General features: G+C 38.0%; 5 protein-coding genes and 3 long non-coding RNA genes across 17 annotated transcripts; 3 read left to right on the forward strand and 5 right to left on the reverse strand.

The window, feature by feature from the left end:
* Positions 1 to 760: 760 nt before the first annotated feature.
* Positions 761 to 1,250, reverse strand: LOC110678968. Its single transcript, XR_002502098.1, has 2 exons — positions 965 to 1,250; positions 761 to 902 (listed from the first exon to the last, which is right to left on the reverse strand). It is a non-coding gene; the product is annotated as an uncharacterized LOC110678968 (long non-coding RNA).
* Positions 1,251 to 19,937: 18,687 nt separating this feature from the next.
* LOC5566370 (dynein light chain roadblock-type 2) lies at positions 19,938 to 33,782 on the forward strand. Its single transcript, XM_001650732.2, has 3 exons — positions 19,938 to 20,123; positions 20,186 to 20,264; positions 33,358 to 33,782. The coding sequence occupies exons 1-3, from the start codon at positions 20,121 to 20,123 to the stop codon at positions 33,567 to 33,569; spliced, it is 294 nt and encodes a 97-aa protein (XP_001650782.1). The 5' UTR covers positions 19,938 to 20,120; the 3' UTR covers positions 33,570 to 33,782.
* On the forward strand, positions 21,239 to 22,126 carry LOC110679474. Its single transcript, XR_002502515.1, has 3 exons — positions 21,239 to 21,756; positions 21,818 to 21,891; positions 21,951 to 22,126. It is a non-coding gene; the product is annotated as an uncharacterized LOC110679474 (long non-coding RNA).
* Positions 33,631 to 213,510, reverse strand: LOC5566371 (AP-1 complex subunit gamma-1). 8 transcript variants are annotated; one of them, XM_021854165.1, is made up of 12 exons: positions 213,312 to 213,510; positions 202,751 to 203,172; positions 48,948 to 49,015; positions 48,743 to 48,884; positions 48,456 to 48,644; positions 47,815 to 48,387; positions 47,366 to 47,750; positions 47,106 to 47,304; positions 46,910 to 47,030; positions 34,879 to 35,125; positions 34,455 to 34,820; positions 33,631 to 34,207 (listed from the first exon to the last, which is right to left on the reverse strand). In XM_021854165.1, exons 2-12 carry the CDS (start codon positions 202,804 to 202,806, stop codon positions 33,989 to 33,991), a joined length of 2,565 nt encoding a protein of 854 aa, XP_021709857.1. In that variant the 5' UTR covers positions 202,807 to 203,172; positions 213,312 to 213,510; the 3' UTR covers positions 33,631 to 33,988. The 8 variants fall into 8 exon arrangements, with proteins under 8 accessions (XP_021709857.1, XP_021709856.1, XP_021709855.1 ...); XM_021854164.1 differs by having other exon boundaries at positions 213,266 to 213,510; XM_021854163.1 differs by having other exon boundaries at positions 213,209 to 213,510.
* Positions 90,490 to 91,856, forward strand: LOC110679475. The gene is made up of 2 exons (XR_002502516.1): positions 90,490 to 91,403; positions 91,519 to 91,856. It is a non-coding gene; the product is annotated as an uncharacterized LOC110679475 (long non-coding RNA).
* A 24,466-nt stretch (positions 213,511 to 237,976) lies between the features above and the next one.
* On the reverse strand, positions 237,977 to 246,845 carry LOC5566372 (sugar transporter SWEET1). The gene is made up of 4 exons (XM_001650734.2): positions 246,433 to 246,845; positions 246,082 to 246,367; positions 238,434 to 238,553; positions 237,977 to 238,319 (listed from the first exon to the last, which is right to left on the reverse strand). The coding sequence occupies exons 1-4, from the start codon at positions 246,600 to 246,602 to the stop codon at positions 238,209 to 238,211; spliced, it is 687 nt and encodes a 228-aa protein (XP_001650784.1). The 5' UTR covers positions 246,603 to 246,845; the 3' UTR covers positions 237,977 to 238,208.
* A 7,108-nt stretch (positions 246,846 to 253,953) lies between these two features.
* LOC5566373 (sugar transporter SWEET1) lies at positions 253,954 to 257,708 on the reverse strand. Its single transcript, XM_001650735.2, has 4 exons — positions 257,370 to 257,708; positions 254,346 to 254,631; positions 254,168 to 254,287; positions 253,954 to 254,110 (listed from the first exon to the last, which is right to left on the reverse strand). Exons 1-4 carry the CDS (start codon positions 257,537 to 257,539, stop codon positions 254,018 to 254,020), a joined length of 669 nt encoding a protein of 222 aa, XP_001650785.1. The 5' UTR covers positions 257,540 to 257,708; the 3' UTR covers positions 253,954 to 254,017.
* An 11,645-nt stretch (positions 257,709 to 269,353) lies between these two features.
* Positions 269,354 to 287,818, reverse strand: LOC5566377 (KH domain-containing, RNA-binding, signal transduction-associated protein 2). Of its 3 annotated transcripts, XM_021848765.1 has the most exons (5): positions 287,723 to 287,818; positions 287,353 to 287,652; positions 286,502 to 287,105; positions 286,046 to 286,218; positions 269,720 to 270,834 (listed from the first exon to the last, which is right to left on the reverse strand). In XM_021848765.1, the coding sequence occupies exons 2-5, from the start codon at positions 287,564 to 287,566 to the stop codon at positions 270,662 to 270,664; spliced, it is 1,164 nt and encodes a 387-aa protein (XP_021704457.1). In that variant the 5' UTR covers positions 287,567 to 287,652; positions 287,723 to 287,818; the 3' UTR covers positions 269,720 to 270,661. The 3 variants fall into 3 exon arrangements, with proteins under 3 accessions (XP_001650786.1, XP_021704457.1, XP_001650787.1); XM_001650736.2 differs by lacking the exon at positions 269,720 to 270,834 and adding an exon at positions 269,354 to 269,577 and having other exon boundaries at positions 287,353 to 287,810; XM_001650737.2 differs by having other exon boundaries at positions 287,353 to 287,809.
* Between the last annotated feature and the right edge of the window lie 540 nt (positions 287,819 to 288,358).

Raw genomic sequence — 288,358 nt, forward strand, 5'->3', positions numbered from 1 at the left:
TTTTGAGCCTGTTATGGAACTAATGTGTACTGTTTGTATGCTTGTTAATTTCAGTTGTAACAAAATAATAAAATTTAAGGTGAAACTATATAACTATATAGACAGTTGTATTGCCTGTATTGTAACTTACGTCACACACAGTGCCAAATAAACGTAAAATGGTTTTACTCTATCTTTAAATTACGTAACGCTTTTGGAAGAAACTCGTGATATATTCGAGTGTTAAGGTCGGTAAAAATATATAATGCTGTTACAAAACATTAAAACAAACAAAATATTACAAATGTTTACTCTTTCGCATCAATTTGTATGTAGATTGTTTGTATCTTAACACTAGTCATTATCTCTCTCCAGAATACTTTGCATTTTCCCAAGTAGATTATTGGACAAACTAGGCTCGTCAAAACCTCGGAGCTCCTTCAATACATTCTGATTTTTTGATTCTGACCAGTGATTGAAAACAAGCCCTTTCTGATTATACGATTCTGATAAAAAGTTACACCATATGTAACACCATCGTGACCTTCTCTATTAAGAAAAAAATGTATCAAGAGAAAGAATATATTGAAGGCGATTTAGGGGATAGGTTGACAAGGGAAAAAAAACGAAAGCAATCCCTGAAATTCTGAGGCTTTTTTATTCTACTTGAGAAAATGTAGAATAGAAAGGACGCTGAATAGAAAGATATGGACCAGTGTTGCTTGAGCTGTGTAAGGAAACTCGATTCCGTGATTTTAATCCCGTATTTATTCTTCGGAGATTAAAATTCTCCTGTAATTAATTCAATTATAAGTATTGCTTAGTTGTACAAATTTTATGTTACTTACGTTTGTAAGATTCCTGTAGCTATCTACGGGTTTGGATCTATTTCAATTTATGTGCTTCCAATTTCAATTCAATGGCTACAGTAAATAGTCGATATTAGGTTATAAGTATTCAAGTAATAGATTAATAAACTCAGTACCGTTTTAAGCGTTATCAGCACTATTAGATACACGTATTGGCCGTACAAATCTACGATCAAGGCTAACCTAAAATCAGACAATAGTGACTCGTGTTTAAGGTTTATACGAATTGGAATATCTCACCTATCCGTTATTCTAGTTTCTACAAATTTACTGGGATTAACTGATGGATAGCGAGTTCAAATTTACTATTAATTCACAATTATTAGCGATTTCAATAAATTCAATCCAGAGCACATCACGCATGCTATTGCTATGACATCTACACTCCTCTTGTCTCGTATCGATATGACCTCGGAGGATTTTCTTGGCAATATATCTTGTAAGTACTATTTGTATCTTCATATCTTCTTCATTATTTAACTGGCCCTTTCCAAGCTCTTCTTACTACAGTACAGAAAAAACATTAAGTTTATCTCGGGTTCTATGATAGATATTAGAAAACCATGAAGTGAACGGAATATTGACACCAAAATCAATTTGATTTTATTGGAAAAGTATGACAAGAAGAACTTATTCTAGTTACGCCTATGACATAAAAATACATTTTAAACATACGTTAATGTCAATTCTGTTCGTTACTTTCATAACAAATACTGAGGAAAATCTTTTTGTCAAATTTTCAATTAACTCAATAATATTATATTCGTACAAAATTGCCTCTTTCAGAGCCCCTCCTGGCTACACCACTGGCCCATCACCCGAAAGGCTTTGGGGTTTTTCATATTTCGACATGTAGAATCTAACAAAAATAGTCCGATTGAAAACCCCGTGTAACACCATCGTGACCTTCCCTTGTGAGAAGCAGGATCTGTTTAAGTGAGGATGTTAATGCCAATAAGAAGAAGAAGAAGAAGAAATGCCTGGGTCTAATGTAACGTGTAATACAAAAATTTGTACATTTTAGCGGAAAATAAAATATGTTCCACAAATAATAAGAAATTTGTTATATGCAAAAGTACTTTATTATTGTCAAAAAATCAATAGAACAGAAGATTAAAGCCTAAATAAGAAAAAAATTGCGAAAAAAAATGTTTGTCCAAAATTTATTCAGATCGATTTTAGATAGCAAAAAATGATACTTAGATCGAAAATAAAAATTTAGGCAACCACATGTCACATTTCATATGCAGTACCGTAATTTGGGTGAAATTGATCATTTTTCACGGTTTTTCTTGTCTGTTTTCTATAATGTTGATGATGCCAAACAACTGAATGCAGGAAAACAAGTACGAAGGTGAGGAAATATCTCTAAAATAAAAAATCGGGGGATCTCATTTTGGGTGAAACAACTTCCTTCCTTCCTTCCTTCTGGCGTAACGTCCCCACTGGGACAGAGCCTGCTTCTCAGCTTAGTGTTCTTGTGAGCACTTCCACAGTTATTAACTAAGAGCTTACTATGCCAATGACCATTTTTGCATGCGTGTATCGTGTGGCAGGTACGATGATACTTTATGCCCTGGGAAGTCGAGAAAATTTCCAACCTGAATAGATCCTCGACCGGTGGGATTCGAACCCACGACCCTCAGCTTGGTCTTGCTGAATAGCTGCGCGTTTACCGCTACGGCTATCTGGGCCCCAACTGAAACAACTCTACATAATAAATTTGTGCTCCCTGATTCCGAATATGCTTGCTCAATTTTTAACAATACCTTTTTATAGAAATAATGAATAGTTAAATTTCAATAATTACGCGGAACATAGGGTATCCCAGAAAGTATGACTGCACCATACTGCTATTTCAAGACTAGTAAAGATAAAAATCTGATTTTTACACATATGATTACTGTACCCAACAAGAGTAGATAGCGATGTTTTATTGAATAATTTAATTATAAATGTGTTGATAACGTAACATTTCTTTGAAGCATCTCTTATCAGTCTTGCACAAATCGCGTCATTTTTAAGCGACTTTGTTTTACAAAATTTATTCTCTGTCAGAAAGTTCGTATAATAAAAATCTAAAAAAATATATTTATCAGTGACGATATGATAATTGATCGGACCATTACTTATTCAAATTGAAATTTTAAACTTAAGCTTGAAAAAATCTAAGTAGATTTACCAGATTTGTTGGTGAAAGGATCTCATAAAAGCTTCCATTCGAATGTACAGTGCATTTACTCAGCATACAGCCGAATAATAAAAGCTTCGCGAATGTTTAAATCTGCACTAAATGTTAGTGGGGAATGCGTCGATAGACGAGGGGTGTGTAGATGAGTCGAATCATGCTCAAAACTGCAATGCTTACTGCGATTCATTTCATCTGTGCGGGGATTGCTCGCTGCGCGTTTTTTCCACGAAGCAATCCAAATTTTTAAATTTCCCTGCAATATTACCCAGACAACCAGAAGTCACATTGAAGTTCACGTTATAACTCGTTTATTCATACAAATTACATCAAACTCGCAAAACACGGTGGATAATATCGTCAGATTGATGAGTTTCCTCGCATTAAACGCTTTTTTCTGAGTTCATTAATTTTGTACATTTTGTTTCGTCCCGGGCACTCGTACAAAGTAGGTCGAATCAATCCGTTACAGTTGTCAAATCAACATTTGTTATCATAAGTTAAGCCGCATGAGATCACAGTTTAACTGGGTAGAAAATTTATACACTGGCTTGTATGCTATTAATCATCAAATAAAATATGCACGTATATTGCCTCAACTTTTGTACGTAGAAGGCCTTTTCGCGACATCTTATAAGTGAAATGTAGCACATACAAAGCCTCCAGGTGATTTCGTTATACGTACTTTTGGGTTCTCTGGGTTATCCATAGTCCATTTTCCTGAGTGTAGTTTGTTTGGCCCAATGCCACCCCCTCGAAGGGGTGAGTTTGGGCCAATTCTCATACATTTCCTATTTAAAAGAAAATAATCAAATTTCAATTATTTGTTCAGCATTTGAAACGTATTCTCATACTTAGCCGAACATATCAAATCCAATTGCGAAAGTTGTTTAAAAATAAATGAGGACTTACGCATTTTTGGCCAAATCTCACCCCCTACGACGGTACATACAAAGTTATTTTCAAATTTCAATAATGCCGAAGGTAAAAAATTTCACCGTGAATTGAACTATTCGCTGACACAACTGAATGGCTCAATATGGTTGTGATCTGTAAAGGTTGCTGCTCTGAACGCTCTATCACGAAGTTATTAACTAGAGAATGAATGCTAACATTGAAAAAATCCCATTACGATGTTTTTGTCTATGAATAGCATTCTCCGAATATGGTTCGATCGGCTCATTTGGATCAAAATCCAAGCATTTGCCAGTAAAATTTATCTACGTTCATATTATTCTCAGTGTATGAGAAAATTAAGAATAGACCCTTTGCAAATCAATTTACTTATGACTTGACACAAATACATCATCCTGAGATTGCCTGTAGATCAACAGGAGTGTTGCCAAAATAGTAAACCCATTAACCCTCTAATACCCAAATTTTTATTTTCGATCAAAATGTCATTTTCAGTTATCTAAAATCGTTTTGGGCAATGACTTATTTATATTTGCAAATCTAGGAATTTCGGTTTTTGATTTTTATAATTTTTATTTTTGGGACAGAGCCGGCTTCTCAGCTCAGTATTCTTATGAGCACTTCCACAGTTATAAAATGAGAGCTTTATTTGCCAAAGTTGCCATTTTCGCATTCGTATGTCGTGTAGCAGGTACGATGATACCTTGTGCCCAGGGAAGTCAAGGGAATTTCCATTACGAAAAGATCTGGGACCGACCGGAAATCGAACCCAGACACCTTCAGCATGGCTTTGCATACCATAGTCGCTGAACTTAACCAAACCGCTGAGGAAGGCCCCCTGTTCCAGTGACAAAAATTGATTGCCAAGGAAAGCAAAGTGCAATAATTTGAATTTGTGATTTGAAGCATACAAATTAAGTATTTTCGAGTACTTTATAGACAAATCAAAAGTTAAATAGTGCATAAGTGATCGGTGCGTAGCTTTTGTGACATGTTGGTATTGGAGCGGAGAATTAGACCTTTCAAAATGGTGAGTTTTTTTTAAGCCGTTCTTGTGTTGTTTCATTTGGCAGCTCACGAATGACGATAATTTTGTAATCATTTATTTCATTTTATAAAAAAACCCATGTTGCATAATATTTTTGTGAAAGATGAGATTTACTTTGAAGATTACAGCTCAAGGAATAAGTTGAGTACATTGAAGGTTCCGTAGATAAATTTTAACAAGGACGATAAGTTAGTGCTGCCGAAAATACCCTCAGGGTGCCGAAGCCATAATTTACCCTACTGGTTTGCTCTGAAAGCTTTTCCAATATTTTGTATTTCATGTGTCAATAGAGGTATTTTTCATTTTATTGATAGGGGATGGTACACAAATCATGTCACGCTAAATTTCGACTTTTTTGACCACCTCCCCCCCCCTTTATCACGTTTTTTGTATGAGTCCTTCGAAAATATTGTAAGGTTTGTCACGCTAGGCTTGACTCCCTCTCCCCCCCTTTGGAGCGTGAAGTAATTTGTGCATGACCCCTAGATAAAAAATGTTTGTTACAGTTGGTCAATCCCAAAGCCTGATTGAGAAATACTGAGTTGTTACTACGCATGAATGTCCATGGGGATTTTCTTGAATCTCCAAAAAATAATCTAACTAAATCGGCATTTTTCGTAGTTTCTAAAAATGTTGTAAGCGACTCATAGCAAAAATCTTTTTTTTTTCAGTTCTCGTTGCAGTGTATTGTATTATAATGTACGGCTCGTTCAGAAAAATTATTATTTTGCATAAATAACTATTTTGAGCAAACAAAACGTTTCAGCAGTGATCAAAGTTTGTTCAATCTACGGTTACGAACAAGGAAGCTATACACTACAGGAGAGCGAAAGCGAAGGAGAGAATACAACTGAGAACCTCTGACCAATGGGAGAAGATTCGCATGAGCATAACGGAAGTTCCGGAGAGTGAGAGAAACATAATCGTTCAGTCGGTTGTATGTATTTTATGCTCTGTGTTTGTTTACTGCTTCTTGACGCTATGTTGCTCTCGTTCCATACGTGCCTATATTCATGTTGACCGTCCACATCGTCCTCGTTTCATTCATTGATTTTTCGAACGAGAGAAGGAGAGCGATGGGTGTTTTGATTTCCGGGAGGCGTTATGCTTCGGTTGACCACCGCGTGCGGCGTTATGTTCTTATGCTGATGCTTCGCTCTCGCTATGCTGATGCCAACTCAAGAATGTTGGCGCCTGATTGATCTCATTTCGGTTGTTTTTGAACCACAACGAATACCAACCCGTGCTCGGGATCGACGGATACGACCACCTCATTATGTCGGGTTTTCGCACTCAGCAGAAGAAATTCGTCCGTTACGTCCGCGAGACTTATCAATCCACACGCTTTGTCGAACAGACTCGCATAGAGTCCCGCCTGTTGGATGCAAACTTCCCTATCGGAGAACGTGCTTCGCAGCGGAATTCCAACCCGATTAAGAATAATTACGTCTTTGACGAGCTTGGTTTTGCAAATTCTTTCGAAACAGACGTCCAAGTAGCGTTGGAAGTAGGTTTTAGTTTCCGGCTCCGAGTCCGATTCCTAGAATTGGGTGGTTTCAGTTACTAAGGATCGAGAGAATTCCCTAAAGTCACGATCTTACCATTCCAAATGCTTCCAACTGACTGATGACTGCCGGAAGGATTATGTTACGGTTGTGCCTATTTGTAGCTTTCTGACTCTAGCATAAATTATGGACACCCATTATTCGGTTACAGACAAGTTAAAGCATATTCCTATTTGTTGGGCAACGCCCACCGCAATATTAGCGGAACCAAAAGTTAACGAGTTATCGACACTTTACGGAAGGAGTCAAATCAAAGGGTTATCGAAATGATTTGTTCTGCCTACATCGACGATGATGTGAACGTAAATCAGTAGTAATAAAATAGGCAAGCGGATAGACTAATGTTGAATATGCATATCGTCTATTCCTTTGCGTTCCGTTTAGGAATAGGGGAGCGAAACAGTTTGAATGGTTGCGTCCGCCTGGAAGTGAATTCAGGGTGGTTTAATTGCATAAACACCAAACTTGTGTTCTTTTGGGGTTGATAAGTATCGTTTTTTTTCACTACTTGGCACTACGTTCTCATTGAAGATTAGCATGGCTACAACATAGTGGATTTCTAAGTCTTACAATGTATATTTGTTTACTTATGTAACAAGCCGTATTGTGCATTAAAAGCCGTATTGTGCATTAAATTAAATTAAAACGATCATGTTGGATTACCAAATTTTCTTGAATCAAAGCATGAACATATTAACCAGCTGCTTCAGTACGCAGCGTACCTCCGTGTTGTGTGTACACGAATACTCTGCTCTTCGAACTACCTAAAGCAATAAAACAGTATACTTTTCAGTGCTAAAATTAAAAACGGTACTTTTCAGTGCTACTAAAACAGTCCTTTTGATACTATTTTCTACTACGATCCTTGTTAGGACCCGTGCCTTCGATTTTTCGTTGGACCCGTTGGCGAAAGCGAGCGGTGGTAATCCTTCTTGGACACCGTCTTGGGAAAAAACCTCTTAGGAGGTCTCGTCTTCTTTCGTTTATTCACTAAACATGGTAGCAACTACAAACAAAAGGAAGGGTGAATCTCTGAATTCACAATTTCCTTCCAAAAAAGTGGATTTTAAAACTGTCACTACACGTGGCAAGAATGGAAGAAAGGACGTTTCCCCGGAATGCGAACTTTCTTCCAAGGGTGAAATGAATAATTGTATCGAAATGAGCAATCAGTTCGATGCTCTAGACAAATTTTCCGAACACCAAATCGAAGCAGCCTCTAGCCCAGGCTCTTTGATTCAAGTGAGGAAGCAAAGAGTGCCGCCTATCGTGGTCAGTTGTTCCGAATTTGGGGGATTTAGGCAGGAGATCTTGAACTCCATTAGGGGAATCAAGGTTTCCTTCCAAATCGCAAAGAAAGGAGACTGTCGCGTTTTGCCGGAAACTCTTAAAGATCGTGAACTTCTTCTCAAACATCTTGAAGAGGAGAAGCACAAATTTTTTACTTATGACGACAAAACTGAACGTTTGTTCAAAGTTGTCTTGAAAGGTCTCTCAAGTGACTATAAATCACCTGAAGAGATCAAAAATGGAATAAATGATTTACTTGGATTTTCCCCAGTCCAAGTAATCATTATGAAAAAGAGAACCCAATCTGGCATTGTTCGGAAAGGGCTTTCTCAAGAATATTATTTAGTTCACTTTAACAAAAAAGAACTAAATAATATTAAAGCTTTAGAAAAAGCAAGACTTATGTTCGATGTCCGTGTGACATGGGAACATTTCCAGAAACCTGGAGGAAATTACCAGAACCCTACTCAGTGCCGTCGGTGCCAAAAGTGGGGTCATGGTACAAAAAATTGTCGCATGGATGCTAAATGCATGATTTGCGGAGGTTCTTCTCACGCTAAGGACGACTGTCCAGTGAAGGAAGATACCACCAAATTCATATGCTGTAATTGCGGGGCTAACCATAAGTCCAATTTTTGGAATTGTCCTTCACGTAAAAGGGTCATTGAGGCTCGTGCCAGGCAGATGAAAGATAATATCCGTTACGATAACGGTCGTTTCCGGAATTTGCCTGGTAGAGTATCGAACAATGCTCATTTTTCAGTTAACGATCGCTTGATCATGAATCATACCCATCAGGAAGATCATAATCATGCTTATTCACAAACTAATTTTAATCCGTCGGGTAGCCATTCGAATCTTTCAATTTCGAATGTATCTACCCACGGTAAATCCTTTGCCGATATCGTAGCAGGAAATTCGAACTCCTCCTCTGTTCGATCCATGGGTACCCATTCTAATTGTTTCAAATCAGATGGAAAAAACCCTACCCTACCCTACCCTAACTCCGCTTCTTCGTCTACCGGAAATTCCAATGGGAAATCACATGACATGTCTGCCTCTGATTTTAATTTTCTAACTGAACAATTGAATCTAATGATTGATGCAATGTTCAAAGCCACCTCTATGACTGAAGCAGTCCAAGTTGGTGTAAAATTTACAAATCAAATTGTTACTGGATTACGTTTTTCTAATGGATCCAAATAATAATTTAAATATTTTAAATTGGAATGCTCGTTCTCTGAATGGTAAAGAAGATGAGCTGTTCAATTTTCTTACAGTTAATAACGTGCATATAGCAGTTATTACCGAAATGTATTTAAAACCTGGATCTAAACTCAAAAGAGATCCTAATTTTTTTGTTTATCGCAACGATCGACTTGATGGGGGGAGTTGCAATCATCATTCATAGGCGTATAAAACATCAACTGTTTTCATCTTTTGAAACTAAAGTTTTTGAAACTTTAGGTGTTTCTGTTGAAACACAGTTTGGTAAATATACTTTCATAGCTGCCTATTTGCCTTTTCAATGCTCTGGGCAGCAAGTTAATTTGCTCCAAACTGACTTGCGTAAATTGACTCACAATAAGTCAAAATTTTTTGTCATTGGTGACTTTAATGCCAAACATCGGTCATGGAATAATTCTCAAAGTAATTCCAACGGCAGAATTTTATTTGATGAGTGCTCTTCAGGATATTTCTCAATTCAATACCCTGATAGCCCTACATGGTTTTCCTCTTCTAGAAATCCATCTACGATTGACTTGGTCTTAACCGACTCTAGTCATCTTTGTAGCCAATTAGTTACTCATGCTGATTTTGATTCTGATCATGTCCCTGTTACATTTCAAATATCCCATGAAGCGATTCTCAATCTAATGACTCTAATCTTGATGTTAACATTCATTTACAGATAAAACTAGATATTGTCAATGCTCTAGAAATTGTTGAAGCCAGGAGCATTGCGATTCCAAAATGTGAAGTAAAATTTGAATCCGTGATTATAAAGATGATCTTAAACTATTGATCTGTTTTAAAAACGTGAGGAGAAGGCTTTTCCAACGCACTCACGATCCTGCTATGAAAATTATATGGCAGGATTTGCAGAAAGAAACGTTTCTCGCAATTAAGAAACAAAAAATGTGAAAATAAAATTTCTCCATTGGACCCTGTCTCTAAGCCCTTTTGGAAATTATCTAAAATTTTGAAAAAAAAAAAACCTCAGAAGCCAATACCGGCATTGAAAGAGGAATACAAATTATTATTAACTAATCACGAAAAAGCTCAAAAACTGAATGCTCGCACAATTTTTATTTAGGACTTACTAGTCGAATTGAAAATCAAGTTACTCAGGACTTGGAAAATATTCGCAATCAAGAGAACGTTTTCGAAAATTCCTGGGAGATCGATTTGAAAGTAGTGAGAACTTTTATTAAAAATTCAAAACTATGAAAGCTCCTGGTGATGATGGAATTTTCTACATCCCCATCAAGAAACTTCCAGAAAGTAGCTTATCATTCTTAGTTGATATATTTAACAAATGTTTTCAATTAGCATATTTTCCTGACAATTGGAAAAATGCTAAGGTTGTACACATTAAAAATAAACAATGAACAATTTGGATTCCGCCATGGACATTCGACCACTCATCAACTTTTACGTGTAACAAATTTAATTTGTTCCAACAAATCTGAAGGTTGTTCCACTGGTCTTGCTCTTCTAGACATAGAAAAATCATTCGACAGTGTTTGGCATGAAGGTTTGATCGTAAAATTAAAGAAACTTTAATTTTCCAACATACATTGTTAGAATAATTCAAAGTTATCTGTCAAATCGTACACTTCGACTTCAGGTTATTATTATTATTATTATTATCTTTATTTAAAAGATTTTCAGCCCTAGGCTGGTTCATCTCAAAAGACTTTAGGTTAATTATCAGAACTCCAGGTCTGAAAGACTTCATGTAAGAGCTGGTGTTCCTCAAGGCAGCATTTTGGGACAATTATTATACAATATTTTCACATCTGAATTACCTGAGTTACCTCAGGGATGTCAAAATTCCTTGTTTGCGGATGACACAGGCCTCTCTGCCAAAGAACGAAGCCTGCGTGTCATCTGTAGTCGATTGCAAATAAGTTTGGATATTTTTTCTACATATTTGCAAAAATGGAATGGAAGATTTCTCCTAATGCTTCCAAAAATCAATCCTCTATCGATTCACACCGACAGACTTGTCAAAATGCTTTTGGAAACGTTTTAAAAACGCTGCGAACATACCTTGTCAGTGTGACTATTGTCGGCAGCCTCATTCTCTTCGGCAACTTTTCCATAACAACTGCTGGTGAATCTTTTCGGCAGCTCCAAATCAGTCGCATTTTGAGGCGTGCTGATTTGAATTGAGGACATCTCCGGCGATATCGTTTGTCTAATCTCGAAAATCTTGCCAGCGGGAAGCAGGCAGAACAAAGAACCATCTGAATGTTTCCACTGATGTGTTTTGATAGAAAAATACTGTGTAGGGCAGTGATTCCCAAAGTGGGCGAATTTGCCCCCCTGGGATTTTTAGGTCAAAGGGGGCGAAAATTTGTAAAACTAAATTTGGGGGGCGAAAATACTAGAAAGGGGGCGAAAGTGGGAGCAATTGAAAAAATAGAATCAAAGTTTGTAAGAGCATATACATCTGAAGAAGAATTTATTTGGCACCTTACTATTTCATCAGTTCTTTACTCTAAACGCGCTCGCTTTTGAATTATGATAGAAATTTGACGATTGTCATTGAGATCTGAATGGTTTTTGCTAAAAATAATATTTAATGCAAGTAGAAACTTTTGGCGATGTTTGAAATTTATTTCTAAGGTCAAAGTAAAGTTTGGTGACTATTTACTAGCAGATCTTTAGAATAAGGCTGATTTTTCACACATTTGATAAACTACTCATTTTGATATTTTGTTTTCCCGCATACTAATCAGTTTTTTTTTATTACAAATCAATTTATAAAAAAATGTGACTTTGATAGACGAAAATCGGATTCCAAAGATAAAATCACTGAATCCCATATACAAATCACCCTACTTAGTAGGAGTGAATGACATAATATTGCATGGATCAAAGCTTTAACAAAATCTAAATTAAACGATATATTTAAGTGAAAGAAGAGTTGTAAAAAGTCTGGTTTTTTCTTATATTTTGTATATAGGTTGGACTGTTTCCAGAACAGACGATAAAGTATTGCCCAATTTTCTATAAATTTGTTTCGAGAACTTAAGGAACATTAAAAAAAGAAAAAAAAAGCAGAAAGGGAGCTGAACATTTTTCGATGATCGTACATAAGCCAGGATAGATTTGTTGATACAAAAACAATTGATGCATATGATAGATATGACTCTTTTACTGATACACAAGTAGAAGACACTCTTTTTGGGGTATTTTTATAGTAGCATTATGATTGACTGCTATACCCCTTAAATTTAACCAATTTTTGGTATACTCATGATAAAATATTGATCAATACTAGCGTACAACGTAAGTTTAATGCTTAATACAAATGATGAAATTTCATATCAAGGGGGCGATTCCAAAAAATATTGGTCTCAAGGGGGCGAAAGTCAAAAAAGTTTGGGAAACACTGGTGTAGGGTATACCAAGTTACCAGGGTTATAACCAATATATTTTGGACCTCTATATATTTTGGACCCCCTGGGCCGTTTTCCTACAAATTTCCTAGATTAAATCAAAAGGCCAACTCAATTCACAAGTCATTTAGAAAGGTAGGACTATTTCGCACTTGCATCAACCGTGTGTACATGAAAAATGTATTTATTTTATCTGAAATTAATTAAAATCAATCGGTCCATCCATGCAACCGTTACAACACGTTGCACACATAAATTGAAGCCATCAGAAATTTTTCAAATGTAAACAAAAACTTTTTTCAAATTTCGGGACTAACAGCGTAAAGTTTTCTCGCTTATCCATTGTCAATCGATTAATTAGACTATGGGCAAGCATATTATACAACAAGTATCGTGGACTTTGTCCCCAATCGATAATAAATGTCCAAAATATATACTTTGAGGGTCCAAAATGTATTGGTGTGTCCAAAATAATGAAAAACAGTGCTTCACAGTTCTATTATTTTCGACGTATTTTGGATCCTACATGACCGTGTGGGCATTTTTATCTCGTAAAGGAAGTTTTTCTCTACATTGTAGCATGTTTTTTGATTTGTGTGCAATTAGTTAATTGTGACAAACAACCAAAATCACTTCCTTAGGGGGTCCAAAATACAACTGTTACCCTATTTGGCGTTTGAAATTTGGTTGCCGATAATAGTCGAATGGTGCCGAAGCCGTAAGTCTCCCTATGTAACATTTTGTTTGTAAAAACATTTCACTAGATTTGAATGAAATTGAAGAAAATTTTCTCTGTGAAATATATTGTTCTTCTATGCCCTCTTGTGCCATGTTTTTTGCAAACCTAAGCGACTGTGAGATAAATATGCATAGGACGGCAGAATAATAGGTTGCAAGTTGGGACAATGGAAATTCGCAGTATTTTTTTTTAATTTCACGGCTGACGAAGGTAACTAAACTAAAATTTCACGGTTTTGTCGAGGCCCCATACTTTAGCACTACAGTACATATTTTCAGTGAAAATACATTTCAAATGTGTAATCTCAGCGGTGTGTTAATAATTGTAATTTGTGTTTTACAAATCAAGATGATAAGTTTATTATCAGAGTAGCAATTGAAAATTTAAATCATAACATGCAATCAGAAGAAAGTCAAGATAAACTAAAAGATACGAAAATTGTTGGAGGAACCTTGACTCAAAAATAAATAAACCATTTTCATAGGCAACAAACTGAAAAAAATGCGTTCTTCATATGAATTAAAATGATCAAACGAATTTCGCGTGGCTTCCGCGAAATCGCGTATTTCCATTGTCCCTAGTTGTAAGTGTCCTGAAAAGCAGCACTTTTTCTAAATACGGTTTTATATGTATAGAACGATTTCTCCCATAAATATAGTTTTATTCTTCAATTAAAAAAAAAAACCATAACGTTTACACAAACACAATAAAGACACGGACAAGGACATTTCATCACGATATAATCCAGAAGGAGAATCTACTAGGAAAACATGTACTCAAATAAATTTTAAGAGCCAATTGCTGAATTGATTTGACTAATTGATTGTTCATTGAAAGTTTATATAAATAATAATTCATGAAAATTAGTTAAAAAAACTAAAATATTTTATTTATAAAGCTACACTGTTACATTAAAACTGGCGTAAACTTTATTCTAAAAGAAAAAACGTTCAATGGAAAATCCCACACCTATTAGCATTAACGAAACGATTTAGGACTTATAATGCAATAACACCTGTTATCTTATGTAATATCATAAGGACGAATTATAAAAATATCTAAAACCTCAAAACACAATGAAAACCAACACTGAAAATAAGACATTTTATTTATTTCCCCCCAGCTGTTGGGTTCTCGGCGAATCAGTTTAAGTGTGTACTTACTTACTTACTAACTAACTAACTAACTAACTAACTGTGCAGCTTCTTCGTTGACAGTTCTAGTGATTCTAATTAGCACGAGGAGCACGGCCTGCTCAGTGACATGAAGATCTACCACATCTTCCTTTGTTTAACACAAGTCGTGCTTTTTCCGTTAGGATTACAGCAATTTATTTAACAAACAATATTTATTAAAACTACGTTCCACCTACTGTCGGACGGTGTTTACAATATTGATGAATTGTGTTAAATATCTTTTGCATCACGTGGCCTACAGAATCGATTTCATCGATAAGCAATTCAAGTAGCTTACTAAACTGTTGAACCAACACATTTTCTTAAATTTTCATGTTTATGTTTTTGGACCCAAATCGATTGCACCGCTGCTACGGATGGGTTTCCTAGGCCAAACCGTTCTGATTATATATGTCTTTGCAACGACTCGTGAGCCGAATACTACGATTTGTATCCATCGCCCTTATAGGCGAGCAATAGACTTTCCGCCGGACCCAACAGTTCGAAGCTGTTGCTTCGGCTGCTCCCTTCTAAAACGAGCATTTTAGATTCCACCGAGCCAAACAGATCGTATCCGTTGCTATGGCTACTGCTCCCTTCTAAGGCAAGCATTTCCGCCGGACCCGACAGTTCGAAACTGTCGCTGCGGCAGCTCCCTTCTAAGGCGAGCATTTCAATATTGACCGGACTCAACGGATCGTATCCGCTCAGGTTGCCCCCTTCTAAGGCGAGCATTCTGTTTCCTTTTCCGCCGAACCCGACAGTTCGTAACTGCCGCTACGGCTGCTCCCTTCTAAGGTGAGCCATTTATTTCCTTAAGCTTCCTTTTAAGGAAAACTTATTTTTCAACAGCCTCACCCGACGGATCGAATCCGCCGCTTAGGCAACTTCCCTTCTAAGGTGAAGTTTTTTTTTTTGAGAACTTACATACAGCGCATTTGTTTTATGGTGCAAGCGTCCGATTAGAATCTGGTGTCGTTAAATGGAGGATTTCTTTTTTGCAATATACTTTGAAATGCTTCAGAATGCTGCTGTTTTCTTCACTTCCTTCCTTCCTTGCTGTGTGAACCAAGATATCCAAATTTGAGGGCTATCGCAAACGAACTGGGTTCACTCGTCGCCAATGTGCAGCTTCTTCGTTGACAGTTCTAGTGATTCAAATTAGCACGAGGAGCACGGCCTGCTCAGTGACATGAAGATCTACCACACTAACTACACGCAAACAAATTTTGTTGTATAATCTACCATGGATTCGGTAGAATTAAGAACTGCACCAACGATTTTTAACCGACTACAAAAATCTGTTAAGTTTACTATAATCTGGTGAAAATCACTGAGCAGTGCAGTAAATTTGACTATGTCCATAGTAACATCCACTACAAAGCATTGTACAGTGGGATTCCGTTTTTGGCACGCTCCGTTTTTGGCACCCCCCGATTTTGGCAACAAAATGGATCCGTATGTGGCAACATTTTTCATTATCATTAAAATTTGTATTTTTCTGTAAATATTATTGTGTCGTTTGTTTTAGTCATTTGAAAAGCAATTCAGCTTCACGCTTACCGCATTCCAGAGTTCAATTTTCGCCGATATTTCTCAGAATGTCACCAACTTCTAGGAGCACCGTATGAGCTTATTTAATTCTAGATGGCCGTATAGTCGTACCGTTTCATGAAGTCATTAATGTCTATGGGTATCTACTAGTACCAACTAGAGTTCCAACATCTTTTCTCAGGCATTCACGCTTTATGACCAGCCCACTTGAGTATGCCGGTAGACAATTGTAATTAGTAAAAGTCAGTTTTGTTCAGATTTGGAACAGCTTTTCTTAACAAAGCAACATTGACATAAGAGGTACAAACAGTCTAAAAACATACAGAGTTTTCAACTACAATTTCGTTTCGTCATTTCAGCTCACTGTTCTTTTTATTGTAGAATCACATGCATTGCTTATGTATAACATACCATAGCAAAAGAAGCAAATCAATTTTTTTCCAGAAACGATCCAAAAGTGTATTCCAGTATTATTCATCCTGGAGTATACTACGTGCCATATCAAGATTTAATTCAAGTATGCTTGCCGCATAAAATTATCAAAATGTTCCTTGCGAGTGACCCCTGGCTGGGTCTAGGGGTTATCTAACTGGATTCTGGAGAATCCTTACGTTTTTTGACTCTTATGTTTTTAATATGAGCTTCTGAGAATTTTCAGCGAATTTTTTGAAATACTGAGCGAAATTTGGGAATTCTCATCGGATATTACTTAGGGGTTCCTTGCTGAAACTTGAGAATGTATATTGTGGATGCTGTGCAAAATTTGTCGATTCCTTGTAAACTCTTAAGATTTCTAAGGCAGTCTGTGAATGTTTAGAGCAATACTGCGGATTCTTCATTGTATTTTGAATATTTTTGGTAAGATCTTGAAGATTCTGAATAGGTTTCCAGCGGAATGTGGGGATTGCTAGTGGCACTCTGGAAAGTCCTTATGAACTTTTGAGAATTTCTATCGGAAACTTGAGAATTTTCTGCAATATCGCAGCGGAATCTTGAAGGTTTAAGCGCTATCTTCAAAATTATTAGCAAGCTCTTGGGTAGATGTGAATTCCTATCTGGCTCCCAAGTAAGATTCAATTCTAAGCAAGATTTTGTGGATTCCTAGCAAGCTGGTTTAGAATACTAACGGGTTCTATACCATTTTGTAATAATTTTCCATCCATATTTAAAAGACAATATACACCGTCGTAAACCAAAGGCTGCACTTTTTTTTTTTTTCTAATTGTTTATTTATTGGGCTCATACGTGTATAACACTTTACGGAGCCAATTGTCTTTTAAATTATATTGTTTTTATACAATTTAATAAAAAAAAACTATAATAAAACTAACAGATGAGCTAATCAGATATATCGGACTTTGAACCGATAGAAGATAGTCGGGAAGAACTTCTCTGCTTTTTTTCTTTGGATGGTGTTGAACTCCTTGATGCCTTGGCCTCCAAGTCCCGTTTTTTCTGTGGTGTCGTTTCGTCTTCCACTCTAATTTTTGCAATCCCTGCATACTGCGTATATGTTTTTCCATTTGACCTCCAAAATCTTATCGGTACCGGTTCAGGTTTGGGATCCACTACTTCCTCAGCTTCCTGCATTTCCGAACATACTTCTTCCGATTGAATGCTTTCCGTTTCTAATACCTCGATCTCCAAAAGTTCCGTTTCATTTTCCTTATCCACCGTTGTATTCACCTTCACCACTCCAGCATAGGTCCTCTCCTCGTCCACATTAGGGCGTTGAATTTTTTTCCTGGGACAGTCGCTCATTTTGTGTCCTTCTTGGGCACAAATAAAACATTTTTCCTTATTCCCAATGTAAAAGACATTACCTCTCCAATTAAGGAAATAAAGCGCAGGCGGTATCTCATACTTCACGTTCATATACACTCCACGAACGCCGTTGAATATATCCAACCCAAGACCAACAGGGAACTTCTCTCGTACAATTCGTTTCACTTCTCCGTACTTTCCTAGCACCAGCGATATTTCCTTATCGGGTAGCTCCGGTGGCAGTTCACACACCCGAACGTATTGGAAATTGCCCTCCGCGTCTGATGTTTGCACCATCACTGTTGTCCCATTCGCATATTCAAAGCGAAGTGCATGCCCATTGTTTTCCAACGCTTGCTTGAATGCTGTTTGGCTCCTTAATTTCAGGTAAACGCTGTGATTTTCTGCTCGTCTATACAGCGTATCCATTTCGACGATACTGACATCCAAAAATTTCACAAATTTAGCGATCTCTTCATATGATGGCCGTGCAGATCCCGGAGGAAATGCAAACCTCATAGTGTTCTTGATTTCGACCATATCGAAGCACACTTTGAACAGCGGCAAAGAGAGGCTTGTTTTGCTGCAACCATTCGCGACAGCAGATGAAAGCAAACTGAAAGGCTGCACTTATATTATACAACGGACACACGGAACAACTATTTATTGAAGATGAAATTTTTTGTTTGACGAAAAGATTCCTCCGACAGGGGCGAACCTAGGGGCCCAGATAGCCGTAGCGGTAAACGCGCAGCTATTCAGCAAAACCAAGCTGAGGGTCGTTGGTTCGAATCCCACCGGTCGAGGATCTTTTCGGGTTGGAAATTTTCTCGACTTCCCAGGGCATAGAGTATCTTCGTATCTGCCACACGATATACGCATGCATAAATGGTCATTGGCACAGTAAGCTTTCAGTTAATAACTGTGGAAGTGCTCATAAGAACACTAAGCTGAGAAGCAGGCTCTGTTCCAGTGGGGACGTAATGCCAAAAAGAAGAAGGGGCGAACCTCCACGAAATCGAAATCGAACCTACACTCCGTAGTACAATACGCCTAAACGATTGACGCCGCTAACCTCACGGCTACGAAGCCCACATTTCTATGAAAAATCCTTGCTTAGTCAATATTATGTACTAAAAAATATAATAGTTTTATATTAGTACAGCAAATGATTTCAGCTATTTTTGTGTGCTTTTTGACTGAAGTCAGTCATTTGATATCAGATGCCTAACTATGCAAGAAATTTAATTTAAAATAATAATTTTCAAATTATCCAATATTGTCAAATTTGACGCTTGGGATTAAAATAGAAACCGTTTTTTCTTTAAGTTTCTTTAACTAGAATCATTGAGTTTTGTAACACCTAGAACTTTATTTTTTTACGCTTCCAATGATTTTTTTGTATTCTTACACTACTTTGAGGAATTGTTCTATTCCTGACCAAAGGTCACTTATGCGATTATTGTTTTTACTTGACCTAGGTATACAAATAGTATACATAAAGTTTATAAAACATCATTGAAGATATTTCAGCTATAAAAAGTGTGTACAACGCCAATCAAAATAAATATGACGGATCTTAAGATTTATAACACAGTCCTATCCTACGGAAATCCACTTCGAAATGGACCGTTTGGAAGTCTGGTCATCATTTGGTTCCATAATTATGATGGAACAACGTCAAAATGATATATTTGAAAATAAAAAAAATGGGTTCCGATTTTGGCACGGTTCCGTTTTTGGCAACTGAAAATTTCGACTTTGTTGCCAAAAACGGAATCCCACTGTATTTCAATCCGTGACACCCTCCATCCAACACAGTGTGGTCAAAAGTATGATGCTAAACTTATCAAATCAAGAATGTTTCTAGTCAAAAATACTACAACTCTGGTTAAATCAACAGACGAAATTTTCTTGTGTAGTGATGTTGACTATGTTTTGGTAGAGTTAACAGATTAATGTAGTCGGTTGAAAATCGTTGGTGCAGTTCTTAATTTTACCATGGATTCAGTAGTTTCTACAATAAAATTCATTTCAGTGTATCTAACTAACTAACAATTCCAATTTAATCTATTTATCTTAACTTTTGCAATAATGTTTATACTTTGGCATACCCCTCGACTGCCCTGGCTGAAACGCAACGTAACGCATGCTTCCCCAACCGGCAAATGCCCGTAACGCCAAATTGTCATTCTCCCTGTAACTATGGTAACGCTTCGTTTTCTCAAGTTGTCAAAACAAAGTCGAAATCCGCAAGAAAAAAGTGAAAACTATTCTCCGCCCGACATTACTGATGCAGCAGCTGTGAAAAATCGTGAAATTTGTGCACTATTTGGGCCAATCCCGGAAGATTATCCTTGTGCAATTGTGATAGCGTTCGAGTCGGCGTGGTAACTAATCAAAATGGTAAGTTATGGATGATTGATTATGGTGCTTCGCTGAGATGATGACCGAGTTTCGATTTTCAGTCGCAAGAGGTGGAAGAAACTCTAAAACGGATCCAGTCGCACAAAGGCGTCGTCGGAACGATTGTGGTCAATAATGAAGGTAAGCTTTATGCGGGAAGTAGTGATGTGGCCCCTAAATTTGGTCGAGGAAAAGTGTAGCTTTGAATGCTTTCCGTCTGACAGTGAAGATGATGTCACTGTCCCGTTAATTAAGGGTATGTGATATTTTGGGAAACAGTATTGTTACCTTTTTTGCTGGGCTGCTTAAGCACGTCAGGAGTTAATCATCAATATTAACCTTTTTTTCCCGAGCAGCCTAGATAGCCGCGTAGTGTCGGTAGCGGTTGTTTCAACTGGCTAAGAATTAACACTACGGACTGCCTGTTCCGGTGGTAAAAGTCCACCTCACAGGTGACCCCTAATTTATGGTGTAATGCGTATCGTGCCTAGGAATGAATGAATGGTAAGAGGGGTCTAAATAAAGCCTAACCGCTAACGGAGCCTGTGGAGTACCAGGGCGCCCTCTGCCGTATGGACCAGTGCACGAGTTCATTATTTGACGTTTGAGCGGTGCCGTGTTATTTATGTGACCATAGCAACAAGTGAATACGGCACCGCTCAAACGTCAAATTAGTGAACTCATGCATCGGTCCATTGTGCCCTTTCTGTGCTACCCATAGCAATGGCGCAGGTGACCATGTGATTCTCCGAGATAATCCGCTGCTCTTCTTCAGTCTCAAGCCTGAGGCTAAATAATAGTGGGTTTATTAATACGTTTTACACATTGTTTTCTGCGCTTTTCGCCTTTGGCGACTTTTAAAAGATACCGATCTGTTTTTTTTTCGTGCTGAGATTGCGAAAAGCTTAACCCTGCCTAGTTTGGGTAGTAATTACGGTTAGGTAGCTAAGATCAATCTTCGGCATAAAATATCATCAACGATCAATCTTTGTAGACTCATGCAAAATGGAACAGCTCAGGTGGCGCTAGTTCAAAAACCTTACTTATGTGAAGGAAACTTTTATCTAGGCAACCTTGTGGACTCAGCTTTTGCTACTTTCAGAAACATGGAACGGCTAACTCGCGTGTCAAACCTCGTGTATGTGTGCTCGTTGTAACAATGTTACAAGAGATACCAATATATGTATCGAAATTAATATTTTTAAATGCGTTGGATCGACTACTTCTCGGGCTACGAAAGAGCTGAGAGTATAAAAAGATTGTATATAAGAGACGATATTTGGTATTCGAGCACTTTTAGCCGATCGCAACGCCATGGGTGGCGAGAATTTGAAACACCCATTTTTTAACGGATCGCGAAACAGATCACATCACTCCGATCCTAAAAATAGGCAGTATAGCCAATGGTTCAGAGAAAAAAGATTTGCTATTTTTAGATGTATGTTATTTTTAGATTGTATGTGTGACCTTGGAACCCCACGATTTTCGCGAAGGCCCAGAATTGAAGCCCATCTTATTTTGCCAAATTAGCGTTCTTTCTCGATTCGATCGGCGTAGTGAACGGACGTAGTCCCCAAAACCTAGTGGAAGATATAGTTAGAAAACTTCGTGTTAGCCAGTCGATAGTAAAATTGTGAGTTGTACCTGTGAATCCAAAGAAACCGATAATTAATGTTCATTGTAATTTTCTGTAGAAATCGAGAGTATTGTCTAGTGGTTGAGACCGTGATTATAGGCCCAAGTGAGCCAAGTCTATTGAGCTAGTCAAGTGAGTGTGGAATTCTAGAGTCTCGTTGTGTAACCTAATTGTTCTATGTTCTATGTTAGATTCAAACCAAGCTCTAAAATTTCCTACCATTTTTGGAAATCGTACAGCGAAATTCGCTCGAGGTCAAGGTAATTATTTAAATCAGAACAACATTTGTTAATAGAGATGACCAAAATTGTAATATTAATTTGTTCTCGCTTGAAGGACCAACTATCCTTCAAGTGAAGGTGTTTCGTCCGGGTAGGTGTAGGAAGTTACGCACGCCGCGTGACTTCTGGGCAGGTCCGAAGACCCGACCGCTTGTAGCTGGTCTCGTGGCGGGTTAGTGATCCAGCCCCAGCGCATCTACGGGCCATCGGAAGTTGCCACTACTTCCGGGGTGATAATCGGTCGCCAATTGCCGGTTCCACATTGTTGGCCTCGAAGCGACACTCGCGAGTGAAATCAGCGGGCCCGCCATCGACAAGCAAAACCGTGTACACTAGACCTATTCATATTTTCAAAAAAGTCTGGAAACTCCCCAGTCAACCAATACTTTGATTTTTCATTGCGAAATGAACTTCTGGCCAAAATTTCACTCAATTTAGAGTAAATTTAGTTGTGCTTCAAATGAATTATGTGTTTTTTGGCTATTTTCAAGCTTTAAAAAACATAACTACCGAACGAAACATCAAAATTTATCGGAAATACTTCTACATAGTAGTTTATCCAATTCTACGAACTTTTGTCGAACACGATTTTATGATTGGAGCAAGTTTTAACATAGTTTGGTTGAGGTTTGTATCTCGAAGTTCTTGAAAATCTCTTTTTTCGGGAATTGTTTTCACTAAACAGCATGCCTGCATGAAAATTTCGGATTTTTAATTTCCAGACATGATGACAATGCATATCTAAAAGTCAATCCCGTTCAAAGTTACCATTTATCTTACGAAAATAAATTGTAAAAAATAGGTAATTATGAAGCACATTTGTAAATCCACTGTGGGTGGGCCAAGAGCACCACCGTGAGCTTCAATGAATACAAAAAATGAACACATTAGCACTGCCTTTTCTCAGTCGATGATGATGATTGTTTTCAAATCGTTCTAAATGATCAGTGAAATGCGATCAAAACAATCATCACTCGGAAAGAAAAAGCAATGCTAACTTGTTCAATTCATTCGTTTCCGGTACATGTGTCATGCATGATTTAATTATCATCAGGTTGCGTTGCGGTGCTCGATCTTTGGGCATTTATTGTAATTTATTGCCTTTAGCAACATGTAATCTGTTGATGGCCAATGAATTCATAAATGTATTATGTTTGATTCCCGTTGACTAGGGCCTGAAAAAATAATACCAATGCATGTTTTATATACCATGTATATTGAGAAAACTGTAATTTCTGGGTACTACGGAGTACAAATTTGGATCAAACAATGTTAAAACTCAATTTAATCTTGTTAGCGTGTTCGACAAACTTTAACAGAATAGAATTAGCTTTCAAATAGTGGTAATAGCAAGTGGTTTTGATTTCCCACATGCTAGTTATGATTTTTCAAACCTTGAAATAATCCCAAAAACACATTTTCAACTTGAAGCATACTGAAATCTTTATCAAATGAGCTGAAAATTTGACCAGACATTGTTCTTAGCATGAGAATTCCGAATACTGCTTGACCGGTAGATTTCCAGACATTTTTTTAAATATGAACAGGTCTAGTGTACACGTGTGGTTCTAGACGGCAAGCCATCGTAGCCAAGGCACGAACCACTGACAGCACAGGAGCAACAGGTCGATCGTCATCGGCCAATCGCAGCAGAAAAAAAACAGGTCAGAACATTCCTTTAGGCACTTTAACAAATTAAAACTAGTATTTCGACTCGAAGAATAAGCGGGAATACTTCAGAGCTAGAATAATAAATTGTTTAAATAGAGGGACACTAGTACGGTAACTACCGGGAAACGAATTCAGTGGAAGTTATTTTTAATCACTGAGTGTCGATAAAGCAGAACCCCGACAATAGGTTGTGCAAGTCTAACCCATTCAAGACCAAAATAAAAATTTATACGAAAATTCATGACTGTCGATAGAGGAGAGAAGTTTTGATAATTTGAGTTCGTTTTGCGTAAATTAATTTTCACAGTGGTTCCCCTTTTGATTATCCCGTCTAAATTTAAGATTTGGAGCTAGTGGTATGGAGCGAATCGTCGGTTCGGTGGTAATTTTCTTTTTGAAGAACTCGCCTTGAGAGTCTCGCCGGGTACACAAATCTCGCCTCTTCGCATGCAAGTGGAACTTGAAGTTTGCTTGGTGCTTAAGCGAAGGGGTTAATCCAACCGATTCGGGTTCGAATCTGGTCGCCCGTTACATCGTAAATAGCGCTAACGCTGCTACACTCATTTCTGATAAAAAGAATCAGAGATGTGCTGTCACAATTGATATTTCTGTTGGTGATCTCAATAGGAAATACGTCCTTCGTTTTGTGGTATATTTATCACATGATGAACCATCCCCAACGGATGATTTCAAACGAGTTGTCGTACACTGCGTAACAAAAAGCCTCCCGCTGATTGTAGGCAGTGATGCCAATGCTCATCACATCATCTGGGGCAGCTCAGATATCAATTTGAGAGACTCCAGTCTGTTGCAATATTTAAGTAGTACAGATCTTGGATTACTTTACATAGGAAATCGCCCAAGCTTCATGGTATCTAATAGAGAAGAAGTGTTAGACAGGGTTGTTATTAGTCGCCGGATTCGACAGACTATCAGTAACGGTGACGAAAAATACAAAGTTTTCGTCACTACCTCAGCTCAGCGCAAACAACGACGTCCAACTACCAGCAACCAAGCACCTCGTCGCGACGAAAAATCTTTGCCGTTTCTCTCTGTCTGTGTTTTCGTTGAAAATGTTCAGCTTGAATGGAAAGGCAGACAACTAGGGTTTCAATGCTAGTAATGGACCCCTTAGTAGCTGAAATTCATTCTCGACGCTTTTCCGCAATGATAACTCAGACGCATATACGTTTTGTGGAGTCTAACAACAAATTCAATGTCTTTACTTCATAGTACTCAGGGTGACCAGCGCACCGGGAAATCGGGAAAACCGGGAAAAATCCGGGAATTTCAAATCACCGGGAAAAAAACGGGAAATATACGGGAATTTCAATCAACACCGGGAAAATTTGGCATAACAGTTAATGTTCCAACCAACACGATTTCAATACAATCATTTAGAGGATTTTTACTATAGCTTCAATATTTGAATCCCAAACTAGTCAATAAAGTCAAGGGATAGTATATGGAAACAGAATCTTTATTCAACTGTTTGCAAGTGAAACAGATTTGATCGATGTTTTAGAAATAGCCTTACAGAAGCATTCTTAAATCCAATAATTAATTGTACTACAAGTTAAAATCTTTTATTATAGAAAAACCTAGAAAATAGTGATTTTTTAAAACGTTTTTATAACGTTTTATGAAGAATTTTATATTACAAAATGAAATGTTTGAATGATATCAATTGTATTTCTCGAAGCAAGCTTGCAATTCGCTAAGCTCTTATTAATTGCATTTAAAACTTTTCATGAATCTAAACTAAAAATCCTCTTACTTAATACTCCTTTTTTATTGCTGAAGACATGCTTTTGGCATGGGAGTAACAGTATTACAAACATTTTTCGGAATCACTATAAGTTGACGTATGACAATTGATAAACTCGGTTTAAAGTAAGCTAATACTGTGTGTTAGTTTGTTTAAGGTGAAGATGCATAAAAGCTATTTTCATGAACACAAATCTAAAAACTATATAACGGTTCAAGCTGCTCAAGCTTTCTTGAAATTTAAAGGTATGGCTTCGATTCATCTTCACCTTAATATTAAAACTTTGATTCATTCTATAATTGACTTGATCCCATCATTCCAACAATGTTCAAGCATTTTTTACACTTAACATTTTCATAACAAATTCTACGATTACCTAATAATATCAGAAACTGTTATGGGTCCAAAAAATGTAAATGCGCGACAAAAACTAATCTAACCCTAATAATAATGTTTTCCATCTATCCCTAATAAGAATGCTTAGGTGTATGACCATAACACTCGTACTTGAAGTCGTTTGAAATGATAAAATAGCGATGTTTCTTAGCTTATAATTAAATCGGGAAAGTTTTTGAAATACCGGGAAAAAACCGGGAGAAAACCGGGAATTTGAAATTGACTTTTCACTGGCCACCCTGTTAGTACGTCTATGAAACATACAAAATCATTCGATTTTTCCAGCGAAATATGCATTTGAAAAACTGTTGTCCGAATGCCTATTATGGACCCTCCCGGGGTCCATAATAGGATTGTTTACAAATTTGACGTTGCGTATTATGGACCCTCCATTTGATTCCCATGTAATCCGGCTCGCTGCCGACGAGCCTATTATGGACCCACCTGGAAATGCGTATTATGGACCCTCTTGTGTGGTTTTATTTACAAAACTGTTCAAATATCTGTATTTATGCGTCTCAGACCAAATATTTTGCCTGAAACTGCTGACTAACAATGTAATCGAAGTTCCCCCGGTGGATTTTCATAGGAATAAAGTTGCTTTGAGTGTTAATTTTATGTTTTTCTGTAGGGGGTCCATAATACGCAAAGGGTCCATAACCGGCATCGACTCCCTAATCGTTCCAATTGAAAAGCCGACCAAAAAAGGAACTCACAAAAAAAAAAAACCAGCGCGCTACCGGAATTGAACAAACAACCTTTCGATTATCGATAGCACGCGCCTACCGGCAAAACTACCACAACTTCTTGAAAATGTGCTTGCCCAATTGTTAACACAAGACACCTTATTGACTAGTAGTTCGTAGTTTAGACTCTCTTTGTCTGCAATTGTGCGCTCGGTGACGATTACACTCAGGCAAATGGACTATCGATAAACATAGGAACCCCTTATGAAAATTCACCACAAGGAATCGGGTTGAAATTCATAAATTTGCCTTATGAAACCGAAATTTGAAAACAAAAATAGTTTTCGCAGCAACCTGGAATCGAACCAAGGACCTTGCGATCGATAGGCTCGTGCGTACACCCCGCGCCTATCGACGCCTTGATGTGGAGTGATGCTAAAACGATACATAAAGCGTTCGTATTGCGATAATCGTTCCATCTTTCATAAGGCAAAATGTATGAATTTCGATAGTCCAGTTCGCTGCGTGTAGGGAAAGCAAGTACAGTGGGATTCCGTTTTTGGCAACAAAGTCGAAATTTTCAGTTGCCAAAATCGGAACCTTATTTTAAATTTTATTTTTCAACAATTGGTTTTGAAAACATCAGTACAATATTATTACATCATCCTTATGGCCCACATGGCATCGAGACTTCGGAACGGTTCACTTCGAAGCAGTTTTCCGTAGGGTTGTACTACGAATCCATAGCCCCGTAATGGTCATTGTGGCAAACGTTCTACATACTTTTTACCCCACAACGTCTTCAATGATTTTTAAGAAGCTTTTTATAAAATTTTTGTATGCGTGGGCCATGTAAATCAATAATCGCATAAGTGACCTTTATTCAAGAACTGGGCATTTTCTTAAAACTGTGAAAAAAAGACGAACAAAATAAAATATATTATTGTATTCGTACAAAGACGTTATTACAAAACAAAAGCGCTGGATAGTATAAAACGGAACGAGATTTTATTTTAAATGTATTGAACATCAAAAATCAGTTTAACTTCTGAGCCTCAGTATAAAATTTGACCAGTATTCAGTGAGTTAAAATTTGCTCCTTTAATTTATGTTTCTGATAAAGTAAAGCATTTCATAATGAATGATTGATTGCAGTCAAAAAAAGCAAACATAAACAATTACATCTCATGATCCGTGAATCGTAACTTTGTAGAAAACACAAACAAGCTTCTTATAATTTATAGTTGAAATGAGTTTGAATTGAGCTTGATATGTGTTTTACGTTGTGCTACTTTTCCCCGAATAGCCCAGTTCCCCGAAAAGTTTTTAGAATGCATAATTGTCATTAATTGTTGCATTTTAATGTGGTGGACGAACCGGTCATCGGATATAAACCCTTTTATAATTGATTGGCGATTCTTTCGAGTTTTACTATCCTCAGCATTTTTGGCAATATGTGTTTAGTCTAGAACGATCAAATACACTGCGGAACATGTTTTTGTCTCAAGCACCACAATACCGCTATTCACTCAATTAAGGGTTGCTGAATCCATTGCCGTTTTCAAAAATATCATAGCACGTCTAGTTTTTGAGATATTGGCTGCTGAAAATGCAAAAAATGACTATTTTAGCCAACTTGCATGCATGTTTGCCAGCTTGTAAGGTAATACCAAAGACAAATTAAAGACCCCCATGTCCCTTGCAGTTGCCCAAAATTTTATGGCTCATAAGGTAATCCAGAATGCCGTTCAAAGTGTACTGCGATCTGTCAAACTTGGGTACCTTTTGCACTACCGAGGGACCAAATGCAGTACTAGAAGTGGTACCCAATCTGAGCCCGAGTGGGACGGACCTGGTAATACAGTCGCCTCTCCACATCTCGATATCGAAGGGACCATCGAGATAGGGAGAGATCGAGACAAAGAACAAATTTTTGATGAATACTAGATTGAAAAACACTCCGTTGCCAAGAAAGTAATACACAAACAGACGTCATTTTGCGCTTTTAATTTGTTTTGAATCCCAGAACTTTGGTCTAGTAACCTTAGATATTGGTCATATCGACATACAGAGAGAAAATTGAGAACAAACAATCAACAGAAACACATCGAGATATGGAGATATCGAGATAAGGAGGATATCGAGATATGGAGAGTGAAAATGTATGCAGACTGAAGGGACTTATGAAATCATCGACATAGGGAGAGATATCGAGATGTAGAACATCGAGATGTGGAGAGTATATTGGCTGAATTTGCCACAGAATTCAAATTTTATGTGTATAACAATACTTATCGGCAGAGTTTATAATACTTTCGATGCGGAAAAGTTGTTTTTTTGATGAATTAAAAAATTATAGTATTTTCCCATATAAGAGAAACGAAGAATTTATGGAGACAGCAAACATGTCGTAAAAATCGGTTTAATCTAAATTTAATTGCGCAATTTCATCCAAATTCAATCCAAAATGAAAGTTTAAGTGCAAAATAGCATGCTTAGTGGATTAGATTACAAAAATGTTTGATAAATTATACTTTAAATTTTATGTAAACATCAATAAAATCAGTGTTTTATACATTTGGCGACCTGTAGCTAAAAATTGTAACGTGCTGGAACATTTCTGAAAATGGCATCAGATTCAGCAACCCCAAATCTACGCGAGACACATAATTTGATCCTTGAGACACGCAAAAATGTCATTTTTGTTACGCTGTGATATCTTCTTCTTTGATTGTTTATCGGTCTCTCTAGTTCAACACCGTGTCACTAAAAACTATTCTTGTACCTCTATGAACTGCATCATTTTTAGGGGAAACGGGTCTTTCTGGGAAATGACATTCGGGGAAACGACATTCGGAGAAAAGTAGCACGATCATGTTGTACACCTACCTTATTAAATCAACGGAAAACTTCAGGATCCTGCAATGAAACCTCAAGAACCTGATAGGAATCTTCAGGTGCTCGTAAGGAATCTACAGGAAAACGCTAGGAATCTGAAGCATCTTTCTAGGAATCCGTAGGATCTCGCCTAGAATTCCCTCGCTAGGAATTTACAGGACACTCTAGAAATCTTATGAATTTATTAGGAATCATCTGATTTTGGACATAATCCCCAATAACCAATTACACATTCTCAGGATCCCACAAGGAACCCTCAGTGTCTGTTAGGAATCTGCAGACATTATAAAGATCCCGTTAAAATTTCTGAGAAGTCCTCTTAACACCAAGAATTCCCTAAGCATTCTCCAGGGTACAGATAGACAACTTATAGACCCAGCTCGTTAGAAAAAAAATTTGATTATGTTGAGACCCATATCCTTTATTATAAATCTTGTATAGAATTCTGGATCGTATATTATTAAATCTAACGTCTTAACCTTAGTAAGGACCTTGGGTCTTTTTCGACCCGTTTCAAAATTCAAATCAATGTAACTTTTGATTGAAATAACCTAGCAATTTGAAACTTTCTGACAATTATTTTTTTTGTGGGAAATTTTGTTTCTGCGGAAACAAAAGTTTTGAATGACCCCTAGGGGAGCATCCATAAAAAAAGTTACAAATTGTGACTTAGGGTCGTTTTCGACCCGAAAATTCAAACAGCTCGCAAAAATCAGTGTGTTGACCGAATTTAGTTCTGTTGGGCTTAAATGAAGGGCACACATGTCTAGTTTCAGAAACCCTCCCGGAGATCCGGATTTGGTCACTGTGGCCACCGGGAACCAGCTACATATGAAAAATGTCCCTTTAGAGACCCTTACTTTGACGACCTGTAGTTTCATAACTAAACAAGTAATCTGAACCGTCCTCATATTGTTGAACAGGTATTCACGTGGACTGCGAATAGAGATTCTCAAATCACTTAGTTATTCATACCCGGTTCCGGAAACCCGGAACATCCGAAAAGTAAGTTTCCATCGCAGTTCTGTATATGTAATTCACATCGGCACTATTCGGTTGATGGATATTTTGGCATAATTTTTTTCTGTAATAAGGGACCAATTACCGGCGCACATTCCCTGAAAAATTCGGTCCAGTATGGTCCCTGCGGAACCGGTTCCTGGAGTCCCGGGAGGTGGCCAATCTGGACAATTCGATGAAATTACTAAGATTTGAACCCCAAAACCAAATGAATTGTGTTCAATTCTTTATGATTTTTTATGTTTGGATGTATTTTGCCAAAATAATGAATGGATGGTTATTCTGGTCCTTATGGAGCACCGGAATGGCCACCGGGAAACCCGTAATATGGGACCAAAAAATTTTAGCACCAAATGTAGGCATGCGACGGCTCAATCTTCATGATTTTGCTTCCCTGTGACTATGCTAGTTCAATTTTAGATGAATGACCACTTGGGTTCTTCTGGCCCACCAAAATAACTCAGGAATGGCCACCGGAAATGCCCGTATTGTGGGACATTTCAGTTTTTTTGCCAAAACTAGGCATGCGACGGCTCAATCTTCATGATTTTGCTTCCCTGTGACTATGCTAGTTCAATTTTAGATGAATGACCTCATTGGTTCTTCTGGCCCACCGAAATAACCCAGGAATGGCCACCGGAAATACACGTATTGTGGGACATTTCAGTTTTTGTACCAAAAATAGGCATGCGACAGCTTATTCTTCATGATTCTGGGTACCTGTGACTCTTCTAGTTCAAATTTAGATGAATGACCATTCTGGCTCATTGTAACCATGAAATAACCCAGGAATGGCCACCGGAGATATCCGTATTGTGGGACATTTCAGTTTTTGTACCAAAATTAGGCATGCGACGGCTCATTCTTTATGATTTTGCATACCTGTGACTCTTCTAGTTCAATTATTGATGAATGACCACTCTGACTTATTGTTACCACGAAATAACCCGGGAATGACCACTGGAGATATCCGTATTGTGGGACATTTCAGTTTTTGTGCCAAAACTAGGCATGCGACGGCTCAATCTTCATGATTTTGAATACCTGTGACTCTTCTAGTTCAATTTTAGATGAATGACCACTCTGGTTCATTGTAACAACGAGATAACCCAGGAATGACCACCGGAGATACCCGTATTGTGGGACATTTCAGTTGTATTCAGAATCATGAAGAATGAGCCGTCGCATGCCTAGTTTTGGTACAAAAACTGAAATGTCCCACAATTCGGGTATCTCCGGTGGTCATTCCTGGGTTATTTCGGTGGACCAGAAGAACCAAAGTGGTCATTCATCTAAAATTGAACTAGAAGTGTCATAGGTATTCAAAATCATGAAGAATGAGCCGTCACATGCCTAGTTTTGGCACAAAAACTGAAATGTCCCACAATACGGGTATTTCCGGTGGCCATTCCTGGGTTACTTTGGTGGGCCAGAAGAACCAAAGTGGTCATTCATCAATAATTGAACTAGCAGAGTCACAGGGAAGCAAAATCATGAAGATTGAACCGTCGCATGCCTACTTTTGGTGCTAAAGTTTTGTGGTCCCATATTATGGGTTTCCCGGTGGCCATTCCGGTGCTCCAAAAGGACCAGAATAACCATCCATTCATTATTTTGGCAAAATACATCCAAACATAAAAAATCATAAAGAATTGGACACAATTCATTTGGTTTTGGGGTTCAAATCTGAGTAATTTCATCGAATTGTCCAGATTGGCCACCTCCCGGGACTCCAGGAACCGGTTCCGCAGGGACCATACTGGACCGAATTTTTCAGGGAATGTGCGCCAGTAATTGGTCCCTCATTACAGAAAAAAATTATGCCAAAATATCCATCAACCGAATAGTGCTGATGTGAATTAAATATACAGAACTGCGATGGAAACTTACTTTTCGGATGTTCCGGGTTTCCGGAAGCGGGTATGCATAACTAAGTGATTTGAGAATCTCTATTCACAGTCCACGTGAATACCTGTTCAACAATATGAGGACGGTTCAGATTACTTGTTTAGTTACGAAACTACAGGTCGTCAAAGTTAGGGTCTCTAAAGGGGCTTTTTTCATATGTAGCAGGTTCCTGGTGGCCACAGTGACCAAATCCGGATCTCCGGGAGGGTTTCTGAAAGTAGACATGTGTGCCATTCATTTAAGCCCAACAGAACTAAATTCGGTCAACACACTGATTTTTGCGAGCTGTTTGAATTTTCGGGTCGAAAACGACCCTAAGTCACAATTTGTAACTTTTTGTTAGGGACTAAGGAAGGTTAAAGAATCTCGAACAAAGAGGGAACGTAGCTCTGAATAGTTGACGCAGAAAGATCTTGTGCTAAGTTCAAACAAGCTGTTAAAAATCTGTAGATTTTTTTTAAGTTTATCACCTTCTGGCAGACTCAAGTGGGCTGGTCACTCAGTGTGAATGCTTAAAAAAAAAGAGATTGGTCTCTAATTGTGATACTGGTGGAGAATAATGGCCTCATGAAACGTCATTGCGAATGCATTACCAATGACCATCTCGAAGTCAATAAGCGCGTACTGGAGCTCTTAGTAGTTGGAGATTTGGAGGAATATCCACGAAAATGGAGCTTTGTAATGTAATCCATGGGTAGTTGACCTGCTATACAAATGTCTAAAGCAACAGATATGAAAATATTTACAAAAAAAAAAAATACAAATTTTAATGGTATTCAAAAATGTTGCCAAAAACGGATCCATTTTGTTGCCAAAATCGGGGGGTGCCACTGTATATCGTTTAGTCATTATCAGTGCTAGTAATTCCGTATATCGTTTCGTTTCACCCCGACATGAAAAAAATCCATATCGCATACCCTTACCGTTAGAACAAATGAGTAACGTTTCATATCGATCGATCTTTCCGCAGGCATTCCGGTGAAGAGCACCCTGGACAACACAACCACCGTGCAGTATGCTGGCCTGATGAGTCAACTGTCGGACAAGGCGCGCAGCGTGGTCCGGGATCTGGACCCATCCAACGATCTTACATTCCTCAGGGTTCGCTCGAAGAAGCACGAAATTATGGTCGCCCCGGACAAGGACTTCCTCCTGATCGTGATCCAGAACCCGACGGATTGAGGCGTTCTTTCTTAAGCTTGAAAGAGGGGGACACATTTCGAAAGCGAGTAAAATCGTTTAATTTATATTTAAATTATCTACATTTAATTGGTTCAACTGGGGGTAAAATTCTGCTAGGCGTTTAACTCTTTATTTTAAATTTTTATGATAAAATTTAACATGAAATAATCTACGCACTGTAAAACAGAATGAACTTGTGCTCTAGTGTTCTAATTTGATAGTCAGATTTGAGTTGATTGGTTCCGAAAAAGTCCATTTGATTTCTTGTTTCAAACATTGTGCCCTGGTTTGCCGTTTTTTTGTTGTAAAACTTACAACAGTCGATTAGTGTAGTTGAAATATGCTATTTTACAGTTGAGCAAACGTGTTCCGGTTAGTAGTTGTGATTAGCTGTATTAGAGTGTGAGCAGCATCGACCCTCAAATGAAAAGATCCGGCGGGAAATCGTTGACGTCCGCTTGTTCCATCACGGAGTAGTTACCGATGTCGTAGGAAAACCGGACCTTCATCCGGAGGGGACTGCTGGCGGCTGGATTGGTACGAATCACGTTAATGTCCTGGACAACTGATTCTCCCGGGAGCATCACCGTACTCGATGGCACCATCATTTGTATCGTAAATGCTTTCGGGACTGCGACCTGGAAAAAGAAAAAAAATATGTTTATTAATAATTGCCACAGTTGGCACATTTCTTAACGGAAAAATCTTGGGAACTACTGATCTACGGCCAACCTCATATATCGAAAAAAAAAAACTTAGAAATGATAATGTTTTTACGTTTTTATTTTTGATTGACTATGGTTTAGTAATGTTTTCAAATTGTCCAGAGTTAGATGTAAGCCCTCAAACTGTGGTTTAAAACTTTCGAAAGCTGAATCAACAAACCTGCAGCATAAACTTCTCGAGCATGTTGAGCGAGTTGTTGGTCGTTTTGGCCGTGACGACCGCGTGGTCGCCTTCCTTCTTCACGATGAACCGTATGTCTATATTGTCCTGGCTGTAAACGAGAATCGTCGTGGCCGAGTACTCCGTGGGGCTGCCGAATCCGCTGGGCAATGGACTTACTGTCGCCGTGAAGGAACCGGATTGATCCATACCTCCCAGGCCAAGCAGATCCAAAATCGTATTGGTTGCTGGCGGAGGTTCGTTCGGTGTGGACTGTTGCAAGGGGCTGGGAGTGGTCGTCGTATTACTAGTTGAAGAGCCACTGCCAAAGGAATCTCCTAGCAAGTCCAGGAGGATGTCCTGATTCTGAAAAGGATAGTGATGTCAAGCATCATATTCTAACACCCCTTCAAAAACCACCCACCGAAACCTGCTTCTGAGGCGTTGATTCTTCGCTGGGCGACGAAGCCGAAGTCGGTTCCGCTGATCCGGCAAAGTCGGAATTGTACTCCGATGTGGTCAGTTCGGATATCTTCAGGACGGGCATCTTCTCTAGCAATGCCGCCCTCAGGTGGTTGTGACTGGTGAACAGCTGGTGGAACTCAACAGCCCTCTGTTGCAGGTCGATGTTCAGATGTACCCGGAAGGCGTTGATGATGTTTTGGATGTTACTGTAATCGAATGGAAAGAAATGACATCATTAAATAGGAAAACTACGTTGAATTACCATGTTTCTCCATCGAAAATGGATTTATTTGTCATTGAACGAGTTTCCGGTTAGCGAAGTGATGGAGACGCATGGTTAACGATTTTTGCTTAATTGGTAGGTTTGGTTTGACTGTGTGCGTAATTGATTTTAGATTAACTCCTATATACCCAGGACTAGGTTAGGGTAAGTAGGTATAATACGTCACCTCCTAAGAAAAAAATGAAATATCTTTGCACCAGTTACATAGACTTACACAGTAGTTGCATGGTGACGAAATTATTGTATAGAATACGTATTATCGTGATATTTGAAATCAACGAAATCACAGATCCACAAAAAAAGCCCCATAGTATTGGGATGGTACGCCCTACTATAGCACAGCAGCCACACAACAACGGGGCTATATGCCCCCACCGATGAAATCCGCACCGGACAACTGTCTAAAAATCGAACAAATATCAGCTGTTGCGGCATCATCTGCTATTATTAATGAAAACATTTACCTAGATTTACATCATAATCATACCACAGTTATTGCATTTTTTGTGTTAAACTTTGTGTTAGACTGTCGGTTTCTTTGTTTTATTCTATTTCGCATGATAACGCTTGATTTGATTACATCGAAAGTTAGAACGAACTGTCGCATTTTCAATTTTTCTGATATCACATCTGAGACCGATATCACAAATAAGTTGCATTTAGAATCGATTCTATTCTGTTAATATTGCTCCGGTAATGCTTGGTAATTGAAGAGGGCGTTTTGCCCGTTATACCAAGAAATGTTATAACTTGTTGACTTTCTAATATTTTAGGAAAACTATTGTGTCTCTTCCCTATATAAGGGATGGGTTTTCTAAAAGCTGAAAATGCGAGATTCTTTTTTTCGAAATTGTTCAATCCTCAAAGTTAATGTAACCCGTTGACGCCTAAGGTATTCCACAATTGTGCAGAAATTGTTATCAACAGTTACGTTCCCATAAAATGAACACAGTTACAACAAAAAAAAAGTATAGTCTATGGTTAGGATTCAAAAAAAAATCTTAAAGGTGTGTCGTCAATATGTGATTCCTCCATAGAATTAATTTTGCATTTTATTAAACCAAAATTATTACTAATTGATCCTTTAGAAACAGTAAGCGTATTGTTTACTATGTTTTCGGTTGGAAACGTTCAACTCTACTACAACTCACTACTACGGGGTAAAAAAAACTTACGCTTCCAACAAAGGGTCCAGAAAAACTTGACTCTATGGGTCACTACCCCGAAAGCATAAGTAAATTCCACTAATAACAAAATTCAAAGATCGGTCATTTTCAACCACCTGCCCCACTCCTAATTGCACATTTTCAGTATGAAGATTCCGAAAATTTTGTGTTAATCGCCATCCTTCCCTGAAACACCCATTCCCCTGTAGAATGGCAGTGATATTTGTGGGCGTGGAGCAGAAGTTAAACAAATAATCTAGAACCATTTAAGTGAATAATTCTTATTGTTTTAAAATTCACCTCTAAAATATTTCTTGTAACATTTCAATCAACCAGATGCTAACATGGTCACTACTTTAGTATGTGACCCGAGATTTGTCCAAATGATCGCGGGTTCCTAATTAATTATTCTTTGCTGAAATAATTAGAAGAACAGCCTTTTTCAAATCAAAGGTAAATCATACACTGAAATGAATTTTATTGTAGAAACTACTAAATCCATGGTCCTTCCTCTAGGACGTGTAATCTTGCCGCGATGGGTGGGCTTACCCCATTAGCACTTATATGGGAACCAAAGACATGTCCAGTCGTGGTGGTATCACATCAGGAAATATTTGTTTAATGCCGCGTCATCAACCATCTGGCATAGATGCATCAATCTTACGGATGTGATCCAACGGTTTTCCTGTTACCAGGCATCGGGGTAACAGGAGCCGTAGCCACGCTTTGATGCAGATAGGTTAGCTTTTGTTTAAATGGTTATAATATTGACTAATGAGGAGAATGACTAAGGATCCATCGAGTAGAATGTGACACAAATGTTAATTTGTTATGCTTCTCTCATTAGAATCATAATAAAAAACCACATTTATTATGTTGGTATCATAAAACTACAACAACTTCATTCTCGCAAAATTATAATAAATAGGGGAACTTACGTATTGTCGGCAGCCTAAGCAGCTGAACTTTGAAGAAGGCAATTATATAGAGCAACGAAGCAAGACAATTAGCAGGAGACACCTAAACTACATTTGAGCACTATTTATTTAGTAATTATTATGCACAAAACACTATTTTGTTCTCTAAACCATCTATTTTTCCTCATCAAAGTCACGAGGCACTTGTTCTTTTATCGGCAATGCAATTACTATTGTCGGCAGCTAAATTGTTCTCTCCGGCAATCCAAAACTGTACAAAAACTAGGTTATGTATTGGTAACTTTTCGTATTTGTTGACAATGCCTGAATTTAAACGTCACTCATTGGGCCGTATGAATAAAATGTAGTAAAGTTGAGTTTACTACATTGTCGGTAGTAAATGCCATATGTGGAACACGAGTGGAACATGTTTGTGTAATTTTCCTTTCTACACCTTTCGAACATACTACAAACAACGCATTGCTATGAATAAAGGTAGCATTTACTACAAAGCTACTGGTAGTTAGCTTCAGAGGCTGCTACACATGCTTTGAGATTGCGGAATTGAATGGAATAATTTACTTTTAAGTAAAAATCATGGGAAAACGATATGAGTTTTGATATTTCGGAAGGTATTTTGAGTTTTGCTTAGGAATTCTGAGGTTACGAAAACATTCGCCCCGCCAAAGCTGAGATTCCGGTAAGATTACCGGCAGTAGCAATTTGTAATATCCGTGTGAATTCTGGCATTACGATAATTATGTTATTTTCTAGGAATTTTAGGATGTCGGTAGGAATTCAGATATTTATAATGTAATTTGGAATTTTACTTGTAAACTCTGACATCTCAGATTTCCTTTTGAATTCCGGAATTCTTGTAGGAACTTTGGGATTACGATAGGGATGTCGGATTTTTTATGATAATTCTGGAAGTTTAAATACCATTCTAGGAATATTGCGTAAATATTAGGAATTTGGTAAAAACACTAGGATTGGGGTGGGAATGGGATTCCGAATATTAATCTCTTGGAATTCTGTGGGTATCTTTGAGACGGTATTTCTGTAAGAATCTATGAGTTTGCGGTGGGATTCCTGCGAATTATTGTGTGAATATTTGTAATTCTGAAAATCAATCTTAGTAATTATTGTAAAAACCTTTAAGATTCCGTTGGAATTTCAAAGCAAAGCTTTAATATAAACGATTTGAATGTCGGTAAATAGTTTATAGATTTCAATGGGATTTTTTGTGAAATCGACAAGAATTTTGATAATTTCAAAGGGAACCCTGGTGTTTTAGGGGAGATCCTCATTGAATTCTAACGACTACCAATGGAATCACTACAATTGGCTTGTTTAGGGGTATCCAGTTTCTTGCATATTCTGAATCTACGTTAAAAATTAAACTAGAATCCAAAGTTTCACAACTTTCCGTGACCTGGAACTACTTTTAAAACAAATATGAAATTAGTATGGAAATCACTTTTGAATCACCCCTCGGCAAATTTTACTTCAGGACGAGCTGTCATTATGTGAATTGAAATGTCATTGAGTCGACGAATTCAAATCTTTTTCAATCATTTACAATATCAACATTAGGATAATGAAGTGCAATAAAATCGTGTTATACCTAGAAAAATGCGCTCTTTCGATCAAGCTACGAAAAACTGTGAATTTGTCTTTACTAAACAACCCAATTCCCATAAAAATCTCGACATTCTAAGTTCTAGACATTCCAAGGATACTATCAGAAACCCCACCAAAATAACGAGAATATCGCAGAAACACTTAGAACTTCCGGAATTCAACATGCTGTTAAGAAAACACACGGGGAGCATCAAAATTCTACCGCAATTTCACCAGAATCTCAGTACTGGTGCTAGAAAATATGTTATTCCAAATTTGATAGCTGTAATCTCAAGATCTCTTCATAGATGTTAAGCTAGTATTTAAAAAATCATCAATCACTGGCGTTGGCGAAGGCCGAAAACCACCCAGAAAATTCTTTGATGTACCATCATCATAAAATCATAGACATAAACTGCCCATATTCGCATAACAGTCCCATGTTCTATGGTGTTTCCTATATACATGGGACTGTTATGCGAATATGGGCAGTAAAGAGAATACCAGACTAATCGCAAAATTACACTACAAATTTTGTCAAATAACAGCACCTTCATGATTTGTGCAAATTGTCGCGTAATCGATTAGATTCCATGCATTTTCTTCATAATAAGATTGTATTAATTTTAGGCGTCACTCTGAATAGATTGTTCTTTACGTGCAGAATCACTCTGCACTCTGAATGGAAATTTCTTAACGTGCAGCTTCAGTCACTGCTCCCCGGTCAACCAGTCAGTGATTTTCGATAGCGATCGATATAGATTCGTTTTGAACCGTTAGCGATCGCCATCGTTGGTCAAAGATCTATAAAGAATTATGAAGACTGGTTGGTCGGGTCATGTTCGAAAGCAGTAAGTACTACATGTTCGAAAAGTTTTTTTATTCATACCAAAAGTGTAGTAAACTTTGTGGATTTTGTTGTTGAGTAGATGCTACATGTAGTAAAGTTCAAAGTTTTTTATTCATATCACCCATTATGTTCTACTCGTTGAAAGGGCCAATGCAGAAAAATACAGACTACACTGAGAACAGCATTGCAGTTATGAATAGAATAACTGAGAGTCACATTGAATACATAACGCCACTAAATTTGTGCAGAGTAAGGCGCCGTCCATAAATTACGTAACGCTCTAGAGGGAGGGGAAGTAGGCTCAAACGTTGCGGCTCAAACACAAAAATATTTTTTTTTCATACAAAGACCGTTGCGGAGGGGGGAATGGTCGAACACGATTCTCTTGATTTTTGTTCTTATTGCGTATCAATTCTACACGCGGCGATCTGTAGGCGAATTCCGGCGTGTATTTTCTTCGAAGAAAATACATTTTTCTTGCTGGTGAGTAATGGGAGAAAATTTTTTCTCTTCGAGGAAATTGTTCGCCGGAATTCACCAACTGGACTATAGAAATTAATACATTTTGCCTTAAGAAATATGGAACGATTATACTCCACTGCACTGTGACGTCACGCATCAATTTTGACAGGTACTGGTCCTGTTGTTTATAGTTTGGACTTAGTACTTTTTTTTCGAATCATTCTTAATTTCGTGAAAGTTTGCTGCGAGGAGAGGTCAAATCCACTGCAGATAACCATGGATCGTATTATTCTATTTTCCTACCGTGGAAAATCGTCACCATCAGCATGCTGGTGATAGAAATGCGAAGATGAAAAAATGATGGAAAAAACGAGTCCGAAACGTAAACAACAGGACCAGCAACTGTCAAATAAGTGAGGTTAGGCTCGCCATATGCAGCGCTCTATTGCAATACGAAAGCGTTGCGTTCCTATTATTCTCAGTGTATGAGAAAATCAGAATAGCCTCTTTGCAAATCAATTCACTTATGACTTGACACAAAAACATCATGCTCTGATTGCTTATAAAACAACAGGAGTGTTGCCAAAAAAGTTCAACTATTAAAAGACGTATATTTTATATGTTTCTTAGTATATTGAAGTTTATGCACTACAATCTTCAAATAAGAAAGTATTAAAAGGCTCAATTGTAACCAATGCATGCTTTGTTGCCTAATTCTAATAAATTCATTAGTCATGTTCGTATTTTTCTGTGAATTTAAATCGTGAATAATAAACACACCGTAATTGAATATGGTTTTCTGGCAACCTGTTCCCGTAATAAAAAGTGATTGCCGAGGAAATCAAAGTGCATTAATTTTAATTTGTGTTTTAAAGCATAAAAATTAAGTATTTTCGAGTGCTCTATATACAAATCAAAAGTTCAATAGTGCATAAGTGATCGGTGCGTAGCTGTTGTGAAAAAATCGGCATTGGAGCGGAGAATTGGACCTTCTAAAGTGGTTAGTTTTTGTAAGCTGTTCTTGTGCTGTTTATTTCGGCAGCTCACGAATGACGATAATTTCGTAAGCATTTATTTCATTTAACGATAAAACCCATGTTATGTAATATTTTTGTGAAAGATGTGATTTACATGGAAGATTATAGTTCAAGGAATATGTTGAGTACAGTGAAGTTAACTCTGGTTCCGTAGATAAATTTAACAAGGACGATAAGTTAGTGCTGCCGAAAATACCCTCAGGGTGCCGAAGCCATCACTTACCCTATTTATGACTACAAACATTGTACATTTGACAAGTTTGGCATTATACTTTTGTCCACACTGTGTTGATTCAAAATGTTACAACCACCCTCCCGCTCCCTCTTAACACATCGTTACAAATTCCGGAAACCCCCTCCGCCCTAAATGCTACTCATTTATGGACAACCCCTAAGATACGTTACGTTGGACCTTGGTCAGTCCAATATTAGAAAAAAATATACTTGTTAGTGTTATCTGGTACGGATTTGTGGCACAATGTAACGATATTTAAGGTGAGAAATTATGGTTTTCTTGGTAAAAAAAAAATAGTTCCGGAACAAAAATTCACATGCTTGGGTTGAAATAAAGTTTTTTAATTACACTCAAAATTTGTTTTACTCAAGAAAAATCTCGAAAAACGCTATTTTTAACTCTTTTTTTAATAAATCAAAATTTGACCCGGTGACATGTAGTTATTTCTACATGAATTTGATTGTAGAAGCCCAGCAAACAATGTTGGGCCGAAATAGAAATTTTTGATTACACTCTAAATATTGTTTAATTAAAAGACAACGAAAAATTTAATATCTTAACACTGTTTGCCTTAAAGCGAAATTTCTGCTAAAACGGTTTCACTGCACTTTTACAATAACCTTCCTGTCGAAAATACAATATGTCATCGCTTCGAATTTCGTTTTATTGTTGCATGTATTTTCCAAAATGCTTGGAAGTGTTTTTTACCCAAATAGCTTTGGATAGACGCATTTATTTCGAGACAATTAAAATCGACGATGGTCTTGAATGATGCATGAACGTTCATATCGATTTGCTGTGATTTAATAGTAATAACAATTGAAATAAAGTGAAATTTTTGACGAAAAATTCAAAACTATTTATCCTAAAATCCAATAGCTCTACACAAAAACTGTCTTCAGCAAACTTGTTCATCTTGTCAAAACCTACCATGAAGTTATTTCTTCAATTTATTTAGTTATGCAAATTAAAAAAAAAACGAAAAAAAATCACTTTAGTCAAATCGTTACTGCTTTTGAAATCGTTATTGGAAACATCACTCAAAATTACATGTTGAAATTCTAGTTATTTCTAAAGAATTTTGAAAATTTCATAGGCTTATTCACATGACATTCCAAAACAGCTGATCGGGAAGCTCTTTGACAGTTCTTCTATGAAAATGACAGCCTCGTGTATGCACCGGTCTTCCACCGATGTAAACAAATGCATAGACGGATGGAAGATAACATTTTATAGTACAAGTCAAACCAGGTCCGTCCCACTCGGACTCAGATTGGGTACCACTTTTAGTACTGCATTTGGTCCCTCGGTAATAGGCCTTTTCATGTGACAGATCCGTCTATGCATTTGTTTACATCGGTGGAGGACCGGTGCTAACACGGGCCTGTCATTTTCATTGAAGAAATGTCAAAGTGCTTCCCGATCAGCTGATTTGAGACGTCATTTGAATAGGCCTATGCAAAAGGTACCCAAGTTTGACAGATTGCAGTACACTTTTCACGGCATTCTAGATTACCTTATCAGCCATAACATTTTGGGCAATTGCAAGCACTGAGAAAAATCTACACGCCAAGGTCGTGTGTTTTACTTATAGATTTGCGCAATGAGGAAAACCACATGACTTGAGTGTGTTAGCCATATGGATTTCGTCATTGACTTCACGGTATAATAACATGTGTATCAACATTAGGTTGTCATGAGAAACAAACATGAATGTCTAAATATTAAATCTTGAAAACCAACTGATTTGCTTATTGAATTCGAAATGTAGTGGCTTTAGATAGTCATGTGTGATAAAACATGGATGTCATGAGACTGAAAGAAGAAATTTGATAGAAGAAATCTTGCTCCCCAAAATATGGATTCGAGGCTCCTCTGCTTGTTGCAAGCTCACTTGAATGTTTTTTTTTTTTCAAACAAGTGAGTCAGCAACAAGCGGGGCGCCGCAAATCCATAATTTGGGAAGCCCGGGATTAGCATATTTCATTTTATTCGAAGCTGAAAGCTAGGAAAATCTGTTAGTGGAATCCGATTTTTCTCTAACATCATACATTATATCCAATGCTGGAAGTAATGCATTTTATATATAGAAAATTAGAATGAACTCTTCATATTCACTCGGACATCTTCACTAATAGAAAGAAAAACGAATCCGCAAAATTTCCTCTAACACTTTCAGCTTCAGAATTTGCCTCTTCTCTTTGGCACATGATGATGACACGAGGTCCATCCGCAATTTAGTTCGCTATGGGTTGATCACTAATAATTTAGAAATTTGGAACACGGAAATCGACAGCAAGCTCATCGATTTCAAATCGACCAACTTGAACATGATGATCATGACATAAGATAATCATAAGTTAAACACACTGAATCCGTGTTGGGTGATGATTCATAGCACCCATAGGTTGACGCATACGAATTTGAAATGGAAAGCTTTAGGAACTTATGTGGAAAACTATGGAATTTATGTTGTCGGTTGATGAATCAGTCCATGAAGCAAAACTAAAAATTGAATGTGTAATACACACGAAGTTTGTAAGAAAATCACAACAAATCGACAGAGACGTTCATGAATTGATCCATAATTTTAAACACACGGATCAAGCGTGTGGATTTTTTTCAGTGAGGGACATGTCTCTGTTCAAACGATAGCTTTTGCTATTTTCAATGCATTACATCACGTTTTTCTTAGGTGGCCCATATTACCCGGATCATCTCTACACCGGAATAATATCCGTGCATCAAACGGTCATTCTGATAGAAAACACTGCTTGTCGGCTGTAGTGGTATGACTGATTGCTTATCACTCCAGTGACTCCAGTCGATCGGTTGTCAACTAACGGAATGTACAACTAACACCGGAGGTTTTCACTGTTCATTGCACAGATAGGTGGAGAAATGTGTTTCATTGAATTTGCTAGGGTAGTTTGCTAGGGTAGAGGACTTTTGGTCACTAGTACCGCTCGGTACCCAGCCCAGCTTAATCTCGGCGGGATCTTAGGCTGCAAATCCGTCATTGCCACTACACCTGGAATCCTACAAATCGGGTATAATAACACATTGGCTGGGACAAACTTAGCTTCTGAAGTGATGTGATTAGGGATTTGTGCCTCCAGAAAATTAGAAAATCCTGACGGCGGGTCACCGAAGCTGCTCGTTTTGATTCTGGATATTTTCGTTTTTTGACATTTCAAACGTAAATAACAGCTGAGCATAGGGTTATCTGCTTTCGAACTTCTGTGACAGTTTTCTGCAGTGGTGAAAAACAATTTCACCACCGTTAGAGTTACCATTTTCGTTCCGCATGTCTCAAAAAGTGGTGAAAATACCAAATTTTGAAAATTTATTAAAAATTGAAGAATACATGGAAAGAAAAAATACCAACAAAAATGTTAGTAACAAATCCTCGAAAGAGGAAAAATATAAAACAGGTACAGTTTTGTCTCAAATTCCGAACAAACTCATATTCCGAACACTCGGTTTTTGTATAACGATCCTATTGAAATGTTTCGCTGAAATATGTCACCAAATAACAAGGAAATGGCAGTCAAATGTAATTCAATTTTAACGTCCCCAATGTAATTTATACCGCGGGAGTAGTGGTGATTATCTAGTTTGAGACCAGTAGAACAAGCTCAGATAAATTTATTTGCGAAATTATTCATTTGAATACGATTTATTCGTGTTGTACGGAATTTGAATCGAGGTGTTCGGAATATGAGACAGAATTAACACAGTGTTCGGCATTTGAATCAAAATGTTGTTCCATACTTTTACGTAAAAACAATACTAAAACTAATTAAATCAACATTATTATCGGTACACCCAATAGCTAATAGTTAGACTTTGCGAAGAAATGAAAATTTACACAAATATCAGCTAATTTATCAACTATCGAAAAGCTAAACATTACATATAATTTGCAACTGGATTAGATGGACAAATTGATGTGAAGATTTGCGAAAAAGTTACACGTCTTCTCAGTGAGAATCGAACTCACGACTCCCCGATCTCTAGTTGGGGCGCGTTACCACTACGTCATGAGAGGACTCATGAACGCAGAAGTTAACCTGAATTCTATTTCAGCTCAATAATCACGTGGCAACGCGCCCCAACTAAAGATCGGGGAGTCGTGAGTTCAATTCTCACTGAGAAGACGTGTCATGTTTAGCTTTTCGGTAGTTGTTAAACTTCCACTCGGCTGGTTAGCCGTAAACCACGATTCATAATTAAAAACAAGTAGCTATTTTATGCCATTCAGATGCATTTGTAGTCACTGTTGGCCTTAAGTGTTCGGAATATGAGTCAAAACGGTATGTTAGGTCTGACGGAAATGGTCTATTCGGAAGCCTAAGCTTGCGTTGTTTTTTTTTCTCCACATTCAATTTTTACAGGCACGCGTTTTGCTACAGTTACCCAAGCCATCAGGATCGTTCACACCACCCCGAGTTTAGAAAATTTTATTTGGACGGTCGATTGAACATTGAATTGCAGTGAGATTTGAAATGCAGAATTCGGTGAGTTTGTTCCAGTACACTCAGGCAAATGGACTATCGATAAACATAGGAACCCCTTATGAAAATTCGCCACAAGGAATCGGGTTGAAATTCATAAATTTGCCTTATGAAACCGAAATTTGAAAACAAAAATAGTTTTCACGGCAACCTGGAATCGAACCAAGGACCTTGCTATCGATAGACTCGTACGTACACCCCGCGCCTATCGACGCCTTGGTATGGAGTGATGCTAAAACGATACATAAAGCGTTCGTATTGCGATAATCGTTCCATCTTTCATAAGGCAAAAAGTATGAATTTCGATAGTCCAGTTCGCTGCGTGTATGAATCAACGCCAACATATTATTTATAGATGCCAGAACGTCTGCTAAACGTATCCTGTGGCCTTTTCCATCCCATTAACATTTCACAACACCTGAGAGGCCGTAAAGTTCTCTGCATCTTTCTAAAGTAGGTGTTCAATTAATCATTCCTTCCCATTCCTCAGCATTCGCAAGGACGTGGCCAGGACAGCTCTCAACTGTTAGAGGATGCGTCAATCTTGTCTAAAAGTCAAGGATTGATCGCAAAACTTCGACTTTTGTAACGGACGGGAAGGATGCAACCCTCATACAACGGTATAGGACTGTACCACCAACAAATTTGGAATTGCTTAATGCTACAGAATTTTTTCAAGAACCCTAGAAGGAAACTTCTGGGGAATGTCTAGAAGTTCCTTTTTCATTGTTCAGCGCAGTGTGGTATGACAGTTTTTTTTAAGCGTGATCAATTAGAGTCAAGCTGTTTAGCTTCGAATGTCTTATGCTATTCCATTCAAATTTCTAGTTGATTAGAAATCTATTATTAAGGGTACAAGATTTGAAATTCCAGGGGTATTACTCTAGTGTGGATACTTACGCGGTGCAGTGCTCCATACGGACGCTTATTTTCGCCAGTGAAACCAGGATGTACTGTTTGGTGGTGATTGATAGCTGCGGAGCCCACAGCAGTTGTCGGTAGTGGTCAATCAGCTCGTTTTCTGAAACATTGGGAAACGACACGTGTTGTAATATTTGATGCTCCGTTTATAATCGGTTTAACAACAGAGCATTACCATCGAAACTACCGGATTCACCGTACTCGCCGAGGGTCCACACGGCCACTTGAACGAGCGGTTGGCGGTTTTCCAGCTGGTTCATGTTGGTGATAGATTTCCACATTTTACCACTGATGTAACTCTGCTCTTTTGGGGGACTGTTGGATATGAGCTGAATTGTTGAGGCTATCACGTCGTCTCGGATGTTGTTGCCAGACTTAAAATTTGAAAGTTTGTTAATGTATTGTTGAGGCCTAAATTTTAACTTCGATACTTACAATGGTCAACACCTTGAGCAGCACGTCCAGATGCCAGTGGATGGAGGGTGAGTACATCTCTGCTGCCAGGACAATCCTACTGCTGCAGGTACCCTTCATCTCCGCTTCGGCCGTTTCCAGATATTTGAGCAATTCCCGTACGATAGTTTCAATGTTCTGCGAGTTGACCAACGTGAACGAAAGTTCCATGGCACATTTCTGTATCGAACTGTCCGAATCGGTAAGGCACTCGAGGATTGTGATACGATGTCGCTGCACTGCGGTCATGTCTCGCTGAACGGTTCGGACCAGCGTCAAGAGTCCCACGAAGCGGATGTTCTTATCACTGTTGAGCAGGAATCGACCCAGAATGTTGACGGCTAGAACTCGGAGGCTGTTTTCTGATCTATCAAGTGAAAAGGATTATATGTTCTTATCATCTATGAAGATAGCATTAAACGAGAACTCACTCAACGTTCATGATCGTCAGCACGGTTTCGTAGAGGATCGCGTTCCCTGCATTCTTGTTTGTCTCCGTATTGGTCGCAACCTGTGCCAACACGTCGTTCATAATCTCCGACTGAGCGGTATCACCGTGACCCAAGATCCTCAGTAACCGAAGGATCTTAACCTGCAGGAAGGGATCACTCACTCCGTTCACGACATGTTCCGGCGAGTAGCCACTCACGATCAGAGTTTTCAACGTCCGCACCAACGTCGGGATCGAAGATTTGAAGTAGTTGAGCACCACTGGACTTTGCTCACACATCTCCGTAACCAAAGTGATTGTCGATATGAGGATTCCGTGATTCTTATCGTTTAAAAAGTGTGAGCACTTGGGTATATACTCCTCCATCAGTTCAGGCACTCGGCGGACCATCCGAAAGGCACACAGGATAGCTTTCTTGCGAAGAAACGCATTGGAGGACGCGATCAGACGTTCTATCTCGTGTGACAGATCGCGGGCCATCTCGGGTGAGGCGATCGCGGCCAGGGTACAGAGAGCCGTCCCCACGATGAACTGCGTCGAATTATTGAGGTCACTGTTCAGAAGACAATAGCGAAATCGAGAATCATTCTTTCAAATAAGTAATTCTAGCGGATGACTTACTTCTTCAGACAGTTGGTGAGCAGCACGTGGACGTCCTGTCGTTCGTCCAGCAGCAACATCGCACCAAGGTACCCTATCCGTTTGTCAGTGAATTTTGAACTGGCCGCCAGTTTTAGCGTTTCCATCTGTCCAAAGTGGGCCGGGTAGCCTAGCATGTGAATGTAGAGCAATTTGGCCATGTTGCGACATCTAGATTGGTTCATTATTTCAAACATCCATAAGTCCATCGAAACTAACACCTGATATCTAGCTATCTTAACATAAATGGGTTTGGAGAGAGTACTTACTTCCATATGCAGTCCGTCTCGCGAAAGGTACTTCGGATATAGGCACATTCTGTGTTGACTACGGCTCGCTCCTCGGCAGCTGTTCGGGCTGCACGTATCTGGCGGATCAGTTCTCGGAGGCGAGTTGGTGAAGGCTTTCTTACTGTTGATGTTCGTAAGGATCTATTAGAATCGTGACTTCTGTGCTGTAGAGCAAATTACTTACGAATATTGGTTTCTATCGTTTCATTGATCACTTGTTTGATATTGTTGATTGTGAGTCCCGGGCTATATCTGGCAAAAAAGAAGATAAATACAGATTTATTATTAACTTGGTGATGAACACATAAATTTAAAATTAAATAAATGGATTATTTTGAAAGTTTAAAAACTTATGGAATAATTATTTACTATATACAAATAAGTTGCTCATATTTTAACTTTTAAATAAGTGTCATTGTGATTTGGGATGCAAAACGATGAGTTGACAATCAGGAAGGAGCGTTCAACATAACTCTGGTCTTCCTACTTCACACAACCACGAGTGACAGTAGTCATCTACGATGCGGTTGAGACCAACGTGAAGTTCCATTTCGACTGTTGAGCAGTGCGGATCGTTCTGTATAGAGAGTGGTGAAAAGGAAAACGACCAGTGTGATTGCCGTGTAGTCGGTGGTGGTGTCTGAGTCTTCAGGAAAAATGCGTTTTTGATTGACTTCAGCAATCTCCCGAAACTCCCGAAACAAAAAGAAGCCCATCTCTTCGTACACCAGAAGCTAAACCTGGGGTACGATGATGTCGATTCAATTCAACTCAGTAATTCGAAGTTTGCTCTAATTGTAGAGTGTGCCAGCATGGAGTTGGCTATCAATACGGTCAATAAACATGACAAAAAACAGTTCATCGAAGTTGATAAGAAACGGTATCAAATCTCGCTCTGCATGGATGATGGTGGAACTGATGTCAAAATCCATGATCTGCCACCAAAGATGGATAACAAGTTGATTGTGGAGTGGATGTCGCAATACGGTGAAATTATTTCAATTCGGGATTTCAAGTGGAATGAGAAGGTTTTCTTTAAAAACAAAGATAATGGTGTTCGCGTTGTTAGAATCAAGTTGCAGAAGGCTATTCCATCATACATAACAGTGCATGGTGAAGAAACGTACATAACCTGCAAAAACCAAATGCCCACGTGCCGACATTGTGGCTACAAGGCCCACCGGGGAAGAGGATGCACGGAAAATAAGCTGGTATTAGGCGAAAAAGAGGGACTATCCGTTAACAACAGAATGGAAAGGGCAAGAACGTCGTATGCCGAGATCGTATCAACTAGCACGAAAAACGTAGAAAAAAGCAAATATCAGGAGAGGATGGAGGAAAAAGAAGAAGCGTGTGGTGTAGAAGCTCCAAACGAAAAATCTGGAAGTAGTGTACAGGTGACTGGTAGTAGTATGATGACCGGAAATACGAAGGTTAGGAATTCGGGAAAAGAACAATGCGCAGTAGATAACAAGCAAACGAACTCAAGTGAATTACGATCGGTGAACAATGCACAGAAAAGCGATATGGAAGGGTCACAAACAATACCCATAGAAAAACTAACACTAGCGGGTGTGATGGAGTTGGATTCTCAGGAAAGCTCAGATGACACTAATACAGAACAAAATTCTAACGAGCAAATTATTCAAGGAATGACTACTAACACAACTAACAAAACCGAAAAGATACAAGCGAAGCATAAGTTATCCGATCCAGACACAACAGATGAAGACAGAGGCAAACTTAGGCCGCGTAGGAAAAATTAGATTGTTACCGTTAATATACACAGTCACAATGTGGATACAACCAAAACATATAGGTTTAGGGAACTGTTAATTGTTAGTAGATTAAATTACCTAAAAATAGGCTCAAAAGAATATTTAAAATTAGATTTGAATTATATAAAAGTTAGGCATCAAAGGGAATTATACCCCTCACCAAAAATACTTGCTAACGCTTCATGCTATAAAATAACTACCTAAAGGGGATCTAAAACACATGCGACAACACTAGTTCCGGTAGCAATAGTACCCACAATAGTCATCAAGAAAAAGGAGGAGGATGGTAAGGGAGGAGGAGAGAATAGAGAACGAGAGCAGACGGAGGTCTAGTTCGGTCCGTCAACCCGGAAAGAAGTGTGCTTCGAGATCACCAAAAGTGGCGTGTGAAGTACTGTGGCCGGTTCAACACCTTCGAAAGTGGTTCCGCGTGTGATCGAGGACAACAGGTTTCCCACGTTTACGGGAACAATTTGTGCCACCAGACGGATCCAGACACCAGATCAAGGTCAAGTGCCGGTGGCCAGCGAGTACCCATAGCCAATTTCGCTGCGCCACACGTGGCGTGATCGCCGAAGCGCTCGTCTCTGAGGTTGAGACCCGGTAAGGTTGTGTGGTTTCGCGCCCGCTTACTGAGGACCCTTAACCGATGCGTTCCGCGTCCGCCAGCGGGCATTTGGACCATTTTGACGACAGTAAGAACCACCCTTGACGAAATACCCGTGCCGGTGACCAGTGAGTACCCATCGCCAATTTCGCTGGGTCACACGCGGCGAGATTGCGCATACGCTCGTTACTGAGGTTAGGACCCGGTAAGGTTGTGTGGTTTCGCGCCCGCTTACCGAGGATACCGGACCAATGCGTACCGCATCCGTCAGCGGGCACCGAGAATCCCTTCAAAATCCATGACGAGCCAAGCCAACCGTGAGAGCCTAAACGACCACATCCAAGACCCGGTGGAGCCGATCAGCTCGAGGACGAATTAAGGCCGGAAGCCAATACCACCAATAACCAGGACACCCACGTTGCTCAGCCATCCACAAGGAGCGCTTTTGGGCATTCAGACCCCCCCCTTCGGTAAACCCGGTCTGTATCGTCAGCAAGGTATCGGCCAGCGCCAAGTCGCCGACTCCATCAGACAAGCCATCGAACAAGCCGCATGAAAAGGTATGACAAATCCTCCTCCTCCTCCTTACCATTATTCAAAGAGTAGCAAGGGCCCCAACGTTCCAGTAACGGCCGCACCGAGCTCAATCAAAATTAAAGAAGCATGTAATTTGTACGTTTAAATAAAATATGTATGGTTAAGCTATATTTTTCTGTTACGATTATTTTTCAAACCTGAGCCTTTCAAACCACTTGTCTCGTTTGGTTCTCCACTTTGTGCTGTTTTCACCTTGTTGTTCAGTTGTTTGATTCTGGTGAGACCTCTTCCAGCAAGCCATCGCCGACCCTGAGAGGGTATAGCCACGGGGCTAGTCGAGCATTACAAGATGTAATAATGATTGGCCAAGATTCGATACAAAATGAGCATAGATAATAATTCACTTGAACTTATGGATTTTTTGACGTACAATATAGGTAGTATAAATTTGAACGGATATTCCAATCAGACGAAAATTGATGCCATGAAATCTTTTTAAGAGTGATGGAGCTGGATATAGTTTTACTCCAGGAAGTTCATGGACAACATTTCGATTTTGCTGGATACAAAGTTATACACTCAAACCTCTTTTCAGGGGGTCGTGATAATGGTCGTAAAAAGAGGTTGGGTGTATATAATATTGATCATTTGCGACGTGGTACTGCCATAATGTTAAAAGAGAATATCAAATTTAAACCTTTTGATAAAAGTCTTGATACAAGAATAACGACCGTTTTGCTTGATAACGATGTTTTAATTTGTTCGGTTTATGCTGCTCCTTCCGGAAGCCAAAATCGAAGAGCAAGAGAAAATTTCTTTAGGCTGATACTACCGTTTTATTTGAACAGGCCTTGTGACTCGCTAATAATCGGAGGAGATTTCAATTCCATTGTTTCTGGTGAAGATTCTACGAGTGGAAATGGAGTTAGTCCACTATTGAAAAAAATAATCCAAAGTTGTCAATTCCATGATACGTGGGAATAATAGTGGAGCAGCAAGTGGAGTTGGCAATCAAAACACATTTTACAGAACTATTTCAAGATAATGATAGAGAATATGATGAAAACTTTTTGCCAAATAAAATAATTCCAGATAATTGCAATATTAACGAAAATCTAATGATCAGAGTTACGATTGATGAAGTGCATAAGGCAATTTGCTCGAGTGCTTCCAAGAAATCTCCAGGGCTAGACGGATTAACCAAAGAGTTTTACATGAGATGCTGGCCAATTAAGGGTGTACAAATTACTTACGTACTGAATTATGCAATCCAAGGTATTATCAATCCAGATTTTGTAAAAAGTTATGTAGTTTAACTAAAAAGAATAAATCTGATGCACTAGAATCGATTAGACCAATTACGTTAGCTAATTTCGATTATAAAATGTTATCAAGAATTTTGAAAAACAGACTAAATGAACTAATGCCTTTCTTGCTAACATCATGCCAGAAAAGCTCAAATCCAAAGCACAACATATTTCAGGCAGTTTTATCAATCAGAGACAGAATACCGATGTTTAAATATAAACGGAAAAAAGGTTTACTAATTTCTTTTGATATGAAACACGCTTTCGACCGGGTAAATCATGGATTTCTATTCAATACTCTGGAACACATGAATATTAATCGTAGATTTGTTGATTTAATGAAGAATTTTTTTTCAATATCATATTCTAAAATTTCGATTAATGGTAAATTTACAGAAGACATAAAATTAGGATGCTCTGTAAAACAGGGTGATCCAATAAGTATGCACCTGTTTGTTTTGTATATAGAACCATTGCTGCAAAATTTGCAACGAATTTGTAACGGGAATTATTACCTCGTAACTGCTTATGCTGACGATGTATTCGTGATTGTAGAAGATTACAACAAAATTAGCTTAATAAAATAAGTATTTGAGAAGTAGATGAAAAAACCGAATTTAGTACTATACCATTTAATTCCACTAGAGTTGAGAAGTTTTCTTTAACGTCTGGTGCCGAGCTGAATTTAGCAAAAATGAAAGCGATTAAAATAGGTGAAAACACAAATGAAGCTATTCCAACATGGTTAAATATTTCCGAAGAATTGAAAATTCTTGGAGTGCTCTTTTATGATTAACCTTCCAGTCGTCGCGCGGTTTGCTGCCGTCAGAACCACCACGCTGCAGTTGTGAACGAAAAGCGAGGTATTTTCGACAATGTTGTACAAAATACAACAGCGCGACGACTGAAGTGTTAAATTAATCGGATAATCGAACAAAATTGGAAAACAGTCTTAACCAAATTTTCCCGATTTCTATGGTTGAATAAAACTAGACAATTGAATTTATTCCAGAAAACATTATTCCTAAATATGTTTGTTCTTTCTAAAATCTGGTATATTGGATCAATTATTCCAATGCAGGCAAATACGTGCAAAAGAATAATACAATAGATTCGTCAGTATATATGGCAAGGACATCCAATAATTGTTGCTTTTAATGAAATAACGCTAACAAAGATAAACGGTGGAATGAATCTTCATCATCCTGAGTTGAAATGCAGATCACTTTTCATTAATAAAATACATTTTACCAGGGACAGCAATTTAACAGAACTGAATAGCTTCATCAACGACACTCCAATGAATGAAATCCCTACTATCTTCTCATATCTTAATAAGGCAATTTTAGAACTTCGGAGAATAAGATCTGACGATCGAAATTCTTTAATGTCGTCTGAAATTTATAAGATAATGCTTGATTTTCTTCCAATAGCTTAGGTAATCCGAGAGCATCAAAATCAATGTTGTTTGAATATTTTCAAGAATATCAATGACAGAAACCTAAGCTCTGGCCAAAAGTCAGTCTGGTATCTTTTTGTCCACGAAAAGATTGCTACGAGAGAACTGCTTTATCGGCAAAAAAGAGTCTCATCGCCGTATTGTCTAGCTTGTAATGTTGTAAATGAGACTTTAGTACACAAATTTTTTGAATGTTAGAAAATCAGACCATTATGGCAGTACACGTTAGCAAAATTGCGAAGAATCAATAGACAAAAATTTCGAAACAAAAATCATTAAATATGTGGTTATCCTTCATTAGTTTTTCTTAATAGGGCAGAGAGAATAGAAGCAATGAAACAAATCTCAAATTACGTACAATATGTATTTGAAACAAATGAAGAAATTCGAAGTTTGGACCATTATAGATATAGTATAAGTTTGTAATGTAATGTATGCTTCAAGTTCAATAAAACAAGTTTTTTTTATTATACAAAAAAAAAACTTCGGGTACGTGAAACGGAGTCAAGTGGTCGAAGTCGAGTGGATCGACGAGAAGTGTTGACAGATTCTGGAGGAGAATATCCAGCATGGACGGTCATGCTGCATCAAGGGACTCCAGCAGAACGTGGAAAATTAAGATTGGAAACGGCAACAGCAGACCCGCTTTTTTCAGCTGGATGAAGCGGACTGCGAGGAGATGGAACCACTGTATCATTCTCAAGAAACGCAGGAGAAGCTTGAGGAAGCTATTTAACAGCTCAAGTATAATAAAGCAGTTGGTTAAGATGGTATCTATGCTGAACTCTTCAAGATGGGCCCGAAGAAGTTGGTCGTTTGTCTGAGCTGGATGCAATCTAAGCACAATCTGTGAATCAGAATATCTGTCGGAGAAGTAAAATGCAAGGTTTATATGACCCATCTACAAGAAAGGCGTCAAGTTGCAGTGTGAGAACTATCGAGCGATCATCATTTTAGTTCACAAATGCCGTGAATAAGTAGAACATACCAACTTTTAATCGATCTCAATGCGGTATGCGATAGTATCGGAGAGAACAGCTTTCTCGGGAAGATCACAAGACTGATAAGAGTTGCGATGGATGATGTGCAAAACTGTGTGACGATTTCAGGAAGATAATCCAGTTTGTTTGAATCTCGTCAGTGGCTAGACAAAGTATGGACTTCGTGCCTGTTCACCATTGCAGAAGGTGTCATGCGAAGAGCCGAGTTCAACAACATTGGAATAATTTTCAACGGATCCAGTCAATTTGTTTGCTTTGCGGAAGATATAGTCATTGTTGGCCGTATATTTGAAAAGATACACTGAGAACAGCATTGCAGTTGAAAATACTATATCACAGGGTTTAATTAAAAACACAACGCCACTTTATATGTTTGGACTAAATTTGCATTTATTTCAAAATTTTGGGCGTTCAATTTTACCATGGCAGTATTTCGACAGTAAAAATACTATATCATGGTGCAAAACATGCAGCAAGCCAGAACCGAAGAGAGGATCGTGCGATTGTCAAGCACAAACCTTCAACGCACGGCTATAGATACGATTGGATTGAGAGGGATCGAAACGTAAATAAAAAGCGTTCATAATAGCTCAATCATTCTGGGAATAGTAAATTAAAAAAACTTATTCATGGTTCTCATTACCTCAACGCTGGTTTCAGTATAGCAGACATGTACACCCATCTGAAACGCGGGGCAGCAAAAGTCAGACTTAGAGGACAATGCAGAGTAATTAACCAGTTTCGGTCACCTTAAATCTAATTTTCAACCGATTTATTTGAAAATTTCCCAAATCATGCATACCATATATATTTTTGAGGAGAAACATTTCAAGAGTAATTTGGACTTCGAGGGTCTACTGAAATCGATAATGCTTCATATTTCCAAAAATCCATAATACTTCCTCTTGACATCATTTTGTTCTTCCTGACGTTACGTTCACATTGAGACTGAATCTGCTTTTAATCTTCCCGAAAGCTTTCTACAACATAATTTCATTAGACTATACTTTATCCCATACGAATCCAAGAAAATTTTCTAAACGAATAAAATTTGAGTCGTCCGAGAATCGAACTCAGTTACTTTCAGCATGACATTGATGTATAGCCTCAGAAGTTACAAAAAGGGTTAGCGACCATCGTACGTTATGATTCTTCTTAAAGTTCTATCTCTGTCGTATCTTGATGGCTACAGCTTAGCGTCACGCCATTGCCGGGCGTATTGTAGAGCTCCATTTTCGTCGGTCTTGGGTGATACTTCTCCAGTTGTCCCAAACGTTTAGGGTCGCCAGGTCGTTTTTCACTGCGTACAACCATTTTATTCGTGGTCTTATACGAAGTCGCCGACCTCTACCTGGTTCCTCGCCGAACAAGTGACCAGCTCACTGAAGTCTGCTGTATTTCACACGCTCAATAATATTCGCATCTTTATACACTTGATACAACTCGTGACTCATGCGTCTGCGCCTCACACCATTTTCTAGTTTCCCACCGTGTATTGTCCTCAACACTTTACGCTTTACGTCGCGGGAAACGTCACTTGTGCTTATTCTGCGTGGCGTGTGAGGTAAGACGAGTCGAATGAGATGATAATTGTCGACTCGCTCCCATTTGATTAACATTAGTCATCTCACGTCACTCGCGGTGAGAGCGACTCGTCTCGTCTCACGCGCCGCGCAGAATAAGCACAGTTGTTAAATGTCAGAAGTGTACCAGTTTGAACAAATTCTTCAACAACTTTAAAGACAGTGGCGCGGGAAGTGGGTAAGACAGGTAGGACATGTACTACGCACGAAAATACCTGGGTAGGACAGTCGAAGGATTGTCCTACCCACGATTTTACAAAAAAAAAAAAAAAAAATAGATCAGTGGAAAGCTCGAAAAATAAATTAAATCATTTATCATCTGATATCTAGAAATAGATGAAGACATTAGAACAACCTTAGTGGTTGTAAAGGCAAGCTTTTGACGTAGTTTTGTGGCATTTGTTTAATAAAGTTGTATTAAAAAGGATATAAATATAAAGAATATGAAAGAATGTTTTTTTTTAACGGATGATAACAAAAGTTAGGTTTCATTGTAGACAGTTGGTCTCTATTTTAATGCAAGGCACGAAAAAGTCTCTATTTTTCAATGGATGGTTTCTAAAGTATCTTTTTTTCACCAAAATGGTCAATAAAGTCTCTGTTTCCTTAATCTGCATGCATTGAATCCTGATGTTAAATTGTACAGGCTCCAAAAACATTCGGAGATTATAACGGGTTCAACAGGAATTTCGTTTCAGATTCCCCGAAGAAAAGCATCAGGAATTGTCATAGTGATTTTATTAAGTACTAGTGGTCCCGCAAACTTCGTTTAGCCATCAAGTAGGCTGTTGAAAAACGATATTGATCGTCCCATACGAAATGACAATTCCGTTCAAGCAAGTTTTTCCAACTTTCCCGGTGACTCTCCTGGGATTTTTATACACACAAACACGGCGGAAGTCTTGACGAACAAAACGGAGGTAGAATCATTCCAATCCGTTGACTCGTTCGTAAGCCATTTCGTGACATACAAACACCATTCCATTTTTATTTATATAGATACTTTCAGGGTCTCTTACAGGGATCTATCAAGAAATACTTTTTGTAATTTTGCTACTGATTCTCCCAGTGATTTTTTCAAAGGATGCTTAGAAAAATATCTCTAGAATTTGATCCAGAAAATCCATGAGAACTTCAAAGCTCTTACCTCCAGTAACTTTCTAAGGTATTATTTTTTTTTTGCAAAACTATCCTAGAATTTCCTCCAGATATTGTTCACTAATCCTTCAACCGAATTCTCCAATTGTTACTCTAGAAGATCGTCCCCAAGATATCTACAGAATTTCTATCAAGAAAATTCATAAAGGTTTAGTCCAGAGTATTTGAAAATAAAATATCAAGTTCTTTCAAGAATTCATCTACGTTTTCTCTGAGAACTCGGAAATTCATTCGAACAGCAAGTTTTGCCAAGCATGTATCAAAAATTTTCTTAAAAAATCCCATGTCCAATGTTTATCTAGAAATTTCTTTAGAAGATCCTGAGAAATGCTATCCCGAGATTCGATTGATTTTTTTCGATTATCTTTTCAAATTATCTAGGAAAACTTCTAAAACTCAAGAGCCCAGGAGTTATTTCAGAAAACCTAGTCCATTAATGGAAACTTTGAAGCTTACCCAAGTTTCATCGGATTTATTTTCCAGAAAAAAAATCCTATGCATTTCCCTGGATACATTCCTTGAGAAAATCTGGAAAATTACTGGAAGAATTTCTGCAGAAATTTTAGCTGGAATCTCTGGAGCAATTGTTGAAATGCCTATTTGAAGATTTGTATAAATCCTGAAAACAATTTTAACGGAAATCCCTAGAAATGTCTTGTGTGTTTCTTGAATATTGGAGGATGTCCCAGGGAAATCGATAAAATCTTGGAGGAGTTAGGTGCCTCTTCAAAAAATTTGGAGGAATTCAGATGATTCCTGAAATAATCTTTGGAGAATTTACATTTCTATGGTTCTCCTTGAAAAAAATCCATGTTGTATTATTGAGTTATCCTAAATAAAATTCTTGGATAAATTTCCTACAACAGTTCGTGGAGATATTCCTTGGAAAATAATCACTAGATGAACTACTTTATTAGTTTCCGGAGTAATATCTGAATATTTGGGAAAATAACTGAAACAAATTTTGATGAATTTCTACAGTAATATTTGTCGTTATGTCACGAGGAATTCTCAAAAAAAAAAAAGTATTAGATCTTAAACAAATGCCTGCTCTGATGCTATGAAAAATTAAACTCTTATCTACTAACTTCTATTAGTTTTTTTTTATTACTGTTTGGTCCCTTCTCGGCCTCGTTTTGGTTCTTTTATGATCTCTTATTTTCCGTCAAGAGGTCTTCAACTTCCTAATTTAAACGCACTCAGTCGCTACCAGCCCTGGAAAAACGAAAAGCTTTCAAAATCAAGCCAGTCTTCTAAGAATAATATTGTTTCTTCTGTTTAGCGAAAAACTCATCTGAAAATATCGTTGTAACGCTTGCAAACAGTAGAATTTTCTCAACTCAGCCCAAAACCGACCATAATGTCACTTATACCCTTTGCGTTTGGGCCCCTCAAAATTTAATATAGTAATTTTCATCTTCCAGTTCAGAGTTATTTTTTTTTGTTTCACAGTGCACAAAATATTTGCTAACGTATGTCCTACCCATGATTTTGAACGTGGACGCGCCTCTGTTTAAAGACATCCCCATCAAACACTACCTCAGCACCTAACCACCATGCCTGACTCTATCTCTACCTGCAACCATGTACTTCGTTTTGGTAGAATGGTCAGGCCTATCCTCGCTCTCTCCCTCTTCAGAGGCACGAAGGCTTCTTCCACTGACATGCGATTAATTCTAATAAGATCGATATCGTTCGCAAAGCCAAGGAGCGTGTACAACCGTGTGATGATAGTGCTGTTTTTCCATCCAAATCTCCTAATAGCACCCTCGAGTGCAATGTTGAACAATAAATTCGAAAGTGCGTCTCCCTGCTTCAATCCGTCTAACGCCACAAACGAGGTTGACATCTCATCTAGCTTGGTACTAGCCGAAGGAGAATTTCTCGAGTGGTCTCAGCCTGTTTCGCGACACTATTTTGTACGCCGAATTCAGCAGGGTAATCCTCTGTAATTGGGTCCTAAAATGTTTAATGAATTCTTGTTTTTATTTAATGATACGAAAGAGCATGTTCTTAAAACAACTTTACCAATTTTTCTAGCTCAAATAACGGTTATAACATTTTTAAACTTCAATTTTAAAAATGGTGCCAAATATGAACCTTGACACTTGTGATCATGTTTGACATTCACTTTTTCTACAAAAATGCCACAGGGCTTATAGTTTTAACACTGGGGTTGTATCTATCTGACATTTCCGAAGGGACACGGAAAACAAAATATACCCAAAATTTGAGTTCAAACCAAGGGGTGTGACAAAATCCCAAAAATCATAAAAAAATGTTTTTTGGACTTAAACCAATGAAAATCATTTAAAAATTGAGTAAACATGTATTTCTGCCTTAAACTTAAGCGTTTAATACTAAAATTGGGACAAGGCTTTAGGACCCTATTGGCATACTCCAGTCTATGCCCTTTCTTGTACATTGGGTGTTTGAGGCTATCCAACCAACTGGTAGGTTCTTCGTTCTCCCATATGTACTTTCAGAAGTATTTGGTGGATCGACGGGTAAATCTGCTCACTTCCGTGCTTGAGAAGCTCTACCGGGATCTCGTCCATCCCAACAGCTTTACAGTTCTTCAGCTCATTGGTAGCCTTTTTACCCTCTCTTGTGCGAGTAACCTCATAAATTCTTATACAAATTTCATACAAAACCATCATTATACACAACCTCTGCACTTTTTTAGAATAAAACGTTAAACTATGAAGGTCATCCACACCCTTTTTCATTCACAGTGAGCTAAATGGAATCTGAAACACGTCTTATTCAAACATGTTGGCTAAATAACGGGTCCATTATTGGTGCCTTTTATAATTCCGGAAAGGTCTGAATAATTGGTCCCATTGATCGTCAGCCTAGCCAGTAATTGATACGGGATATAAGAATTTCACACAGTTCTAAGAGCTCCCTATAATAGTTTCCACCTCTATTTCTTTCAGGAACAACTCTTGAATATCTCCAGACATGATGCAAGTATTCCTCCAATGAATCATACAGAAATTCCCCGTGAATTTAGTATAGGAATTTGTTCATGCTTTCCCCACAGACAAACAGACGTAACACTCAGAACAAATCTCGATCAAAATCATAGTCACAAGGGCATGTACGCCCAATGCTAAAATCGATGTGTTTGGCCGACAGGCCAACAGATGGCGGTAGTGTGTAAACGTCAAACACGAACAAAAACGATGCGAGCGCTGCGGGTGGCGGATTGGCCACCTACCATATTTTAAAATCGACCGTTAAAAAGGTGGTCGATGGACAATGATGAGAGTGTGACGTCTGTTTGTCTGTGCTTTCCCTTTGGATTATGTTTATTCTTGCCCGTAACGCGGGTAGATCATCTTTTTGATGTGCATAAAGTCTACCATGTTGTACTCTTATTGTACCTGCACTTGTTAATCCTTATAAGTTACAGTCGGAAGAGTATAAACCAGTAAAACGCCACTAACACCCACTTATTTGTCCTAGAGATGAAGTGGAAAAATGAATAAATCAGCATCTAAGGCTGGTTTCAATTCATGAGACAAGTTCTTTCCAAGTTTAAGTGCTTATCTTCCGATATCTAGGAGGTACGCGGTACCGAATCAATCGAGTAGAAGATCGTCTACCTTCTAAAATAAGGTTCTTGTTTCTAAAATATGGTAAGGAACCCAAATGTCTTTACGCGATGAAACTTGTTCAGTAAAGTAAAAAAATCGACTTCACACCTTATAAGTAGAAGCAATAATTTCATACGCAAGAGTACCGATACCGATACATGGTAAAACTCTGTATCATTCAACCAACTTAGTGGCCGAACCAGAATAATGGGCGCGCTTTTGAAAATTTGATGGTGAAAAACTATTTACTTCAAAAGATATAAACAGTGGTATTTTATCTAAAAAGGCTTTTTGTAAAATGGAAAAGAATGATAATTGTATATAAATCAGCTACCGTAAAACAGGGTAACTTTGATAGTTTTTTCCGAAGAAAATTTGAATATTTATACATGATGTTTCAAAGAATTATAACAAAGACAGATTAAAGACCTCCATGTCCCTTGCAGTTGCCCAAAATTTTATGGCTCATAAGGTTTTCTAGAATGCCGTGAAAAGTGTACTGCGATCTGTCAAACTTGGGTACCTTTTGCACTACCGAGGGACCAAATGCAGTACTAGAAGTGGTACCCAATCTGAGCCCGAGTGGGACGGACCTGATTATGATTTATATTTTTTAAACAAGTACTGGCATCCTAACTATCGACTACAGTTGATAGATTGCCAAAAGATGTATTCTGAATGGATATATAATTTTTCATATAATCGAAAGTCGGTTTTCTGTTTTGGGGTAACTTTGATAATGGAGTATAAATCGAACAAAATTGATTGACATACGGAACATTTATAGGGTGTTGCATACCTCTAGGCGTTTAACGCTATATGGAAATTTCTGACTTAGATTACAAAAATGGCCCCAGTTTGCAAAAATGGCTTTCGTTAAGAGATTTGTCACCGAATTCATGTTCTACTAAAACTAGACTATCAAGGATAAATGACGAACTCATTATGACTTCATCAAATAGTGATCGTAGAACATAATGTTTGCGAGCGTCTGAAAAATGCTAAAATAATTGCATATAAATCCTCAAATGTACTTGATTCCAACGAAAATAGCTTTGACATGAAGTATTATTCTAATACTCTTTACTTTTGCATTCGATTTGCTTAATTAGATAACTGAAACTTTGTTGTGTAGTTTAGTATGTTGTGGGTCTCGCACTATCAAAGTTACCCGCATTATCAAAGTTACCCCGTTTTACGGAACTTTATTATTTCTTAAAAGTATTGGAGTAGGACGACATGTACTAAACAAAATACACGGGTATACCACAAAAGATCAAAGAAAAATGGTCGCAGTGATTAATCTCGCTCATAAACAGATCTTTATTCTTCAAGGAGTTCGTCCCGAAATTCTTCAGAGTATTCTGATAAATTAATTGCTTTAAAGACAAAGGCATGAGTTCATAAGCTACTCATACTTCATACTAAAATTTATTAGAAAGATTCCTCGTTAAGCTACTTTAATTATTTCAATTTTTTCTTGATTCCACTAAGTATTTTCCTAAGAGTTCAACTAATGGTACATTTAATGCCTTGTATTCTTTAAGAAATTTCAATGTACATCCAAGAATCAATTCAAGACTCTTGCAATGTATTCTCTCAAACATCATCTATTTTTTTCTTGAGCTATCCCCAAAATATTTCTTTGATCATTACTGATGATACACGGGTAGAAATCTGAATCCAAAAACAAGATTATGACTCATGATATTATGGTTCCAGCGTGTTTTTGTCTTATGAAAATACACCATGATTTGGACTCATGATATCATGAGTCAGATTGCCGTAACGCAACACACGCGTTAGGTTTTTGTAGCTGATTGCTCGGAATCATGATCCAAATGCCAAAAATGCTGAGTCGCGCATCCGTTTATGATCGACAAAATAAAAAAAAGTTAAAATAGCATACACTGAGCTTCGAGCCAAGAACCTTCCGATTGTAAGCCACGTACTCTACCACTCAACCGCTTCGTCATCTTGAATTATGAGTGATCGATACGAATGAGATGAAGCAAAATGCGCCGCTTAGTGTTTTCACACTGGATGTTACGCTTATGAGGAATCATGATTATGACTCCAGGAACCATGATTTTTGATCCTGATATTATGACCTAACCAATTTATGAATTTCATGATTTGTAAATCATGGTTTGGGGATCAGATTTTTATCCGTGTAACTTTTTTTTTGATTATGCCATAAATTTTCGTTAAATTCCATCAAGAATTTTCCCATAGATTTATTTTCTGAGGAATTTCTTTGAAGATTTCTAATGAAATTCAAACAAGAAATTTATCAAAAGTTCCTTCAGAGATATCTCGGAAGAAACTCCAAATATTATTAAACTAATCCAACCGAAATTTTTCATAGCTTACCTTACAGGATTCCAGGAATACCAACAACTAAGAATCTAAGAATTTCTTTCAGATTACAAATAGTCCTACATAGAACCATGTAAGAATTTCTTCCAAAACTTCTCCAGAACAAGAAGAATACATTTCTCAGAAATTCTTCTTATATCTTTGTAGGTTTATTTAAAAAAAAATGCTCTGGAATTTTATGCAGAGATTCTTACATAAATTTCCCCAAAAATGCTACGAAAGTTCAAACCGGTGTTTCTTATGGAATACAAGAAGCAATATTCTGAGAAATTTTTTTCGAATTCTGCTGACGAATTTTTGATTTCCTGAGAGGTGTTCACAAATAATTGATAAGAAAACCCAAAGAGAGAGAATTAAATCGAATTCCTGAAACAGTTCCTGATATTTCATCGGTAAAATTATAGTTTAAATATTTGAAGGAATCCTGGAAATAAATCATCAGACTTTTTACGAGAATAATGACAAACTATCGCGATTGGAGTGCTTCTGGTCAAAAAACACAGCGTAACAAAAATGTCATTTTTGCGTGTCTCAAAGATCAAATTCTGTGTCTCTAGTAGATTTGGGGTTGTTGTATCTGATGCCATTCTCAGAAATGTTCCAGCACGTCACAATTTTTAGCTACAGGTCGCCAAAGTTATACAGCAAATGCAACACTGTTTTCTTCTATGTTTGCATGAAATTTAAACTATGATTATCCATCAAGCATGCAACGTATGTCATTAATATTTATTTCAGGTATTACGGTTGTTAAGAAAATTTTCCGTTTTGCGGTAGACGCCGAGTTCTATCACAGCTGTCAAAGTTCTACCGCAGGCTTCGAAATCATCCTATCATTGAAGCAAACAATTCAATCATAGTATGCTTGAAAGAGAAAGCGCTATGAAAAACACCAACAAACAACAATCATCAAGACGGTATCCAAGGTATCATTGAAGCCTACTGATGATTTACCAGTGCAAATCAGTGATGTGACAGCTGCGGTAGCTTTCCGTTGAACCGTGAAACGGAAAGTTTTCTCTGAAATTGCAATATAATTTGGTTGAAATTGCACGATGAAATTTAGAAGAAATAGAATTTTTTAACATTCTTGCAGTTTTCATACAATATTTTCCGTTTATCTTATATGGCGTAATACAATACTTTTCGAAACAATAAAAAAACAAGTCTTGAGAACAGAAAGTATTATGAACTTTGTTGAAAATAATTGTTTGAAGTTTGAATTCTGTGGCAAATTAAATGAATAAATTGCCATACAAGCTGGCAAACTTGCATGCAAGTTGGCCGAAATAGTCAAATTTAGCATTTTCAACAGCCAATATCTTAAAAACTAGACGTGCTATGATATTTTTGAAAACGGCGATGAATTCAGCAACCCAGAATAGCGGTATTTTGGTGCTTGAGATTAAAACGTGTTACGGAATGATATTGAATAATTTTTCCAAGGGAACTATTGATACTTTCCGAAACCTCTATAAGAGCTTTCGGGGAGCTTTCAAGGTGAAAATCCTAGGTAAAAGTTTTGGAAAAATCTCTGTTGAATTCGGAATAAATTCGGAAATACGGGAATCTTGAAAATTCCTACCTTCTATCAAAAAACTCCAAAGGTTTTTCTGAGGAAAATCCTATGATAGAATCCAAAAACTATTTTGGGCAAATTACTTTAAATGATCTTTTACCTGTACAAATCCTTCGATAATCTTAGCAGTTTCTGGGGGAGTTTCTCAGTATGAGTGGAATTTCTGGAAGAATCTATGAAAGAGTTCTTGGAGGACTTCTCAAAGATATCCTTGAACAAATTGTTTTTATATTAAAGATTAAAAGTTAAAGATTGGAATGATTTATTCTAAGATCTTGGGCAGAAGTATAATTGTTTTTGGTAAAGTCCAAGGTTCTTTCAAGAAATTAGTCAGAACGAAATTATTCTATAAATATAAATACTAAAAACATTTTTCGTGAAAATTAAACATAAATTAAGTTTCCGTGGCGAATTTTTTTCCATCGGTTAGGTAAGGGTGTAAAAACGCCACATTTTTTGAATGATTACGGGAAAGATCTTCGATAGAAATCTTTATCCAAGTGAGACTCAAAGAGTTAAGTGATGCAATTAATCATACATACATGAATGCTGAAATTCACGGTCGGTCCAGGATCGTTTCATAATGGAAATTTCCTTGACTTCCCTGGGCAATGCTAAAATGGCAACTTTGGCAAAGAAAGCTCTCAGTTAATAACTATGGAATTGCACATTGAACACTTAACTGAAAAGCAGGCTCTGTTCCAGTGAGGATGTAATGCCAAGATGAAGAAGAAGAATGAGATCTGAAAACAATCTTTGAAAATTTCAAACATCTGCTTTTTTTCGTTAGCTGGGGGGGGGGGAGTCAACGGCCTCACGCTGCCCCTTCCCCCTCTAGCTACGGCCATGGGCGATCATCATTTTAAATGCGGTCCAAAGAGTATTGTTCCGGATCATCTTCCGTCTTCTGTCACTTCTTAAGCTTCTTCACTTCTTAAAACTTCTTAAGCTTCTGTTTGAAGCTTTCCATGTTTATGTTGGAAACATTCGAAGCTTTCCAAGCATCTGTATAAGCGTTTCAAGTTTCTGTTGGAAGCGTTCCAATGTTTAGTATATTTGCAGTACTTATTCTAGAATGAAGCCTAAACATCATGTTATTGAAAAACAGAGGATGAAATGTACAAGATGAAATAGAGGTTGAACTACGTCCAACGTCTTCATAAACATAAATCTGGAGAAACAGAAGTGTTCAAAAATTGATCAAACTATCAATAATGAAGAGCAACAAATGGATTAAGTTCACAACATAAATAATTGTTTGATTCTCCAGATTTGTGCACATGCAAATTTCAGTTGGGCCTTCCTTTTTAAAATCAACTCAATAAAAGAGCATACTATCAGTTTAATAACTGAGAGAGTGTTCTACTTAGGACACTGAACTGAGAATCAGGCTCTGTCCGATTGGGGACGTAATGCTAAGAAGGCTTTGGATTTTTTGAGGATGATCAAAAATTTCAGGTAGGTTTAAAAGCAAAGATACATAGAATATAGTCTCTTGATAATCATCGAAAACCCCAATATAAGGAAGAAAGATTTAATAAACGGTGATCAGAACCAAAACCAAGAAGTGGATAATGTAGGTACACACTGGATAATGTCTCTGCCTAAAGCTACACATGATTTTCCTTCTATTTGCGCCATGTGCAATTCCCTAAATCCCAACCCGAAAATAAATAGCAGATTTGGCTAAATAAACTTCCCCATTTTCCGCTCATCTTCGACACCACTCCAGAAACAAAGCGAAAATCGCTCTCGTTTGCCCATCCGGTCCGGGTTCCGGGATGGAATGTGGAATTGGGTGGTGCGGTGTCATCATCGTTTCAGATTACGACGATGATGACGACGGTTCTGGATCAAAATGGGATTGAAGATTTCACATCAACCCAAAATAAAACGAAAAAAAAGACAGATGGATTTCAAACTTGGGTGGGAAATAATTCGCTAGGTATTTGCCGAGACAACAGCCGTAAGGGCCCACGGGGCATCGAAAAGTACACAGTGATCCTAGTCGACAATTTGGTAGGAAACATTTGTTTTATCCATTTAACGAGACAACATCTTCAAAGATGTTGTTCGCAGTTCAGTATTGCATCTTCTTAGAAAACAAATGGAATCGGATGGTCCTTATTTAGGCTTTATTTTGAATCCAATTTCTTCGTTTGGGAAAATTTGTAGTTGCGTTCTTCTTGTTATTGTGAACAACTTTTCCGAAGACACTTTTAGTTTAACCCATCATTTGAGTTCTAGTAAACTGATTCTGAGAGTTTTAACTTAGAGAGAATCCCAAACTATAACATTTTTATGTCTAACTCTTTTTTTCAATGTTACGTGAATGTGTTTCTCAGAAGAGTTGTAGAGGAAAAAATAGTTGCAAAAATCTTGCAAAGTTTACAACTAATACGTGGAGCAGCTACTCACATATTGAAATTAATTCAAGGTGACCTACACCTGAATCGTATCATCATTTCTTCATTTTTTCACATTTCACCAATGAGTTGCATATGGGAAAGTTGCAGAAGTGAGTTTTTGCGATTAAAAAAAATACTATTTACAGTTTTTCAGACAAAAGTTGTCTAATGTTTGGCTTTTCGAATGCCGCTGAAAGCAAAAATTGATCGAATCAGCTATATGAGTTGTGGGCATCCACAGATTTATAGATTTTGTCTTGAATTTGCTTATAACTTCAAATCACAAGAATCAGAAACTTACAATGTTCTGCAAAAATGTGTGTCATTATTTTCTCTACACCTCTTCTGAAGACCACATTCACGTAACGCTGAAAACATAAAAGTTAGACAAAAAACCACGCAAAGCTAAAATTTTCAGCTTTTTTCTTAGAATGCAACATTCAATTACAAATAACTTCTCTGAAGACATCTTCTTCTTCTTCTTCTTCTTGACATTACGTCCTCACTGGGACAGAGCCTGCTTCTCAGCTTAGTGTTCTTACGAGCACTTCCACAGTTATTAACTGAGCGCTTTATTTGCCAAAGTTGCCATTTTCGCATTCGTATATCGTGTGTCAGGTACGATTATACTCCTGGACCGACCGGGAATCGAACCCAACACCTTCAGCATGGCTGTGCTCTGTAGCCGTGGACTCTAACCACTCGGCTAAGAAAGGCCTCAAGTGAAGACATCATACGTCTGAAATCAACGAGAACAGAGAAAACCCCTTTTCTCCTGCCAAATTGTCGATTCGGACCATTGTGCACTGTTGCGCAGAAAACGCTTTGGGTACCAGATTTGGAAAAATAAAGACAATCGCTTGAGAGACGACGGAAAACTGCGATTCGTGCCGACATGGGAGATCCTCGTCGGGGGATTATCGCGCAGTTGTACGCATTCCCACTGTCAAATCGGATATTCTGATGGGTATCTTCGTAACTGATGAGTTGGGATAAGCCGGGGCGCGCTGATGGACAGTGGGTGTTTAAGACGTGAAAAGGGAAAAGGCTTTGCATTTCATTTTTTCCTTATGTTTTAAGCTCCCCATGCTTGAGGTATTATTAGGGCTGGTAGCAGGTCCCATTTCATTGAATTGGTCTCTTTTTTATGCAAGTCTCAAAAAGTCCTATTTTCAACCAAAATGGTCTCAAAAGTCCCATTTTTCACAGACTAAATGCCACATGACTTTTTCACAGGTACTTCAGGATTTTTTTCTGGAGGAAAAGTTTCAGGAATTTTGCTAGTGATTTTTCTTAGACATTACTTCTGATGTTCTTCCAGAGATTTCTCCAGAGATCTCTCCAGAGTCTCCTTTAGTGATTCATGCACCAAGTACCCCAGAAATTCTTCCAGCGGTGATTCGAAGGATGCTTAGAGAATTATTGCTATGTTATTTATGTTACCATGCCAACGAGTGAATACGGCATCGCAAAGTCAAATTAGTGAACTCGTGCATGAACTAATGCATGAGTTCACTTATTTGACGCTTGAGTGGTGTCGAATTCACTCGTTACCATGGTCACATAAATAACACGACAACGCTTAAACGTCAAATAGTGAACTCGTGCATTGGTCCATGGACAGTGCAGACGTGCAGTATCACCACGCCAAAACGCCGATTATTTTGATTGGTGCCCCAGTCCGCATCGGTATACACTGAAAGTGTCTCCGCTTCAATTGACTTCCGGAATGAGGGGTATAACAGAAGGTCTACAATCTGCCATCCCGAAACGCTGCAGGATCTTCTTCACATACTGCTGCTGGTCAACCGTCATGACACCTTCCGCTCGGTTTCGCTTGATGTTCAGCCCAATAAAACATTGTACTCAGCCGATGTCCTTCATCTAGAACTCTCTGGATAGTTTTCTCTTCAAACATTTTGAGGCCGCGATCGAATACCCAGCAATCAGGATGCCGTTCACATATATAACAATGTAACGCCGTCTTGGCATCCATTTGATGCACGTGCAGATTCCGCTGGTTAGTCAGAGCCAGTAATATCTTCAACGTCGTCATCTTTGCAACTGGCGAATACGTTTCCGAATAATCAAGACCTTAAGTTTGCGTAAAGCCCTTTGCAACTAATCGGGCTTTGTACCGATAAATTTTGCTTTCACCGTCACGCTTGATAGTGAACACCCATTTATTACCAACAGGTCGTCTTCCAGCAGGCAGCACGGCCAAGCACCTCGTGCAAGTCTTCGCCAAGGATGAAATTTCAGCATCAACTGCCACCTTACAAAGCCTTCGCACTTTTCTTCAACTCCGCTATTTCGCTTGGAATATTATCCTCGTATTCTCGTGGTGACTTTTGGATCACAATCAGCTGCTCTTCTTCAGCACTATTGCCGTCGTCCATCATAGCGGCACTCATCTCGCGTTCGAACACCTTCCTGTCATTCCAAACACGATCCGTTTGGCGCGTAGCCCACGAAGGTGGTCTTTTCGGTCTTCACATCCAGCTTTGCACGTTTTTCCTTCGGGACATGGACGAAACATTCTGTCCCAAACATTCTAATTTTACTCACGTTTCGCTTTCTTCCATTCCAGACTTCGTAAGGTTTCCATCCACCGCAACAATGGACAGTCGGATGTAGCCTGGGAGGGAGGCACCGATATTACACACGAAATATGACACAAAGTTATTTCAATTTGCAAGAAAACTCCAGCATACCAACGACAATCAATGCAGACTTGATGAAAATCGCTAGTTTTCTTTTGTTGTGTTCCTTCGATCGTTCTGGACAAACATGAAAAAAGGGCCAAAGTTTTCTGTGCATTTAATTTTCGTTTTTATTGGAAAAAGTAAAATAATGCATATTTGAACACTTTATATTCAATCAGGATAAAAGGTGTTATTGGGACATTAGTTTTGAATAAGCATGAATAGCTTTTCAATCGATTTTTTGTCACATTTCATCATGTTTGTCCATAGTTTTAGATCTGGGCTCACAGTGACAGTTCGTGACAGCATAATCTCGGCTCACCTTGACGTTTATAAATTTCGTATTGGTTTCTCCCTCCCAGGATCTAGCCAGCATTGCACGATTTTTTTCGATAAAGCAAGCGTGTGCTAGAATAAGGGCGTTAGTCGCATGATCGATTTCTCATCATCGATCCTCTCTTCTGTCAATAAAAGTGCCAATATGCAAGTTTTTCAGCATTTTTTTTCTCAGGGCGCAATATTGCATCGCTGCCAAGCGGTCCGAAGTGAGAAAATTCTGAAAAACTTGCATCTTGTCACCTTTATTCACAGAAGAGAGGATCGATGAAGAGAAATCGATCATGCGACTTACGCCCTTATTCTAGCAGCACACGCTTGAAAGGTTCGATTCATCCATTCGCTCAAACCATTCTGTTGCGGAGTATATGGAACCGTCATCTCTAGTTTGACCCCTACACACTTAATTTATTTCGCCGAGGACGGAAAGGTTTTTCGCCGAGAACCCAACAGCTGAGATTTCGTTAAAAATCTCGGTAAAAGTTCAGATTACCGAACAATTGGTAAACTCCAATATTGTCAGCTGTCAAACTTTAACGACAATGTCGGTACGGTTTACCGAGATTTACTAAAAGTATTTTACCGGATTTCGGTAATTTTTTTAAATTTTGTGCCGAATCGATCCGTAAAGTTGGCTGTAGAATACCTTGGATTTCACCGAATTTCGTCAAAAATAAAAAGCTAAATATGTGTACCGTAAACACCCAATGTCAATATCACGTGAATTTCGTTATACATTAGGTGCATCGTCAATAATATGCTGTAATTCTGTAAACTGTAATTCCATTTTCCAGCTTTTTCAAATCTGCAATCAATGGTTCCAGTATTTTATTGTAACCTTGCTTTTTTGCGTCTAACGATGTACAATAAATGACTGGGAAAATACTTCTTGGGGAACTATTGAACTTGTCAGGAAAGTTCTGAACTTTAAAGGAAAAGCATGATATTTTGTTAATACCAGCTCTACTGCTCAACGCATTCCCCAACTCTACATCATCTTGATATAGGCTTAATCTAATTACATTGGGATGCTTTTGAAAATATGCTTTATTTTTGAAGACTTCTCCTGTACGAAATGAGCTGTATTCTTGAATTGCGCCAACGACTTCCTTTTCATTTTCAGACTCTTCCAAAAACTTTTGGTTTGATGGGTTTCTGAAGATCATTTTTAAGGTGTCAATAATGGGAATATAGGAAAAGGTTTCAGGAACTTGAACAACTTTGTGCAATCCTTGAACATGGCGAACGTCCTCACGATAAGATAACATTTTTTCTGTTGGCTCAGGAATTGACACAGCGATTTTTTTTTTCAAAAAAATGGTTCTTTTGCGACAGGTCGACACATCTGTGAAAAGTCCATTAAAATGGAATTCGTTCAAAAAGTCTACTGTACTTTATCGCTCATTCCAACACCATTTTCTCGTAGGAAAGACAAAGTCATAGTTTGAAGTCGCTGAGAAATCATTCCAACCAAATTTTCGCACAAATTAATTATTTCTAACGATTTGGATTCCGGAAGTCCTACATCACCAAGCAGCCGGCAAATACCGTTTTGATTCATATTACGGACACTTAAGGCCTCAGTGAAGTATAACCCAGCTTGGACCATACAAAATAAATCATTCTGTATGATTTTTTAGCGTTATCGAGCGTCGGAAGCCCTTAACTTTCGGATTATGGGTAAAGAATACGCGTCTGCAACTTGAATAATTTTAAATAAGTCAAAACGTGTGACCTTTTCATGATTCTTATTCCGGACGCTTCCTCACTTTTGCCTCATATTCCGGACGCTTTGATTCGAATTACGGACAGCTCATGATAATCATTAATGGAACAGTCAAATCATCAATTGAAATCGTTCAACCACTTAAGAGACGTCTAAGGTAGTTGGGCATTATAAATTTGCAATGATATTTATGGAAAACACCTAATAAAACGAGCCTCGAAAATGAGAACTTTTGGACGGCGAAAATTGAAACATTTCGTGTGAAATGTTTCTCATACAAACGAGAGTGTCCGGAGTTTGAAGCTGTCCGTAATATGAATCAAAACGGTACCCAAACCGGCAGTTTTCTTGATTTCTTCCAGAGTGATTGCTGGTTGCTCATCCGTTCGATTACTATTGGCACTGAATAACACAGATTCTGCAGCTTGTTGCTCTACAGGGAACTCGATTTGAGATGTTTCCGATTGAGCGCTTAGCCTCACTTTTTTCAAAGGAGAAGCGAAATTGTTTGCATTTTGTGGAACTTCCTTCGCAGCGTTAGTTCCGGCGGATAATGGAGGATGTTCATGAAGTATATGACGCTTCAGAGAACTGAAATGCGCGTACGACATTTTACATTTTGGAAATGTGCAATTAAAGGCGACAAAGTCAGCATGAAAATGATTTTCTTTCAAATGAAAGTTCACATGACGGTGCCCGACGTATCCCGCTACTTGTTGATTACAAAAGAAGCAAAGGATTGCCTCTGATGCTCCTATATAATTCTAAAAAGAGATAAATTAGTACTTACGTAGTATTTGTTTTAATTTAGTCCTTACTGGCTTCGATTCTACTTCTATTTGAAGTATTATCTGCTCCATTTTCACTAACTTTTACTCACTTATCTTCACGCGTCATGCACATCTCAAATTCACATTAAAATGGCGCCTACGTTGAAGATGTTGTTGACAGGAGGAGGAAGTACGATTACCGAGATACGGCAAACGTCACTACCGACGTCGGTGATTACTTCTTTTTACGACTCAGTCAGCATTTAGATTTGACGAAATATGGTATAATGAACCCGGTACCGAAAAATCAGAAACAAATTTTAACGATAGTCGGTAAAACGTAGTTTATTGACGAAAAATCGGTATATATGAAGTTTTACGGAACCCGTTCGGCATTTTGCATTACCGAGATTTAAATTCAAGATTAAGTGTGTATGGGGCTCTGCACAGAAATCAGTCTCACTCTTTCACTCCTTCACAAAACTAGTAAACAACAAGGCCAGTAAACGTCAAAACCTCTTACAAAATCAAAACAGTGCAGAGCCCCATTGCCGACAGAACGCTTAACTTGCTTGCCACTATATTCGCCACCGTTGTCGCAGCGAAGGCGCGACATCCTTGTTTGTAAAGCTGTCGCCATAGCCTGGTATGTCTTCGAACACTCCAGCTGAACAGCTCCAGCTAAACTACAACAGAACTTCAACAGATAATCGAGATGGTACTACACAGTAGAAGCATTAGCCATAGAAGGCCAATGTCGCGACTGTTCGTGTGACCAACATCTAGTTTGCCACGCTCTGACAGTCTGAGTACCGGGTCTATAAGTGTCAAATCAAATTATTCAACCATAATAAAACATTCTCTACAACATGGCACTAAAGAAACAATCAAAAACTTCTATAGTACCTAAGTACTAATAAAATAATTCTATTTTGTGATTACAGCGCCACTAGCGTTCTACTACTTATATTTCTATTTACTACACACGTCGCTATACACTAGTTTCAACGGTTCCCACGACATCTTGTTCTTCGTCCTTAACTACAACTTTTCCCTCATGAAAAACTGCTTTTTTCCCAGCACTTTCCAGTCGACGCAGAAACATCAGATTCAACGTTAGCTGAGCATAGCATAGCATAGCATAGACTGACTGTACATGTCAATGGTTGCTACTCCGTGATTGATCGGAACTGGTAAGAATTGCACTACGATCCAAATGAATAAGGGATGGGACTTTCCGCTTACTCTCGAAGTGCAATTTTAGCAGATCTAATATTATTGATCAATAACGGCGCCGGCCAAGTCCTTACAGTCAGTTGAGATGGGGAAGGAATGTTAGGGTGTAATGATTGTTGCTTCTAGAGACCGAGAATACCTCTGCATCTCCACAATCACCACGGGAAGGGTGTTTATTAGTGAGGGAGGAAAAGATCTGGGAGTCACCTCTGGTCGATGATGCGATCCATGGACAAGGGGGAAATATACGACTTATATTTAAAGCTAGCTTTGTATTTTTATCTCGAGAAGTTTTTGGTAGAAGCTTTAAAAAATACGACAACATCTAAAATGTCGAACAATTCAAAAGATGTTTTTATTAATGACGAAAACTGAAAATTACATGTATATATTTTAAATTATATGAAACAGGAATAATGCCGACACTTGTAGTGACGAACTATACATAGTTTGTTTGAAAATTACATATGAATATTACTGTGCATTTTGTCTCGATATGGTAAAAGTTTTAAACATTCACAATGTCGAACAATTTAAAAGATAATTCTTAATAATGTCAAAATGAGAAATATATATATATATTGAAATTGTATAAGAAAAAAGCATAATGCCGACACTTATAGTGACGAACCATACAAAGTTTGTTTTAATATTACTTAAAAGTTACGCTTTCAAGAAAATATGTGTTATCACAAGCATGAAACGAACTCACCAGTTGGTAATCCATCCTCGACTGAACACAAAACTGACACTGACAGCAAAACTTCTTGGCGTCCCGATAACAAACCGTCTTGCTTGTGCCTTCCCAAATACGTACCCAGCAAGACGCTCCAAAACAGAAAAAAAAATCTTCGGAGACGAAAACACGCGCGAAACCGTGAGCCAAATCTATCGGACAACGCAAAACCGAACTGTCCTGTTTGGGCTTCACGAAGCACTACCCAGCAAGACGCTCCGAAACAGGAAAAAAAATTCTCCGGTGACGAAAACACGCGCGAAACCGTGAGCCATATCTATCGAACGACGCAAAACCGAACTGTCCTGCTTGTGGCGAACAGGACTCACAAAGAAATTCTTAGTGGGATTTCATGTTGGTTGTTTTGAACAATGCCTCCGAAAAAGTTTTTGAGGTATTCCTGGAGAAATTTGTTTCGTCAATCCTAATTTACTCATAGCAAGATCAAATAAAAAAAAAGTGCGGGAAAATAGGAGAAACATATTCCAATATCTGGGAGGTAAACAATGTTTGTTGACTTCCAGTAAAACAAAAAGTTTTCCAACCTCGTGGAAACATTTAACGAAAAATAAATTATAGGCTCTATTTTATACTATTGAACAAATTGAATATTTTATAACAGGGAGCCACCCTCAGGCATTGCCTAAATAAAACAATTGAACACTACAGCGCTTCCGTGACCAGATCCACGAAGTTCGAGTGCATTTCATTTCGATCGTTATGTATCATGACCGACTATGGACTTACATTAACGCGCATTTAACAAGGAAGCCGAAGATTTATCATTCCCTACATCCAGCCAGCACACGACTAAATTAAGATCCCCCGGAAGAAATGAACATTCCGCAACAATTTAATAAAAGTTTATTACTCGGCTTACGTTCCGTTTTCTCTGACAATAAGATGCAAAAAATCCTGTTTAATGGTGTTGTCCGCTACTCTTTGGATGGTTTGTTGGCCCTTTTCCCTGAATAGAAAGTGTGAACAGGGGGTGAAAACAGAATCGCTATTATTAATATTTTATCAGTATCTGCTGATTGCAGCCAAATTGTCCCCACCTCACCATGGAATCACTTCCCCCTTTTTGCAACGAAAGTTAAGGCTCAATCGTGGCATGCCAAAAGTTGCGGTGCCAGCCTCTTTTTTGCCAACCTGCTGAGCTTTCTATTAGACTTTGTGGTGGAAGCACGCGCTCAAGCATATTGTTACCCGAGCAAAGCTTCTCGCTTCAGTGGAGCCATAAAAATGAACAACAACAACCACAACATGGGCCTCTTCATCGGATGGCGAATCCAGGGAATGTGAGTTTTAAATTTTAAGGATCGTCACTCCCCCTTCGAGTTGGTTTTGCTACAATTTGTAATTTGGTTTCATTTAGGAATCCTTCCTATTTGGCAAAAGCGATGGGAAACAGCTTGAACTAAACTTTTACGCTAGTTAATAATTTTTGAGATCGGCTTTTGTTGTGGAAGCAAGAGAAACTGGAATGTTGCTGTAACATTTTTTGCTCTGGAATGTAATAACAGTATCAACCCGAAATATCAGGTGAGTAAACTTCCCATGAGTCGATGTTGAATCCCTTGACACACAGAGATATGGAGTGACGGAACATGAAAGCTATGGAAAGCTTGGAAAGCTTCTCCAAAAGAAGTTTGGAAAGCTTATCCAACAAAAGCTTTAAAAGCTTATCCAACATATGCTTGGAAAGCTTCCAATAGAAGGTTGGAAAGCTTCCAACAGAAGCTTGGAAAGCTTTTACCAGATGCTTGGAAAGCTTCCTACAGAAATTTCCAAGCTAAATCTTGCAATATCTCCGATAGAAGATTAGCCTAGAAAAGCTTCCATTACAAACATACATAAACTCCAATCCGAGCTTGAAAAGTTTTAAGCTATATGTTTGAAAACTTTTTTCGATAGTTTTGAAAGCATTCAACAAAGTTAGTTCTTGTAATTATTAATAATAGTTTGAAAATTTCCATCCAAAACATGAGAAGCTTTTAATCGGATAATTGATGCTTAAGCTCAAATTTAATTAATGTTGCAACACAGCACCTTTATTAGAGTACAAACTATAAACTCATTGAACGCACCAAAATTTTAATTTAATAATCAACCTCACTTCCGGAGGAAGAAACTTTTCTATCGTATCCCATAGTTAGCACACCAAACTATCGCACTCTGATGATGGTGAGGTCTGAGAAAGCGGAAAACCAAGCAAAAAATCATGATGAGGTTGAATGAAAAAATAATTCAAAACTGTTGGATATTCCCCAGCCCAGAAGGAATAGACGCTTCATGGTGATCCATTTCTTCCGGGCTCAGAGTTTTCCACTAGTTTAAAATTCTTTTTTTCTAATGAAGCAAGGCCTCGTCCAAATGAGGGGTGTTTATTTAGTCAAATCTGTTTGATGGCATTGCCATATTTTGTGTCGGAACGGGACTCATAAGGGACCTAGATTGAATCCCTGATATAAATGATAGGGAATCGTGTGATATAGAGCAACCATCAATTTATGGAGCTGCTGGCGAAAAAAAAGGAACGTGATGAAATCTCTGTAACTCTGTATATTTTATCTTCCACTTCTCTTTTTCATAGTCATGGTCATGATGGTCATCTAGGAAATAATAGCGTAATACACTGGCTGACCCAATAATCAATTGCCTACAATTAGGGGTCATCAGAATGGTTGATTGAGGTTAACGAAGGGCATGTTGTACTTGGGGATTTTTTTTTTATTTCCGTACAAAGTGGGCCGAAGGGTCTCAGATTTTTATGAAACTTTTTCCACAGGCAGGGCTCATCAATATATGAATAAAACAAATTGAGAACGTTAGCTGTGGGCTTCTGTGATCAGATATACGATACCACAAAATTTGGACAAAAATAAAAAAAAATGCCCAGCAAGTCTCAAACGCAGGACCTTTGGATCACGAATCGGATACCTTACCACGGTACCACCAAGGGTTTCATGATAATCGGGTCATTATTTGCCAATATTAATACATGTTTCATGTACAGCGACACATACTGTGTTGCTCTTGGAGGCCCATCGTCAGCAGATACCAAGTTTGGGTGGCAATTTTTGCTAAGTTATTGCGATTTCATACGATGCTTTCTGGATTGATATATGATCTGTCAGTTTATTCAACTTAACGCGATTCTATGTTGCACTATTTACGACATGTTTTGTTGTCAACACAGATTGTCATTTATGAATCGTATTGGGGATTTATATACAACTTGTGTTGACATTGATAGCGTTTAATTTGGCATCTTGTGCGGTTGGCAAAAAGAATAGTACACAAATTTTTAAGAAAAAAAAAAGAGTACATGTACTCTAAAAAGAGTACGTCTGGTAACCCTGCTCGGCACTCATTTTTGAGCAGAGCAAGTTTAGCGTGATTGTTACGAGCCTGCATGAAGATGATCGAAATTAATATTTTCCTGTTCTTCGCGAAGAGCAGGCAGCGTGGATCGTACCGTTTACATTACCAAGCGATGGAAAATCACCCGATGATAGCGTCGGGAGAAACAGCGATCCGAAAATGAAATACGAACGAATGAAGCGCCCGAACGGTTGTTTGTGTTTATAGGCTAGGAGAAGTGGATGAACAAGGATGAATCTGTCATTCAAATACTTGTCAAATAGGCTAGGGGAAGTGGTTCATCTAGCATGAATGAGGGATGAACTTATCGCTGAGAAAAAGTAGATTTTGTATGAAATTTGACAAGTTTTTGAATGACAGATTCATCCTTGTTTATCCACTTCTCCTAGCCTATTTCGTACAAAATCTACTTTTTCTCAGCGATAAGTTCATCCCTCATTCATGCTAGGTGAACCACTTCCCCTAGCCTATTCGCAGATTCTGTTTTGATGCCTACGAAAATTCATCGTGCCTCGCGTTTCCGATCGTTGTTCAGCAACATTGGGGATAACATCAGGTATCGTTTTGTCTCAAATTCCAAACATGACCTTCCAAACAGTGGCAATTTTTAAAAAAAATATTTTCACATTTTTGAATGTAGTGGACTTCAATCAAAAAAGGATTGAAAATCTTGTGAAAAATTTGATTAGTTTTCTTGAAAAATCACTATAAAAAGTCGAGTGTTCGGAATACGAGTCATTTTCGGAATTTTAGATACAGTGATACCTCCATGAGTCGATGTTCCATGACTCGATATCGACTCATGGAACCATACTAAAATCAAAATTTCATGGTTACTATGATGGTCCCTAGAAGCAGCTTTCCAAAGGATTGCTGTTCCATGACTCGACATTTCCATGAGTTGATGGTCCCTTCAATATCGACTCATGGAGGTTTCACTGTAAAACGGTAATGAACAATAAATATGTCAAGATAATTTTCAATGGGTTCATGGATTAACTCAATACTCTTGTGAAATACCAAAAACTACGTTGACATTTTTAGACGATCCCCTGGATTCTTCCATGAATGCAGAGATTTTTTTCTCCGAGGAATTTTTCAGTGATTCATGACAAAGTTTGAGAAAATTTATTGGATGCATCTCCGAAGAACATGCTGCAGAAATTGCAAATGGCATCTGAGGTCTTCCGGGAGAAATTTGCGGAGATGTCTCTTAAAGTAATATTCAGAGGAATTCATTGAGGAAGAGTTTTCTGATGCGATTGATATCGAACAGAATCTCAGTTTTTTTTAATACCTATTAAGAAATCCGCATTAGTTACAGAAAGAAAATCGTGTTGAATCCCCGTGGAAAAGACTAACCTATTCCACATAATTTCCTCAAGTTACAATCTTTTAAAAATGAAAACTCGATTTGCTTCGGGCAGTTGGTTTTGGAAAACATGTGAATGAATTTACACTCCTTGTCTCTTGGCTATATCTATATGTACTACATCAAAGAATTCAACAAAACGTTAAATTTTCCAACTGGAGGTGATAATAGTGAATCCATGAGTTTGTAACTGCAGTTTCAAGATGTACTAAATCGATATCCAATCTACATAGAATAGAGCACCTCTCTGAATAATTCAGTAGCTTGAAATATTTGCACCATTTTTCTCCAATTCCCCCCACAAACCCCCCCAAAGCAACAGAACACTTATCCTAACTTTCAACGCAAACAGTCACAACTTCCTGTGTTGAGGGTAAAAGTCAAACAACCCATTTGCAATTCGTTCGGAGGAAGAAAAGTCCTGTTCCACTGTCTACTAGTAAGTAATTCATTCTCGAAAATGTATGGCTTTGTGAACAAGCTCGCAATTCACTGAACTTTCTTCCGAGATCAGACTCCTGCCACTGCTTCTCGGCTATCATTTGCTCCAAACAGAACAGAATTCTTGAGACAAAGGAACTTGTTAAAACTTTCAAGCTTAATTCAATTCTTCGCACCGTTTGCAGTATCACCCGTAGAATAAGTGGGAGCGGGGTAGCAGCGAAAGATTTTTCCGACTTAGTTTTTCAGAACGGTGAAGGTGTATCTATTCATGTGCGTAATTTAATGTTGTTGCTCGTGTCGCTGAATAAATTATAAAGTTGGAACTACAGTTCTACCGGGGGTGGAACTGTGTATTAGTGACCTTGAGAGGGACGCCACAGCACGGAAGCGTTTTCAAATGGAATATTTCCCTCGTTCTCTTTGCTGCCATTATCATGCGCCATTTGGCTTTTATCATACACACTAATGGTTTCCTCCAGTAATCCCGGGCTTTCAATGCGATTGCTGAATGCATCGACATAATTTTCATTTTAATTCTTTGAGTTTTCTCCATCGAGCGACCAGTTGAAGTGGGTTGGTTTAGTGCAAGTAGAAATAAAAATAGAAAATCAAGATGATCAAATTAGTATATTTAACTGTGCATAATAGCTTATTCTGTATTTACAAAGAAACTCATCAAAATTACCCCTAAATACGGTAAGAATTGCCTACAACTGAAACAGAAAGCACAGGAGCAGCAATTACTATTCCGATGCCGAACTGCATGACCCGCGCTTTAGACTCCTGCTATTCTCCCCATTTGTTTGGGTATTCTTTTTCTTCTTCTTCTTCTTGGCATTAACGTCCTCACTGGGACAGAGCCTGCTTCTCAGTGAAGTGTTCTTATTAGCACTTCCACAATTATTAACTGAGAGCTTTCTTTGCCAAAGTTGCCATTTTTGCACTCGTATATCGTGTGACAGGTACGATGATACTCTATGCCCAGGGAAGTCAAGGAAATTCACATTACGAAAAGATCCTGGACCGACCGGGAATCGATCCCAGACCTTCACCACGGCTTTGCTTTGTAGCCGCTGACTCTAACCACTCGGCTAAGGAAGACCCAAACTGTTTGACTGAACTGTTTGGGTATTGGGTCATCTGAATCGTTCGTGAGTGAGCATGAGCATATTGGCGACTGTGGTAGAACAACAGGTGGAAGGAAAATGAAAGCTTTCATGCTTTCGAAACTTTGTGGATGTACACGTTTATGGAAGGTTGAATAATCCTCGTGAGAAAAATGATTTCGGGATAAAGCTTTATGGTGGGATGGCAAACATATTTTTTCTATGTGATTATATATTTTTCGCGGTAGAGAACTAACAGTTTTTTTTTGCAATTTTAGCAATTAAAATAAATATTTTGATCATAGGGGATAGTTTTCGCCTTTTCTTAACGCGGATAACTCTGCAGGGAAATCACAATTTAACGAGATTTTTGAAACTAAACTGAAACTGAACTGAAACTGAACTGAAACTGAACTGAAACTGAACTGAAACTGAACTGAAACTGAACTGAAACTGAACTGAAACTGAACTGAACTGAAACTGAACTGAAACTGAACTGAAACTGAACTGAAACTGAACTGAAACTGAACTGAAACTGAACTGAAACTGAACTGAAACTGAACTGAAACTGAACTGAAACTGAACTGAAACTGAACTGAAACTGAACTGAAACTGAACTGAAACTGAACTGAAACTGAACTGAAACTGAACTGAAACTGAACTGAACTGAAACTGAACTGAAACTGAACTGAAACTGAACTGAAACTGAACTGAAACTGAACTGAAACTGAACTGAAACTGAACTGAAACTGAACTGAAACTGAACTGAAACTGAACTGAAACTGAACTGAAACTGAACTGAAACTGAACTGAAACTGAACTGAAACTGAACTGAAACTGAACTGAAACTGAACTGAAACTGAACTGAAACTGAACTGAAACTGAACTGAAACTGAACTGAAACTGAACTGAAACTGAACTGAAACTGAACTGAAACTGAACTGAAACTGAACTGAAACTGAACTGAAACTGAACTGAAACTGAACTGAAACTGAACTGAAACTGAACTGAAACTGAACTGAAACTGAACTGAAACTGAACTGAAACTGAACTGAAACTGAACTGAAACTGAACTGAAACTGAACTGAAACTGAACTGAAACTGAACTGAAACTGAACTGAAACTGAACTGAAACTGAACTGAAACTGAACTGAAACTGAACTGAAACTGAACTGAAACTGAACTGAAACTGAACTGAAACTGAACTGAAACTGAACTGAAACTGAACTGAAACTGAACTGAAACTGAACTGAACTGAAACTGAACTGAAACTGAACTGAAACTGAACTGAAACTGAACTGAAACTGAACTGAAACTGAACTGAAACTGAACTGAAACTGAACTGAAACTGAACTGAAACTGAACTGAAACTGAACTGAAACTGAACTGAAACTGAACTGAACTGAAACTGAACTGAAACTGAACTGAAACTGAACTGAAACTGAACTGAAACTGAACTGAAACTGAACTGAAACTGAACTGAAACTGAACTGAAACTGAACTGAAACTGAACTGAAACTGAACTGAAACTGAACTGAACTGAAACTGAACTGAAACTGAACTGAAACTGAACTGAAACTGAACTGAAACTGAACTGAAACTGAACTGAAACTGAACTGAAACTGAACTGAAACTGAACTGAAACTGAACTGAAACTGAACTGAACTGAAACTGAACTGAAACTGAACTGAAACTGAACTGAAACTGAACTGAAACTGAACTGAAACTGAACTGAAACTGAACTGAAACTGAACTGAAACTGAACTGAAACTGAACTGAAACTGAACTGAAACTGAACTGAACTGAAACTGAACTGAAACTGAACTGAAACTGAACTGAAACTGAACTGAAACTGAACTGAAACTGAACTGAAACTTAACTGAAACTGAACTGAAACTGAACTGAAACTGAACTGAAACTGAACTGAAACTGAACTGAAACTGAACTGAAACTGAACTGAAACTGAACTGAAACTGAACTGAAACTGAACTGAAACTGAACTGAAACTGAACTGAAACTGAACTGAAACTGAACTGAAACTGAACTGAAACTGAACTGAAACTGAAACTGAACTGAAATTTTAAACCCTTTTAACCCTGGGCTGGAAATTTAAAGTTACTATTTTTGAGATGCTCAAACCAAAGCGGTGTAAGTGACATTATGGTCGTTTAGCTTTAAGTTAAGTTGAATTGAAGAAATTCTTCTGTTTCCAAGCGTTCTAACGATATTTTCAGGTGACTTTTCCTATCAACTAATAAAAAGCATAATTCTTGGAAGTCTGGTTTGTTTTTATTACTCCCATACAATTTTTATCAGGGTGACCACCAAATTTTCATTTTGAAATTCTCGATTTATTCACGGTTTTCCGGTAAAGTTTGCAAAATTTTCCCGGCTTTTATTTTGCTGAATGTACATAATTTTGCTCAATTTTAATCATTCGATTTTTTATGTATGTTCTTCTAATGGTCTTCTAAATCAAGTAAGTTTAAGGTGTGCAGAAGCGCATATCTCAACTAGGGCGATTCAAATTTAAAAAATGTATGAAAATCCAATCTCCCATATGTTCCTTACCATCCTTACCATAAAAATAGTGTTCAGTACAATTTTCAGCTTTCTAGGTGGTGATTTAAAGGTGGCCCAAAGACAATGTAAGTTCATATGGAATTACTATGGAGAAAAGTGAATATGAATCGAAGCCAAAACTCAAATTTTCAAGAGCACACCAGCGAGTGACCAATCGATTAAGTTTTCAACTCAAACGGGTGTTTGGTTCTCCAGATTCGTGCTCTTGAAAATTTGAGGTTTGGCTTCGATTTACCTTCACGTTAAAAAATGTTTCAAACACGCTAGTACTGTAAGAAACTTAGTAATAGAAGCTAAATAATAGCAAACAAACTCAAGAATATTTCTTCGGCTATCCGTTGGATTGAACTTCTCTCGTCAGCAAATTTCTTTATTATGGTTTGAAGAATGAGTTTTTACTATGGGATAATAAGTTTGTACTATCATTACAGTAATAGCGTGTTTGGAACATATCTCCAAATTTCTCCATAGTAATTTCCATATAAACCTACATTGTCTTTGGGCCACTTTTAAATCACCAACTAAAAAGCTGAAAATTTTAACAGAACACTATTTTTATGGTAAGGATAGTAAGAACATATGGGAGTTTGGATTCTTAAACTTTTTTTAATTTTGAACCGCCCTAATCTCCACCTTATTTATACTCTTTGTCGATTTGTTACAGAATGACTCTAATATTTAAATAAATAAATAAAACTTTGAAAAATGAACGATTGTTTTCAAGATAACATATCCGACTTAATTGTGGTATAAAACTCCAGTAACTGAACGTCATTTTTCAATATGTTTGTGTCCCAAAATCATCTAGAAGAATTTTTTGAATGTTGATTCAAAATATCGAGTCAAAACAGTTAGGGAAAAGTTTAAAAAATGTTATCCATAATAGTAGTGGAAAAAAATGGGAAAGGGAAATGTCAAGGAAATTTTTCTAAAAACTAAATCAGGGAGGCATTTAAAAAAAACTTGTATAGTAACCTTTGACAAAACTTGGGCATATTTTGAAGTCACCCTTAATGAACAAGGATCTCTGAAATATTTCCTGAAAGTTTAGAAAGTTTAGAAAATCTCCGAGATAATTTGCTAAGATAATAAAAAAATCATTCGAATCTCGGGATACTATTCTGAAGGTTTTTCTAAAGACAATTCTTGACAGAAACTCAGTCTGGAATAAACAAAGATATTACTGTAAAAACTGCTGCAGTATAAACTGGTGTGAACTTTTACCGATTGCATGGGAGTAATACCTGGATGAAATGCCGGTAAAAACTTTTGGATGAATTCTTGAAGGAATTCACATAAACAGGTGGAGAAATTCTTGCAGAATTTCTTGAAGACTTGGATAATTCGGTTGAAGGATTAATGAAAAATATCTGGAGAAAATTCTAGGATAGTTCTGGAAAAAATCAAAGTAATACCTGAAGAAATCACTGGAGGTAGTAGCTTTGGAGTTCTCAAGGATTTTCTGGAGCGAATTCTGGAGAAATTATTCTAAGCTTTCTTCGAAAAATCGCTGAAAGAATTTCTTGGAGAAATGGTAGAGAAATCTCTAGTAAAACTTATGAAGAAAACCCTGTAGAAGACTGAAGCTTTTCCTCGGGAAATCTAAGAGAGAAATTCTTGAAGAGCCTGTTGAACCCGTTATAGTCCCTGAAAGTTTCTTTGTAGCCTGTACAATTCTGCATCAGGATTCAATGCAAGCAGAATAAGGAAAATTTGAGACTTTAGATACCATTTTGGTTCAAATAGATACTCTAAAGATCTTCCGTCTTTAGTCTCTACTCTACTTTACTTCTTGCCTTTACTACCATTGTGGTTGTTCTAATTTTCTCATTTATTTCTAGATAAACAGCAAAGAATCTGTGAATTTGAGTAGTTTTTTTTTCTTTGCACCGAAGAGAGCGGGCTATTAGCGAAAGTTTTCAGGAGAAATTGAAGATGCTTGAAAAATGCTTCATCGCGCAGAAACTCCATAAAATATTTCGCTGGAATTTCTTGAACAATTCTGCAAAAACAAAAAAACTTCCGAAAAATCATCATATTTTGCTATGAATATTTCTGTGAATAATGCCACAAAATATCAGTAACTATTTTATCAAATACTTTTTCAGGAATTAACTGAGAATTATTTCCAGAAATCTTTACGGCAATTCTTAATCAACAAAGAATTTCTATACGGTGTGCTGTGCGAGTTCTAAAGGAATTGCTCTGAAAATCATCAAGAGATTCAACAATGCTTTGATAGATTGACGGGGTTGGTGGTCTGATGGCTACCGCTTCTGCTTCATATGCAGAAGGTCATGGGTTCAATCCCAGGCCCGTCCCTTTCCTCGTACTTTGTAGTTGTATATCTCTCACTTGCTTCTATCTTCCATTCTAAATATATCACACTTTGGGCTCGTTCATAGCAAACGCTAGAACCAGAGACGGACAAGAAACCGTTTCCCTAACGCTTCCCTACTTCCACGGGCACGCATTTCTTACGCCTGATACATAGGCAGTCTGCTAACCACAAAAGCAAACCTCTCTGCCATGCCTTTCCCCTAATCCATACACTCCCGCATGAACTGGCGTGGATGCAGTGGAATATACGGTCTACGTGGGAGTCAGTTCAATGCATCATCAATTCCTCCCCCTTCCCCTCATTGGTCTGCATTCTGACGTGGCAGGTGCCATTGTTGCCTAAAAATAGAAGATCACCAGCACTTATACACTGAGGATGCTTGTTAGTCCCAAGCAGTCATTCGGTTGGTTCCTTGTGTAAGTGCAGCTGATCTGGCGATACTGGAGTGCATCCACGGGCGGCCAATCAAGCTCAAGCTCAAGAGATTCAACAATGCTTTGATAGATTATATGTATCAAGAGAGATCACACTTCAGAAATCGCTGGCACCATCACACTCCTGCTGCTTATAACACGATGCGACTGGTACAAGATTAACCCATTACTTCATCCAAAGATTCTTCAATGATCTTCTGATAATTATCTAAGGATGGTCCAGAAACTTCACCGGAATTACTTCCAGAAATGCTCACAGCAATTTGTCCCAGAACATATACACGGTTGGCCATAGATATATTTAAGAAACCATTCATTGATTAATTTAGAAATGCCATAGAGGATTGCGCCATTTGTTTTTCGAATGGTTGAAGAAGTGTGTTGTAGCAATTATAACATTTAGTTTCCTATGATTTTCATTACAGATATTCTCAATCGTTCTTCTCACAAGTTTTGGGAATCATGTACAAACCATGTCATACGTTAGTAGGCATGAGAATACAATGAAAAACCTTACGACGTTGATCATGTTTCTGCTGATCTAGTGTTTTGTTTTGTTGAATTATGGGCAGGATAATCCTTTGACTGTCCTACACAGGTGTTTTTTTTTGTGTAGTACATGTCCTACCTGTCCTACCCACTTCCCGCACCACTTCACAGAATGTTTTTATCTATTTCAATTTTGCAAATTCTGGACAAATTGTTTGAATACACTCCAAGTTCAAAAAAATTCTAAGTAGCTTAAAATATCTTAAATTTCTCAAAATACATCATGTATTTCAAAAAGATTACAGAAATTAATATGGGGAAGGTCGTTTGAATCTCATTGGAAATGGATCATTGAAGGTAGTTTTTGTCAGTGCTCACCGCATTAAAACAAAGGCGCCACCGTATATGGGATTTCACATTGTGACATTGCTGTTCTGTCAAACACACAAGACTACGGTGGCGCTGTCTATGCTTTCCATAGCGGCAGTTTTGGTTATTTTAATGATCCATTATTGGATTAAGGATTGTAGAATTCCTCGGAGGTATTGTTCGAAGAGTGTATGGCACATTTATTAGTGAGACTCCTTTAGAAATTTCTGGAAAAAATTAGTGAGGTACCCTAAAACAAGTCAAAGACGTACTTTTGCAAAACTTTTATAATTTTCCCTTGAAGATTGGACCAAAAATTTTTGATTTTACATCAATCAAAAGCTTTTGGTCCAATCTTCAATGCAAAAATATAAAAGTGCTTGATTCTTCAATGATTTTGTTCAATAGAAAGTGCTACCTATTAGTCTGCTTTAGGTGCAAGGGAGCTCAAAATTAAACTGAAACTCTTCATGCAAATCATTTTTTAACTAAATTGAGCTGTGTATCTAAGGTACCTAGATACATTAAAAAATATTTTGTGACTAGGGTAAGTGTACCTGTTCGGGAGTAACGTGGCTCACCCTGAACTACATCCCTGAAATCGTTTGATGAGCGGGAGCCTTCGCTATTCTCTCATTTCAGCATCGGCAATTAAAAACTGTATTTTTCTATCCTTTTATATAAGCGAGCAGTAATGATCAGTTCTTTGGTTCAAACGGGTGCCTATCCCATAGAATATTTTAACATGTTAGTTTAAGCGTCCTGTAGATATGTTTCGGTTACAAATAAATGTAGATATGTGTATAGTTTTCGTCAAATCTATGTAATGAATCGGATGTCGCGTATGAATTACGAGAACCTAAGAAATATGACCCGAAACTCTGGAATCTACGGATCGGAACCATGACTTCTAAGGAATCAAAACAAAGTCTTCCCAATCTCTTACGATCACCTAACCCCATTCGTGTTGGGGGATTGACGGCCCAACATACAGTCCAGTCCAAGCAACGGCAATCCCAAGGACTCTCCCCCAACATTTGGTCCTTCGAACCGGATCGAATCACGACGTACTAGGCAAGGTATTAATAGGCCAGGACGGATGGTAGGACGCCATCATCAAACTGACAGAAACAATTGGTCATTCATGAGACAGCCATCATTACTCAGAGAATTACGCGCCATTGGGGCTATGGCTACTATGGATCTTGAGAGCTTGGATCTTAACAGCTACATCGAAGCTAGCATGTCATACTTCGGACCCAGAATCATCAACTTCTCAAATGGAATGACAACACTAAGTCCGCTGAGCCTGCTGTTTTCACAGGTAACTATTAACACTTAGTGTGTGTCTGGCCGAAGCTATATCTTTTCGTATGCTAACACCGATCTTCAATCTCCTTTCAAACAACTTACTTGTGAGCATCATATTGACGTCATTTGGTGGACTGGAATCCACCACACCCTACGGAATCATCGGAATTGCAAGCTTGTCCGGATTGTTTGCAAACCACACCATCGAAATCGGAACTCATGAACTGGACTCTATGATACGGCAACGTAATGCATTCTCACATACAAATCTTACCAACACTTAGCACGAGGCAACATGGAATGTACAGTGGATTGAAGAGGCAGCAACGTTTATGGTTTCCCAGGTTAGTGATTCAGTATATGTCTACCGAAGCATACAGACATGCACATTTTAATTGGAATTTCATCCTCTTCGATTACCATGTACCATCATCACAACACTACGCGGAGAATGTCACCACATTAGTCAAGTTTTACAACTACAGCGCGAACGGATTCAAGACAGCACTGATCATCGATCACGATATACAACTACGTTCCAAATCCTGATCCATCATGTATTCGGTGTTTACCTTCCAAGCAATTTGTTGATTCTCAAGAAGACGAATCGCAACCACGTGGTCACTCACGCTCTACTAAGAGACTACTTGTTTCTTCTCCGAGTTCCAACCGAAAAATGCAAAATACAAATGGAACACTCGACACCAGAAGTGTAAGCGAAGGTATGGATCTGCTCACACAATACAAGTAAAATAACCCAATACAAGCAATGGATATTGGTAACGCTTTTGACCATTGAGAGGCTTTATGGTTTGTGCAGATATATCGTTGTATTAAGGTTTGCTATTGAACACTATCACCTACTTGGCACTAAGGATTACACGATCTCAGATGCTAGGGGCATCTGAGCACACCGAAACTATGATTTTGGGTATCAGGGATGTTCAAATATCATTCCAACCGACACGTGGGTGTCCTCTTACCTATTGGATGCTTGAACATTAGGAAGTTCAGGTACATTGGATGGATGCTGGGGGCGTCCAAACCCATCTTTGGATACTGGATGTGTTCAAATAAATTCGAACAAGTTTCCACGGACGGAGACTATGGCTTGGCGATAGACTACCAAATGTCTTCGCTATCCGGACACAACGAGTGTTCCACATTTTCCTGGATGCGTGTCACTGGGACTCGTATGTTGCACGGTGCAGCAAATCCATACTGATCCGAAGCAAATACAAGGGGTGTTCGCAAATTGGCTTCCGAGGCATCAACGGTGATGACTCACTTTGGTTCACAATGGCACTTGACTATAGTGATTGGCGAAATCTGATTTACCAAACTACGGATTAATTCAACCCAGCGAAGGAAACCTTACTCGCGACGGCGCACGGTGTACTAACCGTTCACCAATGGATTGCAGGTTTCCAAGCTTATTACTCACACGGATCCACTACACCTTCAGTAATACGACAACACACGGCAAATCGATAGTACAACGAGAAATTTAAACAAACCCTAAAGCGATATTGGATCGTAATACGGAAACCACGGAGAATCGGCGCGGATGGTGGTAGATAACACTTCAATGGTGGGTGAGAGTTGTTTGATCTGCTCTACCCAACACTTTCCTAAATTCGTCACTTCCACATGAGCAACTACCAACGGTTGGTTATGGTATGGAGAGGTAGCAGCATGATACGGTTTCGCAGGTCAGTACTACATACGTATATGTTTGGCCGAAGCACGGGCAATTCCTACTCTTCTAACTTGAATTTCCTCTCCAACGCCTATCTACACTTGCACCACTCTGGGATGAGTTCTTTGGACATCAACAAACCATACATGCGGAGTTTGTTTTCAACAAGAACAACGATATTTGGAAATATATACAAAGGTAGGCGAAGCAGGAAAACTACACCGATATCTCATCTATGGCAAGATAGGATTCATCTATTACGCAAATGAACTTCCATTCCATGCAAATCGGGCACACGACGGCTACATTTTAGGAATGGATACGCAAGGAATATTATATACAATTCATAAACTGGAACAGTTTCTGGGTGGGTGAGGATGTTCGGGAGTAACGTGGCTCACCCTGAACTACATCCCTGAAATCGTTTGATGAGCGGGAGCCTTCGCTATTCTCTCATTTCAGCATCGGCAATTAAAAACTGTATTTTTCTATCCTTTTATATAAGCGAGCAGTAATGATCAGTTCTTTGGTTCAAACGGGTGCCTATCCCATAGAATATTTTAACATGTTAGTTTAAGCGTCCTGTAGATATGTTTCGGTTACAAATAAATGTAGATATGTGTATAGTTTTCGTCAAATCTATGTAATGAATCGGATGTCGCGTATGAATTACGAGAACCTAAGAAATATGACCCGAAACTCTGGAATCTACGGATCGGAACCATGACTTCTAAGGAATCAAAACAAAGTCTTCCCAATCTCTTACGATCACCTAACCCCATTCGTGTTGGGGGATTGACGGCCCAACATACAGTCCAGTCCAAGCAACGGCAATCCCAAGGACTCTCCCCCAACAGTACCAGTCATGGACATAATGGTTCCCTACTTCGCCATACGTGTTAATTTTATAGTTTTCAATTTTTTGATTATTTTATGTGTCTTAGTAGTTATATATCAGGGTTTATGGACAAAAGGTCGAAAGACAAAACGTTGAAAGGACAAAAGGTCGAAAGACAAAAGGTCGAAAGGACAAAAAGTCGAAAGTGATTTGATTGGTGGGAAATTTTTCCTTCTTTGAAAAAAGATTTTCGACCTTTTGTCCCTTCTTTTTTGTTCTTCGACCTTTTGTCCTTTGGACCTTTTGTCTTTCGACCTTCTGTCCTTTCGACCTTTTGTCTTTCGACCTTTTGTCATAGATTCATATATCAGTTATGTCTTCACGTTAAACTATTCAAAAACATTCTAAATGTGAATATTTTCGAAATTTCACATATGGTCAAATAGGGAATCACTATGGCCATAACTGGTACACTTTCCTCCTGCAATTTAGCCGTAAAAAGCCACTAGTGCGACTATGGGGGACTGTCTACTAAGGGTACACTGACCCTAAATGAACGTCGTTTGTCTTAAAGTTTGTCGGGTTGTGTAGTGAAGTTTTTTGCATTAAAGAATTTTTTTTTTTTTGAAAATAGTTTTAAATACCAGAATCATGTTCGGTGTAGTATTGACAGACGTTCTATATTTGAATATCTGTTAAATGTTAGGGAATTACTTTAACAATTTCTCTACATTTAGGCGTATTCCACGGCTTCCTTGTAATGAAATTATTTTTTACTAGTGGCCCCGGCAAACTTCGTCTTGCCATCAAGTAGGCTGTTGAAAATGGCATATAATCTCCCGTGCAAAATGACACATTAGTTTTCATCCGTTTTTACAACTATTCCGACGACTTTAACTTAAACTTTTTCTACGCACGAACACGTCGGAACCCTGGACGAATGCAACAGTGAAAGAATTGTGAATATCCGTTGAACCGTCTTCAAGCCATTTCGTGACATACAAACACCATTCCATTTTTATTTATATAGATTTCTATTAATATTGCACATATTCAGCTTCAGGGCAGAATGGAAGATATGAAGATAAAATGGACTGCCACTAAAAAAAAAGTTGGTCCAAGTGTTGTACAGGACCTTATGAGTAGTGTGAAGAGAATAGTTCGTGCATTTGTATATGGAATGGAAATTGAATAAAACAAACGTTTGAAAATATTCATAACATGTTTTATTTTACTCCCTGAAAGTTTGAAGATGATTGGTTGAACGTGCGAATTTTGACAAATATTTGTGTATGTCGCAGTTTGATTCCGCACACGTGTGTGTGTGCACACCTTTTAAATAACGAAAATTCACACAAGAAAACCATTCTCCATCACGTCCAAGTTGTACATTACAAGCGAGTTTTTGTTTTCATGTCGCGTGTACTCAGAACACATGCGAACGATTTTAGGTTAAAAACCCAGAAACATTTCCGACTGAGAAACTACACAACACACACTTTGAAGGGTGAAACAAGTGTAAAAAGTTCACATTATCAAACGTAAGGTCATCCGAGCATAAAATATGACGGTTCAAATGCCGCGCTCTATGCTAGTTGGCCTGTCGATGTCAGCAAATCGATGCAATCAACCGATACATGGAACTGACGACCTTTTCAGTCCATCAATGCACATAACTGGTATCAAATCACTCGTATAATGCAGTAAAATTGGACAGCTTATTGCCATATTCAATTTCCCATCATATAGTTTCTTCCACGTAAGGTAGTTTGGGGTTGCTTGCACCCCCTCCATTTCTAAATATATTTTTTCCATGCGTATGACATGAGCACGCAGCGAACTGGACTATCGCATTTCATACATTTTGCCTTATGAAAGGTGGAACGATTATTGCAATATGAACGCTTTATGAATCGTTTTAGCAACACTCCACACCAAGGCATCGATAGGCGCGTGGTGTACGCTCGGGCCTATCGATCGCAAGGTTCTTCGTTCGATTCCAGGTTGCCGCGAAAACGTTTTTTGTTTTCAAATTCTGGTTTCATAAAGCAAATTTATGAATTTCAATCCGATTTCTTGTGGCGAATTTTCATAAGGGATTCCTATGTTTATCGATAGTTTATTTGCCAGAGTGAGAGTATATGACCGAAACCCTTTGTCTTGAATGAAGCTTCTGTCCATACTAAGATACCACCCCAAACTACACTATCCACTCACGTCTAGCTTTGGCAAAAGAGGTAGTTACCTTACCACCATCACTCGAAACCTCGAGAATACTGCACGAAAGCTCCCATTTTCCCTCACGTTCATCGCATTAAATATTCAATCCGATTCTAGGCATGGTCATTACGACGCACACAGGAGTAATTTGAATCAATCGTGGACGAAATTATTTTCTATCCTTGATTGTCTTTTTTTGCCCTAAAATTGATCAAAACATGCTCTTAGCTCAACTAGGATTAATTAAGAACCTTTGAATGGCACCTACCCACCTTCTTTTTCTTCATATTTTTTCTAGCGTTACGTTCCAAACTGTTGCATAGCCTACCTTCTCAGCTTAGTGTTCTTTTCCTCACCTGTAGAGCCTTTTAACCACTGCTTCCATTATTTAGGAATATTGTGGTAGTGTACTTATGACTCATAAGTTATGAGCACTTCCACAACTGAATAGTAACTGAAAGCTTACTTTGCCAAATGCATTTTTGCATTTGTATATCGTGTGTACGAAGATACTTTATGTCCAGGGAAATCAAGAATATTTCCTCTACGAAAAGATCCTCGACCGGCGGGATTCGAACTCACGACTCTCAGCTTGGTTTCGCTGAATAGCTGCGAGTTAACCGCTACGTCTATCTGGGCCCTTTATCCCATTGATTTATTTGAAAAAAAGCATACTATTATCTTTGATTCTAGCATATTGGGAAATCAAAAATCTCAAATTTAAAATTATGGCCACGAATTTGTTCTAGTTAGTCCTCTGTGCGACACCACCATTGAAGAGCGTGGCGAAGAGCAGCTGGAAGGCATTTCCACCGGCAAATGGAAACTATTTACTTTGGACTTATTTTGGACCGTTTCGAATGAAAAAAAAACCAATCTAGCTGTGTTCCGGTGAAATTTCGTCTATTTCCATCAAAGTTGGGTACCGAGCGCCAAAGTGACGGATGGCTGCCATCCGTGGGATGTTTGTTTGTCCAAGCAAATAGTTTGGACGCCGTCATCCACATTTCGTGTCCGTACGTGTGTTTACCCACTTGCAATGTGTCACCAATATCGTTGTCGTTGGCGAATGAATGTACATATATCCTTTGGCGACGAAGAGGCAACGTAGTCGCATGTGCTTGTCTAAATATTAGAGCGGTACTTTGGCCCCCAACCTGTTTCCGAGATGGAGCATGATAGATGGTCTTACCAAATTTTTCGAATATTTTGATATAATGTAAGGGCGAACAACATTCAATGCATACTTTACACTGAATAAGAGCAAGCCGTTCCGGCGCTCGAACCTGCCAATTAAACGAGATAAGTAAAAAAAGAACGAGCCGTTAGATCGAATGTCGGTAGGCCCATAGAACCGATAGGCTATAGAAGGTAATCAACATAAAAGGGAAGAGTGTGGAAAAGCCGTCTTTCATATTGAAGATTTTGAAAATCCATCGATTGTTTGTTTCAAAACTATGAAAAACAAATATTTCTGTTCACATAGCAAACACGTACACTCCTGTGCAAAAGTTTGAGGTCACCCCACACTGCTTCTTAAGTTCCAAATTCATGATCGCAATTGTTTTACCCCTTTCTTTTCTTCTTCTTCTTAGTGGAACTTCCCAACTGGGACTGAGCTTGCTTCTCAGCTTAGTGTTCTAAGTGCACTTATCCAGTTGTTAACTGAAAGTCCTTTGCCAAAGTTGCCATATTTGGCATTCGTATATCGTGTGGCAGATACGATGATACTCTATGCCCAGGGTCGAGGAAATTTCCATAAAGAAATGATCCTGAACCGACAGAAAACCGAATCAGACACCCTCAGCATTGTTATGCTTTATTGCCGCGGATGTTATCACCAAGCTAAGGTAGGTCTAAGCTAAGATAATGTTAGTAAAACAAAATGTTATTATGCAGATAGCTGTTAACAAAACTATCTACGTGATTTTCTTTCTGAAAGTTTTCTAGAACCCTTCTAGAAGCAGCAAAGATGGATTTTTAGCAAACTGTTAATCTATGGAGACGGATGGTTACTCATAATTCCTAGCGAAGATGGTTTATATTGGTTTCTTGTGTTCACGAGTAGCATTGCACACCTAGAACTATGTCCCTTGATACATTCAATACTCTAAATAGCATCCAATGATTCATCCAAAAGTTGCTCCTGAGTAATTTTTGGGCACATCATTTAGAAATAGCTTCTCGGATTATTTTTCAAAATCCAACTCTAGTAATCTAGATACTTCTCCCAGATCACTTATCCTGGGCAAAGTTGGATAACTGAATGATATCAAATGGATAACAACTTTCATTAAGAAGACACTACACGTTTTAATGCTTCCAGTGGGCATTTTGCCCTTTAAAGGAAGCACCATACTAGACAACGGACTAGCATACAACGCTCAGTGGCACAGTTGGAAAACATTCTTCACGAAAAGTTTACCGGACTGAAGCGGGAATCGAACCAACACTCCTTGACACGATGCCGCTAACGACACTAACCACACGGCCACGAATCCCACATTACACAGCGTAACAAAAATGATATTTTTGCGTGTCACAAGGATCAAATTATGTGTCTTTAGTAGATTTTGGGTCGCTGTATCTTATGCCGTTCTCAGAAATGTTGCAGCACGTCACAATTTTTAGCTACAGGTCACCAAAGTTGCATAAAACACTGGTTTATTGATGTTTACATGAAATTTAAAGTATGATTTATCATTTTTCTTTTGTGATATAATCTATCAAACATGCTAAATAGGACTTGAACCATTAATTTAGATACAATTTAGTTGAAATTTCACGATAAAATTTAGTTGAAATCGATTTTTTCCAATATGCTTGCAGTCTTCATATAAAATTCTTCGTTTTATTTGTATGACAATATACAATACCTTTCTTGGCGACCAAAAAATAACATTTTACCATCGAAAATATTATACACTTTGTTGATAATGATTGGTTTATACATGAAGTTTGAATTCTGTGACAAATTGGGCAAATAAATTGCCGTACAAGCTGGTAAACTTGCATGCAAGTTGGCTGAAACAGGCAAATTTTGCATTTTCAACAGTCAATGTCTCGAAAACTAGACGTGCCATGATATTTCTGAAAACGGCAAAGGATTCAGCAACCCTTACATTGGTAAATAGAGGTATTTTGGTGCTGGAGACAAAAACGTGTTCCGCAGTGTTATCGCTGATATCATTTTGATATCGTGTTATCAAAATATTTCTGTAAGAATAGCTTGAGAAACTAGTTCCAAACACCATCCCTTCAAAACTCTCCGGGAAACATCTTTAATCATAGCTCAAGCAATTGCACGAGAAATTCATTTCAGTTTTCGCAAGAACTCCTTGAAAATTTTCCCAGGATTGCTAGAGAATTTTTCAAGATTTTTTTTCAGCTCTTTCTAAAATTAGTACCAATTGGAATCGTTTTGTAGACGAGGGCGTTACCACTAGGCTAAAGAGGGTTAAGAAAGATTACTATTAGCTTTATTATGTTTTGTATTTTTGCCGTAGGATTATGAAAGAACTACTATTAAGAATCCTTGTAAACAATTTTAATGGAATTTTTGGTAAAACTCCGGAAGAAGTCCAAATGTCATTTTGCAAATAAGGGATTTCTGGAGAAACCTGTATTTTTTTCAATATTTCCGAGCTATCCCTAGACGTTTTTTAATGAACCACAAGTTGCAGTTCATCATTTCGAAGCAATTTTCCAGAAAGGAGTGCTTGGAGAGATATAGAAGGAATGCATGGAGCTGTTCAAGGCAGAACATAAAAGAATTATAAGGAATTAAAAAATACATCTTAATGAATTGTTTAAGATGGCATAAGAAAAAAAGTGCATTTTTCTTGGAATGACAGATTTTTTTTGAACTGATACTTTTAAAGCAACTTGCAATGATCCGAACGAGTTTGCTATGCCTGCAGAAAGTTCCTACCAAATTGATGGCTGAATACTTGGAATAATCCTTGAACACATTTTTCAAATGCTCTCATTTTTGTTTTACTAAATATGGTGGATAGATTCATTGTAGTTTAGAAGGAGATTCATCCAGAAGTTTTTAAATGGCTTTTGAGGAAGTTATCTAATTCAATAAAAATTCCCGAGCGAATTCATGAAAATTTTGTTAGAATTTTCTTAGAGTTGTTCCTGTGGTAATAAGAGGAAGAACTAACAAGAGCCATTTGAACAAATTGAAAAAAAAAAACAGCGTGTTGCTGCAGAGTGCAATATGCAAACTATGTCTAATAAGAAAACACTAAACTTAACTTGACTAAATATATTTTTTCCGACAACACTGTCATACAGCCCTTGGCGTATGAACCGGTGGGGTGACATCTCCGTTCCAAAAAATAACGTGGTATAAAAAAGCGACAATATCCTGCAAATCAAAAATTCGTATTTTCTGAAGAATGCAAAGTATGCTGTTTTGAATGTTTATTTATAAAGCACCATATTCACTGCATTGTGATTTCCTATATTTTTAGGAGATACCCTGCTCGAGATTTCCGGTGATAGAATAATCATCAATTTTAAAAAAAATCTTCAAATGAAATCCATACATTTGATAACATTCATATAATGTCCGACAAAATTTGCAAAACGGGCAAAAATTACAAAATGGACAGAAGTTTAACATGGAGAGAAAAAGTTTAACAAAATTGACCACAGTTTGGTTTTTAAAGCCTGTCCACGATAAATTTCGGACACGGATGGCGGGTGTACCACAGAAAGTTCGAGAATTTTACAGAAAGAAGGAATAACATCCTTGTCAACTGTTTATTTTGTAGATATAACTCTTTTATTCTGAAATAAACAATTGTTTTTGTTGAATTATGAGTAACTTTTTTTTGCTGCCATTATTTGGGTGTCCGAAATTTAACGTGGACAGGCTTTATTCTAGCAGTAAGTTCATTCTTTGATTGTGCTTCATTTTTTGAAGTTATTTCGCATGAACAAACTTATTACTTCAACTTCAAGAGAACTTAGGTTTTAAATCCTTAGAAATTGCAAAAAAAATATTTACCATTTTTTAGATTTGTTGCTAAATTTTTAAAGTCACTCTTCGATGGTTTTTAACAATCTGCTTCAAATCCTTGGATAATATAAGAAATGTCTCTTGTCTTCGAATCTTCAGAGGAAATTTGTTGAAAAGGTAGCAGACATTTATTACGTAACGCTAAAATAGACAATTTTGCAACCTTTTCAACTTGCGATTAGTCAGTTATTTTTAACACAAAACCAAATTTGTTGTATGCATGCTGTTGGATAATGTGCCAATGTTTACCAACACAGAGAAAGTTCTCGAAAATTGCAATGCGAAGCCCAGAAAATCGCTGCGCACGTGGTGATCGATCTTTCCCGAGGAGGAACAAATAACTCCCCAATAACTTATGCATACCATATTTTGGTATCATACCAAAATTAGGTATTTTTCAGTTGTCAATACCTCAATTTGGTATTATAATGGTATTGAAAAAAATCTTCAAAACAATTAAAAATACTTCATTGAGGTATTGAACAGCTATTGAGGTCTGCTGGAGGTATTGAACTACTATTGAAAAATTTCAGTTTTATATGAAAATCCATCATGTATTATTGAGGTATTACAATACCTGATCTAGTTACCAGTTTGGTGTTCGTAGAATATGCTTGAGATATTATTTGAGGTATTTTACCTCTTATGCAGAGCTCATTCATACCTCATTCAGGTTGTAAGTATTGAAAATTATCTGGTATGGAATACCTTAGTTTGGTATTCAGAAGTTATTTTCTTCTGCTCGGGTTGTCATATTCTGTTCAAGTGGTGATAAAATGATGTTGCGGAACAAAATTGTTGCAACAAGAATAGGAGATGACGATTTCTTTGTTGCTGCGTTTTGGGTGACAATTTATTCACTGGGCTTGCTACCTCTCGGTCATTTCGAACTGTTGAATTGAGAGCAAAATACTAGAAACAACTTATACGCTCTCTGATCAAATAGGCTTTATGGTGAAAACGCCATTTTCAGAACAGCTTAAGCGCACCAAGTGCCACTAAATTATTCAAACAACATCAAATTTAAATGTCTTGTAATTTCATTGCGTTGCTCTGGTTGGATACAATTTCAGTTTTATATATCCCGCTAGAGAAAAATTTTGAATTCACACAACGAGGGATGGTTTAAATTTTACAATATTTGTAATGTGGAAAGGTTATGATAATCTGAACCCTCTTGTGTGAATAACTCAGTTTTGAAAAAAATGGCGCTTGGTACGGTTCGGCAGAACCCCGACCAATTCTTAATAGAAAGTGGGGAGAAGGGTGAATTTGTTATGATAAGGATACTTAGCTATAATATGCGCAAAATAAGGATGTAGGGTAGAAGTACCAATTATGGCAATAGTGGAAACAAAAAGAGATTTTTCTTATTGTTTCACTAGACTATAATGGCTTATATTCACAGGAATGATTAAACTATTTGTTTTTGATGGTAACTAAACCTTGAAAAGAACATTCGTGCAATAAGCTTCGAAAAATGAACATTTGAAAACTTTGCCTCACATATATGTCACCTTCTTAGCAATTGGCTAAGGGACCTCCGTTACGAAATGTATGTTTTCATCCGGATAAACTGTTTCAACCGATGAATGATGTTACCTAGTGAAAACAAATGAATAAATTTAGCTGGTATGCAATCAATTCTACTGTTTTAAGTTGGAAATCGTGTTATTTCCACTATGTCGATAACTGGTACAAAGAGTGTATGAGAGCCCAATTATGGCAATACTCTGGAGGCGGTTTGTTTACATTTTTTGATCAGTAAAATAAAGAAGTAAAGCTATTTTACGGATAACTTCCACGACGGGACGGTTCGGTAAGGCATTATCTTCATGTTTTGTACTCAATTACTAAGATTTTTCAATCAGACGTTCGAAAACGTTCGCGAGCGGAAGATGCTAATTTCATGATAGAGAGGGGTTTTCAGCGACACTCGATTTTTGAATTTTTCCTCTTTTTTCGTTAAAAATTGGCACTGGAAAGGTAATGTGAGATCATTAATGCTGTTTTGTATCATAATTTGCATTTACACTACATTTTGACTTCTTTTTTGAAAATTAATTTTCTCCCATGAACCCATTGCAAAAAATTGATTTAACATTCATTTAACCCAAAATTTTTGGAAAATTTTATGAGCGATATCTTCATTACATATTAGCGTTGCATTATCATTCGCTCTTTATGGCGTTTGAGTTCATTTCGTGCAAATATTCGATAGTCCATAATTGGTACACTTTTATGTCGAATGCTAGGAACGCTATTGCCATAATTGGTACAAAGACAACGCTTTTTAAAATCCATTTTTAGAAGCTTAAAGTCAATTTAGTACTAAAACTGTTTAAATCAACAGATTCGCAAGGCTTTAAACAAGTAATTGACACCAACAAGTCATGCTTGCGGTTTAGAAACGCGGTTACAACTTGATTTTTATTACTACTGTTGACATATTGCATCCATAATTGGTACACCTACCCTAGTAAAGTTTCCTCTAAAAGATTTACCCTGATATTATCGCTGCAAGTGTCGTTCTGTGGAACTCGCTTAAAGACCAACCTCATAGACAATCGTTCCGCTGTGGTCTAGAAACGTTAAAACACTTGTACATGTTAGAAAAATGGCGGCCTCCGATCGCCGCTATAGTAACAATATTTTTTATTGGTTGTAGCGGCCATAGGGCGGCTAGGAGTCTGCTACCTGATTCCGGACTGGTTTCTTAAACGAGTGACTTATGCGCCACCTCCTAGGAGGACCACCCGTCGTGTTCTATGTTGCCCGGCTAGATACTGACCGAAGAGTCAGCTCCCAAATGCTCAACAATACGCGAGAACAAGTAAGCAGACTCGTTATCCAAATTTGCCTCGAAGGAATCTCCTATTTCGACAACTAAAGCCACACGAACATAACCAAAAGATTCCACCAAACAACCGAACTCCCAAAACTCGACCTAATCCTATGTATCATCACTGGCAGAGATATCGCACCCACTCAAGCCCATTCCGTTTTAGAAGACGGATTATTCAACAGACAACGGAACTAACCAGGACCAGCGAAACGTGAAAAGGACTTTGAACTTTCTTAACCATACTAACTAGCACGAAATTTCCATTAACACAAGGACTTTCTGTAGGACGTATATTTGAACTATAATTTGATAACCTAGGTTTCCATATCGGTCACGCCGACGGCCTTTCTTCTACAATCCCCTTTGAACTTCTGGCCCTAACTTGTGCGGATTTCTAACTCAACTTCTCTGTGTCCGTTCTAACACTCTTGCATGCAAGGTTTCGTGGAACGTACTCACGGTTTGTATCTTACTACGTCGACGATGACGCTATCGATGACGTCGACTGGATGCCGATGGTCGCTCGAGGAATGCTGACGGTTCGACGACTTTCACGGCTGCTCACGAGGTTCACAGGCACTTCTCGGGCTCGTGATCCAACTTCCGAAGCTTGATTGGCGGAAATGCGCTTGGAGTGCGTTGGTGACGGTCGCTACTCCCTTCCGGCTTCGAGGCGCCGGGCGGACTTTGGCGCCAGAACGCAGATGGATGCGCGACGCAAGGTGGTGCGGAGCAAGCTTCTCGTTCTCCTTTTTGTGCGATGTACGTGCGGTTTTCTATTTTTAGGGCGAGAAAGCCGTAGCTCACGCTTGGCTTTGGCGACACGATTAGCACATATAGGACACACATAAGAAGTCATTTACCTTTGAACTCGCTGACCGAAGTTCACTCGCACAATCTCTCACCGCACAACTAGCTATCTTACAAAAGCCTACACGGGGATACGGTTAGACAATTAATACGGGACAAAGTACACTTCACGTTTTAATAACTTACAATTACAACACCACGGAAACTACACTGCTTCGCGATCCTTCTTCTGCCACGATCTGGGACAAAGTGAACGAGACAATCTCTGTGACTCCTCAGATAGGACCCTTTGGTATGGCTCCAGGAAACGGAAGCTCAACGGTCTCCGTTAATCATGTTCGTGCAACTGTAGTTATAGAAATCTCCTTCGTTTTTGGATTGTCTACCCATTTCATGCCGTTGTAAAGCCGAGCATTCAAAAGCCAACTACTTCGGGGTTCCCTAGCCAAATAACGAGAACACGAAAAGTGATTCTCGTTACAGCGCTCGCATCTACGCTGCGCGTAGCGGTTAACCTCTCTACGCATAGAAAAGTTGCATGCAATTCTGAATATTGTTCGTTTCATTTCGGTTTTTATAATGTCCATGTAACTTTAGATGATAATTAAGTTAAATGAATAATTAAATTAAATGAATTTCAATATAATTACATAACTTTTAATAGAACAGCAATAAATAAATAAACAATTAACAAATAACAAAAAGGGCTACCGTTACATCACTCCATGCTAAGGTTACGAAAATTTAGTTGAATTCCTTCAACTAAATTTTCGTAAGGGTTTTCTTACTGCTACTATTTACAAAATGAAATTAATAAACATTATTTACTTAGAGGCTGATGAATTCGGGGTCATATGATTTCATCATCAACTAAAAGTTGACTCCTTCCCTATTTCCAAAATACAGATCCATCACAGATCGTATCTGTTACTGACCATCAGCGTCAATGACTCCGGTCTCCAGCGAATTCTTAGCTTCTCTAGTAAATCTGTCAACTAATTCTTTTTATCTATAATTTATCTTTAAATTTTGTTTGTGAATTCATATTTACAAGGCTACTTATCAACGCAAAAAAATGGTAAAAAAAAAAAAAGTTCAACTAGCTCGATAATGCAACGTGTTAGGTGTACTCAATCCCTACAAACTTAAAAAAAAACCTCTCACAACTTAATTCAACTGTACTTTTGGCAGATTCAGACGAATCCGGAAAAATACCACTCATGAAATCATCAAACATCCTGAATACAGGCTCATTCAGATTCGACAACAACCTCAATCATTACGCTGAGTATAGAAGTCTTTACCGAATTTACCGCAATAATCTATTTTGTGGAGATCAGGCTCACCCCAAAGATTAACCTTAGGCAATATGTCCATTCATCTCACAAAACGTAACCTAAACCTAAGACTTAGTTGAGTTTCCACACCAGAATCTTGTTCTGGTCACCCGAAACTCAAAAAAGCACCGAAATTAAACTCCCTCAACTGTTCTACTGCCCTTCACAATAATCTTCACACCCAAGTACTGAATCCACCTAACACGTACGCAGCCATCAAACTGTCAAACACCGGAAACCCATTCTCATCAACTGTCAACGAAAAATAGGAACACTGTGAGCTGAAAGAGTCCGTAGCTTTAATCGTGCGCGCTGGAATTCCAGTTCCAGGCAGGTTGCAGGCTATTTCATTACAAAATGGCAAAAACTATTGGCATCGGCTTCAACTGGAGTTGTTTTACGGGGGGAGTATTAATTACTTGCTCTTCTGCAAAGAACTTATTGCTTTGTGGTTTCTCTCTGCAGGTGCCGCGACGTGGGATTTTGTTACACATGGCAATGCAGTATGCTGCGGCAATTGATGAATTCTTATTGGAAATTATTTCTTATTGGTGGCTTACTACCGAAGCACTGCGGAACTCTCGGACTGATCTATGGTATCTTAACCTATATGTACACTGGCAACTTATGAGGAAACATCAATGAGTATTCTACGATTATCTACAACATGAATGAATCCATGTATCAATGGCACACAAACACAGGACGGCCACGACCAAAGTTTTTGAAGATCACGGATATCTTATTGGAAACTACATCTACTTGATGGACGAAAACTAATATGTACACTTTGACGCAGACGACTGAATACGACAGATCATCGACGAAACGTAACTATAGTGATATTAAGAGAAACGTTAATCTAGTTTAAGGTAACTTAGGCTAACTAATTATAAGTACAGGTAGCTCAGGGATGGTAGACACGACTCTTCACCTATCGCTTCGTTTCCTCGCCAGTGTTTTTCGTACATTGTTACTCAGGTTGAGATTCATAGCTGTCGTGTAGGGATTATGAAAGTGAATGGAATCGTCATTGAAGTGAGAATAGTGATCCGTGCTCATTCATAAGGCTTGTCTCCAGTAATGAATCATGTTGTTGTGGGACTGCTCAACTCGGAAATCCGAGGAGCACCTTATGAATGGCAGGCTACAATTTTGTGCAACTTGTTTGAAAGTTGCTTTGTCCACTTTTTAAATATACATAGCTTGATCAATGAAAGCTCGACTCGATAATGAGGAGACCAATGCAAAATGCAACTTTGTTGATTTTTGAGCAACTCATAGAGTGCGTAGTTTCCATTAAATGAATACATAGCTGATGAATAAATGCATTATTATAGATTATCATCGAGCAAGTTAAAGTTTTTGCCACTTATGTATTTTAACACGCCCTTAGACGTTTTGTAACCTAATAAATAGGTTTCATAGCTTGAAAAACTAGCAGTTTACCTAATTAGAGGTTGGCAAAGAGAACTTTTTGAGGAATTTGCAGTTGAAAATGCCAATCCTTTTCCCTTTTTCATCCTCTAACTCATAGCAATGCTCTCCCACGACTCGTTTAATCATAGCAGGGACGTATTTTGGGGCCAGCTTGGCACAGTACCCTTTTCCCTTGTCCGACAGTTCCGTATTTCGCTTCAAGACCTTTTCTCCAATCGTATACCTAGGGCAGTTTGCATTTGACCTTAAATTGTAATATTTTGAGTGCTTTTCAAACGCCTTTCTTATGTTTTCACGGATTTCAGAGTACAGTTTTTCTCGATTCTCACTCCCCATGTTTCCATTCTCAGCTGAGGTATCCCTCAGGTGTCTATACTCCCTCCCGTCTGATATCATGTTACGGCCAAACATCACAAAGTATGGCGTGTACTTCGTGGCTTCGTGGACCGAATTTCGGATTGCGTTGGCTATAATCTGAATATTGTTGGACCACTCTTTATGATCTTTCTTGATCGTTGCTCTTATGGCGGTTGTTAATACACGATTTACTCGTTCGGAATCGTTAATCTGTGGATGGTAACTAGGAGTTTTCCAGTGGGTTACATGGTACGTGGCTAGTAATTCCTGAAACGGTTTAGATACGAATTGAGATCCGTTATCCGTCAAGACCACCTCCGGGACCCCGAAAAGTTGGAAAACCATACTTTCCACAAACGGTACTAGTGATTCAGCGGTCGCTTGCCTGAAGGGCTGTATCAGCACAAATTTACTGAAAACATCAGTGATCACTAGCAGACAAGTGTTTCTTCCTCTCCCAGAAGCTGGCAAAGGTCCTACATAATCCATCGTTATGAACTGCCAGGGGTATTCCGCAATTTTCCGTTGAACATTTAATGGCGCAGTCGTATTTATATTCGACGCTTTGCTGGCTTGACATTTTACACATTTCTGGCAGAAACTCTTGATTTGTGTGCTCATCAACGGCCAAAAATATTTCTCCCGCACAGCTGCTAGAGTCTTCAAAAACCCAAAGTGGGCTTTTTCATGGATTTCGCGAACGATTTGTACTCGATCGTCTCTTCGAGGATATCGCTTCCAACAGAAGCGCGTATCTTCCAACGAATCCTGTCTTTTAACAAATTTGTACACTTGTTCGTCGACAACCTTGAAGTCCCTGTAGTTCTGTGGGCTTTTGGTAATCTGTTCTATCAAATCTTGATATTCTTGGTCAAGTGATGCCAAAGAAACGACCTCTATTGAGCGTGAAAGACAGTCCGCTATTATATTCTGTTTACCTTTCCTGTACTCCAATTCAATGTCGTATGATTGGATTTTGAGTGCCCACCGAAGGAGTTTGGAATTTCCTGACTCGACTCCGATCGTGAACAACCACAGCAAGCTTCTTGCGTCGGTTACAACTTTGAACTTGCTGCCCTCCACAAAGTGTCGAAAATGCTCGATCGCTAAGAGAACTCCCAAGCACTCTTTTTCAACACTCGCATATTTCTTTTGAGTGCTGCTTAATTTCTTGCTAAAATAAGCAATGACTCGCTGTTCCCCATCGATGTGCTGTATTAATGCTGCTCCAACCGCGTTATCAGACGCATCTGATTCTATAACGAAAGGTAAACGAAAATCTGGGTTGGCCAATATGGGTGCCGACACCAATGCCGCTTTGAGCTCCTGGAAGGACTCCTCTGCTGCTTCCGTCCATACAAATTTCTTCTGCCCTTTCCTCAACAGATCGGAGATAGGCGCGACAATCCTACTGTAACCATGAATAAATCGCTGATAGAATCCAGCCAATCCTAACAAGCGCCTAATATCCTTGACGCTCTTAGGTCTTGCGTAGTTCATTATCGGTTCGATTCGAGAATTGTCGATTGCAATACCTTCATCGGTCAGCAAATATCCCAAGTAGTTCACTCGTTTTCTGCAAAACCGCGATTTGTCCAACGAGATTGTAAGGTTTGCCAGCCTCAAACGGTTTGCCACGATTCTTAGTAGACGAAAGTGCTCCGACAAAGTTTTGGTGGCCACCACGATGTCGTCTAAATATACGAATACGTGAGGCTCCAAATCGAAGCCAATAACCTTGTCCATAAGGCGGCACATTGTAAACGGTGCATTAGTGAGACCGAAAGGGCACACCTTAAATCTAAATAATCCCTGCGATGTTCTAAATGCAGTCAGATCTCGACATTCTTCCTTGAGCGGGATCTGAAAATAAGCATCTTTTAAATCGATCACTGAAAAGTACTTGGCGTTTTCGAGGCGATGGAATATTCCTTTCATATCCCTCATTGGATACGAATCCTTCTTAGTTAGTGCGTTGATGCGTCTTGAGTCCAGACATACTCTGATCTTCCCGTTTGATTTCCGAACGGGAACCAAAGGATTCGCCCATTCACTCGAACACTCCTCAATAGCATCTAGCTTCTTGTATCGCTCGATCTCTTTTTCCATTTCCGCTTGAATGGAGGGAGAGCATCGATACAAAGGTTGTCTTCTAGGCTTTGCCTCATCGCGTAGTACGATCTCATGCTGTATCAATGTAGTTCGTCCTAACCTGTTTTCATTAGTGCAAGGAAACTCCCTCACTACTTCCGTTAACTGTGACCTTTCCTCCGACGTTAACACGTGTTCAGTCTCAATCGATTCTGGTGTAGCTCGAGATGGTTCCGGTAATTCCAAACCTGGAATGTCCAAAGAGTCATCGGGGTCCGTTTTCTCGAGATTTGGTAAATTTTCAATTGGGTGAATAAAGAAATGTAGAGATTCCACTCGCTCGGCATCCATCGGCGTTGGTTGAATAAGAGCTACTTCTTTGAAATTCGTACCATTCTGTATCATTGGTTTAATGTTGAACGCCCTCCAAAAATTGATTCCTAGTATAAGCTGCCTGGAGATCTCAGGCACGATTACAAGAGCAACCACTCTGGTCACACCTTTGAACTGGATGGGTACGTTCACATAACCAGTACAAGAATATTGTGTCTTATCAGCCGTGCAAATTTTGATTGGCGACGGTAACAGTTTTAGTCCATGACGATCAATCAGATCACTGGAATTGGCAACACTGATACCGGCCCCAGAATCGAGAAGGGCATCAATTTCTACTCCAAATATGGCCACTTTTACCTGAGGGCATTGATTAGTTTGGATTTTCACTTCAAGAAGGCTATTGAAAGGATCAATATACAGTTTCGATTGGATGGGAACAGAGGACTCCCCAGGAATGCTAAGGTCCCCAACTACGCACTCCACATTCAGTTTCCCGAATTTTGTGAACCCGCCACCCCACGCGCTGAATCACGTTTCGGATGACTTTCACATGTGGTTGATATTCTGCCTGGATTCCCACAAACGTAGCAGAAAGTTGTCTTAGCCTCCCTGCACTCTCTCCAGAAGTGTCCGTTCTTGCGGCAGTTCCAGCAGAGCGGTACTCTTGCTGCCTCGTTTGTGCGCTCTCTTGTTCCATCTTGATGTCTTGGGACACCTTGGCCTCGTTGATACTGTCTGCTCAGCTCGTTGATCTCTTCATCCTCTGATGGTTCTCCCTCGGAGTCTACCTCAATGTTGTTTACTCCCTGCTTCTGACCGACCGGATGTAAACTCGGGTCGCTGGCATCAATTCGGTAGTTCATTTGTATTAATTGGTCTAGATTGTTTATCTGAAAACATGCTAACTTCGACCGATAATGCTGGCGCATATTCTCCCAGATAATCTCGAACTTTCGCTGAGCTGGTAGTGGGTTCGTAAGTAATTTACTCAGTCTTTCAATCTCCGTTACAAAAGCAATGAAGGTTTCTCCTTTCAGTTGCTTTCTCTCGTAGATCTGTTGTCGATTTCCCTGATCTTGGTTAGGATTCCCAAACCTATACCTTATTCTGGTTTCGAACTCGTCCCAATTCCAGTTTGCTTCATAGTAGGTAAAAAACCAGTTGGAAGCCTCGTCTCGTAGTAACAAATGAATGTGGCTTATCAGGATATCCCTAGGAATGCCGTTCATGCTTGCTAATACCTTGACCTTATAAATGAAGTCTTCCAAAGTGGGCGATCGTGGAACTCCTGAGAAATAAATGTTCCATTTTTCGATCCTTCTATCGTACTGCATACGACAGTCCCTCTGAAAATTTTCACTGCCACTTGGGCTTCCAAACGGTTCATTCCGGTGATTTTCATTCCATGTACCATACCCTGGAAAAAATCTTGTTTGACCTACAAACGTATTGCCCATAGATTGTTCCCCCTGTACTCCATATTGCGGACTTATTGGCGGATTGACTGTTCGAAATCCTGCCCGCGGTAAACCGTCACGAATGGGTGCCTGTGTTGGAAACCCCTGATGTTGAAGAGAATTTGTGCCTTGATAACATTCTCCCATAAACTGGTTGTGACTCTGTCCTAATCTGGTTCCGGCAGTGTTCTGTCGACTTTCTCCCAAGTTCCTAACAAAGTTGTCTCCGAGGTGCAATCTATTTCTAGATTCTTCCAATGGTGATGCTTGCAAACCCGAATTAGACATCTGAGTTGCAGAAGTTTTCGGAATGGCCCCTGTTCTATTTACTTGTACTGTAGCTTCTGGTTCCTTTTGACCTTGACCATTCTGTTGTTGTTTCGCTAACACCTGCTGCAACATCGACATAATTTCTGTCATTTGTGCCTCTAAGTTATGCACTTTTAACTCCAAGTTACTTTGGCCCACGTTTGTTCCACTTTCATTATGTATTTCCTTTCCTTTGCGTATTTCTAAGCCTAACTTACTCCCATCATTTTGGCCCTCTGAACCAGTTAATTTATTCTGAGCCTTCTCATGGTCGATATCTTCCTCCTGTGAGGATTCTTCGTGTCCACCTGACGGTATCATTGGGCTTTTGGGTCTGTATAAAGCCACCAAATCAGAAATTTGTTTAACCAACGAATCCTTCATCGCTTTTGCCTCAGTCGAGTGAGCATTACTACGCAGCGCTCTTGAATGATAGTGTCCCAGGCGTGAGATTAATTTCGCATCAACATTCTGGGACAAAGCACCAGCTATTGCGTTTACTCTAGAAGAAATTAGATCAAATTCCTGATCGATAGAATACATTGAACGATAGTCTCTATTTTCCTGCTTATCTTGATTGACTAGCCTTCTCAACGTTCTTCGTTTGGAATCTAAGCTTTTGCTACACTCTTCCCCATAATCTCTAAGTTTGAGCTCGTAGTCTACCTCATCATTCAATAAATGCGACGCAAAGAAATAATATGAAGCCATTTTGAAAAAAAAAAACAGAGAAGATAGAACAAGGTATGTCAAAATATAACTAGAAAAGAAATGTAATAATTAGAACACCCCACAAAACACTACAAGCGACGAAAAAAAAAAATACAACAGATATGAGATATAAACGTAAATTTTACTTTAAAAGTGCAATGTAATTTGCAATTTTCCTTAATAAATTCCCGACAAGAAGCCTTGATTCACAAATATCCGAAATCAACCTTAACTCAAACTAAATTTTCATAACCAAGCACAGAAAACTAATATTAACATGAACTTTACACTTATAAAACAGAATTGTATATTTTCTCAACATTACAAATACATTGAATAAGTATAACGATAAATTTTACGTTGGGCGCCAAATATGTAGCGGCCATAGGGCGGCTAGGAGTCTGCTACCTGATTCCGGACTGGTTTCTTAAACGAGTGACTTATGCGCCACCTCCTAGGAGGACCACCCGTCGTGTTCTATGTTGCCCGGCTAGATACTGACCGAAGAGTCAGCTCCCAAATGCTCAACAATACGCGAGAACAAGTAAGCAGACTCGTTATCCAAATTTGCCTCGAAGGAATCTCCTATTTCGACAACTAAAGCCACACGAACATAACCAAAAGATTCCACCAAACAACCGAACTCCCAAAACTCGACCTAATCCTATGTATCATCACTGGCAGAGATATCGCACCCACTCAAGCCCATTCCGTTTTAGAAGACGGATTATTCAACAGACAACGGAACTAACCAGGACCAGCGAAACGTGAAAAGGACTTTGAACTTTCTTAACCATACTAACTAGCACGAAATTTCCATTAACACAAGGACTTTCTGTAGGACGTATATTTGAACTATAATTTGATAACCTAGGTTTCCATATCGGTCACGCCGACGGCCTTTCTTCTACAATCCCCTTTGAACTTCTGGCCCTAACTTGTGCGGATTTCTAACTCAACTTCTCTGTGTCCGTGCTAACACTCTTGCATGCAAGGTTTCGTGGAACGTACTCACGGTTTGTATCTTACTACGTCGACGATGACGCTATCGATGACGTCGACTGGATGCCGATGGTCGCTCGAGGAATGCTGACGGTTCGACGACTTTCACGGCTGCTCACGAGGTTCACAGGCACTTCTCGGGCTCGTGATCCAACTTCCGAAGCTTGATTGGCGGAAATGCGCTTGGAGTGCGTTGGTGACGGTCGCTACTCCCTTCCGGCTTCGAGGCGCCGGGCGGACTTTGGCGCCAGAACGCAGATGGATGCGCGACGCAAGGTGGTGCGGAGCAAGCTTCTCGTTCTCCTTTTTGTGCGATGTACGTGCGGTTTTCTATTTTTAGGGCGAGAAAGCCGTAGCTCACGCTTGGCTTTGGCGACACGATTAGCACATATAGGACACACATAAGAAGTCATTTACCTTTGAACTCGCTGACCGAAGTTCACTCGCACAATCTCTCACCGCACAACTAGCTATCTTACAAAAGCCTACACGGGGATACGGTTAGACAATTAATACGGGACAAAGTACACTTCACGTTTTAATAACTTACAATTACAACACCACGGAAACTACACTGCTTCGCGATCCTTCTTCTGCCACGATCTGGGACAAAGTGAACGAGACAATCTCTGTGACTCCTCAGATAGGACCCTTTGGTATGGCTCCAGGAAACGGAAGCTCAACGGTCTCCGTTAATCATGTTCGTGCAACTGTAGTTATAGAAATCTCCTTCGTTTTTGGATTGTCTACCCATTTCATGCCGTTGTAAAGCCGAGCATTCAAAAGCCAACTACTTCGGGGTTCCCTAGCCAAATAACGAGAACACGAAAAGTGATTCTCGTTACAGCGCTCGCATCTACGCTGCGCGTAGCGGTTAACCTCTCTACGCATAGAAAAGTTGCATGCAATTCTGAATATTGTTCGTTTCATTTCGGTTTTTATAATGTCCATGTAACTTTAGATGATAATTAAGTTAAATGAATAATTAAATTAAATGAATTTCAATATAATTACATAACTTTTAATAGAACAGCAATAAATAAATAAACAATTAACAAATAACAAAAAGGGCTACCGTTACATGGTTTGTGATGAGATAGCCACAATAAATTGTTGTGTATGATTCAAAATAATGAAGAAATGACGATAAAAGTGAGGAGCAGTTCCATAGATGTCCTGTCTGTTTTATTACAAGACGATAAAATAAGGAATAATGTCTGATTAGAATTATAGCAGGATAGACTTTAATAAATGCCTTGATTATAGCCTGCTTTAAAAGATGTACTATACTGTACTATAGGAAAATATTAGTGACAAGCTCATCCAACGAAAACATAAAAGAACAACCTATTTAAGAAAGAAGAGCAAATTTCTGATGAAACGCTAGCAGCTATGACGTAACAACGTGATGAACCTATATTCATATGAAAGGAAAATTTTTGTTGAAAAACAAAATTGAAAATGAATACCACCAAAAAGTCCAAATACCGTCGAGCACGCAGCACTTCTGCATTGACAATTTTCTTGGAATTCCTGGGCATAGAGGCACATATAGAAGAGTAGTCAATTGACATGGAAAGCTGAATAAGGGATGGGAGTTTCCACTTACTCTCGAAGTGCAATTTTAAAAGATCTAATATTATTTATTGATAACGGCGCCGGCCAAGTCCTTACAGTCTGTTGGGATAAGGAAGGAATGTTATGGTGTAATTATTGTTGCTTCTAGAGTCCGAGAATACGTCTGCATCTCCACAATGTTCATGGGAAGGGTGTTTATTAGTGAGGGAGGAAAAAATCTGGGAGTCACCTTTGGTCGGTGATGCGATCCATGGACATTTCCCCCTTGCGACTTATACTTAAAGCTAGTTTTGTATTTTTGTGTCGAGAAGTTCTAGTTTAAGTATACGTTACCTGGCTTAAACGAAAGAATATGTACCTGAAACGAAACAATAAATGATTGAATTAATTTTTTTTTGAGATATTTTCAAAACTTATTTTATTAAATAGAAGATATATTTTATTCACATTTATTTTACGTGATGAAATTCTCCAGAAAATTATTTCGACTCGCAATCGAAAACTTGTTTCAAATTCAACAATAATTGTATACACAGATAAAAATAATTTGTAATGTCACATTGTTTTCACTGCACATTACATCAATTTATTTTACGCAATATTCACAGCGATGATTTGCAGGGAATAGAAACGTGATACTAAACTTAATTTGCCCTATGTAGATTGGTTTGGAATACTACCCATATTCCGCACTCTAATAGAAATGGTCCTCAACCTGAAGAACTTAACGATTTCGTATTTGATTGAAAAGTTTGCATTGGTATTTATTGCCGACAAAAAAAAAACATCAATAGCTATGGCGAAAAACCATACTTCCGAAAACGAAAGAAATTGTTTGCATTTGCCCGAGACCCATTTCAACGTCGTGACCAAGTCCAACAAGAGTTTCTCAGTCCCCCGCATCGAAACTTGAACCCACACGGGGCAGAAAAAAAATAAGCGAACGGAACGACATTCGCAAACGTTCAACCACGTGGAAGTGAGCGATAGGAGGAATTGCGAATGAAAATCTAGGCCAGACATGCCACAAGTAGGCAGTAAAAGGAAAAGAGAGGCCTCTTCAGTGAAAATCCTAGAATGTCCCGTTTTTTTCCTTTCGTTTTCCACCGACAGACCGACCGATGTCACTATGGGCAGTTTCGATATAGGCTGGCAGACAAAATTGTCATATTTATGTGTTATGTAATACAAATTGGATGTTTTGTTTTAAAAAATCAAGTTTTCGAGAAAATTTTTGAATAGCAATTGAAGTGAAATAATGCGGTAAATAAAAAAATACTCCAAGATCCTAATGTCGAACTATTTTCAAGTTGTTTTGAGTAATTCGAAAAAAGAAAGGTATGTATAAACAGAAATAATGTAATATGCCGATAATTGTAGTAACGAAACATCCATAGTTGGATGGGACTTTCCGATTACTCTCGAAGTGCACATTTTAGCAGCTTTCGTACTATTCATCAATAATGGCGCCAGCCAAGTCCATATAGTAATCTGATTTGTATGATTTTTTTAGTAGCGTTCCTCAAAATCTGAAATTTTATATCCCACATTTATTTTTTTACTGGAAACAATATGGCGGTCCAATAAATTATCTTCATCAATCTTTGATCAAAATCGAATAAATTATCAAAGAAGAAAGGTATTTGAGAACTATTGAAAAAAAGGTGTAAAGCATCGAAAAACAAAAGGGTGATCAGGTGGACAAAAATCGAAAAAATACTCTAATGTACATATAGGTTTTTCTTGTTCATTATAGCATAGTTAATACCTCAACCGGGAGGTTGTGGTAAAAAAGATGTTTCCAATTGACTATGCTATAATGAACAAGAAAAATCTATCAGATCTAATTATTTTTTTTTGGTTTTTTTCCACCTGATCGCCCATAGTGCGATGGCGACTTTGTACGGCGAGGGGATATCGCATGACTGGTGTTTTGCGCTTTCTGCCCAACCACATGTTTGAGTTCTCTGTTGTTCTCCGGTTCTGGTCCTGGACCAGGCTTATATGAGATCCCGTATATGCATGGCTTGTGTGAGTATAGAAAATAGTTCTGTATCGCTCCGGAGTCCGGTGACAAAGACCATTTGGTTTTATGCGTGGTGTATGGTGGAGACGGTGGAGACACACACAAGTTGAGAGAGAAAGAGTGAGGTCAAACGAGGATGTTTACCTCTGTCAATGTCAATTTTATGACAGTGATTTGGTTCTGATTGCGGCAATGGGAACGATCATGATGAATTCAGGCGTGAGGGAATGTTGATGTGAACAGTGTGGATGGAATTTTTGTGCTTCAGACCAAAACAATTTGACTTATGATTAGTTCCGCAATTAGAGCATATGAACTTGGTGGTATCTTCCTTCACTGGACAGACGTCATTGGCGTGAGAAGAACCTCCGCAAATCATGCATTTAGCATCCATGCGACAATTTTTTGTACCATGACCCCACTTTTGGCACCGACGGCACTGAGTGGGGTTCTGGTAATTTCCTCCAGGTTTCTGGAAATGTTCCCATGTCACACGGACATCGAACATAAGTTTTGCTTTTTCTAAAGCTTTAATTTTATTTAGTTCTTTTTTGTTAAAGTGAACTAAATAATATTCTTGAGAAAGCCTTTTCCGAACAATGCCAGGTTGGGTTCTCTTTTTCATAGTGATTACTTGGACTGGGGAAAATCCAAGTAAATCATTTATTCCATTTTTGATATCTTCAGGTGATTTATAGTCACTTGAGAGACCTTTCAAGACGACTTTGAACAAACGTTCACTTTTGTCGTCATAAGTAAAAAAATTGTGCTTCTTCTCTTCAAGATGTCTGAGAAGAAGTTCACGATCTTTAAGAGTTTCCGGCAAAACGCGACAATCTCCTTTCTTTGCGATTTGGAAGGAAACCTTGATTCCCCTAATGGAGTTCAAGATCTCCTGCCTAAATCCCCCAAATTCGGAACAACTGACCACGATAGGCGGCACTCTTTGCTTCCTCACTTGAATCAAAGAGCCTGGGCTAGAGGCTGCTTCGATTTGGTGTTCGGAAAATGATTACCACCGCTAGCTTTCGCCAACGGGTCTAACGAAAAATCGAAGGCACGGGTCCTAACAAGGATCGTAAAGGGATCAATAGTAGAAAATAGTACTGAAAAGTATTGTTTTAGTAGCACTGAAAAGTACCGTTATTAATTTTAGCACTGAAAAGTACTGTTTATGTAGCACTGAAAAGTACTGTTTTATTGCTTTAGGTAGTTTTTAAGAAAACTTCCAAGAGCAGAGAGAATTCGTGTACGCACAGCACGAAGATACGATGCGCACTGTTTTTATTTTTATTGATTATTTGACGATGGTTACTAGATCAGATATAAATGTTAAATGATTAATATTGTTAAAAGTAAATGGAATGAATAAATGAATAAACACCAAACATATTATTACTTAATTATAACTTTAATTAATCAGTAGCACCAGAGTGTCTGGATATTGGTACCGTCCGCATTTTGATTCACCACGGTACAAATGATCGTTCAAAAATAATAAAAAAAACGCAGTGTTTCCAAAATTTAAGGAAGAATTTTATTAAATAGACATCGCCTAGCGTTATCATATCCTTCTTCTTCTCGTTGTTATTCTGACGTTACATCATAGATGGAACACAGCCTATTTATCAGCTTTGTGTTCTTCTTCTTCTTCTTCTTCTTCTTCTTCTTCTTCTTCTTCTTCTTCTTATTCTTCTTTTTCTTCTACTTCTTCCTCTTCTTCTTCTTCTTCATCTTCTTCTTCTTCTTCTTCTTGGTATTACCTTTTCACTGGGACAGAGCCTACTTCTTAGCGAAGTGTTCTAAGATCACTTACACAGATATGAACTGAGAACTTTCTTTGATAAATTTGCCATATTCGCATTCGTATATCGTGTGGCCTATAACATATGCCCAAAAAAATCAAGGAAATTTCCATTACGAAAAAATCCTGGACCACTCGGAATCGAACCCAGACAACTTTTGCATGGTTTTGCTTGGACATTAGCGCTAGAATAAGCTAAGCCTCTTTACTAATCGACCATATTCGTTTATCGAATGAAAAGCACAAAGTCTTACAAAACGTGCAATTTTTCTTGAAAAATATAACATTTTTAACAATTATCTCAATTTTTATAGAAATTTATCATCTAAAATCTTAAACAAATGAGAACTGAATTAGATGAATATTGCTGAACCTAACTATGCAATTTAAAAATAAAAATGAAAAAAGTCAGTCTTATTTATAATTAGAGATGTACCGAATATTGATCGAATAATAAAAATATAAACGAAATTGAAAACATTCAAACGAAGGAAAATTTAAGAAAAATCAATTGTACTTCATTCATGTGATGATGTATAAAATTTTCTATCTAATGAATTTAATGTGTGAGATGTTCTCCGTTCTACGGCATTAAGGCGTCTACGGTACTGCTCAAAACAAAAGCCATTCTCTGCAAATCTACATTCACTCATCTTGCAGGAGCTGTAAGGTACGGCCTGGAAATTTATACTTTTCCAAACCCTACCTATCAATTGCCAGGACTTTTCATACTTTTGATAGTTCATCGGCACCTATCGATCACGTTCTTCAGTCAGTGTCAGCAATCTATTTGCTCCAATTTAAATGAAGCACTTCCAGAAGGTGAAAGAAGAATCAAGCGACGTATTAACCTATTTTCAAAAAAAAAAAAAAAAAAAAAATGAAATGGATTCAAAATGCCATCAATAAAATACGGTTTTTCAATTTCAGAAATACAAATCCTCACTATTTCCGATTTTTGTAATTTCTTGAAACGGTCAAAAGCTCAAGAAAACGATAATTTATTTCCATTCACACTGCGTTCAGTTGTTCCCCGTAGAGACATTTCTTATTAAATAAAAAACTTGCTTTTTTATTGTAGTTTAAGATTAAAAATTTAGTTTTCGAAAAATTGGACGAACATATTCGATCGAATTTTGAGATTTTATTTGGCCGAATATTTGAGTCATTATTCGGCCGAATGTTCGGCCGAATAATAATATATCTATCTAACTATTCGGTATTCGGCCGAAAGCCGAATAGTGCTATTTGATACATCTCTATTTATAATACATTATGTAGTTTCGTAAGCTTTTAAGTTTTCAATAAATTGAGACTTTTCAACATTGTTTTATATGATAATTTACTACTTAATTCAAAATATGAAGATTAATAAATTTTCAAGAACGATGAAATGGATTCCTATGGTCATAATTGGATATCTACCCTAGTAGATTATCTTTTCGCTACCACAGATACCTATCATACAAAAATGTTCAGAAACTGTAGAAAGGGCTGTTAGTATCGTGGAAAATTTCCCTCAAATATCACTAGCGACGACCAACAGTGCTACGAAACAGCTCATCTCTAGAAATAGTTTCCGAATCCCATCAGAACCGCACTCATTCATTGGCAACTTTTCCATTACGGCACAGGTTACTTAAGCTTGATGACCATATTTAATACATGTCTCATCCCTTGTCATCCGCATCCACCCGTCGTTGTTCTATATCCTGCCAATTCGCGTTCACAACTTTCTCCAATCAGTCGCAGCCAATAATGTCCTGGACTATATGGATCATCACCATCGCATAACCAACGACAATTTGTCGTTGTCCGCGGGGTCTCAGGTGCGCATCGATGAGAAAAGGAAAAAACACTTTTGCCTAGGTATTATCTGCGGGACCATCCTCCCTGTATACGTAGCTTGTCTCTATTCCGAACCGCGCACTAGAGGGGTTGCGGGTGGTCAATAAAACTTTACCACCCACCAGAAATGGTTGTTATTCTTGTTTCCACATCGCGTTTCAATCAATTGAATCCAGAGTGTCAGCGTGAGTTTCCCCATGGGGCTTTATTATAGGTACCGTAAAACGGGGTTACTCTGATCGAAATGTTCCTTCTAGTACGAAGTTTGAATCAACATTTTCAATGCATGAATGGTGCTTCTCTTCATTAAAGCCTGTCCACGATAAATTTCGGACACGGATGGCGGGTGTACCACAGAAAGTTCGAGAATTTTACAGAAAGAAGGATTAACATCCTTGTCAACTGTTTATTTTGTAGATATAACTCTTTTATTCTGAAATAAACAATTGTTTTTGTTGAATTATGAGTAACTTTTTTTTGCTGCCATTATTTGGGTGTCCGAAATTTAACGTGGACAGGCTTTATACTCAAAAGCTAATAAAAATGAGGATTTTTGTAGAAATTGAATTTTGTCCATGCGCATATTTTTCAACTTTTCGGAACAATGATTTCCATGATCATGGATGACGCTACCAAAATTCATATCTCACATGATTTCTGCAAATGATACAACACTTGTTGCGGTAGTTGTCAAATGATACAAGCAAAGCAAATACAATGTTTACTAAAAATGGGATCGACGTAAACGATACCGTTGTCAAAAGTTTTATAAGTGATTTTAAGTCTGCGAAATTGACGAATTCTTATAAATAATATAGAAATTGCCTACCTCTAGGCGTATCCCGCGGTTAAAGGTGTTTTTAACTGTCAATTAACTCAAAATGTAAAAAACTAGTGAGAGTTATAAATAAAAATAAATAAAAAAAAAAACATTTTTATCACGATTGAAAAGGTCAAAAATCAAAACACAGTATATAGTCACGAGACATTATTAATATTATTATTATTATTATATTATTTATTATGACACTACCAAACATATGGCATTCGTATCAGATGGTAATTAGTTACGATACATGGGTGTAAGTACTTGTTTTGAAAACTTTAATAAACATTCAAAAACTGATCAATGTTACCCCGACATTCGGCTCGGTACGGTTCACTGACTAGCTCATGTTTTCCACTTCCACTGGCCGCAATCATAATCCATACTCGGCTCGAGCGAACCACATTTATCGATTTATCATTTTCAATGGCATCGTGTCAACAGCGGGCCCTGATGGCCATTTTCCGTGACTTGTAGCCTTTATGGCCGTGTCGTGGTACAAAAGCTACACGGATGGCTACAGTCACATACGGTGAAAATTTATTACCTCCCCCACAGCTCCGGATTCGATTGAGATCTAATCCGGAGTGGCTTTTCTAAAGTGCGGTCTTTTGTGTGATGATGACCAACAATTGGACGAGTTATTGCCAACACCTCTGATCCGTTTTCTCCGGTGGCGAATGAACATCAGATGGTGCTGGCAGCCAAATTGAGAAGCATTTAAGAAAGGGGACACTCTTTGATTTATCAAAAAGGAGCCATTAAACTAATTGACAATTAATAGAAAATAAGCGATACTTTGAACATTATTTGCAATTGAAAAATAAAAATAACACTAAAATATATTTACTATCAATTGATGAAATAAATAATAAAAAAATAAAAAAAATGGAAATCAGCAATCGATATCTCTATAAAAATATAAACAAGTAATTAAAAATTAACAGTTTAAAATTTTGAATTGCATCAATAAAAATAACAATTAGCACTGAAAAATCGAAAAAATTCCAAGCAAAAAGATTTGAATTAAAAATTTTCCAAAAGAAAAATGCAAATCAGCACAAAAAAATTCGATAACACTGTTTGGTTATTATAAGATTTTTCGTGCTATATTCGATTTTTCTTTGGAAAATTTCTAATATTGTAGTGCTGATTTTCAGTTTTTATTCTAGAACATAGTTAATTCATGAGCTCTGGTTCTCGATTTTTTATTGTTTATTTTTACGGTTTTTAGTTTTGGATATGCTCATGATGATGATCTTTTCCCTAAATCATGACAATATTTTTCCCAATGGTTCAAACGTGTGCGAAGAGATTGAAAGTCCGAATCCAGTCACCCGGATGGAGGAAGGGCGGGGGGAGGATTAAGTGACCAGATTGTTTCACACGCTTGAGGAATTCTCAGAGTCAAAATCCCTTTACGGACCACGATTGGAACTTTCTACTTCTCCATCTAGGGAACACGCAAACTTTACCGTCCCCAATAGGGTTAATCTCTGCAATCCAACATTCATCATCGGAGCGGATAAAAGCCCGAGAAACATCTGACTGTGATTCGTCCTACCGTCAAATGAGCACGACCTAAAAGGGAAGGCATCAGCAGCAAAGACCGTAGGGATTACCAGTGTGGCAGTTCTCAAAATGTCCCTTGAGATGCATTCAGTTGCGAGATGCATAGCTTTCCGTTTGCTGTTCATTGCTAAATATTAGTGTGAAATGTGTGGTACATCTTGATGGGGGTGAGAAAACTGAAGAACTGACGTGCAAGGAGGATTTGATTTGAGAATGAAAACTTACAACTGATAGGGTTCATAGTTGGACGTACAACTCCTGTATACAGTTGAAGGTAAAGAAGGGCAGGAATTGAAAGCTTTATATTGCTGTTGCAGTTACCTTTTCCGTGGATCAGGGTTTCTTGGTGACCCTGGAAACCCAGGTCCAAAGGAAAGATAGCTGTCAACAAAGCCGCCTACGTGGTTTCCTTTCAGTGTGAATACAACCTTTGTGCTAATTTGGATTTGAACCCTTTTTGATACATGTATTTCAAACCCCTATCCACCCATGGAGACGCATGGTTATATCTACTACTCCTACAGCTTCTCGCTCGAACTTCATAACACAGGATAGGAACTCACGTATCTTCGGCCGTTTTGTTGTCTTCATCATTAAATGTCCGTATATGAATCAAATATAATGTGCTACAGCTCAATTCTCGTGAATTTTTCATGATGAACCTATAAATCTAGGATGAAATGCATACAAATTGCGGTATTCGACAGCAAATGAGGACTGCTTGAGGTATTGAACTATAGGGTGTCCCAGAAAGTATGGGCACGACTTTGATAATGAAAATCATAGTACTTTTCCAAACAATCAAATATTTTTATATTTTTGTATTTTTCTATAGGCTATTTCAACCACCACCTATGATAAATATGTTTAATTTAATAATCGTTTACATTGAAAATTTTGATTTTAGAAAATCAATTCTTATAAGGGATAAGGATGGGAGCATTTTGACGGACGAGCGTGAAATGATTGAAAGGTGGAAGCAGCACTTCGACGAACACCTGAATGGCGCTGAGACCACAGGCAATTAAGGACGGGACAACGGAGGAAATGCTTTTTTCAGTACTGCGGACGATGGAAACCAACCAGCCCTCACTTTGAGGAAGGTTAAGGATGCCATTCATCAGCTCAAGAACAATAAAGCTGCTGGTAAGGATGGTATTGGAGCTGAACTCATAAAGATGGACTTGGAGAGGCTGGCCATTTGTCTGTACCGGCTGATAGGCACAATCTGAGAAACAGAACAGCTACCGGAGGAGTGAAGGAAGGGGTAATATGCCCCATCTACAAGAAACGCGATAAGTTAGATTGTGAGAACTATCGAGCGATAACCATTCTAAATGCGGCCTACAAAGTATTATCCCAGATCATTTTCCATCGTCTCTCACCTGAAGTAAGCGAGTTCGTGGAAAGTTATCAAGTCGGCTTCGTTGACGGCAAATCGGCAACGGACCAGATCTTTACTGTACGGCAAATCCTCCAAAAATGTCGTGAATACCAGGTCCCAACGCATCACCTTTTCATCGATTTCAAGGCGGCATACGACAGTATCGACCGCGTAGAGCTATGGAAAATCATGGACGAGGACAGCTTTCCCGGAAAGCTCACGAGACTGATAAAAGCGACGATGGAAGGTGTGCAAAATTATGTGGAGGTTTCAGGCGAACACACCAGTTCGATTGGATCTAGCCGGGACTACGACAAGGTGATGGACTCTCGTGTCTGTTGTTCAATATTGCGCTAGAAGGTGTTATACGGTGAGCCGGGCTTAACAGCCGGTGTACGATTTTTCGAAATCCAGTCAATTTGTTTGCCCTGCGGATGATATGGACATTGTCGTTCGAACTTTTGAAAAGATGGCAGAACTGTACATCCGCCTGAAACGCAAGGCAGCGAAAGTTTGACTGGTGGTGAATGCGACCAAGACAAAGTGCATGCTAACTGGTGGGGCCGAGGGCATCAGGGCTCGCCTAGGTAGCAGTGTTACGATAGACTGGGTTCGAGGTGGTTGACGAATTCCTCCGTCCTCTCCTTGCTTGACAATAACGTTAGCCGTGAAATATGGAGGCGCATTATCAGTGGAAGTCGGGCCTACTGTGTCCTCCACAAGAAGCTGCGGTCAACAAAGATTCACAACCGCACAAAATGTACCATGTACAAAACGCTAATAAGGCCGGTAGTCCTCTACGGGCATGAAGCGTGGACGATGCTCGAGGAGGACTTGCAAGCACTTGGAGTCTTCGAACATCGGGTGCTCAGGACGATCTTGGCGGTGTGCAGTAAAACGGTGTATGGCGGCGAAGGATGAACGACGAGCTCGCCCAACTCTACGGCGAACCCAGTATCCAGAAGGTGGCCAACGCTGGAAGGATACGATGGGCAGGGCATGTTGCAAGAATACCGGACAGCAACTTCGAAAAGATGGTGTTCGCGTCGGATCTGGTTGGTATAAGAAGGCGTGGAGCGCAGCGAGCTAGGTGGGCGGATCAAGTGCGCATCGATTTGGCGAAGCGTGGGACAGAACCGAGGATGGAGAGATGCGGCCGAACCGAGTATTGTGGCGTGAAATTGTTGATTCATTGGTATCTGTTTAGATGTTAACTAAATAAATGAATGAACCCCTGGGATACATTCCTCAAGTATGTATTCATGTATTAATCTCTTTGAGATATTCCTGACGAAATAATTGGGTAATTCTTGAAGGAATCCTTATCAAATTTCATGAAGAGGGATTTCTGAAAGAATCTCTCATCAAATATTTGAAATGGGGACAGGCCTGATGTAGTGGTTGGAACGCATGCTTGTCACGCCGAGAAGAATCTGGGTTCAAATCCCATCTCCGAGATAGTCACTTATGATCAAAAAGTTTAAGTGGCAACTTCCTACAGAAGGGAAGTTAATCCGTTGGTCTAGAGATGAACTTTCCCAGGGCTAAAAACCTCGTTAATATAGATAAAATATAGTTGAAATCTTTAGAATCATCCCTGCAGGAATTCACCTTCCATCTTGGAAGAAAAAACCCTGGAGAATTTCTTTAAAAATCAGTAAATGAATCCGCGGTGGAACTCTTAGCAGATTTTTTTCAGGGATTCCTTGATCAATCCTCGAACTAATACGTGAAAGCATCCCTAGTGAAATTCCAGAATTATTCTTCGAAGGATTTCCTGAAATAATCTCTAAACGAATTTCTCGGGGTATCTCTGGAGTCATTTCAATGGGAAACTCTGTGTTTATCCATGAATTCTTGAAAAAATCCATAAAAGAATCCATCAAAAAATGCCTAGAAAATTTCCCTGAGAAATTCTGAAAGAATCTCTGGAGCAACTCTCGAAGGAATTCCTCGAGGAACCAATAGAGGTTTTCCTAGCATGAAGTTGGAATGCCCAGCAGAATTTTTATTTTTATTACCGGCATTAAAATTACAATTCGTTCTAGTTTCTAGGAGAATTATGAACATCAATAATACTTCACATCTTAAAAAATACAAGCAACAGAAAAAAATGTTTTTGACATAGTCGGCGTTAAGTCAGAGCGGCGTTATGTCAGAAATCGATAGAAGTATGCAGTTAGAGTGGACCAAGTGCTTTTTGCTAAAACAGCGAAAACGATCTGCGAGCTAAGGAATGCGAGGAAATGCAAGACATCTTAGATATTTGTCAGATTTTTCGACATTATTCTTCGTCTCATTCATCAATACAATTTCAGAGTCATATAAAAGTTTCTGGTAGTCTGTATGGAATATCCAACACCCGCTTATTGGACTTGCATGTTGTGGCTGGAACTCAAAATTTTCTTATAGTCCATTCTTATTGTACGCATATTTGAATATTTATGGTCTTTAGTTCAGTCTGAGTGAACCAAGAGCACTTAGTTCATCAAAATATCGTTCTACTTTAAAATAGTTATTAGCATTTGAATTTAGACAAAAATTTTCATATCCCCTGTATATCGCTTAAATCTACGGTTTGAGCGCTATTCAAAAAGCGCATGAAAACGATAAATTAAAGTAGTGTATTTGGCCACATTTTGGAAGTCTTTCGTACACTTGATTTCGCTGAGAAAATTGCCAAACAAGGTTTCATATCACATCAAGATCATATTAATCTTCTAGATACCACAATTCAAGTATGTTGAAGACTTTTTGAATCATTTTTGGTCACATTGGCAATATTCCGGAAATTTCAAGATACCCGGTTTCCACAGATAAGGGGCCATAATTAATCAATTATGAGATAAAGCATGCGATACATCAATATTAAATCTTTAATTTATGTAAAAAAAATACATATTTAAAGAAATTGTTAAATCATAGCACCATATCCTTTGCAAAACATAGCATTGTATCTAAAAACTTATCGTACATGATATCTCTGTTAGGTTTCATACTTAAACAGTCATTTATCTGGAATATCACTCTAACTAGTGCGATAACTGGTACACCTACCCTATCAAGTGTTTCATTTCAAGAATTTTTGGTCACATTGAACGCATCCCGGAAGTCTTGAGGGTATTTAGTTTGCTAGTGGCCATAAACTTGTGGCAAGCATTGTGCCATATCAACCTTGATATGGCTTGTGCAATATCAAGTTCTATGAATCAAGTATGTTGTAGACTATTTCAAGATTTTTTGGTCACATTGGCCACATTCCGGACACTTGGTTCCTCTTGAGAAGTGGCCATGAACGTAATAAGCATCACGGTATTGTGGATCATGTTTCAGAAGGCTTTCGAGGGAAGAAAAGTAGGCCATAAATGGACCTGTTATAAAACAAGACTTGCGAATCAACCATCAAGATTGAATGAATCAAGTATGTTGGAATTATTTTAAGCATTCTTAGTCACACTTCAGAAACAGGTTTGAAAACAAATGCCGTAAATAGTAGGCAGAATGACAGATTCATTTTTCGTAAAAAAAAATATTGTTCTGAAGCAATAATTTAAATATTTTTTTGGAAAATTTACGGTATGTACACAAGAACGAAATTTTGAAATATGTGCCAAAGAAGTAAGTAATGTAATGTTAGTACAGAATTTTCACATAATAGTGAAAATTCATTACTCAAACCTTAATGAAGGAAATTTTTGAAGAGAACAATTCATTCCTACCGAACCTAGAGAAGATATTCACGAATTTATTTGCTTTTGTTTCGCTCCATATGGGAATATAACCCTGTATACTTATGTTAAAATCTCAAACAAAATCAGCTCAAAAGGATTTGTTTCTTCATCAACTTTCTTGATGATGTTAAAGTTTAAAGTTTAGAACGAGTTTTCACTATGAGACGATAAGTTTATACTTACATTACAGTACTTAAGTGCTTGTAAAATTTTTCATAATTTGCCCTTTCTGGAATTTTGTCAAACTTTTTTGAATTTTGAATCCTTATGTTCAAATACTTGTTCTTCTTCTTCTTCTTTCTGGCGTTACGTCCCCACTGGGACAGAGCCTGCTTCTCAGCTTAGTGTTCTTTATGAGCACTTCCACAGTTATTAACTGAGAGCTTACTATGCCAATGACCATTTTTGCATGCGTATATCGTGTGGCAGGTACGATGATACTTTATGCCCTGGGAAGTCGAGAAAATTTTCAACCCGAAAAGATCCTCGACCGGTGGGAATCGAACCCACGACCCTCAGCTTGGTCTTGCTGAATAGCTGCGCGTTTACCGCTACGGCTATCTGGGCCCCAGTCAAATACTTATTACCTTGTTTAAATCTTCAGGAGTTATTATATCCTGAACAAACTCATTCTCCTTCAGGATATAATAACTCGTGAAGAACCCAAAGGAAATTTTGAACAATGTTTTATAAAAATTTAGGGAAATTGTTGAAGGAGAATCTGGATTATTAGCTGAAGAATTATTTGAGGGATCATTGGAAAAACAGTGGGGTGATTTTCATATTTTAATTTTGTTTAATACCTGAATGAAATTTGAAGGATAACGTGGAGAATAATCTGGAGGACGACCTTGTCTTTCTTTAGGAATGTTTAGATAAGCTTCTAATAAGATTCACAATGGGCTGTGAAATGGTGAGCCGACAACTAGGAAGGAGCGTCCAACATAGCTCTGGTCCTCACAAGTCCCTACCTCACGCTTCCACGGGTCAAATGATGACAAAGACCGCCAGCTAAGGGTTGCGTACTTAGCTGGTAGTGCAGCCTGGGCACTGTTGTCCTTCTGACATCAGCTAGAGTGAGGAGGTGCGTCTCGAGCGTCTGTCCACCAAGGAGGTGCGGCTCAAACAGCGTCTGTTCTAGCATCCAGCGGCTGAGTATGAAATGCTGTATCACGTCAGCTACACCTAAGGTGGCAGCCCCACCATCGTGATGTAGGTATCGCGACCCTGGTAAGGTAGCATATCGAATTTCTTACCTACCACGAAAAATGGAGAAAGGAGAAATAACGAACGATATTTTCGGCAATCGACCTGGCAACAAAATAAGGACTATGATTGGAAACTCGGTACCTGGAATGTCAGGACGTTAAATGAACCCGCACGGAAAAAAATCCGTTTCCGGAATCATGAACAAAAAGTCATGAAATCATAAAATTTTATGTTTCATAATATCATGACTATAAGTCATGAAACCATTACTATTAATCAAGAATTTGTGAGCTCAGGGCGTTACATAAATCCAACTGTCACTTTTTTCATTTAAGTCAACACGTCTTTTGCGATCGGTAGTGTTTTTTTTTCAGTGAAATTATAAATAAGTTTTGTTTGCGGAAGTGATTAATTTGAATACCATGCTCGTCAGAACTTTGCCATCATATCGATGACATTCCCGATGACCCAATTAAACTGCCGGTGCTATCAAATGTGCGAATATGTACTTACAAGCTTTCACACTGATCATTCAGTACCGAGGATGATTGACGAAGGTTTTGCTTGACAAATGCGTCGGCGGATTTAAATGTTCGGATGTGATGCGTTCTCCACATCTTACAATAGAGCAGCTCACACAAACCTTCGGCAGCCGGATGATCTTTACCACTTTCCACGCCCGCAGAGTCGTTTAGGATTTTTCCATCGCCAATACAATCCACCAGCATTTTGCAGCGCAGGGACGATGTGCCAATTCAATTGATGTTTAAATTGACATTTTGCGTGCAAACCTAACCACCGGATGTTCGCGTTCCTGCCAAAGATGTGGCACTCGTTAAGTTGACTCTTCTCACAATTTATTCCGAAACTACCGGCACAAAATCCATTTTCATGTTATTTGTTTACCTATAACAAATATACTGGGATCATAATTGACGTTTGTATGTTTTCATGAACTTAATTCATGATTTCATGATCCTGCGTCATGATTTCATGACTCAAATTTCCACTTTTCATCAACAAAACTGGAATCATAAATGACAGGTATCTAAATCCATGAATAGTGTTTATGTTTTCATGAATTTATTTCATGGTTCCAGCATACATAGTTTATGATTTGATGATTTGAATTTACGCTTTGGAAACGTAACGTACAGCTGGCGTTACGGTAAAAAGATTCATGATTTCATGACCTTTGGTCATGGTGTATTTTCATAACATGAAAATACACGTTCCTCCCAAAATCATGACCTTTTCTGCTTGTTTTGAGTGCCGCATTTTTACCCGTGCGGACGAGTGAGCCTTTTGCCTCGTGAATTGCAGAAGGTTGGAGTGAGCGTGGCTGCTATTCAGGAACTAAGATGGCCTAGAATTGGAGAACGTGAATTCAGGGCGGTAGATCCCGTCGCCAACACCGCTTTCAAATACAACATCTACCATAGTGGCAGCGATAAGGCAGAGCATGGCGTCGGATTCATAGTGATCGGGAAGCAGATGAAGCGTGTTATGCGGTGGAAACCGATTAATGAACGAATCTGCGTATTGAGGATACGGGGCAAATTCTTCAACTACAGTCTGATCAACATCTATGCGCCGACAAACGATAAACCCGACGACCAGTGTATCAAATTATCATCAAAATAGACGAAAAACAAGCAACAAAGCAAGCTAGCTCACAACCGTTTGTCGCAACTGTTGCGGATAAGGACACAATCAAAGGCAAAATTGTCATGACAATCACAGAGCGCAACACTGTTGAAACCTTTTTAACTCGCGATTAATTAGTTACTTTAAACACAATACCAAATTTGTTTTATGGATGCTGTTTGATAATGTGTCAATGTTTACTAACACGGAGAAAGTTCTCGAAAATAACAATGCGAAGCCCAGAAAATCGCTGCGCCTGTGGTGATCGATCTTTGTCATATTCTGTTCAAGTGATGATAAACTCATGTTGCGGAATAAATTTGTTGCAACAAGAATTGCAAGTGATAATGTCTTTGTTGCTGCGCGTTGGGTGACAATTGATTCACTGCCGACGACACAAAGGATGCGTTTTATGATTGTCTCGACAAGACCTACGGAGAGTGCCCAAAACATGACGTAAAAGTTGTTATCGGGGATGCCAACGCTCAGGTCGGAAGAGAGGATTTTTTCCGCCCTATAATTGGTACGGAGAGCCTTCACTCCGTCACCAATGACAATGGCCTAAGGCTAATAACTTTTGCTGCAGCTAGAGGGATGGCCATCAGCAGCACCTACTCTGCACGCAAAGACATCCGAAAGCACACCTGGATGCACCCGAATGGCGAGCTCTGCAACCAAATAGACCACGTTTTGGTGGACGGTCGGCATTTCTCGGATGTCATCGATGTGAGGACCTTTAGAGGCCCAAACATCGACTCTGATCACTATCTCGTTGTTAGTAAAATTCGTGCACGGTTGTCTACCGTGGCGAACACAAGAACACAGCGACCGTTGCGTTTCAATATCCAGCGCTTATCAACAGAAGGTGTAGCAGACGAGTACCGCCGGAAGCTTGATGAGCGGATAAGGGGATACAACGTAGGCGAAACCCTCAACAATCTGTGGGAGTCTATCCACGGTGCGATGAGCACAGCAGCGCGAGAGGTGATAGGTACTGCTCAGAGACGACCCAGAAACGGTTGGTTTGATGAGGAGTGCCAGAATGTGACGGATGAGAAGAATGTTGCCAGAAGTCGGATGTTAGTGTCTGGTACCCGGCAGAATAGAGAGCGGTACAAGGAAGCTAGAGCAGCCGAGAAACGAATTCACCGCAGAAAGAAAAGGCAGTATGAAGAAGACATCATTACTGAGGCGCAAAACAGCATCGAACAAAACGATATGCGAAGATTTTACGAAACTGTCAATGGCGTACGGAGAAAAACTGCGCCATCTTCCGTCATGTGCAATGACCGCGAAGGTAACTTGCTGACAGACAAAATCTTGGTGGCTGCCAGGTGGAAAGAACACTTCGAGCAATTGTTGAATGGATAGAACACGAGCGAGTCTGAGAACAGATTAATCATCAGCAACGATGGACAAGCTGTGGAGCCCCCGACGCTAGATGAGTTTAGAAGAGCGATTAAGGAGTTGAAGAACTGTAAGGCTGCTGGAAAAGACGAGCTCCCGGCCGAACTTTTCAAGCAGGGTAGTGAGCAGCTGTACGAAATACTGCACCATACTCTGTTAAGGATATGGGAGGAAGAAGAATTGCCTGCTAGCTGGCTGGAGGGCTTCATCTGCCCTCTGTATAAGAAGGGCCACAGATTGGAGTGCGCCAATTACCGAGGAATAACGCTCCTCAATTCGGCGTACAAAATAATGTCGCGTGTTCTGTTCAACAGATTGAGACCGCTGGAGGAGTCCTTCGTCGGCGAATTACAAGCTGGTTTTCGTGAGGGCCGATCAACGACGGATCAAATGTTTACCTTGCGACGAAATCAAGTGTGCGGGTTGCGGATGAGACTTCAACCTCCTTCGTAACCTTAGATGGATTGAAGCAAGGAGACGCGCTTTCGAATCTTTTGTTCAACATTGCTCTCGAAGGAGCTATAAGGAGAGCGGGCGTGCAAAGAAGCGGTACCATCGTCACCCGGTCGCATATGCTCCTGGGTTTTGCGTACGATATCGATATAATCGGAATTGATCGTCGAGCCGTAGAAGAGGCCTTTTCAAAGGGAGACAGCGAGGATTGGACTTACCGTCAACACCAGCAAAACTAAGTACATGATCACATGAATCATGAGTTGTACCAAGTATATGAAGAAGTGGATATTATCAAGCTCATAAAACACGGCAGGCTCAAGTAAGTAAGATTCACGAAAGTATTGTGTAGAAATCTATTGAATGATTTTTGGAAACATTTTAATAAAATGTGTAAAAGCATCCCATAAGAAATGCTCTGAAGTGTTCTTAGAGAACGACTAGTAAAATTTAAGAAGGATTTTTAAGACATTTCTGAAGAAATTTTCCAGAAGAATTCTGTGGAGCTTGAAAATGTTTCATCAATTATCAACCGGTTTGAAACTAGAAACTTGTTAGTACAATTATTCAGATAGTTTCACAATTCGGGTTTAGCTTGATTAGTTTCCCTTAGCAACTCCTCCAAAGAATTCTTTCAGACTCTATAAACCATCCAGGAATTTCATCAGCGAATCTTGCAGTAGTGACTCCAATAGTTCTTGCATGAACTTCAGAAATGTTAACCAGTACTGCTTTAGGCGTTCATTGAGGAATTTATTTAAGGGTTATTTTTTTCGGAACTCCTTTAGATATTTCAGAACAAGCCAATCCAAGGGATTTGACTATTTGTTCCCCAATACACTGCCCATACTCGCATAACAGTCCCATTTGAATTTTCATCACTTTTGAGTTTTCTTCATGAATCATGTTAATTATTAGTGTACTTCTTGGTATCGTACTCAAAATTGTGTTTTTGTATGGATAAAATACGAAAAAAATACCAAACCATGTGAGTCCCATATTGAAAGTACCCGCATAACGGTCACACTACTAGATTACAATGAAATTCAAGCAAACTTATTTCTATTATGATTTTTGTATTTTTTTTTCGCATCATAGTTTTCATCCGATAAGAAAAAGGAATACTTAAAATGACAGTGTTTTAAACCATCTTTATTCTATAAAAATATTGTTCTTGTTTGACATGACTTGATTCTTTCTCAGAATGTATCTGGTGCGATTAATGATAGCAACATCTAAATGTTAATCTAGAGTATAAACAAAAAATTAAATAAATAGCTTCCCTCCAAGGCAACCCTAAAGCTGTCATTATTCTCGTCCTCTAACCAATTTTGAATAAAATCTCCGGTAGGTTCATCTTCCAACGACATGAAGGGGAAAGCTTTTTGGGAATACGCGCATCACAACTGGTATCGTAGACTTGTCAAACTGTGTGTTAGCGATATCTAATGAGAAGAAATAAGATGTCAGCATTATGCATATCTAAGGAATGTCCAACAGCTGTGCCGAAATCAGACTAACCAAAACATGCTCGCTGAAGCATCTATGTTCCAAATCCAATATAAAGCTGCTGCAGGTGAATCCAAAATACTTTTCTTATTGGCCGGCCGGAACGCTTCCAGCAAACCCAGGAATGTCTCCAGTACTGTCACTACTACCACAGTATAGTTTAATATTTTGTAGGAACTATTGAAATTGAAAGTTGAGGGCACTAACGGTAGCAAAAGGAAAAGTGCCTTGGAATCTGTAGTAAACTTGTCAATAAATGTGTCAAGGTGCGCGATAACAAAGTAAGCGAGCCCCTAATAATGGGACTGATATGCGGGTATATTTGAATTTGGTGAGAAAAGTACTCGGATAACGTGTCCCACTAGCTAGTATCTTGGATTTGTACATTGTAAACAATCGCATTAACAATATTCTAGTTGTTGAACATTTTATTATATTGTATTGATAATGTGTCAAGTAATCCCATCAGATTTTTCTGCTCCCAGCAGCGGCATTACGAAACCTTTTTCAATGATGTTCAGATGCGTTTTTCTCGACATGATGATTTTCCTAATGGGACTGTATTGCGAGTATGGGCAGTTACAGGCATTGCAGAATTTGCTCTCTTTTGATTTTGAAGCACTATCAAAGCAAGCGAAGAAATACATCGCATCTGTTGCGGGCCGTGATCGGTAATGTATCGCAAGTTGTAACAATTCTGATAGGTAAATAGGAGCAGTGAACGAAAGCCCCAAAGAGAGAACGATGATAAAATCCATTTCTCTTGCTTGTTTACTGTTGGGGGTAGGAGTTTTACTTTATTGGCACGATAATCAATCCCCGAACTTCCGATAGAAATAGTGTCCCCCAGGTTTAAAGCTTGTTTAGAGGGGTTTTATCATGCATTGCAATCCCCCCGATCTGATCAAAGTTGTAGCAGTATGCGATAAACAGCCTCTCCTAATGTGCTGAAAATTATGATAGTTAGAGAGAGCGATGATACTTGAGAGATTCTCTCAATTTTCTCAGGATTCAATCCCTGCCCTAATACGTTTGCTAGGAATTTTGCAGGAGTTCATAAAATTACTCCAAGCATTTTTCTATGGAATTCTTTATAAATTTATCTAAAATCTATAAACATGGACATGTAGAAAAATGCCTAAAGGTTTACATTGGGGGAAGCTTGAATTTCAAATAGTTGTTCCGTATTTTATTTTTACATGTTGGTATAGTAGTATAAACGTAGTATAACGTATAATATATGTGTAAATGTATAAGTTCTTAATTTCGTAGACATTGTCATGAAAAAGGGTACCAATCGATCGATAATCTGTACTATGATAGCTTCAAACCTAGTCGTCTTCAGTATACTCTGACTTTGCAGTCATATTCATTACCGCAAAGCCAGGAAAGGTTCTTTGTATTCGCACTTGATTTATAATATTCATGCAAACTAATAGTTATGTGCTTTCACCGCAGCCATAATTACTTATCCATTTTAACAGCTCTGATTAATTGCGATGTCTATCTCTCGATCAGTGAGGTGTACCATACCATCACCTTTTTGACACCAATCAAATCAGATTAGATTGCCAATGTACTGTGAGCAAAAAAAAAAGCGGGAAACCACCATAGAACTAGGATCAATTCAGGAACAACATCAATCATTTCCCACTACCTCTTCCCGCTGACGACACGAGAAAGTGCGTTGGATGGATAGCGTCAAGGGCGTATCCAGGATTTCCTTCAAGAGGGGAATGCGAGTGACCTTAAAAGTTTACTCATGAATTTAACTCGAAAAAAAAAGATCAATATACACAACCTCTTCAGTGCATAGCCTGCACCCTTTTTGTATGAAACTTTAAGCAATGAATGACATTCATCCTACTTTTTCCTTCACAGTGAGCAAAGTGGCGTCCAAGACACGCCTTGGTTCAATTTGATTTCTGATTAACAGTTTGTAATATTTAATGTTGGGAGACGTTCGAAAATTTGATTTGTTGAGATCCTAATGATTAGTAATTTTACACACAGTTTCTTCAAGGATTCCTTAGTAAGATCCCAGCAACAATCCTTTCAAAAATAATTCAAGGTTTTTTTGCAGGTATCACTTAAATAATTTACCGTAGTATTCTGTTAAGGATTCCGTTAGAAATTTCCCCTATAGATCTGTAAATTTAATTAGAGATTTCTCCGGGATTTGTTTATAAATTTTCCTCTGGTTTTTTATTGCAAGAACAGCTATACTTACCCAGAGAATTAACAGACGCTACTCAGTATCAATAGTATCCTTAACGTGTAAGTATTAGTGCACTCTTAAAAATAATGAAAATCACTCCGGACGTAATTCACATTATGACTGAATGACGCATGATGTAAGTGATGAAATGACGTAAAAATGGGTTCTGAAAGATGTATTGAAAGAAAAATTAAATTTTACATGTTGAAGGTCATGAAAACGATGCCGCTATGATTGACATTTGCTGAATCAGACAAATGGAAAAATTTGTAGTAGAACGCTAATGGCGCTGTTGTCACCAAACTGATTTATCTAATTATTAATTTTAATTGCTATTTTTCATTAATTGATCGATCCCATGCAATAGAGAATGTTTTGTTTTGGCCTTTGACACTTTGAGGACCGGTGCTCACGCATTCAAATCGCAGCAAACTAGATGTTGGTCACACGAACAGCAGCGACATTAGCATTCTTAGGTTAATGCTTCTACTATCAGACACCATCGTATTTAAAATGAGACACAAATTCACGTCATTTGGTTCGCTTCTTTTATGTGCATCCAAAAGACGTAAAATCACATGATTTTTTCGGAGTTTGTGGTCTCATTACACAGCGTAACAAAAATTACATTTTTGCGTGTCTCAAGGATCAAATTATGTGTCTCTAGTAGATTTGGGGTTGCTGAATCTGGTGCCATTTTCAGAAATGTTCCAGCACGTCACAATTTTTAGCTACAGGTCGCCAAAGTTGTATAAAACACTGGTTTTATTCATGTTTACATGAAATTTAAATTATGATTTGTCAATTTTTTTGTGATCTAATCCACCAAACATGCAAAATAGAACTTGAACTTTTATTTCAGACATAATTTGATTGAAATTGCGCGATTAAATTTCGATTAAACCGATTTTTTTAACATGCTTGCAGTCTCCATACAAAATTCTTCGTTTCTTCTATATGGCAAAATACAACAATTCTCTAAACCATCAAAAAAAAACTTTCCCGCATCGAAAGTATTACAAACTTTGATAATAAGTATTGTTAAACACATAAAGTTTGAATTCTGTGGCAAATTAAGCCAATATATTACCTTACAAGCTGGCAAACTTGCATGCAAGTTGGCTGAAATAGTCATTTTTTGCATTTTCAACAGTCAATATCTCAAAAACTAGACGTGCTATGATATTTCTGAAAACGGCAATGGATTCAGCAACCCTTAATTAAGTGAATAGCGGTATTTTGGTGCTGGAGACAAAAACGTGTTCCGCAGTGTTATTATAGCAAACAATATCGAAGCCGGTTGCATCCGAATGCATTTCAATTTTGGTATGGGATCGAAATGTCGATATCTTCTTCTTCTTCTTCTTCTTGGCATTAACGTCCTCACTGGGACAGAGCCTGCTTCTCAGCATAGTGTTCTTACGAGCACTTCCACAGTTATTAACTGAGAGCTTTCTTTGCCAAAGTTGCCATTTTCGCATTCGTTCATCGTGTGGCAGGTACGATGATACTCTATGCCCAGGGAACTCAAGGAAATTTCCTTTACGAAAAGATCCTGGACCGACCGGGATTCGAACCCAGACACCTTCAGCATGACTTTGCTTTGTAGCCGCAGACTCTATCCACTCGGGTAAGGGAAATGTTGATATGTTACTTGCTTTATGGAAGCCGAGGAGTCCTCTGCACTTCCACAAGAAAACACTGGGAGTTTTTATATTGAAAATGGATTCGTTTTAAAAAACGATAAAGATATAATTTAAAATGAATACGTGAGCATATACATGGATTACCGGTACTGATAGTGCGATTACTTCGCGAACCGGAAACGATCCTGATTTCATCGACCCCTCCACAAAAGCATGAAACAGATTCATGGGTTCGATTTGCGGTCGGTCCAGGATCTTTTCGTAATGGAAATATCCTTGACTCCCTGAGCATAAAGTATCGTCGCACCTGCAAATGACAACTTCGGCAAAAAAGCTCTCAGTTAATAACTACGGAAGTGCTCATTGGACACTAAGCTGAGGAGCAGGTTCTGCCCTAGTGGGGACGTAATATCAAGAAGAAGATGAAGATATAAATTCGAGCTTCTCCCAGGAACGATTTCTGGAATACATTTTTGTAATGGTTTATATAGTGGAAAATAAATAGAAATCCCAGAGGGAATTCCCGGCGAATATGTGGAGATATTTCTTATCGGATTCTTTGACGAGTGTCCCCTGGCTACGCTCATGGATAGAGTATGTCCCGTTCGGGTCAACATTGTCATGGTTCCCCTCGGTGATCTGACTCCCTCCCGGACCCGAGCCTCGACAAAGTTCATAATTTGTCCCCAGACTCGAGAGGTTCCTAATTCAAACAGACAGTGATTTGCAACCCACCTCATGGCTTTCCGGATCCCTAAACATTGAGCATACCGCACTAAGTTGTATATAGGCTTTCCGCATATCGGTTGACTTGTACCGGCATAGGCGTGTACTGGGGGCGGAGAGCCTGGTGTGTATACTTTGTTTGAACTATGAATGTCAGTTGACAGGAGACAGTTGGGCAAAAAGGGCGGACTGCAGGTCATGCGTATAATTAAAAGGCCGGGAGTTGTCGTTGTGTCCTCACGCAAACTCTCTCTCTCTCCAGCAGGTCTGTCAATTAGATAATGATTAATGGCTTCGCATGTGGGTAAAAGAAGGAGCATCGTCCCTGTCACGATGATGTCGTGGGGGAGGGAACGGAAGAAGTTGGGTTGTATCATCTCCGGTAGCCGGGTACTGTTTCAGCAGTTTTCTTTCCTTTTGCAAACGTGCCACCGAATAATACCCTATGGGGCTCTCTCGTGGTTCGGGATGTCATTCTTGACGACATTTGGGAATATGGGCAAAACGCATGGGGAAAAGTTTTTCGCTTCGTCAGGTCATTTTATTAATCGATAGCTCTTGACTTGTTCTTTTTCTTTTTGATGTTACGTCCTTATGGGGACAAAGCTTCTTTTCCATTTGACCATTTTCGCATCCGTCTATAGTGTGATAAGCACGACGATACTACCTATTTGCTTCAGGAAGAAGCTTTTGACTTTTTTTAAAGACACCATCCGTTAATACGTCAATATTGTCCAGACAAAGGACTAGTATGCAACGCGCAGAGGCACAGTGGGAAAATTATACGTATGAAAAGATTCCCGGACATAAGCGGGAACAGAACCCACACCCCTAGACACGATGCGGCTAAATGCACGACGATACTAACCGCACGACCACGAAGCCCATGTTTGTATATTTAAGTGTGTAATGTTGGGAAAATGTTCGATTGGGGCAAGAGTTTCTTTTTAAGATTTCTAGCTCAATTCAAAATAAATATTATAAATGTTATGGTGATTCGAAAGGTGTTCAAGTAAGGTACTTTCACTCCAAATATTATTGAATCGATTGAGATTTGCAAAACTTATGGCTATTCATTGTTTTTAGGCATAAACATTGTAATTTTTGGTCAAGAGGGCCCGAGCAAACAAGTCGGTGTAGTGCTTCGTTTTTTTTTTCGATTTGCCGGGCAGTGCCTCGAAAGGGCCCGAACAAACGAGCCGGTTTGGTGTTTTCCCCTCATTTTGTGCGCGATTTGCCAGGATTGCGGTACGAAGGACCAAGCGCTCGAGTTCGCTTTTGAGCGTACGGTTATTTTTTTTTTGCAATTTCTCATCGTAATAGGCTGTTTTCCATCACGCTAATCTGTCATGAAACAGTCTACTTTCCTGCACTGAAGTATACAGTGCGGGAATAGTCATTACCTAACTGAAACCAGTGCTGTAATGATTCATTACGCAACGCTTTCTCATTACGCAACTGTTTTGAGTTGCGTAATGAATCATAACACAACAATTTCTCAGAAATTGTAAAATAATGGTGAATGCATTCCGATATAATTTCTGATACCCTCAAGTGGTCTTCTACGAAATTGCAAAAAATGTTGTACGTAACTCGTTGCAGAACTCGATTTTTACAGCACTCGTTGTAATTATCCTACTCGGCAAGCCTCGTAGGATAAATTTACGACTCGTGCTGTAAAAATCATCATTCTGCAACTTGTTCCGTAAACTACTGTTTCTATTCTTGGTTTGCGCTTTGTTTGTTTCCGAGCGGACTCTGTGTGCTGTATGTGAAAGTGGATTGTGGCTCCTCAGTCAAGGATGCAGGATGAATGGGTGAGCTCGTTTCATGCTTTTATTTCCAATCTGTAAATATGTATGACTGCACATTCAATCCTTACAACGGTGGGACGCAAATATGATTTTTCAACAGACTATGGATGGTTCGTCACTGTAAGGGTCGGCATACTCTTATACACTTAAACCTCAATTTACGAAGTATTTTTTTACGCTACCTCAATTTAAGTCACTTTTTTACGAAGTAAACTCAATTTACGTCTACGTAAATTGAGTTTAGACAATTATGTGGAAAATTATGTAATGGATTGACCTCCCGTTTGGGCAAACCGTTGGAAACCCATGCAATATGGGAATTTTCGGCACGGGCACGACGAGGCGATGACGAAAATCGATGTCTGACGCCATTTTGGAATCAAGATGGCGACCTTCGGTTGGGAAAAACCGTTGGTAACCCATGCAATATGGGTATTTTTGGAACGGACACGAAAAAGGGATGACGAAAATCTATGTCCGACGCCATTTTGGAATCTAAGATAAACCGTTGGAAACCCATACAATATATGTGACGCCATATTAAAATCTATTTCAATCTTTGAAATATTGAAAACTGTCTTTTGATGATTGGTTACGCTTGTAGATCTTGATGCGTATACTCGATAGAGATATTGGAGGACCAAGAACATCCGCACACATTAATACAATACACCGTTTACTCACAGGAATGGTTAGGAGCCAGTGGCGCGGGAACTGGGTAGGACAGGTAGGACATGTACTACGCACAAAAAGACACGATTCAACAAAAAAAAAACAAAATCATCAGAAAGCTTGAATTTGTGTGAAGAACGATTGAGAACATCAATAGGAAACAGACTGTAAGAATTGTTACAAGAAACTTCTTTGACCGTTAGAAAAACAAATGAAGCAATCCTTCATGGCATTTCTGAATGAATAAATCTGGACAAACATTTGAAAAGGGCCCAAGAGGTCTTGAGCCTTTTTTTAGAAACGTTGCTGTTGAACCCTCCTCAGCCCGCCCAGGCAAACTAACACCACTGTTAGAAAGATTGGTGTTAGCTCTTCCTGATAGTGGTATTGGTGAGCGTGATCGAGTTAAATTGGGCTCAACAGCGTCTTGCAAAGCCAATGGTTATCAATGTCGATGTGCCCTTTTCAAATGTTTGTCCATTTAATGGATGGTTTCTTAAAAATATCAACGGAAAACCCTGTAAATGTTCTGAGACAAATTGCCATGAGCGTTCCATAGTAATTTGTTGAAGAATCTGGATGAAGTAATGGATTACTCTAAGACCAGTCCCATCGTGTGATGGTGAAACAGATGTCTGAATGTGCGATCCCTCTTCATATATTCTATCAAAGTATTGCTGAATTTCTGGCGATTTTCAAGACTATTCCTATAGAACTCCCACAGTTAGTTTCGGAAAAATGATTTGATGAAATTCCCACTAATATTTGTGGCATTATTCATAAACAATATTCAGAGCAGATTATGACGATTTCTAAAAGTTTTTTTTTTCAGGATTGTTGAAGAAGTTCCAGTGAAATATTCGATAGAGTTTCTGCGTGATGGAATATATCTCAAGGATCTCCAGTTTCTTCTGAAAATTTTTGCTATGAATTTAATTCGGAACAAAGAAAAAAAACCTACACAAATTAACATAATTTTGGCTGTTCATCAATTTGTTATCTACGAAATTAGAACAACCTCACTGGTTCTAATGAAGAGCAGTTTGATCTAATTTTGTCCAATTTGTTTAATGAATTCCTAATTCTGCTCACATTGAATCCTATTGCAAAATTGCACAGGCTACTAAGAAACCTTCACAGACTTTAACGGGTTCAACAGGCTCTTAAAGAATTTTGTTTCCGATTCTCCATGGAAAAGCTTAAGGAATTATCATAGTGATTTTATTTAGATTTTTTTTCAGTCTCACACAAGGACTACTACAGAAACTCTTCTAGATATTTCTCTACCAATTCTCCCAGAAATTCTTCCAGAGATTTTTCAAAGGATGGTCAGAAAAAATTCTAGAATTCGCTCCAGTAAATCCTTGAGAACTCCAAAGCTATTACCTTCAGTAATTTCCTCATGTATTACCTTGATTTTATTTCCCAAAACTATCTAAGAATTTTCACCAGATATGTTTTTACTAATCCTTTAACTGAATTCTTCAGTTATTACTCCAGAAGATGTTTCTAAGATTTCTATGTAATTTCTCCCGAGGAAATCTCCAAAAATTAATTTCAGATATTAAAAAAAAATCTGAGGGGTTTTTCAAGAAACCCTGCCAGAATTTCTCCGCAGATTCATGTGAATTCCTGTGAATTCATTCATGTGAATTCCATCCACAATTCCTCCCAGAAATCCAAAATTCTTCAAGAGGTTCTTCGAAAAAAATTATTGTTTTTTAGGAATTTCTCTAGTATTTCATCCAAATATTACTCCTGCAGTTTTTCCAATCATTTTTTAAAAAGTTTCCCAAAAAATTCCCTTGCTTTTCTATAAGGTTATTTAAGACTTCACACCAGCCAAGTTTCCCAATAATTCCTCCGATCACTCCTACATTAAATCTCTATAGAGATTCTGTCCAATGCCTTTCGAGAAATTCCTTTAGAAAACCCTGCGAAATACTATCCCATCACTCGAATGATTATTTAGATTATCTTGGCAAATTATCTAGGAAATCTTCTAAAACTTTCTCAAGAGTCCTGGCGTTATTTCAGAGATTATTGTTCATACAGAGTGACTTTACAGCTTCCACTTGTTTCATATGAGGTTACTTCAGGATTCTTTAAAAGTGCCTCATAGATTTATTTTTCAGAAAATACAGACACATTCCTTGAAAAAAAAACGTTCAAGGCTTACTTGAGAGAATCTCAAAGTGTTACAGGAGGAATTTCTGCAGAAACCTTAGAAGAAATCTCTGGAGCAATTACCGAAAGAATTTTTAGAAAATAAATCTCTAGCAATCTTACATAAATTCCAAGAGACAGTTTCATAGGGAATCCCTGAAAACTCTTGGCGGCATTTCTGGAGAATTTATTGAATCAATTAAAGAAGATGTTTTGACCGGAAACCTTGCAGGATGTCCCAAGGAAATAGATGGATTAATCACTGCATAAAATCTTAGAGAAGTTAGGACTTTATATCACAAAGATTTTATGGAAGAATTCTGATGATTCCTGAAACAATCTTTGGAGAAATTCCACGTCTGTGGTTCTCCTTGGGTAAATCCAGGTTGAAATCTTGAGGCATAAATTCTTGGAGAAATTCTCTAGAAAAAGTCATCAAACTCCTTTAGAAATTTCCGGAGTAATATCTGAATATTTTATCTGAAAAAATTTCAGATAGAATTCCTAAAGAAAATTTAGTAATTCTAGAAATTCGTCAGGTCTTGAACAGTCTGCTCAGACACTATAAAGAATGAAACTCTTATCTCATGGCTCTTATAAGATTTTATGTTTTCTTGGTTCCTGTTTGGTCTCTTTTCGACCACCGTATGATTCTTTTTATGTCTCCGTTTTCAGGCAAGAGGTGCCTATCTTATTTCCTATTTTTTAAGGCACTCATTCTTATCTTTATCTAGCTCAGTAAAGACGGATAGCATTTTTAATCTTGTGGTAACGACTGACATTAAAAATGAAGGGGTATGGAAACAAAGGTGTGTTAGTTCCAAAAAATCTAGTTTTGAGATAATCTACTTTGAAGTTCTCACTAATTGTATGGAAGTCAAAAAAAAAAAAAAAACACAAGCCAAGAATTATGTTATTTCTTGTGTTGAGCGGAAAAACCACCTGAAAATATCGTTTGAACGCTTGGAACCAGTAAAAGTTCCTCAACTCAACATCGACCAAAATGACGCTTACACCTCTTTGTGTTTGAGCCCCTCAAATATAGTCAATTTGAGTCCCCAGTCTAGGATTTCATAGGGTTGAAATTTTTCTAAGTTTCACTGTGCACAAAATATTTGTCAACGTTTGCCCTACCCATGGTTCCGAACGTGGACGCGCCTCTGTTAGGAGCCTTTTGAGTATTTGAAAACTAACTTCTAATCACTCAATACGGTCGTCCTTAGAGTCCTTGGATTAGCAAAAACATCCGTACAAACCAATAAAATATTTCGATGACTTAAATGAATAGAAATTGTGCCATACTGAAAAAAAGAAACTATCGATAGACCATTGATCACGTTTGTAGATTCAAAGGTCTATATTTTATGGAGTCCTTGAAGGACCTAGGGCATCCGCACATATTATTACATCACACCGTTTACTCACAGGAATGTTTGGGGGCCTTTGGAGTGTTTGAAAACTAACTTCTGATAACTTATTACGGTCGTAGATCCCAAGGCCTATATTCTATGAAGTCCTAGGAGGCCATAGGACATCGCCACAGATAATAACAATACTTATTTTACTGCTATGAGTAGATAAGAGCCTGTGCCATAACAAAAAAGCATCCATTGAAAATAGGTTACGCTTGTAGATCCTCAGGCCTTATTCGATATAGATCTTGGAGGACCTAGGACATTCGCAGATATTAATACAATACACCGTTTACTCACAGTAATGTTTGGGGGCCTTTGGAGTGTTTGAAACCTAACCTCTGATAACTTATTACGGACGTAGATCCCAAGGCCTATACTCAATGGAGTACTTGGAGGACCTAGGACATCGCTACAAATTATAAAATGCTCGTTCAACTGCTATGAATAGATAAAGGCCTGTGCCATATCAAAACAGCATCCATTAATTGGTTACGCTTGTAGATCCCCAGGCCTATATTCGATATAGATCTTGGAGGACCTAGGACATCCGCACAAATTAGTACATTATACCGTTCACTCACAGGAATGGTTGGGAGTCTTTGGGGTATTTTAAAACTAACCTCTTATCACTTATTACGGTCGTAGATCCCAAGGCCTATATTCTATGGAGTCCTTCGAGGACCAAAAACATCCATACAAACAAATAAAATATTCCGATGACCTAAATAAAGTCCTTAGAGGACCTAGAATATCGGTACAGATTTAAACAATAATCATTTCACTGCTATGAATAGATTAGGTAATAAAAAAAAATCATAAAATGATCGCATTTAGCCAGTACATTGCAGGTATATATTCCAGGAAGTTTTTGGACGAACTAGAGCTTCTATTGTACTCACTTAGTTACCAAACTCGGATCTGAGAATAAAAACTTTTTTTTTCTTTCAAAATATAACAATCTTCTAGGATCTAGGAGATCGCAGCAGGCTGTGCGCGCTGGTGGCTGCGTTTGAAATTTCCTGTCACGTTTTGTTTCGCTTCGCGCTGTTTCAAGTTCGGCTGGTGAAAAATTGATTCAGCTGATGGTGCTATGCCACCCGGCAAATTATGTGAAGACAATTGTGTGAAGCTCAAAAGTGTTTCGTGATTTAATGAAAAATTCAAATCTAATTAACATGTCGAATAGTGAATTTGGACAAGTTTAAAGCGAGTTTTTCGTGAAGACAGAAGTCATGGGGTTCAACCAGTTCGCGTTTTCGAGTGCAACATTTTGTTTCCCGATTTATGCGAGTTTTTCTGGGCAGGGTTATGCAATGGCTGAAGCAAGGTTTGCTGAATAGTGTTTTGATGCTTCGAGTGTGTTGTTTGCAGTTGCAGTTGTTGTTAAGCAGTAATCCTGTTTCCATAATACGATGATGGAAAAACAGGAATATTAACTGGTGAGATCGTTCAAAGTTATATAATCTTTTGAAACCATTAAATACGTGCCAGGGTCGAAAATCTTCTTCTATATTGGAAAGGTTAAATTGATCTCCGTTAACTCATGTAGAATCATATGCCCAAACTCAAAAGAGTTCTTGGAAGACCTTAACTTGTACACATTCTAGCCTGATTTTAACCCATTATTGATACACATATGTTAATGATGCTAAATGAGCATAATTTCTCTAAATAATATAAGTTAATATCATACAAATAGACTCTAAAAGGCAAAACCTCGTTTTACGAATTAAGCTCCCTCGTTTTACACACTGATTCAATTTACACACCGAATCAATTTACACAAGGTTCTAAATAATCGTATCGGTGAACACTCATCTCGATTTTTTGGCCGATAAGGATCACAAATCTCAACGCGCTTTGCTTGATCACTTCGATCACGTCACGTCACGTGTCATATTCTTGCAGCTGTGAGCATTCGTCGGTTTCAGCATTTTCCGTAACAAAAAAGCTCTCGGATATTCATTCTAATTCATTCAATTGTCAAATCTATCGGTCTCTCAATAGGCCTATTCACATGACGTCTCAAATCAGCTGATCGGGAAGCACTTTGACAGTTCTTCTATGAAAATGACAGGCCCGTGTTAGCACCGGTCCTCCACCGATGTAAACAAATGCATAGACGGATCTGTCACATGAAAAGGCCTATCGGCATTAACAAACGTTGATTTTCAGTAAAAATCGGGAACTGATTATCGCAGTTTCTTTTTTTCACATAATCAGGTGATAATTAGTTGCCATGAGTGAAAACGGACAGTTTTTTAGAGATAGATATTGGCAGCGTTTCTGAAATGTTGACTGGTCTGCTGGATACATACTGTAACCAATACCCGAACGACAAATACCCGAATGCGATATTCACCCGAATGGTGTCCCCAGTTATTCTAGATACAATCATTTTGGTTTAACTTTAATCAGAAATCTCACCGGGAGTTTAATTTTATTGGACTTTGAGTTGATTTTCTGAATACTTCAATGTGATCCATTGATTACTGACTGGTTGTGTTCAGTGCACCGAATATTCAGAGTGATCGTCTGTTGGTTATTTAGATTGATTCTATAAGAAATACCTGAATACCATTTACCCATAAGTGATATTTTTAAGAATTGTATAAGGTACAGTGCACCAGACACGATCGCCTAAAACTGAAACTCATGCTTCATAAGCTACCTTCCTAGTGCCAAATTTGGTCTTCTTTTGTTATCATTTCTTCTGACTATGTTGGGGTTCCAAAGTAGTTTTGCAGATTTTCTCACGTCTTTCGCGTTCCAATTTCGATAACTTTTGCAAATATGTATGAAACTTCAGAAACTTTTACCATTGTATAAACAATTCTTACGTATCGAAATATTTGTGATAAGTTTCTCGATATAACAGCTGGAGGCGCCACAGTATTTAAAAAGAAACGGCCAAATACTAAGTGAACAGACTTGAGTAAGTATTTTTCCAAGGAATCCAAAAGAAAATCTTTCAAGAAAATGTTTAAAAAATCCTTCGGAGATTTTTCCTGAATTTTATTTTTGTTTGCCGTCCAAGTAATATGTATTCTTCAAGAAGTTCTTTTCGAACCTCTTACATGTATTGTACTAAAGTGATAACATGCATGCCCTTATGAGTTTTATACTAATCAAATATTACAGATTCTTTCGTAAATTACTCCAAACATTTTCTATTTTTTTTTTTCTTGGATTCCACTATGTATCTTTATCATCTAAGCATTGAAGAATTTTTCATGTTTTTCGCGTCGTACTTGTACAAAGCTAAAAATATGTTGTAAATTTCAGTTTATTTTCATGCACATATTTGGAGCATCTAATCTAATCTAATCTAATCTAAACTAAGTGCTTGCAATTTCATGCACATATTTGGAGCATCAGAAAAAAACTGAAATATCAACGATCAATCTCTTATTTTTCAATCGAAGACACTTTAAATTTACACGATAATGTAATATTCAAGCATCTTTAGTTGGAAATTAAACGTAATGCTGTAATAATAAATGAATTTTGTTTTTCTGTTTACACTTTTTTGAAATTAACATTTTTTTATCTGTGTGGTTCTTCGTTGATTGTTTTACTCCAGGTTGGGCTGCCTGGGAAATCAGACTCAGCACTGACGTGTCAGAAACGGGGGTGACCCATTTCACATAAAGACATTTTGCATAAGGACGTTTCGCATGAAGTAGTTTCATATAAAAACAGGTAGCATTTTAAAGAAGGCATATAAATCTCTCTATGCCCAAAAAATTATGCAAAACGTCCCACCCCGTCAGAAACGAACGAGAAGATTTGAACAGTGATGTGGTTTTCGGTAGAACGACGGTTAGCAAATGATATTTTCAAGCCGTACTCGATTGGTGGTCAGAATCGTTTCTCTATTAGCTAAAAACATAAAACCCGCCCTGAGGATGAACCACGAGCTCGCCCAACTCTACGGCGAACCTAGCATCCAGTAACCAAAGTAGCACGTGAAACATCTTCCAAAAAGATGCTTTTCAAAAATGGTTTCAATCGCGTATCAATAAAAGCATCCGTATTATAGTTTATAGTTCGGTTGCATATCAATATCAAAGCTCATAAAGTTCCATTGCCGTTCCAATGAACATGCATTTCACTCCTTGTTTGATGTTCAACATGTTTGAAATGATAAGATTTGCTACAAATGCAAAAATTTCAAATAGCAATGAAGTCAAGTTTATCAAGAAGTTTTCAGCAACTTTTCAAACATACTCGAAACTTCTCCCAAAATGACGGTTTTAATGTTATGTTTTAAATTACTTTCATTTAAAGCATCTTGCAACTTGCATTCAATTTTCGTTCCCATATCCACACCTCAAAACGATTCATCCCAGTTGCGAGAAAGTTGCACAGCACTACGTGTATGGCAGCTAGGAGTTTGTTTGTTTTAATCCAGTTGCAATATGGTTGAGTTGCACCTTACGTATCATCTAACAACGAAAACATGGTCTGATAACAGCTTGTTTTTTTAAAAGGTGTTTCTCATGTGTTGCGCGGAAGTTTTTGCGAAAAGTTTAGATTATTTCAGGCGTGGCCTGATTTCGCCAGTATCCAGTATCTCTTAAAACTAACCAGAGTTGTCAATTGCTGAAAATATGACTTATAATTGCACTAAATAGCAACGCGAAAAGCGCAAGAGGCGGAGTCTGTTTGCAACATATTTAAGTTATATCGTTGTTGCTTATTTGTTGCAAAATACTTAAAAGAAACAAAAAATGAAAACCAAAACATGAATGAGAATCGAACTGCCGAACTCAAAATCATCAATCTTCTCCTCTACTCACTAAATCATCAGCTTTTCGAACAATTGCTTCGCCAATGCACTAAAAAAGCGACCACATGGCCCTTTAATCAAGGCTTGTTGCTTATAACTTTACTGCACCCTTCGGAATACAAGTGCAACTAGAGAAACTAAATAAAGAGAGCCTCTCAATGTTTGATAGTTCCTTCTGAAAAGTTGCGTGAGGTTTATTTTCAGCACTAATGTTTGAGTTTCAGAAGAGAATTTCAGCCATAAGAAACATTACGCCAACCACTGAGAAAATTCTATCCACACACAATGCTTTTATGCTGGAAAATCGTTTCTAGTATTTACTCATTTTCTTCTTCCATTTCAACTGCACACAGCTATGATTCAAATCGAAGACCCTATACAAATACTAAAACTGACTTTTTCCAATCTAATTTACATTTAGTATATGTATATTCACAGACTCAAAAAATATTCTGAACCCATGTCGATCCATCACTCTAGTGGACAGGACACACACTAAACAAACACCTAAAGGAATGCCGCGCATTTTCATTAGCGTTCGATCACGTCCCGGGCGTAGAAAGAGGTAAAGGCAGCCCAAACTTGATTACTACGTGATTGAGCGACGAAAGTGGATTTTCGGTCGTTTGTTGATTTTCACCAGATCTGGTGCTTCAGAATCGTTGAAATATCTACCGCACTGAAAGCTTTCACAGTCGTTTTATTCACCCGTTAACGACGATCATATCAGTAGGGAATAAAGATTTTTTCCTCTGGAAGTTATGTGTGAATACAGTTTTGGCGAATTAGTATTATTACCGTTCTTTAATTTGAGAACTGTCTAAAACTCATTGTGAACTCATAAACGCTTGAAGAATTTCCACAGGTTAATTCTTGAAAACATGAGTTCATGAATTCTTGCCTGTGGCTTGCGGATTTTCGAATGGATGGTTTTACGCTTCATATTACCTAGCTCCAAAGTTCAATTTCCACATTGTATATAAGTGCCCCGCACATACATAACGACCAGCTGCTTTCGATCTAGTATATTATGTGCGAAGCTTTTACATCTCATGTATGTATTAGGTTAATAGATTTTAAGTGTGGATCAGTCAGCAGATGTCGACGTGCGTACTAATCAGAATGAAATGTAACTAAAATCATATAAAGTCGATAAAAATGTGCAGGATATTCTGAGTTTGGAACATGAAAGTGCACGTTCTCGAAGGGTATAAACTTTTAGACATTCGAATCGTCAGAATAACGATGGATGCTTTCAAGTGAGCGAAATCATACAAACCACTTTTAGCTATAGGTATAAACATACACCATCTCATCGAAAAATCCAGAATCCACATACGCAGACAATTCCCCATTCGACGTACAACGGTACAACTTCTTGAAAGTGCTTTTTGTCATTTATTCACACGCAGATTTCCGACATATTTGATTTCCCGCGCAACAGTCAGCAGTGGAGTACTCTCCCACACATTTCTCCCTGTCCTTCAAAGCTATGCAAGGCATATCAATTGCAAAAAGGCAATTTGTTTCGCATCATCTAACATTCCCCGAGTGCGTCTTGAGATTGGATAAAGGTTTATACGAATGGAGAAATTGTTGCGACGAAGCGTGAAACGCGTGGCAGAATGTTACCAGTTCCTCGTCTTACCGGCAAAAGGAGCAATGTTGGCGCGCACTTTACTCCAGCTCTCGAGCGGAAGTTCCATCGTCATTGTGTGTCGAGCTAGTCTACACGAAAACCAATTGAAATATTCATCGTGACTGGGAACCAAAGACATTCACTTTGCACTCAGTGACGACGACGACGACGACGACGAAAGATGATGACGTTGAGCGAAGGCACACTTTTGGCTTTCGCTTTTATTTCTACTCTGTTCGCGTTCGACAACAGCGCGCCGGCGTTTTCCCATATCCGGCAGTTGCACGAGTATACGCCGGAATCACTCGAGGCGGATTGTTCCGGTTCCATACGAGGGATGGAGTGAATGATAACAATAGAAGTCTGTCTACCGACCGGGACAAAATAGTGGAATCAGACGTTCTGACATGACTTGTTGGGAAGCAAACATGATGAAGCTGAGTATAGTTTTTGAGTATTTAAAAAAGAAAAATTATTTTAACAATTCTCAACAACTCATTTTGAATAACAAGCTAGATATTCTGAATGTTTTATTATTTTGTATCATAATGTAAGCATAGATAAGTATCATACTAGAACATGCTTCTTGATTACAGAATTTGTTCTCATTTGATTTTGAAGCACGATCAAAGCAAGCGAAGAAAACATAGTTCAATAAATAAGAGCAGCGAACAAAAGCCCTAAAGAGAGAAAGCGATAATCAGTGCACATTGTACCTTCGATCGAATTCTCTCTGCTCTTGAAAGTTTTCTTAAAAACTACCTAAAGCAATAAAACAGTACTTTTCAGTGCTAAAATTAAAAACGGTACTTTTCAGTACTATTTTTTCTACTATTGATCCCTTTACGATCCTTGTTTGGACCCGTGCCTTCGATTTTTCGTTGGACCCGTTGGCGAAAGCTAGCGGTGGTAATCTTTCTTGGACACTGGCTTGGGAAAAAACATCTTAGGAGGTCACGTCTCCTTCCGTTTATTAACTAAACATGGTATCAGTGGCGCGGGAAGTGGGTAGGACAGGTAGGACATGTACTACGCACAAAAACACCTGGGTAGGACAGCCAAAGGATTGTCCTACCCACGATTCAACAAAAAAAAAACAATGTCAACAGAAGCTTGAAAAATAAATGAAACTATTTATCATCTGTTCAATCTACATACAAACTCGGTCAATGTCGTACTTAGTCTTTTGGAGGATGAAAGACACGATAAGGTTTTTCATGGTATTTCCCTGCCTTGTAAAGCGTGGTTTGAGCATGACACCCAAAAAATTCTAGCTCGTGAGAAGAACGATTGAGATTATCTATAGTGTAATTCCTATAATTGATACAAGAAATGATTCTTTTTATTATTTTATTTATTTATTTCATGTCGTCAATCAGAAGTAGACCATTTTGTTTCAATTTTACACTTAATATTATATAGTTTGAGAACGTTATTTTCTTAATCTAGTTCGAATTTTGTTATGACATAAATTTTTGTTTTAGTTCCGATTTCGTCATAGTAAAGTCAATGGTTTCGCAATGTTTATGTGATGTTTATGTATAAAAATACTACGACTTCGCAGTTGTCTTGAAGGAGCGTAAAAATTTAATTTTGATAAAAGTGTAATCGAGTCAATACGATGCGAAACTATATCGTTTACGAACGAGACCATTGCAGATTCGCGACGTTTCTTCGATGCTTGAATATTAATGAGCATGCATTGTGCTTCATAAGATGGTAGAGGTAACCTTGTCCAACCTAATTTTCGAAGTGCGAACAACAGAAATTGTTTTTGAACTGATTCTATACGATTTTCATGGGTTGATGAAAATGGTGACCAAACTATGCTACAGTATTCTAAAATTGAACGCACATAGGTTATGTATAATGTTTTTATAGTGTATGGATCGTGAAAATTATAGCTAAATCGTTTTATAAATGCTAACATCTTGTTTGCCTTGTTGATAATTGTATTATAGTGATCTATAAAAGTAACTTTGGAATCTAAAATCACTCCTAAATCTCTTATTCTTACGCATTTTTCTACTAGTTGATTCCCTAGGTAGACTGTTGCGTTAGGTATACTACGCTTTCTGCTAAAGGATATTGAATTACATTTTTTCACGTTCAATTGAAGAAGGCTTTTATTGCACCATGTAAGTGTTTGGTTTGTTGATTGATAGTGTTGAGGAGATTTTGTAGTTTTGTTGGTCCGTAAAAATGTATGACAGGTAATGTTTGTATTAGTTGTGCAGGTTTCCCAGACAGACCCACTAGACATACAGGTAGGGCAGTAGTATGTCTTATGACCTTAACCACACAGGCTACCACCCACTAAGCTTCTAAAACCCACCACCAGATGTCCTGGAGCATAACATTCGGGCGGCCATGAGGGGTGGCGAAATGGGGGCCATCGTTGATAAGACCCGAATGAAAGGGCAATGACCGGCCAAGCAGGTCAAGAACCTGGAAGGCAAAATTTAAACCAAAGATCGTTGACTTACCCGGAGTCTGCTGAAGAAGCAAGTTGGAAAGCATTACCAAAATTTAAAAAGTAGTGAAGAAGTTTGAGAGGAAGAAGTGAACTAGAAGTGGAAGTCAGGACCCCGCCGTTTTTTGGTATAGAAACCACCACATTTCTATTACCACCCTACGACGTCCTAGAGCCCAATTCCGGGTACTTTCCGGCCTCAATATTAGCGCCGAAGACCGATCCGTCACCAAATCGGTAGCCTAGGACGCGTAGGAGGGTCCCAGCAAGCTGCAGCCGAAGTCCCCAAGCCAACCCGAGAATAGCGTGGCCAGACGTGGCCGAAGCAGGAGAGCGCCGAAGGCCGATACTAGGTTGTGAAGAAGGAGTTTGGTGGTAGCTGCGAGAAGAAGGGGCCCCTAACAGGTCAGATTAGAACATAAGAAAGTGGGAGGAAAGTGTAGAAAAGAAGTGGATAGAGAGAGGGTTGTAGCCCAATAAAACTGTACCTAGTGAAGGAAAATAAAGTAGGAGTTTTAAATAGTGTAGTGCTGTGGGTTTTCCTAAATTTCTAGTGCGAAGATTCCCTGTCCGCGGTAGACTTAGGTGAGCGTGCCGACCCTGAGGCAGTTGAGTCGGGGAGTCTCTAAGACGCTCCCGATTGGCTGACCGAAACTTACACTTTGGCGCCCAACATAAAATTGACTTACCATCAGTTTGTTGTAGGCTCAGTTTGGAAATTCGCACTTGAGATAGCTGGTTTCTACCGAAGTCTCTGGGAAAACATCCAGGCTTTCACAGGACAGTTGCCATTTTGGGCTTACTCCTTTTATCTGACACAGAGCGGGAAATTATTTCATTTTGCTACCGAGGGGTTCTGATTGCCCATTGATCAGTAACAAAGAACGATTGTTTAAAAAGTGAATCGGAGTGCTTTTGAATTGAAAGGAGCGAAGTGTGGAATCGTGTGGTGTGATTCGGAAGGAGTAATTGAAAACACGAGAAAGAATCGTAATTTATTTGCGGATTCGTGAACTAGGATTTTCAAATTTAGGCTTTTCAATTTTAGGATTTCAAATTTAGAATTTTCAATTTTTTTTTCAGCGTGCAAAACCGCTTCTTACAAATCTAGGTAGTTCTTTTTAAATTTTTAATTTTCTAATTTTGCTGGAAGTACGCAAACGTGAGCGATGGAGTTGGCACGATTACAGTCGCTGTATTACGCGTTGAATGCTGCCCATCTGGCGGATGACGAACTCGACCATGAACTGCAGATCCGTGACGTGAACATGATTGATGAAAGCCGAAGTAAGCAGGAGAGATCCTTACGTAGTTTGTTGAAGGCTGAAAAAGAAGGAAAAGCGATTAGTTTCAAACCATATTGGGTTACAGTAGTAGACGAACTGAAATGGTGTGACGAAAAGCTTTTAGGAGTGAAGAAAACGTTAGAGGAAAGGAAATCGCGAAAAGCACCTGATCAAATTTTCAAAACTAAGCTTCTTCATATTTTCTTTAGAATGGAACGACTGAAGTCCCATACCAAAGAAGAAGAAGACTTAAATAGCATCGCAATCATTGCAGGAGTTTGTACCGCGTTGTTAAACACATTTTTCTCAATCACTTCTCCCCTGTTAGAAGTGAGAGAAGCGGAAACGGCGATATTGAATGAAACTATTCGACAGATGCGTGAGGAAGCACTAGAGAATAGAGCACACTCTGATAGAGTTGTAGGAGCTAGTGGAATCGATCACGGTAATGTAGTAGGAATCGGTGTGGGTGAGTCAGGAGTCGATGATCATAGGAGAGAAACGGGTGAAAACGAAAATGATGAGCATGATGAAAACCGAGAGCAGAGTAGAGAAAAGGAGGATGATGATGGTGATGATGACGCGGAGAATGTAGTAGGAAAGCTTTCGGATGAGAATGAACGTTTGAAGGTAGCCGTTAATCAGTTACTTCAACGAATACAGGCACTCGAATCTGCGAATGCGACAAAGCAGAGAGAGATTGAGCGAATTAAGCAGAGTACGCCGGTAGACGATCGATCGCGACAGAATGTAGATGAGCAAGAGCAGGGTCAAGGTCAACAAAATTTTTATGAATGGATGAAAGCTAGATGCGGTTCGTTAGAGAGTATGGTGGACGTAAATAAGATTATTTCATCGTCACGTATTGAAAAACCGAACGTTAGACAGAGAAATGAGGTCGATATGCCGAAAGGTAGTCGGTTACCGGTACACAAATGGTCGGTGAGGTACGACGGAACTGACAATGGTAGGAGACTGAATGAATTTCTTAAAGAAGTAGAGTTCAATGCAAGATCGGAGGGTTTCACAGAGGCTGAATTGTTCGTGTCTGCGCACCACCTCTTTACGCGAAAAGCAAGATCGTGGTTTATGGAAGTCAATGGGAACAATGAGTTAGGTACTTGGCAAAATCTAGTCAGGGAGTTGAAAAATGAATTCTTACCTGCAGATATTGACTACCAGTATGAACGGTTGGCTAATTCGCGAAGGCAGGGTCCAAGAGAGAAATTCCAAGATTTCTACTTGGACATGGTGAGAATTTTCCGGAGCATGTCCAGGCAATGGGATGACGCCAGGAAATTCGACGTACTGTTCCGAAACACCAGGGCAGATTGTAGGACGGCAATGTTGGCTGCTAATGTGACATCCATTCCTAAAATGAGGGAATTTGGTAAACGATTTGATTCCATAAACTGGCAGGTATACGCTAAGAGGGAAAACAGATTTAGTAGACCAAATTCTCAAGTAGAGGAAATTAACCAACAAAGACAGAACTGGAGAGGTGCGGAATCCAATGTCAGAAATCAGTCCGATTATAAAGGGGGTTACCAGGGACGGAATTTCAATCCGAACTATACTCCCCCTAATAAACAATTTCCTCCGGGAAAGCCCGGATTTCAGGGAAGAAATTCAGAACAAAAATTCCCACAAAAACCTAAACCAAGACCAGAGAGCAATCAACAACAAAATCGTCAGTCCGACCCAAAACCTTCTACGTCAGGTACAAACGCACTTCAGAGGATTGTAAATGCCTACATTCCAATCAAACGTGGTGTGTGCTTTAATTGCCATGATGAAGGCCATAATTCAAAAAATTGTGAGCAAGAAAAACACGTCTTTTGTGAGAACTGTGGTTTTCCAGGCTTTCAAACAAATAATTGCCCTTTCTGCCAATCAAAAAACGCCAAAAAGACTGCTCAATGAGGCAGAGCAGTCCTATTGATTCCGTAAGTCCTCAGATTCACGTAGAGGATCCAGAAGCTATTCTTCATCAGTTGGGGTATTCGAAAGTGGTTGAACAACCCAAAAAGAGAGACGAGATCGCAACTTTGCTCGTCAAACTTAGTGGAGATGCAAGGCCATTTACGAAGATCGAACTAATGGGGATTGAGCTGATTGGTCTTCTGGACAGTGGAGCTGCACGGACGGTTTTAGGAATCGGAGCGAGAAAAATCATTCAAAAACTTAATCTGTGTGTCAGGCCAGCTGTAGTTAATTTGACAACTGCTGCTGGAGAAGATTTAGAGGTCCTTGGATGTGCGGACATTCCGATCACATTCAACGGGAACACAAAAATTTTACCCGTGCTAATCGCTCCGAAACTTAACCGGAGATGCGTGCTAGGGTATGATTTCTGGCTAAAATTTGGAATTACGCCAGCCATACGGAGTCAACCTATCGAGCTTTTAGATGATGGTGTTAGTAAGGAACTAGAAAAGGAAGAAGAGTTAACGGATGAGCAGAAAGAGAAGTTAGAAAAAGTGAAAAAGCTATTTTTAGTCGCAGAGCCAGGAAAGCTAGGAATGACTGATTTAATCGTCCATAAAATCGAGATGAAAGAGGAGTACAAAGATGCCGACCCGGTTAGGAAGAATCCTTATCCGTGGAGTCCGGAAATTCAACGGAAAATACATGGAGCGGTGGACAATATGTTTCAAGAAGGTGTAATTGAACAGTCTGATTCGGACTGGGCGTTACCGGTAGTACCAGTTGCAAAACGGGATAGTCAGGAAGTTAGGTTGTGCTTAGACGCCAGAAAACTGAATGAAAGGACGAAGAGGGATGCATATCCGTTACCGCACCAAAACCGAATCTTGAGTCATTTGGGACAGGTAAAATACCTAACGACAATTGACTTATCACAGGCGTTTCTCCAGATTCCATTGAGCCCTGAGTCGCGAAGATATACTGCCTTTTCTATACCAGGTAGAGGGCTGTTCCAATTTACACGACTTCCGTTTGGATTGGTGAACAGTCCTGCTACGATGAGCAAGCTAATGGACCGTGTTTTAGGCCATGGCGCTTTAGAACCGTCAATTTTCGTTTATTTAGACGATATTGTTATCGCCAGCCAAACTTTTGATGAGCATCTTCAAAAGCTTGAAGATCTTGCAAGGCGTTTACGTGAAGCAAATTTAAGCATTAATTTAAGCAAATCCAAGTTCTGTTGCCAAGAATTGCCGTATCTTGGATATATTTTATCGCAAGATGGATTACGACCTAATCCAGATCGTGTCAAAGCGATGTTAGGGTATCAGGTTCCGAAATCGGTGAGACAATTAAGGCGTTTCCTCGGTATGATAAATTACTACCGAAGGTTTATCGCGAACTATAGTGAGATTACAGCACCTCTCACTGACTTATTGAAAAATAAGCCAAAGAGGGTGCCATGGAACTCGGCAGCAGACACGGCATTTGAGGTCATCAAGGAAAAGCTTATTGCAGCTCCTGTGATGGCCAACCCAAACTTTTTGTTTCCATTCACGGTCCAAACAGACGCAAGCGATAACGCAATTGCAGGTGTATTGACGCAGGTGCAAAATGGGGAAGAGAAAGTTATCGCCTACCATTCGGAGAAACTGAAAGGTGCAGAACTACACTACCACGCGGCAGAGAAGGAAGGACTTGCTGCGCTTCGTTGCATCGAAAAGTTCAGGGGCTATATTGAGGGAACAAAGTTCACCTTGGTGACTGACTCATCAGCCCTAACTTTTATAATGCGAGCAAAGTGGCGGTCCTCTTCTCGACTCAGTCGCTGGAGTATAGAGCTGCAACAATACGATATGGAAATTCGGCATCGTAAGGGCAAGGAAAACATTGTTCCCGATGCACTCTCCCGTTCCATCGAAGCTCTCGATGAAGAACCTGAGGACGGGTGGTACAAGAAGTTGTACGCAGCTGTAGAGGATGACCCTGAGAAGTATTTGGACTTCAAAATCAAGGACGGTATTCTTTATAAGTTCGTAGCTGCCAAATCAGATATGTTGGACTATCAGTTCGAGTGGAAACAGTGTGTTCCTACTTCGAACCGTAGTCAAATACTGAAGCAGGAACACGACGAAAACCTCCACATTGGATTCTCCAAATGTGTTGAGAAAATTAAACAACGCTTTTATTGGCCTCGCATGAGCGCAGATATTAAAAAGTACATCGGTACATGTGAGTCCTGTAAAGAGAACAAGCACTCTACCGTGTCTACCGCACCAGAAATGGGAAAGCAGAGAGTCGCAAATCGCCCATTCCAAATTATTTGCATGGATTATATTCAATCTCTTCCCAGAAGCAAGCAGGGCAACGCTCACTTATTAGTGGTCATGGACCTGTTCTCTAAGTATTGCCTGCTTGCTCCTGTAAAGAAGATATCGACTGTAACCCTATGCAAAATTTTGGAAGAGCAGTGGTTCAGGCGTCTCTCCGTACCACAAATTGTAATCTCTGACAATGCGACCACTTTTATGTCGAGAGATTTTCAAAATCTGCTCGAAAAATACGAAGTACATCATTGGGCAAATGCGCGCCACAGAAGCCAAGCCAATCCAACTGAACGTCTCAATCGAACCATTAACTCAATGATTCGATCGTACGTGAAGCAGGATCAGAAGCTTTGGGACTCGAAAATATCTGAGATTGAATTCGTGCTTAACAACACGATTCATTCAACGACCAAATTCAGCCCACACTGCGTGATTTATGGTCACGAGATCATTTGCAAAGGTCCAGAGCACAAGCAGGACTGCAGTGATCAACTGAGTGACGAACAACGTGTGGAGAGATTGAGAGGAGTTAACAAGAAGGTCGGAGAGCTAGTGAGAGAACATCTCAAAAAAGCTCACGAAGACACGAAAAAGCGGTACGATCTTCGCCATAAAAGGTACTCACCTACGTTTGATGTGGGTCAACGCGTTTATAAACGAAGCTTCTGTCAGTCGTCCGCTGGGGATCAGTTTAACGCGAAACTGGGTCCGCAGTACATGCCTTGTACCATCGTCAGAAAGGTCGGCACGAGCTCTTACGAGGTGTCCGACCAACAGGGAAAGTCACTCGGCATATTTTCTGCTGCTGACTTAAAAGCATGAAGAACCTAAAAACATAAATTTTCATCAGAGCTAGCATAAAAATTTTAACGTCTTATTAGTCGGTGTTAGATAGTGAGTTAGGTAGTATTTTTGTTCAAAGTTCGTCTCAAAGTACTTATCGTCTCCTACTAAGTCATACCGATGAATTTTCCCGGGAAACCATTGCGTGGGTGTATTGAATGAGTTCGTCCAGCAAATCTGTAGATTTTGTATATAGATACGGCCGTATAGTCAAGAAATTTGCATGTTTACCTAGAATTTTAAAAGTAGTTGTTGTTATCAATTGGTCAAGTTTTATTTTGTTTCTTTTAATTCGTTATTTGTATGAGTAATTATGAGTCGAAGTCGAAAAAGCATAAATGCATCGTATGTGTTTTATGTATGTTCAACTTGTCTTGTACGCAAAGTTGCAAACAAGTTTTTAACTTCGTCATAGTCAAGTAGTGAACAAGTCGTTGATGTGTAGGAGTAATTGGATGTCGTGTGTAGTCATTAGGGTCAAGTTCAAGGTCAAGATCATCTGATTGAGAATCCACACTTATTCATATCAAAAATTTACATTAATTCATCTCACACTATAAAGCATTCGTTTCACCCATACTTACACCCTGAGAAGAACTAAGAATCAACGTTAAATGAGCTTTTAGAAAGGAATCCCCAGATGGAAAAATACGAAAATTAGCACAAAAATTGATCAAATGGCCATATAAGAATCCGCGGATTTAGGAAAAAGATATTTAAAGTTTTCGTTGAGCTCACTTTCCAGCAATTCCTTTATAAAACCACATTATCACCGAAACCCACATGTGATCACCAAATCTGCAGCATCACTTTGACAGACATTTGACAGATTTTCCGATCTTTACCGAAACCACACACACTGATAAAGCACTGATAACCGTTATCGTTAATGAAGTAATAGAATATGACTCCGACAAATCGCGTGAAATGTTTCATGCACCATTTGCATGACTTTATTATTGTATATATATGCTCCAGTTTTTTTTTTTTATTCAATTTTATTTTGTATTTTTAATTTGTTTTGCATGTTTTAAATTATATATAGTAAATTTCTTAAATGTCTTTTTAAACAATCGGTGGAATAAAATGCTTATTGTTTCGAGGTTACTAGGAGTGAAACCCTGAGTATTTGATCGCTGGAGACCGGAGTCAGTAGACATTGATGGTCAGTACTGACTTAATGTCACTAAATAGTGAGGAGTTGATTTAGTTCGACAATGAAAACCTATGACCCCGATACTCGATTACAATAATAGCCAATTTCACATCTTTTTACTGTTATGTGGGTCTGTCTTAATCTAGTACGTTACAGGTGAAATGTTTCGCGAACTACCGTCAGTGAATGTGATTTTGTCCGGGTGTGTTAATTGAAATGTGAAGTGCAGGTTCAGAGTTAAGTGTGACCAGTGTATACTAGTGTGAATTGTAGACAAAAAATATTTACGTTGTAAATATTTTTTACCCGAGCTGGGGGAGAGTGTAAGTGTTTGGTTTGTTGATTGATAGTGTTGAGGAGATTTTGTAGTTTTGTTGGTCCGTAAAAATGTATGACAGGTAATGTTTGTATTAGTTGTGCAGGTTTCCCAGACAGACCCACTAGACATACAGGTAGGGCAGTAGTATGTCTTATGACCTTAACCACACAGGCTACCACCCACTAAGCTTCTAAAACCCACCACCAGATGTCCTGGAGCATAACATTCGGGCGGCCATGAGGGGTGGCGAAATGGGGGCCATCGTTGATAAGACCCGAATGAAAGGGCAATGACCGGCCAAGCAGGTCAAGAACCTGGAAGGCAAAATTTAAACCAAAGATCGTTGACTTACCCGGAGTCTGCTGAAGAAGCAAGTTGGAAAGCATTACCAAAATTTGAAAAGTAGTGAAGAAGTTTGAGAGGAAGAAGTGAACTAGAAGTGGAAGTCAGGACCCCGCCGTTTTTTGGTATAGAAACCACCACATTTCTATTACCACCCTACGACGTCCTAGAGCCCAATTCCGGGTACTTTCCGGCCTCAATATTAGCGCCGAAGACCGATCCGTCACCAAATCGGTAGCCTAGGACGCGTAGGAGGGTCCCAGCAAGCTGCAGCCGAAGTCCCCAAGCCAACCCGAGAATAGCGTGGCCAGACGTGGCCGAAGCAGGAGAGCGCCGAAGGCCGATACTAGGTTGTGAAGAAGGAGTTTGGTGGTAGCTGCGAGAAGAAGGGGCCCCTAACAGGTCAGATTAGAACATAAGAAAGTGGGAGGAAAGTGTAGAAAAGAAGTGGATAGAGAGAGGGTTGTAGCCCAATAAAACTGTACCTAGTGAAGGAAAATAAAGTAGGAGTTTTAAATAGTGTAGTGCTGTGGGTTTTCCTAAATTTCTAGTGCGAAGATTCCCTGTCCGCGGTAGACTTAGGTGAGCGTGCCGACCCTGAGGCAGTTGAGTCGGGGAGTCTCTAAGACGCTCCCGATTGGCTGACCGAAACTTACAACCATTTGTAAAACATATCAATTTCATTTTGAAAAGTATGTATATCTTCATCGTTTGCTATTTCAAGAAACAGTTTCATGTCATCAGCATATATGAGAGCTTTCACTTTTTTTTAGAATGAAGGAAATGTCGTTAACGTATAAAATAAAAAAATAATGGTCCTAAATGAGACCCTTGAGGAACTCCCGATGTAACTTTAATTGGAATAGATTTTACTCTTTTGTATCTAACTATTTGTTGACGATTAGTAAGATAAGACTCTACCCATTTAAGAAGGTCCGGTTGAAATCCTATTTAAAAAAAAAAGCAAACATTGGTATGTCAATGCGAACGAAAGCTTTACTGAAATCTGTATAGAGAGCTTCCACGTGATTACCATTATCCATGGCTGTCAAGGAATAATGAATGAACTCCAGCAAGTTTGTGCATGTTGAGCGTCCCTTAAAAAAACCATGCTGAGTATGAGTTATTCTGTTTTTAACCATATCGAATAAAATTTTATTTATTATTGCCTCGAAAATCTTAGGAATACAAGAGATAATGGCTATCCCACGATAATTACGTATGTCAGATTAGGGTGGGGCTTATTTCCAAAAATCTTCCGTAGTCAGGATTTACAAAGTGGAAAATGATCATCGGTCCCAAAATAACATCCTGTGAAAAAATGAGAATTTTTGGTGAAGGTTTAGAGGTGGCGCAAAGGGCGTATGTGCAGTTTTCCCATTTTATTGAACTCTGAAAAATTTTGGTATGCTTTTCAGCTTATTTTAGTGATTTTAGGACCCTTAAGGGCAAAAAATCACCTCAAAATTGCGATATCTCCACTCCTATAGATGATAATTGACAAAATATATTTTATGCATGCAATTTTTGACCCTTGAATAGGTTACGCTGACTGATTACTATGAACCCGAATAAGCATATGAATAGCTGGGGAGGATTCCTATGCTAGTAGAATGGAACAAAGAGCAAAGAAGAATGAGAGAAAGAACAAAGAACACAGAAGAATGTAAGGTGGGGTGGGTTAAACAGGTGGGAGGGTGTAACTGATGATATTATATTAGAATCAACTACGGAGCCGTGAAAATATCTCGGTTGGATGTATGAGATGTGATTATATGCAAGTTTAACACTCATTTAGTATTTTAGAATGTCCGTTTGATATAACTCCAGCAATTGCTTTTATAATCTGAATGAAATAACAGAGGGGGCCTAAATCCATACACGGTCAAAATCCGTACACTTTATACAAATAGAAGTAGTTTTTTATGAAGTGGAAGAGTTTAGATTAATTTCTTAGGTGTTCGGAATTTGATCCCGCACAATATATCCTTATTAGGTAAATCCATAAACGATTTCTGCTTTCTAGCAATAACACTTCCTCTTAGAATTTCCACAGGAATATCTGGATTCTAAAACTTCACTTTCGCCACAACACCTTCAACACAACTTCGGACGAACGAAAATGTAGTTGAAGTTCAATACATCGTTCTACATCTGTATTTGAAATCGATGTATATAAACAACAGCAGAAGGAAAAAATCGGTAGTCTAAATTCAAATTAGTGCACGAACTTCTATAGGGTGCAAGAGATAAAGCACTTCAGGTTGCAAACCTCTCGAATAAAAACAACATTAAGTCTTCACAGTTCTAAAACATATTTTTTTAAGGAATTGCGACAGAGCTACATGAAGGAATTTTCACAGGATGTCCTATGTATATATAAATAATTATATAAATTGGTTATGAACTCAATAGATACTGCGTGAGGCTGAATTTCCAGGATGTATATTTTGCAACGTTCCCTTTCGATAAATTGCCATCATCATTCAGGAAAAAACACAACCAAACGATTATTGAACTAAAGCAGTAAAGTGGACATACATTGATCTATATCTACCAGGAGAATAATGATGAAACTTCGCATGGAGTTGAGGACATTTTAGCCGTTACTGCAATTTTTCCATAAAGAGTAATCTAAAATCGTATGCATGGGTCAAAAACTAGAGATGTTTCAAAAATTGGTGCTCTTCCCCTACTTGAAGAAATGTTGTTCGAAATATTTCTGAACTACAGTGAATCCACAATTAAGAATCACCCACAATTAATGAATCAGCTGCCTTTAAAGGACAAAATAACAGTAAAAAATAGCACAAAACATCACGGAAACATTTTCGCTTATAATTTATTTTGAGTAAAATTGTTTACGTGATGTTTTGTGTTGATTTTTGTTGTTATTTTGTCATTTGAAGTCAGCTGATTCATAAATTGTGGGCGATTCTTAATTGTGGATCCACTGTAGATAATATTAAATAGAAGTCAATATAATCATCGTTTTCTACTGGAACTTTTCTCCATTGCGTAAAATCGAGATTTTTCAAGATTCCTCAGTTACAGTCAAGATATCACTAGTTTCACCCTCCCACCTGTTTAACCCACCCCACCTTACATTCTTCTGTGTTCTTTCTCTCATTCTTCTTTGCTCTTTGTTCCATTCTACTAGCATATGATTTCTCCCCAGCTATTCATATACTTATTCGGGTTTATAGTAATCAGCCAGCATATCCTATTCAAGAGTAAAAAATCGCATGCATAAAATATGTTTCGTCAATTATCATCTAAAGGAGTGGAGATATCGCAATTTTGAGGTGATTTTTTGCCCTTAAGGGTCCTAAAATCACCAAAATAAGCTGAAAAGCATACCAAAATTTTTCAGAGTTTACTAAAATGGGAAAACTGCACATACGCCCTTTGCGCCACCTCTAAACCTTCACCAAAAATTCTCATTTTTTTCACAGGATGTTATTTTGGGACCGATGATCATTTTCCACTTTGTAAATCTTGACTACGGAAGATTTTTGGAAATAAGCCCCACCCTAATGTCAGATTTTAAAGATCGGCACAAAAAATGAGCTTTTCCATGTTTCAGGGAAACTACCTGATTGCAGAGACATTTTGTAGAGCCTAAATAGCGGAGATGCAAGTTCGATTGATAACATTTTCAAAAATACAGGTGGAATCCCGTCAGGTCCAGCACCATTGGAGACATCTAAACTTTTTAGTGCATCTACAATATCATGTACTTTGATTTGATTGACGCAAATGTCATTTGGGATTTCCGATTATTTTCCGAATAAGTAGTGTAAACGTCTTGAAAAAATGTTGCAAACAGATCGCTACTTTCTTCAGGGTTCACACCAATATTATCATCAAGGTGCACTTCAGATGGAAAGATGTTAGATTTGGTTTTTGTTTTAACGTAATTAAAGAAATTTTTTGGACATGATTTCAATTCACGCTCAGTTCGTTCATTATACTCTTCAAATGCGGTATCAATATCATTGATTTAATTAATCGCAAAAGATTTAATTGATCGCAAATATTTAAATAGTTAATTAGATTTGCATCATTTTTACATTTTTTGTATATTTTATGTGCCTTTTGCTTACGATTCTTTTAATTTTTGATTTCTCTACTAAACCATATAGGATACTTTGAGTTATGATTCCTTCTTCTTTTTATTAAGGGTATATCGTCGTGTATTATATCGTTTAAAATTTTGTAAAACATTTTAACGGCAGATTCAACATTTTCTTCGTTTCTTAACATATTTTGCCAACTTACTTGATTGATTTTTTGTCTTATATTGTCATAATTTGCTGAACGATAATCATGAACTTCTTCAAAGTCGCAATCTTTAGGTCTGTTATTTCCATGCACTCAATAGCTGTATCTGGCGCGGTAAATGGCTGGGCATGGCGTACCATTGATACCTCGCGTACCTGCAGGAATAAAATAGACCCCTTTGTGCGGTCCTTAGCCTCTTGCCCAGCAACTCCTATCCCTACCTCCTCGTGGTACTGGCCGGGGTACGAGTAACCTTGGGGAAGATCGGGTAACCAACCCCCGGTGGGAACTTTGGTCGTATGCTGACAGGGAAGAAGGGGTTTGCTTTTGCTTCTGCTTCTGCAAACCTTGAGCGTCTGTACTCCATGTTAGGAGCGGCTCACTACAGCGTCTGTTCCCCATGTCAGGGGCGGCTGATCATCGTCCGAGTGCCAGAGAAGGACTCTAAGCTAAACTGCGCACTATGGCCCTCCGAACATTTAGGGGGAATGGTCCTCCGGAAATCTAGGGGGTTGGTGTCAGGCCCTGCAAGCCAACCGTAAAACACATCAGCACAGGAACGTCAACGAGAGATACGGACCGGAATAATCGGCAAAGACCACAGCAACGAAAATGGACTAGCGATTGGAAATTCGGTACGTGGAACTGCAAATCTCTCAACTTCATTGGAAGTACTCGCATACTCTCCGATGTACTAAAGACCCGCGGTTTCGACATCGTAGCGCTGCAGGAGGTGTGCTGGACAGGAGCATTGGTGCGAACGTTTAGAGGTAATCATACCATCTACCAGTGCTGCGGCAACACACTCGAGCTGGGAACAGCTTTCATAGTGATGGGTGATATGCAAAGGCGCGTGATTGGGTGGAGGCCGATCAATGAACGAATGTGCAAGTTATGAATCAAAGGCCGATTCTTTAACTTCAGCATAATCAACGTGCATAGCCCACACTCCGGAAGCACTGATGATGACAAGGATGCAGTTTACGCGCAGCTCGAACGCGAGTACGACCGCTGCCCAAGCCTCGACGTCAAGATCATCATAGGAGATTTGAACGCTCAGGTTGGCCAGGAGGAGGAGTTCAGACCGACGACTGGAAAGTTCAGCGCCCACCGGCTGACGAACGAGAATGGCCTACGACTGATAGATTTTGCCGCCTCCAAGAACATGGCCATTCGCAGCACCTATTTCCAGCACAGCCTCCCGTATCAGTACACCTGGAGATCACCTCAGCAGACAGAATCGCAAATCGACCACGTTTCGATCGATGGACGGCACTTCTCCGACATAACCGACGTCAGAACCTATCGTGGCGCTAACATTGACTCCGACCACTACCTGGTGATGGTGAAACTGCGCTTAAAACTATCCGTCATCAATGATGTACGGTACCGACGCCCGCCCCGGTACAATCTCGAGCGGCTGAAACAACCGGATGTCGCCAATGCATACGCGCAGCATCTTGAGGCAGCGTTGCCGGATGAGGGCGAGCTCGATAGGGCCCCTCTTGAGGACTGCTGGAGGACAGTCAAAGCAGCCATTAACGACGCTGCCGAAAGCGTTGTCGGATATGTGGAACGGAGCTCAAGAAACGATTGGTTCGACGAGGAGTGCCAGGAGGTTATAGAGGAGAAGAATGCAGCACGGGCTGCAATGCTGCAGCATGAAACACGGCAAAACGTGGAACGATACAGACTGAAGCGGAAACAGCAAACCCGCCTATTCCGGGACAAAAAGCGCCGCCTGGAAGAGGTGGAATGCCAAGAGATGGAGTTGCTGTACCGTTCTCAAGAAACGCGGAAGTTCTATGAGAAGCTCAACACATCCCGCAAAGGCTTCGTGCCGCGAGCTGAGATGTGCCGGGATAAGGATGGGAACATCTTGACGGACAGACGCGAGGTGATCGAAAGGTGGAAGCAGCACTACGATGAACACTTGAATGGCGCAGAGAACAGAGGCACAGAAGGTCAGGACAGCGAAGGCGATGGCTACGTCAGCACAGCGGACAGCGGAAACCAACCAGCTCGCACGATGGGGGAAGTTAAGGATGCCATTCAACAGCTCAAGAACAACAAGGCCGCTGGCAAGGATGGTATCGGAGCCGAACTCATCAAGATGGGCCCGGACAGGTTGGCCGCTTGTCTGCATCAGCTGATAGTCAGAATCTGGGAAACGGAACAGCTACCGGAGGAGTGGAAGCAAGGCGTTATGTGCCCTATCTACAAAAAGGGCGACAAACTGGAGTGTGAAAATTATCGTGCAATCACCATCCTAAACGCCGCCTACAAAGTGCTATCCCAAATTCTCTTCCGTCGTCTATTACCTATAGCAAACGAGTTCGTGGGAAGTTATCAAGCAGGTTTCATCGACGGCCGCTCGACAACGGATCAGATCTTTCCGTGCGGCAAATCCTCCAGAAATGCCGTGAGTACCAGGTCCCTACGCACCATTTGTTCATCGATTTCAAGGCGGTATTCGATAGTATCGACCGCATAGAGCTATGGAAAATCATGGACGAGAACAGCTTTCCTGGGAAGCTCACAAGATTGATCAGAGCAACGATGGACGGTGTGCAAAACTGCGTGAAGATCTCGGGCGAACACTCCAGTTCGTTCAAGTCTCGACTGGGACTACGACAGGGCGACGGACTTTCGTGCCTGTTGTTCAATATTGCGCTTGAAGGTGTTATGCGGAGAGCCGGACTTAACAGCCGAGGCACGATTTTCACGAGATCCGGACAATTTGTTTGCTTTGCGGACGACATGGATATTATTGGGAGAAAATTTGAAACGGTGGCAGATTTGTTCACCCGCTTAAAACGCGAAGCAACAAGAGTCGGGCTAATGGTGAATGCGTCGAAAACAAAGTAAATGCTGGTTGGCGGAACCGAGCGTGAGCGCGACAGGGCCTGCCTAGGAAGCAGTGTTACGATAGACGGGGATACCTTCGAGGTGGTGGACGAGTTCGTCTATCTCGGATCCTTGTTGACGGCTGACAACAATGTTAGTCGGGAAATACGAAGGCGCATCATCAGCGGAAGTCGTCCCTACTATGGGCTCCAGAAGAAACTGCGGTCAAGAAAGATTCACCCCCACACCAAATGCACGATGTACAAAACGCTCATAAGACCGGTAGTCCTCTATGGGCATGAGGCGTGGACTATGCTCGAGGAGGACTTGCAAGCTCTAGGGATTTTCGAACGCCGAGTGCTAAGGACGATCTTCGGCGGCGTGCAGGAGAACGGCGTGTGGCGGCGAAGGATGAACCACGAGCTCGCTCAACTCTACGGCGAACCCAGTATCGTGAAGGTAGCTAAAGCTGGAAGGATACGCTGGGCAGGGCATGTTGCAAGAATGCCGGACAGCAACCCTGCAAAGATGGTGTTCGCTATGAATCCGGTCGGAACAAGAAGGCGTGGGGTGCAGCGAGCTAGGTGGATTGACCAGGTGCACCAGGACCTGGAGAGCATGGGTCACAGTCGAAGATGGAGAGAAGTGGCCATGAACCGAGTGAATTGGCGTAATATTGTTGGCGAGGCTTTATCAAGATAATTGATGTAAAGCCAAATAAGTAAGTAAGTAAGATCTAAATAACAGTTCTGCTGATTTTTAACGTGGTTAATATGATTTAGACCTAGACTTGCTGATGTATCACATATAAATTGCAAAGCCTCATTTTCTCCAAATATTGGCAGCAGGATGCTCTCGTTGTCGACGTCTGGGAAGAAATCAATATCACGTTGATTGAAATCTCCATATGCACTTTTGTTTCGGGAGGAAATCCGCCAGTAACATGTTCAACAATATTGTAAAATTTCTCATAAACTATTTTACGAGCGTTTTTCGGCGGAAAATACACTATCACCCATACATGCTCGAACTCTTTAAATTTAGTGGTTTCTATGATTTCTGCACTAAACAATGTAGAAACAACAATTAAGACTCCTCCTCCTGACTTCTTCTCAGACGTTTGACAGTCACGATCATTCCTAAAAACATCATAATTATTTCCAAAAACTTCTTCACTATTCACAGTTTCATCCCAGCTAGTTTCTGTTGCCAAAATAACTGTGTAGGGACATGTTAAAATTCTACTATGGATTTTTTTCATCTTAGAAGCGCTTTTCATACGGTTAAAGTTTTGGCAATAAACCAAAACTTCTGTACCTAACTGTGAAGAAGTTTTAAAAGTAGTAGAACAATCTGATTTACTTAGATTAGTTACCTCTTCATCATGCAATTCGGTACTTGTTAAATTTGAAGATATATTTAGATCTAACACGTCATTGTTGTTTTCTTCATCTAGGGAGAGCGTCAGTTTCGTTGAAAACACGAGTACCTAGTACATCCACACGATTTGCATGATGCAGTTGATGTTGAAGGACAGCTCGGCTCCATCCAGTTTGTTGGTTGGTTGGTGGCGGGAACGTGACGTTGTTGACCATTGCAGACTGGATAGGGGTTTAGAGTTTCCCCCCTTTGGAATTGTATAGGTGGGTAGTTCGTTGGCGGTCTCGAGTATCGATCCTTTGCTACAGCCAGAAGCTCCCTGTCAGGTGGAAGGAAATTGTTTCCTTTTCGACATCTGTTTATGAACACCTTTGATTTTTGGCTGTTGTCATGATCACACTTTCCGTTACTTCTGCCCCTGAAGTGACTGTCGTTATAGTTCATAAAGTTTGGTAAAACATTTAACGGCTTTTCTTTGTTGTTCATATTAGTATTTGTCGTGCTCTTTGAAGTGTTGAAGCTTTTCTTTGCTTTCTTCCGCTTTTGGGCCTTTTCTTTGGCTTTTTGCTGTAGTGCACGGCGTTTCTGACGTTTGTCATATTCCGTCCAGTCCGAACGCCAAACTTTTTTAGTTCCAAGTAAACGCCAACCTGCGGTACCAGAGTTTAAATCAGCAGTTTCAGCCAACTCTTGTAATAGGCTTGGCGGTGACTCATTTTCCACAAATCGGGCAGTACCAATGCTAGCATTATGTTCATTGCAATGAGCAGCCATTTCAATGGTTAGGTTGCTCAACGACTGAACCTCGGTACAGATCTTTTTCAATTCATCAGTCAGATCCACCGTTAACGCCTCTACAAAATCTTCAATATGTTGTTTTGAAGATTTCATTGAAATATCTAAAAGGCCAGTTAAATGGTTTTTTAGAGCAATCAAATCGTTGCTGGGCATATCATTTGTATTTCCTGAATATTTTTCGGCCACACGCGATAATGCCGATACAGCATTTGATACGCTCGACGATGTGCTGCTGTTAATGCACAGCACCGATTCCTTGAGCTGAATCTCAATTCACCCATTGCGCTGAGCTTTTTCAGATCAGCAGCTTTTCGCAGATTAGTTGTAGAAATTCCAGCGAAATATTTGATGGAGCTTCTGCACGATGAAACATTTTTCAATCATCTTTTGTTTCTGCTGAAAACTTTTACAATTACTCGGGTCACTTCGGTGCAAAGATAAAAAAAACTACACAAAATTCACAGAATATTTGCTGTTCATTCATTTCTTACCTAGAAATTGCTGAGGGAATGCAGTTTGGTCTATTTTTGACAAATTTGGTTACTAAAAAGGATGTAAATATCAAAGATATTCATATTTTTTAATATGAATGATAACATTCAATGGATGCTTAGAAGAATTTCTCACCAACAATCTTTGAAAACGCCATAGCTACTACCTCCAGTGATTTCAGAAGGTTTAAATTTGACATTCTTTCTCCAAAATTATCGTAGAATTTCCACCAGATATTTTTCACTAATCCTTCAACCAAGTTCTCCAGTAGTTACTCTAAGAGATCTTCGAAAGATTTCTACATAATTTCTTCCGAGGAAATCTACAAAGGTTTATTCCAGAGTGCTTGAAAAAATAGCTTAAAATTTTTTTGCGATAAACCATGCAAGAATTACTCCACCTGTGCATGTGGATTCCTTCAAGAATTCAATCACGTTCCCTCCTAGAAATCCAAAACTCGCTAAGGGGTTTTCCGAATAAATCTGTTCTTTCTAGGAATTTTATCAGCATTTCATCCAAGTATTACTTAAGTATTACTTCTGCAGTTTTACTTAACATTTCTTAAAAAGTATATCAGAAAAATCCCATGCAATCTTCATAAGTTTATATAAGTTATCACGCCAGTTTATACTTCAGCATTTTTTTCCTACACAAATTTCTATAGAGACTCCGTCCAATGTTTTCCGTGAAATTCCTTTAAAAAATCCGTCGGCATACTATTTAGAAATTGATTTTCCGATTATATTAGCAAACTTACTAGGCAATTTTCTAAAACTCCCTCAAGATTCCAGGAGTTGTTGCAGATATCCTTATTCTTTAATGGTGATCATCGGTCATGGAATAATTCTCAAAATAAATCCAACGGCAGAATTTTACTTGATGAGTGCTCTTCAGGATATTTCTCAATTCAATACTCTGTTAGCCCTACATGTTTTTCCTCTTCTAGAAATCTATCTACGATTGACTTGGTCTTAACCGACTCTAGTCATCTTTGTAGCCAACTGATTACTCATGCTGATTTTGATTCTGATCATGTCCCTGTTACATTTCAAATATCCCAAGAAGCTCCACTTTCAATTATTTACGAGCCGACTGGAATATATATGAAACGTATGTTGACTCTAATCTTGATGTTAACATTTCTTTAGAAACTAAACTTGATATTGACAATGCTCTTGAAACTTCAACTAATTCCATTGTTGAAGCCAGGAGCATTGCAATTCCAAAGTGTGAAGTAAAATTTGAATCCGTGATTATAGACGATGATCTTAAACTCTTGATCCGTCTTAAAAACGTGAGGAGAAGGCAATTTCAACGCACTCGCGATCCTGCTATGAAAATTACATGGCAGGATTTGCAGAAAGAAATCAAGAAACGTTTTGCTCAATTAAGAAACAAAAATTTTGAAAATAAAATTTCTCAATTGAACCCTGGCTTTAAGCCCTTTTGGAAATTATCTAAAATCTTGAAAAAACCTCAGAAGCCAATACCGGCATTGAAAGAGTAAAACAAATTATTACTAACTATTTGCGAAAAAGCTCAAAAACTTGCTATGCAGTTTGAAAGTGCGCACAATTTTAATTTAGGACCTACTAGTCCAATTGAAAATCAAGTTACTCAGGACTTTGAAAATATTCTCAATCAAGAGAACGTTTTCGAAAATGCCTGGTAGACTGATTTGGAAAAAAATGAGAACTATTATTAAAAAAATCAAAAATATGAAACCTCCTGGCGATGATGGAATTTTCTACATCCTCATCAAGAAACTTCCAGAAAGTAGCTTATCATTTTTAGTTGATGTATTTAACAAATGTTTTCAATTAGCATATTTTCCTGACAAATGGAAAAATGCTAAGGTTGTTCCAATTTTAAAACCAGACAAAAATCCTGCAGAAGCTTCTAGCTATCGTCCAATCAGTTTGCTTTCCTCCATCAGTAAACTTTTTGAAAAGATCATTTTGAACAGAATGATGGTCCACATCAACGAAAATTCAATTTTTACACTCATCAACTTTTACGTGTAACAAATTTGATCCGTTCCAACAAATCTGAAGGCTATTCTACTGGTCTTGCTCTTCTAGACATAGAAAAAGCATTCGACAGTGTTTGGAATGAAAGCTTGTCCGTAAAATTAAAAAACTTAAATTTTCCAACATACATTGTTACAATAATTCAATGTTATCTGTCAAATCGTACGCTTCAGGTTAATTATCAGAACTCCAAATCTGAAAGACTTCCTGTTTGAGCTGGTGTTCCTCAAGGCAGCATTTTGGGACCAATATTATACAATACTTTCACATATGACTTACCTGAGTTACCTCAGGGATGTCAAAAATCTTTGTTTGCGGATGACACAGGCCTCTCCGCCAAAGGTTTGGATATTTTTTCTTCATACTTGCAAAAATGGAATATTTCTCCTAATGCTACTAAACTAATAATTTTCCCACATAAACCCAAAGCTTTTTATTTGAAACCTTCAAGTAGACATGTTGTCACGATGAGAGGGGTTCCAATAAATTGGTCAGATGAAGTTAAGTATCAAGGGCTCATCCTAGATAAGAATTTAACTTTCAAAAATTACATTGAGGGCATTCAAGCCAAATGTAATAAATATGTAAAATGTCTCTGTTCCCTTATTAATAGAAAATCAAAACTTTGTCTTAAGAACAAGCTTTTGATATTCAAACAAATTTTCAGGCCAGCCATGTTGCATGCTGTACCAATATGGACTAGCTGTTGTAATACCAGGAAGAAAGCTCTGCAGAGAATTCAAAATAAAATTTTGAAAATGATTCTGAAGCTTCCTCCCTGGTATAGTACCAATGAGTTACATAGAATATCCAATGTTGAAACATTGGAACAAATGTCCAATAAAATAATTAATAATTTCAGACAAAAATCGTTACAATCTTCTATTGTCACGATTTATGCGTTTTATTATATTTGGGTTAAGTTAGGTTAAGTAAATTGAAAACGTTATATTTTTTCTCTTATAAGCAGGTGAAATCAACTCACCTGTTAAAATCTGGACTGCTACGGCAAATGAAATGTAATATGTTGTTAAAAAAATGTTAATAAAATCTTAAATTTGTTTTACCAAATTAGGATGATAGTGTTGTCTAATAACACAAAACACCCAGATATAAGAAAATAATGTGATGTTAGGAATGATACTAATAAAGAAAGAAAAAAAACCTGGTAACGGTCAGCAATATCGTGGAAGACAATGAATGCGCTGACTGTATGCAGTGGAAGAGGACCTGGCGACCCTAAATGTTCGGGGCAAATAGGCAAGTGTCGCCCAAGACCGACGATAGATAGAGCTCTACAATACGTCCGGCAATAGCGCGACGCTACATTGTAGCCAACAGGAATCAAGGTACACTGTTGAAAGTTCTCTTAACAAAATGTTCCGTTCAGATAAAGTCATTCGTCTTGACTTATCTTCGACAATGCATGTTGGATTCCACTTCTTCAATTGGAGATATCAAATCACCAAACGACCGCAAATTGGTGTCAGAGCGGTAGAGCCAGCTGATATGAACGGGGAACCCATCCCGAATAGACGGGCGCTTGAGTCGCTGTGCCATTCGATCAATAAAACTTTTTTGCATATCACATAAAAGAACTGACGACGGTCGGTAAGTGAAGTGGCGGTGAGTGGGTGTGAATGGAGAATAATGGTACACTCTTATATATCATTACATATAAAGTTCTGAAATTACTTAGTTTTCTGTATACACTTTTTATGTGTATCCCTTTTTCACCCATAGTTTTTTTTCACTCATTTATGCATACTGGTGGACCAAGGGTTTCACGCATCCATGTGTGAAACCCTTGGTCCACCATTTCCTACTCAAAAATGAGTAAAATAAAACTGTGAGCCAAAAAGGGATGGAAATGATACGGTTTGTAACTCTACCACAAAAGTGTGTAATTTCAGCACATTCTCTGTGTAACAACATTTAAGAGTGCATGCTGTTGCCGCAGTCCTCCAGCCTAGCCTCGTTTACTTCCGCTTCGTTCGGTCTGGATGGCCGCGAACACAGGATTACCGGTGCAGTTATTTTAACCCGTTGTTATTTTTATTTTGCCGCTATCGGAGAGTCGGCGGAAAAGCGGAACATGTGATGGCACTTTCGAGTGCGCACAGATTTTGCCTTTTTCCGTTGAAAGAGGGTGATTGCTTTTAATATACTTTTGTGTTTTTTTGTAGACAAGAATCGGTAATAGCAGCCTTTGCATTATATTGATGTGTCTTTTATTAAACAAGATTCGCATTCGAGGAGAAAAACTAGCAGCAATGAAAATTAAATATCAGGAAGATCATTGCAAAACAGGAAAATATCAGATTTTCACTAATAGAAGCATAATATGACAAGAATTCGTCGATCACAGTATCAACTGCAAGAGTGAGTTTCTGATTCAAAACGAAATGATGAATTTCCCCTCAATTATTTTGAACTATGTTGCAACAATTTTGAAATGCAAACATCGCTACAAAGCACATGGCAGCCAAATTTATATACCGCTCACTTGTTTGCTCTACTACATCAGTTTGGCTCAAATGAGAAAGTCCGTACATTTCCTATTGCATTGGCCAACCGGAATTGTACCTTTCATGCATTTTAGATAAAGCTGTTGAAATCTCGTCCTCTCAATTTTCCGCTTTTGTGGCACACTTCTGGTGGCGTTTCCACAGCCTCTGGTGGTTGAATCATCTGGCAATGGTTCATAAAAAGAGGACGTGTGCCAGAGGCAACAACTTTCTACCGGTTGCACTAGCAGTTGATTCGCTATCTCAGCTGACAATGGCAATGGATCAAAGCCAGCAGTCATTGTGTGGTTTTGACATATGTGGCTTTAAGTGCTTTGAGTTCAAGAATCTTTATACTTTTGTGAATAGTGATACATAACTATTTGTTTTGTACATGATCAAGATATTAACACGTATCTTTAGATGCCCATCCTTCCGAAAGAGGTGCACTTTGCGAAAGAGGATCACGTGATTATTGAGCTGAAATCGAATTCAGGTTAACTTCTGCGTTCATGGGTCCTCTCATGGCGTAGTGGTAACGCGCCCTAACTAGAGATCAGGGAGTCGTGAGTTCGATTCTCACTGAGAAGACGTGTAACTTTTTCGCAAAACTTCACATCAATTTGTCCATTTAATCCAATTGCAAAATATATGTAATGTTTAGCTTTCGGTAGTTGCTATCTTTAAGGTAATTATGATAAGTAGACGGATATTGAAAGTATTTTTATCTTCTAAATTCTTAGAACAAATGATTTGATTATATCGATTCTTTGGGGGTAAAACGAACCACTCTAGAAGGGGGTAGTATGAACACCATGGCTGGGCAAATACTACCAGATTTTATTTCAGATGCCGAGAGTTTTCCGGAGAAAATACAAAGACAGACATAAACAGCCATCCAAATGGTCGCAGTTAAACGTTCCATCGATTCCGGAATGTCTGTGAGATATGCATTGATCGTGTACCAGATGCCGAGAAACATTCCGCAACCCGTTCACTTTGAATGATGTTCATTTTACCCTCACTGCATGTTCATTTTACCCCCAGCGTATGTTCATATTACCCCCATTGATGTTCATTTTACTCCCAAGTATATGTTCATATTACCCCCGTTACATGTTCATTTTACCCACATGTTTGGAACATTGGCTCTGTGGAAAGAAATTTTCAAAATTATAGTAATATTGATAAAATTATATTTTCATCACAATATTTCAACTTGTTACATTGCATAAACATCCTTATTCAATTCTGAGCTATTGAAAAAGAATCTGATAGCTTCATAAGCTAGAAAACATGAAAATTGCTTAGGGTGTTCATTTTACCCCCAGTTCTCCTATGTAAAACCATCAGAATATAAACCATCACGACTTGAATTTGAAGTCAATTTGACACCAAGGCACAGACAGCGAGCAGTGTTTGATCCGTTAAATGTGTTGCATGCTCTTGTCTTGTCGAGTGAGAAACGAAATAAGTAACGTAAAACGGGGTAACTTTGATAGTTTTTTCGAAGAAAGCTTGTATATTTATGCAGTCGGATTTCTGTTTTAGGGTAACTTTGATAATGGAGTACCGTTAAGTCACCAGTCGCCGTGCACATATACAGAGTCGTACATAAAATTTTCACAAGTTATTGTTTTGCTAGCAAAATAAGATAAAACTGATGAAATGAAGTACCGTAAATTCGGGTTAAATTGATCAGAAGAGTGAAATTGATCACCGTGACACACGATTTTATTTCTTCCTAATGGAGTAACCTGCAGTGAATAAACGTTGTTTTTCGTAACTGTTGCTGAATTGTGTGTTGTGAAGTTTTTTGGATTAATGAATGTTTATTTCTATGAAAATAATGTTAAATTTCAAAATCGTGTACGGTGCAGTATTGACAAACATCCATAAACTTCTAGTTCTAGGCAAGGATTTGAACATGGTATAAGCCTGAAAGCTTCTGAGGATGCTTAAGATATATCCCCAAATCAGATTTCATCACCAAACTTCGTACCAATTTGCTCATTCTGTTGAAATAATTGAATTTCTCTTCGATATCAGGAAATTTCTTAGGAAATTGCCTACATTTAGGCGTTTTCCGCATAATTCTTTGAATTTAATCATCATTATTTCTATGAATATTGTATTGTTAAGAATTTGGCAAGCATATTCGAATTCAGGGAAATGAAATTCAGTTGTTTTAAAAACTAACAACCATCGCATTGACAAGTGATCAATTTCACCCCGAAATGTAATTCCCTGATTTTTTACTTTGGAGATGATTTTTAGCACTAAAATCACATTTGTTAGAAAATTTCGTTACATGAGCCTATGAGGCTCATCGTTGTACTTGTTTTTTTGCACTCAGTTGTTAAGCATTGTCGATATTATAGAAAACATACAAGGAAAACCGTGTAAAACGATCAATTTCACCCGAAGTTACGGTAGTTCTTGTTACAATTCCTTTTGAAAAACTTATTTTATGTTGTCAAAATCATGTAAATTCTGTTTAATAATGACATTTTTTAACACTCTTAGTAGAAATGCACAAAAACCTTTAATTTGTTTTAACGTTACAGTATGAAATTTTTCGTAATGTCAACAAGTTTTCGCTGTAGATACCGTAAAATGGGGTGAAGTTGATCACTTTTGAGCGATTTATTGCATGTATTATCATCCAAATATTTTTAAAACCAGTACTGGTTGTAAGTTCATCAAATTATGTAGAGTAAGTTTTTACCAAATTCTATAATAATAACAAAAATAATTTTTAGAAATCAAAAACTGAAGTTTTTGATTCTGGGGTGAAGTTGATCATTTACTCTGATAGGTTTCCAAAAATTAAAAGACATGCTGTTCATTAAATATGGGGTCACTGAATTCGAATCGACTTTCAAAAATCTTACAACTTGTTGATAAATCGGAAAATTTTGGAATTAAAGTTTATGAATTAATGAACGAAGCATATTAAACGCCTAAATGTAGGCAATTTTCTTTGAAATTGGCGACTTGCTCACGAAAAGAACATAGTTTTTCCCTGGAAATAAATTTTTATACTCAATTAAAATTCGAAACTGGGTTCAGAAAAGAAATCTGGAATTTGTAATGAATCTCTAATTTCAGATTTTTCCCTGAATTATGGTATAATTGTACGCTTCGTGGTGGTATTCTAGTTCGCTTTAAATTATTTTGAAAAATCATTTAATTTTTTGAATTGCAGATTTTATAATGCACGGTGAATGGTAGCTTGACGGTAAACATCGAACAAAATTGAATGAATTCCTTAACATTTATAAGGCGTAGTATACCTCTAGGCGTTTAACGTTATATGGAAATTTCTGACTTAGATTACAAAAATGATCCCAGTTAGTGCAAATGCTTTTCACTAAGAGATTTGAGACCATATGAACTAGGCTGTCGAAGATAATTGACCAACTATTCAAAACTACATCAAACAGTGATCGTGGAACAGATTGTTTGTAAGTGTTTCGAAAATGCTAAAATCGTATCAAATTTTAATATTCGTATACGAAGCCTCAAATGTTCTCGATTCAAATGAAAGATGGTTTGAAAACCCGAGACCCGACCATCTCTAGCAAGTAACACGTCAACATTTCCCTCAATTACGCTGAAATTTCACTGATTTGAAACTTGAATTCGTTACTGTCTAACTGAGGAATGACTTCATTCAATTGACCATAATTGTCTAAAAGTATCTTCCAGCAACCGTAGCTTGGTATGAACACCTTCGTTGCTCTATAATAAGCAAAGATTTCCTGGGCAACTAAAATGTTAAATACATGAATAACTGTGTCACTTTCAGAAGGCAAATAAAACAACAGTAAATTCAGTTTACCGATGCACGAATGTTCCATCTACAATCTACATGAACAACGTTGCTTAAAAATTAAAAAGGGAAGCTTGAAATCCCAAATCCATAGCAAGACCTCAAAATCGATAGTTTAGCAAGTTAGTTTGTGTTATCCATTGTATGCAGGAGTGGGACACTCTCAGATCCTTACCTAGTCCCACGAACCCAATATCCTTCCCATGACAACTGTGGAGATGCAGAGGTATACTCGGTCTCTAGTAACAATGGTTATCTAGCATGCCACAAAACGTATCTATGATGAAACAGCTTAAAACCTAACTTCTGAGATTGCAGCAAAACTTTTTCAACACACTAATCTCGCGAAGGAAGCATCTAGCAATAGCGAACTTGGCTTGGTGCATTAGAAGAGAGCTTAAAATAAGAAGATCAGAATCGTTGGCCTACTATTTCTTCAAATATGTGCATTTGAAAACGCGACTAAAGACACAAGTCGGCCAATGTTGATGTCAGTTGATGTAGGGACCAAGTGCAATCATATGCACCCTATTCTGTTTTTGCACGGATTTTTTTTTACACTGCCGTGCAAAAAAAGTTTACATACAGTTCTTTTCGCCAAAACCTTTTTTTGCACGAAACGTCGAGACATTTTTCTGTTACTTTTTTTGCACGGTACGCATCCTCCGTGCAAAAACAGAATCGGGTGTATGACGAATCTTCATTTAGAAGACAACATTGCTCATGTAAACAAAAAAAAACTAAATGATAAATAGTTCAATGGTTCAGACCCAACGCACAATAAGCCTTTTCATAAGACGTTAAAAACCAGCTTCTGAAGCAGCTTGACAGACATTGTACTCATCTGTAGCCAGAGAAAGGTGGTCTCACTTGGCGAAAGTGGCTAGGAGGCAATCATCAATTTGTTTACAAACATTACTACATGGCCTGAATAATGATGAAACTGAAACTAACCTTCCTGTCAATAGTGCCAACAAAATTGTTGCAAATGAAGCCTATGCTTTACTATTGTACTAATTACAAAAACTTCTACCGGGAGACGACTGCTAATGGACCCATTGAAGCTAAGCAGGTGGTGGAATTCTAGTTGGAAACATTTCTACAACATTGTGGAACTCTTTCCTACGGGTTGTACGGGTTGAAACGTCAACATTTGGACCGTAAACAAAAAAAACATCTTGCACCCTTTTACGAACCACCAACTGCCATTGCTACTGCGATAGATTTGTTTTTCATTAAGGGGGGGCGTATTACACCCTTTTACCTTATAAGTAATAAGCATTTTGGCGAAGCTGGATCAAAATTGAAAAAAAAAAACAAGTCATTAGATCAAACATGGTTCAAATGTTTCGCAAATAAATTAATGCATTTTTCATTATTTCTAGAGTTTTTGTGAACGATATTCTTTTTTTTGTGATTTACTACTGCCTGATTTTGAGGAGTTTCGCGAAGAATAATTATAATCATAATTTCCATTAAAACTACACTGCGAAAAATGTTTTTGTCCCAAGTACCAAAACATCACCGCATTAACTTAACGCATTAATTGCTGAATCCATTGCAGTTTTAAAACATATCATGCATGCAAGTTTACCAGCTTGTACGGCAAATAATTTGCATAAATTGCCACAGAATTCATTCTGTGGTAGGTAAGGGTAATGTGCAAAAATGATGACCAAACAACATGTGTGTAGTGTTGTAATACACGAATCTAGTTTGTTCATGTCCATCCTACATGGAGTTAATCCTTAATATATTAGATTGTTGGAAAATTTGACTCTTTTCAAACACTTATTTTGCGTGAATTATTATCAATGCGGGGAACAGTGCACCACTTTTTGGGGCAAAACGCACTACAATATTGAGGCAAGACGAACCATCGTGTTTTAAACGTAATTTTATCGAAAAAACACGAGTTTTGGATGATTTACGCTTACAAGATGTTTTAATTGTGCATAAAAACGTAAGTAAATATTTCAAATGGCCTAACTTTTATGATTAATGTTTACCAGAAGGATATATTTTTGGGATTTGTTACACTTTTACTATGACACTATGCGTTTGTATAAATAATAAAATATCCAGAATGATGAAAACAATCAAAATACTTTTAAATTTCAATATAATGAACACAGCTTAAAATATGTTGTAAATTTAAATTTTTTTTTCATGCACATATTTGTAGCATCAAAATAAATCTAAATTTCAACGACCAATCCATTATTTTTCAATCGAATTCACTTTAAATTAACATGATCATGTAATACTCAATCATTGCTAGTTGGAAATTGAATGTATATTCATTAAAATTTACATGATGCTGTTACAACACACGAATCTGATTTTTTTTACAGAAGTCTTCAGTTTGCGTCACATTGAGAATTAAATATTTGTTTCTGTGTAGCGTAAATATATCAATCCAGTTTTATAGATATATACACATAGTAGTAAATATATATAAAACACTGCATTGAACTAACAGGATTGCCAGCAACTTTTAGTATAATCAACGGGAAGCAATTCTTGATTTCTAAACGTGTCATTTTTGACTATTTTGAATTAAGTAAGTACTGAAAAAATCAGTTGTTTTCAAGCTTTTCAATTGTATTTTTAGCAGTTTTAGCATCAAGAAGCACCTCACGAGTGTAAACCAATACAAAACGAACATGACAGACTCGTGAACAGGCTTGAGTGAGTAAGTTCGCTGCACCTGCTGGAGAGAACATAGGAAGCTGGATCCTATTCTTGGCACTTTTGCCAGTGGGATTTTTGAAAGCTACTAACCTCATATTTGGCTACTATATGCGTCGTATTGGAATGCTTTTTATTGCAAAGTTTCAGATAATTCGGCTGTGAAAAACACCCCATGCCAGAGTGAATCATTGAAGTGCCCAAGAAACTCTGGACCCTACCAAAAGAAACGGCGAAAAATTCGCGAACATTTACTCGCGAGTAATCGAACAACGGGTGATTTATTATGGTTTTGACAAACAAATAAAATGTATTTCCGTCAAATCGACAGCAAACTACCAACCAGTCAAAAACCCTTGAAATCAGAAATCTCGAAGGGGAAATAACTTTTTTTGCAATTTCGCATCGTAATAAGCTGTTCTTCATAACGCCAATCTGTCATGAAACGGCCTACTTTCTGCACTGAAATATGCAGAGTGAGAATAGTCATTATGCAACTGAGACCAGTGCTGTAATGACTCATTACGCAACAATTTTTCAGAAAATGTAAAATGATGGCGAATGCATTTCTGTATAATTTCTGATTCCCTCAAGTGAGCTTCTACGTAATTGCAAAAAATGTTGTACGTAACTCGTTGCAGAACTCGATTTTTACAGCACTTGTCGTAATTAATTTATCGTAATAAATTTACGACTCGTGCTGTAAAAATCATCATTCTCCAACTTGTTCCGCAAACTACTATTTCCAAGAGCAATATATGTCAATTATTTATCAAAACAATCGTTTATCTTAGTTTCGGTCGTAAAAGTGGTACTGAAAAGAATGATCGTAAAAAGAGATTGAACCGTCCATAGTCGACGTTAGCGCCAATATGACCAAAATGCATTTGTTCATTGATATGCATTCTTTACTTAATAATACACTTGTTGGACACGAAAACGAATTGACATGAGCACACACACCAAGTTATCCAAAGAAATACCAGATTTGCAAAAAAAAAAAAAAATAGTGTTTATTCGGATAGTTTAGCGTATGAACAAGATTCTATGACAGTGACCAGGTGTTTACGTCAATTCCATATAATCGTTCATCAAACTCACTGACTGGACGGATAAAATGTTTCATGTGTTTGCAGTAAGTAAGGAATTAATTAAAAAGTAGATAAAACCCGAATTTAGTATCATATCATTTAATTCAACTAGAGTAAAGTTGAGAATAACGATACTCCACTAAACAGCTAGAAGATTTATTATAATTAAAAAGTTTTCCTTACACTACTTTTGTGTTTCAATCTATAGCAAATGCACAGATTTAACCGAAATGAATGGTACTGTGAACACAAAAATTTTTTTTTTTGCTATTCCGTTGCAAATCAATCAACTTTTCATTGAGAAGTTGATCAACATAACGGCCTACTTTTCCTACCAAATAAAACAGTGCTGAAAAGTGCTACTTTTCAGCACTCTTTTCGGTGCTGAAAAGTAGCACTTTTCAGTACTGTTTTGGTAGGCGTCAACCGAACAACCCAGTGTCCTAGTCTCTTCATGCCATGCTTATTGTGCGCGGCGTGTGAGTCGAGACGAGTCGTTCTCACCACGGGTGACGTGTTGCGGCTAATGTTAATCAAATGGAAGCGAGTCGACACCTCACCGACTCGTCTTGCCTTATATGCCGCACAGAAAAAGCACAATTGCATCTGATTCTTGAGTTTGTTCTATGTCTGGCGTTAGGTGAGAATTGTCGGTGTCCTAGCGAGGTGACAATTCTCGACTCGAGCGAAGTGACTTTCAATTTGGTTTACACGGCGAGTCACTTCACTAGAGTCTACATCCGTTGTGTGATCAGGCTCCGACACAGGTTGGCGATACTGATGTGGGGTCGGATTGTCCAGCATTTGTAGTCACTGTGATTGAAAAATACTGAATTGAAACTACGCATGGCTGTATGCCCATGCGGGTTCTCTTGCAATGTTTGTTTGTGCTTTTAGAGTTCATCGAGTTGAAACGGCATTTTTCGAAATAGCAAAAAATGTTGTATGCAACTCGTTGCAAAACTCGATTTTTTCAGCACTCGTTGTATTTATCCAACTCGGCGAGCCTCGTTGGATAAATGTACAACTCGTGCTGAAAAAATCATCATTTTGCAACTTGTTGCATAAATAACTATTTCAGCATTTCTGGTGGTTACGTTAACCATGCGAAAATGAGCAGTAAAGTGTATCATAATGCATAGCTAATGAATTCTGTACTTCATAGGTAAGTTATGTTCTCATCAAAGTTTTACCTTGCACACGGATGTCCTTAATAACATTTAATTTAAAACTTTTCCTACAGCATAGTGTGGAAAATTCTTCCATCGAACTCCGCGGTAACAAAGTTAGCAACGTCACTAATTGAATCATGTCGAACCTAACCTGACCCACGCCGCCTCCTTGGATTATGTAGCTAGTAATTGCTTTGCTTCGTGGTTACCACCAACCGTAGGAATAGGTGCAATCGGTTTCGGTGGAAAAGTGGATCTACCATCCGTGACAAAATGCCCTTAATCCTTTCCTTGTAGCACTCCGGAAGCCCTATGTAAGTTCCGTTCTGTACCAAGAGCGAACAGCTCAAATCGCTACGGGCCTATTTTCGTGCTGCCCGAATAAAACAAATATTATACAAAATCAAAATAGTGTATTGTAAATGCACTATTTAAGACATCCATGTTAAAAAATGCATTGTGTTTGGGTGGACATCTAATTCTTCCGAAAATGGTGTGCTTTGCGAAACAGGACCACGTGATTATTGAGTTGAAATCGAATTCAGCTTAACTTCTGCGTCCATGAGTGTAGTTCGCAAATTTCACATCAATTCGTCCATTTAATCCAATTGAGAAGCATATGTGATGTTTAGTTTTAGGGTAGACGTTTAAAATTCCACTCGGCTGGTTCGCCGTAAAACAATAATATCATAATAAGAAAGCATGTTTTTCACATCCAATGGATTACCTGCTTTGCTCTTGTCCACAGTTGACCAGCAGAAGTATTCTAACTTCAAATTTCTCGTAAATGAAACCATAAATCAAAAAAATATTTGGCAGGCGTGATAGCCATAATCATTACACACAACTGGTACCGAATATTTTTTCGAAAAATGTTCCTAACTTTGAGAAATAAATCTTTAGATGCATTTCGCCATACAAACATGTTTTGCGTTACCTTTTAGCGATATTTCGTGCATAGACACTAGCACATGTGCGTTACTGTGCGGTGAGTAGCGAATCAGGGCATGCATAAAAGCCATTGTAATACGTTTTATTGTATCCAATACATTGTATTGTAAATTAATGAATAATTCCATTCCATGAATGGTACATTTTTATTCGGGTACTGCTTTTGAAGCTTACCACTTGTCCCGTAGCGACCTTATTCTCACGACAATTTGTTGCCAGCACACGAATTCTTGGGACGAAATAAACTTCCTAGCGCCTTCCTTCTCTCTTCCATCCCTTTCGAAAAATGCGACGGCGATGGAGAAAAATTAGAGACCAAAGCAAACAATTTCGTCGGGTTGGAGCAGCTATTAACGCTGTTTTACCGCACATTCTTAGGCTCGACACCTAAATTAGAGCGGCATTTATAGACTTGCGTATGTTTGAGCTTTTGAAAAGTGCAAATTGATGCTTCAGTGATTGAAAGAACGTTTAGAACTTTTAGTCCACCGGAAGAGGGATGATGGAAGTTGCGATTAATTAAATGTGACAGTGGTGCTTCGATTCTGGCAGTAACCGAGATGTAAAACGTGGGACGATCACTCTTTGTGATAGCTTTGCGATGGATACACCATGAGGTCAATTCGTCCAAATGAAATGCATGAATTTCAAATGGGTAGTGTTGAATATTAATGAAAAATCTTCGGTCATCGCTGAAGCTACTATCTATTCATCTGAATGTTTACTCTGGCATAGAAGAATATTGAGTTTCAATTACTTTTTTGAATTATATTGATGGCCAAATGGGATGGAATACAATGTAAATACAGTTAACTCTCCCTTATTAGATATTCTGTATCTCGATATCGAGTTAGAGAACCATACTATAAGATGGTTTTGGTATGGAATGGATTGCGGTTGCAATGGTTTTGTGTTCTGTAACTCGATACCTCCCTAACTCGATAGTCCCTTCAATATCGAGTTAGGGAGAGTTGATTGTATTTATAATTGAAAGATGAGGCAATGCGATTGTTCATACAAAAAAAAACATACATTCAAAACATTTCCCTTGGATTGTTCTTAAAAAACTTTCAGAGATTCTTCTTTGACGCCATCTTTAAATTAATACCGAACTTCCAATATAATAACAATACATTTTTAAATTTACATGTGATTTATGCAGTTCTTTGCTCTTTTTAAAAGTGTATATTAGAGATAATCATTCATTTCATTCAGATCCGCTTCCGTAAGCATGCATCCATGCAACAAAAGTTGCATACGTCGCCGGATTTATGCGTTAAAGGGTGATATGTCAGTCCCATCTGAATTTTCGTCGAAATTGAGTTAAGTTCAGTTTTCAATATATCTTCCAATGCTCTTCCAGCTGCATTAATGAGATAATACGTTTTGTTCGGAAAAAATAGGAAAAAAACAGCAAGTCAAATTGTCCCATAACGAAAAGTAACCGCATATCAGTCCCACTCTTCCCACTACAGATTTCCGCGCCGTGTAACCCAAACATGAACCGTTCTGTGATAATCTTTATATTTTTCTCGGAAAGATATCGTAGTGATAAGCAAATTGTGAAAGTTTCATTAAGATTTGAACATGTTCCAATCCTCTAGATTTTTTTGACTTGCGTTTCACGGCAGTTAAGCTCTGATAAGTGAGAACCTGCTATTTACCTAGTTTTGCAGGGAATGATGTTGATACAAACTGAGGACAAACAAATCTTTTCCAAGGTGGCTTCTGCATTGTGGAACAAAATTTTGATAAATCATGATCGATAATTGTAAATGAAGAATAAAATTCATGCTTACCGTTGCCTTCATCCGTCGTATCCGCTTCTATTTCGGTCATAGCCAGTTTTGATCTCACAACTTAATGGATTTCCCTCAAAATTCTTAGTCCAAACATACAAGCACAATTCCTTTTCACCAAACAAAACATGATTGCTGCTCACAGTGCAGCCAAAACAGTCTTTCATAAGACTTTCGCACCTTTCTCTTTCCATTAGCAAGAACAATGGTATTTTTTGTTTGTTGTTTTCATACGGAAACAGTTTTCGTATGAAAACAATCCATATGCGTGCGAGTGCAGGAAAGAGACAGGTGGTTAAACGTCAGATTGCCTTAAACCACAATGAAATGAGCCGTTTTCTACACCAAACATCACACACACATTGATGCGCACATGTTTTTTCTCAGCAAAGATGATGAAAAACTGTGTTAACGTTCTCAATTATATGCGGTCGGTGAGGGAATTTCTTCAAATTTCCATGAATTATAGAAGTCTAGAAAGATTCGCGAATCAGACGAAACTGACAAAATGTACACCATTTGAGAAAATATAGCGTTGGAATTGTAGCTCGATTGTCTATTCACTGCACTTGAACTTTTCCCCTATCGATAATTTAACTATTCAAAAAACGCAAATTTGTAGAAGACGAAACTTCACCTCATGCCAAACCACACACTTTATTGATTACGCCTGTGTTTTTGTTTATCAAAGTGATGGGCGCATCTGAAATCGAAATCAAAACACGGCGAGAGTAAACGGCGACACTGCAAACAAAAAATAAACAAGGCGTACATTGCGGGCTTAATTGAAACCAAAATGTAAACACGGCGCAAAAGTAATAGGCGACACTGAAAATAATATCGATTACAGGCTCATAACATTGGGCGATACTTGCATCCTTGAGTGCGTTTAAGGCGAAACCTTATAATATTTTTTTTAGCACGAAATAGCTAGGGAAATTGTAGGAGATGTGTGTGGTATTGATGAGGATTTTAAAACTAGGTTTATGAAATGTGTATTAAAGTGGAAAGGTTAAATTATGAGTATATTTTCTCCAATTGGGATTAAAAATTGCACATGAGAATTTCATTGGTTATTTTCTCATTGTTATTGATTTGTCAGATAGGCCCTTATCGCGAATCCCTCTCGAAGTTGTACGGCGTGCGATTGAAATGAAATCTTTCAGTAGAGATGTACGAAGGTTTTTCTTAGTGTAAAAAAGTTACCGTTGAAGTAAGTCATAGTGGATCGGGAAGAAATTTGAATCGTAATGTGGCGTGTCTCAGTCGCTCGGTAATCAGATTTTGCTCGATACGTCTGCTTCCATGCGATTTCGGTGAAAAAGTACAAGGTGAATAATTTCACTGAAGTAATCTATCGAAACACAATGGTTTTATTGCATTTTTGGTATACAAGTGGAAGAGATACACAAGCTTTTACAAAATTGCACTTGGAAAATCAATCTAAATATATAGGTAAGTTTGAATATCCACCGTAGTGCAACATTTTAACTTTGATACGACGAGAATTGGTACTTATGACGAAGTAGATCGAAACCCTATATCAACGTGTGATTCAATTATATACACATTTCATCACATTATAATTATATAAATTTTGTATGGATATTAGGGAACCGCTTGCTCTTTGAAAGTTCTCAAAACCAAAAATTCGTGTGCCCTCCTGAATTCAAATCACATGAAAAGGGAAACTTCTAATTTTGTGCCAAAAATATTATGATTTAGATGTGGTGCAAGCGACTTGAATATGAATTCAGTTTAGTCTTCATAATTTTGTTATTTTCCAATCAATTTTGAAGCTCTTAGCATCATAAAGCATTGATTAAGCAGAAGTAGTGATGACCGTACAATTCTTAGTTGCTACTCCGTGATTGACCAGAATAATCAAAGTTGCAGTAGGAACCAAGAGATGTAGCTTGGAAATAGCTTTCCATCTTCATTGTACACTTTCGAGAACTCAAAATATTAAAAAGTCAATAACAGTGCCGGCTGCGTCCTCACGGTCATCTTGGAATGGAAGGAATGTTAGTGTGACGCCCATTGCTACTAGAGACCGAGATCACCTCTGCATCTCCATGGCTGTCATGGGAAGGATTTTTTTTTAGGGAGAAGGGTCATTACCAGCGAGTGACCACTCGATGAGAGGGCCCGAACCGCTGTCCTGTTCTCAAAGACTCGTGCTTCTGAAAATATTTGATTTGGCTTGGATACATCTTCACTATCTGATTGGGCTTTAACGAAGCACTGTCCGTTTTGCGTGTAGAATAAAAGGTTTTATTTCCACTTTTAACATTTTTTTTTCAAAAACTGCATCAGCCGAATCTAAGAATTTGCGGAGACGATAAAAAAGTGACGAATCAATTTCCATCACATCCGTTCGTTGTCGCTGCCTACTGCGATCTCTCATTTTGAAGCTGTTAGCATCATTAATATCAAAATTAAAGTTATGAGAAATTTGTAAAACATCAAAAGCAACGTTCGTTTATTACGTAACGCTAAATTTGTCAATTTTCGACCCCCTCCTCCTCATTCGTAACGCTTTTCGTATGAAAAATTTCAAAATTTTGTATGAGCCGTAACGCTTGATCCTTGTCTCTTCCTCACCTTAAGGCGTTACGTAATTTGTGGACGGCGTCAAACTTGTCTTAAATCGAAACTTTTCTTAGTTAAAAGTAACTGTCTCTAAAATTCTGTTTTCACCAAGATATTAACCATGATATAGCATTTAATGATAAAAAAATTGTTAATTATTTTTACCTGAATTTTTTGTTCATTGTTTATCCGAAGTTTGAAGCATTTTGTTTTAACTATGAGTTAAGCGCATATATTTTTTTCAATTTCAAAAATATTGTTGTTTAAAAACTCTTGAAAAATTATTTCTAAGACATTTTTGAAGGTTTAACATATGAGAAAAAACAGTTTCAGCTTAAGTTTTATCGTTTGACAAAAATTTGAAAAATATAGGGGCCTTCCTTAGCCGAACGGTTAGAGTCCGCTACCCATGCTAGAAGTGATTGATATTTCCGAAAATGAATTGATTTTTTTTATCCTTTACAAATTAACTCTTTATCTAACAAGGGCAAAACGTCGTTGATTTCGTCGTTTTTTTTGTTTTTTTTTCTTGGATTTTCCTTGTCATACAATTCGACTTAATTTGAACAATTTTCTTTTGTATTAATTAGAATTATAATAACTCATGTGTTATTCTCCACATTTTTTTATATTTCGCAGATTGAATTGTTTGTATATATCTGTATTAAACCCATAAGACTAACTATTTTACGTAGCTTTATCCCGTTTGGCCGTATATCGTTAAGTCGAATGTCGTTTGGCCCAAGGCCATTAAAAAACCATTAGGACGAAAATTGCCGATACACCTTGGATTGGAATGGATTGGATTGGATCCTAAGGCGATTGAACTTTTAGATCCAATGGGAGAGTTGTTAAGACAGGGTAATTTGCATTAACCAGAAGCTAACAATATCCACTGTGAAATATAATTAGAAAAAACAACCTTTGTTTACAAGAAGGAAAATACACTGATGAATGTGTTAAATGGTCTAATGTAATTTCGGCCTAACGAAAGGGTCTAATGGCCTGCTCCCAGTTTACATAATCAAACCCTCTGAGCCGAATATTAATAGAGATAATCAAAAACGCAGCTTTATATATCGTACCTTTTGAAATCAACCGTAGGTAATTGCTTACATTTTGAAAGATACGTGTTCTTCGATAATCACTTATTGTCTTCTTCAATGTCAGTTGAGGATGGTGCACAAAGTTTGTCACACTTAACCCCTATACAGGCAGCTTCATTTTTAACCACAAAAAATATATTAAAATCACGATAACTTTTTTTTATACTGTTCCGGAGAAACCATTATTCCAAATTCTACACCTGGTTTTTATAAATATAGCATGAATGTTCATGCCTTCCGTCCATGTATTGATTTATCTTTACTTGAAGAATTAAAACAAATTCCTTGTCATTCTCATTTCCGATTTGCTAATATGTTATTTAATCGAAAATTTATTGGAGTGGAACAAAATCAATTTTTTTTTACAGACGGATCTTTAGTGGGAAATATGGCAGGTTTTGGAGTTTTCAACATCAACTTGGCTCATTTTTATAAATTGGAATCTCCGTGTTCTGTTTTCACAGCTGAATTAACTGCTCTGTATTTTACTTGTAATTTAATTAAAAATTCCGCTCCGAACATATACATGGTGTGTTCTGATAGCCTGAGTTGTCTTAATGCTTTGAATTCCAGTAATTTTCATTTCAAAATCGTACTGTTTTATGCTGATTTATTGGCAAAATTGGGTGTTTTCCGTGGCGTAACTTACAATCGTGATATTTGTGATTTTGAATATTTTACAAAATTAAAAAAATATTCTTTGAATAATTGGCAACTTTCATGAAACACAAGTATCCAAGGCCGTTATTGTTGTTCTATTCACCCGAAGGTAAAGGCAGTTCCTTGGTTTAAAAACTTGTATGTTGAGCGTAATTTTATCTGTTCCCTCTCTAGATTGATGTCCAACCATTATATTTGTAATAGTTATTTGTACCGTATGAATTTCATAGATTCAGATATTTGTGAATGTAATGAATCTTATGAAGACATTGATCATATTGTTCTTATATGTTCTCGCTTTAATGGACCACGAGAACAATTTTTTGATAACATAATCAGGTTAGGTTTTGATATTCCTGTATCTGTTCGTGATATTCTGGGAAATAAATATCTTCCTGTATTAAAAATCCTATACAAATATCTATATGAAATTTCTTATCATGTTTGATATTTGCTGTTTTGTTTTCTGTTTTCTTTTCAATTACAGCTATAACAAGTCCAGGATTGGCTCATGGGTCTTGTCAATGATTGGCTCTGTGAATCGTGTGGATGGCCCTTAACTATGATGACCTCACTTGACAGATATTGGCTCCGCAATGGATCTGCTCCGCAAGAGCTTTTAATAATATTTATTTTATATTTTTTGTAACGTATTTTTGAAAAGATAAAGAGGTTTTATGCCTTTTTGAGAAAGATTTCGAAAGGAAATCACTCAAAGGGGCTTTTCCCTCTTTCAAAATTTGTAAGTTAATAAACAATCATAATCATAATCACGATAACTTTTCTGTTTCTAAATATGTTTTCACAAGTTCTCAAAAAAATCGTCCAGTTTAAGAATTCATGTCAGTATTAATCATCGGTGATCTGGTTTTGAAGATATTTCCATGTTCCTTGGGGGACCGAAATTCTCCATATAAAATTTCTTGGGGGGCCATTTCGTTCTTTATCAATTTATATAAAAAAATGTTAACTACACAATGCCAGGTAATAAAAAGCTACTCTGAAAAAATCATACAAATCGGTTGAGTATTCTTGGAGATATCTATAAATTACCATATGATGGGTTTTGAAGTTTTTAAGATCTTTATTTGGCCAGCGTGGTTCTAGAAACCTAAGTGCTCATTACTCAAAGACAGCTGCAAAAAATTGCTTCATTTTTTCACAATACACTCTCAACAATGTATTGCTGAGAGTGTATTGTGTCGAAGAGTGAACATCGGAATATGATAAAAAAATTTAAAGCCCGAGAAGTTTACGTCAGTTATGGCTACGCGTCAGTCCCTCAAGAAATTTTGGAATATCTTCGGATCCAGATGACCAAAGATCAATATCGACACAGATTCTAAAACTAGAGAAGATTTTTGATAACTTTTAAGAAAGTGATGCAAAAATATCTAGAAACAAAAAAGTTATCGCAATTTTAATATTTGTTTTGCGGTAAAAAATGAAGCTGTCGGTAGAGGGGTTAATTGAGAATTTTCAGACACACCCCATTTTGTTACGTTTTTAATATGGGACCTCTAAAAATTGTGTAAAATGTATCACGCCTAACCACCTCCCAAACACCGCCCCCCCCCCTCCACCTTTTTTCCTGTTTCTGTTCGGGATGAACCACTGCGACCAGTTTTCTTTGATCTTTTGTGGTATACCCGTATCCTTTGTTTAGTGCATGTCGTTCTACTCCATTACTATTGAGAAATAATGAAGCAGTCGTTTTTTTATGCAAATATCAATCTTTACCATTTTGCATAGAGCCTCTTTAGAAAAAGATACCGCTATTTATACCTTTTGGAGAAAACAGTTTGTCACCATTAAACTCTCAAAAGCGCGCCCCTTAATCAGGTTCGGCCACTAAGCTGGTTGAATGATACAGATTTTGACCATGCATCGGTACTCTAGCGTATCAAATTATTGCTTTTACTTATAAATACACGGTGTCTTTGTGGAGTAACTTTATTACAAAAAAATAGGTAAGTCTGAAATTTCGAACTAAAAACAATTAGACTTTGCTCTTTCATTTGCGACCAAAATCAAAAAAATCGGTCGGGGGGTCCAGAACATTTTTTTTTATTTTGTGTGAAGTATTCATGGATATGTGTTTTTGTACCGACACACATTGCGTTGAACATAGATACGGGACAAACTGCAAGATCAAACCATTTGAACACCTTGGCTTGGAAGATAAAGTTGTTCTTGCTCAAAAGAGCTGTAATAAGCATATATGACATATGATATACGCATAATTGCAAAACTGTCTCAAACGTCATTTTAGTTATTTTTCACAAAAACCTTGAAAATCGTACTTAAATTGGTCATAATGATGTAAGAAGTTATTAGGAAATATTTTTAATAGGTGAAGATGCATCGATATCAAACCTCGAATTTTCAAGAGCTTGTTTGTAGATTTGTATCTTGAGAACCTGACAACCTTTTGCGTTGAACATTTTATTGATTAGTCGCCACCAGCGAGTGACCAGTGAGTTACCGGTTGTCTGCTTCTCTAGACTTGTGCTTTTGAAAATTCGAGGTTTGGCTTCTATGTATATTCACCCTTAAAACCATTGATAACAGAGTGTGTAGCTCGTTGTTATTAGGCAGATAAACGGTCCAAAATAAAAACTGTTACCGCTGGAAGACAGAGGAGGATCTTCTCTTCGTCGTAGCATTGTGAAATAAAGTGTAAATCCATTCGTTTGCTCAGTAATAACAAGCTATGGCATTTAGGACGAGATCATAAATTATGCGAGATTTTTTTTTTACTCGTAGGGGATGGTACACAAATTATGTCACGCTAAATTTCAATTTTTTCGACCCCCTCCCCCCCCTTTGTCACACTTTCTGTATGAGTCCTCCGATAATTTTGTAAGTCTTGTCACGCATGGCTTAACCCCCCCTTTGGCAGAGTGTCGTATTTCTCATGTATACCTAAATGAGCTAGTGTGCCATGCGATATCCCATATCGCAGCTCACAGATTATGTGAGACACGAGATGCAGATACGTACAAAATATATCTTAGTGAGCGAGTCTCATGAGACATCTCGTGAGGCTCGTCGCATGCGCTTACTTGGAGTACTTTTTTTGCAGTTATGTTTGCCTAGTACAACAGCTCCACGGAAGCATACGGCTTCGGTCTATGTCTATGCTTCTTTGGTGGCCAGCACAAGTTTTTCAATTCAAATGCTAGAATCTTAACCGCGTTGAACCGCGTCAGTGCTTACAGGCAGTTTAATCCATGATTTGATCCCTTTCCCTTGCTTTTGGAACCTTTGGCAGCGAGTCTCAAATGCACTGTCACATTGAGATTTTCTCATGAGACGGCACATGAGCCAGTGCAGATGTGATCGTTTGAGCTAGTACATTGCTACATGATATCTAAAAAAATGTGTCTCACCATAGCACGTGCTCAAGCGCGCGGTTATTTTTGTGCGCTCATGGCAAGCTGATCTCAAGCTCTTGATGTGAAGCGCGTATACATGATGTCTGCCCTTTGGAGCGTGACGTAATTTGTGCATGACCCCTAGATACAAAAGTGACTTATCCGCCTTTCAAATAACACAATTTCATTTATTCGAATTAACTAGTAGAGGGCTTCGCATGTGATAAACCTTGTTATAAGCCAAGGTACTTGTTTGCAGTACTATAACCCCATATTAACCCCTCTACCGGTAGCTTCATTTTTCAAAATATTCAAATCGCGATAACTTTTTTGTTTCTTAATATGTGTGGAAAAAAATTTCACAACTTCTCAAAAAACTCTCTAATTTTCAGAATCTGTGTCGGTTTTGAGCATTGGTCATCTATATTCGGAGATATTTCAAAATTCCTTGGGGGACCGACGCATAGCCATAACTCTCGTAATTATCTATGGCTACAGATTTTTTCTCATATTCGGTTACCGTTTTGTCTCAAATTCCGAACAGACTCATATTCCGAACACTCTGTTTTTGTATGGCGATTCGGTTGAAATGTTTCGCTGAAATATGTCATCAAATAACAAAGAAATGGCAGTCATTTGCAATTCAATTTTAACGTCTTACAATCTATTTTATACCTCGGGAGTTGTGATGATTCTCTAGTTCGAGACCAGTAAAACTAGTTTAGATAAATTTATTTGCGAAATTATTCATTTGAATACGCTTTATTCGTGCTGTTCGGAATTTGAATCAAGGTGTTCGGAATATGAGACAGATTGAACACAGTGTTCGGCATTTGAAACAAAATGTTGTTCCATGCTTTCACGTATAAACAATACAAAATAAATTAAAATTAACAATTTTATCGCCACACCCAACAGCTAACAGTTAGGCTTTGCGGAGAAATTGAAATTTTCACAAATATCAGCTTATTTATGCCTATCAGATGCATTTGAAGTCACTGTTGGCCTTAAGTGTTCGGAATATGAGTCAAAACGGTATTCGCTTTTCAAAACTAAACTTTGATGAAAGTCTATTGTGAAGAAATTAAACAAATCGGTGTAACTGTTTTTGAGCAATGAGCTTTTATGTTTTTGGTACCACTCTAGCCGTAACGAGATCTTGAAAACTTATTAAAACATCATATTGCATTTTTATATGGGAAGTGTCGGTCCCCCAAGGAACACCAAAATATTATTAAAACCAGTTGACCAATGGTCAATACCGACATAGATTCCAAAAGTAGAAGAGTTTTTTGAGAAGTTGTGAAAAAATGGTGGAAAAATATAGAGAAACAAAAAAGTTATCGCGATTCAAATATATTTTTGTGCTGAAAAAATGAAGCTGCCGGTAGAGGGGTTAAGCAAAATAATAGCAAACAAACTCATGAATATCTCTTCTGCTATCTGTCGAATTGAATTTCTCTCTTCTGCAAATTTCTTTATTATGGTTTGAAGAATGAGCTTTTACAATGGGATAATAAGTTTGTACTTACACAACAGTACAAGCGTGTTTGGAACATACCTCAAAATTTCTTCATAGTAATTTCCATATAAACCTACATTGTCTTTGGGCCACCTTAAATCACCACCTAGAAAGCTGCGAATTTCACAGAACACTATTTTTATAGTAAGGATAGTAAGGAACATATGTGAGATTGAATTCTCAAACATTTTTTTAATTTTGAACCGCCCAAATGTACATAAACACATAGATAGGCAAATTCAAACATATGTGCAAGTCTCTCGAAATCAAACAAAAAAAAATTACTCTGGACCCCTCGACCGATTATTTTGGTTTTAGCAGCAAATGAACGCGAGAAACCTAGACTTTATTGTGGAGAAGTTTCAGACTTACCTATTTTTTTGTAATAAACTTGTTCTACGAAACACACCGTGTAAGTTTCAAAGTCGTTTTTTGAAACTGTGAACAGGTTTCATCGCATGAGATATTTAGATTCCATGAAACAGAAAGCTTATTTTAGAAGCTAAGAGATCTGCTACTCCACTGATTCGGAATCGTTTCCCTCCTAGATATCGAAAGATAAACTCTTGAACTCGGAAAGAAATTGTCTCATGAGTTGAAACCAACCTCAGATGCTGATTGAGCCATTTTTCCACATCGACCTCCTCATCATCTAGGACAAATAGGTGGGTCTTAGTGGCTTGTTACTCTCATATACTCTTCCGACCGTAACTTATAAGTATTCACTAGAACAGATACTGTTGATCTAAGCAACCGGAAGTCCATGTCCATGATCAAAGCACCCATAGAGGAAGTGACGTCTTCTTTTTCTTCTTCATTCCTATTCCAACTACTAACCAATAAACACGTATTATAAAACCAAACCGCTGCGCCTAATCAATAGGTTATAGGCCCAGATACGTTATTCGAGTTTGAGGAAGATTTGCGAACCAAGGTAATGGAGGACGAGAAGAAGTGGATTTTCGACGGAAGGAATTATGACCAGTGGGCGTACCGGATGCGTGTGTTGCTGGAGGAGAAAGGCCTTGTGAAGTGCATCGAGGAAACCATTAACGAGGAAGATTACGCTGAACTCCCTGAGGACTCTATGGAAGTCAAGACGAGGAAGAAGCAACAACTCGAGGAAAAATGGAAGCTCGATCGGAAGTGCAAGAGCCTGATCGTCCACCGCGTCTCCGATAGCCACTTGGAATACGTTATGGGAAGGAAAACTGCGAAAGAGTGCTGGGATAGCATCCAAGGAACTTTCCAACGTCGAGGTCTTGCCAACCGGCTGTACTACCGTCGTAGACTTGGTTTGCTGAAGTTGAAGAGCGGTGCGAGTATGCAGAATCATTTGCTGGAGTTCGACAAGCTACTGCGAGGACTGAAGATGACCGGTGCCAAGGTTGAAGAAGATGATGCGATTACCCAACTTCTTCTTACCCTGCCAGAACAATACGATGGGCTGTGTACGGCGCTGGAAACGATGTCATTCGATAAGTTGTCCATGGAGTTTGTCAAGAACCGTTTGTTGGAAGAAGAAGCGAAGCGTTTCGTGAAGAACGATTGTCTCGATGAAGACGGAAATACCGAATCGGCGTTTGCTGGAAAAAGGTTCTCGTTCAAGTGCTACAACTGTGGAAAGTTAGGGCACATGCGCTCGGACTGTCGAGTTAAGATGACGGAAGACAACGGTAGAAAATATTCAGAAGCTAGCGGAAACTCACGAAACTTGACGAAATACAACGGACCACGTAGAGGTAAAGCGAACGTGCACTGTGCTACGGATATTGCGTTTGTGGCGACCTGTGAAACGGAGCTGGCCGCAGCAGTCACACAGAAGACCGACAATTCGTTCCAGTGGTTTCTGGATTCAGGAGCATCGGACCACATGGTGAGAGATAGAAGTTATTTCGAGGAGCTACATCGTTTGCCAAGGGAGATTTCGATTGCTGTTGCGAAGAGTGGCCAATCGCTGACCGCCAAATATGCTGGAACTATCCGGACCTGTACCGAGGTGGAAGGAAGAATAATATCATCCATTGTTGAAGAAGTGCTGTATGTCTTTGGGTTACACCTAAATCTATTCTCCATCAGTCGTCTTGAAGATAAAGGTATGTCAATCATTTTTGCGGGCGGGAAAGTGAAGATAGTCAAAGATGGTCAAACTGTTGCAACGGGACGGAAATGTGGAAGGCTCTACCAATTAGACGTTTTATTGAAGAAGGAAGCTGAGGCGTTATTGACGAAAGATGATGAAGCTGGTCTGTGGCATCGACGATATGGTCATCTTGGAGAAGCGAATTTGCAAAAGCTGTGGAAAAACGGAATGGTGAGTACGAAAGCTACGTTACTGGAATGTGTGAAGCAAAACCCGTGCGAAGTATGTCTGAGCAGAAAACAAACCCGACAACCGTTTGGAGTTGCAGAAGGACAACGTTCGACTAGGGTACTGGAGCTGGTACATAGTGACGTCAGTGGACCGTTCACGCCTGGAACGTACGATAGCAAGAGATTCTTTGTAACATTCATTGATGACTTCAGCCACTTTACTGTTGTGTACCTGCTGAAATCAAAAGATGAAGTTTTAGAATGCTTTGAAGAATATAACGCAAAGGTAGCAGCTTATTTTGGTGTGAAGATTGCAAAAATTCGATGCGACAATGGAGGAGAATATACTAGCAAAGCGTTTCGATCCCTATGCCGTAGAGAAGGAATATCGTTGGAATATACAGCTCCGTATACACCTCAACAGAATGGAGTGGCGGAGCGAATGAATAGGACCCTCTTGGATAAAGCTCGTTCAATGATATTTGATGCTGGATTACCGAAAAGTTTGTGGGGAGAAGCTGTCCTAACGGCTGCATATTTGTCAAATCGTAGTCCAACCAGTGCGCTGGAAATTTTGAAGACACCCTACGAAGTTTGGTACAACAAGAAACCCGATATCGACAATTTGAGAGTGTTTGGTGCAGTTGCACACACCCATGTGCCGAAGCAATGCAGAGGAAAGCTTGATCCAAGGTCTGAGAGGAACTACATGGTTGGCTATGCAACGAACGGCTACAGAATCTTTGATCCCCGGAAGAAGAAAATATTTGTGAGCAGAGATGTTGTGTGTGATGAGAATAGCAGGAAACCTCCGACACGTTCAAGAGATTTCAATGATGAACTGGAAGAAGAAGAACCGCAAACCGATAATGAACCCGTGATAGATGATCAAAATGAAGCTAAAGTACAAGATGAAAATCAAATACGACAAATACAGAATAACGATGAAAATGAACAGAATGTTATAGAAGCTGCAGGTGTCGAACAAGCTGGAAATGTTGAAGATGTTGTATCTGATCCGAGACGGAAGAGAGTACATGCTGTTGATGAATCGTTCAGTGATCAACCAGTATCGAAGCGATTGACGAATCCTCCTGTCTGGATGAATGACTACCACGTGTCCTATAGCAGTGTTGAAACTCCGATGGCCTATGCGTTGAATGCAGAAGCTTTTGTTGAAGAAATACCGAATAACATTGCTGAGCTGAAAAAGAGAGATGATTGGGACCGATGGAAGGAAGCGATTGAAAGCGAGTTGCAGAGTTTAAAGAAAAACGGAACTTGGACTTTGCATCCGAAGCCAAAAGAGAAAAACATCGTGGATTGTAAATGGGTATTCCGGATCAAACGTGATGACAACGGCAACATTGAAAGGTATAAAGCGCGGCTTGTTGCCAAAGGATATTCGCAGAAGAAGAATTATGATTATACAGAGACATACGCACCAGTGGCACGAATAACAACGTTCCGGATTATGCTGAGTATAGCGAATCAATTCAAGTACACCATACATCAAATGGACGTAAAAACGGCGTTTCTGAATGGAAATTTGAAGGAAGTAATTTACATGTACCAGCCAGAGGGATTCGAGGAAGGAGATCGGAACATGGTGTGCCGTTTGCAAAAATCGCTTTATGGACTCAAGCAAGCACCACGAAGCTGGAATGAGGCGTTCAATTCGTTTGTTTTGAGCTTGGGATTCAAACGATCCAACTACGACTGCTGTTTATATTGGAAGCGTACTGGAGGAGTGGTCGTATACTTGTTGCTGTATGTAGATGATATTTTGCTGATGACAAACAACCTTGAAGAAATTCAACTTATCAAGAATCAACTTTCCGAAAGATTTGAAATGACAGATATGGGAGAAGTTAAGCAGTTCCTCGGAATCAAAGTTGAACGATATGAGAATCAAATCAAGATTAGTCAGCCCAAATACATTGATGGAATGCTGAAACGTTTCGGAATGGAAGAATGTCGACCAACATCAACCCCAATGGAACCAAAGCTGCAGTTTGAACATGAAGGAAACATAGAACTGACCAAGCAGCCTTACAAGGAGTTGATAGGATGCTTATCATACTTGATGCTATCAACCAGACCAGACATCGCCGCCGCAGTCAACACTTTCAGCCGATATTAAGCAGCACCTACAGATAAGCACTGGAGCCACCTGAAAAGGGTTTTACGCTACCTAAAAGGGACCAGAGATTATGGATTAGTGTATCGCCGCAGAGCTGATTCCAGTCCGCTGATAGGATACGCAGATGCAGATTGGGGAAACGATGGTGAGGACAGGCGATCTATTTCTGGCTTTACATTCAAAATCCATGATGCAACCGTTTCGTGGACTACAAGAAAACAGAACACCGTAGCTCTCTCATCGACAGAAGCAGAGTACGTTTCATTAAGTCAAGCAGCATGTGAAGCAATTTGGCTAAGAAATGTGCTACAAGAATTTGGCGTTGATATTTCCGAACCGACTAGAATATTTGAGGACAATCAATCGTGCATACTAATTGCTGAGGAGCCTCGGGATCATCGAAGAATGAAGCATGTGGATATTCGATTCCACTTTATTCGAGAATGCATCCAGAACAAGATTATTCGGCCAGTTTATGTATCTACAAAAGAACAAGTTGCTGATATATTTACCGAAGGCCTACCAGCAGGACCATTTGCACATCTTCGGGAGAAGCTGAATCTCTTCGGTTGAGCGGGGGTGTTGATCTAAGCAACCGGAAGTCCATGTCCATGATCAAAGCACCCATAGAGGAAGTGACGTCTTCTTTTTCTTCTTCATTCCTATTCCAACTACTAACCAATAAACACGTATTATAAAACCAAACCGCTGCGCCTAATCAATAGATACAACAAGAGTACAATATGGTAGATCTTACCTCGTAACGCACCTCGAAAAGGTGATCTACCCGCGTTATGGGGACCCCTCCACCTTGGAGCGTGATAAAATTTGTGCAAGACTCCTTACTCGCATCCACTGCTCCACTACTTTTTAATCCCTCATAAAAAAAGGCCTGTGAGGAGTTTAGGATTGTTGGTTAGTTTTTCTTAGGTTTTGCACTGTACTGGACAGAATGCATGAATTGGTCGATTTCCATACAAATTGTCCTAGTTTGGAGGGTTGGATCTTAGATTCCAGTACTTAGATCGATCTGAAATTTTGCACCGCAGCTTGGGAGTAACACTTCACTGATTCACTCAGCTGGAAATTTACAGATTTTCATACACAAAACATTGAAGTTATTGAAGATTATCGACAGGAACTCAAGTTTACTTTCGGATTGGCTAGGGGTTATGAAAACGGATAGTTTTGGATTACCCTAGTCATTTTGATAACCCCTAGACAGAGAAAGTTAATCCGAAAGTAAACAAAACATGGATTATTACATATTTCTTATTACAACAATCAGCTGGTAAAAAAAAACTGAAATTCTCGAATGTTGCTGAAAATTCTACATACTAGCAAGCTTCTAATTTTTGAGGCAGACTGAGAACTATAAGTTTTCTCATAGATTTCTTGCTTTCTTTCTAAGAACCATTGAGAAGAAGAAGAGTTTAAGGTGCTTTAAGTAAAATTTCACATAAACCGCATAAACTCTTGATTTGTTCTTCTTCTTCATGTGGAACGTTCATACTGGAACTTGATTTGTCTCTCCAACTTTGTGTTGTTATTAGTATTCACAGTCTCTCGAAATGTTATAGTTTTTTTCTATCTAGATTTTTAGCCCTGGGCTAGCCCAGGCTGTGAAGTTAAATAATTTTCAAACTGAAACGGCAAAACCAGACCGAACAAACATTGAAAAGCACAATTTTGAAACCCCGTTTTTCAAACATTACATCGCAGCTACTTACTCATAGCTGTTTATCGGACTCAGACTCTTATCGTGCCCTGATAACGCTCCGCTGCTTATCGCGGGATGTTTTCCATTCGTGCCAACATTCGCCGCAGTATTTCACGCCACGAAAGTAAGCCACAGAACTTATGTCAACACGAAAATTGAGTCCCCCACCTATTCTCCCATTGATCCACGGAACGCGCTTTCAACCATATTTTTATGAATTGTGCTACTTTTCCCCGAATGTCAATTCCACGAACGCCAGTTTCTCTAATAACCGTTTTCCTCGAGTGCCAGTATTTTGTCATTCACAATAATATAGAGAAGAATACAAATCAGATCACTAGTTCATTCACCGCCCTGAAAAGTATGTAGTTATGACTGCAGTCAACTCTCCATAACTCGAATTTGAAGGAACCATCGAGTTATGAAGGTATAGAACAGAACACAAAACCAGTGAAGCTGTGATCCAAGGGATCATTGAGTTAGCTATGAAAACCAACTTTTACTATGGTCCTCAAACTCGATAGCGAGATACAGAATATTGAGTAATGAAGAGTTGACTGTATTATGGGTGCTAAAAACATTTCGAAGAAATGGGCTATTCGCGGAAACGGCATTCGGGAAATCAACATTCGAGTAAAAGTAGCACAACCATTTTTATGTTGCAATTGTCACTCATCACGGTGCAGTTTTTCCTACCTTCGGTTGTGTTCCGGTGGCAAAATGCTCCAGTCCGACTCGTAGTAGGGATACATGATGGTTCTGGCACCGTGTGCTGCTGATGACGATTTATTTCCAAGAATGAAGCGATCCACGTAACTGCAATCCAGGTGAGATCCTCTGGAGCTTACAATGTGCGCGCGCTATGGAACGGGCGTCCCCCTAAAAACCCGTGGCCTTCTACGATATCACAATCTTTTTTCGCTCTTCTAGCACGCTGCCGTTGACGAAAGAACCGGGAACAAGTAGGCTTTGTATGTTTCCACTTCGTCGACCTTCCGTCATTCGATAATGTGTACTATTCGCAAATAGAACCGGTCGACGCTTTTCTTAATTAATTTTTTTGCCTAGGGTCGGGGACACAACACCTGTATTTGTTCACTGCTCCCACACTGCTGACACTGGCACCGAAAAAATAAAAACGTGAATCTTCTTTGCTGTTAGTATTTTTTATGGATACAATGCTTGGTGGATTGCTGAGAATGCCGCTGGTTTCGCGTTTTTCATACTAAGTTTTGCCTTGAGGAAGATTTGTGCGAGAAAATGATTTTTTTTGAATAATTTATGCAAATTGAGCGAAATTTATTTCTATGGAAAATGTGTTAAATTGTACGCGATACTGAATCATCCTTACAATACACATATAAAGTGCATCAAAGCCGTTTTCTCATACAAAATGGTCAACTTCCGATAGTTTAGAAATACCAATTATTACTATTGTACCAATTATGGAAATAGTAAAAAAAGGATATTTATTTTATTGTTCTACCAAAATATAGCGTCAAATATTCACAGAAAACGTAAGACTTTTTGTTGCTGTTGCTTGTTAAGCGCATTTGTGCAATACTCTTTTAAAAACAAACATTTCGAAATATGGCTTGACGCACATGTTTTCTTCCTAGTACGTTTTACGTTCTTAACAGAAACCTACGATTCAGTTGAAGTTTAATAAAGGGAAGATATTTTTTTCTGTTGCATAATTTTATCCATTGCACAATCAACACTTCTCCCTCAAGGCAATAAGCCGGATCTAATAAAAGTTCATTTTTCCGCACGAACATCTTCCACCGGTTCAATTCATATTATCCACCCGGTTTCCCGATTGATTTTCATCGGCGCACTTGTAACATAGCCCCCCTCAATCGATCCACCACACTTTGTTTTCCTTGATTATGCCGCCGACCACCTTTCCGTTCTTCGCTGTTCTCATACTCAAATAATGCCACTCGAACTCTTCTTCTTCTTGGCATTACGTCATCACAAGGACAGAGCCTGCTTCTCAGCTTCTAAGGGCACTTCCACAGTTATTAACTTAGAGCTTTCTTTGCCAAATTTTCCATTTCCGCAAACGTATATCGTTTGGCAGGCACAATGATAATAAATGCCCAGGGAAATCAAGGATATTTTTGTAGTCGCAGACTCTACCACTAGGCTAAGGAAGACCCCTCGCACTCGCGACACCTCAACTATCAGCGAGCTCTGTAATCGTAGCACGTGCTCCCTTCTAATTGAATCTGACCGCGCGCTCTTCTTCTTTGCACACAGCTGTTGGCACTAATTCGCCTGCCTACTGATAAAACATTTAACCACACTTTTATTTGATTGCACACTACGGATCCGTTCCGTTCTCCATCACATAGGTAGCTTCTCAGCAGTAGTGTGCGGCTTATTTTTCAAAAGTTCTTAAAACCTTCTTGTTCTTCTTCGTGTGTTCTAAAAAAAAAACTCAAATTTAGAGATGAAATTATTAAGATATAAATGTGGTGTAAACGACTTTAAGGTATAAACTTATAAACTCAGTCATTTTCCAACTATTTTTTAATCTTCTAACACCATTTTCTTCAAAATCATATTCTTTAAAAATCTGTAGAACATCAAATTTGTCCAACATTAAAACTGGTTTTAATTACAAGAAGTTTAATAGATATTCTCCACATGTCTTAATTTGTTTGATCACAATTTCGTTTTTTTCTTTTTACATATTTTGATTGTTTTTAAATACTGTAAATAAAACATTGTTTAGTTAACCCGCAAAAGTGCCGGGACGAACCTAAAATTTTCCAAATCCTCGTTCTCAGCAATGCTTCAACCGATTTTCGAGATTTTTGGCTTTTAGTGAAGGGGAATAGTTGTACTAACTTTCAGTGTTGATGCCGCCCCGCCGATACCCTCTCCGTTTTTTGGTGATGCAAATATGTCTGTGTTTTTTCCCGTTTTCCACGCTAAGCTGACCAAATAGCTCAGGTTCTTGAATGGATTCGTCGGCCAGTTACAAATCTTTTCAGAGAGGTGCCATTCAGTAAGGGAATGGTTACACACATTTCGGGAATAATTTGGCTCCGATGGTAAACAACCTGGTCCTCCGGAATATCCGTGAAAACGGTCAATTCGTGAAAGTCGTCCTAGACAGCTGCGGTTTTTTTTGCCAATTCATCGAAATTCATTATCAAAGAACGTAATAGATGATTGGATTGCTTATCGACATGAGTGGCCACTATAACGGCCTCCGGAAGATCCGGAACATCCGTAAAAATGGTCATCTGGTGAAAATCACCCTAAACCACCGCGATTTTTTCCAATGATATCAGAAATCATAATTATAGAACATAACAGATGATATTGATTGTTGACGGACATATGTGTCCACTATATTGGCCTCTGGAAGTCCGGAACATCCGTAAAATTGGTCATTTCGTGAAAATCATCTTAGATCATAGCGATTTTTTTTCAATAATACCAGAACTTATAATTGTAGAACATATTGGATGATTTGGATTGTTCATGGACATAAGTGACCACTATAACGGCCTTCGGAAATTCCAAAATATCCGTAAATATGGTCATCTGGAGAAAATCATCCTATACCAACGCGATTTTTTCCAATGATAACATTATTTGTAATTATAGAACATAACGGATTAAATTGATTGTTCACGGACATATGCCTCCATTATATTGGCCTCCGGAAGATCCGGAACATCCGTGATCATGGTCATTTCGTGAAAATCATCCTAGATCACCGAGATTTTTTTCAATGATACCAGAATTTATAATTGTAGAGCATAATGGATGATTTGGATTGTTCATAGACATATAACGGCCTCCGGAAGATCCGAAACATTCGTGAATATGGTCATCTGGTGGAAATCATCCTAAACCAAAGCGATTTTCCCCAATGATAACATTATTCGTAGTTATAGAACATAACGGATGATGTTGATTGTTCCCGGACATATGTGTCCACTATTTTGGCCTCCGGAAGATCCGTAACATCCGTAAACATAAGCCCCTCCCTCCCCTATCAATGATCACGTGGTTTTGGACGACACTTATTATTATTATTATTATCTATATCTAGCAGATTTTCCTCTAAAACAAAGTATTTTACTAAAACATAAAATGTAATTGCACTTTGGAGGTTTGTTTTGCCCGAAATAACGTTTTTACTATTTAACTGGAAATAAAGACATACAAAAGTGTTCTGTCCGTATCTCTGTGATTAAACGTCCAATTAAGGTGAAGATGAATCGAAGCCAAAACTCAAATTTTCAATAGAATCAGACATCGGTTGAGGCTCAAAACTTTCTCGGTTTGTCAGATTTACTGCATTGTTGCTTGAAGTTAGTATTTTTTAACCCGTTAACGACCAGCGTCCTCAATTGAGGGCAGTGATTTTCGCAAATAACTTGAAAACGTTTCAAAATATAATGATAGTATGTGTGGAGAACTTGTTCATAGACCTGATATATTCCACTCAGGGGTAATTATATTTTGTAGTTCACTCACCAGGGACCGCTCGTTTAGGATTCTGAGATCACCAACAGAAAGCTGGGAAAAACTGAGGCTACAAAAACTAGGTGAGCAATGGTATTTATCCTATGAAATGAACGATTTTCTAAATCATGTTCTACGATTTTGACGTATTTGGCCAATGCAATCAATACAAACATATTTTTTGCACAACAAAGACACAAGTTTTTTTTTTATAGTTGGTGTTTTATTCGAGTCGAGTATTATTTTAAGTGAAAAAATCTGGCGGCCATCTTAGATTTTGACGCCATTTTGATTTTAAGGGTAGTAGAATGATTTTTGAACTTGATAGCACTCAACATGTTGAATTTCGAGGTTACCAATAAAAACAGTTACGTATGCTCTTCTTCTTATTCTTATTTGTCATTTTCCTGACGTAACGTCCCTAATGGAACTTAAAAAAAAAGAACATACAATTTTTTACCATATGCATTGTTGTTCATTGAATGAAATTTATAGATAAGGAGATTGAAAAGTCTGATATCAGTAGCTTTGATGTTAAGCATTGCCAAAAGTGCATTTATTTAGAGGGGAAATCTTAAGTATTTGAGCAAAAAAAACCTGGATATTTTTGAACCATAGAGTATCGTTTTAACTACTGCCCAACATACATGTGAAAAATAGCGAATTTTTTACAAAAGTAAAGCAGGCTTTGTCCTAGCGTGAACGTAATGCCAATACTTAGGTTTATAATTTTGAATTCGAAAAACCTGGCCGTCATCTTGAATTTTGGTTTTTAACAGTTGAATGAGTTTAATCCATTTCAGCACTATCCGTTGGAAACAATACAATCAGATTTTTTCTAGCCTATCTTATCTCAGCTATTCAAATGCTTGTTCATTACTATCAACGACTTTAGACCAAATAAATGAAAGAATGAATGTTCCTATTCCTAAACTCTAAGATATGTTGAAGAATCATTCTGGTACCAAATAAGTGTTATAAGATGAAATTCCTATTTAATAATCCGTTTTTATAGCTGAGAGGCAGACTCTGTTTCAGTAGGGACGTTACGCCAGAAAAAATAGAGCAAGAAAAAGAGTGAGCGTAACGGCCGCATTAAAATTCAACCTGTTTAGTGCTCTCAAGGTGAAAAAACATTCTGCTACTTAAAACCAAGATGGCATCAAAATCCAAAATGGTCGCCAGATTTTTTCACTCAAAATAATACTCGTATTCTTCACTCGACTCAGATAAAATACCAACGATTGAAGACTTGTGTCCTTGTTGTGCAAAAAATGATGTTTGTGTTGATTGCACTCGCCGAATACGTCAAAATCGTAGAACATGATTTAGAAAATCGTTCATTTCATAGGATAAATACCACTGCTCATCTTGTTTTTGTTGCCTATCATACTCAGTTTTTCCCAACTTTCTAATGGTGATCTCAGAATTCGAAACGAGCGGTGCGCTAATGGTGAAAATAATTGTTCTAACGAAAATCAAGATGCCGGCCATATTCAAAATGGCCGCCAACATTTTTTTTAGCTTCAAATGAAAGCTATATTCTTTATCTATACGATGCCACTAAGTTTGCTATGGCATACGAGGGGTCCACCAATTTGAGAAAACCGAAAGGACCACCCTTAAGTTTTGTCAAAAACTAGCGATCAGTGACATAAAATTGGAATTCTAACGATGGGTGCCGATGGCGGCCTGGTTTCAGCGAGAATTGCTCAATTGAGTCCTTAAATTTTTAATGAAGTCTTGTTTTTATTCAATAACACGAAAGAGCATGTTACTGCAACTGCTTTAGCAATTTTTCTTAATGTTAAAACTTTAATTTTAAAATTGGGTTCATAAATGAAGCTTGACACTTTTAATCATGTTTGACGTACGCTTAGTCGACAAAAACACCACAGGGGTTTTAGTTTTAACACTGAGGTTGTTCCTATCTGACATTTCGAAAGGGACACGGAAAACAAAATACACGCAAAATTTGAGTTTAAGCCAAGAGGTGTGACAAAATCGAAAAAAAAACGTAAAAAATGTTTTTTGGACTCAAACCAACGGAAAACATTAGAAAATTAAGTAAACATGTGTTATTGGCTTAAACTTAAGCGTTCGGCACTAAAATAGGGACAGGGCTTTAGGACCCTAATTGAAATTGTTTGCTTATAAAACAATATTCAAAGCAACGACAGGTGATTTTTCAACATCAATTTGACTGAAGTAGTCTAGTGAACATTTTTGGGTAGAAATATAAATTATATATTACACTCAAAATTTGTTTTACTCTCAAAACTACGAGACACTTAGGGTTCACAATCTGTTTGCATATAAATCAAAATTTATAGCGATGATATCTAGCTTTATCAGTATAAATTTGCTTGTACAAGTCCAGTGCACATATTTGAGCAGACATAGTTATTTTCTTTTGCACAAAAAACATTTTTTACCAAAAACTTACGAGAAACCTCCTCTTTGCCTTAAAATCAATATATAAAGCAAAGGCATATTTTTTTTGGCATGAACTGACTTGTAGGAAATAGTAGAAAATAGTAAATTGAGAAAATACTCTAAATTTAGTTTACCAAAAATAAACATTAAAAAACGTTTTTTTGTACAGCTGTATGCTCATAAATCGAGTTTTAGAGCAATGACTTGTAGTTAGTAATAAATTTGATTGTAAAAAAAAAACAATGATTATATTTGAGCAGGAAGAGAAATTTTTGATTACACTCAACTTTTTTTTTGCTTAAAAAACTACAAGAAACCCAAGTTTTTAACTTATTCGACTATAAATCGAAATTCAAAGCGATTATTTTTTGGTATTTATTTGTTCAGTGAACATGTTTGGGCTAAAATAAAAATTGAAGAGTACACTCAAAACTTTTTTTGCTTAAAAATAGAGAAAACTCTCATTGTTTTAAATTATTTGATAATTAATCCAAACTTGAAGCGATGCTATTCATTTTTCTTACACAAATTTCATTCAAGAAGTCTAGAAAATATGTTTGAGTAGAAATAGAAATATTGGATAACACTCAAAATTTATCTTACCTAATAACCACTTAAAATCTTTTTCGTTTTGAGCTGTTTCGCTGTAAATCAAAATACATGGTGATTACATGGATTTTTTCAACAATGGGGACGGACCTGGTGTAGTGGTTAGAACATTCGCCTCTCACGCCGAGGACCTGGGATCGAATCCCATCCCCGACATAGTCACCTATGACGTAAAAAGTTATAGTGACGACTTCCTTCGGAAGGGAAGTAAAGCCGTTGGTCCCGAGATGAACTAGCCCAGGGCTAAAAATCTCGTTAATAAAGTCAAATCAATCAATCAACAATGCATTGATTGTAGAAATTTAGCCAACGCGTCTGAGCAGATATGAAGCTTTTTGTTTAAACTTATTTGTTTACCTAAAGAGCTACTAAGAACTCAAGGTTTTAGCTTGTTTGTCTGTAAATCTAAATGCAAAGCAATGATATGTTGTTTTCTTTGGCAAAAATTTGCTTTTAGGTGTCTACCCGACCAGTGGATTACAACAAAATTGGAGTGCAATGAAATCAAGATTTGCTATAAAGAACAAATTATGTTTCATTTTTGTTGTTTTTGTCAGCACTTTGAGTTGTTGGTGGAAATTATAACAAAATTAAAACTAAAACAAGTAATAATAACAAAGGCGGTTTTACGTTTGTTTCAATTTAAAACATAATAATAACAAAATTTGTTATAAAATATTGGGATAAATTGCTTATAATTTTTTTTTGTTATAATTCAGTTACGGAAAATAACAAAATGAGTTATATTTTTGTTTGATTTGAAATATAATGAGAAACACTTATGTTCAAATTATAACATATTGTTTTGATTTTGTTTAGTGTGGAGGAAATTGTGTTATAATTTTTGTTATTTTAACTACTAACCCGCCAATATTATTACATATTTTGTTGAAAAAAAGAAACGCGCTAACCAAGTAACAAAATCTGTTACAACTCAATTGTAATCCACTGGTCGGGTAGTGAATATGTTCGAGCAAGAAATTAATTTTACATAACACTCAATATTTATTTTGCAAAAATAAACTAGGAAACATCCAATTATCTAATCTATTTTTACCTAAAATCAAAACTCAAAGCGATGATATGTTTTAATAAAACACAATTCATGACAAAAATACAAATACAATTCCATTGTTTGCCATGAAATAAAAGAAAAACAGCTTTAAACTTTCTCCGGACCATTTGTCGGGAAGCGTGGAATTCGAAAAAATTGATTTTATTTTTTATTTGTAGTTGTTGAAATTAAATAAATTTTGAATGCACTCAAAAATTTAATTTTCTGGCCAAACATGTTCACCAGATTTCTATAGAGTATAATCAAAAACTTATATTTCTACACAAATATATTCAATAAACTTCAGCAGTAATATTTCAGCCGAGAAATCCACTAGTTATCGCTTTGAATTTTGCATTATGGGCAAACAAAAAAAAATTCTTCATAGTTTTTTTTAAATTAAAAGATATTTAGAGTGTAATCAAAAATTTCTATTTCTGTCACAAAAAAATACATGTCACCAGGTCGAATTTTGATCAATTGGAAAAAAGGTTTTTGAATAAAACAAATTTTGAGTGCACTCCAACATTTATATTTCAACCCATACATGTGAACTGTGGTCCCGATTTTTTTTTTTTACAATTAAAGCCATAATTTATAACCTTAAATATTGTTACATTGCTTAATTTGTCAACAAATACGTACCAGATGACACTAAGAACAACTTTATATTTAAAAAAACTGGGTTTACTATCTTTTTAAAATAAATTTTAAAAGGGTAATGATCTCGGAAAGTGTCTTATTCCATAGCGGCAAAAATAATTAAATTCGGTTAGAAAACGACGGAGATATGCATTGTCAAAGTTGGACTTTTAACTTTTTCTGGAACCTTTGTTGTAATCATAAGTTTTCTTCCCGTAGTAGTAGAAGAGTTGAACGTTTCCAACCGAAAATATTTTTCACAACGCTTACTGTTTCTGAAAGATCAACTAGCACTAGCTTTGCCTTTATAAAATGCAAAATTAATTCGATGGAGCTATCAGATATCGACGACACACTCCAAAATTTTTTTTTTGGATCGATAGACATACATAGACTTTAATTTTTCTGCTTAAACTGTGTTCATTCAATGAGAACGTAACTATTGATAACAATTTTGGGACTTAAGCACAATTGTGGGATACCTTGGGCGTTAACGGGTTGCTTTCATTCAAGAACCATGTAAACTATTTGAGAGGATAGGAAGTATAACCAAAGTCCATGCAGCAAAAATGTCGCATTTCCGCATTTGTAGGTCATCTTCCGTATTCAATAAAAAATTGAGAGAACTTTTCAGGTGAAATGTGTTAACTACAACCAAATTTAATACACTCATTAGAAATAATGTGTACCATTAGGGATTGTTTTATCTGAGTCCCTTGAGTTGTCCTACAGAACGTCATATTTAGTTTTTAGACTTAGTTCAGTTGACAAGAAAAAATGTTATTTGACAATCATTATTTTATTTCAACAGGTTCACATTACCAATATGAAGCATTTTTTGAATCCAAGTACTTTGCTATTTTGGAAGTTCATATAACATAAAGTAATCATGCCAAATGTGACCTAAATCCGTGTATTTTTCATTATAGATATAGCTATTTTCGTTATTTTATTACATAAAATTATTAGGGGTGGTTTTGCCCCACTTTCTCATAATATAGAAATTTACATTATTCGAAATATCTTCTTTTATATAGAATATCAAACTCTACTCTACTAGATCGGAGATCATCGATACAAGGTACCTTGGCTCTCACAAACTAGATCTTAAATTATGGTCAAATAAATTTCATTTTTTAGTGAAATGAAGAAAAAACTTCAAGTATAACAATTTTTAAGATAAACTCTGCGTTCTACAAACCATTCGTAAATTTAATTTCAAGAGATTATTGGTGAATGATTCAAACTTCGTTGGAAAATAACAAAGTTTTGTTAACGTCAATAAAAACCATATTTTATAAGTAAATGAAAAACCGTATTTAGTACTATACCACTTAATTCCACCAGAGTTTGTATCCTTTGACAGATACGCGTATTTCGACCTCAACTGTAAGGCCATCTTCAGTGTCGTGTACTAGACTCGACAAGTCGAATACGCGACATTGAAGACGGCCATACAGTTGAGGTCGAACTACGCATATCTGTCAAAGGATACAAACTCTAGTGGGATTAAATGGTATAGTACTGAATTCGGTTCTTAATTTGCTTAGAGGTATTCCACTAATTAGCTTGAAAATTTATTATCATATTATATAGCTTGAAAACCTAACTTCAAAGCGCTTGCACCACCTCCAAATTTTAATATTTTTAGCTCAAACTTTGAGCTTTCTCGTTTTGATTTGGGGATTGAGAAAAGCTCACGAATTATTTGTTTTGAAAACTTTTGAAAAAAATAAGCCGCACTCTAATCAGCAGTCACCTTCCTTTTCACGCGGGAAATTGATACTTGCACTCATTCAATCACTTTCACCCGGCTGATCCCGGTTTCCCCCCTTTCCACACTCCTCCGTTGCACTTTCACGCACCCTCGATAGTGTAATCCAATGGCTCGGAAAAATAAATGTCAATTTTCCCGCACTCACATTCGGCAACCGGAAGCACACGCCGTTCGTCAGATCGAAATTTGTCTGCACTATTACCGGTCGTCGGCACTCCTGACGACTGAAGCGAATAAAAGAGTCCTACTTTCCACCGTTGGTTGACGACCGACTGACTCAGTGACTGATTAACCGTCGATTTTTGTCACGCTGACGATGATAAAATGCCACGAGTGAGTGTAAAACGCAAAGCACCTGCTGAACTTTTGGGCTTGACGCGAGCTGCTAGAGCAACGATCCTTTCCGGTTGGCATTCAGTTTTCCACTGATTGTGGAACGGCAAATGCAGAACTCGCAACTGCTTTGGGTGGTGTTTTGGCTTGATAGCCGCCAGGCTCGTCGCCGTGTGCTGGGTCGCCTTTTCCGATTGTGATAGGGGGAGGTGGTGCGAAATTCATCTGCATAGAATATAGTGTGCATCGTGCCGCCTATCGTGGTCAGTTATTCCGAATTTGGGGGATTAAAGCAGGAGATCTTGAACTCCATAAGGAAAATCAAGGTTTCCTTCCAAATCGCAAAGAAAGGAGACTGTCACGTTTTGCCGGAAACTCTTAAAAATCGCGAACTTCTTTTCAAACATCTTGAAGAAGAGAGGCATACATTTTTTTTTACTTATGACGACAAAACTGAACGTATGTTCAAAGTTGTCTTGAAAGGTCTCTCAAGTGACTATAAGTCACCTGAAGAGATCAAAAATGGAATAAATGATTTACTTGGATTTTCCCCAGTCTATGTAATCATTATGTAAAAGAGAACCCAACCTGGCATTGTTCGGAAAGGGCTTTCTCAAGAATATTATTTAGTTCACTTTAACAAAAAAGAACTAAATAATATTAAAGCTTTAGAAAAAGCAAGACTTATGTTCGATGTCCATGTGACATGGGAACATTTCCAGAAACCTGGAGGCAATTTCCAGAACCCCACTCAGTGCCGTCGGTACCAAAAGTGGGGTCATGGTACAAAACATTGGCGCATGAATGCTAAATCCATGATTTGCTGAGGTTTTTCTCACGCTGAAGACGTCTGTCTTATGAAAGAAGGTACCGATAAGTTCATATGCGCAAATTGCGGGGGAAATCATAAGTCAAATATTGGGCTTGCCCTTCGCGTAGGCGAGTCGTCGAGGCTCGTGCCAGGCAGTTGATCGGTAATGTCCGTAACGATAACGGTCGTTTCCGGAATTTGCCTGGTAGAGTATCGAACAATGCTCATTTTTCAGTTAACGATCGCTTGATTAGGAATCATACCCATTAGGAAGGTTATAATCATGCTTATTCACAAACTAATTTTAATCCGTCGGGTAGCCGTTCGAATCTTTTAATTTCGAATATATCTACCCACGGTAAATCCTTTGCCGATATCGTAGCAGGTAATTTGAACTCCTCCTCTATTCGTACTATGCGTACCCATTCTACATTATTGAATCTAATCAAAGATGGTTAAAAGGAAAAAGATGACCGACTCTTTATTTTGCCATATATTTTGCCGACGACACGTTGTTCAAGTAACACTACTGCCATCTGTTGAGTCAAAAGCGCGTAAACATTATATTCAGCTAAGTTTAAATCATCGTGCAATCAAAAAACAAAAAGTGGAAAGAATCAAAACAACCACGCTTAAAAATGGTTACACAGAAGTGAGTTCGACTCAAATAACATCAGGCTTTTATGGATCAACACAAAATTTGAGTAATTTTTACGCGTACCGTAATCCGGGGTAACATTGATCAGTTTTTGGGATATTTCTCAAATGTTTCATTTAAAAATGCAAATGTCGCAGGTTTTATATTTCTAAAACAAGTACTGGCACCTACCGCTAGTGACTATATACTGAACTTTGGTTTTAAACAGATATAAGTATTTTTAAATAAATGTTTTAAGTGATTTTTTTTTATTAAGCTGATATGGAGTCCCAAGTAACAATTTTAGTTTTACGAATTACTTCCAGAATGCTAAAAATAAACGCACATAAAACCATGGTCAAGGCACTGTTGCTTTCATCGCATCCCCCAAAACCTCTTGTAGATTAAAACGTGACTAGTTGGCCCACTTTAAAAGAGGCTATGAAGTGTATAATTATGTCACACGAATAAAGCAAAAAAGCATTTATGGTAGCTATTTTGAGGCCACCTGTTCTGGATGAATGTTGCTTCATCTTGAAAATTATTTTATCATAACGTTGATCTTTCCGGATTTACTCCAACGAAGAATAGCCAAATTCAACATTTCTTGGTTTGTTAGGGCAATAATTGTGCTTCAAATTATATTTGGTCAGTTTAATCATCATACCATAGCATCTTATGAGCGAACTCATGGAGAAAAGTTGATTTGAAAATAGTGAAATTGTGGCAACCGGAGTGAAATTAATATGGCGGTACCATAATTGATAGATTGCCATCGACAAATACTATTTTGTTATCATAAATACATAAATAAGGGCACACTGTTATGATTCAGCATTTGGGGATGTAAAATTGCTTTAATAAATGCTGGTTGAAGATGATTCAGCTTTTTTTTTCGCTTTTATGATAACTAAGCAGCGTTTAACAAAGTTTAACAGTTCGGGCGTGCTATTTTGAAGAAAATACGCAAAAAAAAATGAAAACGGATATCAGTTTTGCATTTTCCCATTATGAGCCTTAATACTGATTTGGGAGATATTAATAAGGTAAGTCATCAGAAACCAAGTGGAAGTCATGCAGCTTAGAGGCAGCTTTTATGACAACAAGCTGTATTATATGGATCTGTTATCATAGCCATAACAAATAAGAGTCGTTCAGCCACGGCAAGCAGTTGAAAAAAGGTATTGTATGCTGCAATAAAGTTGGTTCTGTAGTCACAAAATTTTGACTTTATGTTTTGACTCTAAAAGGTTTTGAAAACAGCCAAGAGCCGAATTACAAAATATCTTTTTTTGGCAACGTTAAATGTCGCCTCTAAGTATTATAGCAATCACGTTACTGTCATAAAACATTAATAAATCCACACGAAAGCCATGTTGCTGTGGAATTGTTTAGGCCAAAAATAATTACTTGGGGTAACATTGATCACCCTTGTAAAAAAAGGTTCGGTAATATTGAAAATGTCGTTGCTTACTTAAATCATGGCCCCTGAAGCCGAATATCAAGACCAAATTCTTACAAGTCAATTACTTCTTGAGTTATTTCAAAAATAAAATCGCGTTGAACCGTGGAATACGCCTAAAGGTAGGCAATTTTCTAAGAAAATTCTGCATTCTTAATAGTAGTTCATTATTGTTGTTAAATTGAATAAACTTATGAAAAATTTGACAACGGAATCGTTTTCAGCGATGCCATTTTCTTGCTCATACCATTTGCAGAACTTATGTGAGACATGAATCTTCGGCAGTGTCTACCATAATGATAAAAATCATTGATTCAAAAAGTTGAAAAATTCACGCATGAACGAGAACCAATTTTCGCAAAAACCTCAACTTTCGTTAGCTTATGGATGTAAGAAAGAGAGGCACCATTCATACTTTGAAAATATTTCATCAATAAATGATGATTCGAACTTTTTACGAGAAGGATCATACCGATCAATCTTACCCCGCTGATCAATGTTACCCCGGATTACGGTACTAAAAATGTTCATGTGCTGGTTTTTTCTTCTTTCTCTCACATTTTATGCCATTTAGAGATAATTGGCAATATCGAACATCCCCGTTTGAGCTGTGTAGCTTTTTTCAAGCGTCAATGTCATAAACGAACACCTCAACATCTGGTGGTCACTAGGAGAACGTTGCATATTCGTTGGCTTTTGACTCACCAGAGCGGCGCTATTCATGTCGCCCAGAAAAGATGGAAGTCGGATATCTTTTTCCTTCTAATCATCTTTGATCTAATGATTGATGCAATGTTCAAAGCCACAACTATGACTGAAGCAGTCCAAGTCGGTGTTAAACTTACTAATCAAATTGTTATTGGATTACGTTTTTCTAATGGATCCAATAAATAATAATTTCTTCTTCTTTCTGGCATTACGTCCTCACTGGGACAGAGCCTGCTTTTCAGGTTAGTGTTCTTATGAACACTTTCACAGTTATTAACTGAGAGCTAACTGTGCCAATGACCATTTTTGCATGCGTGAATCGTGTGGCAGGTACGAAGATACTCTATGCCCTGGGAAGTCGAGAACATTTCCAACCCGAAAAGATCCTCGACCGGTGGGATTCGAACCCACGACCCTCAGCTTGGTCTTGCTGAATAGCTGCGCGTTTACCGCCACGGCTATCTGGGCCCCTTATAATAATAATTTAAATATTTAAATTGGAATGCTCGTTCTTTGAATGGTAAAGAGGACCATCTTTTTAATTTTCTTACAGTTAATAACGTGCATATAGCAGTTATTACTGATACGTATACGTAACTTTTTTGTTTATCGTAATGATCGACTTGATAGGGCATGTGGGGGAGTTGCAATCATCACTCATAGGCGTATAAAACATCAACTGTTTTCGTCATTTGAAACTTTTTGAAAGTTTTTGAAACTTGATTGTTTCTGTTGAAACTCAGTTTGGTGAATATACTTTCATTTGCCTACCCTAGTAGCACACATGTTATAATTGAGGAAGAATAACTCTTATATAACCAGATCTGGTCATATAAGAGTTATTCTGCGTCAATTACAACATATTATTATATATACTCGGATATTTGCCTTTTCAATGCTTTGGACGGCAAGTTAATTTGCTCCAAACTGACTTACGAAAATTGACTCGCAAGAAGTCAATTTTTTTGTCATTGGTGACTTCAATACCAAACATCGGTCATGGAATAATTCTCGAAGTAATTCCAACGGCAGAATTTGATTTGATGAGTGCTCTTCAGGATATTTCTCAATTCAATACCCTGATAACCCAACATGTTTTTCCTCTTCTAGAAATCCATCTACGATTGATTTGGTCTTAACCGACTCTAGTCATCTTTGTAATCAACTGATTACTCATGCTGATTTTGATTCTGATCATGTGCCTGTTACATTTCAAATATCCCATGAAGCGATTCTCAATCCTATCAGCTCCACTTTCGATTATTTTCGAGTCGACTGAAATATATATGCAACATATATTGACTCTAATCTCGATGTTGACATTTCTTTACAAACGAAACTTGATATTGCCAATGCTCTTGAAACTTTAATAAATTCAATTGTTGAAGCCAGGAGCATTGCAATTCCAATATGTGAAGTAAAATTTGAATCCGTGATTATAGCCGATGATCTTAAATTCTTGATCCGTCTTAAAAACGTGAGGAGAAGGCATTTTCAATGCACTCGCGATCCTGCTATGAAAATTATATGGCAGGATTTGCAGAAAGAAATCAAAAAACGTTTTGCACAGTTAAGAAACAAAAATTTTGAAAATAAGATTTCTCGTTTGGACCCTGGCTTTAAGCCCTTTTGGAAATTATCTAAAATCTTGAAAAAAAAAAACCTCAGAAACCAATACCGGCATTGAAAGAGGAAAACAAATTATTACTAATCAATCGCGAAAAAGCTCAAAAACTTGCTGTGCAGTTTGAAAGTGCGCACAATTTTAACTTAGGACTTACTTGTCCAATTTAAAATCAAATTACTCAGGACTTCGAAAATATTCTCAATCAAGAGAACGTTTTCGAAAATGCCTGTGAGACTGATTTGGAAGAAGTGAGAACTATTATTAAAAAATTTAAAAATGTGAAAGCTCCTGGCGATGACAGAATTTTCTACATCCTCATCAAGGAACTTCCAGAAAATAGCTTATCATTTTAATTTGATATATTTAACAAATGTTTTCAATTAGCATATTTTCCTGACAAATGGAAAAATGCTAAGGTTGTTCTAATTTTGAAACCACTCAAAAATCCTGCAGAAGCTTCTAGCTATCGGCCAATCAGTTTGCTTTCCTCCATCAGTAAACTTTTTGAAAAGGTCATTTTGAACAGAATGATGGCCCACATCAACGAAAATTCAATTTTTGCCAATGAACAGTTCGGATTCCGCCATGGACATCCGACCACTCATCAACTTTTACGTGTAACAAATTTGATCCGTTCCAACAAATATGAAGAGTATTCTCTTCTTGCTCTTCTAGACATAGAAAAAGCATTCGACAGTGTTTGGCATGAAGGCCTGATTGTAAAAAGAAAAAAAAAAGATTTTCCAACATAAATTGATTGAAAAATCCAAAGTTATCTGTCAAATCGTACACTTCAGGTTGATTATCAGAACTCCAGATCTGAAAGACTTCCTGTAAGAGCTGGTGTTCCTAAGGGCAGCTTTTTGGGGCCAATATTATACAATATTTTCACATCTGACTTACCTGAGCTACCTCAGCGATGTCAAAAATCTTTGTTTGCGGATGACACAGGTCTCTCCGCCAAAGGACGAAGTCTGCGTGCCATCTGTAGTAGATTGGAACAAAAGTTTGGATATTTTTTCTTCATACTTGCAAAAATGGGAGATTTCTCCTAACGCTTCCAGAACTCAACCTATGATATTCCCACATAAACCAAAAGCTCTTAATTTGAAACCATCAAGTAGACATGTTGTCACGATGAGAGGAGTTTCAATTAATTGGTCTGATGAAGTTAAGTATCTAGGGCTCATGCTAGATAAGAATTCAACTTTCAAAAATTACTTTGAGGACATTCACGCCAAATGCAATAAATATATAAAATGTCTTTATTCCGTTATTAATAGAAAATCAAAACTTTGTCTTAAGAACAAGCTTTTGATATTCAAACGAATTTTCACGCCAGCCATGTTGTATGATGTACCAATATGGACTAGCTGTTGTAACACCAGGAAAAAAGCTTTGCAGAGAATTCAAAATAAAATTTTGAAAATGATTCTGAAGCTTCCTCCCTGGTATAGTACCGTAATCCGGGGTAACATTGATCAGCGGGGTAACATTGATCGGGATGACTCATCTTGTTAAACGTTCAAATAAAGATTTATTGATGAAGCATTTTCGAACCATGAATGGTGCCTCTCTTTCGTACATTCATAAGCTAATGATAATTAAGGTTTTTGCCAAAATTGCGATTAGTTCATGCGCAAATTTGTCAACTTTTTGAAACAATGATTTCTATCATTTTCACTGACACTACCGAAAATTCATGTCTCACATGAGTTCTGCAGACGATGTGATCAAAGAAAATGCGGGTGTTACTAAAAATGGCATCGCCCAAAACGATTCCGTTATCAAATCTTTCATAAGTTTATTCAATTACGCAACATTAACTAATTACTATTACGAATGTAGAATTTCCTGAGGAAATTGCCTACTTTTAGGCGTATTCCGCGGTTCAAGGTGTTTTTAATTTTGAAATAACTCAAAAAGTAAATGACTTGTAAGAGTTTGGTCTTCATATTCGGCTTCAGGGGCCCTGATTTTAGTAAGTAACGACATTTCCAATATTAGCGAACGTTGTTTACTTGGGTGATCAATGTTACCCCATATCAGCTGAATCAAAAAATCACTTAAAACATTTATTTAAACATGTTTAAATCTTTCGAAAAACAAAATAAAGTACATAGTTAGGAGCGGTGGGTGCCAGTACTTGTTTTAAAAATATGAAACTTGTAACATTTGTATTGTGAAATGAAAAATTTAAGAAAAACTAAAAAAAATGATGAATGATACCCCGGATTACGGTACCAATAAGTTACATGGAATATTCAATGTTGAAACATTGGAACAACTGTCAAATAAAATTATTAATAATTTTAGACAGAAATTTTGTATTTAAGTTAAGTCAATTGAAAACATTTTTCCCTTATAAGCTGGTTAATTCAGCTCCCCTGTAGAAATTCTGATCTGATATGGCAAATGAAATGTTATATGTTGTTAACAAAATGTTGCTAACAGCTTAATTTAGTTTACCAAATTAGGATGATATTGTTGCCTAATCTATGAAATATAATAAATAAATAATAATAATAAAAGAATAAAACAATAATAAAGATTACATCTTCCCACAGGGGAGTGCATTGAAACACGTCCCTCTAGGTTCGTCGTCGTCATCACCATCATCATCATCATCATCATGGTCGTCGTCGGTTTTGGCGCGTCGTGTCGTCGTTACCTTGTTGGAGGAAAGTTCGTCCGTTGTTTTTATCGGTTGGCTCTTTGGCGGACGAAGAGATTTCATCATGTGGGAATTAGTCTAGTGGGTGCCCTCGTCGATGCCTACGATATCTACGTGAACAGTCAGTGATAACAGCAACACTGTGCTTGCCAGCTGTTGGCACTTTGACGAGGAAAGAATAGATGGAGTACTTCAGTTTAGTACAAACATTTATTAATAAACATTAATTACTTTATGGGCTAATTGTCTTCATTATGATAGACAATTCTTAAAAACGTGAGTTTCAACAAACTAGCAAAATAATATGTCAGGATCTGCAAAATAAAATTCAATAACGTATTTTTGAATTGAGAAATAAAAAGTTTGCAAATAAAACCACAATTGGATTAAAGGGCATTTTTTTGGAAGTTGCCTAAAATCTTATTTTGATACTTTCAAAACTACACTAATGCAAGGGGCATCAGGATAGTTTGAAAGAATGATACAATATGTTTGTAGCAACAAAAGAAAGCTGGAGTTCTGAAACTTTTTTCCACATTGAAACTGAATCATGCATATTGTCGCAAAATTTCAACGTTTCTAACGCGAATAAACACCATTTGATGACACTCAACAGTTTGCTAGCTTCTGTTATCTTATCATATTACGCCTCTCAATGATACCGACCTTATCTAACTACAGTGTCATCATGTTTATCATCATAAAAATTTAGCAACTAGTCTTCACTGCCCTATCTGTGTTCTTGTCGTGGTTAAGAGGATTATCCCAGACAAAAAACGGCACACTCGCCTCGATCCAACCACATTCCTGATTCGAATCCGTATCCTTTCCCGCCAAGTTAACCCGCGCTTACATTGAAAGAGAACATCGTTCGTATCAAATGCACGTTGAGCGAACACCGCACATAGGAGTAGCCGCATCAATTTCATGGCCAAAATGTTGAAAGACTTAAAAATGGTCTGTTATTTATAAACTGAAAAAATGGAATATATTGCATTAAGGTGAAACATCTCGGAATCCAAAGATGGCTGGCACAATGGCCGATTTGTGCCCCTACTCACGTTTTCAAAGGCACTAAACTGGAGAAACAGTAGGCAATCGTTTCTGATCTTCTTATTTTAAGCTTTCGGCTAGTGCACAAAGTCAAAATAAAAAGTACACTGCTGTTGGATGTTCTCTTCGCAAGATTTGTGCCTCCAAAGTTTCAGTGCAATCTTAGAAGTTGATTCCAAACTGTTTCACCTTAAGCGCTTTTTTAATCAGATATCATCATCATGTTTCAGAGTAGGTCATTTATTCACACTACAAAAAAAGATTACACAGCAAAACAAAAAACAATTTAGATCACGTTCTCCTATGTGCGTCGTCCCGTTGTTGGTCCTTCTCGTTTCCGTACGACGACGTCGTCACAAACGGTGACGCTTTTCCGAGCATCCAGGTTACTCGTTTTCCCATCAGTAGCGTTGTAGTCATCATCATCATCATCAACCATGTTCGGGTCCTGGTCGACTTTCGGCTTACACTGTACCAAAAACAAGGGCGAAATCAAGCATCACGTTCGCTCGATGCACGGTACATAGTTCCGTTGCATGAATCTAAATTAAATTCGATTTTGATTGAGCTTGATCGTGTTTGGTGTGATTGTTTTTCGGATGGTTGCAAATCTATGCCTATGTAATGTGGAAATGGAAATGTGCAAAAAGGGAGAAAGTTTTCCCAGTGCTCTCCGGTCCAGATGATTAGTTATCATTCCACAGGGCAAAGTCAGTGTTATCATTGTCATTCAACTTCCACTTGGATAGTCTTCAATCGTTGGGATTGAACACTAGTCCTTATTATCCCTATAGGCTATAGCCAGATAGATGTGAAAGCGGAAAGCAGAGATACCGACCTACAAGTGCACCGGCTGTTGCTAAGTACCGAAAAGTATATCTTCGCTATGTTTTGTGCATACAGATTCTTGGCTTTCTAAATGGAATAATTAGACGAGCGAACAAGATAGCTGAATGCTGAATTTTTTAGTGAAGCTGAGAAGTACTACTTATTTTTATAGTTTGCACTAACGTAAGAACTACACGACATTCACGAGACGCGACGGAGACAAGACATAACACTTATCGTTCTTACAAATCGATTTGTAAGAACGATAAGTGTTATGTCTTGTCTCCGTCGCGTCTCGTGAATGCTGAGAAGTACTCTTTCGAGCATATTCCTTATTGTTTTTTGTAAGCTGTTGGAGATGAAAACGATTAAAATAATACTACGTTGAAACATTTTTTCATAGAATTTATTTCCGAAATCCACAGCCTTTTTCTATCTATATATATAAATAAAAATGGAGCGGTGTTTGTATGTCACGAAATGGCTCGAGAACGGAACAACCTATTTGCACAGTTCTTTCACTGTTGTCTTCTTAAAGGGTTCCGACGTGTTCGTGTGATGAAAAAGTTTAGGGAAGTTTCCGGAAAATTTTGTAAAACGGGGGAGTACTAATATGTTATTTTGTATGGGAGCTCCCATGACATTTTTCAACAGCTTACTTGATGGCAAGACAAAGTTTGCCAGGACCACTAGTTTGAAATAAAAATTATAGTTATGCGATCATTTCCTGCTTTCTATTTTCCTTCCTTTTCATAAAATCATCTTCACTAATTTACGGAACGCGTCTCTTACTTCCGCATTCGAATTGCAAGCTCTGCTGCACGGTGGTTATGCTAAAGTTGAAAAACTGATAATTGATCCTCAGTTCTTATATGTTAGTCAAATTTTCCTTCTTATTCGTCTTGGTCATTGAGACAGATCCTGCTTCTAAGTTTTGTGTTCTAAGAGCATTTTCACAGTTATTAGGCTACGGAGAGTTTTTGCGAATGTTGTCATGTTTGCATTTGTATACCACCTGACTGATACGAAGATATTCTATGCTCAGGAAATTCAAGAAAATCTCGATTACGACTAGATTTTGAACCTTCGGGTATCGACCACGGAGACCTTCGGCATGGTTTTGAAATCATGGAGAATATCACGAAACTAACTAAAGGCAAATGGTAATTCCCCCAGTGGTTCTTCTACAAACACGAAGATTGCTCAAAAATTCATTCCAGCAAATTTCGGAGGTACTTTTGCGTAGATTTCTGCGTTTTGTGATTATCCCGATAAGACTTGCGGAGAGTACCAAAAACATTAGGGAGAAAATGTTTTCGAGGATACCAAGGCTCAGGTCATGTCTTTAGCCCAATTATTGGTACGGAGGGCTTTCAGTATCATAATAAATCTTCGAACTGTTTAGTGGAATATCTGTAAGTAAATGAAAAACCGAATTTAGTGCTATACCATTTGAATCCACTAGAGTTTGTATTCTTTGACAGATATGCGTATTTCGACCTCAACTTTAAGGTCGTACAAAAATACAAACTCTAGTGGAATTAAATGGTTTAGTACTAAATTCGGGTTTTCATTTACTTCTTCAGTGCCACTTATTTTGGAAACGATTCATGAACTTTCCCAAGTATATATATTGTCTACAGTAAACTCTCACTTAATCGATATTCTGTTACTCGATATTTTCCCTAACTCGATGGAATATGCGGTCCCTTCAATTCAGCATGCTCTGTTACCTCTGTAAGTCGATACCTCTCTAACTTGATGCTATCTGTTTCAGTTTTCCATGTAAGTTTACCTCTCTAACTCGATATCTTCATGAAAAGTTCTAAATGTACTCCAAACGTCAATAAATTTCATAAATTTGTATATTATGACTAGTGGTCCCGGCAAACTTCGTCTTGCCATCAAGTAGGCTGTTGTAAAACGTCATGACACATTAGTCTTTTCCCGTTTTCCTGATTATTCCAGAGATTTCCCCAAAGGTTTTCCTCGCACAATCTCGTCACATCCCTTGTCGAATGCAACAGTGAAAAACTTATGTCAATCCGTTGATCCGTTCTCAAGTTATTTCGTGACATACAAACACCACTCCATTTTTATTTATACACAAGATTAGATTGATAGTAAGAATATGGTTAACTGCCCATTTAAGGATGATAAAATTTTAAATTTTGGCAGAACGTTCAAAAAGTGTGACATAGGTAAATGTGGTAAAATTGTAAAATTGTAAAAAATATGTGTTCTGTATCACGATACGTCCCTAACTCGATAGTCTCTTCAATGTCGAGTTAGGGAGTGTTGACTGTATTATTTCATCAGTAATTACTCACGGGATAATTTGACCCCTGTACTAGCAGCTTCATTTCTTACTACAAAAAATCAAATCGCGATAGCTATTTTGTTGCTCTTTATTTTGCACCAGTTTTTAACAAGTTCTCAAAAAAAAAAATTCTTCTAGTTCCGTGTCGATATTGATAATTAGTTAAAATGAAGCTGCTGGTAGAGGGATTAATCAATTTGCCTCAACTAGTTTTCAGGTATCATCTGAGAAACCTAGGATTTTATCAAGAATTCATAATAAGATGTCTCTACGAAAACGGCAGATAGCTCAGATATCTGAAAAAGTAGAAGGAATTTATTTTTAAATTTTTCCTAACATCCATTGGTTTTAAAATTCTATTGGTTCAATAATTATAGAAGTTACACCAGATATTCTTGAAGGATTTTTTAAGAAATTTGTACTGAAGTTTTCCTGAGAAATCCTCAATAGAGTTACCAATCAACTCTTACGGAGATTTAGGGAATGATTCAAAAATAATTAAAATTTGAATGAGTAGTTCTTTTCAGGCATTCTCCCAATTATTAAACCTTGATTTATTACTGGAATAAGTACAAAGTTTGTTAAAATTAATTGCATTATATCATATCATACACATATGACATATCTCCTTGAGTACCAAAATGGCCTTTAATATGGCACCTTACTCCCCCCTTTACTTTCCGCTCCCTCCTCCCACGCTCTCAGTGTTTTCGTGAGCGATCACAAAAAAATGATTATTTGATGTTACCAACCTTATTTTACAGGGGTGATTTCTTAACTGGAAGCATTCCATAATGTGTTTTTCACAAGTTATTGCTGTGATTTGTGTTGTAAAATACCACGCACTACCGAATCACTTTTTCTTCACGCATCGAGATATTGTTTGCTGGCTTTTCGGTGCCCGTTCTAAAATTCACTTTTAACCGTATTTCAACTCACCGTAGCAATTCAAAAACCTAATGCAAAACTTGAAACACTTTGATTTTTCACGCACGATGCTCCTGGGTGCAATAAATCACTTATATTCGACAATTTGTACTCGAAAACAGCACCGGAACGTGAATTCACTGAGCCAACATTGTTTATGAATCGGATGCGCCGCTCTCACTGATTGGAAGTGATGTCAGTTTTTATGTTTGGAATTAAAATTGTTTGGATATTCATACACTTGCTACAACCACGTATTTTCCAATTTCATAACACTCAAAAGGTGTGCAATGTCACAATTGTTGCAAAACATTTTTATGCGTGAGAAAAACAATGTACGGCGCAATTTAACAGCAAAAATGAATATAAGATATTATACAATACAATTGACTGTAGAATTCAAATGCGTACTGATGGCAACTTTCTCCGTCTGTGAGAAGCGAGAGAAGAGAGGACAAAACAGCCAAAAAAAGTAAACAACACACGTATGGTTTGAAAAATGCTTATAATTTTGGTTTTTCATTACCAAATGAAATAAATTGTGATTTTGAGCTTTTATGAAGTTGTTTATGATATCGACAATAATACCTTTGTATGAAACGTGCGCAAGTAATACTGCCTACATCATTCTGTGGGTGGAGGTATACATGGAACATGATGATTTATTTTTGGCCGTCGCACATAACATTATGCTCCGCCTTGTTGGGTGGCTCGAGGGGGTGCTTTAGCTGGTGGCTCGAGTGGGTGGCAACATTATGTTTACGTGCTCGATGAACTTTCACCTTAAGTCTGATATCGCTTATTCAAAACCTGTTTAACCATTCATATTTGAAAAGTATAATAAATTAATTTTTGTAGCGAACGAAATTTTCCTTGAAACCCGAAGATTTTTCTATACCCAACAAACGTATTTCAGAAAACTTTTGGAATATTCCAACAGGTACAACAGGAGCAGTGTTGCACATGGTGTTTTTTATGTTAAGGCGCAAGAAAAAATGGCACAAAAGTCAGAACTGAAAAAGCAGTTTTCTCCTTTTAAAACAACAAATCTCGATTACTTTTTCAAATCGACGTAAGTAACTTTCATACGGTTTTGAGAAAATTAAATAAGAAGAATCACAACCTGTCTTCTAAAACTGTTTTAAAATGAATCACATTTTTAACATTTTTTCGCCGTGTACATCACTTAAATTTAGCATACAATCAGCTCGCGTTCAAAAACTAGGTAGTTTCTATTATTTCCCACAAAAATAATTATAACAAAATGATAAGCCGTTTCATTCAGTTACTTTCGACGTTTTTCTACCAGTGTAAAATCGGCTCAAGTAGTGTTTTGTTTTGATTCGTGGTTAAGTCACTTTGTCTCCCATACAACAGAGCGACGAAAGTAGCGGTTAGGTTACGAAAGTGGAGAATCTTACTTTCGTCGTTTTGTAAATCCGGAAATTAAACGTTCTAAAAGTGAAAAATCGAGTTGGTTTAGAGCGGAACGTGTAGAATTTCGTCTGCGAAACACGTAGGATTGATAAAGTAAGTTTGTTAACTTTTCTGACTTGAGTCTGTTTGAATAAGTCTTCGAGAAATCTATGAAAATTAAAACACACAGCCTTTTTATTTGGCAAATATAAGAGTTGTGTGTTTTTATTTTCTTCAATTTGTCTATTAGGGGGGTCTGTAGCCTTGAGGTAACGCTTTCGCTTCATAAGCGGAAGGTCATGGATTCGATTCCCAGCCCCTCCACAAGAAACCCGTCCAGCCAGACAAGAACAGTAGACGCCTTCACGGAGTACTGTGCTTTGGGGAGCACATCCATCTTCCGTCAGTATCAGATGGTGACTGAGACAAACTGACCCTCTTCGCAGGCAGCTAGCCTCACTAATAGCAGAGCTCTAGAAGCTACAGATCAACTGTAGCACAGAGTGCCTTAAAAAAAATTGTCTATTGAAAAAGAGTTAACTGCTTTTTCAGTTTTGACTTTTGCACCATTTTTACTTGGGCCTTAAGCTAGGAATATTTTTAGTTTTCTGCTCGATTTTTGTGAACTCGTTTTTCAAACAATTAACCTTTAAGTTAAAAAAAAACCCCTTATAGCCAAATCCTGGTTGCGCTTCTGGTTCAATCCCAGGCCCGTCTTTTCCCTCGTATATTGCAGTTGGTACCGTAATTTCGGGTGAAATTGATCACTTTCACGGTTTTTCTCGTCTGTTTTCTATAATGTTGACAATGCCGAACAACTAAATGCAGGAAAACAAGTACAAAGGTGAGTCTCGTCGGCTCACGTACCTAAATTTTCTAACAAATGTCATTTTAGTGCTAACAAATATCTCTAAAATAAAAAATCGGGGAATCTCATTTTGGGGTGAAATTGATCACTTGTCAATGCAATTATTGTTAGTTTCCAAAACAATCCTTCTTAATAAATTCGAGCTCCCTGAATCCGAATATGCTTGTTAAATTCTTAACAATACAATATTCATATAAATATTGAACAGTTAAATTTCAAGAATTACGCGGAAAACAACTAAATGTATGCAATTTCTTAAGAAATTTGCCTGATATCTATCAGAAATTCAATTATTTCAACCAAATGAGTAAATTGTTTCGAGTTTTGGTGATGAAATCTAGTTTGGGGATATATCTTAATCATCCTCTCAAACTTTCAGGTTTATACCATGTTCGAATCCTTGTTTATAACTAGGAGTTTATGGATGTTTGTCAATGCTGCACCGTACATGATTTTGAAATTTTGCATTATTTTCATAGTAATTAACATTCGTTAACGCAAAAAACTTCACAACACACAATTCGACAATAGTTACGACGAACAATGCTCATTCACTGCAAGTTAAATTGATATTTGTGCTCCATAAGGAAGAAATAAAATCTAGTGAGACGATGATCAATTTCACCCTACTGATCAATTTCACCCGAATTTACGGTATATATCACTTGCTTCTATATTCCACTCTTAAGGCACAATGTGTTCGCAATTTTACAACAAATATCAACACTGAAATATCAGTTGTCTTGAAAATAATAGACCGATCAAATGTTTAAATCACACAGCTGTTTAATTTGCGAAATAAAACATCTGTGCTATTTTTGATTTGTCGATCATTGACGAAAAAATGCTATTTCAATTTTGAAACTTTCACTTGGGTCTTAATATACAACACTTAAACTATTCGTTTATTTGAAGCACGCCTTTTTCTTACGTCTGATAGATACATAGGCAGTCTTCTAATCCAAAATCAAGCCCTCTATTCTATTCTATTCTATTCTATTCTAAGCTCTTGCACAGCCAATATTAAAAAGCATCCTAGAAATATCAGAATTTCTTCTGGTATTTTCTTGTCAAAATTAATATTTGCAACACATCGGTAATGTAATACAAATATAAAAAAGGCCATGTCAGCTGTGCAGACTTTGTTTTGAGGATACATTGAAAACTGTAGGCGATCAGATTATTCACCTATGAATAACATGATAGACGACAGTTTTTAAATTTTATGAAGGATGAAACGGGGAAACGCAAAACCCGTAGTTGAGCCCAATAACCCAAATTTGGCTAAATTTCCAAGGCCTCCATTGGGTACTTTTCCTTTGAAGTCATAAGAAAAGTTTACATATATTTGGTTTGATTCAACGCAAAATTTAGTTACTTCAACCCAAGCTTGAGAATAATGCCCTTACCCAAATTTGAATTATTGGGCCAAACTACCTCCATTGGGTAGGTGCAACTCTCTCTATTTATGACAACATTGGTGAGGAAGAGAGAGAATACCGAGAGATTTTGGGTTGAGAGAATAATCGTTATAATTAATTTTGAGTAAAGTCAACTCAAAAATTAGATAAAATATTTTTTTTTTCGTTTAAGAACGTTGGTGCACGCTCTATTGTTACATTTTTTCCTTTTCCTGGGATGGGACATAGGTATTCAGGTCTCATGTCCTGGCTCTAGAGCCATGGCTTAAGCACCATTACTCGCTCTCTGATATGAGAAGAAAATTATCCCATTCCCGTTATGCATAACATGGTATGGATAATACAGGGACAAGGGTGGGCATTCAAACATAGGCAGAAAAACAAAATTGAAACTTACCATGAAGAATGAACCAGAACAATACAGTCAACTCTCCCTTACTCGATATTCTGAATCTCGATAATTTCCCTAACTCGATGGAATGCGCGGTCCCTTCAATTCAGCATACTTTAACCCCTCCATAAATCGATAACTCTCTAACTAGATGATCTCTAACTCGATGCTATCTGTTTCAGTTTTCTAAACAAGTTCACCTCTCTAACTCGAAATTTTCATGAAAGGTTTCTTATATTCTCCAAATATTACAAAATTTCATGAATTTGATTATGATGGTATGATAAGGTGGTATATAATGATGGTAAAATTAAGGTTTACCGCCCATTTTAGGATAACAAAAATTTCAGTTTTTGCGGACTGCTCAAAAAGCATCACATAGGTAATTGTGTAAAAATTTAACTATTTTTCGCGTTAAAATAACTATTATGGACTCGATGGTTCCTTCAATATCGAGTTAGGAATAGTTGACTGTAGTACTCTAGCAAAAACAAATTACAGCCTCAGCAGTGAAATGTATATCGACTCGACACAGTGCCCTTTCGGTTTTGGAAACATCCCGTTCGATTTTAATAACATTCGGTTTTGCATGCGTGACTGAATCGAAAGATGTTCCATTTTTTTTTAGATTTCGGCATTTAATATCTACAATTTTTATAATTTCATCAACATAATTTCGAAGGATGACTTTCTTATTCAATTCATGATTTTTAGTTTGATAATAGTGCTCCATAAAAAAGATCATTCGATTTTGGCACAACTAGTTTTGTAAAACATGAAATGTTTTGGATGTGTCATCTAACCAACATTGTGTTAGAACCAAAGTACAGTGGGATTCCGATTTTGGCATGCTCCATTTTTGGCACCCCCTGATTTTGGCAACAAAATGGATCCGTTTTTGGCAACATTTTTGAATGCTATTAAAAATTGTAATTTTTGTAAATATTATTGTGTTTTTTTAATTATTTATTTGAAAAGCAAGGCGCTTCACGCTTACCACATTCCAGAGCTCAATTTCCGCCGATATTCTCCCCAAATATCACCAACACGCTTATTTTATTCAAGACAGTCGTATGTTCGCAACGTTTTACGAAGTCATCATTCTATATTGACCGTTTCTATATGGACGGTCAGCAGTCTGGCCATCATTTGGTTTTATAATGATGATAGAACAACGTCCAAATGATATTCTTGAAATAAAAAAATTGGGTTCCGATTTTGGCACGGTTCCGCTTTTGGCAACTGAAAATTTCGACGTTGTTGCCAAAAACGGAATCCCACTGTACAAATGGAAAACCTACAAAAATAATTAAATGGAACTATCCCACCAAATTTTTGTTTAACGTCTTCACTACAAATGCAAATCCAAATATTTCTCCTCTATGAAGGTGGGAGGGCACTTCCTTCAATTCTCGTAAATCTACATAACCTGCTTCCATATTCATTCAGCTCTTCAATTTACAACAACCGGACATCTTCACTTAAAAGGAAAAGCGTTTAACTTCACTTTACTAGTCACCAGTTCATCATTGTCGGAAAAATAAGGCATATTTCGGCCTAAATTGTAATACATCAGCCGAAATCAACTATTCGAACGCAAACAGCTAAACTTTTTGAACGTCCATCCGCGTTCACAGATGGCTGCGATGCAGGGGTGTATGCGGTCTTCTATAGGCTAGCTTTAAATGCAACATAATATAATATATTATAAACATGTTATTAGTGTATAATTTAGGCGTCATTGTCGTAGAACCACGAGCGGCCAATGAAGCTCAAGCTCAATTAGTTAAAAAATAATCTGGAATTGATTCTTTCAAAAAAAATTAAAAAGTATATTTCTGAAAAGTTCCCAAGAAGAATCCCGGAAGAATTTTTAAAGAAAGTCCTTTGACAAAGTTATTGTAAAAACATTTTTGAGCGGAATGCTTGATAAAATCCCATATACACTCCCGTGCAAAAGTTTGGGTTCACCCCCTCAAAAACATACAAAAGTGTTCTGTCCATATCTCTGTGATTACACGTCCAATAAAAACTCTCTAAGCCGCATTCGAAAGGCAAATAGTTATTCTTACGTCGTATGTATTTTTCCAAAAACATTTTTTAAATTTTGTACACTAAATTTATAATTAAAGTTGTAACATTTTTCAAAAAACACACTGAAAAATCATATTTAATTTCCTCAGCATTGGGTCGACCAAAATTTTAAATCAAAGTGTCATTAGAATCGTAATCTTATATTCTTTGATGAGACACCACGAAATTTTGGCGGAAAAATCTGAAAAGTATTCAAAATCAATGAAACAGTCAGTCAAGTCATCGTGCAAAAAGTTGGGTTCACCCCTCAGTATGATGCAAATCGTGCAAAAGTTTGGGTTCATCTGAGCCACACGCACATCATTTTTGTCAATATCTCTGCCATTTTTCAACCGATTTTAATAGTTTGAAGCTTTTTTGAGCGCAAATAATGGCGCGTACATGATTGGTTTCAGATTTCACAGATTTAAGTAAGTTCAGGTGAACCCAAACTTTTGCACGATACACCGTACTGAGGGGTGAACCCAAACTTTTGCACGATGACTTGACTGACTGTTTCATTGATTTTGAATACTTTTCAGAATTTTCCGCAAAAATTTCATGAGTGCTCTTCAAAGAATATAAGATTGTGATTCTAAAGACACCTTGTTTTAAAATTTTGGTCGATCCACTGCTGAGGATATTAGTAATGTTTTTCAGTGTGTTTTTTGAAAAATGTCACAATTTTAAGAACATATTTAGTATACAAAGTTCAAAGAATGTTTTAGGAAAAATACATACGAAGTAAGAATAACTCTTTGCCTTTGGAATGCGGCTTAAAGAGTTTGAATTGGACGTGTAATCACAGAGATATGGACTGAACACTTTTGCATGTTTTTTAGGGGGTAACCCAAACTTATGCACGGGAGTGTAAATCCTTGAATTTTCCATGCAGTTTAGTAAAACTCATGTAGTAATTTCTTATGTTTCTAAGCAATACTTTTGATGGAATACCTTGAGAAATGTCTGGTCACGGTGCCCGAAGAAATACTAGTAATACAAATTTGTAAGAATCTATACAGTAGTATCAAGTGTTTGTCACTGAAAAAGATTTTTAAAGATTCAAAATAAAAAAAAAATGAAATAATTTTCAGTAAATTCTCTCTATGCAAATTGTCCTAGATTTCAACGTCATAATATGAATAACATGGTTTCTTTGAAATGGACTTGTATGAACTGCTTTATGCAATAAATCTTTTAACCCATACGTCTTTATAAGAAACGTATTTATGCGAAATAGGCCACCGACAATTTTAAAGGAGTAACTGAGAAAATCTGGATACTTGTATTCAATAGAGACAATCATCTATGACACGAAACAAAGTTTCCTATTTCATATGATGCAGTGATGGTTCGATAACGAGCAGTCATTAGAGTTATTGTCATTTCTTCGAGCAAAGGTTTCCTGAATAATCGGGTTCTCCAAAAATTAATGTAAAGTGACACAAAAATGCAAAACATAACAGCGACAGGATGGAGTGTAATAATGTCTGGGATTCAATTAAAAATAGGATATTTCAATACATTTCGTCTGAACATTCGATACCATAAATAACTTGTAAGAATTACCGAGCAACAAATAAGAGCAGGATTTATTTTTGGTTGATTAACAGATTATTGGTTCGCTTAGCATATTGACATGGTTTAAGTTATGATTATTCAGCCATTCCATAAAAAAACAATCTAGTGGGTCACCGAATTCCGTGAAAATTTGCTATTTTGTTCCTTATCTGAAATAAGGTGATACGTGTTTTTGGATTTTTTGATTAGGGTGACCATTTCCGAAATAAAATGAACAGAAAAATCGCGATTTTGCTTAATTTTTATTAAAAAAAAATTATAACTTTTGAACCATTCGACCGATTTTCAATCTTTTTGGACGAAATGAGAGCTAAAGATTCTGACTTTTTAGGAAAAACATAAACTTCCACAAAAATTGTTTTTTAACATGAAAAGAAATCAATAATTTCCGTTTTTTCGTGTTTTGAAGGCCTCGGGACTAAATGGGGCTATTGCTGTTCTCATTTTTATCTTGAAAATTCAGTTATTTTTACGTATATTGTCAAATTTTTAGCGATGTATGTTTTTAGTTTTTTAGATATATTTTTTTGAAAATAAAAAATCAGTCATTTTTCATCGGCACACACTGTAGGTCTCAGCGCATTAGATTTTTTATCTAAAAACAAAATCATAACTTTTGAACAGCTCAACCGATTTCCAATCTTTTTTATGGAATAAAAGCTTAAAATTTCAACTTTTCAGACAAAATTGAAAAATCTAAAAAAAAATTACACGAAAAATTTTAAAAAATTTTGGTTTTAAATTAAGTTTTATTTATTTTAATGTAAAAAAAGTTTCATATTTATTCTGAAAAGTTGAAATCTTAAGCTTTCATTCCATAGAAAAAGGTTGGAAATCGGTTGAGCTGTTCAAAAGTTATGTTTTTTTTAAATAAAAAATCTAATGCTACAGTGTGTGCCGATGAAAAATCTAATGCTACAGTGTGTGCCGATGAAAAATGACTGATTTTTTATTTTCAAAAAAATATATCTAAAAAACTAAAAAACATACATCGTTAAAATTTAACAGTAAACTTTTAAAACGGAAAGTTTGGCAGTGAACTTTAAAGAAAAAAGGAGAACAGCAATAGCCCCTTTGGTTCCGAGGCCTTCAAAACACGAAAAAACGGAAATTATTGATTTGTTTTCATGTTAAAAAACAATTTTTGTGGAATTTTATATTTTTTCCTGAAAAGTCAAAATCTTTTGCTCTCATATCGTTCAAAAAGATTGAAAATCGGTCAAACGGTTCGAAAGTTATAATTTTTTTAAAAATAAAAAAATAAGCAAAATCGCGATTTTTCTTGTCACCCTATTTCGGAAATGGCCACCTTAATCAAAAAATCCAAAAACACGTGTATCCTTTTTTCGGATAAGGAACAAAATAGCAAATTTTCACGGAATTCGGTGACCCACTAGATCGGTTTTTCATGAAATGGCTGTATTGTGAGTTTTACTAACCTTCCTGTAAATTGGCTGTCCAATGAAACAATTTAAAAAAAAGACAATTTAAAATAAAAAAAAGACAATTTACACCGTCTTCAGCACATAGGCTGCACAGACTGAACGATCACTAACATTAGGCAACGGACAACACGAAACACCCAGTAGCCCAGCGATCAATTTTTCGTTTGACGAAAAGTTTTCTCCGACTGGAGCGGGAATCGAACCCACACCCCGTGGCACAATACGCCTAGACGACTGACGCCGCTAACCGCAAGGCCACGAAGCCCACAATTTAAGTGGAGATAAGTAGCATTACCCCGTCTGGTGCAAATTTACCGTATTCATGATAATAACCGTATGACATTAGCTTGTGAAATTATTCTTTTTGGTTTATTTTGAAAGTGAAAAAGGTTCACATTCCTATATATTTGAACTGAATATTCTATGAAAAAAAGTCTCGTGTTCACTATCTTAAGGGCGTAATTGCATTGATCGATTTCTCTTCATCGCTTTTCACTTTAGCTAATTAGTTTGATACTACACGCGAGATGTTCAAAATGCCAGTTTGTGGCATGACAAAATGCGTTGAATTGTGATCTGGCTCCCTTCAAGAGCAATACTTAAAATGAAATAAGATGAGGTGTTAAAATTCAATTAGTGTTTTTATTAAAGTTCTGATAATATTTCCAAAAGCAGTGAAAGTATAGTAGGTAACTGATTAATAACTTTCCTCACTAGTTCTATTAAATCCGCTATAATCCAATCTAGCTACAATGTTACATAGATGCTCCTGCGAGGATCCCTCGGTGAATTGACGAACGAGAAACTAGAAGTAGAACATTGTGCGAACTTCAGTCTTCTCATGTCTTATTCACACGGTCCCCTTTATGCAGCGTGCTATTCGTTCAACGTATGGGCTGCCGGTGACTTTGTGGAATTCCGCCTTTTATGATGTGCCATTTCTCTCTCTGTCCGCACAAGACCTCAACTGGAAAAACCACGGAGTGCTTCCACCGCCACGTTGTCCCGAGGGCTACTAACCGTACTTTAGACTTTTATCTATGAATGTATAATTAAAGGCTTCCTTGGCGCTCCTAAGAGTGCGGGCTCACACAGGTGAAAAGTGTGGAAAAATCACATTAAAGCAGATTTAACCCGGCGCGGCCGTTCCACCATCATAGTCCCAGCAACGTTGCGTGAGAAAAGATGGCTTGCGTCTGACGCCTCGTTTGAAACCTTTTAGCTAACGGTAGATTGTCCTTATGTGTACCTGGTTTAGGTTTCACGGATGAAAGGACGGCTAGAATTAGGTTATTGCAAAATTAATCACTCGATTCATGTGACTTTAGCAGCATCCCAGTGAAGGAAAAGGTGGTTTCTCACGCAATGTCGTTAGAATGGCTGACAATGGGGCTGTGCATGAGCCACGTATTTTTTTTCAAATTCTTTATTTGTATCATTTCAAACTTTAAATTCATATATTATATCTTGGTGTTCTGTGTTAGAAAACACTATCATTTTAATTTGGTAAATCTAAATTTAGCATTTATTATTATTTTGTTAACAACATATTGCATTTCATTTGCCATAGCAGTTCAGAATTTTTATAGGTGAGTTGATTTCACCTGGGCCTTCCATAGCCGAGTGGTTAAAGTCCGCGGCTTCGAACCATGCTGAAGGTGTCTTGGTTTGATTCCCGGTCGGTTCAAGATTTTTTCGTAATGTTTTTTTTTAACTTCCCTGGGCATATAGTATCATCGTTTTGCCACGCGACATACGAATACGAAAATGGCAACTTTGGCAAAGATAGCTCTCAGTTAATAAATGTGGAAGTGCTCATAAAGAACACTAAGCTGAGAAGTAGCCTCTGTCCCAGTGAGGACGTTATGCCAAGAAGAAGAAGAAGAATATGAGAAAAACGCTTTCAATTAACTTAACATAACTCAACCTAGATATATAACGCATTTATCATGGCAATAGAAAATTGTAACAATTGTCTGAAATTATTAATAATCTTGTTCAACATTTGTTCCAATGTTTCAACATTGGATATTCTATGTTACTCAATAATATTATACCAGTGAGGGAACTCCAGAATCATTTTCAAAATTCAATCCTCTGCAGAGCTTCCTTGCTGGTATTACAACAGCTATTCCATATTGGTACAGCATACAACATTGCTGCCATGAAACTTCTATTTATGAATCGCTATTTCAAATAATGAATCATCCATTGCTCCAGCAAATACAGGTCATTTATAGCTATGCATGGGTTTTGGAGCACATTTTGGTTGCTTACGTAACATATAAATATAAAACTACTATTGCTTCTTTCTATGAAAATAAAAACAAATATCTAATTGCGTGTTCACTAAATTTATTTCAAATTCAATGCTCACCTGTAGCATGGCCGCTGATAGATACTGTATACAAAATGTGTTCATTCATTCCCCCTCGTTCAAGATATTGTCCCCAACACAACAACCTGCCCTTATCGTTCGTCGAACACTTTGCGCAAACATTCTTATCACAACACGCTTGGCTGGCTTTCCATCGAAGCCCACTTCTACCCATATATACCGAAAGTAGCTATCATTCTCCTTTGGGCTTCTTGTGCTCACGAGCTGCCTTCGATGGTGCTGGATAAATCAGAAATAGCGACAACTGCACCGCACACAAACCGAGGGCTATCACTTTCTGAACCTGGAAGAATATAGAGGTGGAGAAAATTGAAATGAATTTGAAACTTTCGAGACAAGCTAATGAGCTGTGGGAAACTTTGCCTACAACAGTCGAAGTTCGTCTCCGAGTACTTACAATGATGAAGTAGTTGTGTAGGATGATTCCGTACAGAAGCCATAGCACGGAGGCTCCGGTGCTCGCCATGATCACTGGCAGGGGAAGTCCTTCGCTGCTTTTATTCTTGATTACTTCGCCCTGTAAAGAACACAAATTCAAATTTGCACAACTGCTATCATTCATTGGCGTAGCCAGAGGGCCCTCTTCCTCGAAAAAAAAAAAATGGAAATAAAATCAAAGTCTACTTGTTTGACTTTAAAATATTAAATTTGTCATAGGTTGTGTCCAGTATTCATATTTAAAAAAAATGCGTGATGATAAAATTATTGAAGAATCCAACTAAAAATCAAATTTGTGAACATGAGCATGAGCAAGAGCATACACTACCCGTCATAAATACGGAATCTCTAGAATAAGTATTGCAACACCCAGTTGAATATTGAATCGCCCCTTAAAAAGTTTAGCATTAACTTAAAACAAGTGAATTGAAATTGCTATACCTCGAGATCCTTATGATTTGCAAAGAATCGATCTTCAACAAAGTTGTTCAGCGGATCTGGGACATCCACACTCAGAAACACGGGTATTCACAGAATAACTAAATTTAAGTAATTAATGATTATTTTCTATCTGCCCCTCTTTCATCCTGCAGGGAATTTTATTCCTATTTGTCAATTCGCTTGGGTTGAAGCATCGCTAAGCTTTAACCCAGTCAAATTGACAGTTAGTGTAAAAATTCACAGCAGTTATAAAATAGTCATTCATGCATAAACTTTAGTAATTCTGTGACTATTTTGATTTCTGAGTGCAGAAGGCAAATATTTTGGTTTACAATTTTGCCGCTAGGTGGCGCTAGTGAACATGTAAAATTAGGCATTTTAAGGCTAAGTAGCCCGTCATTCGTTTTGGTAGCCATGTAGACATAGCAGTTCGAAATTTCAAAGTGATCAATCTCAGTCCTCATAGATCATATTGATCCGGAAAAGTATCACTATATGCGCTGTCATGCAGAATGTATGCTGATACTTTTTCAGATGCATCAGTGCAATACCAACTATTTTGCTTTAATTTGAAATAACGACATGATGTAGCAACAATCATCAACGACACATACAAATATCAATGACGGCCTACTTCGCCTTAAGCATGTTGTATCTTGTGATCCACATGAGACAAAAAGTTCGAGTCTTCGACAAAGTTGTTCAAAAGGTTAAGGACATTCTAAAGACAGAAAGTTTGGTACGCAATATTGCCGCTGGGTGGCGCTAGTTAGCATGTAAACTTGAGCATTTTAAGCAAGTTCTATCTTGTGATTCACAAGAGATAGAAAGTTCGAGTCTTCGGCAAGGTTGATCAAAAGGACAAGGACATTTGAAAAGCAAACAGTTTGGTTCGAAATTTGCCGCTAGGTGGCGCTAATGAGCATGTAAAATTGTGCGTCTTAAACTAATTCTCTCTTGTGATGCACAAGAGAAAGAAAGATCGAGTCTTCGGCAGAGTTGTTCAGAATGTAAAGGACATCCGGAAAGCAGACTATTGATTCAAAAAATTCCGGTTGGTGCCACTAGTGAGCAAATAACATATAGTTTTTCAAGCGAGTTATATATTTTGATACAGATAGGATAGAAAATTGAAGTCTTGAATATCCAATGATATAAACCCGACTAACTAGGAAATGAATGAAATCTGAACTGAATCACTGGAATATGTAGTGAATGGAATGGAATAATATAGTGAAACTTTTGAATATTATGTCACATGAATAGCGTTACGACTGTTTATATCGTTCATAACCGCTAACAGTTGGCGCCACCGGCAAAAAGTACAGATAACAACCTTTCGAACATTTCTCTCACTGGCCGCCGCGCAGCGACACTGATGTTTGTATTCCACTCACTGATCACGCTACGCTGAATTCTCAAATTTCTCATACTTCCAACACAAGCGCAAGGAAGAATGGTAGTTGAGAGCTGTCAAAACGTATGGAAAATAATGAAAAACGTAAATTACTAGCAGTTAGGAAACTGGATCAAAAAAGTAGTGATTAGAAATCTAGCGTAATGTGAATAGATAGCTTTATGTGTTTAGTTCATGAATCTGCCATGGTGCTTTCTTTGCTTCAGGATTTCGATTTTACTACCAATGAAAAAGAGCCACCTATTGCCCTTTTATGTTTTGAATATCGCCCTATTACTTAAATATGAGGTGCATCTGACATGATTTGGTTGAAATTAAGTAGACACATCCAGAATCTCTTTTAACCTTCCAGTCGTCGCGTGGTTGATCACTATCAGAACCACCACGCTGCTGTTGTGATCGAAAAGCGAGGTTTGTTCATGAGTGTTGTACAAAATACAACATAGCGACGACTGAAGTGTTAAAATTAAGTGAATCAGTCTTAAATTATTTGAACATGAAATGAATCAGACCTGAATAATTATAAAATGAAGTGAATCAGTCGTTAACTGCTTGAAAGACATGAATGACTGGAAAATGCATTTTAACAAAAATGAATTACTTAAACTAGAAATGAATCAGACCTTATTCACTTGACTATGAAGTAATTCAGACTTATAAAGTGAATCATACCTGATGCACTTGAATACGCAATTAATCCAACACGAATCACTTGGATATGGAGCGAATCTGACATGCATCACTTAACTATAAAGTGAATCAGTCCTGAATCACTTGAATATGAAGTAAATCTGACCTGCATCACTTAAATATGAAGTATGACAGACCTGAAACATTTGAATAAATGAATCAGTCTCGATTATGAAGAGATATCAATCCAAATCATTTCAAAACTAAAAGCATTAGACCTGAGTCGCTGAAACAAACATTGAAACATATCTTAATTACTCGAAACTGAAGTAAATCAAACCTTAATCAAATGAAAAAGAAGTAAATCAGTCCTGAATTCCTTATATGTGATGCAAATCAACTCCGAATAACTAAAAAAAAAATAATCGAATTCACTTGAATATGAAATAAATCAGACATGGCTCACTTGTAAATGAATAAATTAGACCAACATCACTTAAAGATGAAGTGAATCAATGATGTCCTCAAATATGAAGTAAATCAGCCCTGAATCTCTAGAAAATGAAGTCAATCGTACCTGAATTACTTCAATATAAAGTGAATCAGACTTGATTCACTTGAAAATTAAGTGAGTCAGCCCTAAACTGTTCAAACATGAAGTGGATCATACCGAGCAACTGGAAAATGCAGTGAAACAATACTGAATAAACTAAATTCTAGGTGAATCGAAACTGATCTACTTAAACTACTTGAATATCAATTATTTCATACTTGAAACAGGTGAATATGAAGTAATTTCGACCTGCATCACTTAACTATCAAGTGAATCAAACCTGAATCACTTGAACATGCAGTGAATCCGACACGAAGCACTTAGATATGGATAAATCACTGGAATGTGAAGTGAATCAATTCTAAATTACTTGAATATGAAGTGAATCAGTTCTGAATCATTAGAATATGAAGAGAAACAGATCTGACTCACTTGAACATAATGTGAATCAAACATGAAACACTTGAATATGAAGTGAAACACACATGAATCAATTGAAATCATTTGAACATTGAGTGAATCCTGAAGTAGTTGAATATGAAGTGAATCAGATATGAATCACTTGAATTTGGAGCGAATTGAATCACTTGGAAATGAATCACTTTAATATGAAGTGAATCAATCCAAAATCACATGAAAATGAAGTAAACCTGACGTGAATCACTTGGATATGAAGCGAACCAATCCTGAATCACATCAATATGAAATGAATCAGTCTTGAGTCACTTGAACATGTAGTTAATCTGGCATGATTCACTTATTATGGAGGAAATCAAACCTGAAACATATGAATACAAAGAAGATCAGATATTAATCACTTGGGTATGGAGTGATTCAACATGAATCACTTGAATATAAAGTTAATCAATCCTGTATCACTTGGGTATAAGGCGTCGGCCACTAATTACGTAACGCTCTAGGGGGAGGGGGGGGGGGGGGGAGTAGGCTCAAGTGTTACGGCTCAAACAAAAAATTGAAATTTTCCATACAAAAAGCATTACGGTGGGGGGGGTCGAAAATTGCCAATTTTAGCGTTACGTAATAAATTAACGCTGCCTAAGAAGGTTCTGACTTGAATAATTTAAACATGATGGACATGATTCGCACTTGAAGTAATATATAGCTGAATCATTAAAAGGTACATCAGATCTGAAGCACTTAAATACGTTATGGATCAGACCTGAATCACTTGAATATGATATGATTCTGACTCAATCACTTCCCCTGTCAAAGGCTTTTTGATCAACATTCAGGATATTTCATTCTATTAAATCATGAGATTTAATAACAGTCAACCTTCCATACAAAGAGTTCAAGAACCAGAGTAAAAGTTGGTTTTCGTGGCAACCTCATACCTGAGTAAAACTGATTATGTGTTTTATAACGGGATCATTCCTTTAACTTCAAGTTCAAGATGCTCAATTTCACATGCTCACAACCATGCATACACCAAGCGGGAGAACAAAGAATCGAGCTGTTTAACGTCCTGACTTCTTTGACTGTCTGACTGTCGAAGAATCGAACTTGCAATTTTACCAGGATCACAATAAAGAACTAGCTTGAAATTCTCAATTCAACATGTTCACTACCTTCAGCTATAGAGACAAAATTATAACCTAAACTGTTTGCCTTACGGATTTCCTTGACCTTCTGAACAACTTTGCTACAAACTTGAACATATTTTCTTATCAAAATTATAATATAGAACTTGTTTGATATTAAAAACATATAAATCAATCTGAATGCTCAATTTCACATGCTCACTAGCGTCACCAAGTGGCAAAATGGCGAATCAAACTGTTTGCATTTCGGATGTCCTCTACCTTCTAATCAACTTTGTCGAAGACTCGAACTTTCTATCTGATCTGGATGATGAGATAAATTGCTCATTTTTATCTGCTCACTAGCGCCACTTAGCGACAAAATTTTGATTCAAATTACCTGTCTTCTGAATGTACTTGACATTCTGAATAACTTTCCCGGTGACTTGAACTTTCTATCTCATATGGATTACGAGATAGAACTAGCTTAAAATGCTAAATTGTTCATGCATACTAGCACCACCTAGTGGCAAAATTGCGAACTAAACTGTTTGTTTTCCGAATGTCCTTGACCTGTAGAGCAACTTTGCCGAAGACTCGTACTTTCTATCTCATGTAGATCACAAGATAGTACATGTTTAAAATGCTCAACTTTACATGCTCACTAGTGCCACTTAGCGGCAGAATTGCGAACCAAACTATTTGCTTTCAGAAAGTCCTCGATCTGCTGAACAACTTTGCTGAAGAGCGCACCATTATAGATCATCAGCTTATCGAGGTATAGTATCATAAATGTTCTTGTTTTGAGATGATGCTAAACTTTTCAGGGTGATTCAATATTCTGCTGAATGTTGCAATCAGGCTTTGCAGAATTCGCTCTCATTTGATTTTGAAGCACGATCAAAGCAAGCAAAGAAAAACATCCCATCTGTTGCGGTCCATGATCGTCATTGTATTGCAAGGCGTAACACGTCTGATAAATGGAAGCAACGAAAGAGAGCCCCAAAGAGAGAGCGATGATAAAATCCATTTTTCTCGCTTGTTTACCGTTGGGGATAGGTGATTTTCTTTACTGGCACGATAAACAATCCACGAACTTCCAATAGCAATAGTGTCCACCAGGCTTGAAGCATGTTTAGAGGGGTTTTATCATACACTACTATCCCCCCAATCTGATCAAATTTGTAGCAGTATACGAAAAATAGTCTCTCATAATGTGCAGCATGTTATGATAGTTACAGAGAGCGATACGTGGAAGATTCTCTCAATTTTCTCAGGATTCAATCCCTGGTTGCAATACTTTTTCGAACGAGTCCGTATTTATGACGGGTAGTGTAGATGACCGTACAATTCAGGCAATGGACATGCCCTATATCAACTGCAGCGATTTGCAGTAGACAGGATGTCCCGGGCCCGATCTATCTGACAAACCAATCGAGCCCTCTGTCACCATAGAAGATGGTGTCTCCATCATGTCGATAGCCTGGTACAATTCGTAGTTGCTACTCCGTGATTGACTAGAGCAATCGAAATTGAGGAGGGTTGGGCTTGGGATTAGCTTACCATACCTCAATGTGCACAAATCGAGAAGTTAAATTTTAAAAATCAATAATGTCGCCGGCTGCGTTCTTACGATCATCGAGGAAGGGAAGAAATGTAAGTTAGACAACCATAGTTACTAGAGACCGGAGAATCTTCTGCATCTCTACAGTTGTCATGGAAAGGATATTGGGTTAGTGGGATAAGGTAAAGATCTGGGAGTCGCTCATGGTTGGTGATGCGATCCATGATATATTTACGCCTAGCCGGAATCGGATTATCAATACAAAACTGTTACTTTTCGAGCAAAATTTTAGAATAACAACACAAAAATACATGCAGAAGATGTCCAAAACGATCCTTTTTTGATAAATAATGAATACACCCGATTCTGTTTTTTGCACGGGGGATGCGTACCGTGTAAAATAAGTTTTTGCCATTTCTCATCGTAATAGGCTGTTTTTCATCACGTTATGAACAGTGCTGTAAACATTCGACACTTTGCGCGACGTTCGTTTTGTTGCCATGGTTAGCAGTCACAGCAGGAGTGGTAGAATGAACGTCAACAAACACGAAAAAGTGTCAATTGAATGTCGTTTTATACGACGAAATTTGCATGAATCATAAGTTTTGCAAATAATTCAGACATCAGATCATAAGCCACATGTATAGTTTGATCTTGTCTGTTATGTCGAATGTTACACAAATACAGTGAAAGCAGAACATAAACAAATAAAACCATAACGCTTCCTAGCGAAACTATCGTGGCACTCAATTGACATTTTTCTTTTCTACATTCGTTTGATCGCTCGTGTTGCGAATGTTTAAGGAAAGCGCTGCCGTGAAAACGTTTCGACTACCGTGATTACTTACAACACTGGTCATGAAATGCCCTACTTTCCTGCACTGAAGTATGCAGTGCGGGAATAGTCATTACCCAACTGAAACCAGTGCTGTAATGATTCATTACGCAACGCTTTCTTATTACACAACTGTTATGAGTTGCGTAATGAATCATAAGACAACAATTTTTCAGAAATTGTGAAATAATGGTGAAAGCTTTCCGATATAATCCCTGATACACTCAAGTGGTCTTCTACAAAATTGCAAAAAATGTTGCACGTAGCTCGTTGCAGAACTCGTTTTTTCCGCACTCGTCGTAATCATCCTACTCGGTAAGCCTCGTAGGATAAGTTTACGACTCGTGCTGTAAAAATCATCATTCTGCAACTTGTTGCGTAAACTACTATTTCAGTTCAACATTTCAAAAACTGTGCAAAAAAGTAACACCATTTCTCGACGTTTCATGCAAAAATAAGGTTTTGATGAAAAAAAATGTATGGATTTTTTTTGGCACGGCCGTGTAAAAAAAAAATCACTGCAAAAACAGAATCGGGTGTAATGACTTTCAGGTCGTTAAAGCTACCCTGCTCCCCTTACAGGAATCCTGGCTACACCAATTTCTCCATTTTACATCCTTATTTACCAATTTCAGTAATGGCAATCCGATGTAACTGAGAGTCAAAATTGTCACCAGCAATCCGAAGCGGTCCTTCACCAGAGCAGGATTTTCGAAACCCGCATACAGCAGCGCTCCACCCACCAGCAGGATTGTTCGCATCACTAACTTCCAGAAATCATTCCGCTTCCCTCGGGGAGTGTAGAACAGATAGCATCCCGAGTAGGCCAAACAGATGGCAAGCGCGTAGGAACTGGTTCGAATCAGTGGCGCAGACCGGAGCATCTGCGAGTACTTGAGCTGAAGAATTGTTCTAGAGAAAATGAGAATGATTACTCTCATAGTTTTGTTTACAGGATTATCGCGAAAGAAACTTACAATCCACACCCAAACACAAACTGCAACGCGGAGAACCCTTCCGAGCTGCCCTTCAGTCGAATTTTGTTGCACGTGAAGCAACCACTCAGAAATTGGGCGATGGTCAAAATTCCCGCCACATTTCCGATGACATCCCGGTAGGGCAGCAGAACACGTGCTAGCGAATCCATAGCGATACCGAAATTCTAAGCGATCACTTTCCCCTCCCGATGCAAACAAACGACTGACCGATCTACTTAATTTCGAACATTTCACATCTCAACGCGGCCAACCTTGGGGATGATCGTCGTTGACTGATTAAACAGCAGGCATTTAGCGTCTAGTCCATCATCGGTGACAGCGACGAAAGCGTGGCTTCTTTTAGCGCCTTTCGAGTGCAGCGTCGGTTCGAGTTGAGTTGGGTGGTTCTAACACCGGACAGAACAATATTCAAGTGGAACGAGAAAGGGAAGACGGGTTAATATGCACCCTTCAAGGAAAAACTGAATTATAACTCGTAACTGTAAATTATAAAAATAAATTGATTAATCTCAGTGAAATTAATGAATCAAGTGTAAGATAGCAAAAAGAAATATCACTATACGACGCGCTGAAAAGATTCACTAATTCACTAAAAAAAGATCATCCTTCTAGGTAACTAAACTAAAAGTGAACGATAATTTGATGGACGTTTACTTGCATTGCCTGGGATACTAAGAAATACATCCTTGGAAAAACAATGTCCACATCATCCGCGAAGCAGACCAACTGAATGGATCTGTTGAAAATCGTTCCTCGACTGTCACAACACATTAACTCTTTCAGCACATACATTACCTCTTCTCGCGCAATTTTGAACGAACTCTGTGATTTCTTTATAGACTTCTCCAGTCATTACTTATGGGATTTTTCACGAATTATCTATAACATTCTTCAGGTATTTAATCAGTTATTTCTCATCGGAGTGCTTTAGGGTTTTTTCCATGGATTCCTACAGAAATCTTTATAGTATTTTTTCAGGGAATCCTACAATCTCTAACACTCATTCCAGGAATTCATCTAGTTATTCCTTCTTGGATTACTTCATAAAAACCTACAAAAATTCCTCCAAGAATTCGCTAAGAGATTCTCCAGGAATTCCTCCAAAAATTCATTTAGAACATTATCTACAAATTCTTGCAGGGACGCCCTAGAATCTTCTGGGCCTTTCGAGTATCATATAGAAGATTCCACAAGACTTATTCTAGGAATTTCTCTAATTGTTCCATCTCGGATTGCTACTAAAATTCCTTCAGACGAACCAATGGAAGCAGGTACTCCTCCAGAAATCCCTTGTGCACGAACCGTTTCGAAGATTCTCCAAGAATTAATCTAGAATTATTTCAGGAATTATTCCATAGATTTATAATATTTAATATTTATCTGACCCAGGTCTTAATGATTTGGAAAGCGAGAAATAGGCATTAAATCCGCATCTTTTTGAAACAAGTAACACAACAAATTACAAAAAAGGACACTTATAATCTAAAACTAACAAACAAGGTGTTAAAACCTAATATTACAAGATAAATACATTAATTAAAATCAAACTGTTCGAAAACTTCATTGAAACGAGCAACCATGTGTCTACCATGATCCTATGTTGCCCGTATCGGCTATTGCGCACATCCATACTGAGAAAGTTGCGTCGTCTCAAAGGGCGTTCGGGGACATAAATACGCAGCTCGTGGAGTAAAGCTGGAGCATCAATTTCGCCTTTGAAGATCTTGATTGTATTGAAACTCTCCCACTTTTCAAAGTATTCAATCCAAGCAGCATACATCGGTGCTCATACGGAGGAAGATGAATTCTATCACGCCACGGAAGATTCCTGAGAGCCAGTCGCACGAACTTCCGTTGCACAGCCTCGAAACGATCGATCCAAACTCTATTGTACGGGTACCAAACTACTACAGCAGCTTCCAAAATAAAGCGAGCTAAGGCAAAGTATCATGATTTGAAGTACAAAAGATCCGAGAAACCTTCTGCGATCTTAATTTAATCGATGATTTCTGAGCAACTATTAAGTATGGCGTATTTTGACCCACGTTTTTTATGTAATACGGAAGAATTGTTTTTCCGTGAATTTGACTATAATACCTTGTATCTTGGATATATTGCCACTGCGGTGACCAAGTGACCACAACCATTACAACATTGCACGTATTCTACTGCATATCAACAGCATTGATGCAACATTGCTTTTATTCGATAGATTTCAAGACATTACAAATTATAAATCAATCCTACATTACTAATGTATCAATGCTCTAATATTACTTTATAAATTGCTTGATTGCTTTATCGACGTTCTTGCATAACTCGTACAGTTGGAGTGCCCATTTCCTCTTTTAAACGTCTTTGATGGTGAGCACGGCAATGCAGCTGCATTATATATGCAATGATATAATGCTCCACGGTTACTTGGGTGATGCGCAAGGTGGAATGCCCCAAAGGCGCATTTTACACCCAGTTCCCCCAAAGCGCAAATGGGTACTCCCTGCTGGATTGGGATGGGACAGATAAGCTTGTTTAGTACGACGTGGAAGTCAATCTAAATATTTGGAGTATGGATTAGTGAATGAAGGTAGAAAAGAAGCGGTTTGAAGGAATAGAAGTTTTCTGTGACACAAATCGTATGTAGGTAATATAAATAGTTTTAGATTATGGAGGTTCAAATTGCAAAAAGGTTGGAAATTCAATCTCCCATATCTTTTTTTACAATCCTGATAATAAAAAGGGAATTCTAATTCGAAAAAGTTGAAATATAGCGTGACATAATTTTGGTACAAAAATAGTTATAGTTATTAGTTCGAAGAATGTTTTTCATTTAGAGAAGATAAGTCAATGACTAAGGGGCAACGTGGCGTAGTTGGTTACTCGTTCACTTCATATGCGGATGGTCATGGGTTTGAAGCGATGTGAGCGCCACGAGTGTGACGGTCACCAACTACCAAATACCAAATTGAACGCTATTTTTCTGTAAGATGAAAATAATTCGTGTGTTACGTCTGTGCCTACGTTTTCTTTGGGCCAACTTAAAGTCAACACCAAAAGTTGCAAACTTCAATGAACTTTTCAGTAAGGAAGGTATGTGAGATTAGATTTTCGAACCTTTTTTATAATTTTAACCACCCTATTGTAGACGAACGATGATATTTCTATGTCTAAATGTTACATATATGGTTCGGTAAAGTATGGTAAAAGTTTCAACTGGTATAACTAGTAAATAATTGGTTGCCCAAACAGCCATAGCCACTATGGGTGCTTTCCATCCAGACTGGCGGCCAAAAATAGGTTTTCCATCTCATGTCGTATTCATGAGTTTGGGATACAAATTTGATGTTTTATTTTCAAAAACAAGTTTTCGAGACTAACTTTTGAATAGGGTCTATAGCGACATAATAAGTTTTGTTACTAATGATGTATATAAGCCATTTATGCGATTAACGTTTTTCAAACCATTATAACTATTATAACTTACAAAGAAATGATGATATGAATGATTTAGCGACATTCAGTCATCCTCTGAATTATTTTTTTGCAGTTTTTAATAGAAAATGGTTAAAAATATTGGAAAAATTCAAAAAGCCCTAAATAAAAAAAGTGCAAATTTGTGCAGCTGAATTCATCACGATCCTTTAATTTACATCTCAAAGTACCCTTGGAAATAATTTTTAGCCTGGGACAACTTGGGACGAATTTTTATTTCATTGTATTTTTCTTAGATAGCTTTTTGAATAAGCTTTTGGACAGTGAATAAAGATCTGTATAAAATATTACGATTATGCAGTATACTGTATTCAATGTGTCCCTTGTGTTTACACTGATTTTTTTAATTTTTCTTAAAATCCCTAACTTTGACATACTGTATCAATTGAAGTATAAAAGATCTTGCCCTTATATTCCAGGAATATCTTAATAGAAGTGTTAACTTTGGAATGTTGTACAAGAAAAACCTATCAGAACAAATCATTTTTTCGATTATTGGCCACCTGATCGCCCATAGTGTATAGCGGTAAACGCGCAGGTATTGACTAAAAGCAGGCTGAGGGCTGCGGGTTTGAATACCAGCATTCGAGGATATTTTCGTAACAGAAACTTTCTCGACTATCCAGAGCTTAGAATTACTTAGTGCTTAGCACACGAAATATGTGAAAGTCGTCAAATAATGCTCTTAGTGAGAAACAGGCTCTGTACCAGTTGTGACATAATGCCAGAAAATGAAGAACCAGTAGACAATTTACTTGCACTGTGAGCGAGTTTTGTTAAGCTTATCAATTTTGACTTCTGGCAGAAATTGTGTTTTGTTGATTTTTAAAAAAAATACTGATTTGAATATTTATAATAAACTCAGCTAACAATTTGTCCGGTTGCTTAGCAACGAAGCAAGATTAACTGATACTCGGCTTTTATTTACTGAGATCCCAGCAAATTTGTTTGCCGACTTCTCGGCTGTGCGGATCTCGGTTAAAATTAGCCGAGATTAGGCATTCTAATTTAAGTGTGCAGGTCTCTACGCACCATCTGTTCATCGATTTCAAGGCGGCATACGACAGTATTGACCGTGTACAGTTAGAGTGCGGCTTATTTTTCAAAAGTTCTCAAAACCAAAAATTCTTGTGCTCTACTGAATTCAAATCACATTAAAAGAGAAACCTCAAAATCTGAGCCAAAAATATTAACATTTAGGGGTGACGCAAGCGTCTTGAAGGTGAATTTTGCAGTTATAAAAAATAACCTTCAGTGAAGTAAACATAACTTTGTTAGTTTTCAAGCGATTTTAAAACGTTTAGCATCAATACCTTCAACATTAAATTTACAAAAACTTTTTAGAACAACAAATTTGTCTAAAATCAAAACAAGTTTAAGTTATAAGTAATTTATTCCAATTTTATCCTCATCATCGCTGAAGCTGAAACTGGTTTTCCTCATTTGTTAATCTTTTGAGAAGGACTTTGCAACAATTTCTAAATAATTTTGAAACAAAAATATGTTTGCATATGTTGAAAAATATATGCACTATTCAACTCGCAGTAAAGGCAAGATGCTTTATAAATTTGAGTTTTATAGAAAAAATGCAATTTCCGACAAAAAACTTATATAATCAGAAGAAATTTGATTTTTGCATTTAAAAATCATGTTTTTGGATAGTTTTTGGTGAAAAACTTAGTCAAAACCATTTTTAAGAAAAATGTGTTGTATGAACAGTTTGAAAACAACTAAATTTTCTTCAAAAACATGTAAACAGATTCGGAATCAATTGAGTATTCAAGAAGTTATGGTCCAACTAAGTTGATATTTTTAGTAAAATGATAAAAAATTTGTATAAAAGTATTTTAAACTAAGACTAGTTTTGATTTAGACAAATTTGATGTTCCACAAAGTTTTTTATAAATTTAATTTTGAAGATAATGATGCTTAAAGTTTTGAAATTGGTTGGAAAATAACAAAGTTATGATTACTTCGCTGAAGGTCATTTTTTATAACTTGAAAATTCACCTTCAAGACGCCTGCGCCACCTCTAAATGTTAATATTTTTGGCTCAGATTTTGAGGTTTCTCTTTTAATGTGATTTGAATTCAGTAGAGCACACGAATTTTTGGTTTTGAGAACTTTTGAAATATAAGCCGCACCCTAGTGTACAGCTATGGAAGATCATGGACGAGAACAGTAGGCCGTCCCTTATTTTTCGAAAATGCGAAATGTTATAAGTTCGTAATTGTAAAGTGCTCGTTTTGGTGAGAAAAAAATCAGGTAAAAATTTGAAGTCCGTACTTGGATGCTAAGTGGTCCCCCAACGGCCCTGAAGGTATTAGGCGTATATGACCCCGTACGCATAATCGAGCTCGCTGCTCTAGTGCATGCAGCATGAGTACGAAAAGCCACCACTAGCAAATTGTCCTGAGCGCGTTGATAATCAACATAGTAGTTTTTTTTCTTTGGGATGATTCAAATATTATGTAATGCAATAATTGCCAATTCACGACCCCCTCCCTCCCCCACGTAAATGCTTTTGTATTAAAAAAAAAATGTTTTTTGTATGGACCGTAACACTACGGAAGACCCTCTCCCTCCCCCTGTTGCGTTACGTAATATTTGAACGGTTTCTTTGTAGTTCTGAATCTTATGTCAGCGTGCAGTGTTATGAAGATATCCACAGTATAAATTATTATTTTTCTTCGAATTCTATGCTGATTAACAATTTATTACTTTTGGATTTTCGTACTCATGATGCGTACACTAGAGCAGCGAGCTCGATTTGGCGCACGGGGGTCATTTACACCTAATACCTTTAGGGTCGTTGGGGGACCACTTAGCGTCCACGTACGGACTTCAAATTTTTACCTGATTTTTTTCTTACCAAAACGAGCACTTTACAATGACGAACTTATAACATTTCGCATTTTCGAAAAATAAGGGACGGCCTAGAGAACAGCTTTCCCGGGAAGCTCACAAGACTGATTAGAGCGACGTTGGACGGTGTGAAAAACTGCGTGAAGATCTCGGGCGAACACTCCAGTTTGTACGAGTTTCGGCGGGCACTTCGACAAGGTGATGGACTTGCGTGCCTGTTGTTCAATATTGCGCTTGAAGGTGTCATGCGGAGAGCCGGACTTAAAAAAGACACTACACGCTAGCAGTCGAGGAACGATTTTCACGAGATCCTGACAATTTGTTTGCTACGCGGACGACATGGATATTATTGGGAGAAAATTTGAAACGGTGGCAGCCGTTTGAAACGCGAAGCAACAAGAGTCGGGCTAATGGTGAATGCGTCGAAAACAAAGTACATGCTGGTAAGCGGAACTGAGCGCGACAGGGACCGCCTAGGAAGCAGTGTCACGATAGACGGGGATACCTTTGAGGAGGTGGACGAGTTCGTCTTTCTTGGATCCTTGCTGATGGCTGACAACAATGCAATGTAAGTCGGGAAATACGAAGGCGCATCATCAGTGGAAGTCGTGCCTGCTATGAGCTCCTGACGAAACTGCGGTCAAGAAAGATTAACCCCCGCACCAAATGTACGATGTACAAACGCTCATAAGACCGGTAGTCCTCTACGGGCATGATATGTGGACTGTGCTCGAGGAGGACTGGCAAGCTCTTGGGGTTTTCGGACGCTAAGGACGATCTTCGGCGGCGTGCAGGAGAACGGCGTGTGGCGGCGAAGTTTGAACCACGAGCTTTCCCAACTCTACGGTGAACTCAGTATCCTGAAGGTGGCCTAAGCTGGAAGGATACGCTGGGCAGGGCATGTTATAAGAATGTCGGAACCCTGTAGGCGTGGGGCGCAGAGAGCTAGGTGCTTTGACCAGGTGCACCAGGACCTGTAGAGCGTGGGACAAAGCCGAGGATGGAGAGAACCGACCATTAAGCGAGTGAATTGGCGAAGGTTTTATCAAGCTAATTGATGTAAATCCAAATAAATAATAAATAAGAATTCCTAATATAAGTCAACATATGATTTCTTAGTTACTGCCAATGATATGATATTGTATGTGAACGTTATTTAGCACCCATGTTACTAATACTGTATTTATGCCACTGGTATAACATAATCGATTTATTGCTTTTTCTTTTTCGAATCCTTCGAAGGATATATCACGAACAGCGCGAGCTGAACTCCACTCAATGAAACTGCAGCCAGGTTTTGTAGCTGAAATGTTATTAAAATTATCATTTAAAGCATTCAATTAAACATCATAATACTTACAATGACGAATGTATTGTTTAGAATAATTCCATAAAGAAGCCACATGCATCCGACCACCGTACCTGAAAGAATCATTGCAAACGGTAGTCCTTCGGTGCTCTTCTTGCGAATGATTTCCGGCTGAAATGTAAACTTCGCGTTATTTTATGATTGATTGTTATTCACGAAACAAACTCACCAATCCAAACAATGGTTGCGCAATCAGCATCAACATCAGCACCGTGATGATCAGCCCGAAACGGTCCTCCACCACCTCGGGGTTCTCAATCTTCGCGTAGCCAACGATGGCCGCCGTAATTGCCCCGGCAATTCCCAGCTGCTTCCAGAAGTCGCCCTTGCTTTGCCGTGGAGTGTACAGATAGAAGAACACCGAGTAGACCACGCTTATCGCAAAGCCGACCACGTTGGCGCGGATCATGGCCGGATCGTTCATCAACAGGGCATGCTGCAGGAAGAGAAGCGTGCTGATTTGGCACATTAAAGGGTGGAAGTTTGATGTAAATCGCAAGTCATTATTTTTGTGATTGATAAAGGCATGACGGTGCTATATCGCCTTTACACCTTCTTACTCACGGTGTTCTCCAAATCATTATTATCAGAAAAATCTCCATCAAACTTTTGCTCAGTGGTTATTTTCTATGAATAACTGCAGTTGGACGATGAACCTTACATCCCTTGAAAAATGTTAAAACCCATCGGCCGAAACGTCGGGAATGTAAAAAACATCGCTTCTCGCCTACCAGACTGAGAAAGTCATTCAAAAGTAGAAGTGAAGAGAACGTTTTATCGATTACTACCGACAATTCGGCCAATGCAAATATTTTTTTTTTTTTTTGGGTCTTTGTCCCACTGATCATTGGGAACGAATTTGTTAAGAAGCCAAAGGATACAAACTCTAGTATAGTACTAAATTCGGTTTTTCATCTACTAATTATTTCGAGTTCAGTTCGCCTCCGAGCGTCGGGGTCTTTTAAGACGTTCCACAGCTTGTAGGTTGAAGCGCCCATCTAGCGAATAAGATGTCCTGGGTTCGATCCCCACCGAAGCACATGGTTTCTTTTCGCAGTTTCAATTTCAATTTGTACATCTGGCACGTGTTCGTCGTGTACATTTAGACTAGGGCGGTTTGAAATTCAAAAATGTTTGAGAATCCATCTCCATCCTTACCATAAAAAAGTGTTCTGTGAAATTTTCAGCTTTCTAAATTTTGAGATATGTTCCAAACACGCTAGTACTATAATGTAAGTACAAACATATTATCCCATAGTAAACATTCATTGCAGAGCTCACCTTACAGAACTCACGGACCTCACTTTTTTGACGTTGGATAACGTCTTACGGCAACAGATGGGGGTACAATTCAGAAAAACGAAAAATTGAGCATGTAACGAAAAATGGTCAGGTTTTGACCGCTGATAACTCAGTCATTTATCGATAGATTTTCAATATTTATCCATGAATCGATTGGAAATGTATCTACGCGTCGATCCAAATGGAGGACACTATTGATTATTAGCAACAAACTATTGAAATATCGTAAAATGTTGACCCCTTTCTTATCTAACCAATCACGTTCAAGCACATTTTTCGGCTCCGCTTCCCACTATAAAAGCGCACCGCACCCTGCTTCTTCCCTCATTCTTCTTTTTGCCGTCAGACTGTGAACACGGTCGGCGAGCAAATTTCGAGAGTCATTCTCGTCCTCAGTTCAGTTTTCAATAGGACGCGAATACAACACGCATTAGAACCGAAGAACCACGCATTTCGGAGCCGCAGCAACTGAAGCCGCTCATTTGAGTGCACCAGCCAGCATAATCGTTTTCGGCCAGACATCGTCGCTACCAGCCAGTGCTCCGCTGTCATTGCCATGCGGGAGGCTAGCGCGGTCATTCTGGTTCATTAGATCGAGCGGCACAGCCGTCACCGTCCGTGTAATATTCCTTAATTTGTACGAGATGGCTGAAGAAAATCGACCAAAGCCGCTTGATGAAGCGCACATCGTCATCCGCACCGCAAATCTCATCGGGCGAGGCAGATTGAAACCAGTGCGCCGTCAAAATGTGTCCGTGTTACGCAAATTCAACAACTCAATCGGCCCTTTTGAGAGCCAACAAATGTGTTTTAAAGAGTTATTTGTATAATATTCCCTAATGTGTTTACCACATACTTGCTATAATCTCTTAATTCATATTTTCCCTATGTTTTGTCTCACTCTAACAATTATCATCATAGCTTTGCAGAAGCAAATCTCTAGTTTAGGTGAACCGATTAAACTGAAAATTTAATGGGTTGTGCACTACATATATATAATGCTAGTGATACATTTTTCGCATCGATATATTGAGTGGTACTTGAGATAAATTTTTCAAATGGAGAGGGTGATTAAAACACCGTCCCGTGACCTTAATCAAGAAGTCCTGATCGATTTCACCGCCAGCAACAACGATTGCTGTGGCGCACAAGATTAGAAAACTCTGCACCTGTTATGATGTGGAGCTTGGCTTGTCAGATGATTATGATGATATTTGCGCTGCCGAGATCACTATAATGAATTGTCGGCCACTACTGGTTTGCCTCTACATTTCTCCGGATACCACAATGAAGCAGAAGAAGTTCTTTATGGCGCGGAACTTCTTGGAGTATCAAAAGGAGACCATGCCAATCATCGTGACAGGTAACTTCAACATCGATTTGAGCAAAGAGGAGTACACAGAGTTAGCGGACTTCATGGACAAGAGCCTCAACCTCAAACTGGCTTCGGAATCCACTAAAGCAACCAATCTTAGTGGATCATGAATGGACCTAACGTTCAACCGGTATATTTGTTTGGAGAACAAAAGTTACCGCTCATGCTTCATCTTCCATCGACCGGTTCTATCGGTGTTGAAGTGTTAACCGAACCAACCAAATAATAACACTCAATGTCCATAATAGATCAGAATTGACATGCAACAAATAATTTGAAAATTGATTAGATTTGTTGTCAGTACCTAGAAATCTTCCATAAGTTCGTGACGGTCCTAAATCAGGAAATAGAAGAAGCTAACGTTATCCAACGTCAAATTGACGGTCGTATCTCGGAAACAACCTCTTACTTTTCTAAGTCATGCAGCTCAGCCATAGAAACCTACTGATGTGCACAGATTTGATGGCGTTTTTTTCTGATAATAGCGGTCTGAAGACCACCGTGCCCACTACTTACAGTCCACAACCTCCGATGAACGGCATTGGCGAGAACCCGTCCGAGGAACCCTTCCGGCGAATGTCATTGCACACGAACGCTCCACTGAACATCTGCAGGACTGTGACGATGGCGGCCACATTTCCCACCAGTTCCTTGTAGGGTTGCAGGGCCTGGGACAACGCTTCCATGTTTCGGACACTCACGATTTTAGAGACCTTCTTCAATTAAGAGAAAACCACCGCGTTCTAGTCGACGACCTTGACTTTGCCTAGATCAGAGAACCACTTGGAGCGGCGTGCGCACTAAAACGGCGAACGGTCAAGCGGCACTGAATGGACACAATGCTAAGCAGCTGAATGAGTTGCGCGTTTTGTTATCATGATTTAGCTAGGTAGGTATGGCTATCTATTGAGGAACGATGACGTCGCGCCTCGATTGCGAGATGCGATGCGTTGTAATTCGCGTATTGGAACGCGACGGCGACTTGTTCAGGTGTTTGCATGTAGAGGTGCGGTGAGTTACTGCTCGAAATACCGTCACCAGTTATGAAATTATTTTGAATATTTCAGGCGATCTCATAAGCCGGGCGTTCTGTAATTTTTTTCAACAGAATTTAAAGCTTATTAGAATATTCTCAAACTATTAATTAAGAAATTTGCGCGGTAACTGGTACAATTCAAAAACCGTTCAAGTACCGTAAGGTGCCCTAATTCAGCGCATTTCACACAACATTATTTGTATATGGAACAACTCATTAATATTGCAGCAACTTTTAATGCCATTTAAGGCTAAGTAGCCCGTCATTCGTTTTGGCAACAATGATGACTGTTCAGCTTGCATTTCAAAGTGATAAAACTCAGTCTTGATAGTTTATATTGACTTGAAAAAGTATAACTGTACGCACTTACATGCATAAAGTATGCTGATACTTTTTCAGCTGTGTCAGTGCAAAACCAACTGATTTTCTTTGATTCGAAATCGGGGGATCAATTGGCAACAATCATCAACGACGCGTACAAATTTCAATGTCAGCCTAATTCGCCTTAATGATACTTTGATTTAGAATATATTTGAATCACAAATAGAAGCAAATGAAGCGGTATAGAATATAATCAGAGGAGGCCCGTCTAAGTCTAAGTAGCGTCCGTGCTAAAACTGTAGGCCAAAACAAACGCGATTGCTTTATTGAAAAAGTTTATGTTTTATGCAATATTCCATAAAACTACTTGCTACATATATGGTTCATGGTGCTTACATCAAATATTAGCATACTTATTGCGTTTTAACTATATTTCTCTGAAAAGTATCATCATGCATAAATTCGTTTCACGTAAATGCGGAATATCGAGAAAGTCCCGTTACAAAGAAACTAAAAGCGACCTTCCAGAAACCACGTGGTCATTCATAGTGGGAGGAAAAGTTTGTCCAATGATCAAGGTCCATACAATTTTTAAAATTGTTGTGTGAACATCAGATAGGTTAAAATCTTATCCGCGAAAATCGCGACCTCAAAAATTCGAACCGCGCCAGGAAGCACCAATCCGCGACAAAAAAAAAATCACTCAAATTTTTGTGTGTCAATTACATGTTTGCTCATGAAAAAAAAAACAATCATTTTCGATACCTGAAGTAATTCTCTCAAACCTGTATTTACGTAAACCAAGTGATAATTATACTATGTACGCGTATTTTTCCAAACACTGCGGGGGAGTAAAAAGTGACCTTGATTGTCCATGTGACAGGTCTTAATTTACGGGGCTTTATAGAGGATTAATTAAAAATGTCTTAAGGTGAAGATAAATCGAAGCCAAACCTCAAATTTTCAAGAGCACGGATCTGGATAACCGAACAACCGTTTGAGCTGAAAACCTAATCGATTGGTCACTCGCTGGTGGTGACCAATCGATTATGTTTTTAGCTCAAACGGGTGTTCGGTTCTCCAGATCCGTGCTCTTAAAAATTTGAGGTTTGGCTTCGATTCATCTTCACCTTAAGGTGGGCACACCTCCAGCGAGTGACCCATCAAATTTTCAGTCCGAACTCTTATTTGGTTCTTTAGAGCTCGTTATAGCGACAACTTTTATACCGACAAAAGCTCTCAGTCCCTTGAAAAATATTTCAATTTTATAACTATTCTCTATAACGACTTCTCTCTATTACGACGGTCCCTTGCGATGTCGTTATTATAAGCTTAGACTGTATAAAAGTTCAAGGTGTTCCTCAGATCTAACATCATCTTAAGGGGCACGAGGTTTCCGTAGCAAGTTTTGAGAACCATAGAAAAATGTTCAATTCAAACATTTTGCAGGGCAAAATCATTTTTCCAATTACTGGATTTTTCTTGGATGCTCAAACAATTAAAAACTGATGAAAAATAAAAAACCAAAAGATTTGGACGAAAATAAATCCTAAGGTAAAAATAAAAATAATTCAAAATTGAAAAATAAACAAATTTCACTGCGGAACACGTTGTCTCAACCACTAAAATACCGCTATTAACTGAATTAAGGGCTGCTGAATCCAGTGAAGTTTTCAAAAATATCATAGCACGTCTAGTTTTTGAGATTTTGATTGTTGAAAATGCGAAATTTGACTATTTTAGTCAACTTGCATGCAAGTTTGCCAGCTTGTGCGGCAATTTATTTACTTAATTTGCCACAGAATTCAAACTTCATGTGTATAACAACTAATATAAGCCAATTTCATAATATTTTCGATGCTCAAAAGTTATTTTTTGATGGTTTCAAAAAGTTATGTATTTTGCCATATAAGAGAAACGAAACATTTTGTATGGAGACCGCAAACATGTTGAAAAAATCGATTTAATTGTGCGATTTCAGCCAAATTATATCTTAAATAAATATAATCTTTGGTAAGTAGGCCTTGACCGGGTTGCCGGTATATTTTCTGCGCTTGTCAATTTTTTTCCATTTTTCAGGTGGATTTCATTTCCAAGCAATTTGTTTCGAAGGTGGACATTTAACGATCTGAATCATCGAGGATTTGCAAAAGACGAGCTGTACTGACTAGACATCAAGTTTGGTGCTTGTGAAAAAAAGCTGTTTGGCTTAGACGGCCTGCATACGGCCTGGTGGTGTGAATTCGAATTTGAAGGAAGAAACTCGAACAAGCTGATATCGTTAAGGATTTGATGCAATAGAAACGAACTAAAAAAATCAAGCTTCAACTAATCAAGTTAATTTTTGTGCTGGTGAAAATACTTGATTGGCATCGACGGTCTCAAGTCGTTGTATCAGATTGAAGTTCCTTAAGTATAATTTTATTTATTTTATTATTCTAATTATTACTACTGGTATACATTATCAATATTATTATTATATTTGTTTATTTTTTATAACTACCCCGTCAATTTTCCATTATGGAGACTGACGGGGATGGGACATCCGGTGAAAATAGTGAATTATCTTCTACCAAACGTTTTCGTATTAAAACTTATCCCTCCAGTTTTTTAGGTCCTTTTGTTGTTTATTTTCGCAAAAAGGAAAAACCTATAAATGTTCTTTTAATATCTTCGGAAATTTATAAATTGTATAAATCCGTCAAGGAAATTAATAAAATTTCTCTTGACAAATTGAGGGTTATTTTCGGATCTCGTGATGACGCAAATTCATTACAAGAATCTAAACTATTTTGTAATTCATATCGAGTTTACGCACCTTGCGACTCGTGTGAAATTAACGGGATCATTTATGATGAAGATTTGGATTGTAATGATATTGTTAATTTTGGTTCTGGTAAATTTAAAAACAAAGCTATTCCACCTGTGAAAATTTTAGATTGCATGCGATTATCGAAATTAACATTTTCTGATAAAAAATCATCATACATGCATTCCAATTGCATAAAAATTACATTTGAAGGGTCTGTTCTACCAGATTATGTAGATATAGACAATGTTATTTTTCAAGTTAGACTTTATTATCCGAAGATTATGCATTGCGATCGTTGCCTTCTTTTCGGTCATACATCGCAATTTTGTTCGAACAAACTAAAATGTTCTAAATGTGGTGAAGGTCATTCATCTGTTGATTGTAACAAATCTTCAGATATTTGTATTTTTTGTGGTAAAAAACATAATTTCTTAAAAGAATGTTCCGTTTATATTGCACACCAATTGTCATAAAATTAAAAATAGAAGCAAATTATCATACTCTGAAGTAACTAAAACAATTTCTGATTTACCCTCAACGAATATTTTTGCTCCTCTTTCACAGAATGTTGATAATGATGTATCAAATGATGATCATGAACATTTTGTATATAAACCTCCCAATAAGAGAAAAAGAATTATAAAATCAATTATAAAAAATGATGATTTTACAAATCCTCAACCATCAACATCATTTGATACCAATTTTCCTCCTCTTAGCTCTCCTACTTCTCGAGTTATTCCTGGTTTTCAGAAAAATATGACTTATTCTGAAGAAAACACTAATGAAAAGAATATCAATTCTAATTCTTTTTTTCAAAAAACTGAAAATTCAGGTGAAGATAATTCTATTTTACATATTTTGGAAGAATTGATTGAGTTTCTAGGTTTGAATGAGTTTTGGAAAAAAATAATTAAGAAAATTTTACCTTTTTTGGCCTCCATTTTTGAAAAATTGAATTTAATTGGACCCCTCATTTGCTCTTTGTTTTCTTCGTAATGGCTTCATCCAAAAATTATAACTTAAACATTTTGCAGTGGAACTGTCGAAGCATAATTCCCAAAATTGATAGGTTAAAAGCGTTAGTTGTTAATTGTGATGTAGATATATTTTGTTTAAATGAAATGTGGTTAGAGGAAACTAAATTGTTTCGAATTCCATCTTTCAACATTATCCGGAAAGATCGTAACACTGCATATGGTGGTGTGCTTATTGGAATTCGAGAAAATATTGAGTTCAAATATTTGGATTTTACATTAGATTCAGAAATTGAATATGTGGCTATTTCTATTAAACACAATGGTTTGGAATTTTCAATCATTTGCATATATATTCCGCCCCAAACTAAATTTTCATTATTGGAGTTTAAAACAATTTTAAATAAAATTCCATCCCCTTTTTATATACTAGGCGATTTAAATGCTCATAACTTGGCTTGGGGTAGCCATAAAACTGATGGTAGGGGTTCACTTATTATGGATGTAATTGATGACTTAAATTTAAATATTCTTAATGATGGTTCTTTCACCAGGATTGTTGTACCTCCTGGTCGTTATTCTTGTATTGATTTATCTATTTGTTCCAATTGTTTATCCATGAATTCTTCTTGGGAAACTATTGAAGATGCAAATGGAAGTGATCATCTTCCTATATTGATTAGTATTTATAATCCTAATTTTAATCAAAATATTCAAGAACCTTGTGTTCCTGATTTGACAAAAAATGTAGATTGGATTAAATTTTCTGATTTAGTTTCCCTTGCATTACTCAATTTTGATAATTCACTTTCCACAATTGAAAGTTATGATAATTTTTCAAAATTATTAGTTGAATGTTTAAAAAAATCACAAACCAAAAAAATTATGCAATCTTCATTTCTTAGAACACTCTTCATTTTGGTGGGATAAGGATTGCACCATTGCTTTGAAAAGTAAATCTAATGCTTTTAATTTATTCAGGCGTTCAGGATCTAGGGAGCATTATATTTTGTATTGTAAAACAGAAGCTCAGTTTACCAGAGTTACAAAATTTAAGAAAAGGAACTATTGGAGAAATTTTATTGAAAATCTTGATTCTGATACATCTTTATCAAAATTGTGGACTGTTGCTCGTAACATGAGAAATTATAATGTTTCTAATATACCAGTTTTGGAATACTCGGAATATTGGATTGATCAATTTGCTTCTAAAATATGTCCTGATTTTACTCCATTAGATATAAAATATAAAAAATTTTCATCATATAATTATTTCCCTAATCTTTGTACTGAATTTTCTATTGAAGAAATGGATCTGGCATTATCAGTTACGAAAAACACTGCACCTGGTATTGATAATATAAAATTTATAGTGTTGAAAAATTTACCAACTGATGGGAAGTTACATTTACTTTCAATATATAATAATTTTTTATTTCAAAATATTTTACCAATGGAATGGCGTTTTGTCAAAGTTGTAAGTATTTTAAAACCTGGTAAAAATCCTCCTCTAGTTGAAAGTAGAAGACCAATTAGTTTATTATCCTGTCTTCGTAAATTAATGGAAAGGATGATTTTAAATCGGCTTGAATTATGGGCTGAAAAAAAACAACATTTTTTCTTCGTCTCAATTTGATTTTAGAAAAGGTCGAGGTACACGTGATTGTGTAGCTCTTTTAACTTCACATATTGAGTTATCATTTAACAAGAAACAAGATGTAGTTTCCACATTTCTTGATGTTTCTGGTGCATATGATTCTGTTCTGATAGATTTGCTTTATAATAAAATGATCGATTGTAAACTTCCCTTAATTATTGCAAATTGTTTGTGCAATTTATATTCTTTTAAAATTATGCATTTTTTTCATAACGGTGCAACGAAAATGATCCGTTATAGTTATTTTGGTCTTCCACAGGGATCTTGTTTAAGTCCATTTTTGTATAATCTATTCACTAGAGATATTGTTTCTATTATACCTAATGGATGTTATTTCGTTCAATTTGCTGATGATAAGGTTATTTCCATCAGTGGTAAGAATAGAGAAGTTATTCGTCATTTTATGCAAAGTTGTTTAGACAACATTGATACATGGGCGCATAATAATGGTTTTACTTTTTCAGTGCAAAAAACTAAATTTATTTTTTTTTTCTCGAAAGCACTCTCCAATTGGTATTGACTTGTATTTAAATAATCACCATATTGATCAAGTTTTTGAATATAAATATTTAGGAATATGGTTTGATCCTAAATTAACATGGAATAATCATATTCAATATATTCAAACCGTTTGTTCCAAGAGAATTAATTTTCTTCGAACGATCACTGGTACTTGGTGGGGAGCTCATCCCAGTAATTTAATTACACTTTATAAAACAACTATTCGTTCTGTAATGGAGTATGGTTGTTTTTCTTTTGGTAGTGCTGTTCAATCTCATTTTTCTAAATTGGAAAAAATTCAATTTTGTTGTTTAAGAATTTGTTTGAAATTAATGAATTCAACCCATACTAAATCTGTTGAAGTTTTAGCTGGTATTACCCCTCTCCGAATTCGTTTTGATGAATTAAATTGTAAATTTTTATTTCAATGTTTTTCAAATAATCATCCAATAATACATATATTGAAATCTTTGTATGAAATTAATCCTTCCAGTAAAATATTGAGCTCATTTATTTATTGTTCTGCTCATAATGTCATGTTAGATACATCTCCTGGTTTTCATGAATACAGCATGAATGCTCACTCTTTTCGACCTCATATTGATTTTACCTTACATGAAGAATTGAAAAATATTCATCCAAATGCTCGTGCTTCTTTTGCTAATTTATTATTTCAGCGTAAATGTATTGGAGTTGAACCCAAACAAATTTATTTTACAGATGGATCTTTGATAAATAATGTAGCAGGTTTTGGAGTATTTAACTTTTATATAGCACATTTTTTCAAATTAGAAACTCCTTGTTCCATTTACATAGCTGAGTTAACAGCTCTTCATTTTGCTTGTAACTTGCTCAAAAATTGTGCTCCAAACATTTATATGGTGTGCTCTGATAGTTTTAGTAGTCTTCATGCTTTGAATACTATCAATTTTAATTTTAAAACAAATAATATTATTTTATCTATTAAAGAAATATTAAATGAATTGTTTTGCAGAGGATTTATCATAAAATTTGTTTGGGTTCCAGCACATTGTAATATTTACGGTAATGAACAAGCTGATTCTTCAGCAAAATTAGGTGTTTCTCGTGGTGTAATTTATAATCGTGTAATTTATCCATCCGAATACTTTTCTAAATTGAAACAACATTCTATGGATAATTGGCAAAATACTTGGAATGCAGGGCGTTATTGTTATTCTATTTGTCCAAAGGTAAAGTGTTTGCCTTGGTTTGATCAATTATCACTTGGACGTAATTTTATTTGTTTCTATTCTAGACTTATGTCTAATCATTATATATGCAACAGTCATTTATATCGCATAAATATCAAAGACTCAAATCTTTGTGAATGCGGTGAATCATATGAAGATATAGATCATATTGTCTTTAATTGCACTCGTTTTAATTTGCCAAGAGAGGCTATTTTTGAAAAAAAATACAAAATTGGGTCACAATATACCAAATTCTATCCGAGATGTTCTGGCGTGTAAAAATTTGAATATTTTAAAAATTTTATATGGGTATTTTAATGAGATTTCTTATTTTAGTTGATACGTTTTTTGTATATTTTCAGATAGTGGACCTTCCGTATAATTTGTTTTTCTTCGGAGATTTTAGCTGTTTCAGTTCCAGTCACTTGGATACAAAAGATCCCTCATGATGATTACGACGGCTTCGATATGGATAAATTCCGGATGAGCCTTTAGTTCTTAAGTTTTCTTTTTGTAATGATTTTAGAAAAGATAAAGAGGTTTTGTTAAATTTCATGTAAACATAATTGAAAAAAGTGTTTTGAGCAACTTTGGCGACCTGTAGTTAAAAATTGTGACGTGCTGGAATATTTCTGAGAACGGCATCAGATACAGCATCCCCAAATCTACTAGAGTCACATAATTTGATCCTTGAGACACGCAAAAATGTCATTTTTGTTACGCTGTGTTATCGAAATATCTCGAAATAAAATCGATCTTGGAATTACGTGAACAATTTTTTGCTTTGTATTTCTTAATTTACAATATATTTTCACAAAACAACAAAGTTGAATAGCCAACTCACCAACACGCATTTTACTGTTCCCCTATGAAGCTAATTGGCCAAGAATCTCAACAAAAAACCTGCCTAAGAATACCTAAAGGACCTCGCTATTTATTTACCATTAAAGATCTAATTTGTCGAGAATGATTGAAAATGAATTCTAAATCTGCAGAAATCCATACAAAATTAGGGGCCTCATAACAACTCTGTCATGGATTGAGGACAATTCAAACAAGTAATACAGACAAGGGGCAATATATTAAGGGGGAACGCCATTTGGCATAAAGTCATTTGGCATAAAGCCGTTTGGCATAAAATAATTTGGCATAACGGTCGTTCGGCATAATAGTCATTTGGCATAATGGACATTTGGCATAATCATTGAAAACTGAGTTGCTATGTTTTTGGTGTTACCATTGCTAACATTCTCATATATGATTTTTTAAAATATTCAAATTTTTACACTGAAACAGTGATTATTTTAAACCTTCGCGAAGGTTTAAAATAATCACTGTTTCAGTACACCTTTGGGGAAACTGAATGGGCTTTATAGCAATGGGGATGAAACTTTGAAGACAATTTGAGGGAAAAACCAAGAAAATTTATGTAAACTTGACGATAAATGTTGGGTTTACATATTTTTTCTCATAGCTCTTCAATTTTCAGTATAATCTTTCTTTTAAGTGGGTTTATAATACTTGTGAAACATCTTAGATATCTTTTTGTCTTGTTTGCATAGTTTTTTGTCAATATTTTTCAGTTGTGAATGGTTTTGAAATCATATTCTCAAAAACATGTTATTTCAATTACAGTTAAATTTCGGTGCGACATTCCACGATCAATAAATTTCAGGCAGAAGTTGACGTCATAGTCCCAGTATTTCAGCGATTCAACTCATTTGCACTTCCGTGAGATGTTTCTATAATATGAAAACACTGATAAATAATCAAATTAAAAAGAAACACCCTTTTGATAAAAATTTACGATGTTGCTGCGCACGAAACACAATTGCTGGTTTGAGAAGTGGTCAAAATGTCTTGTATTGTTATTCAATGCACGGAATACTCAAGTAGACTTGTTTGATGTTTTAGAGATGCTGTATTTAGAAATAATAAACACATCTTAATGAAAAAAGAGAACACCCGGCACCGTAAAATGTCAAAAAAGTGGACTTGTAATTTCATTTACTATCGTTCTTGCTTGACCCAATCTCACCCCCATTTTCAATGTTTTAGACATCGTACCGAAAAAAATGATTTTTTGTGGGAAAATCAAACAGATTCCGGAAAATACCTGTGATGTGTAATGAAAAGACTTTCAATATTCTACTAATACAACGATAGAGGCTAGAGTACATGCGTGATACTTTGTACAGGAGAAATTTAATGTTGTAAATTTTATTTAGCTTCAACATGCAAGTTTATTGATGTAGTAAACAAAAACTACTATTTCTAAAAATGTATATTGTTCTGAATTATGTGTTATAATATGTTCCCTAATATCTGAATCATTAATTTTAGTAATATCAGCGTTATTAGCTGAAATATTTCACAAAAAATATTTTTCCGTTTTGACCCAATCTCACCCCCTAGACCCATTGTCACCCCATCGACGGTAACACCAATAAATGATGATGACCTTTCCATGAAATTTGTTTGTGATGATTGGAAGAATTCCGCGTTGAATCTGCAGAAATCTATAGAAAAATTCGACAAGAGTCTCATAAGAACTTTGTCATATATCAAGGATTAGTCAAACTAGTAATACAGACAAGGCTACATCAGGAATCAGTATCATCAACAACCCCAACTATTCACCAAATGGAACTCTTTCATTGTCTGTCTAGAAAAATGCGATTTTTTCTGGTTTAGCTTTTAGCCAACCTCTTCTTAGAATTTTATGCAAAATCAGACAAGGATCTTTTCTACAATCCGCATAAAATCTTATTGACAATCTACTTATAACCATTTTTTTCTCAGAAATAACTTTCATGAAACTGGTCAATTATCGGCTTCATTGCCGTTAGAATTCCAACAAAGATCTCATCAATAATATTTGCCATGAATTTAAACGATTCTGTACGATTCTGAAAATATTTCGAACATCCTAATCGTTCATTATCTCTCTATTAACTCACCAAAAGTTAGTGCGAAATACGAGTAATTTCGCCCATGGTGCGTGAAATTTAAACAAATTGATAGTCTCATGTTTGAAATGCATATTTTTCCGGGGTGTTCAAAATTTCACCCTGATTCGATCTATTGAAAAAATGTGAAACGAAAGAATTTTATTCAAATGTAGCCACAACAATTTCTTATAGTTTGAGCTGAATTGTATCCGTGTACATTGACTTCAGTGAGTTTTGAATCAATCACAATGCAAAATTTGTTAGAAAATGTAGATTTTCAAAGAAAACCAACCTTTTTGTGAACTCATTGCAAGTCCTCTATGACCGGACAGTGAAAATATTAACTCAATAACTGGGATTTAAATTATGCTCGTTTTAACGAACGGCAACTAAAATAGAGCATAAAAAACAAAACTTTCGGTCCTTGGAATCCTTATAAAGTGCTGTAAACATGAGGCTTATAAGGCAAATGAGCGCACGAGAAGCAGTTACAGTCATCTTTACATAATTCGATAATGGCGGTGGTCAACCACGCGACAACCGTAAGTTTAAAAATCGTTTGACCAGGATTACTAGCGACCGAGCAGCAAAATAATAGTGACTTTAGTGACTATGCTGTTGAGGCGACTGCCAGATACTTACCATAACCCACTAACGCAATATCCTTTCCGTGACAACTGTGGAGAAGAAGAAGTATATTCGCTCTCTGCCTGATAACAATGGTTGTCCTTCCCTTCTGCAATGACCATAAGAACGCCATAAGAACGTGGCTGGCTATTCGAAGACGGACTTGAGAACCCAAACGCTTGGGAGAATTGGTTGGAAATCAACGAGCAAAACCGACAACTATATTAAGATGAAACATGTCGGACTACAAACGTGGCTGGCACAATGGCCGGCTTGTGGCTAAAAGCTAAAACAGAATTATATTGTTGGTCGGTGCTTCTTTCGCGAGATTTGTGCCATCAAGGTTTTGGTACATTATTGAATTTGGATTCCAAGCTGTTTTACCTTATAGAAATCATATCATCATATACAGAGGAATAAACGATGTATTTTGTCAATATGTAGTCTTAGAAGTTTAACAAATAAATTATAAAAAAATACTAGAAAATAGGATATGCATTATTCCGAGAAATCCTTCGAAATATCGTTGGCGATGATGTCGCCGCCGTCGACGCAGTCGCTTGATAAGGCCACGCAGCTCGTCTGGCCGGGGAGGTGCCTGCCATACCTGCACTTCGAGGGGCACTATGGGCTGAAACAATAAAACAGAACGGGGCACAGTCTAGCAGAGCGTCGAGAGATACCAACAACGATGATAGGTAGGTGTGATAGTTCGAAAGATGAAAGGGTTATTTTCACAACTGCAGTAGAATGAAACGAAAACGTCGGGATGGTTTTTGTTTGCCGCTCTTTCGAGGTGGGAGACGTTTATTAGCAACATGTCTTTCCGTGGTTTTTAGCAGAACTTGATTTCTCTTTATAGACCATTGAGGTTCTCATTTGTTGAATAACTTTTGCGTTTACATATTTGTTGTGAATATTATTTTATGCTTGATTATAGATATTTTCGATTTAGCTTAATTGAAAATTGTTCTTCTTTCTTTTAATGCATAGCTTTTATGATTTACTTATTATTTTTCTTATCTGTTGATGTATCTAAATGAGTGTTTTAAATGTAGATAAGTATTATATTTATCAATGCAAATTTTTATTTTATTTTGTTGTCTTTCTATTTTGATCCACTACAATAGAATATCCTGTCATTGAAAACTTGTTTTTTTCTTCGTTTATTCATAACTGAAAGCAGACCTCCAAATGTGAATTTATCAGCGCATAAAACTGAACTCAGATCTCTGAGACTATCCTAAACGAAATTCATTTTCAAAAAGGTTTCTTCCCATGAATTTTATAATTGTGTATTCAATACAGAAAGTCGAATATTATTCATATTTACTATTGATTTTTTTATAGTTGATTAACTTTTTTTATTTTAAGCGAACGTTTTAAGTTTGATGGTTATAATAGTTGTATTTTTGCATGGTATCATAGTACAATCATTGTTTTCCGTTTATTTATTATACTTTTATGTAATATTTTGAATTCTGAAAGCTCCATTCAGAGTTTAATTCACATTTATTTTTATCAGCAAGTTCGATTTCATTAAATTGTTTCTTTGTAATTGTAATTTTGCAAAGTTTCTTCATAGTTACTATCAATTAAAATTTCCCCTGTTTACAGTTACAGTGTTACAATGTTTAGCTCTTTGTGAATTTATCGATTTTGAGTTGCCCTCGCAGATGGTGGGCTGCTCAGCGTTTTGACGAGTTTATGGGTTTTTATTTCGCCGGACGAGAATACGGCGCATGACGATAGCGCGGCATGACTTCGCGGACGCCGTGCTTCATGGGGATCTCCTCGGAGGGATGATGGACACCGCGTGGGGGCGCTGCATACGACGACGGCTTCCAGGGGCGACCACTCGGGCTGATCGTGGTCGGCTTCGGTGCAGCTGTTTCAAACAACAATAACAAGCATTGTTGGGATATTTGGATTTGGTTATTTATTATCGAATCAGATTGATTAGTTTTGGTTTAGAGTGTTGATATTTCGGATTTTATAGTAGACTTGGTAGATTTGGACCGCGACGGACGAATTTTTGGCATGAAAACTGTCTTTGGAAGAAATTTTTCGTTCCTTGATACTCATTCTTTCATTTTGTTGAATCAATGACAAAAACGTGTGCTAAATACAGGATTGGTGTTTGCGTGTCTATCCAGCCTTTGGCTGAAAACGGTTTAAATTGTCTTCGGTTGATACTGTCTCATAGCAGGTAGCAAACAAGATCTTCGGAAACCGCAAACGCCTGGTAAAAAAAGGAAAAACAAACCTAGTTCGGTAGGGTTTTCTGGAGGAATCCTTGGAAAACCTCAAACAGAATCTGTGAAGGAATTTGTATACGCTCACTGGAATAATTGCTGTAACATTTCCTGGTGTAAACGCTAAGTGAACTTTATGAAGAACTCATAGACATTTTTTTGACATATTACCTACTGTATAAAATGTTTGGAAGAGTCTACTCGAGGTGTGTGTGTCAGCCGAAACGGTGGACGATTTGTGCAGCCACGAGTCGGCGGCCAGGGGATGCCCAGCAGCAAGTAGGTAGTACGGAGACCCATGGCGGCTCCGGCGGCAGGCCGATTAAACGGGTGCATCCAGAAGAACCGCGAGTAAGAAAATTGCGCAAGGATGCGAGAAGAAAACAGAGATAGGGCAATAGTTAGCTAGGGCAGTGATAATATGTGTGTGAGCCAAAACAGGTTCAATAAAGCTTGCACGTTATGTTTTTGAGAATTTGTGGCGTTTAAGTTACAAATTACAGCAGAGATCGTTTCACAACAAACTTACACGTGTTCTCGGTAATAAACGAACTCACGACACCCAATTCGCTAGCCACGTACACTACCAACTACACCACGACATGACCCACCAACACAGAAGACAACTTAAGTTTGATGTTAACTCAATCCCGTGGTCAAATCAACCTTGGACAGGGATTGCATTCTGAGAACATTAAGAGTAACTCTGATTTATAGCTCTCTGTGGCAATCATGATCCGCACCACATAATGAGAACATTTTTATCGTCTACTACTACAGCTCTGTTTATATTGGGAGGATAATAAGGCATGATAAAACCCATCAAAACAGAAGCTTAAACCTGGGAGACACTATTGCCATCGGATGTTCTGGGATTGCTTATTATACCAGTGAAATAAATCACCTATGATAAACAAGCGAGAAAAATGGTGTTTATCATCGTTGGTGTTTATTATGCTGGCTTTCAAGCTTTTCGAAGAATAGTAGAAGTCTAGAGATCATCGTGTAGTTCCATTGGACATTTGCTTGATTTTAACTTCAGCCATTATGGATCCCTTCATCAAAGTGTGCAGTAAAGTAGCGTTTCTGAAATGTTCCACGTGATACAATGTCTGCCGGTTTTTTTTTCCTGCAATGTGATTCCATGTGCAATCAAATAAGGCACCGGGACCCGATGGTATCACGAATGTCGGTCTAAAAGCGGCAGTGAATGTGGATCCGGGCAGGTTCAGAACCACGATGCAACACTGCATAGATCAAAGAATCTTCTCGGAAGTCTGAAAGCGACAGGAATAGGTGCTACTACCAAAGGCGGGGAAACCACCAGGTGCTTCGTCGGCGTATAGAGCTATGTATCTGTCTACTAGATACGACGGACAAGTTGTTGGAGAGGTTGATGCTCAACAGGCTAGTTCCGTATACGGAAGGTGCAGACGGCCTGTCCAACAACCAGTTTGGATTCAGGGAAAGTGAATCTACTCTGGACGCTATACAGTCGGTCGATCAGACAGCTAAGGTGGCAATCGAGCATAAAAGAAGCGGCATCCGGCGGTTGTCACTGGATGTGAAGAATGCGTTCAACAGAGCAAGCTTGGAAGCGATAGCCCGCGCACTTTATCGCTTGAAGGTACCGGTGCAGTTGGGTAAGCTTCAAGAAAACTATATCGATGGTAGCCCAGACAACCAGAAATCGCATGAAAGTTCACGTTACAACTCGTTTATTCATACTAATTACATCAAACTCGCCGTGGATAAACTCGTCAGATTGATGAGTTTCCTCGCATAAAACACTTCTTTTCTGAGTTCATTTGTACATTTTGTTTCGTCCCGTACACACGTACAAAGTAAGTCGGATCAATCCGTAGCAGCTGTCAAATCATCATTTGTTATCATAAGTTAAGTCGCATAATATTGCAGGTTAGTTCGGTAGAATATTTATACACTTCCATTGCATGTTATTATTCATCACATAATATATGCACGCATATCGCTTCCACTTTTGTACGTAGAAGGCCGTTTCGCAACATCTTATAAGTGAAATTTTGCACATATAGAGCCTCCAGGTGATTTCGTTATACGTACATTTTGGTTGTCTGGGAGGATTCTATTGTATGACACTTTATCTCCATAGTTGAGGAATGAATGAAGTCTAGGAAAATAGGACTGGCCTTGTGACGACAAGATTGAGGTGGTGGTGGTCAACAACCGCAAGTCCGAGCAACGGGCGCTTATCTCGGTAGGTGATTGCACCATAGAGTCCAAGCGATCCCTTAGGCATCTTGGGGTAATGATCGATAACAAGCTCAGATTCAGCTCAGATGCCTTGTGGCTGTCTTGGTCAAATAAGTTGTTGAACATCAATGTCAGCAACTTTTCCAAGCAGCCTAGAGAGCCGTGTAGTTATCGGTAGCGGTTGACTCAACTGGCTAAGAATAATACTACGGATCGCCTGATCCGGTGGTAGAAATCCACCAGTCAGGTAACCCCAGCTCCAAGGTGTCATGCGACCCGTGCTGATGGATGAATGGTTGAGGGGGTTTAAAAGATGCTCAATCGCGTACGGAGCCTGGTGTGTACCAGGGCGAACTCCCCAGTATGTAGCCCTTACTGCATTATGGCGGGGCAATGATGCAGCGGACCGTTATTCCCCAGCGACTCGTGGGAACAAATATGAGTACAAATCAAAACAACAACAATCTTAAAGGTGTCGACTGCCTCTCTCAGTCGGAGCCAATGGTAGTGGAGGACGTGCAGAGTAATACTGAGCTAACCGAAGAGCAGTTACTCGCAAGTTCGCAGGAGGATATGCTTACCGACGCAACCGAAGTAAGCAACAAAAATTCAACAAACCATCTGTATCCGGACACCCAACTGGACATGGACGACGATAATAACGATGGTATAAATGTTATCATCAACATCCCAGAATCTCAACCATCAGGATCTGAATCCAAAACGGATCCTTTATGTCATCCGACCAACGCGAATGACCAACAGACGACAAAAATAAACCTCACGAGAGGACAAAGGAAGAAGTTTAAAGCACTGATGCAGAGCGGCGTGAGTCGATCTGAAGCCCTCATTCAACTCGGGAAGGGCAAAGATGAGCTAGCTTCCTCTAAACGTGGCAGAACGGACCTAGACAACTCGGCTACCAGTGAGGACGTCCCCAAGCAGAAACGAACCAAGAAACGCCTGGATCCCAGAGATCGAGCTGAGCAATCCAACCACGATGGCCCAATGGCTCAGCAGTCAAGTGACGGTCACCAAAATAGCGGAGAAAACCAAACGGCTGGTCATAGCTACAGTGACATGACCAATCGTAGGAAGGTCGGAGTTGTTCCGAAACACTTTCCCACATCCCATCTTTCCACGACTCAGCTTGATGCTGTTCAGGAGGCCCTGCTGCTAAAAGTGGAGAAACAGCGTAATGAGCCGATGAAACCAAAATTCTGCAACCTGCTCTACAAGTCTGGATACATGGTCCTTGTCTGCAAGGATCTCGAGACTGCAGACTGGGTAAAAAAAATAACTCCTTCACTGATCCCTTGGGAAGGTGCCGAGTTGGAAGCAATGGACGAGGAGAAAATTCAGCGTCCAGAACCAATTCGTGCGTTCTTTCCCCAAAGTGCGAAATACTGTGATGAGCGCATAAAAACGCTCATCGAGAGTCAAAACAAGATCACAACCTCTAGTTGGCGCACACCAAACGATATCCAAACCAAAGCACACCAAACGATATCCATGTCGAGTGGATATTTACGGTTGATGGGCCGTCTATGGCGAACCTAACAAAATCCAACTTTATCCTCAACTATCGCTTTGGCGAAATACAGCTGAGAAAAATAAAGGGCAAAACCACTCAGTCGAACGAAAATTCAACTAATAGGGTGCCCCAAGAGAAATCTAAGGCAGCCTCTAGCAAAAACCCACAATCAAACCCCATTAAAAAGGCCAGTCTGCCTGTCTCTAAAGATTCAAGCTCCAACCAAACTCCTAGCTCTAGCGGTGGCAGATTGCTGCCATCTAAGAGCAGTGGATCTGGTAAAAGATTGAATTCGACTACAGAGACAAAAAAGCCTGGCCTAGGGAAGAAGATTGACAAACACGAACATCATCCAAAACAAATACAAGATGATCCGCAGCATCCAAAGAAGGACGACCTCCGTCCTGGAAACTGCGGCACACCTAAAAATGACTAAGATCATTCAAGTGAATCTTCATCATGCTCGAAGCGCAACGGATGTGCTTTGCCGGAGATTCACAAAAGAACTGTTCACTGTGGATCTTATCCAGGAGCCATGGGTCAACCAATCTCGAATACAGGGTATTCATGTAAACTCATGCAAGTTGGTATATGATGACAGCCAGCTCTCTCCAAGAGCAGCTATTCTAATACGCAATGACACTAAATGCTTTCCAATTACATAATTCATTAAACGCGACATCTTAGCAGTCAGGGTGGAGGTTCCTACCGCTAGAGGGAAGGCTGATATCGTCATGGTCTCGGCGTATTTCCCAGGCGACGCGGAAGATGTTCCTCCTGTAGAGATTGCTGCGCTAACCTCTTACTGTGAAACAAAAAACATTCCCCTTGTCATCGGATGTGACGCGAATGCGCATCACACTGTATGGGGAAGTACAAATATAAATTCTCGAGGTGAGTACCTTTTACAGTTTCTATCCTCAAACAACATAGACATATGTAACACAGGTGACAAGCCTACATATGAAAACGCCATACGACAGGAATTGCTGGATCTGACTTTATGTAGTCAGTCCATCTCCCACAAAATAACAAACTGACATGTTTCTGATGAAATATCTATGTCAGACCACAAACACATAGTCTTTGAATGGGAAGGGGGTCTAACTATTGCAAAATCGTTTAAAGATCCTAAGAAGACCGATCGGGAAACCTATTCAGCCACTCTCCGATCCGAAGACTTCATCATAAATCCTAATATCAAAACAGTACTAGAGTTAGAAATGGCTTCTGACTCTATACAAACCAAAATTCTTAATGCATATCAAGAAAGCTGTCCGACTAAAACTGTTAGGTCGAGCAGAGATGTTCCGTGGTGGAACAACCATCTTGAAAAGCTTAGGAAAACGGCGCGGAGGGAGTTCAACCGTGCCAAACGCTCTACTGATTGGAGCCTATACCGAAAGGCTCTGACAGACTACAACAAGGAAATAAGGCTAGCTAAGCGGAAATCATGGGTCCTCATGTGTGAAAGCATTGAGAAGACTCCCGTAGCTGCCAGACTTCATAAAACTCTATCGAAAGACCACTCCAATGGTCTGGGAACTCTCCGAAAGACTGACGGTTCGCTCACTGTGGATCCCACAGAAACACTGAGTGAAATGCTGAGGACTCACTTCCCTGATTCAATCCCTGAAGCGAGCGTGAGCGCTAATGGCGACAGACATGGCGTCTCTGGTCAACAAGAGCTCCTGTCATGGGACTCAAGTACCAAAAGAGACGCATTGAAGGTTGCCAAAGAAGCCTTTACGCGAGCAAGGGTGGAAAGGGCAGTGAGATCCTTTGAGCCATTTAAATCTGCTGGCATGGATGGAATTTTCCCAGCGCTTATCCAGAAAGAGGAGCAAACGCTTATTTCTCCTATGATAGAGATTTTTAAGGCCAGTTTAGTCTTAGGACATATTCCAGATGACTGGCGTCAATTTCAAGTTGTCTTTATCCCGAAGGCGGGAAAAAAGACAAAACCAATCCCAAAGCATACAGACCGATAAGTCTGTCGTCAGTAATGCTTAAAATAATGGAAAAGGTCTTAGGAGAGTTCATAAATTCAAAATTTATGGAAGCAATTCCTCTTTCCAAATACCAATTCGCTTACCAAAGTGGAAAATCTACGATCTCAGCACTACACATGCTAGTCAACAAGATCGAGAAAACTTTTCATGCAAAGGAAATCGCCATCGTGGCATTTCTTGACATTGAGGGTGCATTCGATAGCGCTTCCTATTTGTCTATAGTGTCAGCAATGCATAGGAGAAAATTTGACCCATGCATTGCTACCTGGGTACATGCTATGCTAGCAAATCGCCGAATCTCATCCGAGTTGAGCGGATCGTGCGCCACTGTCATGGCCATTAAAGGGTGTCCTCAAGGAGGGGTACTTTCTCCTTTGCTATGGTCTCTAGTGGTGGATGATCTACTTAATATCCTGGAAAAAAGAGGATTCGAGGTTGTTGGCTACGCTGATGATGTTGTCATCATTGTACGCGGCAAATTTGAAAGCGTTGTCTTTGCAAGAATGCAATCAGCTCTCGATTACACGCTCTCCTGGTGTCTGAAAGAGAAACTGGGGATAAATCCTTCAAAAACTTCGGCCTAGAATAGCCTACGCTTCCCTTGTTTGGTGGCCAAAAACAAGCGAGGTTACGGCTAGAGCCAAGCTGAACAAAATCCAACGTGCCGCGTGCGTCGCCTTTACTGGTGCAGTTCGCAGCACCCCTTCATTCGCCCTAGATGCAATGCTTAATCTGCCCCGGCTAGATCAATTCATAAAGCTGGATGCTGAAAAAAGCGCTCTGAGGCTAAAACGATCAATAAACCTTCTACCAGGTCAACCGGTCACCTAAGCATACTAAACGAATTTTCTATAAATCCAATTGTAGAAAAATGCAGTGACTGGATGGACATGGTTGTGAATTATGACATATCATATACGGTGTTCATTCCTTCTCACCAAGAGTGGCAAGAAGGTGGACCGAGTATTCCTCCAGGCTCAATCAAATTCTACACTGATGGATCGAGAATGAACAATCGTTCTGGATCTGGAGTGCACGGACCAAGAACCAAAATCTCTGTCCCTCTCGGACAGTGGCCTACAGTTTTTCAGGCTGAAGTGTATGCTATCATTTAATGTGTGCAGTTCAGCATAAAGAGGAATTACAGAAATGCCACAATCTGTATTTTCTCCGACAGCCAAGCAGCTCTTCATGCTCTGAAAGCTTACACTTTTAACTCAAAATTAGTGTGGGAATGTGTTCTTGCTCTAAAAACCCTAGCCATCCGCAATCGAGTTAAACTATGTTGGATCCCCGGGCATACGGGTCTAGAGGGTAATGAAATTGCCGATGAGCTAGCCAAGAATGGATCGGCCAATATATTCATTGGTCCTGAGCCATTCTTTGGCATATCAAACTGCTCACTAAATATTGAACTGAACAGCTGGTTGTCCAGGCAAATTATATCCAATTGGAAAACAGTTTCCAATGCGAATCAATCTAAAAGATTCGTCACAATTAATTCGAAACAAACACAAAAACTCATTGGTCTCTACAAAAGGGACCTCAGCACCTACACCGGTCTTATAACTGGACACTGCCCCAGCAGATACCATTTACAAAAGATCGGAGCCATCTAAAACCCAAATTGCCGTTTCTGTAGTGAAACGTGCGAAACCTCACAACACCTTCTCTGCTCCTGCAGTGCACATATACAACGAAGATCCAAAATATTTGGCAAGCCCTTTTTGGAGTCGGCCGATATTTGGAACGCATCTCCCAGGGAAGTGGTCGGCTTTATCAGGCTGATCGTTCCAGATTGGGGGATTCACAATGCTGCAACTTAGGACTTCTGCCCATCAATGGCAGATGGCTAAAAGTTCAGTCACCGCGCAAAGTATTCCGGTGGCGTTCCCGCCACTGCGGGTCTTTGTAAAAGCAAAAGGGTATACCACAATAGTTCTAAAACAAAATGGACGCAGTGATCTCACACCCGACAGAAGGAGGAGGATGCCTGCAAAAGGGTATCTACGGCTATAGAGGCGCATTCGAGGATGATGTCCAACAGCTCTGCTGTAATTGCCAGCAGACACAAGCTACTGGCAAGCGTGGCCTTATCCATACTAAGGTATAGAGGCCCAATCTGGTCAAAAGCGCTTAGAAGAAGCAGAAACCTAAAGCGGTTAGAAAGGATCATGTTCTTGAGGTGAAGATTCATCGAAACCAAACCTCGAATTTTCAAGATCACACACCAGACAACCATTTGTGCTGGAAACTTTACTCATTGGTCACTCGCAGGTGGTGACCGATCGATTACATTTTCAGCGCGATCGGTTGTCATGTTCTCTAGATTTGTGCTCTCGGAGATTCGAGGTTCGGCTTTGTGTGCATCATAGCCGGGATGACGCCCATCGTAAGGAAGGAATCAAGGAAGATGTTCAATGCTTCAACCAAAGAGGTACCAGGTTGGCAGCAGGAATGGGATAACTCAACAAAAGGTAGATGGACCCATCGGCTAATACCAAATACGTCAGATTGTTATAAAATAAACCATGGGGAAGTGAACTTACACCTGACGAAGATTCTGTCAGGCCATAATTGCTATAGACAGTACCTGCATATGTTCGGGCACTCAGAATCTCCTGCCTGCCCCAATTGTGCTGGTGTGGAGGAAACAGCGGAGCATGTCGTGTTCGATTACCCCCGTTTCATTGTCGTGAGAGGTCGCATGCTCGCTACATGCTGAGGGTCTCCTCGTGCTCAGACAATATAATCCAGAGAATGTGTGCGGATACCGAGTGCTTGAATGCAGTAACTACAGCTGCCACTCTCATTGCGCCTATAGCGCGCCGAGTTGAGTGCAGAAGCTGGTACCATGTAACATTGTTTAAGTCAGCAAGGACAAGCAAGTAGCCTATGCTACTACTGCTACATGCGTTAAGAGCTATATACACTGGCCCCTCCCCGAAGAAATACCGTCAGGTGTTTCCGGGGAAAAAAGGTTATTATTTATTTATCTTTATTAGAGTGGCTTTAAAGGCCTGAGGCCAAGGGTAATATCCATTGGCGTAGGAACAGGGGGGCCAGGGGGGCCTGGCCCCCTCCAGGATCATCCAGGCCCCCCCCAGAATTTTTGATAATAATAAAAATTGAAATCAAAAAAATAACAACATAACACGAACCAAAAACTTTTGAATCAATGTACATGGCTCTTGTTATTGACAAAAATCTCTTCTGTAAGTAGTTACGTTATTTTAGAGAAAACCTCGCTTGTTTTACACAACATCAGCGTGGCGGTTCTGACTTCGGTGAATCGCGCGACAACCGAAAGCTTAATCGTCCGGCTGTCGATCGATTAGTTACTGTTGGAAGAAGCTTCTTATTGTAAGTGATTAGCGCATTTCTTTTCGACATCTCCGTTGCTAAAATACCGTGGTACAAAAAAGCGTCAATATCCTGGAAATTTGATTTCTAAAATTATTTTTGTTTTCTGAATAATCCAGATAATGCTGTTTGAGCATTAAGCAGCATATTCACTGCATTGTGTTTTCTCATGTGTTCGGTGATGATGATTTCTCCTATGAGAATTCACTGAAGAATATATATTACTAAGATTACAAATACAAGAACTTCAACTCGTAAAATGTCCGAAAAAATAGACAAAACTACTAAAGGATTTTTTTTAGATAATACATAGCGGGAATGTTTGTCGAAAAATGAGGCTTAACTTTCAAGGAATTTAGACATGGCCAAGTTTTCTTCAGATAAATGGCAGTAATTTAACCTGGTGCGAAAAAAATGTAACAAAATCGACCATAATGTTTTATTCCAACGATAAATTCTTTTCGATTCAATGTTTGAAGTATTTTCGCAAAAATAAATTTATTTATCAACTCAAAAAAAAAAACTTATTATTTCATCGATTATTTGAATGATTTTCAGAAGAGATGCTCCTGCAGGGCGAGCGACGGAATCAAGACCATTCGTTTTCGGTCCGCGTGGCGCGAGTGCGAAAAGAGATTCGCGTTTCTCAGTTAGTATGTATGCTTCAAATAAAGCTGGAATTGTGGCTGCTCAATCAAGGATTAAGGATCAATTGGTGAGCTCGTTTCATGCTTTTTTTAATCTATAAAATATGTAAGACCGCACATTTAATCGTTACAACGGTGGGACATAAATATGATTATTCAACAAACTATGAATGGTTCATCACTGTAAGTGTCGGCATAAACTTTCATTCATTTTTTATATATAAAATCCCTTGCCTTTAACCTTTATTTTTATAAAAAAAAGTTTTGAATGGTTCGGTCTGTTTGTCTGTGCTAGAAGTATAGACTTGCAAAATGTTCATTTTATTCAAAACACTTTGAATGTTTCGCCACTTTAAGTGTCGGCATATGAATATTATGTGATGGTCCAGCCAATCGATTTATTTTTTCAATTTGAGTAAAATATTGTTACACATGCTTTCGTCCTAACAGCTGTAGGAATGTTGCTTTTAGCTATTTGGTCAACAAACTTTGAATGGTTCGTCACTTCAAGTAACGACATTATTTACTCCTATTTGGAAATTTTCCATGTCAATTGAATATATCATATTCCTAAGCATGTTAACAAATAATCGTTTATCATGGTCTAAACGCTTATCAAAGTGAATCCTGTGACCCAATGATCCTCCCCATCAACAACCATCCCTCCCAGTAACCTTTGTGGAGATGCAGAGGAAACAGAGACCAAATAGCAAAGGTTACACACTAACATTCCTTCCCTCAATCCCACCTGACTGCAAGGACGTGGCCGGCGCCGTTATTGACCATGTATAAATAGAGGCACTGCATTATGAACACTGAAGAAGATTATGACCAATCCCAGCCGAACTTCTAGTTGATTATTTGTGCATCTTCACTGACTTTGGTCAATCACGGAATAGCAACCATTGATATGTGTAGTCAGTCTAAGCTAAGCTAAGCTAAGCTAAGCTATTTGAATGATTTTCAGCAGATTTGTAGCAAAATTTTGTCATAAAACTTTTCGATATTCGCAATAGAATTTAGGTATAATCAAAATCCTCAAGGTATATTGAAAGGTGGCTTCAGAAGTTTTGCAAATCTCTTGGAACTTAGTCAAATAATATTGTGGGACATGTTCATACTTTCAAAGCTTCAATTGATCCTGGTGGATATCCATTTCAACTATGTCAATTTTTCTTTTTTCAGGTTTATTCAAAAATTTGAAAGAAAAATGTTTTTGAAATGTTTCTTGCCTTCGAATCTTCAGAGGAAATTTGTTGAAAACCCCCAGAAAAACTTTTACTTCCGAAATTAGCATAGCGGTAAAGGAATCTGTAGAGATACACGTTTCTGGGAATACACGAAATAACTGGGAAGAAGGAAACGATTTATTAAGATATTCATAAAGAAATATTGATCTTCCTTAAAACACTTCTCTAGAAATAATGTTACCAATTATTGTCAGAATCCATATTCTTAGTTTGAATTTTTGTGCGATACGAGGGCAGAATTTCTAGAGGCTTCCTGGCAGGATTCTAGAAAACCAGCGGTCAAGGAAGGGTAGATTTCAAGGATGAATTCTCAAAAAGATTCTGACGGAACTTCTTGAGGAAATTGTTTTATTTGTAAATTCATTACAGAGGTTTAACAGTCATGTAATTTACCTCTAGAGAAAAGATTATAAATTATTTTTCATTGTTATCTTTTGTTCTCCCAGCTTCAACATTTCGTTGCTTCTCCTTCCTTCGTATGATGCTTCGAGGAACCTTGTACAAAAGGCTTTACATACTTCATAAAGCATCATTTTAAAGAACTTAAAAATAAGCTAAATTATAGCAGTTTTGAAAAATTACCGAATTCTAATAGTTTTGTTCCTGTTTTTTGAAAGTCCATCAGGAATTCCTCAACAATTTTGCAAAGTAATGAAAAATTTCTCCTAAGATTTAAATTTATTAACATCTTACACTACAAATATAATCTCAATACCTCTTTGGTAATGTTCTTAAAAAAACCGGCAATATTTTCGCGTTGAACTTAAGAAATTTCTAAAGGTATGGTTCTTTCTACATCAATGTGTTCATGAAACTTCAACAAATTTACCAACAAAATTCTTTTAAATTTTTTTTACATGTATTTCCCTGGAAATCTGGTATGGAGTGATTCGTAGAGGAATTTGTAAAGCAATCCCTAAAGATATTGATAATTTCCTGGAGTAGTTTTTGAACCAAAAAATAAAGAGTGTATACATTTTTAAATAATATTTATGGAAGAATCCTGAGATTACCATTTGGCTTATTTATTGAACCTGATAGAATTCCCGACGAAAGTTCTGGAGATTATTTATAAGAAGTTCAAGAATGAATTGCGAAATCTTAGTGAATTTGATGGAAAATTTTTCAAAAATTCCCAAAACAAAATCGTTAGTGTGATTTAAAATTCACTGAAAAATTCTTAGGAAACAATAGTGTATTATTATTATTATTATTATTATTATCTTTTATTTTAACTTGAATTTTGAAAGAGGGAAAAACCCCTTTGAGTGATTTCTTTTTGGAAATCTTTCTCAAAAAGGCACAAAACCTCTTTATCTTTTCGAACAACATTACAATAATAATTCTTAAAAACTAAAGGCTCATCCGGAAATGATCCATATCGGAGCCGTTGGAGTCATCATGAGGGTCCTCGTATATCCAAGTAACTTAAGTTAAAACAACTTAAACTCCGAGTGGTAAAAAAACAAACAATAGTGTAGTTTTCTAAGAAATTCCTGAACAAATTACTCCGGAAATCTTTAAGTATTTTCACAGAAGAGTTTTCGAAAGAACTGTTGAACGTTTTCAGCTAGAAATTTTATAGGAAAGTTAGAATTCTATAAATATTTCTTAAACTAGGTTTTCGAGAGGGTTTTGAAGGAATGCGGGATGTTGCTAATTGATGTTAGAGAAATCTAAAAAAATATAATAAATCTTCGAGCTGTTTAGTAGAATACCTATAAGTAGATGTAAAAATTTCGACCTCAACTGTAAGGCCGTCTTAAGTCGAGTCTAGTACACGACACTGAAGACGGCCTTACAGTTGCGAATACGCGTATCTGTCAAAGGATACAAACTCTAGTGGAATTAAATGGCATAGTACTAAATTCGGTTTTTTCATCTACCTAAAAAATAATTATCTGTGAAAAAACGCTAATATATCTGGGGACAACTTCTTTGAGAAACATGTTCCCAATCGAATTCCTATTAACTACTCATGAAATACTTGTGGAATTTTACAAGGAATCCTTGGATTAACACCTGGAAGAATCATTTTTTTGCAGGAAGTCTGGATATTTTTTTCTGCGATTTTTTCAAACACTCCTGTAGAGGTACTTTAGCATGAAGTTCAAAACCAAAGTTGGATAAACTTTTGGCAAACTCTTTGATGAATTCGTGGAATGAATCCTTGCTTGGTGATATTGAAGACATTTTCGGTGAGACTTCTAGAATTTGGTATACTATTTTGATTGGAGAAATCCTCAGTAATTCCTGAAAATCATTAACAAATTAATAATGAACAACTGGAGGATACTTTAAAGTAACAATTGATAAAAAGTAAATTGTAACAAGTACGTAGAGGACCTTCATGTCGAAAATATTAAAAGAATTTCTAACGAATTTCTGGTGGAATTTTTCAACAGATTTTTAAGCAATTCTATAGAGATTCTTCGACAAATTTTATGGTGATCAGAAAGTATGGGAATAATATTCTGTGGGAATCCCAGGCGAACTTAGTGAAAACTGGTAAAGGAGTCATGGAGAAAGCACTGAAAAATACGAAAATAATTCATGCAGAAATTCCCGTAGGAATTCACAGAGGAATCTTTTCAAAGCACATCGTGGAAGCATCACAAAGGACATTCCTTGAGAGTTTTTTTTGTTACGATTCCTAAAGGATTTTAAACTGGATTACAGCAATAATGAATCTTTTCCGTAGCGAAAATTGAAATTTACAAATATAAATGATGTACCACGAAATGAGACAAGTAAATAAAACAATACAAATCTAAAATTACGAAATTTGTGGAAATCTTGATTGTTGCGACCGACATTACTTCTGTATAACAAGTATTTGCTACGCCAATGGTAATATCTGCATTCTGTACACAACTTGAACAATTCAGCGAGAGTTGCTCACGTACAGTGCATGGGCTGGTTTCAGTGGGACGTCGTTGGTGCGGTATCCCCACATTCCCTGAGTAACCTTCTCAGGGCTCTGGTGGCAGATTTCCCCCTAGTAAAAAAACACGATATACACAAGCAAAAATGATCAATCAATTACAACGTGTTACCAGCAATCATCGCACAAAACCAACATAGAGCGAAAGAAATCCGAAACTCTATTTCCACCATAATTTCTCACGTAAACCCTGATCCCTTACTCGATGATGTGTTCAGCTTCTGGACATCGCAAAACGATCTAACGTAAAGTCACTTGATGTTGATCAGATAAAAATAGGAAAAAGAATGAGTATCACTTGTTTAACGCCCACGGCGGTCTAATTCTACACTGTCTACCGTAATTTACAATTGAACGATTTTGGTATTTTGTTTCTTTTTGTTGCAGCATTTAACTGCTTTACCCACAGTTACAGCCTTGTTGTTTGATTAAATTTATAAAATTAAAATTTTATACGTTTAGCTTTTTGCAACGTTTAAAATTTTAAACATCGATCCACATCATCCCGTTTTTCGAGTTACTTGTAAAAACCCTCAATTTTCCATTTTATCTACCGATTAATATCACAAAGAAACAGATCTTCGTCGTTTCCCATAAAACAACGTTCATCGGTTCGGAATGAGAACGAAACCTAATAACGGGTTCTAATTGCAACGCGCGAACAGAGGACCGGGCTCCGAATCGACCGGGGAGGCAAATTCCCCCGCACCGAAGGGAACCGGTTCCGTTTCTTCGCCGACATCGACGCCGGTTCCGTTGCAACCCTGCAACTGCAACCCACCGCGCTGCTCCAACATCAAAGACCACCATCAGCGTCATCAATAGGGAGGACGATAGTAGGAGGAAGGTGCATATAAATTACCTGCGTACGGGGCCGGCTCACGGTAGTACTCACGACGGTATTCCTGCTCGTATTCGGGCGCTTCCGGGGCGTATTTGGCACGGGGTGGTGGTGGTCCAGGTTGGTGATAGGCGTACCCGGTTTCATAACCGTGTTCATAGGCCGGCTCTTCGTAGCGTTGCGGAGGCATTGGTCTGAAAGGATTAGTAATCATTAATAAATGCATCATTTCAGGGCTTGTAGCGAAAAATTGTCTCGAAAACAAAAAACTTCAGAGATTTTATCCTTGAAGAGACCATTTCCAAAGGTTTAACTATTACTACTCCTATGCATTTTTGAAGATCATATTCAAAAATTTAGAGACCTTCCATTAAACATAGAGACATTTTAGATTCTGGCATTGAAATATGTAGTGACGAAGATTGAAAAAGGAGACCTGTCACCAGCTCAATTCAACACACAATTCAGTAGACTTACCTAGGCCCATGGATGTCCTCCATCGCCGCCCGTGCCTTGTCCAGAATGGAAAGCACCTTCTTCTGGGCCGGCATTGGCCGTGCCACGGAAATGGTCGGAGGCGGTGGGGCAGGCACTTCCACCGGCATCGGTTTCTTGTAAGGCTTTTTCGGTGGAACTTCCGCTTCCGAGTCCTCCATCAATTCGCGCATCTGCTCCTGTCGGATGAAGTCGTTACTGTCCGGAATCAGGTACTTTCGCAGCTCGGCCATTGCGTAAGCAATTCGAGCGTAAACTTCCGCCGGGGGCCCATTTGCGTTTACTTCCACATGCAAATCGTCCATCAGATGGGCGTATTTCGGGTCCATCCCGGACCTCAGTTCCTCTTCCTTCTTGCGATCCTTCATCGATCCACGGCCCAAAATGGCCATTTTACACATGGTGTCTTCCTGTAGGCGCTTCAATGTGTTTCCCTTGGGGCCCAATAGCTTTCCCACGAAATTGAACCGTGGGTGTTCCTTGACCGGAACCAGAATCTTCACTGACACCTTAATGTGCTTTTCCCGGTAGATGTCGATGTAGCGCCGTGCCGGGGGCTTTCCCGTTTTTTGAACGTTTTCGATTTCTGAAAACAAACATGTTTGGAAAAGTGAATCGATTTTCTATTAAAATGCAAAAGTACAACTACAAATAGACCATTATTGCCAAACCCTTATCAATAATTTCTCGAGATTCTTTTTATGGATTTTTTTTTCAATTTGGCACAGTTGCTGGAATCTCATAATAACGGTCTTGCGGAACACCGTGTCATAATTGGCCCCAAGAAAACCAAAACATGAACTTTCTCATCCCCCTACCCGCACAACACTTACCCACTTCCAGCAGCCGATCGGCGATTGGATATTTTCGGTCCAGCGATTGCCGTTCCGTCATCATGCCCTTGATGTATTCCTGCGCTTTCTGTGACTGCTGCTGCGTCTCCCGGTCGTCGTCCATGTCCTGTTCTTGGTCCTGCGGGGGCTTGTTGTGTTTCCGCTTGAAATCACTTGCCTCGTCATTATACCCGTTTGCGTCCTGGTCGGCCATCTTTACCGAAAGTTGCGTTGGTCTGGCTGAGTATTTCTTCGGTGCGATTTTTTCCGCTCAATATCCGTCTTCCAAGAGGCACTCCACTTCGAATCGATTAATTCGAATACTCTTCACCTCTCAATGGCCAAAAGAGGTTTAATTTTTAGCTTTTACCTGCTTAATTTTAAAATACTCTAAGCACGACGCGAGAACGGGACTTTTCACTCACTGCAACACGATGTTTTTTCCTGCAATCATCAATGATGACAGCTGCGAACGTCATCGACCAAATCTAGCGCAGCTTATGAAATGAACCAATTAACTAAATTGGGTTCACCGATATATTTCGCAGGTGCAGTTGTCTCTTATGCAAAGAATGTACCTAACGAAGTGACAAAATTTCTTATAATCTTGTGTATATTCTGAAAGGATTACGTATAATAACAGTAGCATGAATATATCCCGTTGGACTTGCAATCAATAGGTCTGGTTCACTTATTACGCTTGAAATTATTGTTGTCATTTTTGAGGGGTGACCAGATCGCTATGAGCCTATGCATGCTATAAAACGTTTGACTTTTACTGTGCGCCCTGTTTTCAAGTTGCCTGTGAGAGAGAGCGAGACAGCACCAACACACGGCGCACAGTAAAAGTCATTAGAACAAAAGAATTTATGGCACGTACAGAGGCTCATGCGTTACAGTAAAGAAGCGTTACGCTGCACAGTGTTTTATTATGTCAATTTCGTGCGCTTTTAAGATAGCGCTCAGATCGTTGTTTAACCTTTCAGTTGTCGTGCGTTGTACTTTG

This window comes from Aedes aegypti, chromosome 3 (genome assembly GCF_002204515.2).
Source record: "Aedes aegypti strain LVP_AGWG chromosome 3, AaegL5.0 Primary Assembly, whole genome shotgun sequence".
Lineage (NCBI taxonomy): Eukaryota > Metazoa > Arthropoda > Insecta > Diptera > Culicidae > Aedes > Aedes aegypti.

What these genes read in the sequence shown, in the direction of transcription:
- LOC5566370 (XM_001650732.2), top strand. An exon ending in GATTGTGGTCAATAATGAAG is followed by an intron (nt 20,265 to 33,357) that starts GTAAGCTTTATG and finishes ATCTTTCCGCAG; the next exon opens with GCATTCCGGTGAAGAGCACC.
- LOC5566371 (XM_021854165.1), bottom strand. Translation starts at nt 202,806, where the DNA reads ATGTATCCCTACTACGAGTCGGACTGGAGCATTTTGCCACCGGAACAC. An exon ending in CTCACCAACTGTCTGAAGAA is followed by an intron (nt 48,388 to 48,455) that starts GTAAGTCATCCG and finishes TCTTCTGAACAG; the next exon opens with TGACCTCAATAATTCGACGC. An exon ending in TGCTCAAGGTGTTGACCATT is followed by an intron (nt 47,305 to 47,365) that starts GTAAGTATCGAA and finishes TCAAATTTTAAG; the next exon opens with TCTGGCAACAACATCCGAGA.
- LOC5566372 (XM_001650734.2), bottom strand. Translation starts at nt 246,602, where the DNA reads ATGGATTCGCTAGCACGTGTTCTGCTGCCCTACCGGGATGTCATCGGA. An exon ending in TTTGTGTTTGGGTGTGGATT is followed by an intron (nt 246,368 to 246,432) that starts GTAAGTTTCTTT and finishes CATTTTCTCTAG; the next exon opens with AACAATTCTTCAGCTCAAGT. An exon ending in GATTGCCATTACTGAAATTG is followed by an intron (nt 238,554 to 246,081) that starts GTAAATAAGGAT and finishes TGTTCTTTACAG; the next exon opens with GGCGAAGTAATCAAGAATAA.
- LOC5566373 (XM_001650735.2), bottom strand. Translation starts at nt 257,539, where the DNA reads ATGGAAGCGTTGTCCCAGGCCCTGCAACCCTACAAGGAACTGGTGGGA. An exon ending in TTCATCGGAGGTTGTGGACT is followed by an intron (nt 254,632 to 257,369) that starts GTAAGTAGTGGG and finishes GTGCCAAATCAG; the next exon opens with CACGCTTCTCTTCCTGCAGC. An exon ending in TAAACAATACATTCGTCATT is followed by an intron (nt 254,111 to 254,167) that starts GTAAGTATTATG and finishes ATAACATTTCAG; the next exon opens with CTACAAAACCTGGCTGCAGT.
- LOC5566377 (XM_021848765.1), bottom strand. Translation starts at nt 287,566, where the DNA reads ATGGCCGACCAGGACGCAAACGGGTATAATGACGAGGCAAGTGATTTC. An exon ending in CGATCGGCTGCTGGAAGTGG is followed by an intron (nt 287,106 to 287,352) that starts GTAAGTGTTGTG and finishes GTTTGTTTTCAG; the next exon opens with AAATCGAAAACGTTCAAAAA. An exon ending in GAGGACATCCATGGGCCTAG is followed by an intron (nt 286,219 to 286,501) that starts GTAAGTCTACTG and finishes TAATCCTTTCAG; the next exon opens with ACCAATGCCTCCGCAACGCT.